The sequence below is a fragment of the Lactuca saligna genome, chromosome 4 (assembly GCF_052625555.1).
Source record: "Lactuca saligna cultivar CGN05327 chromosome 4, ASM5262555v1, whole genome shotgun sequence".
Taxonomy (NCBI): domain Eukaryota; kingdom Viridiplantae; phylum Streptophyta; class Magnoliopsida; order Asterales; family Asteraceae; genus Lactuca; species Lactuca saligna.
Genome location: NC_136420.1, coordinates 183055039 through 183343396, shown reverse-complemented (window position 1 = coordinate 183343396; position 288358 = coordinate 183055039). Strand labels below are relative to the sequence as shown.

The following is a 288358-nucleotide window of genomic DNA, read 5'->3' as shown; positions in this document are numbered from 1 at the left end:
ATATCGGGTTACAGCAATTTAATCGGGTACGACCAAAAGCCTCGCCTAACGCCGGTATCGGGTAGAATTCCACCGTGTCCGAAACTTTGACAATATATAATGTGTTCTAAGCCTTCATTTGAAGCTTTTGGCTTCATCTCACTACTCTCTCTCTAACCTCTCTCCTCACTCTAAATTAAGGTCGAAAATCAAAGATTTAAGGTTCCAAATCATAGAGGTAACCTTCCTAGCTTGTTATTCAACCTCTTAGGCCTTCAAATCCGTGGTTAAATTGAAATTTTAGACTTGTAACCTGTGTTTACAGCCAAGGAGTAAGCTTGGGCCGTAAACACACAAAAATGGGATTTTTGAGCCATTTAACCCTTCCAAATCATTATTGGGACTTAGATACGACCTTGAGGCTTACAAACCTGGACTTGGAACACCTTAAACTTGCATTTTGAGGGACAGAAGAGAGTTTACAGCCAAGGCATGTGCTTGGGCCGTAAACTCCTCAAACATGGGGGATAAACTCATTTTTACATGTTAGAATGCCTTGAAACTTAACCAATAGCCTTGTGGTAAATCCTAGAACCATCTAAAAATAGTTTGGGGACCTTAAATACATCAAAACACCACAAAAAGAGTTTACGGCCATAGAACATGCTCCAAGGCCGTAAACTCCCAACAGTGTGTTAAATGGTGCCCTAAATTCATAACAAGGCTTGGAAAATTAACTAGAATCACATGTAATTCTCCTTTGTGCCTCAAATTAATTATCCTTGACCCTAGGAGAGTTTACGTCCGTAAACTCTAAGTTTACAACTGTGAACTCCGTTAAATATGGTATAAGTCCCATTAATCCATTCCAAGGCATTTTAGAAATTCATTCCAACAATCCCCATGTCCAAACAAGCCATTAAACATCAAAATCACACCAACATGAGTTTATGGCCGTAAACCCATGTATGTGTGTGTTTTGTAGCTATAAACGCCCTTAAATGTTTACTCTTGGGGAGTAAACTCAATTCCCAAGTCCCTAGTGCTATTGCACGTCCGAAGATGTCACCCGGGTCACTCCAAACGCTTGTTTTGAGTTGTTTAACCTCGTTGGAGTGTAATGTTCCATATAATTAGTGATTGTAAACCTAATTAGATATATATGGACATTATTACATTTTACATAGGAACATCGTGAGTAATCAAGCCCCGAACCAACATCTAGTATCCGAAACCGTCGCATTTCCAAGTCCGGTGGGTTCATACCCCTACCCTTTTTCACTGTTTTCACTGTTTTCAGGGGGAACACAAGCAAAGTACAAGGATTACTTGTACTCAAAACATATTTTCAAATGTGTGTTTCACATTTTATATGCTTTTAACACTGATTACTACAACTGATAACCGTTTGAACATGCAGATCACGTAACATATATTTGTGAAATGGGTTTTAAACTATTATGTTTTACATATATTTCACAAATGGCTTTCCACATTTTATCAGTTAAAAGCATGTCATTGAAAATTTTTACATAATACATGTACACTGTTTTGTCCTCGGTAACACTCCACATAAATATGCGAGTGGAGGACTATCATATTATTACTAGTAAATTTGTTAATCTTGTATGATTGGAGACAAGTCCTCGACGAACACTCCACAGAGATACACAAGTGGAGGACTGCACCCGTAACCAGAATCTCTAGGATTTAGAGAGCGTGACTTGAGTGTATAGATCTATACGGGGCTGACTACCCCACACCTGGCTGCTAGCTACAGCTGAACCGAAATGGTTCAAGGGTGAAGAAAGTCATAAGGATGTGGACTACTTATTGCCACAGGTTTAGTCCATTGCATGGTTATGGAACTCACAATTAGGATAACAGAGAGCTACTTATAGTAATAATGAACCACTTTATACAATTCATGGAATAACCAGGTTTCGGTATACATCTTTCACATTGGAAACTAACATTCAGGAAAGTATGGGACTTTCCTGGGGGAAACATTGAACATAACCACGTATTCGGAAAACATCTTTTACATACGGTAACCAACATTCAGGAAAGTATGGGACTTTTCTAGGAAACCTTGTACATAACCAGGTCTAACATGAATACATCTTTTACATTGATAACCGACATTCAGGAAAGTATGGGGCTTTCCTGGGGATACGTTTACATAACCAGAAAGGATAACAAACTAGATAACTTTACATCTTTCACAATTGATAACATACAAATCAGGAAAGTATGGGACTTTCCTGGGAATACATTGGTACATAACCAGAACAGTATGTCAAACCAGATAACTTAACTATACATTTTCACAAAACTAAACATGTTTTTCAGTGTACAACTTTACTTTACATGATGACAAACGATAACCAACCTTATTAAGAAAATATGGGATTTTCTTGGTGTGCGTAACATTTCAGAAACAGAAAGGAAACTTGAACATTTCAAGAACAAAAACTGCTTATGAACTCACCAGCGTTATGCTGATTTTCAAACCGCTTGTGTTCTCAGGTCAGCGTTAGAACAGGTACCCGAAGATCCTTTTTGTCCGAAGATGGAGTACTCAGAAGACCCGTTTCATTTTGTTCATATATATATATATATATATATATATATATACACTATGTATCACAACTGTACAACTTTACTTTTGAAATAATTGTAAAACTTTTCTTTATGTAATGTAATGGTTGTTTTACTTTACTTGCTATGTGCATTGGATTTGATACTCAATGTGGAGTCAACCCCAGAAATGTTTCCGCCTTTGGTTTTCGGGGTGTGACATCATAAGTCCGATTGATGAGATTCATAATGTTCTGAAACTAGAAAAAATTTCCTATGATTTGTGTGAGAGGGCCTTTTTGCTAATTCGGCATTTATCTTATCAAAAATCAGAATTGAAGGTGAAGCATAAAAACTGGACGAAAATTCCCTCCAAGTTACTTATTTCCCAAGCACCACTTACCTTATTTTTGTTTGCTTAACTCCTAAGCCACCATTAGTTTCCTTATTCCAATCCAACTCTAATATTCCATATTAATTCCATCTCCCTTCAACTATAAATACCCCATATCCATCACAACTAGAAATTTTGGTACCTTGTAACCATAACACTTATAGCAACTATGAATCAATAACATGAAAGCATGCATGATGCTTATTCTATAACAACAAGACTTCATCTAAGTGAGTCATAATATGGGATAAACACTCAAGACCCAATTCTTTCTCTTTCCCTCTCTATTCTCGGCCCAAGCCCACTAAGAAGGAAGAGTTGACTTTGTGTGTACCAACTCATTTTTATTTAGTGGAATTCCATGCATACTCTCATACTTCTATGCACCTATCTCATCAACCTTCTCTCTTCTCTCCTCTCTTTCTTCTCTTGACTGAACACAATACACACACACACACTCACAAAAATTCATTCCATTCACTCAAAACTCTCTCAAAGAAACTCTCTCCATTCCTCTCCATATTTTCGAGATCTAGGAAGCTTTCAAAGAGATGATTCCACAAAAACATCATCTAAGGTAAGTTGATGCTAAATCCATGATCTAGCTACTTCATTTCATCCAAAAATCTCTTCTAAATCCATTCAATCATGTGATCTTGCACCTTAGAAGCATCTAAGTTCGCGATCCTCCAAGAAGACTTGCTACGATCGAATTTTCTTCTTCAATTCTTCTTCAAAACCGAAACTACAACTCAAGGTGAGCTTTATACCCCTATTTTTTTGGTTTTCATATGTTTTATGGGGGAGAATACAAGAAAATGTGTAGATCTATGTGTATATGTATGCTATGTGTGATTTTATGCATGTATATGTGTGATTTTATGTGTTTTTGTGACAAATATGTAACCAAAAAGGGTGTTAATTCGTGATCTAAGACATGAGAAAGGAAACAACATAATCTAAGTTATTTTACACTAAACAAGTCAAGAAAAATAACTTATAAGGTTATGAGGAACATATTCTAACATAAAACCCATTTTTGGGCTTAAATTGTCAAAAATACAAAACTTGGGTTAAAAACTATCAAGTCACGGTTTCTTGAGGGTCAAAAAGGTCAAAACAGTTTCTATAACAATTTTTCTTAATATTATAATTTTCAAAGGACTTGAAATGCAAAAATTTAGCTTAATGGGCTAAGTATGGGCTTTTCGGCTCAATAAACCCACAATTGCGAAATTTTGAAGTTTTAAGGGGCTGAATTGTAATATTCTGCAAAACAAGGGATAAGAAGTGAAATAAAACTATTTCAAAGGTCAAAAATGCTTTTCAATTCCAAAAAGGATAAAAAATGTAAACTTTTTAGATTTTGGACCAAAACTGTAAAAGTTTCGAAAAATGGGGTTTTAACCGAGAAATACCATTTTGGAAGAGCTAAAGCTGTTAACAAAATATATTTTAGGTTAAAACTGTCTTTTCAACAAGTTTATGATACAAAAGTGTCAATAAAATGTTTTAAGGACTAAAAAATGAAATTCTTTTATATAAGGACTAAAAGTGTCATTTTTATAAAAGAATTGTAGTGAAAAGGTCAAATTCTACTTTTAAACAAATTAATTCATGAAGGCAAAATACAATATACCCGGCTAACGACAAAACGGAAAACGAATACACCTTCAATACGAAAAATCGTTATAAACGAATTGATTCGGTTTCGAATCAATACAAACCAACAATCGTTAAATCAAAACACTTCAATAGATACGTGATGACTACAATGAATAAATCTACAAAATTTGGGCTTATGAGTTTCAAATCATGCTTGTTGGGACTTGCAAGCCCACCAACATGATCTTTAGGCCCAAAGGGATACCGCTTATATGTTATTGGGCCTCCAATGACCTAATATTTTATAAAATGACTTTCAATAGCTTTTATGTGGTAGTAGGCCAAAGTGTCCTGTTAGAAAAGCTAGTAAGGTCATAGTAATCAAGTGCGAGTTGGACCATCGAGTCTTTCGCATCCACGACAGCCTAAGGTACCTATGATAGTAGTGGGACATAATGCTCCCCTTCTCTTCGTTCGCTAAGGCTTACGAGAAATCTAAGTAGATAAAATTAGCACGATATATAATGTGGATTAATCAATATTCATTCGTTAAGACAATACAAAAATAAATAATCACGAATACATTTCAACATCGAAAAACATCGGGTTTTCCAGGGAATTCAATACTACTCGCTCGAAACTTTATAACTATAATACAAAATATCCTTCATATATATATATACATACATATATATATATATATATATATATATATATATATATGTTTTTAAAATCATTCATGCATCAACTTATGGATTTGCACACTTTGATAAACAAAAGTTTTTTTCAGAAAATATCGGATTTTCTGGGTTTTACAAACTACACAAAATCATTTTATCACAACATTGCTTATGAACTCACCAACATTTCATATGTTGATGTTTTTCCAAAATAACTTGTATTCTCAAGTAACAGGTAAGCGGAAGAGTAATATGAAGTAATGTTAGATGTTATGTTGTTAAAAGCACTCAAACTATTTAGGTTATGAATGTGTAATACTAAAACAATGTACTTGATATGAACAATTCCAGTTTTAATATATTGATGCATGGTGACGTTTATGTTATGGTTCATGTATATTTATTGTGATGATATTTGATTAAATTCATGCGAGCCCTCGGATGTTTCCGCCATCTGGTTCGGGGGTGTGACAATATCATTCCACTGTTTTCATTATCTATGATATTCCACTTCGACTTGTGCAACAAGAAAACTTCATAGTTGCCGTTTTGAGGGCCTAGGAGGCAGCCAGAGGGCCGTTAAACTGATATGGAGCAAAGATCTAAGGGATTGGAGAGTGCATTCATGTGGTTTGTTGTCGTGACCATGTTTAGCATTCCATTATGATTCCATTATGTGTTTACTTACTTTCTAATTTAGGTGTAAAAACCATTTGCTTTGTGTTTATGATTAGATGAAACCTTGATTTATTGATTAATTGTTATATTGGATTGTTTTATTTATGTTTAATTTATCTTTTCAAGCTTGTTAAAATATACTTATGTGTTAATAACAATTATTTTCTGTTAATTATTATGTATATTGAGTTGTATGAACATCTTCTTGATTGCTTGCCTCTTATGATTTTGATGACCATCAAGATTATATGCCTAGGAATAGTGAACATGAATCTAGGGTTAACTGGAAAATAGGTAAATTAATGTGTGATCACGTGTGATGACCAACCACATATGAGTTAATTGAACCAACCAATTTGATTAACTATTATTACAAGCCTTGCTTGATACGAACTGAACACTAGGAAGCATGTTAGTTTAATCAATTGATCACTATTTGAATTGACTTGTTTGCTAAAGGATTAGTAATAATGAACATGAACTTAATCATTATAGAAATCGGTGAACATGAATAAATAAATCTTTGTGTGCAATTATCTACGATTTTAAGGTGTAATTTGTCTAAACCGAAGTACCTAAAGTGATTTGACTTCCTGCCAGTTTATCGATTTTTGCTATTTAGTTATTCGTTTGTGATTTAATAAAACATTTCTTTATTCCTTTCATGTGTTTTGTAACCTATAATCAAATATTTTAAAGTAATTCACTATTGTTTCCCTTGTGTTCGACACCCTTGTTTATGAAAGCTATACTATACTCGATTGGGTTCACTGCCTGTAAGGTGTGGTTTGATTGCGATAAATTAGGAATTATAAATTAAAAACTAGTGCATTAAATATTCACATCAGTTATGCTCTTAAACTTCAACCCATAACTTTATTTACTATCAAGATTTTCGAAATTTCAGTATTATCTTCCTCTTACATCATATCTTTCTATCAAATATCTAATAAACTATATATATTATAGTTAAAAATGAAACGTATGTGCGAAGAAGAAAATGATGAAATTTATAAAAGTCTTCGAAGTAAATCAAGTTATGAGTTGAATTTTAAGAACTTTGAATTATTACAATGCATATATGATACAAAACAATATAGTATGATGAGTTTGGGTATGATGAAATTTATAAAAGTCTTCGAAGTAAATCAAGTTATGAGTTGAATCTTAAGAACTTTCAATTATTACAATGCATATATAATACAAAACAATATAGTATGATGAGTTTGGGTATCTAGGTTTCTACCTTTATATATATATATATATATATATATATATATATATATATATATATATATATATATACATACTAGCTGTTTACCCGCGCCATGTCACACCCCGAAAACCGAAGGCGGAAAACATTTCCGGGGTTGACTACCACGTTGAGTATCAAATCCAATGCACATAGTAAGTAAAGTAAAGCAACCATTACATTACATAATAAAAGTTTTACAGTTGTTTCAAAAGTAAAGTTTGTACAGTTGTGATACATAGTATATATAGGCAAAAAGAAACGGGTCTTCATATACTCCGTCTTCGAGCAAAAGGATCTTCGGGTACCTGTTCTAACGTCGACCTGAGAACACAAGCAGTTTGAAAATCAGCATAAAGCTGGTGAGTTCATAAGCGGTTTTTGTTTGTGAAAATGTTTTGGTTTCCTTTTTGTTTCTGAAATGTTATGTACACCAAGAAAATCCCGTATTTTCTTAAAAGTTGGTTATTGTTTCACAAATGTAAAGTATAGTAAGTTTGTACACTGAAAACATGTTTACTCATGTGAAAATGTATAGTTGGTTATCTGACTAGTTAAACTGTTCTGTTTACTTATCATGTATTACCAGGAAAGTCCCATACTTTCCTTATTGTATGTTACAAATTGTAAAAGATGTAATGTTATCCAGTTTGTTACTCTTTCTAGTTATGTAAGTGTTACCCAGGAAAGCCCCATGCTTTCCTGCATGTAGGTTTCTAATGTAAACGATGTTAAAGATGTAATCGTGATTAGGTTCCATGTTTTCCCCAGGAAAGTCCCGTACTTTCCTGAATGTTAGTTATAGTACGTGAAAGATGTAAAAGATGTAAAAGATGTATAAAGTAATCCATTATTACTGTAAGTAAATCTCTTTTATCCTAATTGCGAGTTCCATAACCATACAATAGACTGAAACCTGTGGCAATAAGTAGTCCACATGTGGCAATAAGTTGTCCACATACTTATGACTGTCGTCACCCTTGAACCATTTCGGTTCGGCTGTAGCTAGCAGCTAGGTGTGGGGTAGTCAGCCCCGTATAGATCTATACACTCAAGTCACGCTCTCTAAATACCAGAGATTCTGGTTATGGGTGTAGTCCTCCACTCGCGTAATCTGGGTGGAGTGTTCTCCGAGGACGTGTCTCCAATCATACAGGAATAACAAATTTACTAGTAATAATATGATAGTCCTCCACTCGTATATGTGTGGGGAGTGTTACCGAGGACAAAACAGTGTACAGGTGTTATATTCAAATGTTTAATGTTATGCTGTTAACTGATAAAATGTGGAAAAACCATTTGTGAAATATATGTATAACATACTAGTTTAAAGACTTATTTCACAAATATATGTTACGTGATCTGTATGTTCGATCTGTTATCAGTTGTAGTAATCAGTTATAAAAGCATAATAATATGAAACACACATTTGAAAACATGTTTTGAGTACAAGTATTCCCTTGTACGTTGCTTGTGTTCCCCCCTGAAAACAGTGAAAAACAGTGAAAAAGGGTAGGGGTATGAACTCACCGGACTCGGAAACGTGTCTGTTTTGAATGCTATACGTTGGTTCGGGGTTTGATTACTCACGATGGCCCTATGTAAAATGGTATAATGTCCATATATATACAATTAGAGATACATTCACTAATCATATGGAACATTACACTCCAATGAGGTTAAACACCTCAAAACGAGCGTTTGGAGTGACCCGGGTGACATCTTCGGACTTGTAATGGCACTAGGGGCTTGGGACTTGAGTTTACTCCCCAAGAGTGAACATTTTAGAGAGTTTTCAACTATGAAACACACACATACATGAGTTTACGGCCGTAAACTCATGTGGGTGTGGTTTTGATGGTTTAAGGGCTCAAATGGACTTAGGGATTGCTAGAATGGATTATCTAAAATGCCTTGGAACACTTGGAATGGATTTACATCATTTAAATCATGAGTTTACGGCCACACTCATAGAGTTTACGGCCGTAAACTCACCCATGGCTAAGAATGGTTAATTTGAACTATTTAGGGCAATCACATGTGATTCTAACTAATTTTCTAAGCATTGTTATGAATTTAGAACATCAATTAAGACACTTATTGGAGTTTACAGCCTAGAGGTATGTTCTAAGGCCGTAAACTCTCCTTTACCATTGAAAAAGATAGTTTTTGATACTTAAAACAATCACATGTGATTCTAGAAATTCATACAAGTCATTTGGGTGTATTTGATGCATCATTAACATTGTTTTATGAGTTTACGGCCAAGGGTATGCTCCTAGGCCGTAAACTCCCATAAATGACACTTTTGATATGTTTCAACACTTTAAACCATTTTTAGATGCATCTAGATTTTACCACAAAGCCATTGGTTGAGTTTGAAAGCATTTTGACATGTTTAAAGGCACTAAATCACCATTTAAGAGGAGTTTACGGCCCAAGAGTATGTCTTGGCCGTAAACTCATCTTTATTACTCAAAAATCAAGTTTAAAGTGTTCCAAGTCTAGATTAGAAAGCCCATAGGTCATATCTAAGTCCCAACTAGGTTTTGGAAGGGTTAATTGGCTCAAAAACCCTTTGAATATGAGTTTACGGCCCAAGAATGATCCTTGGCCGTTAACTCACTTTTGTCCCTCTAAATCCAAGTTTTACATGTTATAAGTTCTTTCCTTTAAGCCATTATGTCATATCTAGTGTCCAACCATGCAAAGGAAGGGTTTTAGGGCTTAAAAACCCTTGATATATGAGTTTACGGCCCATGAAGGTTCCATGGCCGTAACCTCATGAATGTTGTCCTAAATCATGCTTTGAACTCGAATTTGAAGGTTAAGGAGGTTGCAATACAAGCTAGGGGAAGTACCTTAGAGATTTGAAGCCTTAAATTTGAGTTTTGATCCCTTAAACTTGGATGAGGAGAGAGGTTGGTTGTGTTTGATGGTAAATTGACCAAAGGCTTCAAATGGAGTCTTAAACACGTTTATATAGTGTTTAGGTTTTGGACACGGTGAAATTCTACCCGATACCGGTGTTAGACGAGGCTTTTGGTCGTACCCGATTGAGTTACCGTAACCCGATACGGTAATTTCTAGAAATATTCCGATCACTAAAGTTGGGTGTTAAAATGATTTCTAAATGTATTAAGACACCCAATAAGTCATTTTAAATGTGTACTAGATAATGACTTAATTAAACGGAAGATCGGAAATCGGAATCGGAACGACGATCGGTTGCGCGAATTGTACTATGAAAGAGTTACAATAAAATGATACGGAAATTTCGGGTTGTTACATTATCCCCCCGTTAAAGGGAATTTCGTCCCGAAATTCAGGTTTAGAACATAAGACAAGATACAAATCATGGATAAGAAAAGAGTTGTGGATACTTCTGTTTCATTGAATCTTCCTGTTCCCAAGTGAATTTCGGTCCCCGCATGGCATTCCAGCGAACCTTCACTAACGGGATGCGACTTTGTTTTGTACGTTTGACTTTTCGATCCATGATTTCGATCGGTTCCTCCACAAAGTTGAGGTTTTCATTGATCTCGATCTCGTCTAAGGGAATTGTTAGGGTTTCATCGGATAGGCACTTTTTGAGATTTGAAACATGGAAGACAGGATGAATGTTACTGAGTTCGTGAGGTAAATGAAGTTTATAGGCAACTGGACCGATCCTGGAGAGGATCTCAAAGGGTCCAATGTACCTCGGATTAAGTTTCCCACGCTTGCCAAAGCGTACAGTGCCTTTCCAGGGCGAGACTTTTAACAGGATGCGGTCTCCAACCTGGAATTCTAGTGGTTTCCGACGATTATCAGCGTAACTCTTTTGACGATCACGTGAGGTTTTCAGTCGGTTACGAATTTGAATGATCTTTTTGGTGGTTTCGCGGATGATTTCAGGACCAGTGAGAGCACTGTCAGGGACTCGACTCCTGGCTAACTGTGTATCCCCCACCTCGGCCCAACACACAGGGGATCTGCACTTACGACCGTATAGGGCTTCGAACGGAGCAGCCCTAATGCTGGTGTGGTAACTGTTGTTGTACGAGAACTCGATCAAGGATAGATGTGTATCCCACGACTTTCCAAAGTCAATGACACATGCTCGAAGCATGTCCTCCAGGGTTTGGATTGTTCTCTCACTCTGTCCATCGGTCTGAGGATGATATGCCGTGCTCATATCTAGTTTGGTTCCAAGGGCTTTCTGAAGGGATTGCCAGAATCTGGAGGTAAACCTAGTATCTCGATCAGAGATAATGGATACAGGTACACCGTGTAGACGTACTACCTCCTGGATGTAGATTCGTGCGAGTCTCTCCATCTTGAATGATTCTTTGATCGGGATGAAGTGAGCGGATTTTGTCAAACGATCGACAATTACCCAAATGGTATCATACCCACTAGAACACTTGGGTAGTTTGTTGATGAAGTCCATGGTAATCATCTCCCATTTCCACTCGGGAATCTCGGGTTGTTGGAGTAGACCTGAAGGCTTCTGATGTTCGACTTTGACTTTGGCGCAAGTAAGACACTTGCCCACAAATGTAGCTATCTCAGCTTTCATGTTTGGCCACCAGTATTGTTTCTTGAGATCCAGGTACATCTTGTCCGAACCCGGGTGAACAGAGTATTTGGTTCTGTGTGCTTCCTCCATGACTATTTCCCTGAATCCACCGAATTTGGGAATCCAGATTCGATTCATGAAACAGTAGACTCCGTCACCTCTAATCTCAAGTTTCTTTTCCATCCCTCTCAAGGTTTCATCTGACACGTTCTCGGGTTTGAGGGCTGTATACTGAGCTTCTCGGATTTGCATGGATAAGTTGGAATGGATGGTCATCGTCTGGTTCCTCACTTTGTGGCCTGCACTATCCTTTCGGCTAAGGGCATTTGCTACCACATTGGCCTTGCCGGGGTGGTAACGGATTTCACACTCATAATCACTGAGTAATTCTACCCATCGCCGTTGCCTCATGTTTAAGTCTTTTTGATTAAAGATGTGTTGCAAACTCTTGTGATCAGTGAAGATTGTGCACTTGGTTCCGTAGAGATAATGTCTCCAAATCTTCAATGCGAAGATTACTGCTCCTAGTTCCAAGTCATGTGCGGTATAGTTGACCTCGTGTGCTTTCAGCTGTCTAGAGGCATAGGCAATCACCTTTCCTCTTTGCATGAGCACACAGCCTAAACCTTGATTAGACGCATCACAGTAGACAACGAAATCCTCTGTCCCTTTAGGCAGGGACAGAACAGGTGCGCTGCATAAGGCTCTCTTCAACGTTTGGAATGCGATTTCTTGTTTATCACTCCAACAAAAGGGTACACCTTTATGTGTTAGAGTGGTTAAAGGTTTGGCGATTTTGGAAAAGTTCTGAATGAATCGTCGATAGTAGCCGGCAAGACCCAAGAATTGACGAATTTCTATGGGTGTTTTCGGTGCCGACCAATTCTCTATCGCTTTAATCTTGAAAGGATCCACATGAATACCCTCCTCGCTTACCACGTGACCGAGGAAAGTTACCTTCCGTATCCAGAATTCACATTTGGAAAATTTCGCGTATAGCTTTTCGGATCTAAGGGTTTCCAACACTAGCCTCAAGTGTTTCTTGTGGTCTTCTTCGCTTTTGGAGTATACGAGGATGTCATCAATGAACACGATAACGAATTTGTCTAAGAAGGGACGGCACACCCGGTTCATCAGGTCCATGAACACAGCTGGTGCATTGGTTAAACCAAAGGGCATCACTACAAATTCGTAGTGTCCATACCGAGTCCTAAAAGCTGTTTTGGGAACATCATTCTCCTGGACTCGTAACTGATGGTACCCTGACCGAAGATCTATCTTAGAAAAGTAGCTGGCTCCCTGGAGTTGATCGAAGAGGTCGTCTATTCTTGGAAGAGGATATCGGTTCTTAACGGTCAACTTGTTCAGTTCACGATAGTCGATACACATCCGAAAGGATCCATCTTTCTTTTTGACAAACAGAATCGGAGCTCCCCAGGGTGAGGAACTTGGTCTAATGAATCCTTTACTGAGCAACTCATTGAGTTGACTGGATAACTCCTGCATTTCTGCTGGAGCTAAGCGGTATGGGGATTTGGCTACGGGAGTAGCTCCAGGAATTAGGTCAATACGGAACTCGACCTGTCGTTCGGGAGGAATTCCTGGAAGTTCTTCGGGAAATACATCGGGAAAGTTACAGACTTCGGGGATGCTCGCGAGGTCTCTAACTTCTTGTTTCTCGTTGATCACATGAGCTAAGAATGCAACACACTCCTTTCGAAGGAGCTTTCGAGCTTTGATGCAAGAAATGATATGAAGGTTGGAACTGGGTTTATCGCCATAGATTACGAGAGTTTGATCCGAAGGAAGATTGAGACGGATAGCTTTTTCGTAACAAAGAATGTCAGCATGATTGGGACTCAACCAATCCATGCCAATGATGACATCAAAGCTCTTAATGGAGACGGGCATGAGATCTATAGGAAATGAGTGATCATTTAGGGTAAGCGTATAACCTATGAATACATCATTAGCGCTTTCTTTCTCACCGTTAGCCATCTCGACGGTAAACGTTTCAGTTAGTGGTTGAGGATTTGGTTTTAGATTATGTTTGAATGCATGACTAACAAAACTCCTTTCAGCACCCGAATCGAAAAGAATACTAGCATATGAGTTGTCGAGAAGGAACGTACCCGAAACAACAGTGGGATCAGCAACTGCTTCCTCCCGTCCCATGGTTAAAACCCTTCCAGTGTTATCAGTAGTTGACTTCTTGGGACAGTTCCTTTTAAAGTGCCCAACTTCTCCACAGTTGTAGCAGGCTTGACTAACACCTGCTCCCGATGATTGGTTGGCTGATTGGGTAGGAGTTCTGCAGTATCGAACAGTGTGCCCTTTCTTACCACAGTTGGTGCAAGACAATTCTCGACAGGGACCGGGATGATGATGATATTTACACTTGTCACACTGAGGGAGGTTACCAGCATATTTACTGGTAGGAGTTGAGGCTGTGGATCCCATGGCAGAAACAGCAGCAACAGGAGTAGTAGTAGCAGGATGGACTGCTACTGTCTATTGTTTCTTGGATGATCCTTGAGAAGATTGACCCTTCTTCTTCTTCCAGAATTTCCTCTTTTCACCACTCCTTTGAGTCGGCTCAGAAGTGGTAGTGATTTCCTTAACATCGTCGTTGTGATCAATCAGAATTTGTGCTAAGGTCTTGGCACTATCGTAGGTATCCGAACGAGTAGCCAAAACGTGACTCTTTATTGGTTGAGACAATCCGCAAACGAACCTTTCGATCTTTTTGTTTTCAGGAGTGATTAACCCCGGGTAGAGAAGTGCGAGATCATCAAATCGGGAAGTATATGCAACAATGTTGGAACCTTTCATCTTCAGGTTCCAGAGCTCATGCTCTAATTTCTGCATTTCACCACGGGGACAGTACTCGGCAATGAGAAGTTCTTTCATGGCTTCCCAGCCCATGGCATTGGCTACGAGTAAGGTCAGAGATTTGAATCGGCCATTCCACCAAGTCAAGGCTTTATCCACGAAAGTACAGGCTGCGAATTTGACTTTATCGGACTCCGCACAAGCACAGATTTCAAAGATGGACTCAATTTTCTCGAACCATCGAGATAAGGAAATGACACCTCCAGCGCCATTAAAAGTTGTTGGTTTCGCATTCATGAAATCCTTGTAGGAACCCCCTCTTTGGTGTCCCTGGCTACCCTCAGGGTTTTGAGATTGAGTACCACCACCTGAACCACTAGGGTTCATTTGTGACATAGCTGCTACCATCGCAGCGGTCATCATCATCTGGAGCGATGTTAGATCGAACTGGGGAGGAGGTGGCGGTGAGGAAGGATTGTTGTTGTTCTTTGAGCTAGGTCTCTTTCGGGGAGGCATCTTGATCTAATAAGATCAAGGAAAAGAGGATGGTAAGTCCTCTACATTGAATCGATAGATATGACAGTTATATGATTCGAGTAAGCGATAAAGCAGGAAAGAGTTATCGAACAGATAATTTATCGCTAAGAGTAATCACAGAAAACCACTTGAATAAGGATTACTACAGAGGATCGGGATCGAGAAATACTCCCATAGTATTTCATGAATTGTTTACGACAATGATTCGATGTTTGGCATATTAGGGTAAGTTTTAGGCATGCCACATACCACAGTCACTCCCAAGCACATGTTGGTCGTGTCTCGAATGAATATAGTTGGCCAGGCTATATTGATCCTAGACACAACTACATAACTACCCAGGTTTAACCGTAGTACACAACACCCATTTACTTATGTTCTGTTCTACTTGTGGTTACGGATGACGACGGTTCGGTATACTTGTATACTTTTGAAAATACTTGTAGTTTGAAGATACTTTTAATTCAGAGTACTTAGGCCCTTTAGTGTTTATAGTTTTATACCATGTAAGGTTTGGTATACTTCATTCACTATAAACAAGGGCTCTGATACCAATCTGTCACACCCCGAAAACCGAAGGCGGAAAACATTTCCGGGGTTGACTACCACGTTGAGTATCAAATCCAATGCACATAGTAAGTAAAGTAAAGCAACCATTACATTACATAATAAAAGTTTTACAGTTGTTTCAAAAGTAAAGTTTGTATAGTTGTGATACATAGTATATATAGGCAAAAAGAAACGGGTCTTCATATACTCCGTCTTCGAGCAAAAGGATCTTCGGGTACCTGTTCTAACGTCGACCTGAGAACACAAGCAGTTTGAAAATCAGCATAAAGCTGGTGAGTTCATAAGCGGTTTTTGTTTGTGAAAATGTTTTGGTTTCCTTTTTGTTTCTGAAATGTTATGTACACCAAGAAAATCCCGTATTTTCTTAAAAGTTGGTTATTGTTTCACAAATGTAAAGTATAGTAAGTTTGTACACTGAAAACATGTTTACTCATGTGAAAATGTATAGTTGGTTATCTGACTGGTTAAACTGTTCTGTTTACTTATCATGTATTACCAGGAAAGTCCCATACTTTCCTTATTGTATGTTACAAATTGTAAAAGATGTAATGTTATCCAGTTTGTTACTCTTTCTAGTTATGTAAGTGTTACCCAGGAAAGCCCCATGCTTTCCTGCATGTAGGTTTCTAATGTAAACGATGTTAAAGATGTAATCGTGATTAGGTTCCATGTTTTCCCCAGGAAAGTCCCGTACTTTCCTGAATGTTAGTTATAGTAAGTGAAAGATGTAAAAGATGTAAAAGATGTATAAAGTAATCCATTATTACTGTAAGTAAATCTCTTTTATCCTAATTGCGAGTTCCATAACCATACAATAGACTGAAACCTGTGGCAATAAGTAGTCCACATGTGGCAATAAGTCGTCCACATACTTATGACTTTCGTCACCCTTGAACCATTTCGGTTCGGCTGTAGCTAGCAGCCAGGTGTGGAGTAATCAGCCGCGTATAGATCTATACACTCAAGTCACGCTCTCTAAATACTAGAGATTCTGGTTATGGGTGTAGTCCTCCACTCGCGTAATCTGGGTGGAGTGTTCTCCGAGGACGTGTCTCCAATCATACAGGAATAACAAATTTACTAGTAATAATATGATAGTCCTCCACTCGTATATGTGTGGGGAGTGTTACCGAGGACAAAACAGTGTACAAGTGTTATATTCAAATGTTTAATGTTATGCTTTTAACTGATAAAATGTGGAAAAACCATTTGTGAAATATATGTATAACATACTAGTTTAAAGACTTATTTCACAAATATATGTTACGTGATCTGTATGTTCGATCTGTTATCAGTTGTAGTAATCAGTTATAAAAGCATAATAATATGAAACACACATTTGAAAACATGTTTTGAGTACAAGTATTCCCTTGTACGTTGCTTGTGTTCCCCCCTTGAAAACAGTGAAAAACACTGAAAAAGGGTAGGGGTATGAACTCACCGGACTCGGAAACGTGTCTGTTTTGAATGCTATACGTTGGTTCAGGGTTTGATTACTCGCGATGGCCCTATGTAAAATGGTATAATGTCCATATATATACAATTAGAGATACATTCACTAATCATATGGAACATTACACTCCAATGAGGTTAAACACCTCAAAACGAGCGTTTGGAGTGACCCGGGTGACATCTTCGGACTTGTAATGGCACTAGGGGCTTGGGACTTGAGTTTACTCCCCAAGAGTGAACATTTTAGAGAGTTTTCAACTATGAAACACACACATACATGAGTTTACGGCCGTAAACTCATGTGGGTGTGGTTTTGATGGTTTAAGGGCTCAAATGGACTTAGGGATTGCTAGAATGGATTATCTAAAATGCCTTGGAACACTTGGAATGGATTTACATCATTTAAATCATGAGTTTACGGCCACACTCATAGAGTTTACGGCCGTAAACTCACCCATGGCTAAGAATGGTTAATTTGAACTATTTAGGGCAATCACATGTGATTCTAACTAATTTTCTAAGCATTGTTATGAATTTAGAACATCAATTAAGACACTTATTGGAGTTTACAGCCTAGAGGTATGTTCTAAGGCCGTAAACTCTCCTTTACCATTGAAAAAGATAGTTTTTGATACTTAAAACAATCACATGTGATTCTAGAAATTCATACAAGTCATTTGGGTGTATTTGATGCATCATTAACATTGTTTTATGAGTTTACGGCCAAGGGTATGCTCCTAGGCCGTAAACTCCCATAAATGACACTTTTGATATGTTTCAACACTTTAAACCATTTTTAGATGCATCTAGATTTTACCACAAAGCCATTGGTTGAGTTTGAAAGCATTTTGACATGTTTAAAGGCACTAAATCACCATTTAAGAGGAGTTTACGGCCCAAGAGTATGTCTTGGCCGTAAACTCATCTTTATTACTCAAAAATCAAGTTTAAAGTGTTCCAAGTCTAGATTAGCAAGCCCATAGGTCATATCTAAGTCCCAACTAGGTTTTGGAAGGGTTAATTGGCTCAAAAACCCTTTGAATATGAGTTTACAGCCCAAGAATGATCCTTGGCCGTTAACTCACTTTTTTCCCTCTAAATCCAAGTTTTACATGTTATAAGTTCTTTCCTTTAAGCCATTATGTCATATCTAGTGTCCAACCATGCAAAGGAAGGGTTTTAGGGCTTAAAAACCCTTGATATATGAGTTTACGGCCCATGAAGGTTCCATGGCCGTAACCTCATGAATGTTGTCCTAAATCATGCTTTGAACTCGAATTTGAAGGTTAAGGAGGTTGCAATACAAGCTAGGGGAAGTACCTTAGAGATTTGAAGCCTTAAATTTGAGTTTTGATCCCTTAAACTTGGATGAGGAGAGAGGTTGGTTGTGTTTGATGGTAAATTGACCAAAGGCTTCAAATGGAGTCTTAAACACGTTTATATAGTGTTTAAGTTTTGGACACGGTGAAATTCTACCCGATACCGGTGTTAGACGAGGCTTTTGGTCGTACCCGATTGAGTTACCGTAACCCGATACGGTAATTTCTAGAAATATTCCGATCACTAAAGTTGGGTGTTAAAATGATTTCTAAATGTATTAAGACACCCAATAAGTCATTTTAAATGTGTACTAGATAATGACTTAATTAAACGGAAGATCGGAAATCGGAATCGGAACGACGATCGGTTGCGCGAATTGTACTATGAAAGAGTTACAATAAAATGATACGGAAATTTCGGGTTGTTACATTATCCCCCCGTTAAAGGGAATTTCGTCCCGAAATTCAGGTTTAGAACATAAGACAAGATACAAATCATGGATAAGAAAAGCGTTGTGGATACTTCTGTTTCATTGAATCTTCCTGTTCCCAAGTGAATTTCGGTCCCCGCATGGCATTCCAGCGAACCTTCACTAACGGGATGCGACTTTGTTTTGTACGTTTGACTTTTCGATCCATGATTTCGATCGGTTCCTCCACAAAGTTGAGGTTTTCATTGATCTCGATCTCGTCTAAGGGAATTGTTAGGGTTTCATCGGATAGGCACTTTTTGAGATTTGAAACATGGAAGACAGGATGAATGTTACTGAGTTCGTGAGGTAAATGAAGTTTATAGGCAACTGGACCGATCCTGGAGAGGATCTCAAAGGGTCCAATGTACCTCGGATTAAGTTTCCCACGCTTGCCAAAGCGTACAGTGCCTTTCCAGGGCGAGACTTTTAACAGGACGCGGTCTCCAACCTGGAATTCTAGTGGTTTCCGACGATTATCAGCGTAACTCTTTTGACGATCACGTGAGGTTTTCAGTCGGTTACGAATTTGAATGATCTTTTTGGTGGTTTCGCGGATGATTTCAGGACCAGTGAGAGCACTGTCAGGGACTCGATTCCTGGCTAACTGTGTATCCCCCACCTCGGCCCAACACACAGGGGATCTGCACTTACGACCGTATAGGGCTTCGAACGGAGCAGCCCTAATGCTGGTGTGGTAACTGTTGTTGTACGAGAACTCGATCAAGGATAGATGTGTATCCCACGACTTTCCAAAGTCAATGACACATGCTCGAAGCATGTCCTCCAGGGTTTGGATTGTTCTCTCACTCTGTCCATCGGTCTGAGGATGATATGCCGTGCTCATATCTAGTTTGGTTCCGAGGGCTTTCTGAAGGGATTGCCAGAATCTGGAGGTAAACCTACTATCTCGATCAGAGATAATGGATACAGGTACACCGTGTAGACGTACTACCTCCTGGATGTAGATTCGTGCGAGTCTCTCCATCTTGAATGATTCTTTGATCGGGATGAAGTGAGCGGATTTTGTCAAACGATCGACAATTACCCAAATGGTATCATACCCACTAGAACACTTGGGTAGTTTGTTGATGAAGTCCATGGTAATCATCTCCCATTTCCACTCGGGAATCTCGGGTTGTTGGAGTAGACCTGAAGGCTTCTGATGTTCGACTTTGACTTTGGCGCAAGTAAGACACTTGCCCACAAATGTAGCTATCTCAGCTTTCATGTTTGGCCACCAGTATTGTTTCTTGAGATCCAGGTACATCTTGTCCGAACCCGGGTGAACAGAGTATTTGGTTCTGTGTGCTTCCTCCATGACTATTTCCCTGAATCCACCGAATTTGGGAATCCAGATTCGATTCATGAAACAGTAGACTCCGTCACCTCTAATCTCAAGTTTCTTTTCCATCCCTCTCAAGGTTTCATCTGACACGTTCTCGGGTTTGAGGGCTGTATACTGAGCTTCTCGGATTTGCATGGGTAAGTTGGAATGGATGGTCATTGTCTGGTTCCTCACTTTGTGGCCTGCACTATCCTTTCGGCTAAGGGCATCTGCTACCACATTGGCCTTGCCGGGGTGGTAACGGATTTCACACTCATAATCACTGAGTAATTCTACCCATCGCCGTTGCCTCATGTTTAAGTCTTTTTGATTAAAGATGTGTTGCAAACTCTTGTGATCAGTGAAGATTGTGCACTTGGTTCCGTAGAGATAATGTCTCCAAATCTTCAATGCGAAGATTACTGCTCCTAGTTCCAAGTCATGTGCGGTATAGTTGACCTCGTGTGCTTTCAGCTGTCTAGAGGCATAGGCAATCACCTTTCCTATTTGCATGAGCACACAGCCTAAACCTTGATTAGACGCATCGCAGTAGACAACGAAATCCTCTGTCCCTTTAGGCAGGGACAGAACAGGTGCGCTGCATAAGGCTCTCTTCAACGTTTGGAATGCGATTTCTTGTTTATCACTCCAACAAAAGGGTACACCTTTATGTGTTAGAGTGGTTAAAGGTTTGGCGATTTTGGAAAAGTTCTGAATGAATCGTCGATAGTAGCCGGCAAGACCCAAGAATTGACGAATTTCTATGGGTGTTTTCGGTGCCGACCAATTCTCTATCGCTTTAATCTTGAAAGGATCCACATGAATACCCTCCTCGCTTACCACGTGACCGAGGAAAGTTACCTTCCGTATCCAGAATTCACATTTGGAAAATTTCGCGTATAGCTTTTCGGATCTAAGGGTTTCCAACACTAGCCTCAAGTGTTTCTTGTGGTCTTCTTCGCTTTTGGAGTATACGAGGATGTCATCAATGAACACGATAACGAATTTGTCTAAGAAGGGACGGCACACCCGGTTCATCAGGTCCATGAACACAGCTGGTGCATTGGTTAAACCAAAGGGCATCACTACAAATTCGTAGTGTCCATACCGAGTCCTAAAAGCTGTTTTGGGAACATCATTCTCCCGGACTCGTAACTGATGGTACCCTGACCGAAGATCTATCTTAGAAAAGTAGCTGGCTCCCTGGAGTTGATCGAAGAGGTCGTCTATTCTTGGAAGAGGATATCGGTTCTTAACGGTCAACTTGTTCAGTTCACGATAGTCGATACACATCCGAAAGGATCCATCTTTCTTTTTGACAAACAGAATCGGAGCTCCCCAGGGTGAGGAACTTGGTCTAATGAATCCTTTACTGAGCAACTCATTGAGTTGACTGGATAACTCCTGCATTTCTGCTGGAGCTAAGCGGTATGGGGATTTGGCTACGGGAGTAGCTCTAGGAATTAGGTCAATACGGAACTCGACCTGTCGTTCGGGAGGAATTCCTGGAAGTTCTTCGGGAAATACATCGGGAAAGTTACAGACTTCGGGGATGCTCGCGAGGTCTCTAACTTCTTGTTTCTCGTTGATCACATGAGCTAAGAATGCAACACACTCCTTTCGAAGGAGCTTTCGAGCTTTGATGCAAGAAATGATATGAAGGTTGGAACTGGGTTTATCGCCATAGATTACGAGAGTTTGATCCGAAGGAAGATTGAGACGGATAGCTTTTTCGTAACAAAGAATGTCAGCATGATTGGGACTCAACCAATCCATGCCAATGATGACATCAAAGCTCTTAATGGAGACGGGCATGAGATCTATAGGAAATGAGTGATCATTTAGGGTAAGCGTATAACCTATGAATACATCATTAGCGCTTTCTTTCTCACCGTTAGCCATCTCGACGGTAAACGTTTCAGTTAGTGGTTGAGGATTTGGTTTTAGATTATGTTTGAATGCATGACTAACAAAACTCCTTTCAGCACCCGAATCGAAAAGAATACTAGCATATGAGTTGTCGAGAAGGAACGTACCCGAAACAACAGTGGGATCAGCAACTGCTTCCTCCCGTCCCATGGTTAAAACCCTTCCAGTGTTATCAGTAGTTGACTTCTTGGGACAGTTCCTTTTAAAGTGCCCAACTTCTCCACAGTTGTAGCAGGCTTGACTAACACCTGCTCCCGATGATTGGTTGGCTGATTGGGTAGGAGTTCTGCAGTATCGAACAGTGTGCCCTTTCTTACCACAGTTGGTGCAAGACAATTCTCGACAGGGACCGGGATGATGATGATATTTACACTTGTCACACTGAGGGAGGTTACCAGCATATTTACTGGTAGGAGTTGAGGCTGTGGATCCCATGGCAGAAACAGCAGCAACAGGAGTAGTAGTAGCAGGATGGACTGCTACTGTCTATTGTTTCTTGGATGATCCTTGAGAAGATTGACCCTTCTTCTTCTTCCAGAATTTCCTCTTTTCACCACTCCTTTGAGTCGGCTCAGAAGTGGTAGTGATTTCCTTAACATCGTCGTTGTGATCAATCAGAATTTGTGCTAAGGTCTTGGCACTATCGTAGGTATCCGAACGAGTAGCCAAAACGTGACTCTTTATTGGTTGAGACAATCCGCAAACGAACCTTTCGATCTTTTTGTTTTCAGGAGTGATTAACCCCGGGTAGAGAAGTGCGAGATCATCAAATCGGGAAGTATATGCAACAATGTTGGAACCTTTCATCTTCAGGTTCCAGAGCTCATGCTCTAATTTCTGCATTTCACCACGGGGACAGTACTCGGCAATGAGAAGTTCTTTCATGGCTTCCCAGCCCATGGCATTGGCTACGAGTAAGGTCAGAGATTTGAATCGGCCATTCCACCAAGTCAAGGCTTTATCCACGAAAGTACAGGCTGCGAATTTGACTTTATCGGACTCCGCACAAGCACAGATTTCAAAGATGGACTCAATTTTCTCGAACCATCGAGATAAGGAAATGACACCTCCAGCGCCATTAAAAGTTGTTGGTTTCGCATTCATGAAATCCTTGTAGGAACCCCCTCTTTGGTGTCCCTGGCTACCCTCAGGGTTTTGAGATTGAGTACCACCACCTGAACCACTAGGGTTCATTTGTGACATAGCTGCTACCATCGCAGCGGTCATCATCATCTGGAGCGATGTTAGATCGAACTGGGGAGGAGGTGGCGGTGAGGAAGGATTGTTGTTGTTCTTTGAGCTAGGTCTCTTTCGGGGAGGCATCTTGATCTAATAAGATCAAGGAAAAGAGGATGGTAAGTCCTCTACATTGAATCGATAGATATGACAGTTATATGATTCGAGTAAGCGATAAAGCAGGAAAGAGTTATCGAACAGATAATTTATCGCTAAGAGTAATCACAGAAAACCACTTGAATAAGGATTACTACAGAGGATCGGGATCGAGAAATACTCCCATAGTATTTCATGAATTGTTTACGACAATGATTCGATGTTTGGCATATTAGGGTAAGTTTTAGGCATGCCACATACCACAGTCACTCCCAAGCACATGTTGGTCGTCTCTCGAATGAATATAGTTGGCCAGGCTATATTGATCCTAGACACGACTACATAACTACCCAGGTTTAACCGTAGTACACAACACCCATTTACTTATGTTATGTTCTACTTGTGGTTACGGATGACGACGGTTCGGTATACTTGTATACTTTTGAAAATACTTGTAGTTTGAAGATACTTTTAATTCAGAGTACTTAGGCCCTTTAGTGTTTATAGTTTTATACCATGTAAGGTTTGGTATACTTCATTCACTATAAACAAGGGCTCTGATACCAATCTGTCACACCCCGAAAACCGAAGGCGGAAAACATTTCCGGGGTTGACTACCACGTTGAGTATCAAATCCAATGCACATAGTAAGTAAAGTAAAGCAACCATTACATTACATAATAAAAGTTTTACAGTTGTTTCAAAAGTAAAGTTTGTATAGTTGTGATACATAGTATATATAGGCAAAAAGAAACGGGTCTTCATATACTCCGTCTTCGAGCAAAAGGATCTTCGGGTACCTGTTCTAACGTCGACCTGAGAACACAAGCAGTTTGAAAATCAGCATAAAGCTGGTGAGTTCATAAGCGGTTTTTGTTTGTGAAAATGTTTTGGTTTCCTTTTTGTTTCTGAAATGTTATGTACACCAAGAAAATCCCGTATTTTCTTAAAAGTTGGTTATTGTTTCACAAATGTAAAGTATAGTAAGTTGGTACACTGAAAACATGTTTACTCATGTGAAAATGTATAGTTGGTTATCTGACTGGTTAAACTGTTCTGTTTACTTATCATGTATTACCAGGAAAGTCCCATACTTTCCTTATTGTATGTTACAAATTGTAAAAGATGTAATGTTATCCAGTTTGTTACTCTTTCTAGTTATGTAAGTGTTACCCAGGAAAGCCCCATGCTTTCCTGCATGTAGGTTTCTAATGTAAACGATGTTAAAGATGTAATCGTGATTAGGTTCCATGTTTTCCCCAGGAAAGTCCCGTACTTTCCTGAATGTTAGTTATAGTAAGTGAAAGATGTAAAAGATGTAAAAGATGTATAAAGTAATCCATTATTACTGTAAGTAAATCTCTTTTATCCTAATTGCGAGTTCCATAACCATACAATAGACTGAAACCTGTGGCAATAAGTAGTCCACATGTGGCAATAAGTCGTCCACATACTTATGACTTTCGTCACCCTTGAACCATTTCGGTTCGGCTGTAGCTAGCAGCCAGGTGTGGAGTAGTCAGCCGCGTATAGATCTATACACTCAAGTCACGCTCTCTAAATACTAGAGATTCTGGTTATGGGTGTAGTCCTCCACTCGCGTAATCTGGGTGGAGTGTTCTCCGAGGACGTGTCTCCAATCATACAGGAATAACAAATTTACTAGTAATAATATGATAGTCCTCCACTCGTATATGTGTGGGGAGTGTTACCGAGGACAAAACAGTGTACAAGTGTTATATTCAAATGTTTAATGTTATGCTTTTAACTGATAAAATGTGGAAAAACCATTTGTGAAATATATGTATAACATACTAGTTTAAAGACTTATTTCACAAATATATGTTACGTGATCTGTATGTTCGATCTGTTATCAGTTGTAGTAATCAGTTATAAAAGCATAATAATATGAAACACACATTTGAAAACATGTTTTGAGTACAAGTATTCCCTTGTACGTTGCTTGTGTTCCCCCCTTGAAAACAGTGAAAAACACTGAAAAAGGGTAGGGGTATGAACTCACCGGACTCGGAAACGTGTCTGTTTTGAATGCTATACGTTGGTTCAGGGTTTGATTACTCGCGATGGCCCTATGTAAAATGGTATAATGTCCATATATATACAATTAGAGATACATTCACTAATCATATGGAACATTACACTCCAATGAGGTTAAACACCTCAAAACGAGCGTTTGGAGTGACCCGGGTGACATCTTCGGACTTGTAATGGCACTAGGGGCTTGGGACTTGAGTTTACTCCCCAAGAGTGAACATTTTAGAGAGTTTTCAACTATGAAACACACACATACATGAGTTTACGGCCGTAAACTCATGTGGGTGTGGTTTTGATGGTTTAAGGGCTCAAATGGACTTAGGGATTGCTAGAATGGATTATCTAAAATGCCTTGGAACACTTGGAATGGATTTACATCATTTAAATCATGAGTTTACGGCCACACTCATAGAGTTTACGGCCGTAAACTCACCCATGGCTAAGAATGGTTAATTTGAACTATTTAGGGCAATCACATGTGATTCTAACTAATTTTCTAAGCATTGTTATGAATTTAGAACATCAATTAAGACACTTATTGGAGTTTACAGCCTAGAGGTATGTTCTAAGGCCGTAAACTCTCCTTTACCATTGAAAAAGATAGTTTTTGATACTTAAAACAATCACATGTGATTCTAGAAATTCATACAAGTCATTTGGGTGTATTTGATGCATCATTAACATTGTTTTATGAGTTTACGGCCAAGGGTATGCTCCTAGGCCGTAAACTCCCATAAATGACACTTTTGATATGTTTCAACACTTTAAACCATTTTTAGATGCATCTAGATTTTACCACAAAGCCATTGGTTGAGTTTGAAAGCATTTTGACATGTTTAAAGGCACTAAATCACCATTTAAGAGGAGTTTACGGCCCAAGAGTATGTCTTGGCCGTAAACTCATCTTTATTACTCAAAAATCAAGTTTAAAGTGTTCCAAGTCTAGATTAGCAAGCCCATAGGTCATATCTAAGTCCCAACTAGGTTTTGGAAGGGTTAATTGGCTCAAAAACCCTTTGAATATGAGTTTACAGCCCAAGAATGATCCTTGGCCGTTAACTCACTTTTTTCCCTCTAAATCCAAGTTTTACATGTTATAAGTTCTTTCCTTTAAGCCATTATGTCATATCTAGTGTCCAACCATGCAAAGGAAGGGTTTTAGGGCTTAAAAACCCTTGATATATGAGTTTACGGCCCATGAAGGTTCCATGGCCGTAACCTCATGAATGTTGTCCTAAATCATGCTTTGAACTCGAATTTGAAGGTTAAGGAGGTTGCAATACAAGCTAGGGGAAGTACCTTAGAGATTTGAAGCCTTAAATTTGAGTTTTGATCCCTTAAACTTGGATGAGGAGAGAGGTTGGTTGTGTTTGATGGTAAATTGACCAAAGGCTTCAAATGGAGTCTTAAACACGTTTATATAGTGTTTAAGTTTTGGACACGGTGAAATTCTACCCGATACCGGTGTTAGACGAGGCTTTTGGTCGTACCCGATTGAGTTACCGTAACCCGATACGGTAATTTCTAGAAATATTCCGATCACTAAAGTTGGGTGTTAAAATGATTTCTAAATGTATTAAGACACCCAATAAGTCATTTTAAATGTGTACTAGATAATGACTTAATTAAACGGAAGATCGGAAATCGGAATCGGAACGACGATCGGTTGCGCGAATTGTACTATGAAAGAGTTACAATAAAATGATACGGAAATTTCGGGTTGTTACATTATCCCCCCGTTAAAGGGAATTTCGTCCCGAAATTCAGGTTTAGAACATAAGACAAGATACAAATCATGGATAAGAAAAGAGTTGTTGATACTTCTGTTTCATTGAATCTTCCTGTTCCCAAGTGAATTTCGGTCCCCGCATGGCATTCCAGCGAACCTTCACTAACGGGATGCGACTTTGTTTTGTACGTTTGACTTTTCGATCCATGATTTCGATCGGTTCCTCCACAAAGTTGAGGTTTTCATTGATCTCGATCTCGTCTAAGGGAATTGTTAGGGTTTCATCGGATAGGCACTTTTTGAGATTTGAAACATGGAAGACAGGATGAATGTTACTGAGTTCGTGAGGTAAATGAAGTTTATAGGCAACTGGACCGATCCTGGAGAGGATCTCAAAGGGTCCAATGTACCTCGGATTAAGTTTCCCACGCTTGCCAAAGCGTACAGTGCCTTTCCAGGGCGAGACTTTTAACAGGACGCGGTCTCCAACCTGGAATTCTAGTGGTTTCCGACGATTATCAGCGTAACTCTTTTGACGATCACGTGAGGTTTTCAGTCGGTTACGAATTTGAATGATCTTTTTGGTGGTTTCGCGGATGATTTCAGGACCAGTGAGAGCACTGTCAGGGACTCGATTCCTGGCTAACTGTGTATCCCCCACCTCGGCCCAACACACAGGGGATCTGCACTTACGACCGTATAGGGCTTCGAACGGAGCAGCCCTAATGCTGGTGTGGTAACTGTTGTTGTACGAGAACTCGATCAAGGATAGATGTGTATCCCACGACTTTCCAAAGTCAATGACACATGCTCGAAGCATGTCCTCCAGGGTTTGGATTGTTCTCTCACTCTGTCCATCGGTCTGAGGATGATATGCCGTGCTCATATCTAGTTTGGTTCCGAGGGCTTTCTGAAGGGATTGCCAGAATCTGGAGGTAAACCTACTATCTCGATCAGAGATAATGGATACAGGTACACCGTGTAGACGTACTACCTCCTGGATGTAGATTCGTGCGAGTCTCTCCATCTTGAATGATTCTTTGATCGGGATGAAGTGAGCGGATTTTGTCAAACGATCGACAATTACCCAAATGGTATCATACCCACTAGAACACTTGGGTAGTTTGTTGATGAAGTCCATGGTAATCATCTCCCATTTCCACTCGGGAATCTCGGGTTGTTGGAGTAGACCTGAAGGCTTCTGATGTTCGACTTTGACTTTGGCGCAAGTAAGACACTTGCCCACAAATGTAGCTATCTCAGCTTTCATGTTTGGCCACCAGTATTGTTTCTTGAGATCCAGGTACATCTTGTCCGAACCCGGGTGAACAGAGTATTTGGTTCTGTGTGCTTCCTCCATGACTATTTCCCTGAATCCACCGAATTTGGGAATCCAGATTCGATTCATGAAACAGTAGACTCCGTCACCTCTAATCTCAAGTTTCTTTTCCATCCCTCTCAAGGTTTCATCTGACACGTTCTCGGGTTTGAGGGCTGTATACTGAGCTTCTCGGATTTGCATGGGTAAGTTGGAATGGATGGTCATTGTCTGGTTCCTCACTTTGTGGCCTGCACTATCCTTTCGGCTAAGGGCATCTGCTACCACATTGGCCTTGCCGGGGTGGTAACGGATTTCACACTCATAATCACTGAGTAATTCTACCCATCGCCGTTGCCTCATGTTTAAGTCTTTTTGATTAAAGATGTGTTGCAAACTCTTGTGATCAGTGAAGATTGTGCACTTGGTTCCGTAGAGATAATGTCTCCAAATCTTCAATGCGAAGATTACTGCTCCTAGTTCCAAGTCATGTGCGGTATAGTTGACCTCGTGTGCTTTCAGCTGTCTAGAGGCATAGGCAATCACCTTTCCTATTTGCATGAGCACACAGCCTAAACCTTGATTAGACGCATCGCAGTAGACAACGAAATCCTCTGTCCCTTTAGGCAGGGACAGAACAGGTGCGCTGCATAAGGCTCTCTTCAACGTTTGGAATGCGATTTCTTGTTTATCACTCCAACAAAAGGGTACACCTTTATGTGTTAGAGTGGTTAAAGGTTTGGCGATTTTGGAAAAGTTCTGAATGAATCGTCGATAGTAGCCGGCAAGACCCAAGAATTGACGAATTTCTATGGGTGTTTTCGGTGCCGACCAATTCTCTATCGCTTTAATCTTGAAAGGATCCACATGAATACCCTCCTCGCTTACCACGTGACCGAGGAAAGTTACCTTCCGTATCCAGAATTCACATTTGGAAAATTTCGCGTATAGCTTTTCGGATCTAAGGGTTTCCAACACTAGCCTCAAGTGTTTCTTGTGGTCTTCTTCGCTTTTGGAGTATACGAGGATGTCATCAATGAACACGATAACGAATTTGTCTAAGAAGGGACGGCACACCCGGTTCATCAGGTCCATGAACACAGCTGGTGCATTGGTTAAACCAAAGGGCATCACTACAAATTCGTAGTGTCCATACCGAGTCCTAAAAGCTGTTTTGGGAACATCATTCTCCCGGACTCGTAACTGATGGTACCCTGACCGAAGATCTATCTTAGAAAAGTAGCTGGCTCCCTGGAGTTGATCGAAGAGGTCGTCTATTCTTGGAAGAGGATATCGGTTCTTAACGGTCAACTTGTTCAGTTCACGATAGTCGATACACATCCGAAAGGATCCATCTTTCTTTTTGACAAACAGAATCGGAGCTCCCCAGGGTGAGGAACTTGGTCTAATGAATCCTTTACTGAGCAACTCATTGAGTTGACTGGATAACTCCTGCATTTCTGCTGGAGCTAAGCGGTATGGGGATTTGGCTACGGGAGTAGCTCTAGGAATTAGGTCAATACGGAACTCGACCTGTCGTTCGGGAGGAATTCCTGGAAGTTCTTCGGGAAATACATCGGGAAAGTTACAGACTTCGGGGATGCTCGCGAGGTCTCTAACTTCTTGTTTCTCGTTGATCACATGAGCTAAGAATGCAACACACTCCTTTCGAAGGAGCTTTCGAGCTTTGATGCAAGAAATGATATGAAGGTTGGAACTGGGTTTATCGCCATAGATTACGAGAGTTTGATCCGAAGGAAGATTGAGACGGATAGCTTTTTCGTAACAAAGAATGTCAGCATGATTGGGACTCAACCAATCCATGCCAATGATGACATCAAAGCTCTTAATGGAGACGGGCATGAGATCTATAGGAAATGAGTGATCATTTAGGGTAAGCGTATAACCTATGAATACATCATTAGCGCTTTCTTTCTCACCGTTAGCCATCTCGACGGTAAACGTTTCAGTTAGTGGTTGAGGATTTGGTTTTAGATTATGTTTGAATGCATGACTAACAAAACTCCTTTCAGCACCCGAATCGAAAAGAATACTAGCATATGAGTTGTCGAGAAGGAACGTACCCGAAACAACAGTGGGATCAGCAACTGCTTCCTCCCGTCCCATGGTTAAAACCCTTCCAGTGTTATCAGTAGTTGACTTCTTGGGACAGTTCCTTTTAAAGTGCCCAACTTCTCCACAGTTGTAGCAGGCTTGACTAACACCTGCTCCCGATGATTGGTTGGCTGATTGGGTAGGAGTTCTGCAGTATCGAACAGTGTGCCCTTTCTTACCACAGTTGGTGCAAGACAATTCTCGACAGGGACCGGGATGATGATGATATTTACACTTGTCACACTGAGGGAGGTTACCAGCATATTTACTGGTAGGAGTTGAGGCTGTGGATCCCATGGCAGAAACAGCAGCAACAGGAGTAGTAGTAGCAGGATGGACTGCTACTGTCTATTGTTTCTTGGATGATCCTTGAGAAGATTGACCCTTCTTCTTCTTCCAGAATTTCCTCTTTTCACCACTCCTTTGAGTCGGCTCAGAAGTGGTAGTGATTTCCTTAACATCGTCGTTGTGATCAATCAGAATTTGTGCTAAGGTCTTGGCACTATCGTAGGTATCCGAACGAGTAGCCAAAACGTGACTCTTTATTGGTTGAGACAATCCGCAAACGAACCTTTCGATCTTTTTGTTTTCAGGAGTGATTAACCCCGGGTAGAGAAGTGCGAGATCATCAAATCGGGAAGTATATGCAACAATGTTGGAACCTTTCATCTTCAGGTTCCAGAGCTCATGCTCTAATTTCTGCATTTCACCACGGGGACAGTACTCGGCAATGAGAAGTTCTTTCATGGCTTCCCAGCCCATGGCATTGGCTACGAGTAAGGTCAGAGATTTGAATCGGCCATTCCACCAAGTCAAGGCTTTATCCACGAAAGTACAGGCTGCGAATTTGACTTTATCGGACTCCGCACAAGCACAGATTTCAAAGATGGACTCAATTTTCTCGAACCATCGAGATAAGGAAATGACACCTCCAGCGCCATTAAAAGTTGTTGGTTTCGCATTCATGAAATCCTTGTAGGAACCCCCTCTTTGGTGTCCCTGGCTACCCTCAGGGTTTTGAGATTGAGTACCACCACCTGAACCACTAGGGTTCATTTGTGACATAGCTGCTACCATCGCAGCGGTCATCATCATCTGGAGCGATGTTAGATCGAACTGGGGAGGAGGTGGCGGTGAGGAAGGATTGTTGTTGTTCTTTGAGCTAGGTCTCTTTCGGGGAGGCATCTTGATCTAATAAGATCAAGGAAAAGAGGATGGTAAGTCCTCTACATTGAATCGATAGATATGACAGTTATATGATTCGAGTAAGCGATAAAGCAGGAAAGAGTTATCGAACAGATAATTTATCGCTAAGAGTAATCACAGAAAACCACTTGAATAAGGATTACTACAGAGGATCGGGATCGAGAAATACTCCCATAGTATTTCATGAATTGTTTACGACAATGATTCGATGTTTGGCATATTAGGGTAAGTTTTAGGCATGCCACATACCACAGTCACTCCCAAGCACATGTTGGTCGTCTCTCGAATGAATATAGTTGGCCAGGCTATATTGATCCTAGACACGACTACATAACTACCCAGGTTTAACCGTAGTACACAACACCCATTTACTTATGTTATGTTCTACTTGTGGTTACGGATGACGACGGTTCGGTATACTTGTATACTTTTGAAAATACTTGTAGTTTGAAGATACTTTTAATTCAGAGTACTTAGGCCCTTTAGTGTTTATAGTTTTATACCATGTAAGGTTTGGTATACTTCATTCACTATAAACAAGGGCTCTGATACCAATCTGTCACACCCCGAAAACCGAAGGCGGAAAACATTTCCGGGGTTGACTACCACGTTGAGTATCAAATCCAATGCACATAGTAAGTAAAGTAAAGCAACCATTACATTACATAATAAAAGTTTTACAGTTGTTTCAAAAGTAAAGTTTGTATAGTTGTGATACATAGTATATATAGGCAAAAAGAAACGGGTCTTCATATACTCCGTCTTCGAGCAAAAGGATCTTCGGGTACCTGTTCTAACGTCGACCTGAGAACACAAGCAGTTTGAAAATCAGCATAAAGCTGGTGAGTTCATAAGCGGTTTTTGTTTGTGAAAATGTTTTGGTTTCCTTTTTGTTTCTGAAATGTTATGTACACCAAGAAAATCCCGTATTTTCTTAAAAGTTGGTTATTGTTTCACAAATGTAAAGTATAGTAAGTTTGTACACTGAAAACATGTTTACTCATGTGAAAATGTATAGTTGGTTATCTGACTGGTTAAACTGTTCTGTTTACTTATCATGTATTACCAGGAAAGTCCCATACTTTCCTTATTGTATGTTACAAATTGTAAAAGATGTAATGTTATCCAGTTTGTTACTCTTTCTAGTTATGTAAGTGTTACCCAGGAAAGCCCCATGCTTTCCTGCATGTAGGTTTCTAATGTAAACGATGTTAAAGATGTAATCGTGATTAGGTTCCATGTTTTCCCCAGGAAAGTCCCGTACTTTCCTGAATGTTAGTTATAGTAAGTGAAAGATGTAAAAGATGTAAAAGATGTATAAAGTAATCCATTATTACTGTAAGTAAATCTCTTTTATCCTAATTGCGAGTTCCATAACCATACAATAGACTGAAACCTGTGGCAATAAGTAGTCCACATGTGGCAATAAGTCGTCCACATACTTATGACTTTCGTCACCCTTGAACCATTTCGGTTCGGCTGTAGCTAGCAGCCAGGTGTGGAGTAGTCAGCCGCGTATAGATCTATACACTCAAGTCACGCTCTCTAAATACTAGAGATTCTGGTTATGGGTGTAGTCCTCCACTCGCGTAATCTGGGTGGAGTGTTCTCCGAGGACGTGTCTCCAATCATACAGGAATAACAAATTTACTAGTAATAATATGATAGTCCTCCACTCGTATATGTGTGGGGAGTGTTACCGAGGACAAAACAGTGTACAAGTGTTATATTCAAATGTTTAATGTTATGCTTTTAACTGATAAAATGTGGAAAAACCATTTGTGAAATATATGTATAACATACTAGTTTAAAGACTTATTTCACAAATATATGTTACGTGATCTGTATGTTCGATCTGTTATCAGTTGTAGTAATCAGTTATAAAAGCATAATAATATGAAACACACATTTGAAAACATGTTTTGAGTACAAGTATTCCCTTGTACGTTGCTTGTGTTCCCCCCTTGAAAACAGTGAAAAACACTGAAAAAGGGTAGGGGTATGAACTCACCGGACTCGGAAACGTGTCTGTTTTGAATGCTATACGTTGGTTCAGGGTTTGATTACTCGCGATGGCCCTATGTAAAATGGTATAATGTCCATATATATACAATTAGAGATACATTCACTAATCATATGGAACATTACACTCCAATGAGGTTAAACACCTCAAAACGAGCGTTTGGAGTGACCCGGGTGACATCTTCGGACTTGTAATGGCACTAGGGGCTTGGGACTTGAGTTTACTCCCCAAGAGTGAACATTTTAGAGAGTTTTCAACTATGAAACACACACATACATGAGTTTACGGCCGTAAACTCATGTGGGTGTGGTTTTGATGGTTTAAGGGCTCAAATGGACTTAGGGATTGCTAGAATGGATTATCTAAAATGCCTTGGAACACTTGGAATGGATTTACATCATTTAAATCATGAGTTTACGGCCACACTCATAGAGTTTACGGCCGTAAACTCACCCATGGCTAAGAATGGTTAATTTGAACTATTTAGGGCAATCACATGTGATTCTAACTAATTTTCTAAGCATTGTTATGAATTTAGAACATCAATTAAGACACTTATTGGAGTTTACAGCCTAGAGGTATGTTCTAAGGCCGTAAACTCTCCTTTACCATTGAAAAAGATAGTTTTTGATACTTAAAACAATCACATGTGATTCTAGAAATTCATACAAGTCATTTGGGTGTATTTGATGCATCATTAACATTGTTTTATGAGTTTACGGCCAAGGGTATGCTCCTAGGCCGTAAACTCCCATAAATGACACTTTTGATATGTTTCAACACTTTAAACCATTTTTAGATGCATCTAGATTTTACCACAAAGCCATTGGTTGAGTTTGAAAGCATTTTGACATGTTTAAAGGCACTAAATCACCATTTAAGAGGAGTTTACGGCCCAAGAGTATGTCTTGGCCGTAAACTCATCTTTATTACTCAAAAATCAAGTTTAAAGTGTTCCAAGTCTAGATTAGCAAGCCCATAGGTCATATCTAAGTCCCAACTAGGTTTTGGAAGGGTTAATTGGCTCAAAAACCCTTTGAATATGAGTTTACGGCCCAAGAATGATCCTTGGCCGTTAACTCACTTTTGTCCCTCTAAATCCAAGTTTTACATGTTATAAGTTCTTTCCTTTAAGCCATTATGTCATATCTAGTGTCCAACCATGCAAAGGAAGGGTTTTAGGGCTTAAAAACCCTTGATATATGATTTTACGGCCCATGAAGGTTCCATGGCCGTAAACTCATGAATGTTGTCCTAAATCATGCTTTGAACTCGAATTTGAAGGTTAAGGAGGTTGCAATACAAGCTAGGGGAAGTACCTTAGAGATTTGAAGCCTTAAATTTGAGTTTTGATCCCTTAAACTTGGATGAGGAGAGAGGCTGGTTGTGTTTGATGGTAAATTGACCAAAGGCTTCAAATGGAGTCTTAAACACGTTTATATAGTGTTTAAGTTTTGGACACGGTGAAATTCTACCCGATACCGGTGTTAGACGAGGCTTTTGGTCGTACCCGATTGAGTTACCGTAACCCGATACGGTAATTTCTAGAAATATTCCGATCACTAAAGTTGGGTGTTAAAATGATTTCTAAATGTATTAAGACACCCAATAAGTCATTTTAAATGTGTACTAGATAATGACTTAATTAAACGGAAGATCGGAAATCGGAATCGGAACGACGATCGGTTGCGCGAATTGTACTATGAAAGAGTTACAATAAAATGATACGGAAATTTCGGGTTGTTACACGCCAAGCGACGGGTACAAAAAGTTTTTTTAGAAATTAATTTATACAAACGATTAATTTTTTTGCATCAATGGTTTACTGTATCCTAACAGTTATCAATTAAAGTTATTCATAAAAATATGGTTTTAAATTTTTTAAATTAATTCTTTTTCATAATTACAAATAATGACATAATAACAAATATGATTTAACTTAAAGGATCATTTAATAATTGAACTAAAAATATTGATATAGAATTTGAATAAAATGTTATTGAGTTGATGAATACCCATGTCCAAACAAATGTGAAACCATCTCTATTATCTCTTTAGCTAAATCTTGATTTTTTAAGGCCATAATATTTATAAAATATAAATGTCTGCACAATCCATACATAATAATACATGGAACAAAAACCAAAATATGCAAAAGGAAACTAACTATATACACTCTAAAGAAAAAACAACTTCAAAATTTGGCACCATGAAGATTGAAACGTATGGATGAGAGCTACATCCACTGCCAAATGACATCAAACGACACTCATTAAAAAAATTTAAAAGAAATCAAATGTATAAATAGAAGAAAAATTCAAATAAACAATAAAGAAAACAAACACCACTTTCAACATATTTACAAAATGAATATCTACACATTTCCCAATGGTGTGATACTGGTAACAGATTTGTTCCAATGGGAATAGAAGAAGTTCAGAACTTCTGATAAGAATCTGTAGGAAGTTGAATATTTCCATTGGTATTTGCACAAAGATAATATTATGTAATTAATAGTTTCGACAACATAATAACCCAATTCAAAGATGATACATATATTTGTTTCAAAATTTTGTAAACTACAATTTGTAAGGATAGAACCTGAGTGGTGTGAAAAGTAAGTTCATATTTCTTGCATTTAATCCAAATTAAGCAATAAATAGCAGCATACTTTTCATAAATTTGTTTATTATACAACCATACTTTCACTTTATTCCATTTAACCCAAATTAAGTGAATAGATTTAACCGACAAATCAAATAAAAGGCAGAAAGCAAACAAAACATATGTATATCTTGATTTTTGTTCTTCATTTTAGAAATTAAAAAAAAAATCAATCAGAAAGCAAACAACAAAATCCAAAACCTGATAAAATCAAATGAAAAAATAGATGTGAATAAGCTTACAGACTAAACTCGTGGACTAATTACTCATACATTATATCCATTCCCATGTTCTATTTGTGCATGACATCCAACAATTTGTATCTTTTGGGCTAATGACAAACCTTTTTACTTTTGTTTCTAGGTGTCTTGTCCTTGGTTATCAAAATAATTTTAGTGAAGTTACAAAAGAAGTGAAGCTACTATGCTTTTTCTGATCAGGGAACGACTGCCCTTGCCTCCTCAACAAATTAGCTTGATGACATTCAACATTTTGGGGATGTTTCCCTGGATGATAATATCTCTACAATCATTAGGTTCAAATGGAAACCCTAGAAACAGATGATTCGAGATAGACAGTACAAAAATGTATTGTATCAACGAAGTAAATGGAAACTCAATCATTGATAGTTAAATTATTTTTAGAAATTTGTTTTCAAATAAATTTAATATGTGCCCAGTAATCAAGGCCATGATGCAAGAGAATAAAAAACAAACAACAAATAACTTAATACCCAAAAATCCTTCCAATACAATCTTTTAGGAAAAAAGAGACTTGACAGATCATCCCTTATTCCTAGTTGTTACATTCTTAGAAAACCCAAATAGAAGAAAAATGAAAATTGAATGTAGAGTAGTAAACACACCTGACATGGATGTAGAAAGCTGACATGGATGTAGAATGCATCCCACATGCACCAATCAAGTAATCAAGTTAGGTATAATACCAATCAAAAGAGGTCACGACAATAAGATGTGATCCTCATCTTACTCTTAGGGTTTTAATCGGACAGGGCTTTCTCAACAACTGTGTTCGACATCATACCATAGCTCACCTTTTTAAAGAATGTTCAAAGAAATATAACATATGGAAGGTTGTGAAAGTTTGAGAGCGAGTGGAACTTACCCACTCAGAAAAACTACCATCAAAATATTTTCAGGCAACACCATTTATTTACAAGAACATCTAAATCAGAAATAAGGTAATAAGTATCACTTTCTTGTTTCCATGTTTCAAAAGAAAGTTGTGATTAATTGAAAAAGAAAATAAACTACTACCATCATTTAGCTACATGTGTTGTTATGAGCAGAAGAAATCGATGTAGGTTTCTGCCTGGGAGTGAGACATCAATTACGATCCATGGTGTAGAGTCGATGACTGTGGTGGTGACACGCATAAAAAATTCGATCTTGCCACCGAAGCTTTAGATGGGCCCATCGTGGCCCCTCCCATTGCTAGAAATCCGGTTGCAAATGATGAACTAACGGCCGGCCGGAGAGATCTTCGAGAATAAGAACTAAAAGCTCCATACCCGGATAAATTTACCTGTAACTTGTTGTTCCCCCAAATCGTTGATCGTGGCGGCGGGATAGGGTTAGGGCTACTTGTGTGTGACGGAAAAGGTGAACTTCGTTGATTGCATCTTTGGGAAGACGCATGAGAATTGGTTTGATGGTGTGTGTTTAGGAGATTAGGGTAAAGTAATAACGTGTAGTGTAATACGTATATGGGGTTATATGTTTAGTATTATTGTACATGAGCTGATATTTATTGTACCTCTTAATTTTCAAGAAAGTGGCAATATGTTTAATAATATAGTAAAGATAAATAAATAAATAAAATTGTTAACCTTGTTCTTTAAGGATTGTGTGTTTTTAGTTAGTCCAATGCTTAATGCGAAGAGGTCATGCTTGTATGTTTCTATGGGAAGGTACTATTTCTTTTAACTTTTGTGACAACCGTCATATTCGGGTCAATTTGTGACAATCGTCAATCTTGAGTCAAGTCAGGTCATCAAGTCAAGCCGGTCAACTCTATTAAACCTTGTGTATTAGGGTTAGTGTTATGTTCGCATTTGTATGAGTGTAGTCGATGAATCGATAAAGCAAGAACATATGAGTTTTTGATTCGCAATTGGATTGATGATTGAGGGATGATTCGTGAAGAAAAACGCGAAGTCAAGGACTATGAAATTGTTGGTTGCAAGAATTTAAAAACTCGATTGTGGAGTTGTTGATGCTCATTTTGCGAAGGTAAAACAATCGAGTGTTCGCATCTGGAATGAAAATGCGAAGGTGATTAATGCGAAGGATGCGAAGGGTGTAAGAATGAAAATGCGAAGGTGATTAATGCGAAGGGATGCGAAGGGTGTAAGAATGAAAATGCGAAGGTGATTAATGCGAAGGGATGCGAAGGGTGTGAGAATGAAAATGCGAAGGTGATTAATGCGAAAGGATGCGAAGGGTGTAAGAATGAAAATGCGAAGGTGATTAATGCGAAGGGATGCGAAGGGTGTAAGAATGAAAATGCGAAGGTGATTAATGCGAAGGGATGCGAAGGGTGTGAGAATGAAAATGCGAAGGTGATTAATGCGAAAGGATGCGAAGGGTGTAAGAATGAAAATGCGAAGGTGATTAATGCGAAGGGATGCGAAGGGTGTAAGAATGAAGATGCGAAGTATTTCACAGTAGAATGCGAATTGGGGAAGAAAACAGAAGATTTCAAATATTGTCCCTGGAGTTTCGCATTTTTGGAAATAAATACTCAACTTCGCAAATGGGGGCCATAAAATGATGAAATTGCAGAATTTTAAAGAGATACACACACATAGACAACCACACATATATTTAGAAAATTAAACTAAAAATGGGATATAGACAATTATAAGACATCGTTCTTGACTTTTGAGTCCAAAGACGTATGATCCGAACTTTAATTGTGAAATCGTCCTTGATTGAGTCAATTTCCTTTATAGGAGTAATATATTCCATTGTGCCCTGCAAGTTAAAAAAAAAATAAAAATAAAAAATAAAAAAAAATCAAAGTCACAATCAACCACCCCACACCCACTCTATGACCAGCCATACCTCCCCACCTTACCTACGTCACTTCAATGTTCCCTTACACTCAAATTTCACTCACTCCCACGTTTTTGAGCTGGAACAATCAACCACACTCCTCATTTTCTCTCATTTCTCTCATTCCACTAAGTAACAAACATCACTTTTTCTCTCAAACTCTTCTACACAAATTTTCGAGATCCAAGGCTGGATTCAAGTGTTCTTCCACACTTAATTCTCGAAAACCTTCAAGGCATCTCCAAGCGTTCTTGAATTAAACACTTCCATTCTTCAACAATCATCTACTGAAATCACTCAAGGTGAGTTCATACCCCTACGTTTTCATGTTTTCTCAAGTTTTCAGGGGGAGAATACAAGTTAAAACACTAAGAACATAACTAAATTTCTCTAACAGCCTTCATCAGAAAAGTTCAACTCCATTCACGGACTGTTTTGGGCATCTTAAACATTTTTGTTTTCAAAACTGTACAAGGTGCAAATAGTTTAAGTTTTTAGCTTTAAAATGACTACTTGCACATCTCCATACGATTTTTCTACAATTTATGGTAATTTTTACAAAACTGCCTATCATTTCAAACAACAATCCGGACCAGTCTGTGATTATGGACTTTTTCACCCAAGTTAGAGGTCATTATAAATTGTGATAAAAATTATGAGCAAACTAGACACATTTTGTGAACTCTCAGAATTTACGGATCTAGTTTTCGACTTTGTATGATTTTTCTAGGATTTTTCCAAAACAGGGCAGAATTGCTAAATTTTACCAACAGCATGTAAATATCGTAACACTTTGTATTATGTTGAGCAAAGTGTATAATCATAAGTTCTAATATTTGAATGTGTTTCCGTGTTAGTTTATCATTATGAACTGGAATTAAGACATCCATATTAAATATTAAATATTATTCATTCATTTTGGAACACGTATTATTAGACTATAAAATGTATAGTTTGATAAATTCACAATACTAATACATTTCCATAAAAGAATTCATACATATTACATACATTTTAGATAAACTATAATAGGTATAGTTTATGATACATCACTCAACGCACTCGTACAAAAAGGGGTACAAATACAAAGTACCGGGTCTCTATACAAAAAGGGGTACAAATACAAAGTACCGGGTCTCTATACAAAAAGGGGTACAAATACAAAGTACCGGGTCTCTATACAAAAAAAGGGGTACAAATACAAAGTACCGGGTCTCTATACAAAAAGGGGTACAAATACAAAGTACCGGGTCTCTATACAAAAAGGGGTACAAATACAAAGTACCAGGTCTCTATACAAAAAGGGGTACAAATACAAAGTACCGGGTCTCTATACAAAAAGGGGTACAAATACAAAGTATCGGGTCTCTATACGAAAAGGGGTACAAATACAAAGTACCGGGTCTCTATACAAAAAGGGGTACAAATACAAAGTACCGGGTCTCTATACAAAAAGGGGTACAAATACAAAGTGCCGGGTCTCTATACAAAGCTATTATGATATTAAAACTACACATCCTCTAAAATTGTTAGACTTCAACTATAGTCGCTGAGCGTATATGTTGAGTCATATAAGAATTTAGTCTTGATTGGCCTAGAATTGGTGGTGCCCGCCTCATCTCCTGTTCCTCGTTGGGTTGTGGACCTAGGGCAGACCCACTATATTCAACGTTTTATCTAAGTTAAGCCTTATATAACTTTATATGTTGGACGATTATAGAGGAACTCTACGGATTACTCTAGGGTTCATTACAGCATCATGTAGGATTATTTCTATTCATACTTAACTAAGAAAATATTGGATTTTCTGGAAATCAAACTAAATCGATTTTACAAGGAAAAACGGTTTCTACTTCAAACAAAACTCTTATGAACTCACCAACCTTTGTGTTGACACTCTTTAAAACTACTTGTATTCTCAGGAAATCAGTAAAACAGGAAAACTTCATCGCTTTGAGGATGGGGCGCTAAACCGTCAACAATTTATTTTGTCATCATAATGTAATTGCTTTTGAAACATGTAAACATATACTTTGGTGTAACTTTTGCAATTATATTTGTGTTGGTTGTATTTACTTTGAGCACTATTATACGCGTTGTTGTGATACTGTACATGAAGTCCTCCACCCCCAGACGTTTCCGCCATCCTTGGTTTGGGGGTGTGACAACTTTGTACTAGTTAGGATGTCCCTAGAAGCATGCTGCAGCATGTTGTCTCAAGCCTCATATGACTCTATGTATACGAAAGGATAGCCTTAATGAAATTATCACATGAAAATTTCTTCCCAATAAGGCTTATATTTGCATTAGTCAAAAGAGCTACCTTACTCTTCTCAAATGAGTTAAGAGTTTTCTGTTTGGTCCACACATAACAGAGGTACATTCGGTCTTATAACCAATCTTTTTCATCATAAAATTCCTTACACAAATCACACACAAAGATGTATGTTCGAGAGGTCTCTGATCAAACCCATCGAGACTTAGACATACAAACATTCTATGTTAATGATCTGACATCATGAGTCCGTGATGAAGGTGACACCCAAAATTCTAAACTTTGAAGAATTGACGGGGAAATTTTTTCCGGATATTAACGAAACTTCTGTTTCAGTACCAAACTTTCGAAACTCAAAATCATATTCAAGTCGCATGTGTGGTCTTGATCAAACATTCGCAACCTACGATGTTTGTTACCCAACAACATCCAGTACAACAATTTTTATGAATATGATTTTTGTGTGAGTTTCATTCGCAAATCCTAGTCATGGTAAATATTTTCAAAAGCCAACTTGTCACTGACCACACTGGTCATACAAGTAATTTCAGTTGCAATTTCTCACCTTATGTTAAGGTTGATATGTAATGAAATTTGAAACCAACCCAAAATATCTTTCAAAAGAAGCCCTTTGATACTTATCAAAAAGTATTAGATTGTAATTCACGGGAACATACACAAGCTGCTGATCATCTCTCTTGATGATTAATGAAGCAACCTTTGCCTGGGGTTTAACTGCCTTTGTGTCAAATTGAATTTTTGACATCACAGAATTCCAAAAAACAATTGTTTGTTTCTTATCTTATTTCTTTGGAACACTACACTCACGAAATCCTTGAGGTTCTGAGTAATACCAACTCAGGCTGATGATTTCGCAAAATCTGGCATATGACTTCACTTTATATCCCAAAAGTGAAAGAGCCTTGCCTCCATGCGAAGGGTTCTAACGGTTACAATTCAACAAAGGAATATTGACAGGCTGTGTATACGTGACGAATGGTATTCGGTCCGAGTTTCAAGGAGATGTGACAGTTGCTTTTTCACACATGGCTAACTTTTGCAGTAATGGTCCGATTTTTAAGGTGCCACATCGGATAACATTAAATGCATCCCGCTTTAATTTCAAATCGATTCAGGTTACCTATATAAGGGGATTCAAGGAGGTGTTATACGGTTACACGATCAAAAAAAAATTCTAAATTCTATGATTCTTTCTCTTCTTCAAACCCTAACAGTGGCTGCTACTCAATCTAACACTGATGAAGTTCTCTCACAATCACTCATGAAGATCCAAAGCACCAACTATCTTGTCGATCCTCGAGTTTCATCTTACCCAGAAGAACTAAAAATGTTGATTGTTGCCTTGAAAAGATCTCCTTTAGCAACTGCCATGTTTAGTTCCTTCTCCGTTCCGATGACATGGTTGTCTTTGGCAGCATCAACCGCATCTCACAACTATGCCACTGATGTCATAACCTTTCAGTTGGTGAACAATAAGCGGGTTCATTTAAACAAGAATATGTTCATTGATTTCTTAAACATTCCCAATAACCCTCCATTTTTCAAACCCATCAATTCCCAAGTCATATTTATGTTCAACAAGATGGGACATCAACCAGCACTTGAAAAGATCAGTGATTTCCGAAAATCTGGATTACCATGTATGTGGAATTTTCTATTTGGCATTTTTCTCAGATGTTTGACAGGAAGAACAGTCGGTCTTAACAGGGGGCGTATGGAAGTGTATACGATGGTGATGTGATTATACTATGACATCAGTGTGGATTACGGAACTCAACTGTGGAAGGAGATCGTAAAGAGTCTTGAAAATACGAACTCTGAAAAAGTAATTTCTTGTGCAAGATATTAGAGCCTTATTCTTGAAAAGATATATGAAAAAGAAGGAATTCAAGTCCTCGAAGGTGCTGAGGTTGCGAAATTTTCGTTGTATCAATTTCCAAAGGTAGTGGAAGATGATGAAAATATCTTTACACATGTTGCTCGCATTCCAAATGCGATGCTTAGAAAGGTCTCATCCACTCACAAAGTCTTGGTTAAATACATGAAGACGGTGGATCCCGCTGTGTAGACTGGGATTCTATTGGAAATCACTGACAAAACCTCACAGAAGAAGAAGACCACTAAGAAGGATGAAACAGGTCAATCTTCAAAACAAACTCAAGTGGAAGAGGTTCAGATAGAGGAAACGTCTTCAAAATCGAAGAAGGAAACTATACCCTTAAAGTCTGGGGTACGGAAGATAGTTCACAAATCCTCCACTCTTATTCGCAAGGCAGAAGTCAGCAGTAAGGGGGTAACGGTTAGAAGTGTTCCAGATCCTGTTACTCCAGGATCAAAGAGGAAAAGAGCTCAGGATGTTGCGAAACATATGCAACAAACACTTTCCAAAAAACGAAAGTTGGTTATTCGCATTGAGTCGTCTGATGAAGAGGTGGTTCCGAAGACTCCACCTGTTTCTACACTGGTAACTGTTTCTATTCCACCTGTTTCAATTATACCAACTTTGCAAATTTCTACAACAACTTCCATTACACTTGAAGTAGTCACTACCAAATCAGTTTCTGAGGAGGTACCTACTTCTGATATGGTTGTCAACATATCTGATATGGGGGCACCTATCACAAGTGTCGAAACCACACTACCTATCAACTTATCTGCTTCTTTACACATTTCTTCTGAGAATATATCTACTTCTTTACCACCATTTTCTCTTCCAATAACTACCCTCACTACTTCATCTATTTTTGAACATCCTTTAAAAAATCCTTTCACCACCTTGTTTCCATCACAACCACCCAAAACTCCTCAACCTTCGCAACTCATGTCCAATGATGAAACCGCAGGAGGAGGTTTTGGAGGAATATTTGAAGATTTACATTTTGATTCAGAAGAGGAGGAGATAGCTGATCATATGCTTATGACAGGAAAGCAATTCAAAATCCTGAATCAAAAATTGAATGCCATTATTCAGTCACAAGCTGATTCTGGTAAAACGTCATCTACATCAGGTTTGGAGGTTGAAGCTATGATCAATTCTGTTGAAAAGAGAATAGTTCATAAAGTTGCTCAATCAGATAAGAATAATGAACTTCGCATTCAAGCTCAAGCGAATTTGTTTAATGATGTTGTTAAGGAGTTGAAGACTGTTGCAAAAGAACGTTATGTTCTTTTTGTGCAGGATGTGAAGAAGGTTAGGGAGGATGTTAATTTCAAAGTTGAGGAATTAAAGAAAGAAATTGCCAAGGAGCTTCAAGATATTACTTTTCAAAATTTGGAAGTTCAGAAGAGGGTTGATGTCATTACAACAAATCTGAACAAAGTTTTCAATGATTTCAATCTCCTGCTCCAGTTCTTGCAGCAAATCAGAAAGAAACCAAAGAGAGATTTGATCAGTTAATTTAGTTGCTAACTGAGTTGAAAACTTTGGTTTCGCAATCTTCATCACAGACAATTCTCACTCCTAAATTCTTGTCTCTCAAAGTCAATACTTTGGAACAAGCAATTCATAAGGCACTTGCTCCAATTACGAACTTTACCTCTTTACTACCGAAGAATGCCCCACCTTCTTTCACAGGGGTGCAAGGGGGAGAGAAGAATACAAGTAAAGAGGATGATGCGAAAACTATGGGGAAAGTGATATCCACTTAGCTCAAGACTACTCTTCCAATATTCACAATGCCAATTTCTTCAACCACAGTAACAACAAGGCCAATTCTCAAGGGAATTGTAATTGTGTCAAAGAAGGAGGAAGTTCAAGTGCAAAACCTCCAGCTGATGATGTGGGAAAAGGAAAAGGGATATTGTATGAACAGACAAAGGATGAGAAGAAAGATTAAGCTGAGGCTGAAATGGAAAGGATGAGACATGTTCAGAGCATTATGAGGCAAAGGGCAAGTGATTCTCCCACAATGAATAAAGGTGATCCTGCGAAGCTTTATTCTTATGAAACGATAGAGTCAAATGTGGTGGGGAAGGAGATGTACGAATTCCAAAAAAAGCCAAAGAGGAGATATGATATTGCGAATTCGGACAAATGCCAGTTGGATTTTCCGATTAATGAAATGCTATTCATAACATCTCAGTACAAGATAAGTGGGAAGTTTAAAAGTGCTGATGACTACAAACACATGAAAATCAGATTTCATGTTGTATTGGGGAAGAATCCAGATGAAATATGGTCATTGTTGAAGATTAAAAAGGTGTTGACGATCAAGAAGGATTTATTGTTTGAAGACATGCTTCAGAACTTTCGATATTTTGTCACTAGAGCTGATAACAAACAATATGACTTCACAATAGCTGACTTCCCTCTGATGAACTACAATGATCTTATCCAAGTAGCTCTTATGTTGAAACACATGCAAGATCAAAAGCTCAAAGGATCTGAAACATAAGTGTTTAGATTCGGTTTCGCACATGTCAAGATTTTTATTGATAACTACATTGAATGTTTGACATTAACCGATGAAGAACTCACAAGAACCTCGGGAAAGGAAGTAAATGTCCCCTGGGAAGATACTTTGACCCAGTCAACATTATCTAAATATGTTGATGGTGAAATATGCCTGAAACCTTTTGACATGGTATTTTCAGGGAAGGAAACAAAAGGAAAGCCCAATAAATTTTTGTTCAAGATCTCAAAAATTGAAAGATATACTTCTTCTCAATATACAAATTTTATTGTTTGTATGAATAACTGCAAGAAGAATAATGAAAGAGACAAGAGGGAGCTTAAAAAGGTGATTACTTGGTATAGTGAAGTGAGAAAGACAATCTACTCAGCTGTTCTGAAACTTATGGACTGAATAGCTTCGACTGTTTACAAAGGGGGAGATTGTAGATTCTATGTATTGTAAAATTCGAAGTAGTTGTTTCTTTTGAGTTTCGCATATTAGTTATTTTACTGAGTTAGAGTTTTATGCGAAGCGTATTGTAATAGACTTAGTATATTTTTTGTACACTCAGGTCTCCTATAAATAGGGACTGAGGATAGAAGTAGAAAGAACTTTTGAATTCGAGTATTCTTTCTGCTTAAAAGCTTTGTAATGAGTCTTCATCAATATAAGATCTGATTAATATTTACTCGTTGTGTTCTTACTTTTCAATCATTCAATCATAATTTCTTTCATAATATCGATAACAATTCTCTTCAACTAGCAACATGCATGTGTTCACAATCGTTCTAATTTTTGTTTAACATATATTAAATGTGCAAATATATATATATATATATATATATATATATATATATATATATATATATATATATATATATATATATACATTTATTATTCATATAAACTCACATCATATAACCAAGACTTGGATTAATCATTTCATTATAAATATATATATATATATATATATATATATATATATATATATATATATACATACATATATATATATATATATATATATATATATATATATATATATATATAACCCTCGCAGCCGTGAAAACTTCCGAGCCGTGAACTCGCTTCGGTTTGCGGCTGTAAACGAGGCCTAAGTTGTGAACTTCAGACCGTGAACCCTCAGACCGTGAATTAGACCCTATATATTAGAAGTAGTTCGATTTTATCCTCATACTTCATCTGTTGGCTGCAAACATCCCTTTCTCTCTCAAGTATCATATATCAAGAACACCATTTTCACTCTTTTCATCCTTTTTCCTTTTGCATCTTCTTAGTACACCACTTAGGACCTTCAAACACGCACCAGTCATCAAGATCTTCACGTGTTCTTTCTTGCTTTGGGTTGTGAACAATCCTTAGGGCCGTGAACCATCCATGGGCCATGGACCCTTAATAGGGTCGTGAACCCTTCAATCCTAGTCGTGATCAACTTTCAGCCTTTAATTTTTCGATTCTAACACTTCTTTCTATGTGTGCCCTAATTCATAGGTTGATTCCTTTGCTCCTTAGATGTTAAATGCACTAAGTGTATACATATATGTGTCATAATATACTAAATAGGACTTGTTTGTGCTTCAGGACTTCACTTGTGAAGCTTATCATCGTATATCATATCTTCAATCGAATCTCCAACATAAGGTGAGTTCATACCCCCATATTTATCCAAACTTTTTAATGTTTTAAACGCGGGGGGGGGGGGGGGGGGGGATACAAGTAAAACACAAAGAATGTTGTGTTTTAAAATATAAATTGCTTATTATGTCTTTCTTACCATTTGAACTGTATTTAAAACATGAAACTTTTTAGAACATGGAAATAAGCTTATAAACTATAATTACTATATCTTATGGAACAAAAGTATATTTTTATAAACTTATTTGTTATTTATAAAAAGGGTTTCCATATTATTACTTGTAAAGTCGTTAATCTAGTTGGTGAGACACGTCTTTGAGTACTGACATAAGTGCCAGTGGAAGTCTACCCTTATGACCAGAGTCTCCTAAAGGGAGACCGTGAGTTTTTGTATAGATCTGTATGGGACTGACAATCCCACACCTTTATGTTAGCTACAGTAGGACCGGCAAGTCTACGGGTGACAAATGGCATATTCATTTTCGACGCCTACATAGCGTTGTGTTTAACATTATAATCAACATTAAAATGAAAATTGAGCTACGAGTGACATTAAGATAAGAGTAAAATAATGTAAATCACATTAAAATGAATGTTGACCTATGAGTGACATTAAGATAAGAGTAAAATGATGTAATTCACATTAAAATGAAAGTTGAGCTACGACGTGGTCATAGCCAAAGGAAACGTGCATTATTCATGCACACCACGAAGTGGAAACAGTCTGACCACGATGTGGTGGCTGCCAGAGTGTAAAACCATAATTTTGCAGTTTGGGCCATATTTAAGTGATATGATAGCTATGGTTTGCAAATCCTTAGCCTGCATCACTCCCTTTTCGACCTAGAAGCACCTATAGCCACCATTATTGAGTTTTGAAGTTTTATGGTGATTTTTGTTGAGAAGAAGAAGAAGAAGAAGAAGAAGAAGGCATCAACATGTGTAAAGATCCAATATGTTGAATCTATTTTCCCAACAATCATTATTGAGTGATATTGCTAATATTATATGATCCTACAGGGTCACACCTTTATCTAATTGGCACATTTTGTATATTTATTATTAATGTGATTATTAATAAATAATACAAATTCTTTTATTTAGTTGGGGAATAATTATTGTTTTGTGAAAATGATAATTATAAGAGAGTATAACTAGTTATTATTTCATATGGTATGAATTAATAAGTAATGCACAACCTTTTGGACCGGTTGAATCCTTTTGTCTTTTACATAAAGACAATGTTTATATTTTATAAACTTTTAGTTTATAAAATTTAAACAATTGTTATCTTTTCTAAGTTATGGCCGAAAGTAAGAGAGGGTATGTGAGGTTTCTTGTCAACTTCCCTCCCTTGTTCCCCGCGCATCTAAAGTAAGTTTATTACTTTATATTATTATATGGGGTTGTTTTTGCATGAGTATATAAGAGAGTGTATTGCATGAGTATTTGGCTAGTAGTCTACTAGTTTTCTTTTCTTCTTGCTTATAGTTGAAACTACCTCTCTTCCTACACTTTTCTCTCTTTTGAAGCAAGTTTGGTGAATTAGAAGCCCTCTTGAGTTGTCTCTTGTAGTGGGTTATTTGAGTTAAATACTTAAAGGATTAAGACACTCAAGAATACAAGAAGGAACTAGTAATCCAAGTGCCTTAATCTTAATGGTGGATACTTGTAGAGAAGATCATATTCTTTGATATTTCCATTTTCATTGACACCCTAAATCTAAGTGGGTTAAAAGGCTCCAAAGGTTATCATTCTAAAACACTCTTTATTTTAAGTCTGTTGAAACAAGAAAGTGACCCTCTTCAGCTAAGATGGACCCGAAGACCCTTTTCCTAAGTAAACCCGAAGAGAGCTACACAGACACTACTTTTGTCATCTTGTGAACCCACAGATGAAAAGATGACCCAGAGACGAACCTTACATGAAGACTGTTTTAAGTTACCTTTTATTGATGTTGCTTGTAATAGTTGTAATATCTGGTGTACCATTTAAGGTCACCGTAGTCAGTTACTTTATGTTATTATATAATTTACATGTAACTTTTGGGACTCTATAAATAGAGCTTCCCACTTCATGTATTTTTACCACTTAAACTTAAGAGCTTATAAAATATAAGATCATTCTTCTCTATATCAAGTTATCTTAACTGATACTTAAACCAAGTCTCTCTTCATTTATGTTGTTCATCATATACTGACTTGTGTTTGCATGCAAACCTTGTTACGATTCAACTAAGTGTCTACTTTTTTACTGCTTATCGATATAAACTTGCTGCTATTTACTTTCCTTACATTTCCGCAATCTAACTTATCTAACTTATTGTTGTTGAGCTAATAAGTTCCATTGAGATTACCTTATTATTTCATAACTTATTATCTCGTTACTAACTATTATCAAAGTTTTTCTCTCAACACTTGGTATCAATGCCTTGGTGGTTGCCTTTTAAACCCTTTCAAAAAAACAAAATGCTTTTAAAAAAACTCTGATTTAAAAGGCCTTCTATACCACTAAAGCTTACAAAAAGGAAGGAAAATGGCACAAGCTTATTCGTTAAATGTTTCAAATAGTGTTGGAGGCTCTAACAGAGCTCCAATACTTGTTGCAAGTGAATATCACCAGTGGTCCCAGAGAATGAAAATATATCTGAAGAGACTTGGTAGAGATCCATGGAGCTCTGTTGAAGAAGGACCTCATGTCCCAATTCTCACTCCTGTTGCAACTGACTATGTCCAAGTCATAATTGGAGGTGGTCAAGCAGCGATGAATAGACCCACCAATGATGATCTAGAAAAGATGGAGAAGGATGCAACTTCCTTCTACGAAATCTAATGTGGTGTTGCTCCAAAAAATTTTGACATCATCATCAACTACAAATCTGCCAAGGAGATCTGGGACATGCTAAAACGTCTCTACCAAGGGTCTAAACGAGGTCAAGAAAAAAAAATCACCACTACCCTCAATGAATTCACCAATTTAAAATCTCTGCCTGGTAAGGGTCTTGACGATTTGTTCAAAAGATTCAACATCATAATCACAAAGCTATCAAATGTTGCAACTGTTTGAAGCAACCATGAAACCAACCTATAGTTCCTGAATGGTCTAGGAAAACATTGGACAAAAAAAATGATAGTTTAGGGTGACATGAAGATTCAAAATCTTTCACTTTTCAAACACTACGGTGAACTTTAGGTTCAAGAATCTACTGTGTTAAAAGAATGTGTAGACTTGGGTGGTCTACTTGCTTTAATGTCCTAAACTCCTCATGTTGCCATCAATGGTCCCCAGTACACTTATCCCGGAGAGTCATCATACCCGCAGATGTATGAAAACTCTTTGCAATCTTATAAAGAAGATGTTGAGTTAGATGACGAGGAAGATTTTCAAAATGTCACTACCCTCGTCAGTCAACAATTCAACAAACTTCCACTACCCAGTTTTTGCAAAAAACAACAGTTCAATATGATGGGTTTTGAGCAAAACATCATTCCTATGGTGTACATGCAAACCGTAATAGCTTTTGGATCTAGTTTGTCTAATGAACATGCAATTGAATATCCAAAGCTATAAACCCTAGATCTATCATATGATAATCGATATTAATAAATGAATTAGGGTTTAGATCATACCTTGATTGTTATGTAGCAATAACAATCTCAAATCCTCCTTGTAATGGCTTTAGAAAGCTCAGATTCACAAGTGTCACTCCTCTAATGGCTCACAAACAGCAAGAGCAAGAGGATGAAGAACGAGAAGAGAGGAGACACCAAAAAACGGCTGGAAACCCCAATCAATTAGTTCACCACGTTTTTGAGTCTCAAGGGTCCTTTAAATAGTGAGGCTATTAGGATTATCTAACAAGGAAACCCTAATTTGAATGCTTAGGCCCTAAGCAACCCATGGAATCCCTCCTTAGAGGCCTTGGACGATTTCTAATGGGTTTCCCCATAGAATTTGTCCACCACTCTAATATGGAGTCCATTAGCTCAATATTCTACTATCATACAATTGACAGTTCTAGTCCCTTAAGTTTAATTAATGTCTTTAGCCATAAAATTAATTCTTAATTAATTATTGACTAATGTTAATTAAACAATATGATTTCTCCTTTAATATATTATTCTCATAATATATTAATAAATCATAATTAATCCTCTCTCTCTCTCTCTCTCCATAATTCATCCTATCAAGTTGCTTTGGTGAAGGCAACCCAAAAGGACCATGAACCATCGGGTCAAGTACATACCAAAATAGTTATGGACTTAGACACTAATCCAATAGTCTTCCATTCAGATAAGTGTAATAACTATTCTACGTATGACTTCACATCATGATCTACAATCGTAGCTTTCAAAAGCCGCTGTCAACTCTGATCTTATCGGAAGCGTTTCCTTTAGATAAGGGATCATATATTACTTCATTCTAGATATCGTATAGACATGAGACATGGATTGAAATCATTCTCTCTATATTGTTTCCCGATTTGTAATTTATGACGACCGACAATAGACTACAATTGAACATATCAAATTAGTCCCGACTTGGCCTAGCACTTAGGTGTCATCACTAAATCATCAAGGGGCGCACAGATATCGCTTTCATCTCACTTTGGATAAACGGAACGGATAAACTTTGATTCAATGCTTTCTTGCACTCACTCACCGAATCACACAACAACAATATGTTTTATGACACCAAGTTACTGGTGCGTTTACATATTATCAATGTGTAACCGACTCACAAGATACAACTCACACATCTCGGTTCCAAGAAAATAAAATATTATCGTCTCACCAATCACTCGTGATAAAATCCATGAAGTGATCCAAGTGAGCGTGGGTTTAATCCAATGCACAAATCGTATTCATAAGCACTCATGAACGTTGCAGAAAACATTTGCTTATGTCTAATACACTTTAGACAATCCACACACCAGTTCATACCTACTTCCAACATATGAACAACTGTGGTCCGTTCAAATAATTTTGATTGGTTTGAACCAATTTAATTATTCAGGAAGTCAAAACATGTAAAGTGAAACACAAGAATAATACTAATCCCATATGACCCCAAACTCTGGGTATAAATAAAACATTTTATTTAATCACCATATTGATTACTCATTATTTGTTGTTTTGGGTAATCAACTTCTTACTTGAATTATTACTACACTTGTCCCATGCTCTCAGCATGCACACAATGTTTACCTACGGTGAACACATTTCCAATCATACTTATTTCACAACTTCCAATCCTTATCAAAAGTATAAGAATATCAAATTCTTGTTACTTATGCTAGATTCTAACATTTTATGCAATGATTCTTTCATAAAGTCATAGCTCAAAATCATCAAGACTTGGCCAATCTCTATCAGAACCAATTCTACATATATGATGTCTCTCACTCAAAGTAGATTTCTTTGAACATCCTTCTTGCATAAAAGTTTCTAATCTAGACATAGATTTTCAATATCCAACTCCCAATATGGAAACATTTCCATATTTTCCATACGACAACTCATTATTAAAAAAATCTTATCTATTCATAATAATGTCGATATGATCCAAGCAATATCATACTTCCAACTATTCACAAGCGACCAATCCTCAACGAGCTTTGGATCATGCTTTGGTAGTTGTTTAATTATCTTGTCCTTTTTCCCTCTAGATGCGCTAGAAATTTGGAAAACTTTAGAATGGTCAAATATAATAGCACTGGTAATGAATCCTATACCCGAAGCGTATGGGACACGATGCATAATGTCTTACATAAAGATATGATACTTTATGAATCTTCTGCCATAATATTTTATGTGTCTCGTTCTTACAATTCGAACTATGAAGAGGTATACCGTAATCATAATCGAAATTTAAGAACACACTATGTATCCTTTGACTAAATTTATTAAAATTTCTCAATATAAGCTTTAGATTTTGAAACGACGTACAATATTCTCTCCCTTAATTATAGCAAAACAACTTTTCAACCCTTACGACTTTGCAAAGTATAATTCTTGTTTTATATAATTAATATTGCTAACTCGCAATACTTTCCTTAATAATCATACAAGCACAACATTTATGCTCCCACTATCATGATGATTATAAGCATAACACTTATGCTCCCACTAGCTTTGACATGTTTTAGAAAACAATTGAACTTCCAAAAAACAATACGTATTGAATTTCTGAAGTTCATATTTCTAATACCTAATGCTTTGATAATCCTTCATCTAAGCTTCTTAAACTTATACACCTTTGCCTTAGATAACTCATATGTGTGTCTAAACAATTCAGACTAATTGCCAAATCTCACAATTCGAATTATGGAAAGGGATACCATTACCATAATCGAATTCGAGAATACAATTTTCATAATCACTATCTTCTTAAAATCTCTCTTAGTGAAAGCATTTCCTCACAGTCATTTTCATGAAGGAGGGAATCTTATGATACTTAGATTTTATGGTGTATGTGTTCCTATCCATGTGAATTTGTCAAAACCAAAGTTTGCGACAAATCCAAACACATATGGGCTGAACTTTCTCAATTTAGATTTCTTGCCTTATGGTAACACGAGTGCCCACCATGTCTTCGAAGTAATTAAGCCGCTCACCCTTTCATATCAATGTACTTTTCATTGATCAAGGTGCTTGCATTTTATGCGATCAAATGATAACTCATAGAACTCACATGCATAATTAACTCAATTGGAATGGCACAAAAACAAAATAATGTCAACACGATAGGTCATAAACCTCAAGTTGTGTTCTAATGATGATTGATAAGGTTTATTCTTGATTTGTTCTTGAAACCTTTCAAGACCATTGAGACTCCCACTGACTCCTTGACATATAAGATTTTCTTGTCAATAAACATATCTTGACAAACAAATATTCAAGAGTTAGTGTAGCTCTTATCAAGACAAAACACTTCACAAAATTGGTCTTAGTGGTCTTTGTCTTATCCAAGACATCACAACATTCTAATTTCAAATGTGCAAGAATAAGAAAACCTTTTTCCAAATTCCAATTTCACAATCTTGGAGTATAACTGTAAGACTTGATATTGGAACGAAGTATGATTGACTTCTTGATTTAACCATTTCTTCCATTCTCGATTCCTCTTCTTAGACATACAATTAGACTAAGACTCTCTTAGAGGATCAATTGAGATATGGTTCTTAGTCATCAAGACCTATAATAAAACATAATAAAAGGTACTCTCCCTTCTTCTTAGAATAGAGAAACTTCTATCTTTCTGCCTACTTGATTCTTCTTTATTCATTCTGCTATTTATTGAAAATCTTTCAATCAACTGAGAATTACACTTAATCTCATAAGTATAATCATATTTACTTAACCTTAGTAAATCATGACGAATATCTTTGTTACTCTTTTGGTGGACTTGATCAACACACAACCTTGTGTACTCGATCTCCTAGTCCTTCACTTGACACTTTGTCAACAGGTTAGTCTAATTTCCAAATATGAAATTTCTCATTCATCATGCAACCAAGTTGTATGATTCCAAGTTTATGTCCAATTGAAACTTGGGCGATGAGAAACTTTCCATATCTGGTAAATTCTTGACCTTTCCACAAATAACATAATTAAGAATCAAATCCATTATTGCTAATAATAGAAACTTACAAACATCAATTTTTCATACACGCCATTGCAAGGATAAATAAATAATATAAAATCAAAATTTATTTTATTGCGGAAAAATTTGTCCTTACAGTTCAATTCAACTAAAAAACTATGTTGTTACATATTCCTAAGCAATCTATTCTAACTCCAAGTAGTAGCTTAAGAATCTAATCTTTAAGCAATGCGATCGAAATCGATTTCTTCACGATTAGATTCAGCTCACTTCTTCCCTTAAGCTTCCTTTCTTTTCTTCGATCCTACAAAACATCGAAATGTAATCTTATCACATCATGTATCAAGAATCTAGAATAGGAACTTAAAAGAGTTAGTTAATGGATATTACCTAAAGTAGAGCCATACGTTTTGACTCTCGCATCTCTTAGATCTCTTAGGTAAATAGGATAGCTTCGTCTCCAATGCCCCTTCTCTTGGCAATAGAAGCAAGTGGACTCTTTTGGAATGGCATAAGGAACTATATCAGAATTTACCTTTTTTGGATCTCTAATGTCACCATTTTCAATATCCATTGAAGTTTGGGAGTTTGATTTACCAGACAAATTTGCTCGACCAGCTCGCCAAATCATTGTTGATTTAGCAGCTATAAGCAAACATGTCAAATCAATGAGGGTCACGTCATGATTCGTCATTTAGGAAGCGACTGAAGAACCCAATCAATAGCCAACTTACCTGAAATCTCGACACCCAACATCCTTAACCTATCAATGTGTGACTTTATCTCTAGGACGTGTACACACACAGGTTTTCCATGTTTACTTGCCAAAAGGGCTTGAGTGAGCTTGAACTTTTCAATCCTTCGAACTTGTGGGTTAGGGAGAATAATTGGGGGAGGTGGAGGAAGTGAAGCATGATCTCTTGTTCCTCGCTCATATCGTGGACATCAACTTTATTTGGAAAGCTTGTACCATAGGATTTTGGAAGACCATAGTTGTCATACTTTGACATATACAAAACGGGAGAAAATTTAAGTTAAGTTGATTAGAATCCTCGACGTGACACCCAAATGAAACATCAAGGCTAGGATCCAACACAATACTCTACCACCTAGAAGAGGGATGTCGTAATCCAGATGCAGAATATTTGAAGGTAGGTAAATGACGATTTACCAATTTCCACCATAAAAAACGAAAAGGAAATTTAAGTTCTAAATCTATTGAAAATTCCTAGATCTTTTGAGATTCATTGAAATTTTCAATGGTGTGTTTAAATCTCGATATGCCCCTCGATTTGTGATTGGGATGCCGAGGATCACAAAACAGGGTGTGAATAACCATGCAAACTTACATGGTGTCCCCAATGCTAGAGTCACCTATTCGATGCGCCGGTTAACCACACACACTCCACTGAACTATGACAAACAGTGAGTCACCCTTTTCTATCTTTTCTTAGAACCATTTAGTGTGTCGGTTAACCACACACGCTCCACTAACATCTTTGCAAGGGCACAACGTGCAATTTCATGGAATTACATCAATTCACTTTTGCCTAAAGTAAGTAAGATTGGCAATATTGTAAAAGCATTTAGTTACTTTTGTACTTCATTATACTTATAGTGGAGGGTTTATGTCCTATCCTACCCGTTCGGTTAACGACCCTCCACTAGTCAAGAGTGCGGTGGGTAAGAGTGGATACCCATTCAATCGCTATTTTTTAGGCAATTTCCCTAAACACCCCTTATAGACCAGCTTCGTGAATGAGGCCTATTAACGGTAAGACTGACTGTTTACTCATACATATATAATACTAGACTTTTAATGTTATATATAGTATAGGGTGTATTTTACACTTTTAAAATACTAGGTGGTCTAATTTAATAAATTATACTTTTAATTTAATTAAATGTAAACCAAAACTTTGTGGGTTTATTAAATCTCTTTTAATTATACACCTTAATTAATTAATAAAACCATAAGGGTGTGATTTGAACTTTTCAAAACAATACTAGGATTTTAGAATTTAACATTTCTAAAATTAAACTTTTTAATCAACTTTTAAATTCCAAAACTTAAGGGCAAGTTTTGAAACATTTCAAAACATTAAGGTTTAACTTACTTAAATTTCAAAAACAAAACTTTTAAGTTCAAATTTAAACTATAAAACCTAACGGGAATAATTTGAAACTTTTCCAAACTTTATCAAGAATATTCTAGATCACAAAATTCAAATAAGGCAACTAACAATTAGTTGGTGGTTATCTAATTTGACCTAGTCCAAATTCTTGCAAGATAATTCACCAAATAATTCAAATAGTTAAATCTAATCATATAAGGAAATAATATTCCAACTAATATGAATTTATCTTTAATTTTGGCAAAGATAATCATCCAATATCATAAAATTTTGATTTATATCAATAAAAAACATTTTGGTAACTATCCCACAGCCAAAAGAGCACAAAATCCCAATTTCCCCTCTTTCGGACCAGCTGACTCGTTGAGTCAGGCATGGACTCGGCGAGTTCACCATGGACTCGGCGAGTTCATCTATGGACTCGGCAAGTTCAGCCCCTCAGAAACCCTAAATTTCGATCTTTAAGCAAGGATAATTCATAATAGCATCAAATACATCAAGCAAACAGCCATGGCTCTGATACCACTGATGGGTTTTGAGCAAAACATCATTCCTATGGTGTACTTGCAAACCGTAATAGCTTTTGGATCTAGTTTGTCTAATGAACATGCAATTGAATATCCAAAGCTATAAACCCTAGATCTAGCATACGATAATCGATATTAATATATGAATTAAGGTTTAGATCATACCTTGATTGTTATGTAGCAATAACAATCTCAAATCCTCCTTGTAATGGGTTTAGAAAGCTCAGAGTCACAAGTGTCACCCCTTTTAATGGCTCACAAACACCAAGAGCAAGATGATGAAGAATGAGAAGATAGGAGACACCCAAAAACACGTGGAAACCCTAATGAATTAGTTCACCACGTTTTTGAGTCTCAAGGGTCCTTTAAATAGTGAGGCTATTAGGGTTATCTAACAAGGAAACCCTAATTTGACTGCTTAGGCCCTAAGCAACCCATGGAATCCCTCCTTAGTGGCCTTGGATGGTTTCTAATGGGTTTCCACATGGAATTCGTCCACCCCTCTAATATGGAGTCCATTAGCCCAATATTTAACTATCATACAATTGACAATTCTAGTCCCTTAAGTTTAATTAATGTCTTTTAGCCACAAAATTAATTCTTAATTAATTATTGACTAATATTAATTAAACAATATGATTTCTCCTTTAATATATTATTCTCATAATATATTAATAAATCATAATTAATCCTCTCTCTCTCTCTCTCTCCATAATTCATCCTATCAAGTTGCTTTAGTGAAGGCAACCCAAAAGGACCATGCACCATCGGGTCAAGTACATACCAAAATAGTTATGGACTTAGACACTAATCTAACACAATAAACCACCATTCAACCGAAACTTCAACCCACAGAGCAACCACCAATGTTATCCCAGAAACACTCACCATAATCCTTAGTCTCAGAATGCTCCCCAGATAAAAGAGAACCTGCAGACTAATAAGTCACATGACTCTAGTCCTACTACTGAGGACAACAAGGATGGAGTTTTGATCTATCACCAGTGTCACTAAGAAAACCACTTTGCACGTTACTATAAAGTAAATGGGGTAAAAGCCAAAGCCTCCTATCTCAGAATGACTCAAGAAATGGAGGATAAGGAGAAAGAGAAGACAAGGGCATTTGTTGCTCAGGTTCAAAGGGTTCATCAGGTATGGTTCTCGGTTGCTATACTTGTATTTTTATAACTTATTGTTATACTCTTAAAATATATCATTATCCAGAGCACTTAATCCCCATTGTATTTATAGTTATATATCTTTTATCAATTGATATACTTAGTTCACTATAAGCAATGCTATGATACCAATCTGTTACAACCCAAAACCGGAACGGCGAAAACGTTCGGGGGTGGAGGACGTCATGTTTAGTATCACAAGACATGTATCATGTAAGAAAGTAATGAACAACCATTTCATTAGAAAGAAAGTGCTTACAAAGTATGTGTTCACAAAACATAGAGTACATAAGCAAATAAAAAAACAAGACTTGAAGCTAAACTGCTCCGTCTTCTGAATTCCTAGAGCGAGTACCTGTCTACTAGTTTCCTGAGAATACAAGTTATTTGAAACAGTTTATCAACAATTAAGCTGGCGAGTTCATAAGATTTTAGTGATGTAAGCAAGTTGTAGAAAGTTGTTGAAAAATGTAGCTTAAATGTAGTATGTTATAAGTTCTGTTCTTAGAAAAGTTCGTTTGTTCCTCCAGAAAATCCTATATTTCCTAATTTGATGAAAGATATGTAAAAATGATTCTATAATCCTTTCTATGAGTACTAAATGGATACAAGTTATATAAAACTCAGAGTAAACAAACAATTGATTGTGCGCATCTGCCCTAATTCCACAACCGAACAAGGAACAAGAAGTATGGCGGATAGCACACATCCCATTGTTTGTTAGGTCCTCGTTGTATATAACTCTGATGTATTCACTTGTTACTCATGGAGTTAATTGTAATAGTTCCTTTATATTTAATGAAAAGATCCTTTAAGAAAACCCTTATTTCTTATAATAAAATCATGACCACAGTGACTACTTCTATGATCACTTAATTTATATTGGCTATACATAATCTAATATCGAATAGATAGTTAATTGGGTGAATCTGCCCTAAGCCCACAACCAAACAAGGAACAGGAAATAAGGCGGAAAGCACACATCCAACTACCTGTTGGATATTAATGATATATAACCATGATGTATAAACTAAGGTATTATAGAGTCAATCACCTAAAGTCCTTTAAGTCTACACTAGTTTAATAAAATGGATTAAACTCTTTACTGGTAAGTTTCTAGTTTTGTATGCCAAAAGTTCTGATTTGAAAAGTATGCTTTGTACTAGAAAATTGTGCATTGAATTAGTGTCCTATGTATATATATATAACATATATATAATGTATACGAAACATATATATAACTAAGATCGAATAGATAATAGGCTGGGCGAATCTGCTCTAAGCCCACAACCAAACAAGGAACAAGAAATAAAGTGGAAAGCACACATCCTATTACCCGTCGAATCCTATATATATATATATATATATATATATATATATATATATATATATATATATATATATATATATATATCCCTTGATGTACACATTAAAGAATCATAAGGTTAGCATTATGGTCCTTTTCTACTGAATGTAATAGACCCGACTGATCTATTTGTCATTTTTAAAATATAAGATTTCCCTAGTTTGTAGCTATCTTGACTCGAAACTAGCTTGTGTTAACTTCCAAGTGGTACTGTCACTTTACGAAAGTAATGAGGAATGTAAGTACTGTAGTATTGTATATAGTAACTACTATTGTACTAAATGCCTTAAATTGATTATTAAGGTATAATGTGATGGCTAGATCCCTTACTAAACGCTTTTCCTGATGAAAGATTATGGGACCCACACGTGACCTCTACAATCAATTGCAAGCCATGAACATCCACATTATTATTATGTGATCATGTATACCCAATATAACTATCACCTTTTGTTTAGAACAATGCGTTAGTGATTCATTGTTATGATTAGATCCTGTATTAGTGCCATGCTATAGCATCTTAGTATGTTCGTTCTGTTATAGTATCTTAGTATGTTCTGTTTCTCGTATAGTATGTTCTGTTGCATAGTATGTAGTATGTATGAATAGTATGTACTAGTGTATAGTATGTTCTCTCTGTTATCGTGTAATGTATATAGTATGAACTGAACCCCTAAACTATACCCATTATAGTTTACTAGTATTCTACTTGAACTGTTATTGAAAAGTCTCATTTTACTACCAAGTTAGGCTTGTACTTTAAAAACGGAGTTTGGTTAAACTATAAAGCAACATAACTGTAAAATAGTTTTTGAAATGTTTTGACCACTTAGAGAAGACATAAGCAACATTTTAAAAGATGTTTATAACAAATAATTACACAATTATAATTGTGTTCAACTTGTATCCCCCCTAAAAGCATTTAAAACAGTTAAAAGATTCATTACGAGGTATAAACTCACCTGATGTTGGTGATTCAAACGGGTATGCGTGTAAGGATGAGAAGTTCCACGAATGAAGTCCTGAGACACACCAAGTCCTAAATTATATATAATGACACATATGGGCATGAATATAGTGTTTATAAACAACTATATGAAAGGAAACACCTTCTGGGACTAGGAAACACTTTGACCAAGTGTTGGAATCACATGTGATTCAACAAGGAATGTGAAATGGCACCAAGATGAGTTTACTACCATGGTTTTATGTCCCAAGAGAGTTTACGGTTGTAAACTCACGGTTAAACATGGCTAAGAGTGAGTTTGAAGGCTAGGGATGCTTTATGGACTTTTGTTCTATACTTGCATGAGAAAGACCCACCCATATGAGGCCCTTGATGCGTTTACGGCTGTAATCTCATAGACTTTATGAAAAGATGGAGGTTTAAGGTCACACAATCATCAAGGAAGAGTTATAGGTCACTAGCTTTGCATCTTATAGGTTTTTAGGGCTCAAACATGCCCTAACATTGAGTTTATGGTGAAGGAAGATATTGGGCCGTAAACTCATGATGTTCTTGGGGAAGATGTTTATTTCAAGTCTCTAAGCATGAGTCCTAACTGGATATGAAGTATATGGAAGAGTACTTATGATCTAGAAGCTTGAAATGGTTGATATTGGCCAAGAACACTAGTGTGTGTTCTTGGTGAAACTTGAAGATCTAAGAAAAGAGTGATTTCCACGGATAAAATCATGTAAGGATACTAGATTAAGAGGTGTATCGACAAATCTAGGAAGAATACTTACATCTTTTGAAGATCTAGGAAGAAGGTTGGATGATACTTGAGAGGATTTGAAGAAAAATCGGCCAAGGAAGGAAGAAATAAGAAGAAATGACCAAGTGCCTTATATATGCTCTTGAGTTTACGGCCACATAAGTTTACAGCTATAAAATCATGATCTTGTCGCCGTGAACTCATTTAGATGAGGTTAAGGTTCGATTTGCTACACTGTGTGACAACCCAAGTTGTCCCGTTACGTTTCTCCGTTACCGTTAACGGAATTTTCCACTGTTCAAAAGTTCCGTTAATAAGAAGCCGTCAAATTTAATAAACATTTCAATTGTGTATGTTTACATGTCGTTAAGTCGTGAAAAAGGAAATAAAACACAGCACACACATTTTCATTCATTTGGAAAATGTCAAGTTTTATTATTACGACCACTAAATCGGGTGCGACTAAAAGCCCCGTTTAACGACAGTATCGGGTAGAATTCCACTGTGTCCCGACTCAAAACCCTATATAAGGGTGAGTGGAGTCTATTGGAGACTTTTTAGACTCTCTCTCTAGACCCGTTTTCGCCCCGAATCCGCAACCAAACGCTTCCAAATTGTAAGCCCACTTACCCTAGCTTATTCTAAACATAGTGATTTATGTTTATAGCCCAAAAATCATCCAATAAGGCATGGGATAAGGAGTTTACGGCCCAGGAACACTCTAGGGCCATAAACCCCTAAAATAGTGCCAAACATGCCTCTAAACTTGTCCATAAGCTTGGGAATAATTAGGGGATATAGCCTAGGAGTGTTTAAACATTAAAAGGCATGATTTTAGGACTCAAACAAGAGTTTACGGCCCAAGCACAAGCTTAGGCCGTAAACTCCTCAAAATCATGTCAAAATGTCCCAAATGTGCACCAAACTCATCCTAGGGCTTATTACATAATTTAGGGACTTATCCTCTTGATTTTAGACACTTGAAACACTCCAAAATGATTTAAAGAAAGGAGTTTACAGCCCAAGCAAGTGTCTAGGCCGTAAACTCCCCAAAACACACTCAAATGTTGGTTTTAATCACCCAAAATAGCATCAAACTTCATAAGAAAATTCTAGGAAGGCAATAGGGGCTTAAAACTTCACTAAACTCAAAGGTTGAGAGTTTACGGCCGTAAACTCCCTTGGGAGAGTTCCTAGACCGTAAACTCTTTTTTAGTACCCTTAGAGGCCTCAAACCCACACATACCTTTTAGGAAAAGTGCTTGGAATAATTCTATGAACAAGCTAGAAGCCTCAAACACCCAAGAATAGGACCTTGGGAGTTTACGGCCATAAAATCCCTTAGGTTGGGCCGTAAACTCCTTGTTTGGTCCATGTTGGTGTTTTAAATCCATTTACACACTTGATATGTGACTATAGCAAAGTCCCACAACTGATAAGAGACCCTTAGCACCCGTAAACGCTACCCGGGACCCCAAACACTCAACCAAAAGTGTTTTCCATTCCTTTGAGTGTGTATAATTGTTTAATTAGTATATTATATGCTAATTTTATGTGAACATATGTTAACATATGTTAAAATAGGTCCTTGTGTGTGTTCAAGTCCTTGCGTGACCCCGAACGCCCAATCGGCACTTTCGTCGGACCTACTTACACCAGGTGAGTTCATACCCCTGAATGAACCTTTTAAATGCTTTTAAATGTTTTATAGGGGGGGAATACAAGTTAAACATGCCAGTTATCATGTCAATCGCATATGATTGATAACCCGCATGCACAAGATTTTACCACTTTTACATTGTTTTACCGAGTGGGACACTAAAATGACTTTTACCTGTTTCATAACTTTTACTTATACTGATTTATTCAAATTCATCCTAAATTGGTTTATGAAAGATCCTCTAAGGTTTTAAACGTATTTTACAAAGGAATACAATTTGTGATTTTCTCTGTACATAAAGGCTTTTCATTAAAGATTTCCCTTTTTGACATTATACTTTTACTTGTTAAACACTGCTGCTTCACTTATACTTATTTTATACTCTGACTCGGTAATACTTTCACTTATACCTATAGTCGCTTATACTTGATGACGCTTATACTTATTCACGCTCTTACTTAGTGATACGATTTCTCCTTCACTTATACTGGATAACGACTTCACTCCACTTATACTTGATAGACGTTCTTACATCACTTATTGTCGTCTCGGCTTCATGATACACTTATACTTCACGACTCAAATGTTCCACTGTACACTTATACTTCACGACTCAGATGTTCCACTGTACACTTATACTTCACGACTCAGATGTTCCACTGTACACTTATACTTCACGACTCAGATGTTCCACTGTACACTTATACTTCACGACTCAGATGTTCCACTGTACACTTATACTTCACGACTCAGATGTTCCACTGTACACTTATACTTCACTATATGATACACAGTCAAGCGTAGTTAGATGTGTGTTTATGCTTGTATAGATGCATATAAATAATGATTGAAGGACTTAGGAAGGCTTGTCCGCCCTATTTCCTTTTCTTCGTTGAGATGTGGTCTGGTGGGATCGGATGTCCATCTGAAGGTCGTTCGATTCATTAGTTATATATTATGTATACGAGCATAGATATACGAGTTTTCTTCAGTCAATTCAGTTAAGAATCTATACCTCTAGTCTACACTTACATAAGAAACCCACTCCCTCCTAGTAACACACTATCCTCTATTTAGGATGCATCTTCGGGACGCGGCCTTCTCCGTCGTCTAGTTGGTAACCAGAGTCTCCTGTAGGGAGAGCAGACATTGTGTGTATAGGCCTATACGGGATTGACAACCCCGCACCCTGACTGCTGGCTACAGTCCACGGCCTACCAAGCCAAGGGGTGACAAATGTCACATTATATAGATACTTGTAGGGCGTCTAGTACTCTAGTTAGTATGGTTATGAGTATCCTGGGTTGCCTTATAATTCATGGCTTTAAGGTAACAGTATTTCGTCAGCGATTTACACTGTATGCTGATGTCACCTTTTTCAGAGTCACACTGTTTTGACCTTGCTAGATGTATCTTTCATTTGATACCGTCTGGGGTCTGTTATCTCTGTTTGACCTTTCAAGATGTACCTTCATTTGGTATCGTTTGTGGTCTGTCTTCACTGTCTTTGACCTTGCTAGATGTATCTTTCATTTGATACCGTCTGGGGTCTGTTATCTCTGTTTGACCTTTCAAGATGTACCTTTCATTTGGTATCGTCTGTGGTCTGTCTTTACTATTTTGACCTTGCGAGATGTACCTTTCATTTGGTATCGTCTGCGGTCTGTCTTCATTGTTATGACCTTGCAAGATATACCTTTCATTTGGTATCGTCTTCGGTCTGCGTTCACTGTTTTAGACCTTACCAGTTGTACCTTTCATTTGGTACCTTATGGGGTCTGTTTCTCCATTTGTTAGACTGAACCAGGCGTGTCGTTAGTTCGACACTTCCCTGGAGTCTATGACTCTTTTGCCTTAGTCAGCAGTCCTCACTGCTGAGGCATATGTTATTCCCTGATGCCTCTACTTTCTTTAATAATCAAATTCAGTATTTTGATATTATTAGAAATTAAGGGAAACTTCTTCTTACCACATTACACTGACCAATCTTGGTAGAAGGCTGCTTTTATTAAAGAAAATATAGGATTTTCTGGAAAGAACACTAATACACTGAAATCACTTAAACTACTGCTTTATAAAGTTATTTGACTAAATGACACTAAATACTTATGAACTCACCAGCATTGTAAAAATGCTGATACTCGCTTTTCAAATAACTTGTATTCTCAGGTTAGCATTAGACAGGTACATCCCCGGAGCTGTTGATGAAGATAGCTTAGTACCACGCTGTATTTATTCTATTACTTGTATTACTTTAAATTGTTGTAATGTAACCTTGTAAAACTATTACTATTAATGCAATGTTTTGTTGTACTTTGATTACTATAATACATGTGTTGTGATACTTGACATGACGTCATCCACCCCAGAACGTTTCCGTCGTTCCGGTTTTGGGGTGTGACAGATTGGTATCAGAGCATTGTTTATAGTGAGCTAAGTATATCAATTCATAAAAGATATACAGCTTATAAATACAAAAGGGATAAAACACTCTGACCAAGAATTATACTTTAAAATATAACCATATTTTACCAAAGTATAATAACATCCGGAATCTAAGCACTCGAACACAAGTATCACAAGAAGAACAAGAATAAAAGTCTTTGGATGTTGAGCACTACAGACAAATCTGGGCAGTTATGTAATCGTACGCTGGAATAAATGTAACCTGATCAACTACCTTTATTCGAGATGTGATGAACGTGTGCTCAGGAGTGATTGTGGTGTGCAACAGATTTGAAACTTACCAACTAGGATTTGCTAGAGCCAAACATAAAGTTAAAATACTATAGGAGTATTTTAGAGCGCTAAAAGATTCACACTAATCCCAGAATGACATTCAGAAGATGAGAAAACAAACAAGAATTAAAATACCATAGGGGTATTTAGAATACATAGATAACCTGGTGTGAGAACTAAAAGATCCTTATTGATATACCTACAGCTACAGAGGGTATACTTCCAAGGTTATATATAATAAGGATCCCATAGGCTAAGAATGTGTGGTTTCGCTCTATTTCCTTTTCCTCGTTGGGATGTGGTTCTAGAGTAGTATCACATATTCGAAGGCCTATCGGATCTAAGCTATATATGATTTGTATACCCTGTGTAATCGTAGCAGGACTCGATGTGGATCATCCAGCGAAATGTTAATAATCTATTAGGATTCTTTAGACATTTCCATTCTCGCACGAACCCTGTAGAAAACCCTACCCACTTCAGTGCATAACAGAAGAGTTGATTCTGACCCCGAAGAAGTTCATTCAGAAGGTTTCCTGTTCGGAAATAAATGAACTGGGTCGAGACTATCGAATACACCAAGTGCCCATGTTCTTTTAGGGACATCGGTGAGAAACTCGCCTAAACTTCGGAGATTCCCAGTCATCCATCGCGAGGTGATGACACCCAGAGTTGGAATCAGAAGGAAGGTAGAGTAGAAATTCAATATGTCCATACGAGGAGAGAGCCCTAGGAAACTACTCGAAGGAACCAACGCCGATTCCAGTCAAGGATACGAGGCAGACCGAGGGAGCCAGTACGTGGAACCCTGAGAAGTGTCTTTTCCTCGTGTTCTTCACACTAATACACCCATAAAATAATACAATTTAGTGAGTTAGTGATTACACTGCTCACGCTATGTGTTAGGTAAATCGCCTTGTTCCCGTTGCCAGTAATGCACTTAGAGCGGATCCTCACACGTCTGTGAGGTTATTTAGCCATAAGCCCTCATGAGCCTCTCTTCCCGCAGCTTCGTTCTGAACTGTTCTCAAATCTCTCCAGGCTGGAGAGTGAAACCTTTCTCAGTATAAAGGTAACTTAGTAGGAATGACTCGCATCTTATGGCCTTTTTCTGATACTCATACATTCACTTCGATTACCAGGACTACATCATAGGGATGTAGGTCGACACTCAGACAACCAATACCCGAGGCACGGGAAAAATATTATGCCTAATACGTTCAGGACAGAAACGTCCAGGGTTAACCATCGTCTCTCATTACCTTGTATTCCTTTCCGTGTAGGAAAAACCACGCCACCGAAGAAGCGTAACCAATCCACAAGCAAGAAACCTACTCTCCTAGTTGATGAAGCTACGTTCCAAGCTGCAGTTTCAGCAGCCGTAGCAGCTGTCATGGCTCACCTGAATGCTAACAACGCCAATGTTAGCAAGGTGCCCGTTGGAAATTCCAATCTTGACAATGGACAGCATCAACCCACACTTCGATACTCAGTCGCCCACGAACCTCAACCGAACCCACTAAAGAGGAAACTCAAGATAGAGGAGGGAAGTACCTCGGCTCAAGGACCTTCCGATGGACAACGAGCTGAGGCAGTCTTTACCCCTGCCAACCCTTCCCTCCCGACTCCAAGAAGACCGTATCTAGGAGACCTTCCCCACTGCAGCAGGTGCAGCTACCATCATCATGGTGCCTGCCGAGAACTCTATTGTGCTAGGTGCCACATGAAGGGGCATACTGCTCGTGTATGCAGAACTCCGGTGGAACGTATTGTATCAATCGCCAATGCGGCGGCCACACAGGTTTGCCGCCTATGTGGCGAGTTCGGACACTTCAAGAAGGATTGCCCAACCGAAGGAAAAGACAAAGACACAAAAAGAGCCTGACTCTACTGCTTAGGGAGAAACGTCAAGGAACTCGGTAGATTTTTGGTACGACTCTCGATCTCAGATATCAAAGCTAAATACATTAAAAGACTAATTCAATGTAAATTCTTTCCAGCAAGGCGAAAGTCGCAGCACTGTTATAAAATTTAAAATTTATTAGGTAAAACTATAGTGGCTAAACATATACGTTACGGCCCTATATATTTAAGATGGACAGACCTAGAGTGAGCGAATGCCGCCTCATCTCCTGTTCCTCGTTTGGTTGTGGATTTAGGGCGGGGTCGCTCAGTCAACAGTCCTCCCCACCTTAAATATACATGACTAGTATATATGAGGCGATTATAGAAATGCCTTGCGAGAACCCGTTCATGAAAAGGTACTCTATTCGGAAACACTTAGAAATCTCTATAGTTCCGCATCGAATCTATCGGTCCAAGTATCCGTGGTAGTGATACGTAGGACGAAACCTGGTACGCCTCGAACTTGTGTGCCTGTTCGGCACATGACTCTATCGATCTTCACTTTATATCATGTCGAAGTGTGCCAACTTCAACGACTCTATTGATCATGGTTTGATTTCGTGCAACCGTGTGTAAATCCTTAAGTGCTGTGTAAAAAGAACTTTCTCCATAGCCATATCGACAAATGAAGGTTCTTATGAACCTGAACCTAACACAAATAAACCAACTTAATACGATCCGTCAATCGTCCCTCTTATCTCAAACCTTCCGAAGCACCCAAGGGAAGATACCATACACTGTTGACCGACCCCTCGTAGCCAGGTGAACACTGAAGTGAAACACACTACAAGATACTCTAGAAGACGACATCCGACCGAAGCATACTCCGTATAATTTCCCCGAGAGACCCTTCGCACCTCGCACATTAGGTTCGTGAACCTAGAGAATAGAACTCATGAGACTGACCGCTATAATCAGGTATATGCATAAGGGCGGCATATAATTGAGATCAAAAAGATTAAAGGTGTGTGTTTCCTCCCTATTCCCTGTTCCTCGTTGGGTTGTGGGTTTGGGGTGGAGTCGCACAGCTGAACGTCCCACCGACCTCAACTGTATACTGCTCGCATACACGCGGTATTTGCGGTTAGGCTTAGTATGAGCTCTACCACGGACCTCTTAGCAAAGCACCTTCACCATATTCCATAACATAGGAGCCGAAGTCAAGAAAATCACTATGGGTTGAACTCTTAAAAGTTCCAAGTGAGAAGACTCTATACTCACTAGATTTAACCTAGACCGAGAAAACCCAGAACCTCCTGATGAGTAGTTGCAGTATATGCCCGCACTACTCCGGCACTTCGTCCACCTCGTTATAGACATGTGGTGCCTATCATCCTCTACCATATTGCATGGAGGAAATCGTCGTCGCCCTGTAGACGATGGAATACTTTCTCCGAAGAGGACACTAGAATGCCGAGAACCACAGGATAACCTTCGCAGTGAAGAATACTTGGTAAAGTGCGAATGTAGTTTCGTTAAGCCTCGTGACCCTGATCCCGAAGAGATTATAGACTTGACACTAGCCCTGGTGTTAGTCGAAGGGTTATGCAAGAGCACGCACTTTCCACGCTAGAATAAACCACAGTCTTGGAGATTCATTGGACTGTTAGGTGTTCCACGAATACTATCTCACGCAGAGATAGTAGAACCACCTCCCGAGATAGTCCAACGTTCATCTAGTGAAACCCTAACTCCTCGATCCTCAGGGTTTCCGTATCTCAAGCTTCGTTAGTGCAGGTTCATTTTGCACAAGCGAGAGATAGACACTCTATAGAAAACTGATAACCATAGTCACGCAACCCACTCGACGATCTAGAAAGCCTCTATCAGCCAGTTGAAAGAAAACACGAAACCGAAGACCACCTGAGCTTCCTAAGGACTAACCTGAAGGACTACACATCCAGTACAAGCAAGAACGTTAGGAACTTCGTAATGGCGATCACGCCAGTGTTGATCTTGCCATAGAAGTACACTATGTTCTTAGTACTGAAAAGCTCTACTCCTTTCCGAGAGCTTAGGACCATCCGAGAATCCTCATGGAGACATGGTCCGATCCTTTTCAGGCCTCTACTACTTTCGGATATAACCACAAGGTTCACATTCGATCGATTCACTTCTTAGACTTGATACGTGAATTCCCGATAACACTCTTCGTACCTCACTCATCTTGATAGAATCCATCGAGAACCCTAACCTTGTAGATACACCAGTTGGAACCCACTAGCTACACGAGATAGAATATGCATCCCGTACGCGAAGGTCTGTTGAAATGACAAACACAGACCAGAGATCACTTGGGGATGCAAGGACAATCACATAGGAAGTACTCTCTTAACTCTACTTGGCCATTCATACCTACTTCCTTGCCTAGATCTGAATTTCGGGACGAAATTCCATCTAACGGGGGGATGATGTGACAACCCAAGTTGTCCCGTTACGTTTCTCCGTTACCGTTAACAGAATTTTGCACTGTTCAAAAGTTCCGTTAATAAGAAGCCGTCAAATTTAATAAACATTTCAATTGTGTATGTTTACATGTCTTTAAGTCGTGAAAAAGGAAATAAAACACAGGACACACAGTTTCATTCATTTGGAAAATGTCAAGTTTTATTATTACGACTACTAAATCGGGTGCGACCAAAAGCCCCGTTTAAACGGCAGTATCGGGTAGAATTCCACTGTATCCCGACTCAAAACCCTATATAACGGTGAGTGGAGTCTATTGGAGACTTTTTACACTCTCTCTCTATACTCTCTCTCTAGACCCGTTTTCGCCCCGAATCCGCAACCAAACGCTTCCAAATTGTAATCCCGCTTACCCTAGCTTATTCTAAACATAGTGATTTATGTTTATATCCCAAAAATCATCCAATAAGGCATGGGATAAGGAGTTTACGGCCCAAGAACACTCTAGGGCCGTAAACCCCTAAAATAGTGCCAAACATGCCTCTAAACTTGTCCATAAGCTTGGGAATAATTAGGGGATATAGCCTAGGAGTGTTTAAACATTAAAAGGCATGATTTTAGGACTCAAACAAGAGTTTACGGCCCAAGCACAAGCTTAGGCCGTAAACTCCTCAAAATCATGTCAAAATGTCCCAAATGTGCACCAAACTCATCCTAGGGCTTATTACATAATTTAGGGACTTATCCTCTTGAGTTTAGACACTTGAAACACTCCAAAATGATTTAAAGAAAGGAGTTTATGGCCCAAGCAAGTGTCTAGGCCGTAAACTCCCCAAAACACACTCAAATGTTGGTTTTAATCACCAAAAATAGCATCAAACTTCATAAGAAAATTCTAGGAAGGCAATAGCGGCTTAAAACTTCACTAAACTCAAAGGTTGAGAGTTTACAGCTGTAAACTCCCTTGGGAGAGTTCCTAGGCCGTAAACTCTTGTTTAGTACCCTTAGAGGCCTCAAACCCACACATACCTTTTAGGAAAAGTGCTTGGAATAATTCTATGAACAAGCTAGAAGCCTCAAACACCCAAGAATAGGACCTTGGGAGTTTACGGCCGTAAACTCCCTTAGGTTGGGCCGTATACTCCTTGTTTGGTCCATGTTGGTGTTTTAAATCCATTTACACACTTGATCTGTGTGTATAGCAAAGTCCCACAACTGATAAGAGACCCTTAGCACCCGTAAACACTACCCGGGACCCCATACACTCAACCAAAAGTGTTTTCCACTCCTTTGAGTGTGTATAATTGTTTAATTAGTATATTATATGCTAATTGTATGTGAACATATGTTAACATATGTTAAAATAGGTCCTTGTGTGTGTTCAAGTCCTTGCGTGACCCCGAACGCCCAATCGACACTTTCGTCGGACCTACTTACACCAGGTGAGTTCATACCCCTGAATGAACCTTTTAAATGCTTTTAAATGTTTTATAGGGGGGAATACAAGTTAAACATGCCAGTTATCATGTCAATCGCATATGATTGATAACCCGCATGCACAAGATTTTACCATTTTTACACTGTTTTACCGAGTGGGACACTAAAATGACTTTTACCTGTTTCATAACTTTTACTTATACTGATTTATTCAAATTCATCCTAAATTGGTTTATGAAAGATCCTCTAAGGTTTTAAACGTATTTTACAAAGGAATACAATTTGTGATTTTCTCTGTACATAAAGGCTTTTCATTAAAGATTTCCCTTTTTGACATTATACTTTTACTTGTTAAACACTGCTGCTTCACTTATACTTATTTTATACTCTGACTCGGTAATACTTTCACTTATACCTATAGTCGCTTATACTTGATGATGCTTATACTTATTCACGCTCTTACTTAGTGATACGATTTCTCCTTCACTTATACTGGATAACGACTTCACTCCACTTATACTTGATAGACGTTCTTACATCACTTATTGTCGTCTCGGCTTCATGATACACTTATACTTCACGACTCAAATGTTCCACTGTACACTTATACTTCACGACTCAGATGTTCCACTGTACACTTATACTTCACGACTCAGATGTTCCACTATACACTTATACTTCACGACTCAGATGTTCCACTGTACACTTATACTTCACTGTATGATACACACTCAAGCATAGTTAGATGTATGTTTATGCTTGTATAGATGAATATAAATAATGATTGAAGGACTTAGGAAGGCTTGTCCGCCCTATTTCCTTTTCTTCGTTGAGATGTGGTCTGGTGGGATCGGATGTCCATCTGAAGGTCGTTCGATTCATTAGTTATATATTATGTATACGAGTATAGATATACGAGTTTTCTTCAGTCAATTCAGTTAAGAATCTATACCTCTAGTCTATACTTACATAAGAAACACACTCCCTCCTAGTAACACACTATCCTCTATTTGGGATGCATCTTCGGGACGCGGCCTTCTCCGTCGTCTAGTTGGTAACCAGAGTCTCCTGTAGGGAGAGCGGACATTGTGTGTATAGGCCTATACGGGATTGACAACCCCGCACCCTGACTGCTAGCTACAGTCCACGGCCTACCAAGCCAAGGGGTGACAAATGTCACATTATATAGATGCTTGTAGGGCATCTAGTACTCTAGTTAGTATGGTTATGAGTATCCTGGGTTGCCTTATAATTCATGGCTTTAAGGTAACAGTATTTCGTCAGCGATTTACATTGTATGCTGATGTCACCTTTTTCAGAGTCACACTGTTTTGACCTTGCTAGATGTATCTTTCATTTGACACCGTCTGGGGTCTGTTATCTCTGTTTGACCTTTCAAGATGTACCTTCATTTGGTATCGTCTGTGGTCTGTCTTCACTGTCTTTGACCTTGCTAGATGTATCTTTCATTTGATACCGTCTGGGGTCTGTTATCTCTGTTTGACCTTTCAAGATGTACCTTTCATTTGGTATCGTCTGTGGTCTGTCTTCACTATTTTAACCTTGCGAGATGTACCTTTCATTTGGTATCGTCTGCGGTCTGTCTTCATTGTTATGACCTTGCAAGATATACCTTTCATTTAGTATCGTCTTCGGTCTGCGTTCACTGTTTTAGACCTTACCAGTTGTACCTTTCATTTGGTACCTTCTGGGGTCTGTTTCTCCATTTGTTAGACTGAACCAGGCGTGTCGTTAGTTCGACACTTCCCTGGAGTCTATGACTCTTTTGCCTTAGTCAGCAGTCCTCACTGCTGAGGCATATGTTATTCCCTGATGCCTCTGCTTTCTTTAATAATCAAATTCAGTATTTTGATATTATTAGCAATTAAGGGAAACTTCTTCTTACCACATTACACTGACCAGTCTTGGTAGAAGGCTGCTTTTATTAAAGAAAATATAGGATTTTCTGGAAAGAACACTAATACACTAAAATCACTTAAACTACTGCTTTATAAAGTTATTTGACTAAATGACACTAAATACTTATGAACTCACCATCATTGTAAAAATGCTGATACTCGCTTTTCAAATAACTTGTATTCTCAGGTTAGCATTGGACAGGTACATCCCCGGAGCTGTTGATGAAGATAGCTTAGTACCACGCTGTATTTATTCTATTACTTGTATTACTTTAAATTGTTGTAATGTAACCTTGTAAAACTATTACTATTAATGTAATGTTTTGTTGTACTTTGATTACTATAATGCATGTGTTGTGATACTTGACATGACATCATCCACCCCAGAACGTTTCCGCCGTTCCGGTTTTGGGGTGTGACACACTGTGGTTCTAGTAGGTACTTTCTAAAACATATTCCTTAAGTGTATTAGGCTCAAAACTCCTTAGAATGACCTTTAACCGGGTTAGAACTCAATTCCAATGAGTCTGACACTCAATTGAGTTGACTGACTGGGCTTTAAAAGTAAAAAAAATTCAGGTTGTCACACTTTTACCCTAATTTGGACTCTTAGTGTGAGTCCGGATCTAGTTATTAATGGGTTTTTATTTTGGTATTTGATAGCGAGTGGATTTTACCGGATCCGTAGTCAGATTTTTATCCGTTGGTTTCAGCTGTCTAAGGTGAGTCTGCTCACTGTACTTTAGCTTGAAGGCACCAATGTCGACCGGTTGACTTATGTATTATAGGAAGACCAGGGGGTGACCGTTGGCATTTGTATAAAATACACAGAGATGGCTCCTAGTAAGTCAGTATACAAGAACAGGGTTCGAACCCTAGTAGTTAAGTAGATAGTTGGTTGTACTTTGTAAGCTAGTTGTCTCTGTGACGCTTGCATAGAAGACCAGGAGGTGGCTCCTAGAACTTGTCTGTAAGACCTATGGGTTTGGGCCCCGGCCTGGTATGGAAAGACCATGATACTGCGTGTGGCATTATTTGACACGTATCACCTCCTATTGCATGTTTGATATGTATAACTCATATGTTATGTATGGTATGTGGTATTTGGGGAACTCACTAAGTTTTGTGTTTAGAGTTGTTTATGGTTTTAGGGACTTCCAGTTCGAAAGGGAAGGGCCCAACTTGATCGCAACGCATACACCCATATTTTCCGCAATGTTGAGATTTTGGGATTGTACTTTGATAACTATTTTTATTATAAAATATCTTTAAAGGTTGAATATATGAGTAATGGGTGCTTTGGATTTTTCAAAAATGAATTTTTTACCTTTGTATTTTGGGATGTAACAAAATGCGTACATAAACTATTAATATAATGTTGTCTTATATATCTGGTTAGATCTATGTTTTATGGTGAGTACGAATCTGATGTATGTGGTGCACACAAAGTGTTTGATGAAACATCTTATCGAAATCCGATAAATTGTTAAGTTGTGAATATATGTTTTTTATGTATCAATTTGTGAATATGTATGTTATAAAGTTGTGAATATGTATTTTTTGATGCACTAAGGTGTGCATTTGAGTCTAAAATATTGAATTAACCTATGAATTAGTGTCTTAAATGTTGAATTAAACTGTGAGTTATGATATTTTTTTTATCAAGATCTCATTTTTAAGGGAAGAATATTGGAGGTATAAGCACCGATGGTTGGTGGTGGCGATTGTCGATTGCATCGTATGATAATTAGCGATGTTGATACTGGTGGTGGTGGTAGAGTAAGGACATGTTCTATTTTCACTCACCTTCTTTATTGATTTTATATAAGTTATCATCTTTTATGATTCATGTATATGTTTTTCTACTGATGTTTGGTTATGAAATATGAGATAATTTATATATGTATTAAATTGTGAATGGGTTGTTTAATACACTAAAATATGAGATTAAACTTGTAAATGATATATGAATGTGTTGTATTAAACTGTGAATTTTACGTATTAAACGGTAAATTTTATCACAAATTAATTTAATAAATTCACAATTTAATACATAAAAATGTCTCCAAATATGAACGTAAAAATATAAATTTTAAGTTGAAAGTATGGATGTGAATAAATAATTTTATGTATTAAAGTGTGAATTTTATGTATTAATATGTGAATTGTATTAAGTTGTGAATAAATTGTATTAAGCTATAAATTTTATAAATATTGTGTTTGCTTCTGAAATATGAAAAGAAAGAATCATTATACACATACATTATCTTTTCTAATTTTAGATAAATTATATAAAATTTAAATTATGAATATTATGTAAATTAAATTTTAAGCGAAACACTAGCCTCCAGATCTGAAAGTATAAATGTAAATTTTAAGTTAAAAAATATGGCATTTCAATGTATTAAATTGTTAATTTTACTAAGCTGTGAGTTTTGTATACTAAATGCTAATAGATTATATTAAGTTGTGAATTGACAACATTTTACCGTGTACGTTTTATAAATTTTGTGTTAAAATATAAATGATTTATATATGAATTTTTGTTTTAATGTTCATGTAAATATATTTATTTTTTTGTTGTATAAGTACGTAAGAATATATTAGTATTTATAATTGTTTTTTATTAAATTCAAAATGTGAGTTAATAGATTTATTAAATTATGAATATATTATTTAACCTCGCATTGCATGATTTTATATATACATTATGATTTTCAAGGAATAATGGTTGCGACACTAGAACAAATTCTTAGTGGAGGAGTGTGGTGGTGGTGGTGATGGTAATTTGAGTTTCATTTCTTTGAATATCTGAATTAGTGTAAAAATAGATTGTATTAAGTTATGAATTTTGTATATTAAGCTAGAAATGAATTGTGAAAAAAGTTGTATTTACATAAATTTTGTGTTAATATATGGAATAAATGTATAAATGAAAATATTAGAGTAAAAAAAAAATTATGATTGTACCATTTTCTTAACAAAAATACAAATATTAGGATTTTAACATATTTATGAAATGGGGTTGTTAGGGTTCTTAATATTTTGTGGTTCACATTTAAAGCACTCCACACACACACACACACACACACACACACACACATATATATATATATATATATATATATATATATATATATATATATATATATATATATATATATATATAGAGAGAGAGAGAGAGAGAGAGAGAGATAGAGAGAGAGAGGGGGGGGGGAAGTATCATGTGAGAACTCAAAGTTTCCCGAGAACCCCAGAACCAAAATGTGGAACGTGGGATCAAAAAAGTGAAGGGTCGAGATGCAAAGTGACGTTTTTTAAATAAGAAGAGAAAAAAAGAAGGGGTACCATAATTTATTCATTCATGGATATTATAGGAATAAAAATATAACTAAATGATTTCTTAAATCTAATATCTGATAAAATAATTCTCTCTCTCTCTCTCTCTCTCTCTCTCTCTCTCTTTCTCTCCTATCCCTTTTCCTCTCTCGCTCAAACCTACGATCCATCCTCCGACGACTCACCTCCGTCGAATTGCCTTGAATCTTTCATCCAATTACATGCTTTCAATTCTAAAATTGCTTCTACTCACATGAATACGATGAAGATAAACGATGAACCACATTTATCGTCCATTTCCGGATCCCGATCGATCAAACTATAATAATCGATCATCGATCTATATGAAATATGAAATCCCCCAACGATCGAAGTTTCATTGTTGCTGAACTCCTTGATCTCACGTTCTTCATAGAAAAAACTCCAGTGAAGATGCTATGATTTTGAATCGTTTTATCCTCCATTAATTTGTTCCCCGGAGTACACCGTAATCACCGACTTCATCTCGGCCTCCACTGTGGATTGAAGACCTGAACAAAGAAGATGATCCCTTGTCGATCAAAATTTAGGTATCTTTTGTTTCTATTGTTGACTCCTAGCCTTTGTTTGACCTTTATGAATTGTTTTTGCCTAATTGTTAAGTTGAACCAGTATAATCAATATGCTTTTAAAAAGAGTTCAATTCTTGTCTTGATTGTAGGTATAAAAATAGACACTTGTGTTATTGAAAAATATAGATATTTGTTTACACTCAACATGTTCGATGAAATGCCTCAATGAGAAATATCACATGTTAAATTCACTTTGATTTCATGAATGATGAACCAATTCCAATTTAGGATTCTGTCCAAGCAACATCGGAAATGTCGATGAACTCGTTGCCAATAAAGGCATCACACAGGTACTAACTATATCATTCTACCTAAAGTGGCTGAAATTTGAGTTATTGGTTTTTTTTATAGTGTTGTATGACTGGATAATCTTCATGATATTTGTCAAATATGTTAAAGGGTTAGTGTCTTGATACATTAATCCTAGGTTTATTTATTTATTTTATTTTTTTGTAGAATTCCTAATTAGATCAGATATACTGTTTTGTTTTTCAGAATTTGGCTCAGACTTTTCCAGGTCACCCTGCTCTACATGAAGGTGGTAGAAATGTTTTGAGATGTTTACTTACAACATATGCTCGCCATAACCCCTGTGTTGGTTACTGTCGGGTCAGTATTCAACTCATTTGACAACTAATATTGTATATTTTTTTAGATATTCTTATAGATTATGTGAAATGAAATGAAATTGCTTAATGATGCTAATTTGTTGTATTACATTTAGGCCATCAATTTTTTTTTTCTGTCTTATTACTTCTTTTAATGCCTGAAGAAATTACTGCCAACAATTTTTCTCAATGTTCAGATTTCTAGCTACTGAACATTTCTCTAACTTTTAATTCCTATAATTCATTAGTTTTGTGGATTTTTGAGTTTACTTTCTAAAATTTTCATTAAAATAAGTCATCTTATGACAATTGACATATTATACATATGATATATTTGTTAATTTTTGAATTTTTATGAACAGGTAACTGAAAATGATGTTGTTGATGTGTTTGATTGTTATAAATGTTAGTTTTCTTTTTGTCTTTCTTTTAACAATTGAAATATTATGCATATGATATATATTTGTTAATTTTTGAGTTTTTATGAACAGGTAACTGAAAATTATGTTATTAATGAGTTTGATTTTTATAACTGTTAGTTTTCTTTCTGTCTTTCTTATGAAAATTGACATATTATGCATATGATATATTTGTTAATTTTTGAGTTTTCATGGATAGGTAACTGAAAATGATGCTGTTGAACTTGCAATCAAATACCACATATAGGATCTTACTACCAGAGCTATGTGTTTGAGTGCTTTGTTGAAACTGTCATCCTGTTTCCCTATGAGCACAAAGTTACTTGTTTGATCATCTTTAAAAACACTCAAGTTTAGTTTATATGTAAATCATACGTGAATCACATAGGAATTACATGTGATTCACATGTAATTCACATATGAATCACATTTGATTCACATGTAAATCATGAGTGAAACACATTAATTACATGTGATTCACATGTAAATAACATGTATTTCACATATGAATTACATGTGATTCACATGAAAATCACATGTAATTCACATATGAATCACATGTGATTCACATCTAAATCACGAGTGAAACACATATGAATTACATGCGATTCACTTGTAATTCACAAGAATTACATGCAATTCACAATTAATTTACATATGAATCAGACGTGATTCACATGTAAATCACGAGTCATATGAATTACATGTGATTCACATGTAAATCACGAGTCATATGAATTACATGTGATTCACATGTAAATAACATGTAATTCACATATGATTCACATGTAAATCACGAGTGAAACACATATTAGTTACATGTGATTCATATGTAAATAACATGTAGTTCACATATGAAGTACATGTGATTCACATATTAATAACATGTGATTCATATGTAGTTATGAGTGAAACACATATGATTTACATGTGATTCACATATGAATCACATATGAATCACATGTAATTCAAATATGAGTCACATGTAAATCACATATCAATTACATGTGATTCACATGTAAATCACAAGTGAATAACATATGAATTACATGTGTTTTACATTTAAATCACTAGTGAATCTCATATGAATTACGTCTAGATGCACACATGCATTTTATGTGTGTGTGTTCTTCGTCAATTATTTTTTAAAATTTTATTGTCAAATTCACATTTGAATATTAAAATATACAATCACATGTGAATATCACATTATATAATCAATATGTGAATCTTACATGATATAATCACATGTGAATCGTACATGATATAATCACATGTGAATCTTAAATGATATATATATATATATATATATATATATATATATATATATATATATATATATATATATATATACATATGTATTTTTGTGAGTGTTCTTCTATTAATCAATTTTTTTTTAATTTTATTGTAGATTTTGAAGAATTTATGGAAAATATTGAAGATGTGAAAAGTGATACATTGAAGAAAATATGAAAATTTTTATATGAAGAAATGACAACACTGTGAATCTTTGTAGCATTTTTTATTTTATTTTGTATCAAATAATTTTTTTATATTATTATGTTTATAGATTAATTAATAAAAATGAGATTTTTCTATGATTTATTTACGCATACTATAGTATAAGAAATATGCATATATGCATTTGAAAAAATATGCATATATGCACCTAAAACTTTGATTTTTTGGTTAGAAAAGTAGTGTTTTTTATTTTATTTTTTTATTTATTTATTGTTTTATAAATATTCTACATTTTTTTTAATTTACTGATTATTAAATATTTACTTTTTAAAAAAAATGCCCTTTTTTTTTTTTATAAAAAATACATGTTTTTTTTAATACAGTTTTTTTGAAAAAAGTAGCAGTTTTTTTTAAATGTACTTTTTTTGAAAAAAGTTACAGTTTTTTTTTTTTTTTTTTTTTTTTTTTTTTTTTTTTTAAATTATATCTTTTTTGGAAAAAATACATTTTTTTTAATGTTGTTTATTTTAGAAAAATTGCAGTTTTATACAAAAAATATTTTTTTTCCATTTTTTTAAAATTCATGTTTTATGAAAAAAGTAAAAAATGTCCATTAAAAAAACAAAAATTAAAATAAAAACTGAAACTTGATTTATTATGTTAATTTTTAGAATATTTTATTAATATTTCCAATAACAAAAAAATTAAACATTAAATGGGATCGATAAGAAGACCATAATGCTCTTAATGAGTTAATTTTGATTTAACGTTCCACTTTTAATACTCGGGTTCTCGGGAAACTACGAGTTCTCAACAGATTATATATATATATTGTTTGTTAACTCAAGAGTTCACATAAGACAACATTCATTTCACGTCCGAAAATAAAAAGGAACAATAGACATGTCCAACCCACCCATGAAACATAATTTATTAAAAGGAATCGAAAACGTTAAAACAGACATAATACGCACTTATTATTCATGAAAGTAGAAACCACTTTGGGCATTTATTTTCTTCTGTGCCGATTGCGACTCACTTCTTTGTGTTCAAGCAATACACTTCTTAATTTGCATCACGTTCACCTAGCTTCTCTTCTTTCACAGGGGGATTAAGAAACTTCTTAAACCATATTGCAGAGTGCTTTGGGTACCTTGTGTATTTTCCATGACTATAATCAACATAAAATAGACCAAAACGAACAGAGTATCCCTTGTGCCACTCAAAATTATCCATCATTGACCATGCGAAGTACCCATGCACATTACAGTCATCCCTACAACAGTGTAACAAGGTTTGATTAGAATGCAGGCAAAGCAAAGAAAAGAGTAATGTGACATGTACAAAATGTATTATATATGGTATAACCTCACCTAATTGCTTGTAGGACATTTTGAAGATGTGTATTGTAATAAACAATACGTTCATTATCGATACGAGCTTCTTCAATTTTCAGTTTGATATCCATTGCATCAGCATAGCCTACCCAAATGGTACAATGATACATTATTATTTTGAATTAATTTATGACGAAAAAAACCATTAATTAATTATGAGAAGGCAAAAATAACAAAAGTGATTACCATTTTCAGTTATATAGACCAATGGGTTTCCGTACTTATTTTTTAGTTGCATCAAGGATTTGTAAATTCCAATTGGATAGGAAAAAAACCAATCAACGCCTCCCTACATTGATCAGTTAATGTAAATTAAGAAACTCAGAACACCACACTCATATCAAAACCAATGATACGTACCTCAGGACCGATCAGTTTCCCATCAAGGCCAACTGAGAAAAACAAATCAAATGAAACATATCAAGACGTTTTCCAACATCGAACCACTACCAACATCCATGTACGTGTTCACAATCATTCTATTTTTTTTTAACCGAGACTTGGATTAATCATTTAATATATATACCTTCAGTTTGGTGCACATTGCTATCTGTCAAGTAGGATACCAAATCAGTTGGTTCCGCATTGGTAGCGTATCGGGCAGTATAGTAATTCAACCCAATAAAATCGTAAGAGTTCTTCAGTAGTTCGGGTTCATCATTTATGAATTCAGGCAAACGGTCCTTGACAAGATCTCTCATTGTGTCTGGGTACTTGCCACTAAACAATGGCTCCATGTACCTGAAAAAAGTTTGAGGTTTAATCAGTATGCATGCTTGTTGATAAGATCTCTCTCATTGTGTGTGTCTCCTTTTCATGAAGTGCAAATGGACTCACCATCCGAAAATGAAGTCCATGGCTCTGTCGGCTGCCTTCTGGTCTTCGGGATTCCTTTCATTTAATGGCTCGTTAAACTGTTGGTTCAACGTAATTCCAATCACACCACCTTGGCTATCCTGAAGGTTTGAAGACAAGTTCATAATTAATTATTAACAACTTTTATAATCTTGATTAGTATAGATACCTCTACTTGTTCATATGTTTTTATTAACCAAGATGAGATATTAATCACCTGAAATCCTTTCTTGTATATATCGGCAGCAGTTGCATGAGCCAGAAGTAAGTTGTGTGCGACAGTATAGGGCTCAGTGGCAGCATCCCCAACACCTTTATTGTCGAAAGTTCTTGGAGCGACAATATCATTGCTACGAGTTCCAAGGTTATTTCCAGCCAAGAGTTCAGGGTCAACTTGCACACCTCCTCGACCTGGTGCGTGAATACCATAACCGTAACCAGATGAAGCGTAACTGTGGGGCTCATTCAATGTGATCCAATACTTAACCCGATCACCAAATTCCCAGAAGCAAAATTCCGCATAATCCGCGAAATCATCTCTGATAATCAAATATACATAACCCGATATATTTTTTTATTCAATTTATTATATTTGCTATTAATTAATTAAACCTATAAACTCTTAATTAAAAACTCGTTTGATATCTTTTAGCTTACATGATTTGTTTATCCAAAAAACCCAAGTAGTCTTCTTCCAGGGCATTCGGAGTATCCCAATGCCACAACGTCACAAATGGCTCAATTTCATTGCGTTTAAGCTCATCGATTAGGTTATTGTAGTAGTCGACACCTTCCTGGTTGATGCCCAGTCTCAGTTTTCCACCTAAAAATTCAGCAATATATATATATATATATATATATATATATATATATATATATATATATATATATATATATATATATATATATATATATATATATATATTATTTCTGTTCATTTTCGAAGTAAATTCACCTGGTAATATTCTACTCCATGAAAGTGAGAATCTGTAGGCTTTTAGACCCAGTTTCTTCATCAGTTGCACATCTTCCTGTGTACGACCATGAAATATACTTAGAAGAAAAGAGATTTATGAAGCCCCAATATTTGAGCAAAACAAAGGTTAATTAACTATACCTTTGTTTTATAATAAGCATTAATAGCATTGTTTCCATTATCTTCGTTGTCGATGGCACCTATAATAAAATATTAAGAATATTTCATGAATTAGAATGAGAGGTCGTGGATTCAAAAATGATCATTGTCGTGATATTAAAAAACAATAATAATAAAAATAAAAAAAGAGAGAAAGAGAGAAACCGGATTTTTTGAGGCAGAAAGTATCCCAGACGCTTGGTTGTCTACCACCTTCAAGCACAGCACCTTCAATCTATGTGAAACAAGAAAATTATACTCAAATGTTAAATTTTAATTTCACATGGCAATATCTCTGAAAATGAAATGGTAAATGGTATATTCAGTAAGTACATTTTAGTTTAAGTTTATTGTTTTTCTAATATATATTCCCAATAATATTAATGCTATTTGATACTGTAATTTTCTTAAACTTACAAGCTACTTCAAACTATCCATGCTCCAACTAAAACTTTTCATATAGTAGTATAGTATCTTAAATAATTCCAAAAAGAAGGGGTGTCCATGGACACCCTTTACATGGCTATGAATTCTCCCTTGATTTCAAGTCTGTTACATAAATGGTTACAATGGTTTTAAACCAATTATATTGTACGAGTCATTTACTAGTGTCGACACTGTTAGCATATATAGTAGTACTAATTTTTGTAAAACTGTTTGTATTATTTCAAAGAAAATTATCACAATCAAATGGTATAAGACGTTAAATCATATGAGTGGCAGTACCTATATGATATTATCACTCTCTGATTCATGATTTCTATTTATATATGAACCTTTTTACCCCTTACACACTTCTATTTATTAAAATTAATTAGAAGGATTCATTCATAGGAAATTATCACAATTATCACAATAACACCACATAATATTTTTAAAAATATAGAAATATAATATGATACCTGATATGCAGAAGTGGCAGTACCCCAAACAAAATCTGGTTCGAAATCGGCACTACTTATGTCATCGGGGAAGGAGTACTTCCTTGCTTTCTGTAGACTTGCTGCCATATCTTTCGTCTTTGGATGAAAGTTTTTTATGTTTTCAGCTGTGAAGTGGAATGTGGATTTACCATCTTATTTATAGACGAAAAAAACGCTGCATCTTTATCAAACTCCAACAATTGATTTTATAAAAAATGATTTAATTAATTCAAAATTTAAATACAATGTTTATTAATAATATTTTCTTCAAATCGTGTTTCACGATTTCATTATAAATAACCCAGATTCCTAGCTCTTGAATAACGTGAAATTTTATATTTTTTCTCAACGTGACGGATTTTAATGAACAAATTAATAATTCATTAGATGTCTACAATAATTTTATAATTCAGATAACATACTTCAGATCTCTGTACCACAATTAAAAGTATAAGCAACCATATACAGATTCCACGGCTTATAATTACCTTTGGGATACCATCTTTATACAATAAACTCGAACTGAATATGAAACAAAGATGATAGGGTGGTTTGAACACAAGCTCACTAATATTGATCTTTAAAATAGGTCTACCACATACATATAGCGGATAGACCCACACTAATGCATCTGATATCATAGATATACTTGACTTTTTCTTGTTGGAGAAATCTGTGACTATGAAAGTTGAATGCTATAATTGAAAAAAGAATGAAACTAAAACGCTAAAATCAACATTAACATTAGAGTGTAACATTATAATCTACATTAAAATGAAAGTTGAGCTACGAATGACGTTAGGATAAGAATAAAATGATGTAATTCACATTCAAATTAAAAAAAAATGTTATAAGTTGGCATTAAAATCCTGTAATTATCTTTAAGATAAAAGTAAAATGTGATATTGAACATTAACATGAAAGTTCAATGCTATGATTGCAAAAATAAAATTAGACAACCGTATATTTATTTCTCTAACCACCGAACATTTGTCTAGGTATTGTAGATTTTCAGCGACCAACATTGAAAAATTTGTCCATGACTTTTACCCATTGGTTAAAGATTTGATCCCTTAGTGATTTTGCTTGAAACATGCAATGGTAAGGAATTTACCATTAACTATAAGGTTCCTCATTGATTTTAAAAGCCATTGCTTTTCTGTAACCAATTGTGCTCCATAGCCTTATAAACAAAAAGTAATTGAAAGGGTAAATTTATTTGTAACACCACTTCTAGGTAAACAATTCCCTTGAGTTTATGGCAATTAAAATCTTAAATTGTGTTTTTTTGGTGGCAACGTCGTGGTCATAGCTAGAGGAAACGTGCATCGTTTATGCGCACCACAACTGTGGTGGCCGCCAGAGTGTAAAACCCTAATTTTGCGATTTGTGCCATATTTAAGGGATGTGATGGCTAGGGTTTACACACCCTCAGCCTCCATCACTCCCCTTTCGACCTAGAAGCACCCATAGCAACCATTGTTGAGTTTTGAAGATTTATGGTGATTTTTGTTGAGAAGAAGAAGAAGGCATCAATTGTGTGAAGATCCAACATGTTGAATCTATTTGCCTAAGAATCATTATTGAGTGATATTGCAAATATTATATGATCCTATATGGTCATTCCTTTATCAAGTTGGCATCAATTGTATGAATATCCCGATGCCTCTAAAGCAAGGTTCTTACTTTAGATTATAGTATGGAGTTTCTTGTGCTTTTTCATTAGTATATAAGAGAGTGTCTTGGATGAGCTTTTGGCTAGTAGTTTACTAGTTTTCTTCTCTTCTTGCTTATGGATGAAAATACATCTCTTCCTACACTTTTCTCTCTTTTGAAGCAAGTTTGGTGAATTAAAAGCCCTCCTGAGTTGTCTCCTTGAGTGGGTTATTTGAGTTAAATACTTAAAGGATTATGTAACACCTGTTCCAGGTATTATTTAATTTTCTAAGTTTTAGGGTTTTGATGTTGGGACTCCATGAGTTGGGAGCCCTGACTCGTCGAGTAGAGAACATTTCGAGGATGCAAGATCTAGACCCTACTTGATGAGTTGGAAGGCCCACTCGACGAGTAGGTACTATAAAAGAAAAACCCTATATTTAGGGTTTCCACCCTATATAATATCCTTAAGGACTTTGAGGTTGACCTTCCATCAGCCTCCAAACCCTAAGAACATATGTGCTAAACCCTAATCCCCATTATCTTTCATTTTATTAGTGAGAGTGACTTGTGAAGCTTAAAAAGAAGGAGACAAAGAGAAGAAGAATAAGATCCAGCAAACCAAGCCCTCATTCTTGAACTTGACCATAGGAACTCGAGGAGTTGCTAGATGCACTGGACGAGTTGGGGTCAACATGGTCTGTTGACCTTGACTTTGACCATGGTTGACCAGAGTTCACTTTTAGGGTAATTATGGGATTATAAAAAAATTAACCTTATAATGCTTATAGGAAGTTCAGTTGGAGCTAAGCGTTGGAACTTATTGAATCTTATCTTGTCAGCACAACATTCGTGAGAGGTGAGTCTCCTCACCATGCCAATTGTAACATTAGGATTTACAGGTATCATAATTTAAGTATGTACTTTTGAGTTAAGAAGAGGGTCTCGACAAGTTGACGCCTAAACTCGTCGAGTAAGGTCGTGAATGATGACTCGGATTAATGAATGGACTCGACGAGTTAGTGAGTCAACTTGACGAGTCCGTGCTGTTGGAAGAAACCCTAAATCTTCGAGCCTAATTGCTACTTAAAGGCACTTATGGACTTCAATTGTGGCTACCTTTCTAGAAGAGAGAACCCTAGTGAGCTTGAGTGTGGAGAGTGAGAGAAAGAGCTATCTTGACTTATTTGGTGCGATTTTGCAAGAGTGGAGAAGAGTTCCATCAAGAGGGACTAGAGGAGGTTGTTTTTCTGAGTTATTCAAGTAAGGTTCTTCATTCTGAGGTACCAAATCGAACCCTTTTTCTTCTTTATGGTGTAGATTCCATTTTTGGGGTTAAGGCTTGAATCACTTCATTTTTGGGGTTTTGAATGCCTCAAACCCCTCTTTCAAGTTTGTGTTATAGATTTGGACCCTTCTAGGTCCAAAGAGTCCAAATCAGCCAACTTTATGCAGTTTTATTGGAGTTTTGAATCTAGGTTGTTATTTTATGAGTTATTCCATCAAATAGATCTTGATGTGTAGTGCATGGACATAAAGATTGAACCTTTACGTGACTTTTGGGTGTTAGGAGGCCAGATCTATAGGTTAGAGAATCAGATCTAATCTCAGAAGATCAAATGGGTGTTGCCATGGAGGAAACTCGCAGAGCCCATAAGAGGACTTGACGAGTCGGATTGGGTTGCCCCGCGATTCGTGATCAGTGGTAACCCGTTGAGTAAAAGGTTAATTCGATGAGTTGATTAAGGCCTTAGGAGGATTCAGAGGACACGCATGGACTCGTCGGGTCACCCGACTGCACTCGACGAGTCTAGTCAAAGTTGGACCGTTGATTGAGTTGACTTCAGTTGACCTTAGGGTTGGTCAAACTAATTTAAGAGAGGGCAGGGAGGGGTAGAATAGTCTTCTACCCATTCTTAGAGAGGAGGATGTAAGGAGTGTATTGATCGAAGATGTTATCATTTTGATAGGTGGAGGATAGATTGGGAATTCGAGCACGAGAGTTTTCTAGACATCTTACGAGGTGAGTCTTCTCACTATACATTACCTAGAGTGGTATCTATGTGCAGACCGGAGGGTCTTACGTGTTATGTTCTTGCTTGAGATTATGTGCTTTGTGATTTATGTATGCTATGTGATATTAGACTAGAACGGAGAGTCTAAAGACTTACGAGGCCAAAGGGTCCTCAACCAGACCGGACCGGAGGGTCCAACGATTTAGACCGGACCAGAGGGTCCAACGAGCTATGGGACTGGAAGGTCCCACTGGAACACATTGACTAGAGGTTCTTACCGAGTTATAGCCTTGAGTGGCTTAAGTGTTGTATGTGGTATTTTGGGGAACTCACTAAGCATTTATGCTTACCGTGTTATGTGAGGTGTGTTTCAGGTACCAGTGAGGATCGCGCGAAGGTGCCGACATGATCTGTACACACTGATAGAGTATTATGTATTATGTATTTGAGATTCCGAGATATGTACTTACTGAGATAATGTTTGATACATTTGATTTTTGAGATTACTTTATGAGATATGTTATGTTTTAAAAATGAAAAATTGTTTTGTAAATTCACGTCGTTACAAGTTGGTACCAGAGCCTTGGTTTGAGGGATTCAGATGCACCCTCGGGCGTATCTGAACTCAAACTGAGGATTTGAGAAATTTTTCATAAAAGAAACAATTTTTTTTCAAAAGAGTAAAAGATTTTTGAGAAAAAGCAGAAAGGAGCAGTGTGTACGATCAGCCAACGCCCGAACGGTTTTTTCCCAAAATATCCTTACATTATGTGTTATGAGATATTATGTGATATGCTATGCATGCTAAAGTCAGCTAGGTATTCATATCTAGGATTAGAGTGGCCTAATTTTGATGCCTTAGCCTAGGAGATTACTGCTACTATGAGTTACTTCAAGAGTGAGTAGGTAGCAACGAGGAGCTTATGAGTGGTCTACTGGAGGGTAGCTTGTATTCAGTGAGATATAGTGTACTTGTGATCTGGGATCCTAGGAGGAGGACTTGGGGTGAATACTAATGTGGTGTGGAAGGTAGTATATGACCCGTACTACTAGAAACACCGGATCAGTGAGCAGTCTAAGTAAGAATCCTTAGGGTACTAAGGAAGAAGTAGGGTTGAGTATCGAGTGTGAGTATACTCGAGCGAGTCTTTGATTTATTTTGTGTTATGTTTCAGAGACATCATAATTGGGACACGCCACACACCAGGGGGCAACAGCGATAGCGATGAGGGGACTCGTCGGATGATTCACGACGAGGTGGCCATGGCGATCCGGGAGGCCATCCTATAGATGTTTGAGTCTATCAAGACCACACTGATTGAGATGTTCGATGAGAGATATGCTGCCGTTACTGAGGCGGATGCTGCTGCAGCTGTTGCTGCCGCGATGCCACATGGGGGGTGACTCGTTGCTGTATCGAGAGTACAACAACACGAAGCCACTAGAGTTTGATGGGACTCAGGATATGATATCCGCGATGAGGTGGATCTTTAACATTGAGGGATGCTTCTACACCTGCTCTTGTCAAGAGCATTTGAGGGTACAGTTCGCTCTGAACCAGCATCGCTTGGGAGCGAAGGACTGGTGGAAGTTTGTGACGACTGATTTCACTCCTGCAGAGATTACATCGGTGACCTGGGAGAGGTTCACCACCATGTTCCGAGATGATTATGTTCCCCCGGTGGAGAGGGAATGGTTGGCGCATGCATTCTTGTCCCTCAAGCAGGGGAAAGAGTCTGTGACTGTGATTACACGGATGTTTCATGAGAGGGCATTGTTTTTCCCTGAGAATGTGTCTACCGAGCAGAAACGTATGAGCTGATATCTGATCATACTGAGGAGAGACATTCGTGAGTTTGTGGCGAACTCGACATACCGGAAATTTGCCAAGCTCCAGGAAAATGTCCGTAAGAGGGAGATTGAGCTAGAGACTCAGGCCAGGGAGGAGGCCGAGTCTTAGGGGAGGGACGGGCGACTGGTGCAGTCACAACCGACAGCCAAGTGGGCAAAGACCGCTGGTTCGAGATCTGGGGGATAGAAGGGCCGAACTTGTGGGAAGTGTGGCAAGATCCATGAGTGAGCATGCAAGGTAGGGGTATGCTACAAGTGTGGTAAGGAGGGGCATTTCGCGAGGGATTGCCTCAAGGGGTTTGCAGTTTTCTTTCATTACAACCTAAATGGCCATCAAAAGGCCGAGTGCCCACAACTACTTCAGGGATCAACACATGGATCTGCACCTGCTTCTAGAGCTACTGATGTTTGTCCAACGAAGGTCGAGGCACCAAAGGCTCGCGGTAGAGCCTTTCAATTAACAGCGGAGGAGGTCCGCGCAGCGCCCGATGTTGTGGCTGGTATGTATTTTTTTATTTATTATTACTGAGTTTGAGATATTGTTCTTATATGATGGTATGCATAGGTACTTTTCTTGTGAATTCTTTACATGCTTTGGTTTTATTTGACTCGGGTGCTTGTCGATCTTTCGTGTCATTGGCGTTTAGCCATCACATCATTATCTGAAGGGAGGTGTTGAGTCGCCCTCTACGAGTTTCTATAGCTGACGAGCGAGCGGTTTTTGCTACTGATGTGATTCGAGGATGTGTACTCGAGATTTTTGGTGTTATGTTCCCGATAGATTTGGTACCGATTGCGATGGGGAATGTATGTGTCATCGTGGGCATGGACTAGTTAAGCCGATTTGGAGCTGTTATTGACTGCGAGCTTTAGTTGGTGACCATAGGAGACCCTAGTGGGGGATTACTTACGGTGTATGGCGAGGGTACCAGATCTGGGTCAGCATTTTGCTCGGCTGCTAGAGCGAGACAGAGTCTACAGCATGGATGTAGAGGGGTTGTAGCCTATGTGATGGATACACGAGTTGCCGCAGAGAGGCTGAGTTCTATTGATGAGGTTCCGATAGTGCATGAGTTCTCGGATACTTTTCCCGAGGAGTTGCCGGGTGTGCCTCCGGAGAGGCAGGTGGAGTACCATATTGATTTGGTTCCGGGAGCGGCTTAACTAGTCCATGCACCTGCTGCTAGAGCTACTGATGTTCATCCAACGAAGGTCGAGGCACCAAAGGCTCGCGATAGAGCCTTTCAATTAACAGCGGAGGAGGTCCGCGCAGCGCCCGATGTTGTGGCTGGTATGTATTCTTTTATTTATTATTACTGAGTTTGAGATATTGTTCTTATATGATGGTATGCATAGGTACTTTTCTTGTGAATTCTTTACATGCTTTGGTTTTATTTGACTCGGGTGCTTGTCGATCTTTCGTGTCATTGGCGTTTAGCCATCACATCATTATCCGAAGGGAGGTGTTGAGTCGCCCTCTACGAGTTTCTATAGCTGACGAGCGAGCGGTTTTTGCTACTGATGTGATTCGAGGATGTGTACTCGAGATTTTTGGTGTTATGTTCCCGATAGATTTGGTACCAATTGCGATGGGGAATGTATGTGTCATCGTGGGCATGGACTAGTTAAGCCGATTTGGAGCTGTTATTGACTGCGAGCTTTAGTTGGTGACCATAGGAGACCCTAGTGGGGGATTACTTATGGTGTATGGCGAGGGTACCCGATCTGGGTCAGCATTTTGCTCGGCTGCTAGGGCGAGACAGAGTCTACAGCATGGATGTAGAGGGGTTGTAGCCTATGTGATGGATACACGAGTTGCCGCAGAGAGGCTGAGTTCTATTGATGAGGTTCCGATAGTGCATGAGTTCTCGGATACTTTTCCCGAGGAGTTGCCGGGTGTGCCTCCGGAGAGGCAGGTGGAGTACCATATTGATTTGGTTCCGAGAGCGGCGCTTATTGCCAAGGCACCTTATCGCCTTGCGCCACCAGAGATGTAGGAGTTATCCTTGCAGCTTCAGGAGTTGCTTGGGAAGGGATTAATCCGACTGAGTAGCTCGTCGTAGGGAGCGTCGATCCTTTTTGTCAAGAAATAGAATGGTTCACACCGGATGTGCATTGAATACCGGGAGTTGAACAAGTCGACGATCAAGAACCATTATCCACTACCAAGGATCAATGATATATTCGATCAGTTGTAGGGTGCATCTTGGTTCTCTAAGATAGACTTGAGGTCTGGATATCATCAGATGAGGGTGCGTGATGAGGATATCCCAAAGATGGCATTTAGGACTCGGTATGGGCATTACGAGTTCGTAGTGATGCCTTTTGGGCTCACCAATGCACCAGCAGCATTCATGGATCTGAACCGAGTGTCCAGACCGATGTTGGATTAATCGGTGATTGAGTTCATTGACAATATTCTAGTGTATTCAAGATCCAGAGAGCAGCATGAGGAGCATCTGAGAGAGATCCTTGGAGTATTGAGATCAGATAGGCTTTATTCCAAATTCTCCAAGTGTGATTTCTGGTTACGAGAGGTCCAGATCTTGGGGGCCTCATTAATCAGAATGGGATATTGGTCGATCCGGCCAAGATTGAGGTAGTTATGAGTTGGGAGGTGCCGAGATCCCCCACAAAGACCAGGAGCTTTCTAGGGTTGGCCGACTAGTATCGGAGATTTATTATATATTTCTCAATGATTTCTGTTCCCCTCACCAGATTGACCCTGAAGGGCGTTGATTTTACCTGGGGTCCCGAGCTGCAGACCTGATTTGAGATTCTTCACCAGAGTTTATGCGAAGCACCAGTTTTAGCCCTTCTAGAGGGAATGGAGGATTTCGTGGTGTATTGTGACGTGTCTATATCGGAATTGGGTGCGGTGCTTATGCAGAGAGGGCACGTGATAACATACACATTAAGGCAGTTGAAGCCTCATGAGATGAGGTATCCCACCAATGATTTGGAGTTGGGGGCAGTGGTGTTCGCCCTCAAGATATGGCGCCATTATTTGTATGGGGTTCGTTGTACCATATACACGGACCACAAGAGTTTGAAGTATCTGATGGATCAACCCAACATGAATATGCACCAGAGGAGATGGTTGGATGTGGTAAAGGATTACGATTGTGAGATCCTGTACAACCCGGGCAAGGCTAACGTGGTAGCCGATGCTTTGGGCCGCAGGGTGGAGAGTGACCCTATTCGAGATATATGTATGAGGATTACGATTATGACTCTAGTGTTGGATACCATTCGAGAGGCCCAGGAAGAGGCTGTGAGACCGAAGAACCACAAGAGAAAGCGGGCGATTGGGTAGGTATCTGAGTTTTTTTACCGATAATCGAGGGATTGTGGCCTTTCATGTTCGGATTTGGGTGTCGTTTATGGGCGGGGCACGTAGCATATTGATGGAGGAGGCGCACAGATCAAGATTCTCGATCCATATCGGGGACACTATGATGTATTTGGACCTAAAGAGAGATTATTGGTGGCCCTGTATGAAGAGGGATGTTGTGTGGATAGTAGAGAGGTGCTTGAACTATCATCGGGTTAAGGTAGAGCACCAACACCCGCATGGCAAGTTGCAGCCACTAGAGGTTCCCTAGTGGAAGTAGGAATAGATTTCTATGGACTTCATCACCAAATTGTCGAGGACCACTGTAACACCCAAAGTCTGGAAGGCCAAGAAAGGAAAGAAAACCCTAATTTTAAAGGGGGACTCGGCGAGTCCAAGGAGGAACTCAGCGAGTCCGAGCGGGATTCGGGTCGAGGAGTAAGTGACCGACTCGGCGAGTCGGCCAGGGGACGCGGCGAATCTGGTCTGTGCGGAGAAAACCCTAAATTCGGGATTTGGAGCCTATTTAAGCGCCTCATTCTCCTCCTTAGGGTTCCTTTACTACCTCTCTAACCCAGAACACTAAACCCTAGCCACCATATCCTCTATTTGAGCCATTTGTTGCCTTGAAAGGTGCATTAAAGCTTGGAGAAGGAAGAAGGAACTTGGGGGTGCAAGAAAGGACTATAGATCTAGGATTTTGAGTATATTTCTGAGCATTTGGAGGTAATAATCTAGTTCTTAGACTCTTTTGCACTTAGATCTATGTGTGGTTGTTGGGGCTTTGTAGCCATGATGCTATTAATTTGAGTTAAAAGCCAAATCTGAAGTTGCTACTTCAAATCTAAGCATTTTATGGTCTTGAGAAGCATAAAGTATCAGCCCTTGAGTTGATTGTGGAGCCTCTTTGCCTTAAACCCTAGTTTATGGTGTAATTTGCCTTGATCTCCTTCTCTACATGTAAAGTTTGCAAATTTACCTGAGAAATAGGCTTGGGAAGGGTAGATCTACAGTTTGGAGTCCATGCATGACTCAAAAGTCCTTTGCATGTAAGGAGATCTGAATGGACTCGGCGAGTCCTTTGAGTGGACTCGGCGAGTAGCATGAACAGTAAGAGCAACTCGACGAGCGGGATGAACAGATCGTCGAGTTAGATGAAGATTGCCTTGTACTCAGCGATTCTGTTCTTGGACTCGGCGAGTCAGGTTATGAAACCCCAAACCCTTCAAGTTGAGACTCGAATCAGTGAGTTGGGTGGAGACTCGGTGAGTTGGACAGGTCAGGACTCAAAAATTGGTAGACTCGGCGAGTCATGGGTTGACTCGATGAGTCGAGATGCGAAAGGAAGGATTCTGAATATATGAACTCGGCGAGTTAGTAGGGTGACTCGGCGAGTAGGGTTGACCTGGAAGGTTGACCTTGACAAGGACTTTGACTTGGACCAGGGTTGACTTGGTTGTCTTTCGGGGGTCAGTTAGACTCAGTGTTGCATTGATATTGGTAGTTCGGGGAGCAAGGGGAGCAGGAGTTTAGTGAGTTGCCGGGCAGTAGCTAGTGAGATCATCAACAAGTTCAGCCAGTGCAAGTGAGTTTCCCTTTGTGTGAATGGGTCTAAGGCCACAATGCCAGCCCATGTAGTTATGAGTAGAAGTCTCGGGGGTTAGCCCTAGGCACAGTATGCTAGTACGATATTCCGGATGAGGTCCATTGATAGCGGGCGGGTGCCCAAGGATTTGTTTATATGGTAGTTTATACTTGTTGTCTGTGTGATACATATATGTGCCTAGTAGGGAGGTGAGTGTGGGCGAGGTCCCGTATCTCACCAATAGCAGAGTGTGGATGGGGTTCCACATCTCATTAGTAGCAAAACAGGGGCGAGGCCCAAGTTAGGGAAGGAGTGAGAGTGGGCTAGGCCCGAATCTCACTATCAGTAGGAGCGTGGACGGGGTTCCGTGACTCATTAGTAGCAGAACAAGGGCGTGACCTAGGATAGGTGAGGCCTTAGGACAGGATCATTCGTATGAGTTTAACTTATGTGTTGTGATATGTTTATGTGTTATTATTGGTTGGCAGGCGAGGCCCTATGATAGGCGGGGCCTGAAGCGGCGGGGTCGTTATAGCGGGCGAGGGCCGAGGCAGGGGACGAGGCCTAGGATAGCGGGCGTGGCCCAGTATGTGCAGTATGTGATTATGCATGGTATGTGGTAGGGTGGGGAACTCACTAAGCTTCGTGCTTACGGTTTTCAGTTTTGGTTTCAGGTACTTCCGGTAGCGGAGGGAAGAGCTCGGGGTAATCGTATGGCACACACCATTGAATAGACAGCTTGGGAATGTTTACTCTGATAATGGACATGTGTTTTGAAAACTTATACTCTGATTATGTTTTAGAATGATGACTTTGCTTAAAGTAATGTTTTATTAAAATAAATTTTTGGTCTTGAATTTTGGGTCGTTACAACCGCGACAGGATCATTCGTATGAGTTTAGCTTATGTGTTGTGATATGTTTATGTGTTATTATTGGTTGGTGGTCGAGGCCCTGTGATAGGCGGGGCCTGAAGCGGCAGGGCCGTTATAGCGGGCGAGGCCCGAGGCATGGGGCGAGGCCCAGGATAGCGGGCATGGCCCAGTATGTGCAGTATGTGATTATGCATGGTATGTGGTAGGGTAGGGAACTCACTAAGCTTTGTGCTTACAGTTTTTAGTTTTGGTTTCAGGTACTCCCGGTAGCGGAAGGAAGAGCTCGGGGTGATCGTATGGCACACACCATTGAATAGACAGCCTGGGAATGTTTACTCTGATAATGAACATGTGTTTTGAAAACTTATACTCTGATTATGTTTTAGAATGATGACTTTGCTTAAAGTAATGTTTTATTAAAATAAATTTTTGGTCTTGAATTTTGGGTCGTTACAACCGCGAGGGGTGTTGACGTAATTTGGGTGATTGTGGATCGGCTGACGAAGAGTGCTCACTTCCTTGCTATCAGTGAGAGGTCTTCTGCAGAGAAGCTAGCATAAATATATGTTAGAGAGGTAGTTTCGCGACATGGAGTGCCAATCTCAATTGTGTCAGACCGAGATGTATGTTTCACTTCCAGGTTCTGGAAGAAGTTCCATGAGGAGTTGGGTACGAGATTGCACTTCAATACTGCTTACCACCCACATACGGATGGCCAGAGTGAACGAATGATATAGACGCTCGAGGACATGCTTCGAGCATGTGTTATGAACTTCGGGGGAAGTTGGTATGCATACCTACCTTTTGATAAGTTTTCTTACAACAACATCCAGCGTTCGAGTATTAGTATGCCTCCCTTTGAGCTTTTATATATGAGGAAGTGTCAGACTCCCATCTATTAGGGAGAGGTAGGGCAACGAGTGATAGGTAGCACTGAGATAGTGCTTAAGACGACTGAACAGATACAACAGGCCATACAGAGGTTACTGACAGCCCAGAGCCGCCAGAAGAGTTATGTGGTTAGGCAACGATCCGAGCTCGAGTTCCAGGTTGGAGACTTTGTACTCCTGAAGGTACCTCCTTGGAAAGGAGTGATTCGATTTAGGAAGAAGGGCAAACTGGGGCCCCGATACATTGGTCCTTTCAGGGTGATCGCCAGAGTAGGCAAGGTAGCATATTGTTTAGAGCTACCCGAGGAGTTGCGTCAGATCTATAATACCTTCCACGTATCCCAGTTGAGGAGGGGTATAGCCGATAAGATGGCGATTGTGTCGCTAAAAGATATTCAGGAGGATGCGAACCTGAATTACATTAAGTGGCCGACCACAATCTTAGATCAGAAGGTCAAGGTTTTGAGGAACAAAGAGGTGCCCCTGGTTCACGTTGAGTGGCAACATCGTAGAGGGTCCGAGCTAACTTTGGAGCCGGAGCCGAAGATGTGGGAGCAACATCCAAAGTTGTTTGCAGAATGAGATTCGAGGGCGAAGTCTGATTCTAGTGGGGGAGAATTGTAACATTCGAATTTTCAGGTATCATAATTTAAGTATTTACTTTTGAGTTAAGAATAGGGACTCGACGAGTTGATGCCTAAACTCGTCGAGTAAGGTCGCGACTGATGACTCGGATTAATGAATGGACTCGAAGAGTTTGTGTTGTTGGCAGAAACCCTAAATCTTTGCGCCTGATCCCTATTTAAAGGAACTTATGGCCTTTAATTGTGGCTACCTTTCCAGAAGAGAGAACCCTAGCGAGCTTGAGTGTGTAGAGTGAGAGAAAGAGATATCTTGAGCTATTTTGTGTGATTTTGTAAGAGAGGAGAAGAGTTCCAGCAAGAGGGACCAGAGGAGGTTGTTGTTCTGAGTTATTCAAGCAAGGAGCTTCATTCTGAGGTACCAAATCGAACCCTTTTTCTTCTCTATTGTGTAGATTCCATTTTTGGGGTTAGGGCTTTAATCAATTTATTTTTGGGGTTTTGAATGCCTCAAACCCATCTTGAAAGTTTTTTTATAGATCTGGATAGTTCTAGGTCTAGAGAATCCAAATCATCAAACTTTATGTAGTCCCATTGGAGTTTTGAATCTAGGTTGTCATTTTATGAGTTATTCCATCAAATAAAGCTTGATGTGTGGTGCATGGACATAAATATTGAGCCTTTACATGACTTTTAGGTGTTAGAAGGTCAGATCTATAGGTTAGAGAATCAGATCTGACCTCATAAGAGGAGTCGACGAGTCGACTCTGGGTGCCCTGCGATTCGTGATCGGTGGTAACCCGTCCAGTGAAAAGGTTAACTCGACGAGTCAAGTAAGGCCTTAGGAGGATTCAGATCACACGCATGGACTCGCCGATTCACCCGAATGCACTCGACGAGTCTATTCAAAGTTGGACCATTGACTGAGTTGACTTCATTTGACCTTAGGGTTGGTCAAACTGATTTAAGTAAGGTCAGGAAGGGGTAGAATATTCTTCTACCCATTCTTAGAGAGGAGGATGTAAGGAGTGTATTGATTAGAGATGTTATCATTTTGATAGGTGGAGGCTAGATTGGGGATTCGAGCACGAGAGTTTTCTAGACATCTTACGAGGTGAGCCTTCTCATTATAAATTAACTAGAGTGGTATCTACGTGTAGACCGAAAGGTCTTACGTGCTATGTGCTTACTTGAGATTATGTGCTTTGTGATTTATATATGCTATGTGATATTAGACCGGACCGGAGGGTCCAACGACTTACGAGGCCAGAGGATCCTCAACCAGACCGGACCGAAGGGTCCAACGATTTAGATCGGACCAGAGGGTCCAACGAGTTATGTTACTGGAGGGTCCCGCTGAGACACATTAACCGAAGGTTCTTATCGAGTTATAGCCTCGAGTGGCTTATGTTTTGTATGTAGTATTTTGGGGAACTAACTAAGCATTTATGCTTACCGTGTTATGTGATGTGTGTTTCAGGTACCAGCGAGGATCACAGGAAGGTGCCGACATGATCTGTACACACTGATAGAGTATTATGTATTATGTATTTGAGATTATCGGATATGTTTTTACTGAGATAATGTTTGATACATTTGATTTTTCAGATTACTTTATGAGATATGATATGTTTTAAAAATGAAAAATTGTTTTGTTATTCACGTTGTTACACCAATAGGTCGAAGGCACCAAGGCCTGCCCATTATTTGTTACGTATGTACCAGTGGTTTATGTGATATGCGATGTACTAGTCCTATCTATGAAACTTGTATGGAAAACCTCAGGGTTTCCCAAGGAAATTAGGTATAAGACCGTGGAGGGTTTCCATGACATCCTAGGCAAAGACCTCAGGGGGTTCCCAAGGCACTTAGGTGTAAGACCATGGAGGGTTTCCCTGGCATCCTAGGTCCAGACCTCAGGGGTTTCCCAAGGAATTGGGCTAGGACCATGTTGGGGTTCCCATGGCAAACGGAGTAAGACCTTGGAGGGTTTCCAAGGCTTTTTTATATGTTGGTATGCATGAGTTGTGTGATATGTGTAGCTTTTATAACTAATATGATATGTGTTATGTGCATTGTATGTGCGGTATGCTCTGGAGAACTCACTAAGCATTTGCTTACAATTTGTGGATTTGTTTTAGGTATTTCTGAGCCCAAGGGCAAGGTAAAGGCTTGATGGCGCGACGTGCACTCCCTCATACATTTTGTGGGACACTCTGATGTTTTGAAATAAAAAATGTAACTGATATGAGCTTTAAAAACAATTGTATTTGGATTTCGTGGTTTATGGAAATGTATTTTGACTAATCAAAAATGAAAATTTTCTTTTGAAAAATTGGGTTGTTACAAGTTGATATTAGAGCCTTGGTTTGAGGGATTCAGGCACACCCTCGGGTGTGTCAGGACTCAAACTGAGGAAATGGTAAAATTGTTTTCAAATAATAAATAAAAGTTAGAACTTTTAAAGTATGGAAAAGAGAAGAGTGCAATGCTCGTGATCAGCGGTGCCAACAAGTGTTTCCCCAATATGTTAACTATGTTATACTGATATGTGAATTATGATAGTCGTATGAATCTTGCTACATGTATGTGTTGGATAAGGTGTCTAAGTCCATAACTATATTTGGTATGTACTTGACCCGACTTAGCATGGTCCATTTGGGTTGCATGGCATCTCAACATTTGGATAGACGAAAATGAGAAGAAGGACACTTATGATTTGTTAATATATTCTAATATATTAATATGAAATCATATTATTTAATTAGTATTGATGAAGAATTAATCTGGATTTAATTTTGTGATCAAAAGAGACTAATTAAATATATGAGGATTGATTATGTAAATCTTTCATTCTTATATAGTGGGCTTAAGGTCGATGATTCACTAGATTTGGCTAGGACCCATTGGGTGCTCCATGGATGCTCCATGGATGTTATAAACCCATGGATCATGGGGGAAATGAAAATTCCTGCACAATAGGGTTTACCCTAATGTGACACACTATATAATGAACCTCATATGGAGCAAAATTGGCACTAAGACAATAAGAGTGATAGGTTCTCTCAAGTTATTGTAAGTGTTGTGTGAAACATTTTAGGAATTACATTTGGGGTTCTAGGCTCATAAAGTCTTTAGGAATCCAAGCAACACAAAAAGGTATGTAATTCTACTAGTTTTTATATTGCAAGTTCCTCATAACAGGCTAGTTAGGATGAGAACCTTGGAAAAATCAAATTTGTATGTATATTAGAGAAAACATAGATCCAAGGTTTCTAGGGTTCTATGTACACCATAGGAGTGTTAGGATGCTCAAAACCCATTAGTGGTATCAGAGCCTAGGCTTCTTTTTTTATAGACTTTATGCAAACTTACTTGAAAAAGTCAAATTTTTGCTAACTGTTCAGTGAACTCACCGAGTCCAAGTGAAATTTCATCCTACTCATCGAGTAGGTCTTGCACTCGGCAAGTAGGAGGCCCTGTGAAGATTTTCGAGTTTTGCTGCTGGAAATGGACTAGGATCATTACCCTAAACTGTTTTGGACTTATAAAACTTGTTTTTGATGTGGTAATGATTATGCTAATCCATTTACAATGGGTATTATCAAATTTTAAAGTTATATATATATATATATATATATATATATATATATATATATATATATAAATGTTTATATGATTCTTGAAATTATTGATTTGAATGTTCATGCTTATGAGTTTTAGTAGATCATAGGAAGTATTTGCAAATTGTTTGTTAGTGTAATTCTTGATCTTAATGCCAATTAATGGACTCCATAACTTGTCCTCAAGTTATGAAATTCCAAAATTCTTTTCTTTAAAGGTATTAAAAACTCATAAGTTATTGAATATGAAAGGTTTTGAATAGTTTCAAAACTTGGCATCAAGTTTTGGAATTTGTGAAGTCACTTTAGAAAACTTTAATTCAAAACCCCAAAGTTTTAAAAGTTAAAATTCAACCCTTATACTTTATAGTATTATAAGTTAATATTATATATATATATATATATATATATATATATATATATATATATATATATATATATATATATATATATATATATATATAAGAGCAAGTTAGTTTTATCGTTAGTATGCCTTATTCACGAAGTTGGTCTATAAAGGGGGGAGGGGGTGGGGGTATAAGGTTGTTGCCTATAAAATAGCAGCTTAATGGGTGTCCATTCTCACCCATCGCTTCCTTGACTGGTGGAGGGTCGTTAGCCGTACGAGTAGGACAAGGACTATAATTCTCATTAAAAGTATAATGATAAATATAAAGTAACTAAACGTTTTATAAATTCTCAATCTTAGTGACTTTAGGAAAATGTGAATTTGATGCTATCTCATGAAATTACACTTTGTACGTTGCTAAGTCGTTGGTGGAGCGTGTCTAACAAGGACTAGTAAGAGTGGCAAAGAGTGACTTAATGTCTATCATAGACCGGTGGAGCGCGTGTGGGTAACCGGCACATTGATTAAGTAATAAAGATTAAGGGTACCAAGTTAATTTGCATGGTTATTCACACCTTGTTTGTGATACTCGGCATCCCAGTCATAAACTTGAGAGGGCACAATCGAGATTTAAACATGCCATTGAAAAGTTCAATGAATCTCAAAAGATCTAGGAGTTTCAATCCAATTAAAACCTAATAATTTATTTCGTTTTTCATGGTGAAAATTGGTGAATCGTCATTCGCCTACCTTCAAATATTTTATAGCTTGGATTACGGCATCCCTCTTCCAAGTTATAAAGTATTGTGTTGGTTCCTAGCCGTAATATTACATTTTGGTGTCTAATTAAGGATTCCATATCTAATCTAAACTTGTTTTTCTTCTTGTCAGATGTCTTCCAACAATGCTGCTTTTGGTTCAAACCCTACTGACTCCTTCTCTCTCATGAACCTTTGTGGGAGAGTCATCTTTGATGGTTCCAACGTTATGGATTCGATCAGGAACATCAGGATGGTCACGTGTTATGAGGGCAAGGAATATGTCCTCGACAAGGAGTTGAAAGAAATTAATGAGTTTACTACTGATCTAGAGGAGATCATTTACTTTATGGAACATGAGAGAGATACTACCAAAATGGCATGTATCATGTTGGCCACAATGACAGCTGAAATCTAGAAGTCCTATGTAGACTTTTACCCTTTTGGGATGCACATGGATCTGATGGACCACTATCATCAAAGTGCTTGTCAAGAGAGGTATGGTATCATCTCTTCCATGATAACAACCCGAATGAAGGATGGTGTATCCATCACGGGCCACTTACAGAAAATGCAAAGGTATGTGGACCATTTGCTGAAATTGAATGTGAACTTCCCTAAGGAGTTGGCTATTGACATCATACTACACTCGTTACCTACTTGTTATGATCAATTCCGAATGACATACAACATGAACAAGTAGGAGGTCACTCTCAGCAAGCTTCAAGGACTTTTGAAGACCACCGAAAGTGGTCTCAAAGGTAAATCGGTTGTTAGTACTCCTACTCCTAACATCGCCCCAGTCTTGGCAATCGGGCAAAGTAGAGGGAAATAGAGGAAGACCCCTTAGAAGGGTACCAAGGGAAAGTCTCTTCATGTCTTCTCTTCAAGTGGAACCAAAGGTGGTTCTGTCACTCCTTCTTCCATCCCAAAAGAAGCCCAATGCTTCTATTGTTAGGAAAAGGGGGACTAGAAATGATATACCCCAAGTACCTACAAGATGTTAAGGATGGGAAGGTCAAACCTACCCATGAAGGTATTTACACTATATTGTCTAATAACTCACCACATACTACTTCTTGGATTCTTGATATAGGTTGCGGTATTCATATATGTTCTGATTTTGCAGGGCCTAAGAAGAAGTGAGGATGTGGAGCACAGAAAGATAAACTTGATCATGGGGAATAGGAAAGCTTCACCTGTCACCAAGATTGGAGTTTATTATTTGTTGCTAAGTAGTGGGTTAGTGTTAGATTTGAACAAGTGCTATTACTCATCCGAAATGGCGAGAAATATTATTTCTTTTCATGGCTTGTACAAACAAGGTTTTACTTTTTCATTTGATAATGAAATCGGTGCTATTAATGTTTTTTACAATGATGTATTTTACTTTAAAGAATTACCTTGTAATGGTGTGTATAAAGCTTTGAATGTTGTAGACAACATAGGAAATAATGTTTTACATATTGATTCTTCCAATACTTTGGATAAAGCATGCTGGTGGCATTTTCGTCTTGGACATGTTAGCATGAAGCGCATAGTCCAACTCCAAAAGGCTGGAGTCTTGGAGTCATTTGACTTAAGGTCAAATGATAGTTGCGAGTCTTGTTTGTTTGGAAAAATGACAAAGTCAGTCTTCATTGGTACATGTGCTAGGGGTAAAGGTTTGTTGGACCTCGTACACACAAATGTGTGTGCACCCTTCAGAACAACCACAAGGGATGCTAACTGCTTTTTTGTGATTTTTACTATTGATTACAGTAGATATGGTTATGTCTACTTAATCAAGCATAACTCAGAAACCTTTGAAAAGTTCAAAGAGTTTTAAACAGGAAGTGGTAAATCAGTTGGGCAGGACCTCGTTGTGAGCAGTGTATTTTCATCAAGCATAACTCGAACCTCATTGTGAGCAGTGTATTTTCATCAGTTACCCATATAATTCTTTTGGTTACCTCTTCTACAGACCCAGTGAGAATGTGGCCTTTGTAGCAAGGAGAGAAGTCTTGAAAGAGAGAGAGAGAGAGAGAGTTTATAAGCCAAGGAAACAATGGGAGGCAAATTGACCTTGAAGAACTTCAAGAGTCAAGCAGTGAAGGAACCTCAAACCGTAGCAATCAACCTGAGGAGATGGGGCAAAACCTTGAATGAGATGGTAGAGAAGGCCCGGGAACGGGAGATGGAGTTGGATTTCCGCACCAAGCAGAAGTCGGAGCAGGCGCAGTCAGCGGGGGGGGGGGGGGTCAGGCTAAGAAGTCCAAGATCTCAGATACGTCCAACAAGAGTCAGTTGAGTTAAGGTCGGTGTGCCCAGTGCAATAAGGTGCACAGTGGAGCTTTTCGTATCACAGGCATGGGATGTTATGCATGTGGCCAGTAGGGCCACTTGAGTAGGGACTACCCCATGAAGGGCTTGATTTGTTTTCACTGCAACCAGACTTGCCATAAGCGGGTCAACTGTCTGAGGTTACAAGGAGGAGGGGGAACGGTGGCGGTGCCTGCACCCGCCACGATGAGGATTACTGATGGCCGCCCTGCAAAGGCGGATATTCCAGCGGTGAAAAGCCGTGAATTTGAGTTGATCACTGAGAAGGCTCAGGTAGCGCCAGACGTTGTGGATGGTACCTGTCTATTATCCCATTCTCTTTATTATTCATGTGTATAATGTGTACATTATGCTAGTATAAGGGCCTTTTGTTCAATGGTATGTCGGTGCATGATTTGTGTGATTCGGGTGCTACCCAATCATTCGTGTCTCTTGCGCATGGAAAGAAGTCCCGGATGCATCGAGAACCTTGGTTTCCCGTGCGAGGTAGATATTGCAGATGATCTTGCGTGTGGGGCCGCGAGAGTGGTGTCAGGTCGCGTAGCTAGAGTTATTGGCATTGTTGGGATTCGAGAAGTGCTAGCTGGTTTTCAGGAGTCATGTTGTCTGGAAGGGTTATTCGTGGAACCCTAACGCAGTTAGTCATCGGCTGTCGGCAGACTGTCATTTGCATGGGAGAGGGTTTGGGAAAACCCTTCACTTCTCATGTGCCGAGCGGATCTAGTTGAATCTACGTGGGGGAGAATCATTCAAATAGCCAGGATGGAAGCAAGTGGTCAGGGCAACAACTAAGGATTTCTTCTGGAAACAAACTTGGAATAAAGGAGTTATGACACTTGGTATTTATTGTCGATTTTAACCCGTAATGTAAATTAGTGGCAAGATGATACCACGCATACAAGGTGTCCAGCTCGAGAGTACGCCCAACGTGAGCTAGGGGTACGCCCAACGTAGATGGAGAAATGGTCGCGGGTGATTGGAGACGTACACCCAACGTATGCCCAGAGTCATAAACCCTAAATTTTAGTGTGTGACACTATATAAAGAACATTACACCCTGTAGGGTCAGGCTCCTTCTCATCCTTAAACCTCTCCTCGAAACCTGAACCCTAATAGTGAGAATGTAAGCTTGTAAGGCCGTCTTGTAGTGCAGTTTGGTGTTCTTGAAGTGGAGTGATCATCTTGGAGTTTCATTGAGAAGGTAAGAGCTTTTGGATCCAGGTTATCCAACTCATTTGTAAGTCTCAGAAGGTATAAAGTTCCTCACTTGTTATCTTATAACTTGAGATCTAGATTAGGGCTTGTTTGGTGTTTTTATGAGCTTTTGGACTATCTCTTGGAGGTTGAGGAACTCCAGACCTTAGATAGAGTAGATCTGAGGTCCTTTGGTCTATCTACTTCATAAAAATGCAATCTTAATGAATATTCTAACCTCATGCATGGATCAAGACCCTTGAAAAGAGCTTATGGAGCATGCAAAGGCATAAAGTTGCCAACTTTATGCCGTAGGACGTCTTAATGGACCTAGATATAAAGTTTGATGTTGGAAATCTAGAGTATTAAGCACTTAATGGAAAAGTAGCTTTACAGAGGAGTAGGATGGGTGTACATGCAAGTACGAGCCGCGTACACCACATCAATTCAGTACACTTAGCGTATATAAGAGTACGCCCTACGTACTCATCAGTCTTGGGCTTGTAGTGTTTCGGGCCTTGATTTGGGCCAACCAATGGACTTTGGGTCTATGGGCTTTAGTGGGCCATCAAGAGTCAAGTGTTTTGAGTCAGGAATATGTTTGGGCTTAGGGTAAGACCCATTAAAGGGATTAGGCCCAATTGAGCAAGTTCGACCATTGGTGGACCACTAGTGGGCTTAGAAAGCCTACCTAGTGTTGGGTTTTATTTTTAGGATTGGGCCTTGGTTTTGGATCATAGTGGGCGAGGGGTAAAATGGTCATTTTGCCCCCATGCATGGATTAAGGATTATGGTGTGGGCCCCAGTTTCTAGTTGGGTATACTGTTTTGGTATTGATCGTCAGGAACTGGTCAAGGCAACACCTAAGGATTTCTTCAGGAAGGTTCTACATTTAAGGTGAGTCTTCTCACCATACCAATGGTTCTAAGGCACCAACGCCGACACATTTTATGATAGGTGGTATACTTGTTGTGTAGAGGTGTGTGGCATTGATATGTGGTAGAGATAGCTTTTACAGCTAATGATAGTGATAGCATGTATAGATAATGGTAGAGATAGCCTGTATGGATAATGGTAGAGATAGCCTGTATGGCTAACGGTATTGATACCTTGTATGGCTAATTGTAGAAATAGTATGTATGGATAAGGGTAGAGATATATTTATAGCTAATTGATATGTGTTATGTGGTAGAGGTAGCTTTATAGATAAGTGATATATGTTATGTGGTAGAGGTAGCTTTATAGTTGATTGATATGTGTATGTGGTAGAGGTAGCTTTTATAGCTAGCATATTATTTCATTTGTGTGCGGAGTATCCTATGGGGAACTCACTAAGCTTCGTGCTTACAGGTTTGTTTATGGTTTCAGGTGCTTCAGATTCCAAGGGCAAGGCATGATGATACGGTGTGCACTCTCTCACAGACTTTTGGGGACACTCTGATGTTTGGAATAAAAGTTGTATTTGACTTATGTTTTGAAAACAATTATAAATGGATTTCTTGATGTATGACATCATGTTTTCTTATTGTAAAATGAAAAATTTTACCTTTAAAATTGGATCGTTAAAGTCATGTCGAGTGGGTATTTGCTACAAATGTGGCAAAGAGGGTCATATAGCAAGGGATTGCCCCAAGGGGTTTGTAGTTTTCTTTCACTGCAACTAGACCGGCCATCGGAAGGCCGAGTGCCACCAACTTCTTCAGGGATTTGCACCTGCTACTATACGAGCTACTGAGAGTCGGTCGGCGAAGGTCGAGACACCGAGGGTTCGTGGGAGATCCTTCCAGCTGATAGCGGAGGAGGTCCACGCAGCACCAGATGTCGTGGCTGATACGTGTTTTTTTTACTTATTCTATTTTGAGTTATGTTGTTCTTATATAGTGGTTTTTATAGGTAATTTTCATGTAAGTTTTGTACCTGCCTTAGTGTTATTTGACTCGGGTATGAGTTGATCTTTTGTGTCACTAGCTTTTAGCCGTCACATCAGTATTCGACGTGAGGCATTGCGTCAACCTCTGCGAGTTTCTATAGCCGATGAGCATGCGGTGTTTGCTACTGATGTGATCATGGGATGTTTGCTCAAGATTTTTGGTGTTTATTTTCCGATAGATCTGGTGCAGATTATGATGGTTGATGTTTGTGTCATTGTGGGCATGGACTGGTTGATTTGGTTCGGAGTTGTGATCGATTGCGAGCATCAGATGGTGACCATACGAGACCCAAGTGGGGGGAGTGCTTAAATTGTATGGAGAGGGTAGCATATCTGGATCAGCTTTCTGCTCGGCTGCCAGAGCGAGACAGAGTCTACAGCAGGGTTGCAAGAGCTTTTTAGCATATGCAATGGATACGCGGGTTGCTACCGAGATACCAACTTCTATCGTTGAGGTTCTGATAGTGAGTGACTTTCTAGATGTGTTTCCCGAGGATTGATTTGGTTCCGGGACCGGCACTTATCGCCTAGGCACCTTATCGCTTGCACCACCAGATATTCAAGAGTTATCCTCACAGATTCAGGATCTGCTGGGGAAGGGATTTATCAGACTGAGTAGTTCTCCGTAGGGAGTGCCAGTTCTTTTTGTTAAAAAAAAGGATTGTTCACACCGGATGAGCATTGATTACTGGGAGTTGAACAAGCTGACGGTTAAGAACTGTTATCCACTTCCAAGGATCGATGATTTGTTTGATTACTTGTAGGGGGAGTCTTGGTTTTCTAGGATCGATTTGAGATCTGGGTATCATCGGATGAGAGTCTGTGAGGAGGATATCTTGATGATGGTCTTTAGGACTCTTTATAGGCACTACAAGTTTGTGGTGATGCCTTTCGGACTCACCAATCCACCGACAACGTTCATTGGTGATTGTGTTCATCGACGATGTCCTAGTGTATTAGAGATTTAGAGAGTAGCACGAGGAGCATCTAAGAGCGATTCTTGGAGTTTTGATGTCAGAGAGGCTTTATGCTAAATTCTCCGAGTTGGATTTCTGGTTACGAGACGTCCAGTTCTTTGGGCGCCTGATTAACCAGAATGGGATATTGGTCAACCTGGCCAAGATCGAGGTAGTGATGAAATAGGAGGGCTGAGATCCCCCACCGAGATCAGGAGTTTTCAAGGTTTAGTCGGCTACTATCGGAGCTTTATCAGAGATTTCTCCAAGATTTTTGTCCCTCTCACCAATTTGACCCGGAAGGGTGTTACTTTTATTTGTGGTCTTGAGCAGCAGGCCTCATTTGAGACTCTTCGCCAGAGATTGTGCGAATCCCCAATGTTAGTCGTCCTCGAGGGAGTAGATGACTTTGTAATTTACTACGATGCATCTCTATCATAGATGGGTCTGGTGCTGATGCAGAGGTGGCACGTAATAGTATACGCTGTTGGATTAGTGTCTAAGTCCATAACTATAATTGGTATGTACTTGACTTGACTTGACATGGTCTATTTGGGTTGCATGGCATCAGAACATTTTGATAGACCGTTTATGAGAAGAAGACATTAGTGACATATTAATATATTATAAGTTCTAATATATTAACATGAAATCATGTTATTTAATTAGTATTGATCAAGAATTAATTTGGACTTAATTTAGTGATCAAAAAGAGACTAATTAAATATATTGGGATTGATTGTGTAAATCATTCATTCTTATATATGTGGGCTTATGATCCATGATTCCTTATGTTAGGTTTAACCCATGTGGTGACCCATGGATACTCCATGGAGATTAAAACCCATGGAGCATAAGGAATGGGTAAAGTCATGGGTTACATGGTGTAACCCTCATGTACTATATAAGGACCCCTTTAGCTCACGATATTGGCACTAGTGATACATATATTAGGGCTTGCTGATTTGAGCATGAAGTGTCTTCTTCTCATGGTTATTCCAAGTGTTGATGATGTTGTGTGAACCATTTGAGGTGTCACACTTGGGGCACTAGGCTCTCGATCTTCATGGAGTCAAGCTACATCAACAAGGTATGTATTTCTAGCTAGTTTATTACCCAAGTATCAAAGATTGTATGCTAGTTAGGGTAATACCTTGAAATATTCATATTTGCATGTATAATAGAGAAAACATAAATCCATGGTATTTAGGGTTGCATGTACACTTAGGAGTGTTAGAATGCTCAAAAACCCAACAGTGGTATCAGAGCCATGGGTTGTTTTCTGTTATATTTATGAGAATGTTTTGTTTTCAAAGTTAGAAAAAAAAAAGAAAAAAAAACATGACGTTTGTCAAATTTTAAGATAGTTACTTGTTTTTTTGAAAAACTAAATTTTTTAAAACCTGAATCATTTGCTACATGAGTTGAATTAGGTCAAATTTAGTAAAGAGATAAAATGATATGATTATTTTATTAGTTTTAAAAGTTTGATCTAAAGAGGTTTTTTTTAATCCCCCATAAGTTATGGATATGAAAAGGTTTTAAAAAAAAATTGTTTCAAAGTTTTTATGGAGTTACAAAATTTGGTGTTAATGTTTTAAAAGAATTCCATAACTTATTCCTAAGTTATGGAACATGAAATGTTTCATCATAAAACAAGCATTTAACTCCTTAAGTTATGGATTACCAAAAGTTTTATGCTTCCTTGATTTATGAGTTAGTTTAGATTAATGGAAACAAATTGTGTTTTAATTGTTTTCAATCCTAATTAATGTAGAGGTAGTTCATAAAATGTGTTTGTGTAACTTGTCCTCAAGTTACATAAAAGGTCACATTTATGAATATTAAAACTCATAAAAGTGTCATAGGTTACATAAAAAATGAAGAGTTTTTTTCATTAAATAGTATTATGACTCCATAACGTGTCCTCAAGTTATGGATGTCTAAGAGTCACTTCTTTAAAACTGTTATTAAAGAATATGAGGATACATAATAATCAGATTTTTGGAATTTGTAAACTTTTCCCATGAATACTTTAATTCCAAGTTAAGCCCTTAGAATTTTGAAAGTTAAAATTCAACACTTATACTTTATAATATTATAAGTGAATAATATTTATATATATGTATAATATTATAAGTTAATAATATTCCATTCCTTTGGCTGCACTCTACTTTCTCTCTCTAAAAACTTCATCCAAGAACACTCTAAAGGCCTCAAAAACGTGAACTACTTCATCATTCAGCTTGTTATATTGGTAAGACACCTGCATCTAAGCCTAAAAATCATAGTGTTCTTCGTGTTCTTCATCCTTTGAAGGTGTAAGGCCGCATACCTTTATAAGGTGGCTGCACACACAACTTAAAACTCTCCAAAGTGAAGAGTTTGGCCTTCATTCACTAGTAGGACTTGGTATTAGCATAAGAACACCTCAAAATCAACATTTTGGGCACAAATGAGGAGTGTAGGGCTGCACACTCCTGTGTACGGCCGCATACACCCTATGTACGGCCGCAAACTCATATGTGAAGCCGTACACACAGCTTGGCCACACACTCACTCAAATGGCCGTACACCTCTCTTATTTGATCTTATAGGGTCCCATCAAGAATTTCCAGGTCTTTAGGGTGGTTTCCCGTCATGTTTAGTCATGAAACACCCTAATTCTAACACACATATGTGTTATCACATCTTAATAGGACCCACTTGTGTATGAAACATCGGTTGACACTCAGCATTTGTAACCGATCATACACCCAAATCCTATGTAAAACGGTGAGTTCATACCCTTACGCTTTTTCCGATTTTTTTTAATGATTTCAGGGGGGAATACAAGAAAAACTACAAGGAAACTTCGCAAAGACCCTGACCCAACACATCACTTCCACTACTGATGCTAGCATAGTCCAAGTATGCTATGTATGTGGCGAAATGGGACATCTCAAAAGAGTCTGCCCAATAGAGAAGAACAATGAAGAAACAGGAGGAATCTAACCTCAGGGAATGAGGAAGCTTCAAAGAAACTTACTGTTTATTGGTCCGTTTCCAAAAAACCTCAATAATATTCATAATCTTGATTTCTTTCCCATCCAAATTTAATCACGACGTACTTTTGAAAGTTGATGCCCTAATGGGTAAATTATGGTAGCCTAGTGTATACATTAGGGTTAGTTGTAATTATACATTACTTGTATACACCAAGCAATCATAGGAAAATCTAGTGAGAACTATTCCATCGAGAGCCCATAGTTTCAAAACATTTGAACCCCCACATAAGTAATAGTAGCTACCAAGTCCAAATCGAATGCAGAAAATACCAGAGACATTCATTTCAGGATGCCAATGTGCAAGCAAAACGTTCTTCCCAGACTAACTTGACACTCAATTCTACGACACTATTCTGTCTAGCTTGACTAAGTCTATGTTATACCAAGCCCTTTTTTTCTTAAGTCGTTCAATCGCGAAACTCCCATCGCTCGTGACGACAACCATATGCGAACTTCAAAGAATCCATCTCTCTTTGGAATTCGAAAGTATTCATACAAAGAGTATCATCCGCAAAGAGAAGGACAGATTAAGAGAATCATCCGCACAAATGAAGATATGTCATAGGACCCACATTTATCCTTAATTGAACTTTCTTGCAACAATGGCGACCTTTCCAGTAGCAAGGTTGCACCGTTCGAGGCCCTCTACGGCCATAAGTACAGAACCCATCTGTGCTGGGCTGAGGCGGGCGACACACAAATAGACAAGAGTTAGATCCCCGAGAGCACTCTCACGAGTCCTGGAATCATCCGAGAGATGGCAGAAAATATCGTACGAAAGGGGCTATGTTGTTAGTAGACAAAAACCATTGGAGTCCCCGATTGGCGAACATGTCTTTCTTAGAGGTGTCATCCTGGTAAAGCCTGATACGCTTCGGGAAAGCTTAGAAAACTAAATCCAAGATACGTTAGACCATCCATCCTTGCTAGGATCGGTCCCATAGCGCACAAACTCCAGCTACCTCGAACGCTTAGCAACGCTCATCTCGTCTTCCTCGTTCCAAGCTAAAAGGAGTGTCTGGCCGATGCGAGACTTACGATTTCCTCTCGACAGCCTCGAATTAGACGAGAGTCTACAATTTGTGAGAGAATCATCTGACCCCATGGATGAAGGAATCAAGCGAACGAAATAACATCACATCCCGATAGTGAAGGCCCGGTAGAATATCAAACAGGAACTTGGATTCACATGGAAGCACGAAAGTCCCATGAACCTTAAATACCTACATCTTTTTCCAAGACCATGAGTTATATTCTTATTCTTGAATTTCAGGACGAAATTCCCTCTAATGAGGGGATGATGTGACAACCCAACACTTTTATCCTGTACAATCGATCCTTATATCAATGTTTAAACTCGATTCCGTTGCCTTCTAACGCCATTTAAGGGTTTGTTTAAGTGTTGTAAGCTTGAGTAGAGTTGGGAATGAGATTAGGAATGAGTCAACATGTCGTTTAGAAGCAAAATCGGGCGATACACCCTCATGAGAGGTGTGTACGGCTGCACACACGGGTGTGCGGCCGCACACCCATCCTCCAGCCATACACCCACCTCTTTATAAAGGAGGAGACCCCTCCACTCATTCCATTCCTTTGGCTGCACTCTACTTTCTCTCTCTAAAACCTTCATCCAAGAACACTCTAAAGGCCTAAAAAATGTGAACTACTTCATCATTCAGCTTGTTATATTGGCAAGACACCTGAATCTAAGCCTAAAAGTCATAGTGTTCTTCGTCTTCTTCATCCTTTGAAGGTGTAAGGCCACACACCTTCATAAGGTGGCCGCACACACACCTTAAAACTCTCCAAAGTGAACAGTTTGGCCTTCATTCACTAGTAAGACTTAGTATTAGCATAAGAACACCTCAAAATCGACATTTTGGGCACAAATGAGGAGTGTATGGTGGCACACTCCTATGTACGGCTGCACACACCCTCTGTACAGCCGTACACTCATATGTGCAACCGTACACACAGGCTGGCCGCACACCCTGGCCGCACACTCACTCAAATGGCCGTACACCTCTCTTATTTGATCTTATAGGGTCCCGCCAAGCATTTCCAAGTCTTTAGGGAGATTTCCCGTCATGTTTAGTCATGAAACACCCTAATTCTAACACACATGTGTGTTATCACATGTTAATAGGATCCACTTGCATATGTAACATCGGTTGACACTCAGCATTTGTAACCGATCATACACCCAAATCCTACGTTAAACGGTGAGTTCATACCCCTACAATTTTTCCGATTTTTTTTTTTATGATTTCAAAGGGGGGGGGGGGGGGGGGTATACAAGCAAAAGTACAAGGAAACTTGTGCTCAAATTATCTTGTTTTGCATAAAATGATTTTATGTTCAGTACCGTTTAAACTTAGAAAACCGTTTTACAAATCGATTAAGGAATCAACTCGTTGAAACAGTTTTCAAATCTAACGCAAGAAACTTGTGAATTTTATCATAAAAGGGGATGTTTTATAGAAGATTTATACAAAACCTAAAAAAGATTTTCGTACTATTACTTGTAAATTTGTTAGGCTAAGTTTGAGACTTGTCCTTGGTAACACTACCACGGATTCGTGAGTGGAGGATTACAGCTTATAACCAGAATCTTTTGGAGGGAGAGCGTGACTATTGTGTATAGATCTATATGGGACTGACTATCCCTCACCCTCGCTGCTAGCTACAACGGAAGCATTAGGTTCAGGGGTGACAAAGTCAAAAAAGATATTGTCCCCATTTCGTGCCTTATCTAGTCTAAGTACGATTATGGCACTCACACTTAGGTAGAAAAAATTTATTTATGTAATACGGCTAATATACTCCTTTGGGTGTAACCAGAGCTTCGAAAATACGGCTAATATAATCCTATGGGTGTAACCAGAGCTTTGAAAATACGCCTAATATACTCCTCTGGGTGTAACCAGAGCTTCGAAAAGAAAACTGTTTTCCGAGTATGGTAGATACTCACGTATGGATAATTAATCATTAACTTTTAAAGGGGAAATATAGGATTTTCCTGGGATAACCCGGCTATTCAAAAATTAGATTTTTCAACGTGTAACTAATGGATAATCAAACCTCTTTCATAGGAAAATGTAGGATTTTCTTGGGAAATAATTTTTCAAAGAATCAAGGTAACATTTCTTTCACAAGAATTATACACTTATGAACTTACCATCTTTATGTTGATATTTTAAAACTGCTTGTATTCTCAGGGTATCAATAGACATGTACTTCCAGGAGTTCGGAGAAGATGGAGCGTTAGAGTCACGTTTTTACTTTTGATATGAACAAAACTATGTATTAAACAATGTAGACTTTTTTTTATGTATGTATAATGTTTAGTTGAGTTAACTTTGCTTGCTATGATACAATTGTATGATACTATGCATGACGTCACTCTGCCTCGGAACGTTTCCACCATCGGTTTCGGGGTGTGAAAAATATTGTGTTGGGTCCTAGTCTTAATATTTCATATTGGGTGTTATATTAAGGACTTTAAATCAACTATCTTGAATATCTCCTAAAAGATGTCTAATTCAGACATCTATGATCTTCCCAAATCTCTTGGAACTTCACTTCCTCCATCACCTCCAATTATTCTCCCTAACGCACAAGTTTAAGGTCACTCAAGCCCTATTGGTACGCAAAGCCTATGTGTGCTCACATCTTGGAGATAAAGTCACATATTGACAAGCCGGGAGAGTTTGTGGCATCCCCATTTTCACGGCCAGAAAAAACTGATTTTGTTTATGCTTTATAAAAATCAGAGTATCTATTTTAATAGAAATGTTGCGGAATTTGTTCCCAATAAAACATGATAAATACGTTATCAAATCATTTCCGAAGAAGAGTATTTTTAATTCGTTTTAAAACAATTGGGATGTCATCATCAATACAGAAACATAAGCATAAACAGAACTTACATTTATTTACACTAGTGATCTACATCTCTTTAATCTCTCAGTGTAATGTGACTTCATCTCAACACCTTTAATATAAATAAACAGAGTGGGCCAGGTTGGGAGACCCGGTGAGTATATAGGGTTTTCAACCAACAATAATATAATTATTATGTTTAAAAAATCAAACAATCGACCCAATTACCCATCCCTATTATCTTCTTTACTCTTAAGGATCTATCCTAAGAGTCATCTATCCCGCATTCATTCATTCTGAAGTCCTTTGCTTCCAGAGTTATAAGACTGACACTAAATCCATAGCTGCCAATGCTCATTCGTAAAGCACTAATTCCATAGCTGCTGAAGTTCATTCATCGGGTACTAAATCCATAGCTACTAGTATCTAGGTACTAAGTCCATAGCTACCAATGTTTATCTGTTAGTTACTAACTCCATAGCTACCAACATTTATTCAATAGGCACTAAGTCCATAGCTGCCAATGATCATTCATATCATCTTTTATCTCTCATCATTCATCTACCCATGTTATACCCAACATGTTTGTAGATATAAAATACGTATATAGTTTAAATCATTTAAAACTTGTATAAAATTGTTCATCCAACATAGATAGCAAGTGTATAGATAATATGCACACATAACACGTAGTTTATATAAAATACTTCATATTTATGTGTTAGATGAAAGTAACTATGCACTCACAACATGTAAATTATATAATAAATACTTCATATCTATGTGTAAGATGAAAGAGACCATGCAATCACCTGAGAAGGTGGTGACTCGGTACTCAGACAACGCTTCGTTTACTTTAAAATAATTTCCTTTGACGAAACCTAGTATTATTACCACTAGATTTTAGTCTAATATTTACCGTGACTAATTATTAGTCTTATTATTATTATTATTATTATTATTATTATTATTATTATTATTATTATTATTATTATTATTATTATTATTATATAAGCGTTTAAAGAATACTTTCCAACCACTATGTACAGACAGGGGCCATACATAAAACACCGGAGAGCAAGACCATTTTGGCGTATAGCACTTCTAAAATCCAACAACCCTATGTGGCCCTTTAAACCAGATTCCCCGTACCGCGAGTAGTTAAAAAGATATTATAACGACATTTATATAAGTCATAATAATAGCTCAAATACTTATTATAAATTTATAATAACGATACTAATTTTAAGTATAAACTATATATAAAATAGGGTAAGCATAACTTACAAGGGGATTTTAGCTAGGAGTCGGGCTCTGCAGGGGCAGAACTTCGTCGCTGAATCTTTCTAAGAAAGATTCGTGCAGCGCTTCAGCGCTCACCTTACTATACTAAAACTACAAAAAGAGAAGTCGAATCACGGGGAACCGAAATGCTCGGGGGATAAGGAGAGAAAAAATCTTGAATCAAGAGAATGGTGCAAGAAATATGAGAGCCCAATGCTCTTATTTATACTAATTGAATTTTCAAAAACTACCCTCCATAATTACTTAATGACCTTTTAGTTATATAAACAATTAAACACCCCTCTATAATACTATTTTAAATGGATTTAATGATATTTGTACTAAACTAATGTCAAAAGAACTCAACATTATTCTTATAATGACCGCATTGTCGATACCTTTCTAATGATATATGCATATATATATATATATATATATATATGTGTGTGTGTGTGTGTGTGTACATATATGATTTATACTTTATTTTAATACGTAAATATGCTATTATAATTTGTAACTCGTTCATACGAACTCCGTTTTTGACGTTCTTTATATTAATGCTAGATGGAGATGTACTCTACAACTTTCGTTAAGACTCTGTCAGCTAATTTTGACTTTATTTTTAAAGTTTTATTTTTAACAGGCCGGGACTGGATTAGTCCATTAAAATCTCATAACTTCTTCATCTGATGTCAACTTTCGTCCGAGTTTTTATCGTTACACTACTACTAACGATATCTTCGATTCTTGTTTAGGTTGTATTGGCTAAAAAACCGCTGGATCTAATACTCAAACTTCGGGCTCTACACCGCTAAGCCGAAACTTTGAAAAATCATAAGTTCTCATACGAAGTCATATTTGGGCGTTCTTTTTATGGACGTTCTCAGGTTAACATATTCTACGACTTTCATTTAGATTACTAAGGCTAAAAGCCACTATATTATAAATTCACTATTTACGTCTTCGCGGTGCTGTGTTAGTTCCATCGCTAAACTTCGACGGGTCATAACTTCTTCGTTATAACTCGGATTTCGGCGCTCTTTATATGTACGGAACCCTTGAAAGATATTCTACAACTTGGTTAAGATTATTTATTCTAAATAATCTTTTGTCAAAAAGTCATTTTTGACCCCTATTATCTCTAAATTGACTAGCCCGGATCTATGGGCGTTACAGAGTTGGGTGTCAAAGTCTTGAGAAAGTTGGATGTTCAATCACTTTCTATGTTACACAGTAAGTTCCTTTGGGACTACTATGGACCAGAATATGACATGACACTTAATGATCTTATCTATTTGCTTGGTGCTTCTAAATCAGCAATGATTAGGAGGACTAGTAAAGTAAATTTGATTAGAAAATCAACTTTCCAAACTTCCATGGACATTGAAAATGGTACATGGTAAGGAGTATTGGTTACGAAGCTGCCAAATTTACCTGAAAGATCTTCAGGTAAAGTCCACTATCAAACTCTGTTAAGTTTCTATTTGAGATTCTTATTACATGATGTGACTGGGTCACATATTGATGTTTTAAGAATCAAAGAAGAAGTGAAGAAGGAAGTATATGCTGATTCTGATCGCGAAGATGATTTTCGATCGCATGGTTCGGTGACCAAAATTTTGAGCTGTTACTTAGGAGTTATGTAATATTGCTTAGGAATGGATAACTGTTGAGAGAAAAACTTTAAGACACACTTGAACAAAATGGTTAGAACAAGTATATAGCCGAATAGTTAATCTCAAAGATCTGTTAACTCAACAATAATATTAATAGTTAGAAGTTAGTGAGTTAGATGCGGAATGTAAATTAATGTAAGTGAACACAATTGTTATATCAAGAATACACTTAAGTTTATTCATAACTTGGAATGCATTCAAACCAATGTTAGTAAGTGAGATCAAACTTAGTGAAGAATTCACAAGGACTTACTCTGAAGAGGGATTATGATCAGATATAATAGTAAGAAGTGAGAGAGGAGAGAATTTCTGAGATAAATAGTAAAGATACTTGAAGATGTGTGTGTGTGATTCAGAACAAGTGAGATCTATTTATAGAGACTCAAACATTACAAAAGATAACTTCTAGAAGTAGCCATGCAAGGCATACTGGAAAATAGAAAGTGTAAAGAAAAGACAAAATAGACTAAGTATAAAGGCTTGCTGTCTTTTGACTTCGGATGACTGCGGTAGAAGCTATCATTGCGGTAGTAAGTTGGTTGCGGTTCTAGGAAAGTTCAGGAGGGTCACTTTCAGTGTTTTAACAATTTCCCCCTAAGTGACCTATTTAACTTTTATCACTTATCAAGATGGAGATGCTTGATTAGGATCCACCAAAACTTCCTGACACTTTCTAACCAAGTGATCCTCCTTAGAATTTCAAACTTTACTTATGGAGTGGTGTATTTTGACTTTTCAATTGCGGTCCGATAGATGTGAAGCTGCTTCTTTGTTAGACGATGTATAGCAGAGGTAGCGATGAAATATTTGACATTATCAGTTTTTCTTTTGAAGATGACTCCGAGTTCAGTGAAGTTGGATGCACCTAAGGATCTTTCTTCAAAGCCTTCGGAGAGCATCAATGCTGGATCAAGTGGAGGTAATTCAGGCTTCTTTGCAATGGTGGGATAGATATCTGCATCGATTTTAGCAAAGTCGCATACAGTATCCATCAGAAAACTATTGACTCTGTCAAGTGCAATTTGCATCTTTGGATACTTCTCAGCCTTGCCCTGGAACACTCTTGCAATGAGGAAAATCTCCTCCGGATTCATGCAAGGAAAATTAGCATGGTTCCTGAAATAATCTTGTTCCCTTCGGGTCAGAGTGTACTGGAAAAACTCTGCCATCATGAATTTTCTGACTCTGTAGTTCACGACTGCGGATGGTCGATCATTTTCTGACTCTGTAGTTCACGACTGCGGATGGAAGAGGCGGGGTAGAAGGGTATGGGAGAATACCCTTCGTAGCCTCAATATGGTCTGAGACATCAGCAGTCTTAGGACCAAGAGTAGAGAGAATATGGGTGGGAAGCCTGCAGATTGGTCCAAAAATAGTTTGATCAGATGAAGGATTGTACCTTTTGAGATCTTTTGTAGCAAAAAGATTGGTGTCGGTGCCCATGGGGATGTTTGCATCATCATGAAGATCCAGGATGCATAGTGACCAGAACCTAGCAAAGGTGAGTTCTGTGGGGTTTTCCTTGTGGTGTTCCTTAGGGATGTATTGGAGGAAGTCATCCCATAGGATTTACCCGTAATTCGCATCATGCCCTGTGAATATGCTCCAAAGAAAATCAAGGAGCTTAAGCCCCATATTGCCGGTTCCTCTGGTTTTGCGGGATAGGCTTCGGATGATGAAGTGGCACACATATTGCCACACTGCGGGCAATTGATTTTTCTTGAATTTGCCGATACCCTTGATTCTTTTCTGGTATCCCATTTGGTCTAGTGAAGAAGTGATATCTGCCATTGATGGAGAGAATAACTTGATCGACGGATGTGCCAGTAGATTGATGGAACTTAGAAATTTCTCCTTGGTCAGAATGACCAATGCATCATTCATGAGATTGAGATGCACTTCTTGAGGGTTTTGGAGTGGTCGATATGCCAAGAATGCACACTTGAACAAGGTGGAAACTGATACGATTTTCGTAAATGCATCAAAGGGTCCAAACAGAGGGTGATGCTTGAGGAACTTGATCATAAGCTTGATGGGAGCATTGTATGAAGGATGATCTTCAAATACAGCTCGAAAGTTGCTTGAGGCGATTGATGGAGAGTCTAAACCTGTTGGATTCACAGATCCTGAAGCCTTGGATTGCTTATTGGATGCACCAGATTTCACCATTGTGACAAAAAAATATTCTTGAGAGTTATGGAGGTTTTAGAAGGTTGAGAGAGACAATCGATATTCAGAAAGCGTAAAGGATTGATGGGGAAGAAGATGGGTTTATAAAGGGGAGGAAAAAGGTTTTACCCTAGGTAAAAGATAAGGAGAAGATAAAACAACGATTGGGTTTTTTTTGGGGGAATCAATGAAATATGGATTGAATCTCAGCCACAGATATTTAAAATGGGTTGGAAAAGATTTTGGGAGATTTCCAAAAAGGGTTTGCATTTAATGTAAAGGCGGACACATGTTTATACGTCAGGTAATCGTGGGGGTGATGGGAGAGGAAGTGGTAACGGATGGGATGTGTTTGGGAGATGGGACGTATTTGGGAGAGGAAAGGAAAAATTAAGGATGAGTTGGATGGGATACGTTCTTTTTGTCATCATCCCTAAAATAGGTCTGATTAAAAGTTTTTTTTTTTTTTTTTGGAAGATGATAGTTTCAATGAGAATGTTTTATTTTATTTAATGAAGGATCATTAAATAGCACATAAAGTTTTTTTCTTTACTTGAAAAAAGCAATTGAGAAATTATCACAAAGATCACGGATGAAAACGTCATTGCGGTTGGAGATGTCATTGCGGATGAACAAAGGAAAGACTATAGTGAGGAACTGAGAGGAAAACACTTTGAACAAAAAATAGTAACAACAGACCATTAGAAAGCCTGAGGGATACATATGACATATGGTTGCGGTACCTAGATTGTGATACTAAAACCATCTATCATATGTAATTCTCAGTTATGTGACAGCTCATAATTTATTCCGTCGCTATAACCCGTTCCCGTTAACAAAACCGTTCGTATTTTAATTTTTTTTTCGTTAACTTTTGGTTTAAATTAATTAAATTAGAACTTTTTATTTTGATTTCATAAGTTTGGAACGCAATAAAAACACGTGAAAACATCCCAAATTATTATTTGGAAAATTTTTAGTTACGACTAAGTCGTAATTACGGCAATTTAATCGGGTAAGATTTTAAACCCCGTTTAACGTCGGTATCGGGTAGATTTCCACCGGGTCTCAAACCCAACCCCTATATAAAGGTTGAGTGGACATCTTTTGAAGACTTTTTACCCACCTCAAAACTTTCTCTCTCTACTCTCTCTCTAAAACTCGAAATTGAGCCAAAAACAACCCTTTCAAGCTTCAAATTGGTAAGTAATCTATCCTAGCATGTTTCTAAGCTTGTTTATCTTGCGAATCTTTGTTCAAATCACCAAAAACCATCAAAAACTTGTGTTTACGGTTTGGGACCACCTCCCAAAACCGTAAACTCCCTTAAAGGGGTTTTGAAGCCCCAAAACCATTCCAAATCCCTTCTAGTGCTTAGATATGGCTTAAGAACTTGCATATACAAGATTTGAACACCAAAATCACACCTTTTGTGTAGTAAACATGAGTTTACAACCCAAGAACATTCTTGGACCGTAAACACATCTTCAAGGACCCTAAACACCTTTTAAGGTGTTAAATTGCCCCTTAAACACCTCCAAAGGCTTCCATGAGTGCCTAGAACCTTGTACTCCTTCATATGATGCACCAAAACATAAAGAAATGAGTCAAACTTGAGTTTAAGGTTTGGGAAGGTCTCCCAAAACCGTAAACACATTCAATGGGGTGTTTAAGTGCCCTAAACACCTTCTATGACTTAGATTTGAGTCTAGAACCTTGTATGCTTAACCAACAACCACCAAAACACATGATTCATGAAAAAACATGAGTTTACGACTGTAAACTCATGTGTTTACGGTAGTAAACTCCCCAAGTGCCATTCAAGAATCATAAACTCCTTTTCCAAGGTTAATTCAAGTCCCAATCACTTCCTAAGCCATGTAATCAAGCCTAGAACCTTCCTTTATGCATTGTAAGGCCTTTAAACATCCAAAAGCACACCACCCATGAGTTTATGGCCGTAAACTCATGGGGAAATGGTCTTTGGACCGTAAACACCACTAAGGGCTTACTCTTGAAGAGTAAACTCCTTATCTAGGCCCTACACACCCTTAGGTGCTACCTGGGTCACTCCTAACACATGAAATAAAGTGTTTTCGCGCCTCGGAGTGTATTGTCTTATCTAATTAGTAGTTCAAAGTCTAATTAGATACAATTATGTATCTTTTCATATTACATAGGAACCTCTCGCGTACTCAAGCCCCGAACTGACACTTAGCATCCAACCGGTACATTTCTCGTCCGGTGAGTTCATACGCCTACACTTTTCCATGTTTTCAATGTTTTCAGGGGGGAATACAAGCAAAAGTACAAGGAAATATTGTACTCCAACTTATGATTTCATTTGAAATGCTTCATATTTCATATACTTTTAACACTAGAAACCGTATTAACCAACCATTTGACTTGCAGGGTTAGTTTTCAAACTAATTGTAAAATTTTATTATATAGTGTTATATTGTATATTTCACCAATGATTTTCAACTTCATTTATGTTAAAATCATTAACCTAGAACATTAGAACACGTCCTCGGTAACACTCCACATAGATACGCGAGTGGAGGACCCCCTTTGTAACCAGAATCACAAACAGGATTTTCCGCATTATTACTTGTAAATTTGTTAATCTTAATAATTGGAGACACGTCCTCTGAAACAATCCACTGAGATACGTGAGTGGAGGACCGCCCCCGTAACTAGAATCTATTGGAGGGAGACTGTGACTTGAGTGTATAGATCTATACGGGATTGACAACCCCGCACCTGACTGCTAGCTATAGTCGAACTGAAATGTTCAAGGGTAACGAAAGTCATAAAATGATACTAGACTACTTATTGCCATATCTAGTCTATCGTATGGTTATGGAACTCGCAATTTAGATAAGAGAGATTTACTTGTTGGTAATAATGGATCTAGTAAACTAATAACCTTATGAATTAGTGTACTTCTCACACAATAGTTTAATATACGTGTTAAAACTAACATACATTTCAAGGATAACCAAGTTTACATGAAACTTCACACAAACATTTTAAGTATGGTAGATACTTGAACATAAAATTCAGAATTGATAACCAACTACAAACTTTTTAGGAAAATAAGGGTTTCTCCTGGGATAACTGAACTGTTCATAAGCAGATTGTATAACAAACGGATAACTATACTTTACTGATAAGAAAATATGGGATTTTCTTGGATAACAACTGTTTCAGAAAACTAAAGGAAACTTGTTCATTTTCATAAAACAAACCGCTTATGAAGTCACCAGCTTTATGCTGATTTTCAAACTGCTTGTATTCTTAGGTCCACATTAGACAGGTACCCGACGATCTTTTGGAGAAGACAGAGCGTTTTATCAGACACGTCTTTACTTTTGTTCAAACTAATGTATACATAAAACATGTATTTCTTTACTTTTGAACAAATGTAATTATTCCTATGTAATGTAATGTTTTGTGTTTACTATGCTTACTATGTACATTGGTTGTGATACTTTACATGATGTCCTCCGCCCCGGAACGTTTCGGCCATCGGTTTCGGGGTGTGACAAGTTAGAACCGCAATGGAGACTAAGGATGGTCTGCGGTAGCTAACGATTCAAAAAGAATTGCGGGTCTGGATTCATCATTCCCAATATTTGTATGAATACACTGAGTTTGGTAGAGTCAAGTGCTTTTTTAAAAACATCAGCAATCTCTTCATGAGTCGGAATGAAGATGAGTTCAATATTACCTTTTAGAATATGATCTTTGATGAGATGATACTGTAACTCAATATGTTTTGTCTTGGAGTGCTGAATAGGATTATGAGAGATCGATATGGCACTTTCAAAGTCCCAGTAAATTGGTATCTGCAACATTCTGTACCCGTAGTCTAGCAATTGTGTCTTCATCCACAGGACTTGGAAACAGCAGCTAGCTGCGGCCACGTATTCTGCTTTTGCAGTAGATAAAGATACACAACTTTGTTTTCTCGAGGACCAGCTGACAAGTCTTCCTCCTAGAAATTGGCATCCACCAGATGTACTTTTTCGATCAAGTTTACATCTGGCATGACCCGCATCAGTAAATGCTTGAAGAATGAAGTCATTGCCTGCGGGGTACCATAGACCCAGAGATTTGCTTCCTTTTAGGTACCAAAGAATTTGTTTGGCTGTGGTCATGTGTGACACTTTTGGATCAGCCTTGGTTCCTTGTACACACACCAGTAGCAAAGACAATGTCAGGTCTACTTGCGGTGAGGTACATTAGCAAACCAAAGATACCTCTGTAAGTCTTGTGATCCACAGATTCACCAGAGGGATCAACAGAGATCTTATATCCGAAGGCCATAGGGACCTTAGCAGAAGAACAGTTGTCCATAGAGTATTTCTTCAGAAGTTCAGTGGTGTATTTCTCTTGATGAATGAATATTCCTTGCTGAATTTGTTTAACTTGGAGACCTAGAAAGAAGTTAGTCTCTCTATTCATGCTCATTTGAAATTTGTTTGTCATGAGCTTAGCGAATTCATCCACCATTCCTTGATCAGATGGTCTGAAGATGATATCATCCACATACATTTGTACAAGCATAAGGTGAGACCCGTTTTCTTTTCTAAATAGTGTGGGATCAATCAATCCTTTTTTGTATCCTGAAGAGACTAAGAATTCAGAAAGAGTTTCATACCAAGCTCTAGGGGCTTGTTAGACAGCTTTTTGAAGCTTGTAGTAGTGATTAAGGAACTCGATATTCTCAAAACCGGGAGGTTGTTGTAGATAAACTTCTTCTTTTAATTACCCATTAAGAAAAGCACTCTTAACATCCACTTGGTGCACTTTGATGTCTTTGTGAGAGGCATATGCTAAGAAAATTCTGATTGCTTCCATTCTAGCTACCAGAGCGTGTGTCTCATCGTAGTCAACACCTTCTAGTTGGCTATAACCTTTAGGAACTAGCCTTTCCTTATTTCTGATGACTGCACCAGATTCATCTAGCTTGTTCTTGAAAACCCATCTTGTACCAACAATAGTATGACCCTGTGGAATGGGAACAAGTTGTCACACTTTGTTTCTTTCAATTTCTTCCAGTTCTTCTTGCATTGCAGAAATCCAATCCGGTTCCAATAAGGCTTCTTTGATAGATCGAGGCTTGACTGCAGACATAAATGCTGCATAGTGGTAATGATCAGATAAATCTTTGGTAGATCGAGTTTGTATACATGCAGATGGATTGCCAATAATTTGACCTGGTGGGTGATCCTTCGTCCATACCTGTAGGTGAGGCATCAGATGATTAACAGCAGCGGTAGAAGGAATGTTTTCAATATCAGAGGTTGCTTCGCATGGGAAAGGAAGTTCCCCCTGGATTTGAGAACATCTTATTGAGTCATCCTGACTAGTTGGAGTGAGTGAGTCAGTTTCTTTGATAGGTTCCCCCTGGATTGCTGAAGGGAGTCTATCTGGAACCTGAGAGGGTTCCCTCTGGACTGCGGATGGGAGAGTGATAACTCTTGGGTTGGTTAGAGTATCAATATTCTCTATGAGTTCATCATCTGAATCTGAAGATACATTTGATGGTAATGCTTCTCTGCAGGCAGTTTCACACCCCGAAACCCAAGGCGGAAACGTTTCCGGGGCGGACTCCACGTTAAGTATCAAATCCAATGCACATAGTAAGCAAAGTAAACAACGATTACATTACATATGAAATTTACATTTGTTCAAAAGTAAATTTGTACAAGTGTGATACATATATATATATATATATATATATATATATATATATATATATATATATATATATATATATATATATATATATATATATATATATATATATATATATATGAACAAAAGCAAGATGTATCTTCAATGCACTCCGTCTTCGACAAAAGGATCATCGGGTACCTATCTAATGCGAACGTGAGAATACAAGCATTATAAAAATTAGCATAAAGATGGTGAGTTCATAAGTGGTTTTGTTTTCTGAAAATGTACGAGTTTCCTTTCGGTTTCTGAAAAAGTTACGACCCAAGAAAATCTCATATTTTCTTAAATGAAATGTTTAGTTATCTGTTATGTTACACGGTTCTGGTTATGTACAATTGTTATCCCAGGAAAATCCCATATTTTCCTAAAAGTTGGCTACCGATCTGAAATGTAATGTGAAAGATGTATACTGAAAACCTAGTTATCCTTGTGAAGTGTATGTTAATTTTAACATGTATATAAAACTAATAAATGCAAAGTAAACTAGTTACTAAACCCATTATTACTAAAAAGTAAATCTCTGTTATCCAAATTGCGAGTTCCATAAGCATATGATAGACTAAATATGGCAATAAGTAGTCCATCTCACTTTATGACTTTCGTCACCCTTGAACCTTTCGGTTCGGCTATAGCTAGCAGCCAGGTGCGGGGTAGTCAGCCTCGTATAGATCTATACACTCAAGTCACGCTCCCTATCTAAGTGATTCTGGTTATAGTGGCGGTCCTCCACTCACGTATCTCTGTGGAGTGTTCTCCGAGGACGTGTCTCAAATTTATAGGAATAACAAAATTACTAGTAATAATACAGAAAGATCAAATGATGATCCTCCACTCGCGTATCTCTGTGGAGTGTTACCGAGCACAATACAATATACTAAGTTTCATGTTCAAAGTTCAAATGTTATGCTTTTAACAGTTATGATGTGGGAAAACCATTTGTGAAAATATAAATACAACAACTTATAATGTTTTTCACAAATAATATGATAATGTGTTCTGCAAGTTCAAACGATTATCTGTTATGATTGTCAGTGTTAAAAGCATATGTAATATGAAACATAACACATATAAAACAAGTTTTGAGTACAAGTATTCCTTGTACTTTGCTTGTATTCCCCCTGAAAACAGTGAAAAACATTGAAAAAGGGTAGGGGTATGAACTCACCAGATGATAAAACATGTCGGTTTGGATGCTATGTGTCGGTTCAGGGCTTGATAACATGCGAGGTTCCTATGTAATATGAAATGGTATACAAATGTATCTAATTAGAGTTTAAATCATTACTTAGATATGACTATACACTCCAATACGAGAAAACACTTCAAATCAAGTGTTTGGAGTGAGCCGGGTGACATCTACGGACGTGTAGGACTTTGGATAATGTGTTTACTCTTCAAGAGTAAACTCCTTAGGGAGTTTACGGCCCTAATACTATAACCACATGAGTTCACGACCGTGAACTCATGAATATGGGGTTTTATGGTGCTAAATGGTCAAGAAACACTTGGGGAAGGTTGCTATGATTTAATCTAAGGCATAGGAATGAGTTTAACCACCAAAGGGACCATCAAAGGGAGTTTACGGCCCTAAATTAGGAGTTTACATCCGTAAGCTCCTATACCCTCCTTATATTAATGATTTGGTGGCCTTAGATCAATCACATGTGATTCAAACCAATTTTACACGCCTTAGAATGAATTTAGGGCATCATTTGAGTAGTGTATATGAGTTTATAGCCCAGGAACCCATTCTAGGGGGGTTTACGGCCGTGAACTCTCAAAGGGATGGTTTTCATCATGATTATGTCCCCTAATTCGATTGTGGTTGGTTCTAGAATTTAATCCAAGGCTATTGGTGTGTTTAAGTGGCATTTAAACACTCAAGATTTGAGTTTACTCCCCATGAAGATGAGTTTACTGCCCAAGAGTGTTCTTGGGTAGTAAACTCGTGTTTACTCCCCAAAATTTAACTTCTAGGTGTTCTAAGTCCGTTCCATTAAGTCATTAAGCCATATCTAACATCCAAATGTCGATTGGAAGGGTTTTAAGGCTCAAAAACCCCTTATATTTGTGTTTACGGCCCAAGCATGTTCCAGGGCCATAAACACATGAAAATGGTCCTAAACCTTAGTTTGAACTCGGATTTGGAAGTTAGAATGGTTGTACAACAAGTTACGAAGGTTACCTTGATGAAATGGAGCTTAAATTTGATGATATTGGACCTTAAGTTTGGATTGAGGAGAGACGTTAGAGAGAGAGAGTAGTGAGAGAGAGAGAGAGAGAGCAAAAGCTTCAAATGGAAGATTAATCCACTTTAAATATGTCCCAAGTTCGGGACACGGTGGAATTCTACCCGATACCGACGTTAGACGTGGCTTTTGGTCGCACCCGATTAAGTTGCCATAACCCGATATGGTCGATTCTAAAATTTTTCCGATTACTATATGGAGTGTTAATATGAGTTCTAAACATGTTTAGACACCCATTAAGTCATAATAGAAACCTCACATTTATGACTTAATTTAATGACGTAAACGGAAACGAAAACGAAATTGAAAACGATGACTTTATTAACGGAATGGGTTACAAATGACGGAAAGAACTTCAGGTTGTCACAGGTAGGAACTTGAACAACATCAAATACTGGAACCTTGATGGTTGCCGCTGGATCTGGAGTAGAGCTTTCCCCCTCAACCGAAGAGGTGGAAGTATTGAGAGATACTGCTTTCGATGGAGATGGTCTAGAAATGTCTGCATGTTGTTGTTGAGCTGCGGGAGGCATAAGAACTTCTGATAGTTTTGCCGTTTCAACAGGTTCGAAGAGATCATCATAATTGACTTCTACTAGATTTAAAGGACCAGAAGAGGCAGGAATTTCACATTCCATGATTGTGGTGGTTTCAGTGGATGAAGGGGCATCGTGGATGTGAGAATCATCGAATTTCAAATCGAAGCTTTCAATGATCAACCTTGTTCGTCTGATAAGCACTCGATAAGCAACCTTGTTAGTGAAATAACCAAGGAAGATGCCTTCATCAAACTTAGGTGCAAATTTATTTAGCTGATCTCTATTGTTGATCACGAAACATCTCCACCCAAAGATATGAAAGAAACGAACATTAGGCATGCGGTTGTTAAGACCTTCTTATGGTGTTTTGTTGAGACGTTTGAACACAATGCTTCAGTTTTGGAGAAAGCATGCAATTGCTACAACTTCAGCCCAAAAGTAGAGAGGAAGATGGGCGAAGTTAAGCATGGATCTGGCTACTTCTACAAATGTGAGGTTTCTTCGTTCGACGACACCATTTTGTTGTGGAGTGTAAGGTGATGAGAAGTTATGAGAAATACCCTTGGACACCATGACACTGTTGAGAAGATGATTAGTGAACTCGGTTCTGTTATCGGTGCAGATGCATCGGACTGGAAGCTTGATCTGAAGTTCTATTTCTTTGATGAAGTTGATAAAGATCTGCGGTGTCTCTGATTTGAGTATGAGGAAGAAGACCCATGTGAAGCGTGTATAGTCATCAACAATAACCAATATGTATTTCTTGTGGTGGAGACTAGCTACAGTTGAAGGACCGCAGAGATCAATGTGTAATAGTTCCAGAGGCTCTGAAATAGATGAATCCATTATCAGAGGGTGACTTGCTTTGACTTATTTTCCACATTCACAAGCTGGACAGAGAGTATCGTTACTGAATTTGAGAATAGAGAGACCGCGGACAAGTTCTCCAGTGACCAGATTATTGATGTATCTGAATTTGAGATGAGCTAGCTTGCGGTGTCATAGCCAACTGACTTCGGATACAGCTTTAGAAAGAAAACACCGTTGCGGTTCACCAATGATGAGAGAGATATCCAGAGGATACATTGTGCCTTCGGAGCGAGACTTAATTAAGCAAGTGCTTCGGTCACTCGTCATTATGTAACAAAATTGATTATCAAATTCCACTCGATGGCATGCGTTACATAGTTGGCCAACACTGATGTGATTGTATTTAAGGCTTTCTACATAAGCAACCTTCTGAATGGAATAGTTCCCCGTGGTGAGGACACCGTAGCCTCGTATGATGCCATTTGTGTTGTTTCCAAAAGTGACATTTCCACCATTGCATATAGGCCTGAAATCCCGAAGGTATTCTAACCTTCTGGTCATGTACAAGGAGCAGGAGCTTTCGATCAACCATTCTTCTTTTTGATTCTCCTTGCACAATATCTACAAAAGTTAAGTGGTTAATTTGGGCACCCAAGTGAGTTTGGAGCCCGAGGTCACATGATAGGTGTTAATCGATGTATGATGCAAGGTGGTAGGGATAGGTTTTAAGTTAACATTCAAACCTAGTCCTGGGTGTTTGAAGTTCTTTGGAGTTTTGTGAGATTGTGAGTAATTATGAGAACGTTTTAAGAGATTAGGATTGACCCTGAAATCCTGGGTGTTGGAAGTTCTTTGAATTTTTTTTATATTGACATAGACAAGAGAACTTTTTATCATTTTTCCTGACATTTGACCTGGTCTGAGGTTTTGAAGAAAAAATCTGTTTTTGTCCATTCTGAGGATTAACAGATTTGACCTTTTTGTTTGTGTGTTTTGAAAAGGTTTTTTGTGCAGGTTTGGCAGGTGTGAAGACACATGCAGAGCTTTTGTGATGTGATTTTTTGAACATTTGAGATAACCTTTTGGGTGGCGGAGTTGGCAAAATTCCTTTCTATTTTTGGTATTTTGACACTAAAAAGGTTGGAGTAGGTAAGATACCTTTCCATTTTTGATCATTGATAGAATAGATTTGAAATCCATTTGAACGAAAAGACTTATCCTCATGTTTGGATATTTTTTGAGTTTTGTCAGAAACAGTGAACTCCTTTCTTTTTGTTTTCTTGGAAATAGTTTCTTTGAAATGATAATTTGAAAAAGTAACCTTCTTAGGACTTTTTGATTTAGGAAATTTCACAGATTTCTTAACTTTTGAGCAAATTTCTCGTTGCTTGCCACGAGAGCGAAATTCTTCTTTAAAAGCTCTTTTTTCTTCGGTCATAGGAGAACCGCAGTCAATGATATTTAATTGCGGTTTCCTAGAATCTTTTCAGGATTTTGAAAAATAGTGACTCGATTCATCCGAAGTTGAGAAGTTAGGACTTTGAAAACATTGACCATATTCAAAATTTTCAGTTGGTAATTCATGATTAATTGGCTGAATGGTCACAAAACTCTTGACTTTGATCTTCGGGGTAGTGCTTCGGACTACTGTAGAGTATGTTTTGGTGAATAGTTCTTTAGGATAGTTGATATTAGGTAATGGGAAAGATTGCGGTATGTGACTGGAGTCAAAGACACTACATTCAGATTGTAAGGATGGGAAGTCTAAAGAGACTTCAGGACTTTCCATAACAATCTCCTCATCAACTACGTATGATGTCTGAGAATCTGTGTTGTTGAAATGAGTAGAAGATTTAGGGAGAATTTCTTCTATAACACAATTATTACTCAGATCATGAAGTTTTCCAAAGTGGGCTTGGATATCCTCAGGAAATGTTTTGTTATTGACTGGAAATAAGAAGTTGCGGTCTGGTGGGACATAGGGACATTCCGGTGTGAACCGAGGTGATGAGTCTGTTGCAGTTGGATAACCATTGGACCAACCCTAGTTAAAAGTATTATCAACATTCCCATTATTAACAAGATTTTCTATTGCCTCAGTTTCATTAAACAACTTTTCAATTAAAAGATTTAAACGTACAATTTCATTTTGTGCTAGATCTCTTTGATTTAAGGCTATTTCTAATTGAGTTTCACTAAGCATTCTAGCATCTTTTTGTAACATTAAATCCTTCTCTACATTGCCATTTTGAGTCTCTTATTGTCCAAACGTCCTTTAACATGGAACATCTCTTGCGAAGCGATGTTCTTCTCATCTAGGGCTTTATTGTAGTCTTTAAGAACGGCAACACAAGTGTCATTGAGTGTGTCTATGAAATGTTGACAATCATGAATGTTGTAATTTAAAGTTTGAATCATGAGTTTTACCTATTCCATAATGCTGAGAGTTCTATCCTTAGCCATATAACAATGGTTCCTTTTTAGATTGCTTGAGCCATCTTCATCAGCAGTTGCTACCATACAGATCTTGCCTTTCCCTTTGCTAAGGACTTCTTCATCTTCATCTCCTGATGACCACACTTGATGATTCCATTTCACTTGAGCAACGTAGGCCTTTCCCTTTTCTTTATCATCCAGTTCTTGAGCCATTCGAAGATAGAAGGCTCTATCTTTTACTATGTTTGCCTTGCAATCTTTGGGAAAATGGTTTTCCTTATTGCATTTGTGACATATGATGACATCACTCTTGTCTTCTATAGAGGTACCGGAGTTAGTTGATTGGGATTGCGGTGGTACTTCTTTTGACTGAGTTTGCTGAGACTGCAGTGAAGGGAGAGGGTTTTTGGTGGAACGGAAGTGATTGTTCTGAAAGTTACGGTTGAAAGGTGGTCGATTGAATTGTGGTTTTTTGCGAAATGAAGGTGGTAAGCGATTGAATTTCTGACTGATAATAGCAATGGCATTCTGAAACTCTTCTTCGTCATCATATTCTGAGTCAGCTTCATATGAGTGCGGTGGAGAGTCATATGAGGTGGGATAGGTTTGAGTGTGAGGTGATTGGGCTACTAATGCGAGTGGTCCTCTGAAGTCTGAACAGTCCTTGAGTACAGTGGACCCTTGAGCTTGTAATTCTCCATAAAGCTTATAGAGAGATAAGGAGTGAATCTTCCAGTCACCTTGTACAATCATTTTGGCTGTTGTCTAGTGTCTTCCTAAGCCATTAAGAAACTGCAGATTTGTTTCATGATTGCTGCGGATGGTACCCACATTGGACAGTTTTGTGACAATCAAGTTGAACCTTTTAAATGAATCTTCCAAACTTTCACCGGAGTGGGCTTTGAAGTTATTGAATTCGTTGAGTGCTGTAGTCAACTTCTTGTCTTGAGCCTGCTCTGAACCTTCATACAAGTTTTTGAGAACATCCTAAATCTCCTTTCCTGATTTGCAATTTATGATGATGTCAAAGTTGTCAGGAGCAAATCCATAAGATATTTCATAAAAGGCAATAGCATCACTTTCCATTTTTTCTAGATCATCTTTTGTGGGACGATTCAAAGCTGGTTGACCTCCTCTAAGTCTTGTTGTGGCTCAACCAGTTTGAACAGGGGTAAGGACTGGAGCATGGGGTCCTTCTTCTATAGATCTCTAGAGATCTCTACCAAGTCATCTGAGATATCTCTCCATCCTTTGAGACTAGTGGTGATACTCATTTGCAACCAGTATTGGGGCTCGATAGGAACCACCAACACGGTTGGAAACATTCAGTGATAACGATTGTGCCATTAGAAAAATTTTTTGTTTAGAAATGAGCTTCAGTGGTATAGAGGGCTCTTTGAAAAATCAGAGTTCCAATTTTCAAAAAGCAACCACTCTGTCTCTGTTAACAATTGTTGAGAGAAAAACTTTGAGACACACTTGAACAAAATGGTTAGAACAAGTATATTGCGAAATAGTTAATCTGAAGGATCTGTTAGCTCAACAATAATATTAATAGTTAGAAGTTAGTGAGTTAGATGCGGAACGTAAAGTAATTTAAGTGACAACAATTGTTATATCAAGAATACACTTAAGTTGATTCATAACTTGGAATGCATTCAAACCAATGTTAGTAAGTGAGATCAAACATAGTGAAGAAGTCACAAGGACTTGCTCCAAAGAGGGATTATGATCAGATATGATAGTAAGAAGTGAGAGAGGAGAGATTTTCTGAGATAAGTAGTAAAGATACTTGAAGATGTGTGTTTGATTCAGAACATGTGACCTTTATTTATATACACTCAAACATTATAAAAGATAACTTCTAGAAGTAGCCATGCAAGGCATACTAGAAAATAGAAAGCATAAAGAAAAGACAAAATAGACTAAGTACAAACGCTTGCTGTCTTCTGACTTCGGATGATTGCGGTCGAAGCTATCATTGTGGTAGTAAGTTGGCTGCGGTTCCATGAAAGTTCAAGAGGGTCACTTTCAGTGTTCTAACAATAACAAAAAGTTTTTCATATGCTTTTGCATTGTAAAGATAAGTTTTCCGCAAAGTTTTAAAATAAAATTTTTCGTTTTATTTATTCTAAGTATCCTTACAATGGCATTTGTGAAAATTTGTTGTTTATATGATTCCACGGATAGCAATAATGCAAAGTGGATTTGATTCTTTCATTTGTGGTAGTATCTAAATTTACTAAAAAAGGAAAGATTCTTATCACCCAAGTTTCAGTTGGATAGAAACTTGGAATCATGCAAGTTTTATGATGAATGAGAATTTTCATTTTTGGAAAATTAAAACTAATTCCTTGTTCACATGTTTAAGTGAATCAAGTGAAGGACTAATGGATCGAGTATACACTCTTGTGGACTGGTCAGGTCCACCACAAAAGATTGATAAGACTATTTGTCATGATTTACTAAAGCTTAGTAAATATGGTTATACTTGCAAGTTTAAAGTATAATTCTGAAACATTTAAAAAGTTTCGATGTATGGCAGAACGAATGATAAGAATCAACTTAGGTAGAAAGATAAAAGTTTCTCAAATCTGAAAAGATGGGAGAGTACTTTAGCATCATGTTTTGTGATCATCTTAATGATTTAGAAATCATGTCACAATTTGTCCTCTAAAGTCATCTTAGTGTATTATTATGACTAAGAAGAGGAATCTTGAATTATTGAAATGATTAAATCAAGAAGATGAGTCATGCTTCGTTCCAAAAACAATTCTTAGAGTCATACTTCAAGATTGTAACTTGAGTGACATATCTTAAATGAAGGTTTCTTAACACTAATCAAATGTAAGAGTAGAAGTATCCTACTCTTGTACATTTGAAATTGGTAAGTTGTGATGTTTTGGATAAAATAAAGACCAACTAAGACGAATTGTGTGAAGTGTTTGTCTTGATAAAGAATCCAAACTATCTCTTGAATATTTGGCAAGTGAGTCTTATATGTCAAGAGGATAGTGGGAGTCTTAAAGATCCTGGAAGAATTTCAAGATCTAATCAAGAATAAAAACATGTAGTTTAACTTTAGCACACGACGTGAGGTTTATAACCCATCATGTTGACCTATTTCTATTTCTGTGCCCATTCCAATTATAGTTGGCTTTGCATATGCATTCTTAGAGTTTTCAATTGGTTGCATAACAGCTTGGAAGTAATGTTAGGCCCTTGAGCTGCTAGGTGGCAAGAAAATAAGATTGATTTCAGTCCATATGAGTTTGGATTTGTCATTATCCTTGACTTGTGACTATGGTTTGGAAAATTCACATGGATAAGAGCACATACACCATAAAATCTAAGGGTCATAAGGTTTCTCTCCGATTCATGAAAATGATGGTAATGAAACCCTTCCACCAAGTAGAGTTGAAGAAGATAGCAAAGATATAAACAATTAAGACAATGATTATGACATCCCTTTTCATAGTTCTAAAATTGTTTAGACACTCCTGTGAGCTATCTAATTTAAGGTGTATGATTTTGATAAAGTCTTATCAAATCAATCTAGTATCAAAAATCTGAACATTGGTAAGAAAGTTAATACATTATTGATTTCTAGAAGTCTAGCTAATTTCTGGATACATGTCAAAGCTAGTGGCATCATAAGTGTTATGCTAATAATCATCATGTTAGTGGGAGCATGCTAATTATGATAAGTATTGCAAGTTAGCAATGTTAGTTATAGAAAACAAAAGTTTCAATTCGTGAGGTTGCAGGGGTTGAAAAAGTTGCTTTGCTATAACTTAGGGAGAGGAAATTATACTTCATTTCAATTCTAAAAGGCTTAGATTGAGATTTTAATCATCTTAGTCAAGAATATATATATATATATATATATATATATATATATATATATATGAATTTTATGTTGGTTTGGTTCAACTTAAGAAAATTCTATATATTGCGTTCTCAAAATTCGATTATGATTAAGGCATCCCTCTTCATAGTCAAATTTTCAAAACATGGCAAATAAAAAATATTGTAGCAAAAAAGTGGTCTAAAATCATGTCTTTATGTGAGACATCATGAATCGTGTCCCATTTTCTTTGGGTATAGGATCGATTACGTGTGCTATAATATTTATCCTTTCTAAATTTTCCAACTTCCTGGGGAATTAAGAGGGGAAAAGGTCTAGAATTGGATATGACTAAAATGATTAAGCAATTGTCGAGGACAATCTAAGGCTTACCAAAGATTGGTTGCTATAGGACAGTTGGAAGTATAGTGTTAATTTTTGGAAGGACCATATTGACATATTCTGAAAGGAGGCAACTCTTGTTCAGAAGTGATAGTCAAAATGGGAATATGGAAATGATTCCATTGGTGGAAGTTAATAAATTTGTGTAATATTAGAAAACTTAATGCAAGAAGGATGTTTCCTATTGAATTGATCTCCATTGGAATACTTTGTAATGTCTTTTTACAAGTCTTTGTGACTTTGTACAAAGTCATTACAAGAGGATCTGTGCAGATAAGTTTAAAATCTAACATATTTTCATAAATGATAGGAATTTGAACTTCTTACATTTTCGATTAGGATTTGGGAGTGTGAAATTAGAATCATTGAAATTATGTTCAATTGGTTTATTTCACAAAGTAAGGATCATAGACAAACATAGAGTGCATACTTACTGTATGGTAAAGCTATTGTTTAGAAAAACATAGTGTACATGCTTGGAGCATGGGACTACTAGTGTTTTTAATTCAAGTATAAAGTTGATAAAACTGAAACAATGAATAATAAGTAATTAGTATGGTGATAAATAAAAAGTGTTTTATTTATATTCATAGGTTTTGATACCATATCAGGTTCAATTATTCTTGTGTTTCATTTTGCAAGTTTTGACTTCTAGAATAAACTAGGTCATTCTTTCCGAATGACTGAGTTATTTAAACCATCCACAGTCGGTTATATGTTGGAAGTAGATATGAATCAAGACTATCATGGGTTGGCTTGTAGAGGTCTAAGATGTTGGAAAAAGTGGTGCTACAACACTCATTAATGATCATAAGTTCTGAGTATTGGATTCAACCCACACTCATTGGAATCACTTCACCGATTTTTATCATGAGTGATCATGAGAGGATAATATCTTATATTCTTGAAACCTAGAGATATGAGTTGTTACTATGAATTGGTTATACATTGATTTCACGAAACCGCATTGATAACTCGATGTCATAAAATGTGCCTTTGTGTATGATTCAACAAGTAGTAGAACAAGCCATATGAGTTAAAGTTTATCCATTCCTTTTACCTTCAGGATTAAAGCGATATCTGTGGGCCCCTCGATGATTTAATGATGAGACATGTGAGTGCTTGGCCACGCCATGACTGATTTGATATGTTTAATCAGTCAGTCATCATGAATCGATGAATCGGAAATCGGGAAACAACAAATGAACAGAGAGAATGATTTATAATCCATGTCTTAGTCTATATGATATCTAGAATAAAGGAATATATGATCCCTTATCTAATGGACAAGTCATTGACAAAGGTCAGAGGTCATCGACAAGGTCAGAGTTCGACAACGAATTTTGAGAGCTACGATTGTCAGTTGGTTCTTGAAGTCATACTCAATAATAGTTTTAGACTTATCCAAGTGGGGGACTATTGGATTAGTATCTAAGTCCATAACTATATTTTGTATATGCTTCACCCGAACCGGCATGGTCCATTTGGATTACATGGCATCTGAACATTTGGATAGACCGTTTATGAGGAAAATATATTTGTGACATATTAATATCTTATAAGTTCTAATATATTAATATGAGATCATGTTATTTAATTACTATTGATCAAGAATTAATTTGGACTTAATTTAGTGATAAAAAAGAGACTAATTAAATATATAGGGATTGATTGTGTAAATCATTCATTCTTATATATGTGGGCTTATGATCCATGATTCCTTATGTTGGGTTTAACCCATGTGGGGACCCATGGATACTCCATGGAGTTTAAAACCCATGGATCATAATGAATGGGTAAAGTCATGGGTTACATGGTGTAACCCTAATGTGCATACTATATAAGGACCCCTTTAGCTCAAGAAATTGGCACTAGTGATACATATATGAGATTTAGCCGATTTGATATTGAAGTGTCTTCTTCTCATGGTTATTTCAAGTGTTGATGATATTGTGTGAACTATTTGAGGTGTCACACTTGGGTCATTAGGCTCTCGAGCTTCATGGAGTCAAGCTACATTAACAAGGTATGCATTTCTATCTAGTTTATTACATAAGTATCAAAGATTGTATGCTAATTAGGGTAATACCTTGAATATTCATATTTGCAGGTATAATAGAGAAAACATAGATCCAAGGTATTTAGGGTTGGATGTACACTTAAGAGTGTTAGAATGCTCAAAAACCCAACATACGCATTGAGACAGTTGAAGCCTTATAACATGAGATATCCCACCCACGATCTAGAATGGGGGTAGTGGTGTTCGCCCTCAAGACCTGGCATCAGTATTTGTATGGGGTTTGGTATACAATATACACAGATCACAAGAGCCTGAAGTATCTTATGGATCATTTCAACTTGAATATGAGACAGAGGAGGTGGTTGGATATAGTGAAAGACAATGACTGTGAGATTCTCTATCCTCCGGGCAAGGCTAATGTGGTAGCCGACACCATAAGCTATAAAGTAGTGAGTACTCCGATCCACGACGTGTGTATGAGGATGACGGTGATATGGGTGATATTGGACTAGCTTACGAAGAGTGCTCACTTCCTTGCTATTAGTGAGAGCTCTCCTACAGAGATATTGACCGAGATTTATGTGAGAGAGGTGGTAGCACGACATGGAGTGCCGAACTCGATAATGTTAGATCGAGACGTGTGTCATACTTCCAGGGTCTGAAATAATTTTCATGAGGAGTTGGGCACGTATCTACATTTTAGCACCGAATACCAACCACAGACGGACGAGCAGAGCTAGCGGATGATTTAGACGTGTAAGGACATGCTACATGCATGTGTTATGGACTTCGGAGGAAGTTGGGACACATATTTTCCCTTGGCTGAGTTTTCTTATAACAAAAACCATCATTCGAGTATTGATATGCCTCTCTTTGAGCTTCTGTATGGGAGGAGGTGTTGGACTCCCATTTGTTGGGTAGAAGTAGGGTAGAGAGTGATGGGTGGCACTGAGATAGTGCTGAAAATGGCCGAGCAGATTCAACAAGTCAGACGGAGGTTACTGATGGCCCAGAGTCACTAGAAAAGTATGTAGTCAGCCTACGATCTGTGCTAGAGTTCCAGGTCGGAGATTTTATCTTCCAGAAGGTATCCCCTTGGAAATGGGTGATCCGATTCAGGAAACAGGGCAAGTTGGCGCCCCGATGCATCAATCCTTTTAGATTGACCGCCATAGTGGGCGATGTAGCATACCAGCTAGAGCTACCTACAAAGTTGAGCCAGATTGATAACACTTTCCACGTGTCCCAATTGAAAATTTGTGTTGCCGATGAGACGGCAGTGGTACCTTTAGAGGACATTCAGGTGGATGTGTGCCTGAACTACATTGAGAGACCGATTGCTATCGTGGATCGAAAGGTGAAAGTTCTAAGAAACAAAAAGGTTCCCTTGGTTCAGGTTCAGTGGCAATATCGGAGAGGGTCAGAGTTGACTTGGGAGCCAGAGTGTGAGATGCGAGAGCAACATCCAGAGTTATTTACAGAGCATGACTTCAAGGGTGAAGTTTGATTCTAGTGGGGGAGAATTGTAACATCCCAAGTCCAGGAATACCTTGTAACCCTTGATCTTTTGAGTACTTGTCTATTTTAACCCTTATTGAGAAAAGGTGGGGAATGAGTATGTGGGGCCTACACGAGTGTACACTCAATGTACTCATGTGTGTGCTTTTGATGCGAAATCCACCTTGTACGCTGGGCATACTAGGCCCAGAGTGAAAACCCTAATTTAGGGTCATTCTCAGACAACAAACCCTCTTAAACCCTAAACCTTCGTTCATAGAGCTTGTGAGTGCATTTGAGAGCCTTTGAGTGACTTTATGTGTTCTTGGAGTGAAGAAGAAGCTTTAGAGAAGAAGGAGTGAGTGTCCAGACCCTTGGATTTGAGCATATATGTGTTAGGAGCTTCACATAGAAGTATAAAGCTTCAAGCTTTCTTAGTGTTTTGATTTGTGCATCAGAGTAGAGTATTTTAGGTTTTTGTCCAAAAAGTTAAAGACTTTATGAGATATTGAGCTCCACGGACTATGATCAACCCCCTTTGAGTGTATTCAGTGGTGTAGTGTCATAAAAATCAAGACTTGGATGTTGGAATGAGCATTTTGAGTTAAGATAGTGAGAGTTTTGTGTGTTTGTGACCTTATCAGCCATGCAAAGGCTTAAAGTCACTGACTTTATGGAGTAAGAGCTATTAGGGAGTCCATATCTGTGATATGAGCTAAGGTCTTAACTAATTAAGCCATGCATGAGCCAGGATGAATGCTAGATGTAATTGTAGTATATGTAACGTAGGGGTCGAGCATCCCCGATGCCAGCATGGCAGTAGAGCACGCCCAACGTAGAGAGCTGGTATGTGCAGCATACGCACTACTATTGACTTTTGGTTGACTCTTAGAGTTTGGTCATTCTGTGGATCATTACGACCATGGAGGGATAAAATGGTATTTTACCCTTTTGTGAGTTTGTAGAAGGGTTGGTTTAGCTTCATTGATAGCCATTATTAATTAGGGATAATTATTGCATTGTGTTAGGCAGAGGCTAGATCAGTGATTCAAGTTCGAGATTATCCGATTCTTATTAGGTGAGTCTTCTTACTATACATACCTAGAGTGGTAATCTAAGTGTGTGGTCGGAGGGTCTTATGTGCTTATATTGAGTATCGTGATATTCTGCATTTTGTCTATGTGATTTATGATGTGTGTTTTTCTGAGCTTACTAAGTTAGGACCGGAGGGTCCATCTGAGTTAGGACCGGAGGGTCCACCCGAGTTGTGGGACCGGAGGGTCCCATTGAGACACATTGACCAAAGGGTCTTATTGATTTATAGCTCATGTGTCTAATGAGCTATGTGTGGTATTTTGGGGAACTCACTAAGCTTTGTGCTTACCGTGTTATGTGTTATGTGTTTCAAGTACTTCTCAGGATCACCGGAAGTCCCCGACTTGATTGTACACACCCTAATCGACGACAAAAATACCGGGTCGTGAGACTAATTTATAGATCATAATTATTGAACATACAATGAGCATTAAAAAAAACAACATAAATCATAATCATCTACTAGAACGGAATATAAATAAATTACATTATTTTCGATCTACAGTTACATTGTACCATTGTGTCAAATTATAATACACGCCTTAATAGAAAGGAATTTATAGAACAAAGTACGACGATAGGAAACATAAATGTCCCATAATTATATTAGGGTGTGTGTAACTCCATCTTGCTATGTTCCTAAGAAAACATGTGTTGTGAAGATACATCAAGTATGTGTGCGTTTTTTACTTTATATATAAGTTCCTACCTGACATATAATAGAAAAAAAGTACTTGTAAACTCAACAAGTATGTGTGATCATTGTGTTTTAAGTGTTTACCTAACTTATTGGCACTTGTAAACCTTACAAGTGTGTGTACGTTTTTTACTTTATATATATATATATATATATATATATATATATATATATATATATATATATATATATATATATATATATATACTTGTAAACGCAAAAAGTGTACAATTTTCTAATATAAATCCAACTTCAACTTATTTAAGTGCTTTTAGTGTGAACTTGGGGCTATCATGAGCCTATAACCGAGTTATATAACTAGGTCACACCTTTGCTTGGAAATACAGGGGGGGTGTCGATCAACATGACAAATATTTCATCGATGTCATGAAAGGGATAGAAAATGGATAGTTAACACTCGATTAAGATTAGCGGTTGCAGCTAATAACCACAGGTGTGGAGTCAACTTATATAGATCTATTCACAATGTTCCTTGCTTGTTTAAGATTAACGGTTATAGCATATAGGGCTTTAATAAGTTTTTATTCTTTGTTGATGAGTGAACACTCATATAGGTTTCCCGAATTTAAATATTACAAAGTTAACTGAGTGCATGTGTTAAACTCTAAGTTATAAAGCTACTACGCTATTGTTTATCCGTGTATAAAAACTATACAAAGTTTTTAACAAAAATCGAGTGGTATAACAGTTGTACATTGACCAAAAAGTAGGTTTTAGACAATGTAAAATCAACAATACCAAATATTTGTACACATCTAAATAAATGTTTATATCATTTGATTTTAACGAATGATAATAAAGAAATATATAATAATGGTATAACTATAATAGCTAGTTACTATATATAGTTATAAAATCATACCTAAAAATTATAAAACATATATATATATATATATATATATATATATATATATATATATATATATATATATATATCAAATATAGACAAAGCATGTACTCTTCCCCGAAAGCATTAAAAAGTTCTCGTGAAACTCACATTTGAATCGTGTGTAGACACCGTTATTGAGATCGGAAACTGGTTGAGATTTAGGACTTCACAAATGACACTTATTTTCAAATAAATAACTCGTGAGGGTTGTAGATCGGGCAAAATCGAGTTGTAAAACATATCAAATTTGGTCATCAGGACTGCCGAAGGGTCACTAGAAGTTCACCGGAAATTTTTTTCAGAAAGGGGCATGGATAATTTCCACTTTTACAGGGGTTCAAGGAGGTCTAGTTGGCAAAATTTGGTGGTTAATGGTGGTAGCTAGGGGCCAGTGGCTATTCTTGCAACTTTTAGGGCTACTAGAGTTGATTCTTCACTAGATTAGGCTGGTCGCTGGTAGGGGAGATTAGTGAGGTTATTTTCGGGTATTAAGTGGCAGTTGTTGGTGCTCTGGTGTGGGCCTGTAGTAACGACATAGTGGCAGAGCACTAGCCAACGAAGGAATCCGAGAGAGAAAGAGGGAGAGAGAGAGAGAGAGAGAGTCTTTCTGTGTTTATGCATGTGCGTATGTGTATGTAATTTATATGGGGAAATGAAGCCAAAAGGTTGACAAGTGTGGCGACTACAATATGCCAAGTGACTCCTCTATTAACGCGATGTGCGTCGCGACCTCGAACAACGTGCAAAAATTTGACGAAAAATGACATTTTTCAAAACCTTCGAATATACTTGTTAGATGTCCCGAACATGGTGGTTCCAAATATTTACAAATGTATACCTAACAAAAGGCATAACTATGTTAAAAATGTTTTTGCCATTTTTATTCAGTTATATTCATTCACGGAAAAATTAGTTTTATTACTAATTTGTTTTCTTTAAATGCTCATAACTTTTGTGTGCGATCTCCATTTTCGACATTCTTTATATCTACATAATTTTGTTAACATGTTCTGTTTATTTACAGTATTATCTGTATATGGATATATTTAATACATAAATCTCATTTTTAATGCACTAAGTTGTTACTTATGTATTTTGATTAGTGTTTCATTCGCCAATGATCTATATCCATCAGAAACTTCAATTACATTACAAGGGTGGAATATAATATATTAGGTCTATTACATAGTATATTCGTGGTGATTTATAACCGGTGATTGGTAACCTGATTTATTGATTATTACATTATCCCCTCTTTAAAAGAATTTTGTCCCAAAACTCAACTTATAGTCGAGGTATCGTTGAAAAGTTAGGAATATTTTTGTTTTAGTTGGTCCCAGTGTGGTACTTTAATAGTCGACTTGAGTATTCAAGTCATATATAATCCAAGGTAGGATATTCGACCAAATAAATGATTATAACCTAATCCGCAACCAAACAAGGAACAAGGAATAATGTTTAATCAAACAATCAAAGGTTATATAATCTTTGTTATGTACAATTATAAAGCATACACTCAGTAAGTATGGAATATCAGCATGGTTTCTTAGTTTATGAATAAATCAATTACATAGGGTTCGTTCATGGAGTTCAATGATAGCGATAACAAGAGTTCCATCGAATAGAAACTTCTTAAGGCTTGACACATGAAATACGTTGTGCACATTGTTTAGCTCTCGAGGCAGATTAAGTCGATATGCAACAGGACCAATTCTTTCAAAAATTTGAATGCTCCTATAAATCATAATTTTAACTTACCTCATTTTCTGAACTGTATAATCCTATTCCAAGGAGAGACCTTCAACATCACTCTGTCTCCAACAGGGGATTCTGAGGGCTTGCGTCTTGCATCAACATAACTCTTTTGAAAATTACATGAAATTTTCAATTGTTCTTTGCTTAGTGCTAAATGTTTTGTGGTCTAATGAATATTTTTGGACTAGTGGGTTGGGCATCACCTACATGTTCTCTGGCTAGCTGTGTATATCTAACCTCATGCAATATATTAAGGAATGACTTTTTCATCTGCATTGATCCTCAAGCAATGTCGCTTTTAAGCTGGTATGATAACTATTGTTGTAGAACAACTTAATTAGTGGTAAATGAGTATCTTAGGTGCTTGCAAAGTCTATCACTCATGTCCAGGCGTGTTCCCAAGGACTTCTACAGTGATTGCCAAAATCGTGAGGTGAATCTATTGTCCCTTTCAGAGATGATAGATATCACTACCACGTGCATCTTGACGATTTTCATAAGATAGTTCGTGGTTAGCTTTTTTATTTTATTCGCCTCTTTGATTGGAAAGAAGTGGGAGAACGTTGTAATTCTTTCAACTACTACCCAAATAGTGTCAAAACCACTAGGCCTCTTGGTATTTACATTTTGAAGCCCATTGATATGTGTTACCACTTCCACTCAGGTATGTCTAGTTGTTACAGTAATCCTGAGTACTATTGGTATTCTTCCTTAATGTTGGGAAAAGTTAATCTTTTTCCCACATCAGTGGCAATCTCGACCTCCATATTTTGCCACCAATACATTTTCTTTAAATCCAATTACATTTTACCAGATCCTAGATGAATCGTATACTTTGTTCTGTGAGCTTCTTCATAGACTATAATTCTGATATCACCAAATTTGGGTGTTCAGATTCAGTTCATGAAGTATCGTGTCCCCTTATCTCTAAGATCGAATTGCTTATTCATTCCTTGCAAGGCTTCACTTGTGATCTTTTCTTTTTTTTAGAACCTTGAGTTGAGCTACTCGGATTTGAGTGGTATGGTTTTAATGGATATACATTGTTAATGATCACACTCAACAGTGTTTTTCGTGTTCTTTTCATCCTAAGGCATCTGTTACAATGTTTGTCTTGCCAGGATAATAACGAATTTCACCTTCATAATCATTCAACAACTTAACCCATCTTCGTTGTTTATGTTGATTTTTTTTCCTGAAGATATGTTAGAGACTCTTGTGATCTGTAATGATAGAAAACTTTGTACCATAGAGACTGTCTCCAAATCTTTAATGCGAAAACTATAGTTCCCAGCTCAAGTTCTTGGGTAGTGTAGTTATTCTGGTGCACTTTGAGTTTTCGAGAAGTGTAAGTAATAAAGTTTTCTATTTTCATTAAAACATACCCCAATCCATGATGTGACGTGTCGCAGTATAGGATGAAGTCTTATATTCCATCTATAAGGAATAGGATTGGTGTGCTACACAACATTTGTTTCTTGGAATGCAACTTCTTGTTTGTCTTTCCATGTGAACTTTGTATCCTTTTGTATCCCGTGAGGGGTTTGGCTATCTTGGTGAAGCCTCAATGAATCTTTGATGCTAGTCTGCAAGGACTGAAAATTTGTGCACTTGTTGGAGTTTTTGGCACTTCCCAAATTTTAATTGCTTCTATCATGGAAGGTTTGACTTGGTTCTCTTTTTAGCTGGCCGCATGCCTTAGAAACTGTACTTGTCTAATCCAAAACTCACACTTAGAAAATTTGGCGTACTAATTTTCTATTCTCAGTCGTTCCAAGATTGGCTGTGAGTGTTGGTGATGTTCTTCCTTGGTTTATGAGCATGTCAATATGTCATTGATATGTACCATCATGAATCTGTGGAATTATGGTTTTCAAACTCAGTTCATAAGACCCATGAACACTACTAGAGCAATAGTTAATCCGATGGGCATACTAGGAACTTGTAATGATCATATCAAACCATAAATGCAATCTTTAGTACATATATTTTTGTCATCATAAGTTGATGAGATCAGGATATCAGATCTATGTTGGAGTAGTAGTTGGATCCTTGTCACTGATCAAAACGATCGTGAATTCTTAGGAACAAAAGACAGTTCTTGATGGTAGGCTTGTTCAACTTCTAATAATCGATACACATTCGAAAGCATCCATCCTTCTTCTTGACCAACATAATGGGTCTGATAAAGCCCTTGTCAAGAATTTATTATAGTTGGTTGGATAACTCTTGCATCTCTGATAAAGCCAATAGATAAAGAGATTCCGTTACTGGTGTTGCTCCCGAGATGAGGTCAATTCGAGACTTGACTTGTCGAATTGGTGGAATCGATAAAGTTTTTCTGGATCCCAGGCAATGATCTCTTCCTTCGCAGTCAAGAAAGCCTCTGAAGTGCTTGTGTGGAGTCCTTATGAATTACGATCATTTGTTTGTGGAGAGACATTGAAAGGTTTCTTTTAGTAAGGTAAAATGGGAGGCTTTATCTTCAACTAAGTCCAAAACTCAAAATAAGTTCGAACGTTCATATGAAGGACTTGTCTAACCAGTGTAGTCATAAGAACAAGTATGCTTTGGAAAATATTTGAGTAACTGCAAAACTTACAGAAATCTTGAGAAAAAAAAATTGGATCTTGTGGGAAGAAATGTATTATGTCTAGAACATTTCATTAAGATCTCACAAAAATAAAAAGAGATTTCATGGTACAAACCACGAAGGTGGACATTCATTAATTTATTGGTGAAAAATCTAGAACATGTTTATTTTTCACCATCAATTCGTAAATGTGTGTTGGATTTTGGGTTTCACTCAATTCCTGGTGATAACTAATTTAAGATCATAAAATCAGATGTTGTGTAACCATAAACCTCGGTGGTAGTATCTGAGAGTCTCAAGGGTTACATTCATGAATGTGAAAAAGATAGAGAATAAGTCGGAGGTGGTTCTGAATATAAATGTGCCTCTTCTATGCGAAAGTGACCAAGCAGTCATCTCTTAACTCAATATGAGAAGAGTAAGGTAGCTCATGACTTATGTGAATTCTTAGCCTGATTGGGAAGAAACGATTGGTATTATCGATTCATTAAGGATTCGAACATAAAGTCTCTGAGCCTTCGGACAATATGCATCAGCATGCTTCTAGGGACACTTAACTAGTGCAAAGATCTAGAATTTATATTTGTCCCCTTACTCAGCATTAAGAGTATTGATGAATATGTACCTTTAATCCTACTCAATTATCTAATATTTATGGTATTTTATAATTTTATAAAATGAAAGATAAACATAAACAATGAAAAAAATTTTGTATTTTTGATTTTTCTAGAAAAGAAATAAAAACAAAAAACATAACAAAATAATATACAAAAGGACACATAAAGGTTCAAACCTCCGAATGAACAGTGGATTGTGAGTCACTGCGAGCATTCGTACCAATTCGCAGGATGATCAATTGACAGTAAGTCAATACGAGCATTCTCACCAATTCGTGGTTTAACCAAAACTATATGAGTGGGAAGCTGGTTTCAGAACTGATTCAGCCTCTATCATTCCTAAGCCTTGAAGAATGTGTTTGATGGTTTGTTCAGTTAAGGCTTGCGTAAAGATGTTGGCCAGTTGATCAGTGGATCTAACAAAGTGTATCTCGACATTCCATCTTCCACGTGATCTTTGATAAAGTGATACCTCAGTGAGATGTGTTTGGTCTTTGGGTGTTGCACTAAGTTGTGACATATATGAATGGCACTTTATATTAATACCATAGTCACAAAGTTAACTTTGAATCCATATTAATTGTGAAGTGCAAGAGGCAGCGACTATGTGCTCAGCTTCAGTAGTTGATAAGGAGACGTAAGTTTGCTTTTTGGATTGCCAACTTATGAGTTTTCCATCAAGAAAAAACATCCTCCCGTTGTACTTTTTCGCTCCAAACTGCAACCTCCAAGATAAGCATCATAGAACGCTTGCACAAAGAAACTAGAGCTTGAAGGGTACCATATTCCTAGCGAGGAGGTTTGTTTAAGATGCCTGAATATGTTCTTAAAAGTACACATGTGGGGTTCATGAGGATTCGCTTGAAACCTAGCACATTAGCAACCAGAAAACACGATTTCTGGACGACTAGCAGTTAGATACATCGATGAACCTATCATTTGATGATAAAGTTTCATATCAACAACTGGTTTATCCAAAGATGATGTTAGTTTCATTTTCAATTCCATTGGAACATTCACATTTGAATCTCCCACCATTCCAAACATACAAAGTAAGTTCTTCATATAAGCCTCCTAATGGATAAAGATTCCCTCCTGACTCTATTTTATATTCAAACCCTGGAAAAAGTAAATCGGACCCATGGAGCTCATCTCAAACTTAGTTTCCATGAACTTTTGGAATTCACAAGTTAAGTTGTGTCACACCCCCAAACCAAAACGGCGGAAACGTTCGGGGGCAGAGGACGTCATGTATAGTATGACAACAATTGAATAATAGTAATCAAAGCAACAATAACCATTACATTAATAGTATAATGTTTACATTTCTTTTGAAATATACATGTTTGACACCAAAAGTAAATAACAAGTAAATAATGGATTAGATGTCTAAGCCCATAACTATTATTGGTATGTACTTGACTCGAGAGTAGCATGGTCCATTTGGGTTGCATATCATCAGGACAATTTGTTAGGATGTACTTTTGAGAGAAGGCTATTTATGGTTTATTAATATATTATAAGTTATAATATATTAATATGAAATCATATCGATCAAGAATTAATTTGGAATTAATTTAGTGATCAAAAGAGACTAATTAAATCAATGGGGACTAATTATGATAATTAGTTATATTTATATGTGTTGGTCTTATGATCCATGTTGGACCAAGTTTATGTATGGATACATAAAAATTTGGGCCACATGAACCATGGATCATAAAACCCATGGGTATGGATTTTGTGTTATACCCATGACCCTTGGAATCCCACATATAAATAGGTTACTCCATAGCTAAAATCACCACTTCATTTCTTAGAGAAATATGGAGGTGTTTTGGTGCATGAAATTTTCTCTCAAGAGCCACCTTTGTCCTAGGTGTGTTGTGATTCCATTTGAGGCATTTCATAATATTGGTGCTAAGCTCTTAAGGCCAAATACATCAAGACTTCAAGCCACATAAAAGGTATGTTTCCCTAACTAGTATAGTATATGGTTTATGTCAAATGCATGCTAGTTATAGGCTTAATGCCTTGGAAAGCATTTGCATGTATAATTAGTGAAAACATAGATCCAAGGTATTTAGGGTTGTATGTACACTTAGGAGTGTTAGAATGCTCAAAACCCAGCAGTGGTATCAGAGCCATGGGTTGTTTTCTACTATATTTGATGCAAATGTATTTTTTTTCGAGTTGATGAAAAAAAAAAAGGAAAAAAACATGAAGTTTGTCAAATTTTATGATAATTACTTGATTTTATGAAAAACTAATTATTTGTAAAATTTGAGTCACTTTACTACAAGAGTTGAATTAGGTCAATTTGTTAAAAGATAGAATGATATGATTATTTTAATTTTTTTAAAAGTTTGATCTAAGTGGTTTTAAGGAGTTACAAATTTTGTCATAAAATTTTGAAACTCAAAAGTTTTTTTAAAGTTATGATCTTAAGAGTTTTGAAATTTCCATAAGTTATGGATGTGAAATGTCTCATTTATTAACTCTTTAGCTTATGAAGTCCAAGAGTCTTCAAAGGATAATTGTCAAAGTTTCAAGATTTGTATTAGTTTATATGATTATCTAATTTCTTGAAAATTGTTGATGTGAATTATCTTTACTTATGAGTTTAATCTAGATCATAGAAAGATTATTTGGTTATTGTGTTAATTGGAATATTTGATCTTAATGGTTTTTATGAACTCCATAACTTGTCCTCAAGTTATGGAAAGTGAAGAGTTTTTCTTTTTAAAGTGTCATTATGTCTCATAGGTTATGAAAATAGAAGAATCCTTATTTTTAATGTCAGTCTTACCATTAGTAGGCCTCATTCACGAAGCCGGTCTATAAGGGGGGTATAAGGTTACTGCCTATAAAATGGCAGTTTAATGGGTGTCCACTCTTACCCACCGCTCCCTTGACCGGTGGAGGGTCATTAGCCGAACGGATAGGACAAGGACTATAATTCTCCCTGCATTAAAAGTATTAATGATAAATACTAAGTGACTAAACCTTTTATAGATACCCAATCTTAGTGACTTAGGAAAATGTGAATAAGGTGTTAATCCATAAAATTACACTTTGCACTTTGTTTAAGTCGGTTAGTGGAGCATGTGTGGTTAACCGGCACACTAACTCGTATTTAACAAGGTAGGCAAAGGGTAACTTAATGTTTAACATAGTATCGATGGAGTGTGTGTGGTTAACCGGCACATCGATTGAGGGGTAAACACTTAAGGGTGCCAAGTAATTTGCATGGTTACTTCACACCTTGTTTTGTGATCCTCGGCATCCCAGTCACAAAACCTGAAGGGCACACTCGAGATTGAAAAATGCCATTGGAAAGTTCAATGAATCTCAAAAGATCTAGAAGTTTCAAATCCAATTAAAAACCTAATAAATTATTTCGTTATTCATGGTGGAAATTGGTGAATCGTCATTCACCTACCTTCAAATATTCTATAGCTTGGATTACGACATCCCTCTTCCAAGTTATAAAATAGTTTGTTGGGTCCTAGCCTTAATATTTCATATTGGGTGTTATATTAAGAACTTTAAATCAACTATCTTGAATATCTCGCAAAAGATGTCTAGTTCAGACATCTATGATCTTCCCAAATATCTTGGAACTTCACTTCCTCCACCTCCTCCAATTATTCTCCCTAACCCACAAGTTCAAGGTCACTCAAGCCCTATTGGTAAGGCAAGGTCTAGGTGTGATCACATCTTGGAGATGAAGTCACATACTGACAAGCCGGGAGAGTTGGGTGTCAAAGTCTTAAGAAAGTTAGTGGTTCAATCACTTTCTAAGTCACATAGTGAGTTCCTTGGGACTCCTATGAAACGGACTATGACAAGACCCTTAATGATCTTATCTATTTGCTTGGTGCTGCTAAATCAGAAATGATTTAGTGTACTAGTAAAGCAAATTTGATTAGGAGATCAACTTCCCAAAACTTTATGGACAGGGACAATAGTGACACAGGAAATCCAGAAAAGCATTCTCTTCCCAATGGAAAGGGATCGACCATAGTCAACTCGATGACCAAATGGTAATGAGAAAGGCTAAGTCTGAGATAGTCCCATGTACTATTACCTAAGGGTCCATATGGTCCTATTGCCAAAAGGAAAGGGCATTGGTTGTGAAGCTATCAATTTTAACTGAAAGATCATAAGGCTAGTAAACTCAATAAGTTTGACTCTATTTTAGGTAAGGTCCACTATCTAACTCGGCTAAGTTTCTATTCTGAGATTCTTATTACAAGATGTGACTGGGTCACATGTTGATGTTTAAGAATCAAAGGAAAAGCGAAGGAAACTTAAAGAAAGAGTATGTTGAATCTGATCACGAAGATGGATTTCTATCGCTTGATTGAAGATTGGATTCTTGAGCTACTCTTAGGAGTTATGATAGATTGCTAGGAAACAAGTAATAACATAGTTTTCATTTCAAGTTACATTGCAAGGAAAAAGTTTTTTCCGCATTTTGAAATAACTAAACGTTTGTCTTACTTTAGTTATATCTCCTTACAATGGCATTCATGAAAACTTGATGTTTGTATGTTTATAGCAATATTGGAAATATGAATTTGATTCGCTCATTTGCGGTAGTGTCTAAATTTACCAAATAAGGAAAGATTCTCATCACCCAAGTTTTAATTGGACCGAAACTTGGAATAATGCAAGTTGTATAGTATGATGAATGAGAACTTTCGAGCATTGGAAAAATTAAGACTAATTAGTTGTTCACATGGATGTGTGAGTCAAGTGAAGGACTAAGGGATCAAATACACTTTCTTGTGCACTTGTCAAAGTCCACCACAAAAGATGGATAAGACTATTCATCATGATTTACAAAGGTTTAGTAAATATGATTATACTTACAAGCTTAAGTATAATTCTGAAACATTGGAAAATTTTCAATGTATGACAGAACGAATATGAAGAATCAAAGTAGGCAGAAGGATAAAAGTTTCTCAAATCTAAAAAGATGGGAGAGTACTTTAGTATCATGTTTTAAGGTCATATTAATGATTTTGAGACCTTGTCACAATTCATCATCTAAGTACATTCTGATAGTTAAGAAGAGGAGTTATGAATTGTTGAAGTGGTTAAATCAAGAAGATGATTCATACTTCATTCCAAAACAATTCATAGAGTTATACTCTAAGATTGTAACTTGAGTGACATGTCTTAAAGAAGGTTTAAAACACTTGTCAAATGTAAGAGTAAAAGTTTTCTACTCTTGTACATTTGAAATTGGTAAGTTGTGATGTTTTGGATAAAACAAAGACCAACTAAGGCTAATTGTGTTAAGTGTCTATCTTGATTATAATCCACACTATCTCTTGAATATTTGGCAAGAAATTCGTATAGCTCAAGGAGACAGTGGGAGTCTAAAAGATCCTGAAAAAAGGTTTCAAGAAGTAATCAAGAATAAAACCTGTATTTCATCGCTAGCACACAAGTAGAGGTTTATAACCTATCGTCCTGACATTTCTGTGTCCATTCCAGTTAAGTTGGCTATACATTTGAGTTCTACATGTTCTCAATTGTTTGCATAACTACTTGGAAGCAATGGCAGGACCTTGAGCTGTCAGGTGGGAACAAGTTAAGATTGCACAAGTTCAATCCATATGAGTTTGGATTTGTCATTATCCTTGTCTTGTGACTATGGTTTTGACAATTCACATGGATAAGAACACATACACCATTAAATCTAAGTGTCATACGGTTTCTCTTCAATTCATGAAAATGATGGTAAGGAAACTCTTTCACTAAGTAGATTTTGAGTAGATAGAAATTGTAGGAATGACAAAAGGTCTAAATATTATGATTACGACATCCCTCTTCATAATTGTTTAGACGCACATGTGAGCTATCTAAGAGAGGTGTATGATATTGATAAAGTCTTATCAAGGCAATCTAGTATCAGAAATCTGAACTTTGGTAAGAAAGTCAATAAAGTGTTGATTTCTAGAAGTTCAGTTGATTTCTGGGTACATATCAAAGCTAGTGGGAGCATAAGTGTTATGCTAATAATCATCATGTTAGTTGGAGCATGATAATTAAGATAAGTATTGCTAGTTAGCAATGTTAATTATAGAAAACAAAAGTTTCAATTCGTAAGGTTGCAGGGGTTGAAAAAGTTGTTTTGCTATAATTAAGGGAGAGGAAATTATACTTCATCTCAAATCTAAAAGCTTCGATTGTGGTCTTAATCGTATTTAGTCAAGAATATATATGAATTTCATGCTGGGATGGCTCAACATAAGGAAATTCTGTATATGGGTTCACTATTTGCATTATAAAATTCGATTATGATTACGGCATCCCTTTTCATAATCTGAATTATGAGAACTTGGCAAATAGAAATGGGAATATTACAGCAAAAGACTGGTTTAGTCTTTATGTGAGACATCATGAATTGTGTCCCATGTGCTTCAGATATAGGATCGATTACATGTGCTATTGTCACACCCCGAAAACCGAAGGCGAAATACATTTCCGGGGTTGACTACCACGTTGAGTATCAAATCCAATGCACATAGTAAGTAAAATAAAGCAACCATTACATTACATAATAAAAGTTTTACAGTAGTTTCAAAAGTAAAGCTTGTACAGTTGTGATACATAGTATATATAAACAAAATGTAACGGATCTTCATGTACACCGTCTTCAAGCAAAAGGATCTTTGGGTACCTGTTCTAACGCTGACCTGAGAACACAAGCGGTTTGAAAATCAACATAAAGCTGGTGAGTTCATAAGCGGTTTTGTTTTATGAAAATGTATCGGTTTCCTTTCTGTTTCTGAAATGTTAGGTTCACCAAGAAAATCCCGTATTTTCTTATAGTTGGTTGTTGTTTCACAAATGTAAAGTATAGTAAGTTTGTACAATGAAAACATGTTTATTCATGTGAATATGTATAGTTGGTCATCTGACTGGTTAAACTGTTCTGTTTACGTATCATGTGTTACCAGGAAAGTCCCATACTTTCCTTATTGTATGTTACAAAATTGTAAAAGATGTAATGTTATCCAGTTTGATACTCTTTCTAGTTATGTAAGTGTTACCCAGGAAAGTCCCATGCTTTCCTGCATGTATGTATCTAATGTAAACGATGTTAAAGATGTAAAAGATGTTATCGTGATTAGGTTCCATGTTTTCCCCAGGAAAGTCCCGTACCTTCCTGAATGTTAGTTACAATAAGTAAAAGATGTAAAAGATGTAAACGATGTATAAAGTAATCCATTATTACTGTAAGTAAATCTCTGTTATCCTAATTGCGAGTTCCATAACCAGACAATAGATTGAAACCTGTGGCAATAAGTATTCCACATGTGGCAATAAGTCGTCCACATACTTATGACTTTCGTCACCCTTGAACCATTTCGGTTCGGCTGTAGCTAGCAGCCAGGTGTGGGGTAGTCAGCCCCGTATAGATCTATACACTCCAGTCACGCTCTGTAAATACCAGAGATTCTGGTTATGGGTGTAGTCCTCTACTCGCGTAAACTGGGTGGAGTGTTCTCCGAGGACGTGTCTCCAATCATACAGGAATAACAAATTTACTAGTAATAATATGATAGTCCTCCACTCGTATATGTGTGGGGAGTGTTACCAAGGACAAAGCAGTGTACAGGTATTATGTTCAAATGTTTTAATGTTATGCTTTTAACTGATAAAATGTGGAAAACCATTTGTGAAATATATGTAAAACATACTAGTTTAAAGACCTATTTCACAAATACATGTTACGTGATCTGTATGTTCAATCTATTATCAGTTGTAGTAATCAGTTATAAAAGCATAAGAATATGAAAACACACATTTGAAAACATGTTTTGAGTACAAGAATTCCCTTGTACTTTGCTTGTGTTCCCCCCCCTGAAAACAGTGAAAACAATGAAAAAGGTTAGGGGTATGAACTCACCGGACTCGGAAACTTGTCGGTTTTGAATGCTAGACGTTGTTTCGGGGTTTGATTACTCGCGATGACCCTATGTAAAATGAAATAATGTACATATATGTACAATTAGGGATATATTCACTAATCATATGGAACATTACACTCGAATGAGGTTAAACATCTCAAAACGAGCGTTTGGAGTGACCCGGGTGACATCTTCGGACTTGTAATGGCACTAGGGACTTGGGACTTGAGTTTACTCCCCAAGAGTAAACATTTTAGAGAGTTTTCAACTATGGAACACACACATACATGAGTTTACGGCCGTAAACTCATGTGGGTGTGGTTTTGATGGTCTAAGGGCTCAAATGGACTTAGGGATTGCTAGAATGGATTATCTAAAATGCCTTGGAACACTTGGAATGGATTTACATCATTTAAAACATGAGTTTACGGCCACACTCATAGAGTTTATGGCCGTAAACTCACCCATGGCTAAGAATGGTTAATTTGAACTATTTAGGGCAATCACATGTGATACTAACTAATTTTCTAAGCATTGTTATGAATTTAGAACATCAATTAAGACACTTATTGGAGTTTACGGCCTAGAGATATGTTCTAAGGCCTTAAACTCTCCTTTACCATTGAAAAAGATAGTTTTTGATGCTTAAAACAATCACATGTGATTCTAGAAATTCATACAAGTCATTTGGGTGTATTTGATGCATCATTAACATTGTTTTATGAGTTTACGGCCAAGGGTATGCTCCTAGGCCGTAAACTCCCATAAATGACACTTTTGATATGTTTCAATCCTTTAAACCATTTTTAGATGCATCTAGATTTTACCACAAAGCCATTGATTGAGTTTGAAAGCATTTTGACATGTTTAAAGGCACTAAATCACCATTTAAGAGGAGTTTACTGCCCAAGAGTATGTCTTGGCCGTAAACTCATCTTTATTACTCAAAAATCAAGTTTAAAGTGTTCCAAGTCTAGATTAGCAAGCCCATAGGTCGTATCTAAGTCCCAACTAGGTTTTGGAAGGTTTAATTGGCTCAAAAACCCTTTGAATATGAGTTTACGGCCCAAGAATGATCCTTGGCCGTAAACTCACTTTTGTCCCTCTAAATCCAAGTTTTACATGTTATAAGTTCTTTCCTTTAAGCCATTATGTCATATCTAGTGTCCAACCATGCAAAGGAAGGGTTTTAGGGCTTAAAAACCCTTGATATATGAGTTTACGGCCCATGAAGGTTCCATGGCCATAAACTCATGAATGTTGTCCTAAATCATGCTTTGAACTCGAATTTGAAGGCTAAAGGTGTTGAATAACATGTTAGGGAGGTTACCTTAAAGATTTGAAGCCTTAAAGTTGAGATTTGGATCTTAATTCTAGCTTGAGGAGAGAGGTTGTAATAGTTTAGTGAGAAATTGGCCAAAGGCTTCAAATGAAGTCTTAAACACGTTTATATAGTGTTTAAGTTTTGGACACGGTGGAATTTTACCCGATACCAGTGTTAGACGAGGCTTTTGGTCGTACCCGATTGAGTTACTGTAACCCGATACGGTAATTTCTAGAAATATTCCGATCACTAAAGTTGGGTGTTAAAATGACTTAATTTAAACGGAAGATCGGAAATCGAAATCAGAACGACGATCGGTTGCGCGAATTGTACTACGAAAGAGTTACAATAAAATGATACAGAAATTTCGGGTTGTTACATTATCCCCCCGTTAAAGGGAATTTCGTCCCGAAATTCAAGTTTAGAACATAAGACAAGATACAAATCATGGATAAGAAAAGAGTTGTGGATACTTCTGTTTCATTGAATCTTCCCGTTCCCAAGTGAATTCCGGTCCCCGCTTGGCATTCCAGCGAACCTTCACTAACGAGATGCGACTTTGTTTTGTACATTTGACTTCTCGATCCATGATTTTGATCGGTTCCTCCACAAAGTTGAGGTTTTCATTGATCTCGATCTCGTCTAAGGGAATTGTTAGGGTTTCATCGGATAAGCACTTTTTGAGATTTGAAACATGGAAGACAGGATGAATGTTACTGAGTTCGTGAGGTAAATGAAGTTTATAGGCAACTGGACCGATCCTGGAGAGGATCTCAAAGGGTCCAATGTACCTCGGATTAAGTTTCCCACGCTTACCAAAGCGTACAGTGCCTTTCCAGGGCGAGACTTTTAACAGGACACGGTCTCCAACCTGGAATTCTAGTGGTTTCCGACGATTAGCAGCATAACTCTTTTGACGATCACGTGAGGCTTTCAGTCGGTTACGAATTTGAATGATCTTTTCGGTGGTTTCGCGGATGATTTCAGGACCAGTGAGAGCACTGTCGGGGATTCGACTCCTGGCTAACTGTGTATCCCCCACCTCGGCCCAGCACAGAGGGGATCTGCACTTACGACCGTATAGGGCTTCGAACGAAGCAGCCCTAATGCTGGTGTGGTAACTGTTGTTGTACGAGAACTCGATCAAGGATAGATGTGTATCCCACGACATTCCAAAGTCAATGACACATGCCCGAAGCATGTCCTCCAGGGTTTGGATTGTTCTCTCACTCTGTCCATCGGTCTGAGGATGATACGCCGTGCTCATATCTAGTTTGGTTCCAAGGGCTTTCTGAAGGGATTGCCAGAATCTGGAGGTAAATCTACTATCTCGATCAGAGATAATGGATACAGGTACACCGTGTAGACGTACTACCTCCTGGATGTAGATTCGCGCGAGTCTCTCCATCTTGAATGATTCTTTGATCGGGATGAAGTGAGCGGATTTTGTCAAACGATCGACAATTACCCAAATGGTATCGTACCCACTAGAACACTTGGGTAGTTTGGTGATGAAGTCCATGGTAATCATCTCCCATTTCCACTCGGGAATCTCGGGTTGTTGGAGTAGACCTGAAGGCTTCTGATGTTCGACTTTGACTTTGGCGCAAGTCAGACACTTGCCCACAAATGTAGCTATCTCAGCTTTCATGTTTGGCCACCAGTATTGTTTCTTGAGATCCAGGTACATCTTGTCCGAACCCGGGTGAACAGAGTATTTGGTTCTGTGTGCTTCCTCCATGACTATTTCCCTGAATCCACCGGATTTCGAAATCCAGATTCGATTCATGAAACAGTGAACTCCATCACCTCTGATCTCAAGTTTCTTTTCCATCCCTCTCAAGGTTTCATCTGACACGTTCTCGGGTTTGAGGGTTGTATACTGAGCTTCTCGGATTTGCATGGGTAGATTGGAATGAATGGTCATCGTCTGGTTCTTCACTTTGTGGTCTGCACTATCCTTTCGGCTAAGGGCATCTGCTACCACATTGGCCTTGCCGGGGTGGTAACGGATTTCACACTCATAATCACTGAGTAATTCTACCCATCGCCGTTGCCTCATGTTTAAGTCTTTCTGATTAAAGATGTGTTGTAGACTCTTGTGATCAGTGAAGATTGTGCACTTGGTTCCGTAGAGATAATGTCTCCAAATTTTCAATGCGAAGACTACTGCTCCTAGTTCCAAGTCATGCGTGGTATAATTAACTTCGTGTGCTTTCAACTGTCTTGAGGCATAGGCAATCACCTTTCCTCTTTGCATAAGCACACAACCTAAACCTTGATTAGACGCATCGCAGTAGACAACGAAATCCTCTGTCCCTTCAGGCAGAGACAGAACAGGCGCGCTGCATAAGGCTCTCTTCAACGTTTGGAATGCGGTTTCTTGTTTATCACTCCAACAAAAGGGTACAACTTTCTGTGTTAGAGTGGTTAAAGGTTTGGCGATTTTGGAAAAGTTCTGAATGAATCGTCGATAGTAGCCGGCGAGACCCAAGAATTGACGAATTTCTGTGGGTGTTTTCGGTGCCAACCAACTCTCTATCGCTTTAATCTTGGAAGGATCTACATGAATACCCTCCTCGCTTACCACGTGACCGAGGAAAGTTACCTTCCGTATCCAGAATTCACATTTGGAAAATTTCGCGTATAGCTTTTCGGATCTAAGGGTTTCCAACACTAGCCTCAAGTGTTGCTTGTGGTCTTCCTCACTTCGGGAGTAAACGAGAATGTCGTCAATGAACACGATGACGAATTTGTCTAAGAAAGGACGGCACACCCGGTTCATCAGGTCCATGAACACAGCCGGTGCATTGGTTAGACCGAAGGGCATCACTACGAATTCGTAGTGTCCATACCGAGTCCTAAAAGCTGTCTTGGGAACATCATTCTCCTGGACTCGTAACTGATGGTACCCTGACCGAAGGTCTATCTTAGAAAAGTAGCTGGCTCCCTGGAGTTGATCGAAGAGGTCGTCTATTCTTGGAAGAGGATATCGGTTCTTAACGGTCAACTTGTTCAGTTCACGATAGTCGATACACATCCGAAAGGATCCATCTTTCTTTTTGACAAACAGAATCAGAGCTCCCCAGGGTGAGGAACTTGGTCTAATGAATCCTTTACTGAGCAACTCATTGAGTTGACTGGATAACTCCTGCATTTCTGCTGGAGCTAAGCGGTACGGGGATTTTGCTACGGGAGTAGCTCCAGGAATTAGGTCAATACGGAACTCGACCTGACGTTCGGGAGGAATTCCTGGAAGTTCTTCGGGAAACACGTCGGGAAAGTTACAGACTTCGGGGATGCTCACGAGGTCTCTAACTTCTTGTTTCTCGTTGATCACATGAGCCAAGAATGCAACACACTCCTTTCGAAGGAGCTTTCGAGCTTTGATGTAAGAAATGATATGAAGTTTGGAACTGGGTTTATCGCCATAGATTACGAGAGTTTGATCCGAAGGAAGGTTGAGACGGATAGCTTTTTTGTAACAAAGAATGTCAGCATGATTGGGGCTCAACCAATCCATGCCAATGATAACATCAAAGATCTTAATGGAAACAGGCATGAGATCTATAAGAAATGAATGATCATTTAAGGTAAGCGTACAGCCTATGAATACATCGTTAGCGCTTTCCTTCTCACCGTTAGCCATCTCGACGGTAAACGTTTCAGTTAGTGGTTGAGGATTTGGTTTTAGATTATGTTTGAATGCATGACTAACAAAACTCCTTTCAGCAACCGAATCGAAAAGAATACTAGCATATGAGTTGTCGAGAAGGAACGTACCCGAAACAACAGTGGGATCAGCAACTGCTTCCTCCCATCCCATGGTTAGAACCCTTCCAGTGTTATCGGCAGTTGACTTCTTGGGACAGTTCCATTTTAAAGTGCCCAACTTCCCCACAATTGTAGCAGGCTTGACTAACACCTGCTCCCGATGATTGATTGGCTGATTGGGTAGGAGTTCTGCAGTATCGAACTGTGTGCCCTTTCTTACCACAGTTAGTGCAAGACAATTCTCGACAGGGACCAGGATGATGATGGTATTTACACTTGTCACACAGAGGGAGGTTACCAGCATATTTACTGGTAGGAGTTGAGGCTGTGGATCCCATAACAGAAACAGTAGCAACAGGGGTAGTAGCAGCAGCATGGATTGCTACCGTCTATTGTTTCTTGGATGATCCTTGAGAAGATTGACCCTTCTTCTTCTTCCAGAATTTCCTCTTTTCACCACTCCTTTGAGTCGGCTTATAAGTGGTAGTGATTTCCTTAACATCGTCGTTGTGATCAATCAGAATTTGAGCTAAAGTCTTGGCACTATCATAGGTATCCGGACGAGTAGCCAAAACGTGACTCTTTATTGGTTGAGATAACCCCCAAACGAACCTTTCGATCTTTTTGTTTTCAGGAGTGACTAACCCCGGGCAGAGAAGTGCGAGATCATCAAATCGGGAAGTATATGCAGCAATGTCGGAACCTTTCATCTTCAGGTTCCAGAGCTCGTGCTCTAATTTCTGCATTTCACCACAGGGGCAGTACTCGGCAATGAGAAGTTCTTTCATAGCCTCCCAGCCCATGGCATTGGCTACAGGTAAGGTCAGAGATTTGACTCGGCCATTCCACCAAGTCAAGGCTTTATCCACGAAAGTACAGGCTGCGAATTTGACTTTATCGGACTCCGCACAAGCACAGATTTCAAAGATGGACTCAATTTTCTCGAACCATCGAGATAAGGAAATGACACCTCCAGAGCCATTAAAAGATGTTGGTTTCGCATTCATAAAATCTTTGTAGGAACCCCCTCTTTGGTGTCCCTGGCTACCCTCAGGGTTTTGAGATTGAGTACCACTACCTGAACCACTAGGGTTCATTTATGACATAGCTGCTACCATCGCAGCGGTCATCATCATCTGGAGCGATGTTAGATCGAACTGGGGAGGAGGTGGAGGCGAGGAAAGATTGTTGTTGTTCTTTGAGCTAGGTCTCTTTCGGGGAGGCATCATGATCTAATAAGATCAAGGAAAAGAGGATGGTAAGTCCTCTACATTGAATCGATAGATATGACAGTTATATGATTCGAGTAAGCGATAAAGCAGGAAAGAGTTATCGAACAGATAATTTATCGCTAAGAGTAATCACAGAAAACCACTCGCATAAGGATTACTATAGAGGATCGGGGTCGAGAAATACTCCCATAGTATTTCATGAATTGTTTACGACAATGATTCGATGTTTGGGATATTAGGGTAAGTTTTAGGCATGTCACATACCACAGTCACTCCCAAGCACATGTTGGCCGTGTCTTGAATGAATATAGTTGGCCAGGCCATATTGACCCTAGACATGACTACATAACTATCTAGGTTTAACCATAGTACACTACACCCAATTACTTATGTTTTGTTCTACTTGTGGTTACGGATGACGACGGTTCGGTATACTTGAATACTTTTGAAAATACTTGTAGTTTGAAGATACTTTTAATTCAGAGCACTTAGGCCCTTTAGTGTTTATAGTTTTATACCATGTAAGGTTTGGTATACTTCATTCACTATAAACAAGGGCTCTGATACCAATCTGTCACACCCCAAAAACCGAAGGCGGAATACATTTCCGGGGTTGACTACCACGTTGAGTATCAAATCCAATGCACATAGTAAGTAAAGTAAAGCAACCATTACATTACATAATAAAAGTTTTACAGTAGTTTCAAAAGTAAAGCTTGTACAGTTGTGATACATAGTATATATAAACAAAATGTAACGGATCTTCATGTACACCGTCTTCAAGCAAAAGGATCTTCGGGTACCTGTTCTAACGCTAACCTGAGAACACAAGCGGTTTGTGAGTTCATAAGCGGTTTTGTTTTATGAAAATGTATCGGTTTCCTTTCTGTTTCTAAAATGTTAGGTTCACCAAGAAAATCCCGTATTTTCTTATAGTTGGTTATTGTTTCACAAATGTAAAGTATAGTAAGTTTGTACAATGAAAACATGTTTATTCATGTGAATATGTATAGTTGGTCATCTGACTGGTTAAACTGTTCTGTTTACGTATCATGTGTTACCAGGAAAGTCCCATACTTTCCTTATTGTATGTTACAAAATTGTAAAAGATGTAATGTTATCCAGTTTGATACTCTTTCTAGTTATGTAAGTGTTACCCAGGAAAGCCCCATGCTTTCCTGCATGTATGTATCTAATGTAAACAATGTTAAAGATGTAAAAGATGTTATCGTGATTAGGTTCCATGTTTTCCCCAGGAAAGTCCCGTACCTTCCTGAATGTTAGTTACAGTAAGTAAAAGATGTAAAAGATGTAAACGATGTATAAATTAATCCATTATTACTGTAAGTAAATCTCTGTTATCCTCATTGCGAGTTCCATAACCATACAATAGACTGAAACCTGTGGCAATAAGTCGTCCACATACTTATGACTTTCGTCACCCTTGAACCATTTCGGTTCGGCTGTAGCTAGCAGCCAGGTGTGGGGTAGTCAGCCCCGTATAGATCTATACACTCAAGTCATGCTCTCTAAATACAAGAGATTCTGGTTATGGGTGTAGTCCTCCACTCGCGTAAACTGGGTGGAGTGTTCTCCGAGGATGTGTCTCCAATCATACAGGAATAACAAATTTACTAGTAATAATATGATAGTCCTCCACTCGTATATGTGTGGGGAGTGTTACCGAGGACAAAGTAGTGTACAGATATTATGTTCAAATGTTTTAATGTTATGCTTTTAACTGATAAAATGTGGCAAACCATTTGTGAAATATATGTAAAACATACTAGTTTAAAGACCTATTTCACAAATACATGTTACGTGATCTGTATATTCAATCTATTATCAGTTGTAGTAATCAGTTATAAAAGCATAAGAATATGAAAACACACATTTGAAAACATGTTTTGAGTACAAGAATTCCCTTGTACTTTGCTTGTGTTCCCCCCTGAAAACAGTGAAAACAGTGAAAAAGGGTAGGGGTATGATCTCACTGGACTCGGAAACGTGTCGGTTTTGAATGCTAGACGTTGTTTCGGGGTTTGATTACTCGCGATGACCCTATGTAAAATGAAATAATGTCCATATATGTACAATTAGGGATATATTCACTAATCATATGGAACATTACACTCCAATGAGGTTAAACATCTCAAAACGAGCGTTTGGAGTGACCCGGGTGACATCTTCGGACGTGTAATGGCACTAGGGGCTTGGGACTTGATTTTACTCCCCAAGAGTAAACATTTTAGAGAGTTTTCAACTATGGAACACACACATACATGAGTTTACGGCCGTAAACTCATGTGGGTGTGGTTTTGATGGTTTAAGGGTTCAAATGGACTTAGGGATTGCTAGAATGGATTATCTAAAATGCCTTGGAACACTTGGAATGGATTTACATCATTTAAAACATGAGTTTACAGCCACACTCATAGAGTTTATGTCCGTAAACTCACCCATGGCTAAGAATGGTTAATTTGAACTATTTAGGGCAATCACATGTGATACTAACTAATTTTCTAAGCATTGTTATGAATTTATAACATCAATTAAGACACTTATTGGAGTTTACGGCCTAGAGATATGTTCTAAGGCCTTAAACTCTCCTTTACCATTGAAAAAGATAGTTTTTGATGCTTAAAACAATCACATGTGATTCTAGAAATTCATACAAGTCATTTGGGTGTATTTGATGCATCATTAACATTGTTTTATGAGTTTACGGCCAAGGGTATGCTCCTAGGCCGTAAACTCCCATAAATGACACTTTTGATATGTTTCAATCCTTTAAACCATTTTTAGATGCATCTAGATTTTACCACAAAGCCATTGGTTGAGTTTGAAAGCATTTTGACTTGTTTAAAGGCACTAAATCACCATTTAAGAGGAGTTTACGGCCCAAGAGTATGTCTTGGCCGTAAACTCATCTTTATTACTCAAAAATCAAGTTTAAAGTGTTCCAAGTCTAGATTAGCAAGCCCATAGGTCGTATCTAAGTCCCAACTAGGTTTTGGAAGGGTTAATTGGCTCAAAAACCCTTTGAATATGAGTTTACGGCCCAAGAATGATCCTTGGCCGTAAACTCACTTTTGTCCCTCTAAATCCAAGTTTTACATGTTATAAGTTCTTTCCATTAAGCCATTATGTCATATCTAGTGTCCAACCATGCAAAGGAAGGGTTTTAGGGCTTAAAAACACTTGATATATGAGTTTACGGCCCATGAAGGTTCCATGGCCGTAAACTCATGAATGTTGTCCTAAATCATGCTTTGAACTCGAATTTGAAGGCTAAAGGTGTTGAATAACATGTTAGGGAGGTTACCTTAAAGATTTGAAGCCTTAAACTTGAGATTTGGATCTTAATTCTAGCTTGAGGAGAGAGGTTGTAATAGTTTAGTGAGAAATTGGCCAAAGGCTTTAAATGAAGTCTTAAACACGTTTATATAGTGTTTAAGTTTTGGACACGGTGGAATTTTACCCGATACCGGTGTTAGACGAGGCTTTTGGTCGTACCCGATTGAGTTACTGTAACCCGATACGGTAATTTCTAGAAATATTCCGATCACTAAAGTTGGGTGTTAAAATGATTTCTAAATATATTAAGACACCCATTAAGTCATTTTAATTATGTACTAGTAAATGACTTAATTTAAACGGAAGATCGGAAATCGAAATCGGAACGACGATCGGTTGCGCGAATTGTACTACGAAAGAGTTACAATAAAATGATACGGAAATTTCGGGTTGTTACAGCTATATTCACTCTTTCTAAGTTTTTCCAAATGCCTGTGGCATGAAGAAGGGAAAAAGGTCTAGAAATTGATATGACTAAAATGATTAAGCAATTGTTGAGGACAATCTAAGGTTTACCAAAGATTGGTTGCTCAAGGACAGTTGGAAGTATAGTATGAATTCTGGAAGGACCATATTGACATAATCTGTAAGGAGGCAACTCTTGTTCAGAAGTGATAGTCAATATGCAATATGGAAATGCTTCAAAGTTAGAAAGTATTCAATCTGTATGATTAGGAAACTTAATGCAAGAAGGATGTTTCTAAGGAGTTGATCTCCTTTGGAATACTCTGTAATTATTGTTGCCAAGTCTTTGTGAATTTGTGCATAATCATTACAAGAGGATCAATTCATATAAGTTTAGAATCTAACAAATTTCAGTAAATGGCATGAATTTTGAATTCTTGCATATGCAGTAAGATTTGGGACTGTGAAATGAGAATCATTGGAGTTACGTTCAATTGATCTGTTTCACAAAGTAAAGACCATAGACAAACATAGTATGCATACTTGGTGTGTGGCATGACTAGTATTTAGAAAAACATAATGTACATGGTTGGAGCGTGGGACAAGTATTGTTTTAATTCAAGAATAAAGTTGATAGTTGAAACAATATACAATGAATAATGTGTAATCATATGGTGATAAATAAAAGGTGTTTTATTTATATTCATAAGTTCTGAGACCATATTGGATTCGATTACTATTGTGTTTCACTTCGCATGTTTTGACTTCCAGGATAACTAGGTCATTGTTCTGATTGACTAAGTTATTCAAACCATCCATAGTTGGTCATATGTTGGAAGTAGATATGAATCAAGATTGTCATGGGTTGGGTTTGTAGAGGTCTAAGATGTTGGACAAGGTGGTGCTACAACACTCATGAGTGCTCATAAGTTCTGAGTATTGGATTCAACCCGTGCTCATTGGAATCACTTCATGGATTTTATCACGAGTGATCATGGGACGATAATATCTTATATTCTTTAAACCTAGAGATATGAGTTGTTACTATGAGTTGGTTATACATTGATTTTACAAAAACGCATTGGTAACTCGATATTATAAAACATGCCTTTGTGTATGATTCAACAAGTAGTAGAACAAGCCATATGAGTCGAAGTTTTTCCATTCCTTTTACCTTCGGGATAAAAGCGATATCTGTGGGCCCCTCGATGATTTGATGATGACAAATGGAAGTGCTCGGCCGGGCCAGGACTGATTTGATTTGTTCAATTAGTCAGTCGTCATAAATCGGAAATCGAGAAACAGCAAATGGACAGAGAGAATGATTATAATCCATGTCTCAGTCTATATGATATCTAGAATGGAGGAATATATGATCCCTTATCTAATGGATGCGTCATTGATTTGTTCAGAGTTCGACAGCGGCTTTAAGAGCTACGATTGCTAGTCGGGTTATGAATTCGTACTTGCAATAATAGTTTTAGACTTATCCAAGTGGGAGACTATTGGATTAGATGTCTAAGCCCATAACTATTATTGGTATGTACTTGACCCGAGAGTAGCATGGTCCATTTGGTTTGCATATCATCAGGACAATTTGTTAGGATGGACTTTTGAGAGAAGGATATTTATGGTTTATTAATATGCTATAAGTTATAATATATTAACATGAAATCATATGTTTTAATTAGTATCGATGAAGAATTAATTTGGAATTAATTTAGTGATCAAAAGAGACTAATTAAATCTATGAGGACTAATTATGATGATTAGTTATATTTATATGTGTTGGGCTTATGATCCATGTTGGACCAAGTTTATGTATGGATACATAAAGAGTTGGGCCACATGAACCATGGATCATAAAACCGATGGGTATGGATTATGGGTTATACCCATGACCCTTGGAATTCTACATATAAATAGGTTACTCCATAGCCAAAATCACCACTTCTTTTCTTAGAGAAATATGGAGGTGTTTTGGTGCATGGAATTCTCTCTCAAGAGCCACCTTTGTCCTAGGTGTGTTGTGATTCCATTTGAGGCATTTCATACTGTTTCTGCTAAGCTCCTAAGGCCAAATACATCAAGACTTCAAGCCACATAAAAGGTATGTTTCCTTAACTAGTATAGTATATGGTTTATGTCAAATGCATGCTAGTTATAGGCTTAATGCCTTGGAAACCATTTGCATGTATAATTAGTGAAAAACATAGATCCAAGGTATTTAGGGTTGTATGTACACTTAGGAGTGTTAGAACGCTCAAACCCAACAGTAAACACTCGAAGTTACGATGCTCCATCTTTTTGAACATGGTGTGTGTACCTGTCTACTAGTGTCCCGAGAATACAAGTAAGTTTTGGAAGATTATAAATAGAAAGCTGGTGAGTTCATAAGCATTTTGTTTTGGAAAAAAAATGTTCTTCATTCTTTTGAAAATTACGTTATTTCCACGTGTGCTACCTTGTGAATGGAAAATTCCCAATTCCTTATCATGGCATATCCTTTTATTTCTCCAAGCGAGTTATTTCTATATTTCACTTTTCCTGCATCCTTCAATGCTCTATTTTCTCGCAACTCTTCTTTCCTTCCTATCATGTGACACGAGCAAAAATTGTCTATGTATCATTCAGATTCAAACTCCTCTTCATGTATTACCTACAAAAATAAAAGAGATTTAGGAACCCAAAGTTATTTGGGTCCACGTGAGGCTTTCATAGAAACAGGAAAAGTAATAGCAACATCAAACAAATAAGATCATTTAATTAAAATGAAATTATCTTTCTTTGTAATTTGAAAAACAATGACCCTATTATCTTTTGAGTTCTTATATGTTGAAGATAATTTCATTGTTTATCTTTGATTGTTGCTTGATAAACTTATTATGAACCTCCTTTGAGTTAGTTTCGGATCTCTTGAAAGGAAATTTAGGTTCCGAAACTATCTTTCATTTGCCCTTAAAATCTACCGATGTCTTGGCAGATTGGGACACATTAGTTTTAGGAGAGAAGTGAGACTTTGTTTTCTCCGAAGGTTTATCGTGATTTGAAAAAGAAGGTTTTTGAAAACTTTTGTTTTTGAAACTTGTGGAGGCAAAGACTGGGTTTTTGGAAAAATTTTAGGTTTCGCATGTGAAGATACTTTCGCACTTGAATTTGCTAAATTTTCTTTATAAATGAAGTTAGAATTTTTGGATCTCCAAAAATGCTTTCTTTGTTTTACATTTTTATTGTATCTAGTATTTCTTTGACGTTCTGAGCACTAAATTCCTCCAATGGATGATGTATCACTTGGAACATTCTTCATTCCACTTGGACCACCTTTCTCGTCGCTTAAGTTAACCTTGTTTAGCGGTTATGATACGTATCTTACCTTCGTCTTCCAAGACGTCATCTCGGAGAGACCTTTGGTTTCATCTGCGTTGTCAATGAGAGCAGACCATAAATATTCTCACACTCATCGACATTGTCTTCTTCTACTAGGGACGTTAATTGAATTGTCTGATTTTTGTTCAGTCCCTTAGTTTCGAAAACCTAGTTAGGAACAATTTGAACATTTGGGAAAATAGTTGTTTCTTCTTTCAAAACATTTGAACCATTTTAGAAATACGAGCAAACTCAACTAAATTTTCAGAAATTAAAGTTTTCGCAGGTTTACGTTCGTTTTTAACAAATTCTGAGCAATCAACCTCATCTTGCACAGAGATTTCACTCATGTCACTATCATCATCGAATTGAGATACATTTCTAACATCATGTTTATTTTTTGAACTCAACTTAGTGCTTAAAGAGTCAAACTTTTATATAGTATCATATTTAATTTTCTCCTTATCTTCTTTAAAGTCCCCAATTGTCACATTGCAAATAAATTAAATAATCCCAAGACCTAGCCAATTCAGACTCTAACTTCTCAATCTATGAGCGCCGCTCTTCACTTTTTTTTTGAAACCCTGCTGAGTTGATCGGTTAAGTTAGAATTATTCAAATGGGTTCTTTTTAATCTTTCGCTGAAACTAGAGACTGTATATTTTAAATAAGCTAATTCAATTTCATACTAAGTGTAACAACAACAAAATTCAGGTCAAAATTTAAAATTTTATAAAACTGTAATTAAGTATACTAAGTGGTAGATATTGTAACAAGGTTTTCATACATATAAAGAACACTAAAATCCGAGTTATAACAAAGAAGTTATGACCATTCTAAGTTTCCCGACAAAAACCGGAAATACGAAGTTACGTAAAAACGCAAAGTTTCAACAAAACACTTTTTGACCTTAGGTGTCTAAATGAAAGTCATAGATATCATCAAACCGTAACCGTACATAAAAAGAACGTCCGAATCTGACTTCGTATGAGGAAGTTGTGATTTTTCTAAGTTACAGATATAGCAGTAGACAGCTAAAAACTCGAAATAGAGATCGAGAGACTTTTGGCCAAAACAACCTAAATGAGAATCAAAGGGATCAACAATTCTAGCGCAACGGTAAAAAGTCTGACGAAAACGGACGTCGGATGAAGAAGTTATGGAACTTTAACGGAGTTTTCCTGTCCCGACCTATTAAAAATATAATATTAAAAATAAATTCAAAACTAGCCGACGGAGTCTAAACGAAAGTTGTAGATCGTAGTCTCACCTTCGCGTGGATATAAAGAACGTCGAAAACGGAGTTCGTATGAGAAAGATATGAAATTTTTGAAGTTTGTTAATTAATTTAAATATAAATTAAATTAAATCCCGGTATTATCCGAAGGAGGAGTCACCGGTCCGACCCCTCGTACGCCCAGCGTACCGTCGTACGCCCAACGTACTCGGATCCTAGGCTCCGGTTCGTCCACGTCGCTTCAATGTTTCGACCGAGGATGCGCTCATGCATGACGCATGAGTACGCAACGCTTACTCTAAGTACGCCCCGCGTAACGCAACCCCCTCAGACCCCTATAAATAGCATGCGAGGGTGCCGGCCAAAATTGCTAATTTCCTTCCTTTCTCGCATCGAAGCTCTGCGTTTCAACCCTCGGAATCATCCCAAAGGCCCGATTTTCATATCCAAGGTGGGAAGAAAGTTTTACACTCCCGAGACTCCCGAGATTTCCCGAGAATCTCGAGAGATCCGCTTTCCCGAAACGAAACTCTGCCCGGTTTTCCATCTTGCTATCTTCAAGCTTTCAAGTGAGTTCATACCCCTTTCAAACACACTTTAAATACATTTTTAAATGCTTTTATACTCTTTTAGGGGGGGAATACAAGTAAACATACGGTTATTATCGTGTATTTTATAAAGTTTCACTTCACTTGTGTTATCAAATAAACCACTTGGAACTCATTACTATTATGGAAAACTCTTGTCATACTTTGGGTGCATTAGACTTATACGAAGTATATAATGGTCTTTCATTGTTAAATCTTTTTATACATTCTAAAAACTTATGATTTTTCTTTATCAAACATTGTGAAAAGGGATAAACTTTGCATACAAAACTATCACTTTAATATCAACTTAATTGAGAATCCATGAGCCGTGTACATCTTCAAACGTTACTTTTCTTTATTAGAAAGTACTGCAGTAAGTCCTGTTTATAACCAGAATCTCCCGCGACGAGAACGTGTCAAATGTGTATAGATCTATACGGGAAGTCATGATCCCGCGCCCTGACTGTTAGCTACAGTCCGTCTTTTGGGGTGACAGTTGTCATAGCACTGCGACGCCTGAAGAACGTCGTTACAGGCATATTATGTTTAGTATGGTTATAAAACTCATCGGATATACAATTATTATGGTATTATGCTTTTATGAACGAGTAGCTATTAAAACTATTCTTCATCTAACAAATGCGATCTTCGTATAGTTTTATTATATAAAACTATGACACAACTTTTGAGAACGTCGGTTTCTTGCAAATTTTCGGTCTTAGAGACTGCCATTTATGTTAGGAAAATAAGGGTTTCTCGTGCATACAAACCAAACAACTAATAGGAAAATAAGGGATTTTCCGGGTGCAATAATTTACAACTTATAACACGAACATCTATATGCATCTCATACTTTTATAAGAAAATAAGGGTCTTTCTTGGAAAACACAACAACTCGTATCTCAACCATTAGGGAAAATATGGGATTTCCTGGATCTAATACATTCATTTTCAACACAACAAATCACAACTCTTTACATTTGAAATGCTACGTTTTCTGGAAAACATACACCCATTTTGGAATGGCATCCAATTTTTCTAAACTACTTATGGACTCACCAACTTAATTGTTGACACTTTTTCTTTGAAATAACTTGTATTCTCAGGAAATCGCTAAGCAGGTTTGGAAATCAACTTTTGGGATTAACGTGCTGGCGTTAATTACTTCTTTTGGAATGATGTTTATGTATTTAACTTTTGAACATGTAATGAATACAATTATGTAAACATTTTGGAAACTTTAATATATATGGTGGTGTGTACTTTCCTTTCTATGAATTGTTATGATACTGAATATGACATCCTCCGCCCCCGAACGTTTCCGCCGTTCTGGTTTGGGGGTGTGACAGATTGGTATCAGAGCATTGTTTATAGGGAATTAAGTATATCAAAACCATTTCTTTTTGGTATACAACTATAAACTCAACTGGGCAAAAACACTCTGAGTAAGAGTCATACTTTTAAAAATTAAATTTTATTTAGTTTTTGTAAAGTAGGCATGCATTCATTTCATATCAATAACATGGTCAGTATCATAATTAAAACAACATTAAAGTATTATATATAAGTTGTACAGTGCAGGTATGCCTTGGGACATGTAATCGGAACTGGGAAGGATATAGCCTGATCAACTATATTTGTCCAAGAGCCGACTAAACATATGCCAAGGAGTGTCTGTAATGGACAACAAATTTTAAAACTTACCAAAAGCATATCATTAAAGAATACTAAGGGAGTATTCGAGTGCCTTCAACCATTAAACTTAAGAGTAAATTCCATGTGCTTTAGCTTATAGTCCATTCTTAACCCTATTCTCGTATAGACTCAAATGACTGGATTCCATCACCCCGGTGACCCCTACTACCCCAACCATGGTAATGGAGAAGGGATAGAGAATGATCCTAAAGAAGGAATGCAAGAAGAATCAGACTCAGATCCAGAGAACAATAACCTACCCTTAACGGATCCAATTCAAAATCCTAATCCTCGACCGGAATTTCATGGCTCGACGCCCCTTTGGGGAAACTAACCTGAACAGGTGGAGCCGCGAACAGGATCAACCCCTTCCATTCAACGGAGACCGAAGCTTCTACAACCTAAGCGAGGGAGGTTCAGCAGACAGAGCCCTTCCTATATTGGTTCATTGGATTTCCCGCATTGATGAATAAGGACGGACGACCATCCATCGAACTGAGAAAAATGATGCAAACACTGGAGTCAACACAGTTCGCATCCGACAGTTAGGATAAGCTCACGAGAGAATCGTAAATCGAAATGAAGCGTTGCAGAGAAAGCTAGCAGCAACTCAAACCGAAGTGATAGAGCTTCGGGCACGCCAGACAAGACATGGACAACGTATGCCCGAGATGGAGCGTCAGTTGGCATAATCTAAGACCCATGTTGCCAGCTCACGTAACAAATAATACTTGTCTGACTTTCAAAATTTTGTCATAGCATAAGACCTTGGATAAAGTCCTTGCTTTTCTTAACCTCGTAATCGGAGACCTTTAGATAGGTCAAATTTTCCTAACTGCAAAATGTAATGCACCATGTTTTATAATATGATGTATCTCCTTTATTAAACCCTTTGCATACCTCTCCAATTCATGAGTTTATCTACTCTCCTTATAAGTCGAACTCAAAACCCTATTCAGGGGTAAACCAAACTTCTGATATAACAGAACACTAATGCGCGACTTTCGAATCATTAAAACTTATAGTTCTTCTTGTTATTTCCTTATCAGAATCATGTCGCCAAAGAAAAACGATCAACCCATCAACCAAACACCAACACTTCAGATTGATGCAGCTACCTTTCAAGCTACAGTCTCGGCTGCCGTATCAGCTGTTCTGACCCACCTTAACGCTAACAGCGCGAATGTTAGCGGGATTGTTAACAATAACTCCAATCCAAGTAACAATCAAATACCTCGACGGGCAACAAATTACCACAAAACCTCCCATCCCAAGACCAAGAATAACAAACGAAAGCTTTGTGCTAAAGCTAAAGGAAAATCACCCCAAGGGATGAGCAAAAGACGACAACATGTGGCAACCTTCGCAGCCACGACATCTGTACATCCTACTACCATCCCTTCTGGTATCCCAATTGTCCCTACAACAGCTAGGCAGTATGCTGGAAACCTACCGGAATGAAATAAGTACGGTTTCCATCATCTAGGTAGTTGTCGTCCGTTACACTGCTTTAAATGCAACAAGAACGGACATACTACAAATTGCTGCCGGACTCGGACCCAACACATTACCTCAAACACCAATGTCGAAATCTCTCGAATATGCCATCTATGCGGCGTAATGGGACACTTCAAGAGGGACTGTCCAACAGAGAAGGATGACGGCGAATCCGGAGGAGTTTGACCTCAGAATGGAAAGAAGCAACGAAGGAACCTACTATAGTATACGTTCACTTCCAATCGTCAGTATTATGTATGTCTTTTTAAAACATGTTTAAAACTAGTGCAACTAGAGTCTTACCTCTTGCGGGATCCCGTCGGTATAGGGATGCTCGTACCGCGTATACTTACCTTTTTTAGTATACCTTATTCGCATCAATAGTCTTATAGTAGTCTAAAGTGCTGTAACTCGGTTGATGGTTGCACGGTTATGTTTTGTCTATAAACATCTTACGTTCAAATCTAATGTCTTTAAGTTTGCTTATGATTCTGACATTATCATATGACTTGATTCAATTTGATCCTCACAAAAACAGCTTCATACGTACATCCCTTCCTCCGAAATTCTCTTTCTAGCAAAGCCTTCATTCTAGAATACCAAAGTACTCGTGCATAGAGCACTTATTGTTTCTCATCCTTTCCGAAGAAAAATTCAACAAACCGCCCCGAAGTACCACACGTATAGTACGTCAAGTTCAATCCAAAGACCCACAGTTTCAAGCCTAAATATATACGGCTCATATACCTGAGACTATGATTGACGAACCTGGTATGGTTTCTACTTTCAAAACCCCGAAGTACTCATGTGAGGAATCATTACAACTTTCCCGTAGTATCCCCCAACAGATCATTCAGAAATACCACGCTTACAACAAGTCAAATCCAAGCTCAGAAACTAGCAGTGAATCCAACCATGAATTTCAAAACATAGCTGCCTAATTCATCGAGTGAATATGCTAACATTTAGAAGAACATAAGTAAATAAACCCAAAACCGCACGATCCCGATCGGTCGAAGTGATAGGTGGAGTAATGAAGGTCCGCTGAAACACACACATTAGGATCTAGATTCATAAAGGAACAAGAGGAAATAATGGACCATAAGCACTCACGCCTGCCTGCAAGTATTGGAGTCCCAGTCAAAATGCGAATTTCGGGACGAAATTCTCTCTAACGGGGGGATAATGTAACAACAGCAAAATTCAGGTCAAAATTTAAAATTTTATAAAACCGTAATTAAGTATACTAAGTGGTAGATATTGTAACAAGGTTTTCATACATATAAAGAACACTAAAATCCGAGTTATAACAAAGAAGTTATGACCATTCTAAGTTTCCCGACAAAAACCGGCAATACGAAGTTACGTAAAAACGCAAAGTTTCAACAAAACACTTTTTGACCTTAGGTGTCTAAATGAAAGTCACAGATATCGTCAAACCGTAACCGTACATAAAAAGAACGTCCGAATCTGACTTCGTATGAGGAAGTTGTGATTTTTCTAAGTTACAGATATAGCAGTAGACAGCTAAAAACTTGAAATAGAGATCGAGAGACTTTTGGCCAAAACAACCTAAATGAGAATCAAAGGGATCAACAATTCTAGCGCAACGGTAAAAAGTCTGACGAAAACGGACGTCGGATGAAGAAGTTATGGAACTTTAACGGACTTTTCCTGTCCCGACCTATTAAAAATATAATATTAAAAATAAACTCAAAACTAGCCGACGGAGTCTAAACGAAAGTTGTAGATCGTAGTCTCACCTTCGCGTGGATATAAAGAACGTCGAAAACGGCGTTCGTATGAGAAAGATATGAAATTTTTGAAGTTTGTTAATTAATTTAAATATAAATTAAATAAAATCCCGGTATTATCCGAAGGAGGAGTCACCGGTCCGACCCCTCGTACGCCCAGCGTACTCGGATGCTAGGCTCCGGTTCGTCCACGTCGCTCCAATGTTTCGACCGAGGATGCGCTCATGCATGACGCATGAGTACGCAGCGCTTACTCTAAGTACGCCCCGCGTAACGCAACCCCCTCAGACCCCTATAAATAGCATGCGAGGGTGCCGGCCAAAATTGCTAATTTCCTTCCTTTCTCGCATCGAAGCTCTGCGTTTCAACCCTCGGAATCATCCCAAAGGCCCGGTTTTCATATCCAAGGTGGGAAGAAAGTTTTACACTCCCGAGACTCCCGAGATTTCCCGAGAATCTCGAGAGATTCGCTTTCCCGAAACGAAACTCTGCCCGGTTTTCCATCTTGCTATCTTCAAGCTTTCAAGTGAGTTCATACCCCTTTCAAACACACTTTAAATACATTTTTAAATGCTTTTATACTCTTTTAGGGGGGGAATACAACTAAACATACGGTTATTATCGTGTATTTTATAAAGTTTCACTTCACTTGTGTTATCAAATAAACCACTTGGAACTCATTACTATTATGGAAAACTCTTGTCATACTTTGTGTGCATTAGACTTATACGAAGTATATAATGGTCTTCCATTGTTAAATATTTTTATACATTCTAAAAACTTATGATTTTTCTTTATCAAACATTGTGAAAAGGGATAAACTTTGCATACAAAACTATCACTTTAATATCAACTTAATTGAGAATCCATGAGCCGTGTACATCTTCAAACGTTACTTTTCTTTATTAGAAAGTACTGCAGTAAGTCCTGTTTATAACCAGAATCTCCCGCGACGAGAACATGTCAAATGTGTATAGATCTATACGGGAAGTCATGATCCCGCGCCCTGACTGTTAGCTACAGTCCGTCTTTTGGGGTGACAGTTGTCATAGCACTGCGACGCCTGAAGAACGTCGTTACAGGCATATTATGTTTAGTATGGTTATAAAACTCATCGGATATACAATTATTATGATATTCAGTTTTGATGAACGAGTAGCTATTAAAACTATTCTTCATCCAACCGATTCGATCTTCGCATAGTTTTATTATATATAAAACTATGACACAACTTACGAGAAACGTCGGTTTCTTGCAATTTTCGGTCTTAGAGACTGCCATTTGTGTGAGGAAAATAAAGGTTTTTCCTGCATACAAACCAAACAACTAATAGGAAAATAAGGGATTTTCCCGGTGCAATCATTTACAACTTATAACACGAACATCTATATGCATCTCATACTTTTATAAGAAAATAAGGGTCTTTCTTGGAAAACACAACAACTCGTATCTCAACCATTAGGGAAAATATGGGATTTCCTGGATCTAATACATTCATTTTCAACACAACAAATCACAACTCTTTACATTTGAAATGCTACGTTTTCTGGAAAATATACACCCATTTTGGAATGGCATCCAATTTTTCTAAACTACTTATGGACTCACCAACTTAATTGTTGACACTTTTTCTTTGAAATAACTTGTATTCTCAGGAAATCGCTAAGCAGGTTTGGAAATCAACTTTTGGGATTAACGTGCTGGCGTTAATTACTTCTTTTGGAATGATGTTTATGTATTTAACTTTTGAACATGTAATGAATACAATTATGTAAACATTTTGGAAACTTTAATATATATGGTGGTGTATACTTTCCTTTCTATGAATTGTTATGATACTGAATATGACGTCCTCCGCCCCCGAACGTTTCCGCCGTTCTGGTTTGGGGGTGTGACACTAAGACTAAAGAATATTTAATGATTTAAGAATAGTATGTACCTTATTAATCACCTTCTTACACTCACTGATCTTCTTAGGAACTAGTTTCATAGCGAAATAGTTTTTGGATACATGGCCGCCATCTCCAGTATATCCTCTTAGCTCGGAAGCTTCATTGCTCACCATGAACTATCTTCCACTAAACCGTGAAACATCATCTTTCGCTACGAATCTTCTCCTGTGAGTTGGTATGCGATCTTCTTCGTCCTTAGAGTCAGTCGACCATACTTTAGCTCTGCCAAACTCATCTCCATCTTCATGCACAATTAAAGAAGGTATAGAATTAATATTTTTTTTTCATCATGATCTCCTCCAATTTTTTGAGATAGTAGGTCTCATCATCCTTCTCTTCTTTCTTCTCGTTCATTCTCCTCAGCATGCACTCCTTAGCTAAATGATTTTTACGATAACAATAATTGCAGTCATAGTCAGAGTTGCCCGTTAGTTACTTTTCCTTCTTCACTTCTACCTTTTGAGAGTTGTTAGAACTCTCATCCTTCACCATCTTAGAATTGTAACTTCCTTGCCAATTTTGATTCTTGGAGCGATCGAAGTTTTTCTTTGCAAACTTTCTTGGGTTAGAAATCATTAGAGCATAATCCTCTTTTGAAAGTTTGCAATCGGAGAGATCAGACTCCAAACCTTCTTCTTCTTCTTCAAATTTCTTACCTTTCCTAACAAGTTCCAATTAACCCATGCTTGAAACCAACTTTCCATCTTTTGTCACTTCATCCTCGTCTGACCTAAGAATACCAAGAAGCTTTTCCAAGGAGTAGTTTTTGAACTGCTCATGCACTTTAACCATCGACATCACAACTTTCCATTCAAATCTCATGTGAGGTCCTAAAACAGATCTTACCAGTGATCAAACAATAAACACAATCAATAATAATAAAGAATAGAGTAGAAACAAGAATATAAACAAGCTTGCACACGCTTCTATTAGCAAAAACGTCTGGTACAACTTGTGGAATAGTAGCCGAAACTCTGAGGCATCAACAACCATGAAACGACCTAGCACACCTCTATTTATAATGGTCCTGGGCCGACCTTGGGTTTATTGTCGTCAACAGGCTTACGGCCGTAAACTCATAGCCGGCCATAAACTCTTACATAAACTACAAAAAATGTGTACATACAAAAGAACCTATTATAGTGAAAGCCTAGACCAAACCATTAATTAGACCCTTCAATCTCCCCCTTGGTTTGGTGCTAGCTTGAAGTTAATATTTGTCCACAATCATCACATCTTCTTGCCCCATCGCTCGATTCCGTATTCGCTTGTTTATAATCTCACCAACCATAGCGGTGTATTCTTTCGTGGCTGACTCAAATATCTCCTCAACAACTCTGATCTGAAAATGGCTTAGATGATGAATGTCCTATTTCCTAAATTGGAACAAATCCCTTCTTTCATACAAATGGATGAATCCCTCCTTTAGTTTGATGACATCAGATGTTGTGGTTTCATTAAATACCTAATAGAGTATAGAGCTTAAGGATCCATCCGGGTAACTTTGAAACACGGGAATTTATTTGACCTAATTTGTTGCAGGCCACATCACCACCTGGAGGGGATGACCAGTTTTAGGATCAATGATGTCAGGATAATGCTTTATTACAAATTCGGTAGTCTTCATAGATGGAAAACCCTTGTTCACTTAATCTTCCAGAAAGTGTTTGAAATTAGTTGCTTGTTGATTATTTTTCGGGTTTGAAAATAGAGATTGAGACAACTCTGAAAGATCCACCCTAGTCCAAGATTTAAAATCGAGACAGTCTTTATAGGGGATCATATTTAGGGGATCATGAAAGCCCAAGATATGATTCCCGACCGATCACCATACGTGTATCTAAACCTTACGGCCTCGAGATCCATAACAGTGATTGTGGATTGGTTCCCGGGTGCCTTTTTGTCGGAACTCCTCTTGAATAAGAGTTGTCCCTTCTCAGCAGCTTTGACTTGTTTGTCGCGAATAATCTCTGCAACATGTGGAGCATGAGCAGGCTCTTCTTCAAAACAGTACACGGCCCGTGAGGTCTGAGCAGTTGGCACAACAATGGGGTGAGCCTGAGAGTGAATATTGATTCTATACTCATCAGCAGATGTCTTATACTTAGCACCGAGATCTTCTTGAAGCTTCTTCTTGAGATCAAAATTACTAGAGGTCAAAAGATTGAAATGACCTTGGAGCTCAGAGATTTGCTTGGTCTCTATTGCCCTATCTTCTTGGAGATCAGAAACTTGAATCTTCAAATTAGTATTCTCACTCTGAAGATCTTCAAATCGAATGCTGAGCTCAATATTTTTCTGATCCAGCACATTCACTCTCTTCTGAAGTTCAGCAATCACATAATCTTCTTCTCTTGATTGACCTTCTCTAAAAGCAATTCCTTTGGCTTTAGAAGAAAGTGCAGCGGTTTGTTCTTTAGCAAGATGCAAGGCAAAACACACATAGGCCTTTTCGACATCTGCCCTTGGAGGAGAAAATCCTAGTGGAACAGAGGAGCCACCAGTTTCAAAAATGGTTCTAGGGCCTTCATTCAAAGGTTTTGTAGTTCCAATAGCATGAATGGTAGTTGGAGTATGTGGAAAGCCTTGAGACAAGCTAGAATCCAGAGGCCCGAACCTAGGATCTCGTCGTCTTCTTTTGGATGGAGGCTGTAAGGTCTTGTTTGTTGATTAATCACCCTGAAGTGGTTCAAATATAGGCAAAGCAATGTCAAGGGGAGGGATCCCTAACACTGTCACCATAGGAGTCGTAGAACCAACCACTTGCTCTTTACAGATGGGTGTTGATTCAAGAACGTCTTCAGTTTCCCTTGTCTCCATTGCTGGGAGAGCAACATCACTAACATTATCCAGCAGAGTGTTGAGGTTGACATTTGTCAAGAAATCATCATTGCTTTCGAAATTTGTATGAATTTCATCTTGATCAAAACTAGTAAGATCAAGGTCTTCATATTCATCAGCCTCAATCGCATGAATAGAAGACCCCTCATTGTAGTCGATTTCAATGTTTACTGATCTTAGGTTATGCTCCTCGGCTAAAACCACATTAGGAGCGACTGTCTCCTCCCCTTTTTAATCTAAGACAGTAATTACATCTCCTTCCGATATCACTTTTTTAGACGAGGTGTGTTCTGAAGATATTTTGTCAGAGGAGTTATGAGACTCAGACCCCTCATTCGGTTAAGCAAAACATCAGAATTTGACCAATGGCTAAAGTCCTTGAAAAGTGACCTTTCCTTTACAATTCTGTTTAATTAGCCTAATGGTGTGTGGGCCCAAGGACTTCATGTCGAGCGTATCACCCTACTCTACCATGTCTGGGAACTGTTTGTTTATGATAAGCTGAATGAACCTGGGATACATCAAGAAGGTATCCCGAGTGGTAGCATTGATGTTGACCACAAATTCATCCAGAATAAACCTTGAAAAATTGAAACCGATTCCCGCGGCGACAGAAACTATAGCACCGGTGTTTCTAAGTGAAGTTTCATCTGCACCAGATCTCCTACCAGAGATGCACTAACAAACACATGAGCTAGAAATCTTCAGTAGGGTGGCAGAAGCTTCTTCATCGTAGGTCGAGGAACACCCTCATACCCCATCTTCCTTAAAATCTTTTAAGCGTATTCAATGCCGGTCTCGGTAGGAAAACTTGGAAGGTCATTGATCAGTAATGTTTCTATGATGAAGTACTCATTGATCATAATTTTGCATCCTTGAACAATTGCATCCACAGTCACAGCACCATCGTCATCTCTCGTCATTTTGGTAGTCTGCCAGAACTCGCGTATGATTTAATGATAGACAACAGTGTTCATAGTAATGGCAAAGGCCAAGCAGCATTCTCGTAATCCATGAATCATTGATTTGATGTCCACATGAGCCACTGGAGTATCAGCAAGAACCATCGCCAAGTTGTGCATATCTGCAAATTTTAATGTTGTCGTTTTATCTACACTAAAACATACCAAGTAAGACAAGAGAGAAAATTGAGCAAGTAATATTTTAAATGATTTAATTTCAAGCCCAAATATGAATTAATAATTTTTAAAATTAAATTTTTAGTCAAAATGAAGTTTGCGGTCAACGGGGGTTTACATCCGTAAACCCATGGCCATAAGCTTATGGCCGCAAACGGAGTTCACGACCGTAAACTCTTCACGGTTGTATGCTTGGGCCGTAAACCCCGACAAACCGTTTTCTGTCGATTTCAAGCTCAAAACTCATCGAATCTCTAAAATAAGTCCATATTCATGGTCGAAAACATGATACCTTCAAAGCTATCGGAACAATATCACAAAAATACACGAAATTTTTTTCGAGGAGAGAGAGAGAGAGGAGGAGAGTTTGCGGCAAAAATAGAGAAATGTGGAGGACTCCGGCTGTAAACTCCTTAAATACCCTTAATCCTTTTACCTGTTGACCACACAGTGTAAGGTACAGTCCAATATTTTTAAAATTTTCAAAAACAAAACTTTTTGAAGATTAAAATTAAAACTAATATTAAAAATAAAATAAAATAAAATAAAATTAATTTTAAAATTTTAAAAATTAAAATTAACAGGTAAATTTTTAACAATTAACTAAATAAAAAATAAAAATAAAAATAAAATCAAATAAAATATACAACATAAACATTTAATTATTGAGAATAAATTTGTAACACTGGGATCAAAGTTGTTGGACAGTCTTATTCCACTTGTCAGAACCCTTATTTTCACGTCTTTGTCTGATCGATCGCCAGTATTGTGGTCCACTTAAGCACGAAACATTTGTGACAAAATTTGGACAATTTACCAATGAGATGACATTTTTAGCCCTTATTCTTAAATAAATTTCCTTGTGACCATTTAACTGACTACAACAAGGGATATTGTTCTCCACCTAAATTAAGCAGCGAGATCTATAGACAATCTATATGTGTTCAATTTTTAATTGTACTAGAACGTGTTTCCCGCTTCTGATATGCCCCAGCCATCAAGGACTTCCAAAATACTCCGTACACCGGGTGAGCAGACAATTATTAAGAGAGAAGATAGATTTAGAATGCATATACTATACATCCAGGTTGGATATCTTCCAATCACGCAAAGGATGAAACATATGACTAACTGAAGTTTTAGAGGGATTGAGAAGAGAATGTTGCATATACTGTGTACCAGGTCGGATTATGAGTCACGCAAAGGACACAATATGTGGCTAACAGATAGAAAGAATTGCATAAAGAGAAGATACAGACAGATAGAATTGCATATGTTACAGTCCAGGTCAGATCTCTTGATCACGCAGAGGAGGAAACATATGACTAATAGACAGAAAGCAAGAAAATAACCTTCTACAGACCTAGTTTATCGGAATTCCCCAATCACCCCATCAAAACCGGAATTAAGGAAAGAATCCACACATCAAGGAAAGGTTAATCCACAGTTCTAGATATTTGTTCTTTTAATGTGACTGATAGATTCTCATTTATATCTCACTGCTCAACCAATCCGAGCGTCGTAATGTCAGGCTAAACGGATCTAACTAGGTCACTGTTTGTTAAGTCCTTGAATTCCTTAAGTTCAACTCTCCCTAGTCAAGTCCATTTAAAATCTTTTGTGCCTACCAGCGCATCGAGCACAGAGCGTAGAGAAATCAACTTAGGTACGTTATGCAGATTCAGATTGCCCGTTATCAGTTGATAATATCATTTCCCATTACAAAACCTACAAGCAAGACTGTCAACAATATTTTTAATTTTCTGGATTTTTATTGTTTTTGGATTTTTGATTTTCTTATTATTTTTAGATTTTTTGGATTTTTTTATTGTTTTTGGATTTTTTGCTTATTTCACCCCCTAAATTTGTGCAAGAGTGAGAATGAAAATAAAAGGAAATAAGATGCACAAATTTCAACTAACCTACCTACAAAAACAAAAATAAATGTAAAATTTAGAAGAATTAAGAAAACTTAAAAAAAAATAAAACAGGAAAAACTAATCCTTCAAACGAATCATTTTAAGAAATCCCACAAGCACATCAAAGCGAGTTTTGTTAAAAGGCTCAGTGAATAGATCCACCACATTATTAGAAGTGGGAACCTGTTCCAGTTGGATAAGTGAACGTTCATAACAATCTCTGATGAAGTGAATTTTAATATTAATGTGCTTGGTTTCAGAATGTTGGATAGGATTTTTGGCAATTTGAATTGTGGCCTGATTATCATAGTAAATGGGGGTTTCTTTGTAATTCAAACCGTAGTCCAACAAGTGATGTTGGATCCAGATAACTTGAGAACAACAGGCAGATGCAGCAACGTATTCTGCCTCTACTGTTGAGGTTGAGAGAGTGTGTTGCTTCTTGCACTACCATGACACTAGCCTGTCACCAAGATATTGACACCCTCATGTAGTAGATTTCGTGTCAAGCTCATAGCCTCCATAATTACTGTTAACAAAAGCATATAAATGAAATTCAAAATTCTTCGGATACCAAAGACCCAATTTTGGGCCGCCTTTGATATACCGCAAAAATTCTTTTGACAGCAAAAAGATGTAAAAGTTTAGGATTAGCCTGATAACGTGCGCATTGACAAACTGCAACCATGATGTCTGGATGGGTTGCAGTAAGATACATCATCGATCAGATCATGGATCTGTAGAGAGTCTGATCTACAGAATCACCATCAGTATCTGGAGATAAAAGAGGTCTTTTAGCCATTGGTGTCGATATAGATTTAACGTCGTGAAACCCAAACTTCTCAAGAATATCCTCCACATACTTGGTTTGATGTAGCAGGACTCCAGTTGAATTTTTTTTGACATGAAGCCCCATAAACATGGTCATTTCCCCCAACGAACTCATCTCGAACCTCTTTTTCATAAAACGTTTGAATTCCTTGCAAAGTTGCGGACTGGTCGACCCAAAAATAATGTCGTCAACATAAATTTGAACCAGAATATGAACATTACCGACAAGCTTGATAAATAAAGTTTGATCGATAGTACCATGAGAGTATCCATGCTCGAGCAAGTGCTTTGTTAAAGTCACATACCATACTCGAGGGGCTTGATGTAACCTATACAATGCATTATCCAACTTGTAGACATTGTAAGGTCCTAAGAACAGATCTTACCAGAGATCAATAGCAAACACAATCACACAAAACAATAAAAGAAGCGAAAAGAGAAGAAACCAAGCTTGCACACGTTTTATAGCTATAAACGTCTGGTACAACTCGATAGGAAGCCATGAACAATAAGGCATCAACAACCAAAATAGACTGACAAACCCTCTATTTATAGGGTCCACGACCGATAAGAGTTTACGAATGTAAGGTGTTTACGGCCGTAAAATCATTACAACCATAAACTATCAAAAACACATACTAACACACTCCATCTATACGAACCTACTATTACATTGTAAAGTCTAGACCAAACCACTAATTTGGGCCCTTTAATCCCCCCTTGGTTTGGACTAGCTTTAAATTAACCTTTATTAACTACCATAAGATCCACTTGCCCCATTGCCCCATTCCACATCCACTTGTTAAGAATCTCAGCAACCATAGTTGTATACACCTTCGCAACATCCTGAAAAGTATCCTCTACAACCAAAATCTGAAAGTTGCTTAAGTGATGAATATCCCATTTTCGAAATCGTAACAAATCTCTTCGATCATAGAGTCGAATGCACCCATTCTGAGCTTAATGACCGCATCGGAAGTAATTTCAACAAAGACCCAACACTCCTTTGAACTTAGAGATCCATCTTGATAATGTTGAAGCACAGGGAACTGTTTGACCTGCTTGGTTGCAGGCCACATCACGACTTGCAGAGGCTTATTAGTTTTAGAGTCAATGATATCAGAATGCTCTACTATAACAGACTCAACAGTATTCATGGCAGGAAACCCTTTCTTGACTTGATCTTCAAGGAAGTGCTTGAACTGAGTCGCCTGAGGATTGTTTTTTAGATTGGAGAAAGGAGCTCGAGACAATTCAGTCAGATTGACCCTAGTCCATGAACTAAAATCATGACTATCTCTATAAAGCTCAAAATTGCCACTTTTCCTGAACCATGTTCTTCTGCCACATGAGCGTCAGGAGTAGGAGTATCTTCCTTTTTAGTACTTTTGTCAGTAGATATATCAATAGCAGTGTTGTTTGGAGATAACTTCTCAGAAGATATGGCCTTAGAAGAAGCCTGGTTAGATGAACCATAAGATTTTGTAGGTTCATTCAATTTAGTGAACTTTCCAAACTTTTCAAGAGGGTATGCTCCTTGAAAAATGAACTTTCCTTTTCGATTCTGTTTGATGAGTCCTACAGTGTGGGGACCCAATGATTTCATATCAAGAATATCACCTTCTTTTCTCACATCTGGAAACTGAGCCTCGATGAACAACTGAATGAATCTAGGATACAATAAGAAAGTATCCCGAGTTGAAGCTCGAATGTTCACAACAATGTCATCCAAAATGAATCTCGAAAAGTTGAACTTCACTCCTGCGGCGAGAGAAACGATTACACCAGTATTCCTTTGAGAAATCTCATCTGCTTCTGATCTTCTCCCTGAAATGCAGCTAACGAATACGTGTGCTAACAATCTCCAATACGGATGTAAGAATTCCTTCAAAGTTGGAGGTGAAGTGCCTTCATTACCCATTCTCCTTAGAAATCTCTAAGTGTCTTCAATCCCAATCTCCGTGGGGTAATTAGGTTGATCGTCAATCAACTGCTTCTCTCTAATAAAGCTTTCAATAATCACAATTTCGCATCCTTGAACTATAGCTTTAATAGCATAATGACCGGCATCACTCATATCCATGCTGGCAGTCGCCCAGAATTCTCTAATTAAGTTCTGATAAACAACAGGATTGACTGTAATAGCAGATGCCAAACAGCACTCCCAAAGTCTGTGAATCATTGATCCAAGATCCGAATGAACAAGTGGAGGATCTACCTAGACAATAGCAAGATTGTGCATATCCACAAATTTCAGGTTTGCCATTATCTTGCACTCAACCATACTTAGTAAGACAAAAACACAAGCCAAACTCACAACAAAGAAAAATAATTTAATTTTAATTTTGATCCCAAAAAATAATATTAATTATTTTATTTAAAAATTTGGGTTAAAGATTAAAAGCACATTCATTTAAATTTAATTGTAATAGCATTCAACACGAATTCTCGGTCAACAGCAGTTCACGGCCCAAAAACATAGTTTGCGGCCGTAGAACTGAGTTTACGTTCGACGAACAGATTTTACGATCAACACATGAAGACTTTGGTTAATAAGGATTTAGGTTACAAATCGGGATAATAAGCTATCAATAATTCGGAGTTTGCGGTCGCAAGCATCTTGCGGCCATAAGCTTGCGCCGCAAGCTTGGGCTGTAAACTCCGTCGAGTCCTTTTTCTCGATTTTTGCTTCGATAACATGGTTAATCACACAATAAAATACATATTCCTGATCCAGAACTCATTACCTTCCAAAATATAAGATTGGATTTGCAAGATTTTATGAAAATATTTTTGAAGAGAGAAAGAGTGGCGGGAGGTTTGCGGCCGGAATCAATGATATGAATGTGATTCCGGCGGTAAACTCCTTTTTATACCCATTTACTACTCACCTGATAACTATACAGTATTGAGCAGAGTCCAACACAGTCAAAAATTTTAAAACAATTCTTTCTGAGGATTTTTCTAAAAAAATAAAATAAAATAAAATAAACTATGTATAAAAAATAAAAAAACTTAAAAAAAAATTTTTAACCGAAAAAAAATAAAATAAATGAAAGATGAAATAAATAAAAATAAAACTAAAAATAAAAATTCAAGATAGAATAAATTAAAAATAAAAATAAAAATAAAATTGCAGTAATTTAACTTCAACTAAAACATAATATTAAAATTGAACTACTGTTACTGAATTTGTGATGTTGGGATCAAAGTTGTTGGACAACCTTATTTCACTTGTCGGTACCCTTATCTTCACATCTTCGTCTGATCGATCGCTAGTATTGTGGTCCACATAAACACGAAACATTTGTGACAAGATTTGGACAATTTACCAATGACATGATACATGAATATATCTAATTATAACTTTATTATCATGATTGGCCCTAATTCTTAAATAGATTTTCCTTATGACCATTTAACCGACTACAACCAGGGATATTGTTGTCCACCTAAATCGAGCAGCGAGATCTACAGACAATGTGTATGTGTTCAATTTTAATTGTACTAGAATGTGTTTCCTGCTTGCTGATATGCCCCAGCCATCAAGGACTTCCAGAGTACTCCTTACATTGGGTGAGCAGACAATCATTAGAAGAGAGGATGGATTCAGATTGTTATTACTTATAGTTTTAGAGGGATTGAGAAGTAGAAGGTTGCATATGCTTTGTACCAGGTCGGATTAGAAGTCACGCAAAGGAGACAGCATATGGCTAACAGATAAGAAAAATTTCATAGATATTATTTGCAGAGAAATAGAGTTGCATATGTTACAGTCCAGGTCAGATCTCCCGATCACGCAGAGGAGGCAACATATGACTGACAGACAGAAAGAAAGAAAACAGTTTTCTATAGACCTAATTCATCGGAATTTACCAATTGCTCCATCTAACCGGAATTAAGGACAAAATCCGCACATTGACGAAAAGTGAATCCACAGTTCTAGATACATGTTATTTAATGTGACCGGTAGATTCCCATGTATATCTCCCTGCTCAATCTATTCGAACGTCGTGATGTCAGGCTAAACGGATCTAACTAGGTCAAAGTTTGTCACGTCCTTTAATTCATTAAGTTTAGCTCTCTCTAGTCAAGTCCATTTAAAATCTTTAGTGCCTACCATTGCACCGAGCACAGAGCGTTGACGATTCAACTTAGATACGTTACGCGAAATCAGATTGCCCGTTATCACTTGCTAATTTTATTTCCGCGTCACAACACCTGCAAACATAACTATCAGCAATATAATTTTTTTTTATTTTTTTGAATTTTTAACGTTTTTGGATTTTTTAATGATTATTTCTCCCCTAAATTTGTGCATGGGTGAGAATAGAATAAAATAAAAATAAAATTAAAAATAATAGAAAATAAAATGCGCAAATTTAATCTATCCTAAGAAATTAAAAACAAAAATAAAATAAAAGATAAATATAAAAAAATAAAAAAATAAGAATGAAAAATAAAATTGAAGAATGAAGAAAAAATTAAATAAAATAAAAAAAAAAAACTTAACCCTCAAAACAAATCATTTTCGAAAAACCCACAAGCACATCGAAGCGAGCTTTGTTAAATGGATTTGTGAACAAATCCGACACATTATTGTTAGTGTAGACCTGTTCCAACCGGATTAGTGAACGTTCATAATAGTCTCTGATGAAAAGAATTTTAATATCGATCTGCTTGGTTTTAGAATGTTGGACTGGGTTTTTGGCAACTTTAATAGCAGCTTCATTATCACAATAAATGGGGGTTTCTAAAAAATTCAAACCGTAGTCCAACAGCTGATGTTGGATCCAGATAACTTGACACCAGCAGGCTAATGTATCAACGTATTCCGCTTCCGCTGCGGAAGTTGAGACAGTGTGTTGCTTCTTGCATAGCCACGAAACTAGTCTGTCACCTAGGTACTAACATCCTCCAGAGGTTGATTTCCTATCAAGCTCACAGCCTCCATAATTATTGTCAGCAAAAGCATAAAGATCAAATTTAGAATTCTTCGGATACCAAAGGCCCAATTTTGGGCTCCCTTTGATATACCGAAAAATTCTTTTGATAGCAATAAGATGTAAAAGTTTAGGATTAGTCTGATAACGTGCGCATTGACAAACTGCAAACATGATGTTAGGTTGGCTCGCAGTAAGATACATCAATGATCCGATCATCGATCGATAATGAGTCTGATCTACAGATTTGCCTTCAGGATCTGGAGTCAGAAGAGGTCGTTCAGCCATTAGTGTTGAAGCAAATTTAGCATCGAGAATCCCGAACTTCTCAAGAATATCCTCCACATACTTGGCTTGATGTAGCAGGATTCCGGTCGAATTTTGTTTAACCTGAAGCCCCAAAAACATGGTCATTTCTCCCAACGAAGTCATTTCGAGCCGTTTCTTAATTACACCTTCGAATTCTTTGCAGAGCTATGGACTGGTCGACCCAAAGATAATGTCTTCAACATAGATTTGCACAATAATTTGATCATTGCCGACATGCTTGATAAACAAGGTCTGATCGATGGTGCCACGAGAATAGCCATGCTCGAGCAAATGATTTGTTAGAGTTGCGTACCATGCTCGAGGAGCTTGATGTAACCCATAGAATGCCTTGTCCAACTTGTAGACATGATTAGGAAATTTGAAGTTAATGTACCTAGGAGGTTGATCAACATATATTTCTTCCTTCACCTTTCCATACAAGAAGGCAGTATTGACATCCGTTTGATACATGGTAATGTTCATGTAAGAAGCATATGCTAGAAGGATACGAATAGCTTCTAGGCGAGCAATTGGAGCATAAACTTCAGCGTAATCAAGACCCTTAACTTACCGAAACCCGGGAACCACCAGTCGAGCTTTATTTCACATAATAACCCCTGAATCGTCCTGCTTATTGTGATAAACCCATCTTGTGTCAATAGACTTCTTGCCCTTTGGTAACTCAACTAATTTCCAAACACCGAGTTTTTCAATTTGATGCAGTTCCTCATGCATAACATCTACCCAGCTGGGCTCATTAAGTGCCATTTAAACATTCTTAGGCTCTATTTGAGAGATAAAGTAAGAGTAGAGACAGGTATTAACATCTCCACTCTGACTTCTTGTTTTAACACCATCGCCCAACTCACCAATGATGTTATCGATCGGATGATCGCGTTGAATTCTTGAAGGTATCTCTTAGCTGATATCATTGAGAGAGACATGAAGAGTGTGAATCTTGATACCTCCTTCATTTGCTAATTGAGCTTCTCCAGAAGGCTCTGCCACAAACTCATCTGAGATAGATTTGGAAAGAGTAGTTCCATAAAGGTTAAGGTTGATGCGGAAGCGTCATTGGGCATGAACACTCTCTCCATAGGTGTAGATGGTGTAACTTCAGCATCAGGAGGATCATTTTGGATTGAAGATTTAGGACTATCATGTTGCACAGATGACTCCCCCTCTGGTGTAGCAGAGGACTCCCCCTCCGATGTAGCGGAGGACTCCCCCTCCGGTGTAGCGGATGACTCCCCCTCAGGCATAGCAGAAGACTCCCCCTCAATAGAGACCGGGGACTTCCCTTGAATGATGAAGAGGATGGAGATGGATCTATGTAGACAACTTCTTCGTCTTCGTCTTCGTCTTCATAAATCTTCTTCCAACCAGAAACAGATCCTGATGAAGCACTCGAAGACACACATATTGATTTGAACACCAATGTGTAGTCAAACAGCCAATCCGGACCCACCCTAGCGTTCGTCTCATTTTCTTCCAACCAACACACATCATAGGATTCCACAATCCATTTTTTCTTTTTATTGTAGACTCTCTAAGAAGTGCGAGCGGCATACCCTACAAACTAACAGTCATCGGCCTTGGCATTAAACTTTAGGTTGGTATCGAAGTGAAGAAGAGTGCAAGGAAAGACAAATACACGGAAATGACTGACTGATGGCTTGTGGTTATATAAAATTTCATACGGAGTCTTCATCTGAGCTTTGTTGATCAACACGTGATTTTGAACATAGCAGGCAGTGTTTATCACCTCGGCCCAAAAGAAGACTGGCAGTTTTGAATCACACAACATCATCCTTGCAACGTCCTTTAAAGTTTTGTTTCTTCTTTCAGCAACACCATTTTGTTGGGGTGTGTGAGCAGAACTGTATTGATGAATGATACCCTTTTCCGCGCAAAAGTGGTCGAGAATAGAATTCTTGAACTCTATTCCGTTATCAGTACGAAGCGCCTTCACCAGATGGTAGTCTGGTTCTCAATTAATACAATGGATTTCTTAATCAAGTCAGCAACTCCAGATTTGTTGGATAGAAAGAAAACCCACATAAACTGAGAGAAATCATCAATCACAACCAGACAATAAGAACTTCTGTTTATGCTCAGAACATTTACTAGTCCAAACAAATCCATATGAAGCAATTGAAGCAACTGGCTAATTGAGTTGACATGTTTTGGCAGGTATGGTTTTCTATGATGCTTTCCTTGTGCACATAACACACATTTTTCAAACGTAATGAAGCCCTTGATAGGGAATCCATGGATCCCCTCATTCTTCACAAGACAATTCAAGTTCTTCGCATTAGCATGACCTAGTCTTCTGTGCCACGGCATTGCAGTTTCTTTGGAGATCTTGGAGAAAAGGCACGTAACTTGTTCAGGAAGATTGCCATTCATATCAATGATATAGGAATTTCCATCCCTTTTAGATTTTACAAGAATCCACTCTTCTGGGATGAGAAATCCTGGCTTGAGAATCATGCATTCCTTATTAGTATAATGCGTAGAATAGCCCTTGTCACAGATCTGAGAAACACTTAACAAACTATGCTTCATCTCGGGAACAAAATTGACATTCTCGAAACTTAAAACTCAATTTGAGATAGTTCCTCTTTGAGTGATTTTTCCACCATCTCCACTCGCAAAGGAGATGTATCCCCCATTAAATGATTGAATGTTGTGCAGTTGGGCGATATCTCCCGTCATATGCCAGGAACAACCCCTATCGACGAACCAGGGTCTGATGACATTTCCCTGCAATTATCCCTGCAAAATGTGCGGGTTTAATTAGATTTGGGAACCCAGGTCATTATTTTCCTGGGTGGTCCCGATGCCTTTTCAGATTGATAATTTTTGGAATTTTTAGAGCACACGCAAGATGAGTTGGAAGCTAGTTTGGGCAGCCATTTATAATTAGGTTTTCTAATAGTCCCGGTGTTTTTGAGATTGAATGTTTATTAGTTTCTTTAAATCATGTGGGTTTCCTACAAGATTTGGTTGAAGATTCACTGCTGCTTTTTGACAAAACCGACCTTGGCTTGGCCATGCTCGGTTTTGGCAAACTGCTTAGGACTTTGTGATAAAAAACCCTTTTATGCTTTTGAAAAATGGCTCGTTTTCTACTCCGATCATCTTTCCAGTCATCATTCCGGGAATGATTTCTAGAGGAATTTCTAGTTAAAGACCTTCCTCTGGTTTCGTTCTCTCCTCTTGAAAATTCAAAATGTACAAACATATGATTTTGACAATTTCTAGCTATATGATCACCAACAACACAATTGAAACAAATCTGTTTGTCATTGTTATAACTTGTGCTACATTGATTAGATTTGTTTTCCATACTATCACCCTTGCTTCTCTCACAAGAACATGAACAAGGAATAGGTTGTGAGGCAAGCAAGGGTACTTTAAATGGAGAAGTTTGTGAATTTGGTGGTTCTTCAACATTATCATCACACACATTAGAATTGTCAATCAAATTGTTCAAACTACACACTTTCAAACCATTCAAAACACCATTCAAAAGAGTATCAGAAGTAATAGAAACACCACCAGAAAAAAATTGTCACTTAAAACATCAGAAAATTATTGTCTTTATTAAAAACTAAAACTTCAGGTTCAGACACAGTTTTATTTTCAGAAACAGATCCTTCAACTTCGTGCTTTGACTGATTCAAGGATTGATCTGCAGGAGAAGTAGAAATGTTAGTACTTTCAACATTAATAAATCCTCCCAAAACAAAAACAAATTTCTTGCCATAAACCCTGAATGATTCATTGGCAATCTTTTCTTTAGATAGGGACTTATGCTGATATGAATGATTAAAGGGAGGAAGCACTTGAATATAACCTAGACCCTTTGATTGATTTTTCTTAAATTGCATGCAATGGTCTATCATATTTGCAACTATCTCACTCGAGACATCAAATTTCCTAAAGTCAAAATCACCGGTTTCAAATTTGCCCTTTAAAGATTGTATTTCAGCCACTAGTTTAGCGTTCTTTTTCACTACATAGTCATAATTTTCGCATTTATTACTGTAGTCTTCCTGAAGTCTCCTAAAGTCCTTTATTTTTCATTCCAATTGTCCTTTAAGTGGTTGTTGACCTTTTCTAAGTTGGCAACCTTCATATCTAAGGTCTTCTACTTCCCTTTTTAATGAGTCATTAAGTTCGCGAAGAATCTTAAGGCTTTTTACCTCACTATCTAATGTCTCAATTTTCTCATGCAGAATTTTAACATAATCAATACAAGCTTGAGAACATGATCGTGGACTTACCTTAGTTGTATTAGGTTCATGAGAAGAAGATACCATCAATGCAAATTGCAGCTCCATCATCTTATCTCTAGCTACCACAATCTTTGCCGAAGCATCATCACAAACTTGTGCTAGGTGGGTAGTTTCAGGTCCAGACAAGTTCAGCACCTGAATCTAATCCTCCCAGTCAAATGACTGAGCGACCATAGCATTCTCGTTGTTTATTTGAGTGCCACTTCGATTGTTTCCGACTGCAACTATTTTCCTACCATTATTTGATCTTCTGTCTGGTTGTGGACAATCACGAGAAAAATGTCGTGGCTCATGGCAGTTAAAACATCGAAGCTTTCCCTTGTTGAACCCAACTTTCTTATCAGCACCCATTCCTTAGTTGTTCTTTCCAGTCTTTTTGGCAAACTTTTTTGCCCTAAATACTGCCATGGCAATTTGCCACGTAATATCCATCTCCTCAACATCTTCAGGGTTAATCTGATCAAGATCGGCAAATGATAGTTGAAGTGAGAGATCTCCGGCTACAAGTGCATTGTAGCAATTGACAAGCCCTGAATCAAGTGCAAGATTTTCATCACCCTCCTTTCCCTTTGAATAAGAAGCCCTAGTTGAGGATGATGCAGAGGAAGCTGATGGAGTGGGAAGAGTCTGCTTTTAAGCTTGTAGAGTAGTAAATGATTGACTTGCATAAGGAAGAGAAAACGAGAGGGATGAAAGAGAATTTTTAGAAGAGATGCCAAGGTTTGCAGCTGAATAAGAGTTCACAAGGTTGATTTCCAGCTGCTTATCATCAATATCACACGCCTTGATGACTGCCATTACTTCAGTGAGAGAGAGATGGCTGAGATCCTTAGTCTTCTCAATGACAGCTATATTCATGTCCCAAGATTTTGGGAGAGAATTTAGTAGCTTCTTGTTTATCTCTGACTTTGTATGGAAAATCCTAGCCACAGTCATTTCAGTATTGAGAGATGTGAACCCTTGCAGTTGTGCTTCAAGAGTCTCTCCAGGAACATAATTGAACATATTGAATCGTTGCCGCAGCATGTCTTGGCGACTCTCTCGCATGTCTTTGTTCCCTTCATAAACCTCAATTAGAGCTTCCCACAAATCCTTAGAGGACGTGTACTCTCTGAAACCTTGAGCAATATCTGGTGATAGAGCCATGGTCAAGATAGCCAACACCTTCTCCTTTTCTTCCACACTCTCAAAGTCTTCATCAGTGTAATTCTCTATCTTTTTGTCAACCACTTGCCAAACAACTGTAGTGGTTATTCTGACTGGATCCTTGATAATGCATTTCTAAATCTTGAAGTCTTTCATTTTTATGTATTTCTCTATTCTGTACTTCCACTCGGGAAAGCCATTAGCAGACATTAACCTTGGAATTCATGTAGTGGTGCCCATGATAACATCATGTTCTTGAAAATGAGTTTGATTTTGAGATTCCAGTTTTATTGTTTAATAAATTTGAAATAAAACAAATTAATTAAAATTTAATTTGAGTTCTTTGTCACAGCTAAAATCCGATTTACTATCAAAATGAGTTTACTGCCCAAAATTAGTTTGCGGCCGTAAACTCTAAGTTTGCGGTCGAAAAGGGAATACGGTCCAAGATCCACGACTGCAAGAATATAGTCCATGGTTTACGGTCTAAAACTCACGATGCAAGAATACGGTTGAAGATTCAAGGTCCAAGGTTTACGGAGCAGGAATACGGCTGAAGAACTGTGATGAGATTGCGGTCGTAAACAGAGATTACGGCCGTAAGCTCGAGCTGTAATCAACAAATTTTTCTGTTTTTCGATGACACCAAAAACTCTCTTGCAGAAAAACACAAACTTAATCTTTAGCCAACAAAAACTCACTTCAAAAATGTTTGTAGAATGCCTTTGACGCTGGTTTTGCTCTGATACCAATTGTAAGGTCCTGAGAACAGATCTTACCAGAGATCAATAGCAAACACAATCACACAAAACAAGAATAGAAGTGAAAAGAGAATAAACCAAGCTTGCAAACGTTTTATAGCTATAAATGTCTGGTATAACTCGATAGGAAGCCGTGAACAATAAGGCATCAACAACCAAAATAGACTGACAAACCCAATATTTATAGGGACCACGACCGAGAAGATTTTACGACCGTAAGGTGTTTACAGCCGTAAACTCATTACAACCGTAACTATCAAAACCCCATACTAACACACTCCATCTATACCAAAATACTATTACATTGTAAATCCTAGACCAAACGACTAACTTGGGTCCTTCAGACATGATTAGGAAACTTCGAGTCAACAAATCTAAGGAGCTGATCAACATAGATTTCTTCCTTCACCTTGCCATACAAGAAGGCTGTCTTGACGTCCATTTGGTAAATAGTGAAGTTCATGTAAGAGGAATATGAAATGAAGATACGAATAGCCTCCAAGCGAGCTACTGGAGCATAAAATTTAGTGTAATCAAGACCCTCGACTTGTCGAAACCCGCGAACCACCAATCTAGATTTATTTCACACAATAACCCATAAATCATCATACTTGTTTCGATAGACCCATCGTGTGTCAAGAGACTTTTTTCCCTTTGGCAACTCAACCAACTTCCAAACCCCGAGTTTTTCAAATTGATGTAATTCTTCGCGCATTGCATCTACCCAGCTGGGCTCATTCAGAGCCATTTCAACATTCTTGGGCTCTATTGGAGAGATAAAGCAAGATTAAAGACAGGTATTGACATCTTCATTCTGACTTCTGGTTTTAACGTCATCGCCCAGCTGACCAATTATGTTCTCGATCAGATGATCGTGTTGAATTCTTGAGGGTATCTCTTGGCTGATATCATTAAGCAAGACAAGAAGATTGTGAATGTTGAAAACTCCTTCATTTGTTGATTAAGCCACTCCAGACGGCTCTGCTACAAACTTATTTGAAATGTTTTCAAGAAAGAGTAGTTCCATAAAGGTTGAAGTAACAGCGGAAGCATCTTTAGATATGAACTCTCTTTTCTATAGGGGTGAGTGGTGTAGTTTCAGCATCAGTAGTATAATTCTGAGCTGGAGATTTTGGACTATCAGGTTGTACTATTGACTCCCCCTCAGGCAAAGCAGAGGACAGTCCCGCATGCGAAGCAAAGGACTCCCCCTTAGGCAGTGAAGAGGACTCCCCCTCAGACAGTGAAGAGGATACCGTTGGAGGTCTGTAGACAAATTCTTCATCTTTTTCTTCAGAAACATTCTTCGAACCAAAGACAGATCTAGATGAGCTACCCGAAGACACATTTATGGCTTTGAAAAGCGATGTGTAATCAAACAACCAATCCGGACCCACTCGAGCATCCATCTCATTTTATTCCAACCAACGCACATCATAAGATTCCACAACATGCTTTGTCTTCTTATTGTAGACCCTGTAAGCGGTGCGAGTAGCATACCCTACGAAGTAACAATCATCGACTTTAGCATTAAACTTCAGGTTGGTTTCTAGGTGAAGAAGGGTGCATGGGCAGCCAAATACACGGAAATGACTGATTGAAGGCTTGTGACCATACAGAATCTCATACAAGCTCTTCATCTAAGCTTTGTTAATCAACACGCGATCCTGAACGTAGCAAGTAGTGTTTATCGCCTTGGCCCTTTTCTACATTCACGCATAATACCCTTTTCTGCATTGAGCGGAGCTGTATTGATGCATAATACCCTTTTCTGCACAAAAATGATTGAGAATAGAATTCTTGAACTCTGTTCCGTTGTCGGTGCGAAGCGCCTTCACCTGGTTGTTAGTTTGGTTCTCAATTAACACAATGAATTTTTTAATTAGATCAGCAACTCCAGCTTTGTTGGATAGATAGAAAACCCATGTAAAACGAGAGAAATCATCAATCACAACCAGACAATATGAATTTCTATTTATACTGAGAATGTTGACTGGTCTAAACAGATCCGTATGTAGCAATTGAAGCACCTGACTGATTGAGTTAACCTGTTTTGGCAGGTGTGGTTTTCTGTGATGCTTACCTTGGGCACATGACACACACTTTTCAAAAGTTATAAAGTCTTTGACAGGCAAACAACAAACCATCTCATTCTTTGCAAGACGATTCAAGTTCTTGGTGTTAGCATGACCGAGTCTTCGGTGCCACTGCAATACATTTTGTTCTGAGATCTTTGAAAAGAGGCACGTAACTTGTTCTAGAAGATTTCTATTCATATGAATGATGTAAGCATTCCCATCCCTTTTAGATTTTACAAGAATCCACTCTTTTGGGATGACAAATCCTAGCTTGAGAATCATTCATTCCTTATTAGTGAAATATGTAGAATAGCCTTTCTCGCATATCTGAGACACACTCAACAAACTATGCTTCAATTCAAGAGCAAAGTTAACATTCTCGAAACTTAACACCCCATTTGTGACGGTTCCTCTTTGAGTGATCTTGCCACCTTCTCCACCCACAAAGGAAATATACCCCCCATTAAAAGATTGAATGTTGTTCAGCGGGGCTATATCTCTTGTCATATGCCCGGAGCAGCCGCCGTCGACGTACCAAGGTCTGACGACATTCCCCTACAACTGTCCCTTCAAAATGTGCAGGTTCATTTAGATTTGGGAAGCCAGGTCATTAGTTTCCTGGGTTATCTAGATGCCTTTTTAGATTTATCATTATTTAATAACTTCTTAGAGGACACAGATGATGGATTGGAGGCTATTTTGGGCAACCATTGATAATTAGGTTTTCTAACAGTCCCGGGTGGTTTTTAAATAAGATTTTTATCAGTTTTCTTGGAGCACTTGGGTTTTCTACCAGAGTTGGTTGAAGACCTATTGTTGCTTCTTGACGAAACCGACCTTGGCTTGGCCATGTTTGGTTTTGGCAAACTGTTGGGGACTTTGTTATGAATGACCTTTTTCATTCTTTTGAAAAACAACCCGTTTTCTACTACGATTGTCCTTCCAATCATCATTCCGAGAACGAGTTCTAGAGGAATTTCTAGTTAAAGGCCTTCCTTTGAATTCGTTCCTCCTCTTAGTGACTCAAAATGTACAGACATTCTATTAGGAAAATTCTTAGCTATATGACTACCAATACCACAATTGAAACAAATCTGTTTGTTATTGTTAAAACTTGTACTGCATTTTTCAGATTTGTTTTCCATACCAACACCCTTTCTTTTCTCACATGAACATGAACAAGAATTAGGTTGTGAGACAAGTAAGGGTGCATCAGATGGAGAAACTTGTGAAACTGGTGGTTTTTAAAACCATTCAAAATAGTATCAAAAGCTGCAGAAACATCAAAAAATACATTGTCACTTGCAACATCAGAAAAAATAAAGACCTTTTGTAAAACTAAAACTTCAGGTTCAGACTCAGTTTTATTTTCAGAAACAGATCCTTCAACTTCGTGCTTTGACTGATTTAAGGAATGATCTGCAGGAGAAGTTGAAATGTTAGTACATTCAACATTAATAAATCCTCCCGAAACAAAAACGAGATGGGTTGTCGTAAACCATGGTTGGTTCATTCGCAATGTGCTCCTTGGACAAAGGTTGAAACTGATATGAATGATTGAAAGGAGGAGGCACTTTATTATACCCTAGACCCTTTGACTGATTATGTTTAAATTTCATGCAGTGGTCTATCATATTGGCAACTACCTCACTCGATACATCAAATTTTCGAAAATCAAAATCAGCAGTTTCAAATTTGCCCTTTAATGTTTCAATTTCAGTCACTAATTCAGTGTTTTGTCTCTTTATGTAGTCATAATTTTCACATTTATTATTATAGTCTTCCCGAAGTCTTCTAAAGTCCTTTATTTTAGTTTCTAACTGGGCCTTAAGAGGTTTTTGTCCTTTTCTAAGTTAGTAACCCTCAAACCTAAGGTCCTCTACTTCTCTACGGAGTGTTTTAATTTCCTCATGGAGAATTTTAACGTAATAATACAAGCTTGAGAGCATTAAGGTAGACTTACCTCATTTTTCTTCTTTCCATGAGAAGAGGATACCATTAATGCAAACTGCAACTCCATCATTTGATCTTCAGCTTCAACAATCTCAGTGGGAGCATCATCACCAACCTAAGCCAAATGAGCATTTTTAGGTCCTGATATGTTTAGGGCCTGCATCTAATCCTCCCAGTGAAATGATTGCGCAACCATAGCCTTCTCTTTTTTGACTTGTGCACTGCTCTGATTGTTTCCCATTGCAACCATTGTTCGATCATTGTTTAATCTTATATCCGACTTCGGGCACTCACGAGCAAAATAAGCCGGCTCATGGCAGTTGAAACAACGTAGCTTTCCCTTGCTGAACCCTACCTTCTTATCATCACTCATCCCACAGTTGTTCTTCCCAGTCTTCTTTGCAAACTTTTTTTCCCTGAAAATCGCCATGGCAATTTGCCATGTGATATCTATTTCTTCTACGTCTTCAGGATGAATTTGATCTGTAGCTACAAGTTCATTGAAGTTTGCAAATTGCCATGGCGATCAGCAAATGAAAATTAGGGTGAAGATCTGTAGCTACAAGTTCATTGAAGCAGTTAACAAGCCTTGTAACAAGAGCAAGATTTGCATCACACTCCTTTCCCTTTGATGAGGAAGCCACATTAGAGGGAGAAGCATCTTGAGTAGCAATGAATGACTGGTTCTGTGAGAATGGCATGGCTGATGCAGCAGGAAGTGAAGTTGCTAATGGATTGGAAAAAGACTGAATTTGAGCTTGCTGAGCAGCAAAGGGTTGACCTGCAAAAGAAAAGGTGAAAGATGAAAGAGCATTGTTAGAAGAGATCCCAAGGCTTACAACTGAGTATGAGTTCACGTGATTTATCTCCCTCTATTTGTCATCAATATCACAAGACTTGATGACCGCCATCATTTCAGCAAGAGAGAGCTGACTTAGATCCTTATTTTTCTTGATAACAGCTACATTCATGTCCCATGACTTAGGGACAACATTCAGTAGCTTCTTGTTTATTTCAGACTTGGTGTAAAAGATCCCGACTACAGTCATCTCAGTGGTAAGAGTTGTGAATCGATGCAGTTGTGCTTCCATAGTTTCTCCAGGAATGTAGTTGAACATGTTAAACTGTTGTCGCGACATATCTTCGTGACTCTCCTTCATGTCTTCATTCCCTTCATAAACCTTGATTAGGGCTTCCGACAATTCCTTAGCTGAAGTGTACTCTCTAAAACCTTGAGCTATATCAGGAGATAGGGCCATAGTCAGAGTGGCTAAAGCCCGTTCCCGCTCCTCAACCTTTTCAAAGTCCTCATCAGTGTAGTTTTCAACTGCTTTATTAACCACTTGTCTACAACAGTGGTGGTTATTCTGATAGGATTTTTGATGATACTTCTCAAGATTTTGAAGTCCTTCATTTTGATGTACTTCCATTTAGAGAATCCTTCAGTGGACAGTAGTCTTGGAATTCGAGTGGTTGTGCCCATTACAGAATCCAACTAGTGGTGGTGTGTCTAACTTTGTGAATCCATTTAATAATAAATAGAAATTTAGGTTATTAATTAAAAAAAATTAGTTTCCGATTAAACAATAGTTCACAGTCAATGATCTGTCTACGGCCGTAAACTCGATTTACGATCGGAGTTTACGGTCGTAAAAGGTTTACGATTGATGAATACGGTTAACACGTTCAAGTTTCTGGTTGTTTAAAATGCTCTATTTACGGCCTAAGATCCAAGCTTATGGTTCCAGAATAGTCAGGAGTTTGCGGCCGTAATATGTGATTATGGCCGTAAGCTCTGACCGTAAACTCCTAGACGTTCGAGAAAAATGTAATTTTTTTAGTTAATCTTGAAACCCTTTCACAGCAGAAGCCAACTTAAATCGTAAACAGTGAAGAATATGTTCAAAAACTCGATTGTATTCCGCTTTGACACCGGTTTTGCTCTGATACCAATTGTAAGGTCCTAAAACGAATCTTACGAATGATCAAACAATAAACACAATCGATAATAATAAAGAACAGAGTAGAAACAAGAATCTAAACAAGCTTGCACACGCTTCTATTAGCAAAAATGTCTGGTACAACTTGTGGAATAGTAGCTGAAACTCTGAGGCATCTGCAACCATTAAATGACCTAGCACACCTCTATTTATAATGGACCTCGGCCGACCTTGGGTTTACGGCCTTACGTCCGTAAACTCATAGCTGGCTGTAAACTCTTACATAAACTACCCAAAATTCGTCTTCATACAAAATAACCTATTACAGTGAAAGCCTAGACTAAACCATTAATTAGACCCTTCATTTCAACCCATTGATGAACGTTACTTTCTATTCCATCAATTCACGTCCAATTTTACGTTTCATCCTCCTACTAAAAAGATGATTATAACGTTAAACGTTTGATCGAGACTCTCCTCTGGCTTTTGAACAAAGGCTCAAAACTCCAAAAGCAACAGTGTTTGAATAGATTGCTTAAGATCTTCATCACCTGAGTAGAGTTCTTTGAGCCTATCCCATATTGATTTTGCTCTATCATAGGAACTTACTAGATGAAACGTGTTTGGAGGAAAGGTAACCCTAATAATTCTCATTGCCTTGATGTTACTTATTAACTTGTCTTTCTCATCGTGTGGAATGCCTTTGACTTGAAGAAGAAGATTATTATAATCAGCTTGAATTTTTATTTCCCTCCTTGTTCCAGTATGAGAGAACGTCTACACAATTATGGCTTCGCATATCAAAGAGCCATTATCTTCAAGACCAAGGACATTGTGACAACCCCATTTTCATGGCCAGAAATGACTGATTTTGTTTATGCTTTATAAAAATCAGAGTACCTCTTTTAATAAAAATGTTGCAAAATTTGTTCCCAGTAAAATATGATAAATACGTTATCAAGGCATTTCCAAAGAAAAGTATTTTTATTCATTTTAAAACATTTGGGATTTCATCGTCAATATAGAAACGTAAGCATACACAAAACTTACATTCATTATCAGTAGTGATTTATATCTCCTTAATCTCTTAGTGTAATGTGAATTCATATCAGCACCTGTGATATAAATAAACTGAGTGGGTCAGGTTAGGAAACCTGGTGAAGACATACGGTTTTCAACCCACAATGATATAATTATTATGTTTAATCATCGAACAGTTAACCCAATTAATCATCCCCATTATCTTCTTTACTCTTAAGGAGCTACCCTAAGAATCAACTATTTCTCATTCATTTATTCCTAAGGATTATCCTAAGGAATAGGTACGAAGTCCATCGTTGTCAATGACACACCTGTCAAGCACAGCTACTAGTTCTATCACTTAGGCGCAGATGCCAAAATTGTGACATTCTATGTGAGGTGCAACGACCAGTATTGTCCTTCGAGCACAACTTCTAGGGTTATCTCGTTTATTGACAATAACGTTTTCGAGAGTCCACTCGCAATACATGTAAATGGGTTTTTAAACTACACCAGTGAACAAATCGTTCACAACACCTATAGGTTGTGACCCTACTAGCGTTCCACTGGACTATCTAGAATAGTCCATGGTTGTCATCCATACTTTGCTAGATGACGGGGCTAACATTTGGGAATAAGGCTTCTCACACCGTCCACTTCTTACCCTTACCTCATGGTCTATATCACCTCTCAACTCATCATCCAACTCATATTTCTTCGTATGTTCCCACGCTTAGACTCAAGTCTCTTAGAGTCTTCCAGAATAGAGTTTACATTTCTTCATGTTCTAATCACATCTTAAAAGGTAGAATTTCTAGCTACAAGCAACTATCGTGATACCTCTAACGAACGCTTTGATTATCTTTTATTTCAATCTTCCGGCTTAAGTCAGATGCTACATCAAACTTGGTTCTCTGATCCACATAACATACTTATCATAGTCGAACTCAATTCGATATAACCACTAGGGTCGGAATAAAAATCATTCTGTTAGACATTGATGAAACGATGGTAACGAAATATTTGAATAAAACAAGATCAATTACTAGCTTCTTGGTAACCTTGCGACTTTCCCTGATCCAAGTGTGAGTCTTGTGCTTTCGGTAGTATATGCCTTTACTACCATTCACACCTACTCATACTCATCCCAAGTATTGTTTCGCAGTTTTCCAAGTCATTATCACATAAACAATTTTAGCACATACAAATGTGTCCAAACAATCATATAATTTTCCCTAGACTCTACTAGGACTTCTTCCATGCGTATCTTCAATCATCAATTCCGCTTCACTCAGTTGGTGATGAAACTGTTGGTCGATGGGATAATTTCATGGATTATACCAAAATTCTTTCTTTCCGCCAATTAAAAGTGTACTTCTCCCATACCGTACACATTACCTATTAGATGAATTCTAAAGGCAAGATATCACTCTTACGATATCTTCTAACAGGTATCATTCACTATCGTAAGCCATCTCATTTCCTCTATTTACTAATTTCACTACGAGTATTCACCATGATGTTCTTGAACACCAAAGAAGGCATTTGGTGTATCGAGACAAGAACATAGATAGAGGACGATTTAGATGCGTATTCCTCCTTATTACTCTGGAAAGTTACATGCTAGTTCTAACACCGTAATTAAACATTTAGAAATCTGAATACATAAAATTTCCAGATGCGGTCGGCAACAGACCATAGATCCGATCAAACAATAGTATAAAGCATCACAAATCAATTAGCACATAAAAGCATGGTAGGCACTTTCCCTAAATAAGCTAGTCCTTATGTCTATTCAGGTGTACTTCCTAAAATATATTAGACACACTCCTTACAATCATCGCTTAGCATTCTAGTTTAAGTCTAGAAATAAATGATTATTCCTAGTTCTCTTAAAATAATAATTTGATTCCAACTGTGACATCTCCATTTTCACGGCCAGAAAAGACCGATTTCGTTTATGCATTATAAAAATCAGATTACCTCATTTAATAAAAATGTTGCGGAATTTTTTTTCCAGTAAACATGATAAATACCTTATCAAGGAATTTCCAAAGAAAAGTATTTTTATTCATTTTAAAACATTTGGGATATCATCGTCAATACAGAAACATAAGCAAAAATAGAACTTACATTCATTATCACTAGTGATTTATATCTTCTTAATCTCTCAGAGTAATGTTACTTCATATCAGCGCATGTGATATAAATAAACTTAGTGGGTCAGGTTGGGAAACCTAGTGAGTACATAGGTTTTGAACCCACAATAATATAATTATTATGTTTAATCATCAACCAGTTAACATAATTACCAATCTCCATTATCTTCTTTACTCTTAAGGATCTACCCTAAGAATCAACTATTTCTCATTTATTCATTCCTCAGGATTATCCTAAGGAATAGGTACGAATTCCATCATTGTCAATGACACAACTATCAAGCACAGCTGGTACTTCTATGACTTAGGCGCAGCTGCCAGAATTGTGACATTCTATGTGAGGTGCGGCTGCCAATATTGTCCTTCGAGCACAACTGCTAGGGTTATCTCGTTTATTGACAGTCTCATTTTCGAGAGTCCACTCGCAATACATGTCAATGGGTGTTTAGAGTACACCGGTGAACACATCGTTCACAACACCTACAGGTTGTGAGACTGCTATTGTTCCACTGGACTGTCTAGAAAAGTCTGTGGTCGTCATTCGTACTCTGTAGATGATGGGGCCAGCGGTTGGGAACGAGGCTTCTCACATCGTGATACCTCTACCGATCGCTTTGATTACCTTTTATTTCAATATTCCGGCTTATGTCAGATGCTACATCAAACTTGGTTCTCTGATCCACGTAACATACTTATCATAGTCGGACTCAATTAGATATGACCACTTGGGTTGGAATAACAATAATCCTGTTAGTTATTAACGAAACAATGGTTACAACATAGTTGAATAAAACGAGATCAATTACTAGCTTCTTGGTAACCTTGCGACTTTCCCTAATCCAAGTGTGAGTCCTGTGCTTCCAGTAGTATAGGCCTCTACTACCATTCATGCCTACTCATACGCGTCCCAAATATTGCCTCACAGATTTCCAAGTCATTATCACATAAACAATTTTAACGCATACAAATGTGTCCAAACAATCAAATAATTTTCCCTAGACTCTACTAGGACTTCTTCCATGCGTATCTTAAATCATCAATTCCGCTTCACTCGCTTGGTGATGAAACTGTCGGACGATGGGATAACTCCATGGATTATACCAAAAAAAATTCTTTATGCCAATTAAAAGTGTACTTCTCCCATACCATACATATATCAATTTAGATGCATTCTAAAGCCAGTTAAAAGTGTACTTCTCCTATACCATACACCTTTCTCATTCTTTCTTCTCTTTACATAGATATGAATTATTTTATATAAACTACGTGCTATGTGTGCATATTATCTGTATAATTGCTATCTATGTTTGATGAATGACTTTATACAAGTTTTATATGATTTAAATTGTATATTTGTATTTATATCTACGTAATATGCTGGGTAAAACATGGGTAGATGAAATATGAATTGGATGATGAGTTGAGAGGTGATATAGACCATGAGGTAAGGGTGAGAGGTGGACGATGTGAGAAGCCTTGTTCCCAACTGTGGGCCCCATCGTCTAGCAGAGTACGGATGACAACCACATACTATTCTAGACAGTTTAGTGGAACAGTAGCAGTCTCACTACCTGTAGGTGCTGTTAACGATGTGTTCACCAGTGTACTCTAAAAACCCATTGACATGTATTGCGAGCGGACTCTCGAAAATGAGATTGTCAATAAACGAGATAACCCTAGCAGTTGTGCATGAAGGACAATACTGGCAACTGCGCCTCACATAGAATGTCACAATTCTGGCAGCTGTGCCTAAGTGATTGAAATAGCAGCTGTGCTTGACAGCTGTGTTTTTGATAACGAAGGACTTCGTACCTATTCCTTAGGATAATACTTAGGAATGAATGAATGAGAAATAGTTGATTCTTAGGGTAGATCCTTAAGAGTAAGGAAGATAATGGAGATGGGTAATTGTGTTAACTGTTTGATGATTAAACAAAATAATTATATTATTGTGGGATCAAAACCTTATGTACTCGCTAGGTTTCCCAACCTGACCCACTCAGTTTATTTATATCACATGTGCTGATATGAAGTCACATTACACTAAGAGATTAAAGAGATATAAATCACTAGTGGTAATGAATGTAAGTTCTGTTTATGCTTATGTTTCTATATTGACGATGACATCCCAAATCTTTTAAAATGATTAAAACTACTTTTCTTCGGAAATTCCTTGATAAGGTATTTATCATGTTTACTGGGAACAAATTCCGCAACATTTTTATTAAAAGAGGTAATCTGATTTTTATAAAGCATAAACAAAATCGGTCTTTTTTGGCCGTGAAAATGGGGATGTCATAGTTGGAATCAGAGCATTAGTTTAAGAGACCTAGGAATAATGATTTATATCTAGACTTACACTTAGAATGCTAAGAGATGATTGTAAGGAGTATGTCTAATATATTTTAGGAAGTAAACCTGAATAGAGACAAGCACTAGCTTATTTAGGGAAAATTCCTAACATGCTTTTATGTGCTAAATGATTTGTGATGCTTTATACTATTGTTGGATTGGATCTATGGTCTGTTGCCGACCAGATTTGTAAATTTTATGTATTCAGATTTCTAAATGTTTAATTACGGTGTTAGAACTGGCATGTAAATTTCCGGAGTAATAAGGAGGAATACACGTCTAAATCTTCCTCTATCTATATTCTTGTATCGATACACCGAATACCTTCTTTGGTGTGCAAGAACATCATGGTGAAGACTCGTAGTGAATAGTAAATAGAGGAAATGAGAAGGCTTACAATAGTGAATGATACCTGTCAGAAGATATCGTAAGAGTGATATCATGCCTTTAGAATGCATCTAAATAGGTAATATGTATGGTATAGGAGAAGTACACTTTTAATTGGAAGAAAGAAAGAATTTTGGTATAATCCATGGTGTTATCCCATCGTCCGACAGTTTCTTCACAACCGAGTGAAGTGGAATTGATGATTGAAGATACGCATGGAAGAAGTCCTAGTAGATTCTTAGGAAAATTATATTATTGTTTGGACACATTTGTATGCGTTAAAATTGTTTATATGATAATGACTTGGAAAACTGCGAGACAATACTTGGGTTGAGTATGAGTATGTGTGAATGGTAGTAGAGGCCTATACTACTGGAAGCATAGGACTCACACTTAGATCAGGGAAAGTCGCAAGGTTACCAAGAAGCTTGTAATTGATCTCGTTTTATTTAAATATGTCGTTACCATCATTTCATTAATGACTAACAAAATGATATTTATTCTGACCCTGACTATGATAAGTATGTTACGTGGATTAGAGAACCATGTTTGATGTAGCATCTGACTTAAGTCGGAAGATTGAAATAAAAGATAATCAAAGAAATCGGTAGAGGTATCGCGATAGTTGCTTGTAGCTAGAAATGCTACCTTTTAAGTTGTGATTAGAACATGAAGAAATGTATACTCTGTTCTAGAAGACTCTAAGAGACCTGAGTCTAAGAGTGGGAGCATACGATGATAATGTATTAGAATATGATAGATCAGTCCATTGTAGTAATAAAATAACTCATCTTGAGTTTGTTAAGAAGAAGAAGCAGTCTCTAGTAAGGATCGAGATTGTGAATTGAAGGTCATAATTTGGAGTCTAACGTGAGATAGGGAGCAAGTGCAAGATGGAGCACTGCCTGCAATCAAGATGTCTTAGAGTTAGATACTCGTTCGAAGAAACATCAAAGTTATGGTTATTACTTAGGATGAAGAGATCAACGTATGGAGTCATCATGTGAGCCCTGTTTCGTTAGTGATTCCGGGACGTAATCATCCTAAATGAGAGATAATTGTGACGCCCGTAGATATGGGCTAATCAATTTAGAGATAATAGGGGTCGAAAACGAATTTTTGACACAATATTATTTGGAATAAATAATCTTAACCAAGTTATAACGAAGTAGTTATGGTCCGTCGAAGTTTTACGGTAAAACCGGCACGACACCGGCAGACGTAAATAGTGAATTTACAATGGAGGACTTTTTAACCTTGGAAATATAAACAAAAGTTTTAGCATACGTTAAACCAAGATCATACAAAAAAAAGAACGCCCAAATCCGACTTCGTATGAGGAAGTTATGAATTTTTTAAGATTTGGCTTAGCAACGTACTGCCAGAACTCCAATTTTAGATCGAACAGTTTTTGGCTTACGCGACCTAAATGGGAATTGAAGATCTCACTAACAGGAACTCAACGGTAAAAAGACAGATGAAAGCAGAGTCCGTATGTAGAAGTTATGAATTTATGCGGACATTTAACAATATAATTTTCTCGCACTATTCAATTTAAGATCGGTCGAGAATTAGTTGACGTTGTCAAAGTAAAAGTTGTGAACCTTATTTTTACCTACGCGTGGATATAAATAACTTTAATAACGGAGCTCATATGTGAATGTTACGGATTTTAGAATTTGGAAGTGTGTTGTGCGAAAATGGGTGACGTGGCACAATCTTGGTCATTGCTTTCACCCCAAGTCTTGCCACCAGATGGTGACATGTGGCACCAAGTTCAACCGTATTTTACCCTATAAATAGAACCTCTCCCAACCTATATTTTTCACACCTTTCCAATTCTTTCTTCTCTTTACTCTCTCTCTCACTCTCTCTCTCTCTCTCTCTCTCTCTAGAAACTCTCTCTAGCCCCGAAACCCCCCGAAAATACTACAGAACCTCCCTAGACGTGTATATAAAGAACATCGAAAACAGAGCACGTATGTGAATATTTCGGATTTTAGAAGTCGGAAGTGTGTTGTGCGAAAATGGGTGACGTGGAACAATCTTGGCCATTGTTTTCTCCCCAAGTCTTGCCACTAGATGGTAACATGTGCACCAAGTTCAGCCATGTTTTACCCTATAAATAGAACCTCTCCCACCCTAATTTTTCATACCTTTCCCATTCTTTCTTCTCTTTACTCTCTCTCTCTCTCTCTAGAACCTCTCTCTAGCCCCGAAACCCCCCGAAAATCCTAGGGAACCTTCTACCACGAGGTGGAAGTCCCGGAGTGCACGAAGGCTCCTAGAAGAAGAGCTTTTCGACTCGGGAACGCTGCTCCAACAAAAGCTCGGTTTTCTATAATACACGTTGTAAGTCAGCTATGCCTATCCTATTTTTAATATAGCTTTTATTTAATTATATTAACGTTATTAGGAACTTATAATAAGTACTTGGGCTATTATTATGGGTTATATAAGTATTGTTTAACGCTTATATAATAGTAATAATAGCTAGACTATTAATTAGTCTCGGCGAATAATAGACTAAACTCTAGTGGTAATAATACTAGGTTTCGTCGGAGGAAATTATTTTTAAGAAGCGAAGCGTGGTTGAGAAATAGTTGATTCTTATGGTAGATCCTTAAGAGTAAGGAAGATAATGGAGATGGTTAATTGTGTTAACTGTTTGATGATTGAACATAATAATAATATTATTGTGGGTTTAAAACCCTATGTACTCACTAGGTTTCCGAACCTGGCCCACTCAGTTTATTTATATCACATGTGCTGATCTGAAATCACATTACACTGAGAGATTAAGGAGATATAAATCACTAGTTATAATGAATGTAAGTTCTCGTTATGCTTATGTTTCTGTATTGACATTGACATCCCAAATGTATTAAAATGATTAAAAATACTTCTCTTTGGAAATTCGTTGATAAGGTATTCATCATGTTTACTGGGAACAAATTCCGCAACATTTTTATTAAAAGAGGTACTCTGATCTTTGTACAACATAAACAAAATCTGTCTTTTCTGGTTGTGAAAATGGAGATGTCACAGTTGGAATCAGATTATTAGTTTAAGAGAACTAGGAATAATGATTTATTTCTAGACTTAAACCTACAATAGGAATGGCAATGGGGCGGGTTCGGGGCGGGGCATGGATTCCCAAACCTGCCCCGATAACTTTCGGGTATCTTATCGGGGCGCCCCATTGGGTTTCGGGTTTCCCCATCGGGTTTCGGGTATCTTATCGGGTTTACAACAACTGATAACGAAATCTTTATTCTCTTTTAAGGTACCCCAATGTCTTATAAAATATACATGTTCTAGCAACTCTTTTAAATTAAAAACATGATGCATCACTTTAATAAAATAAACTGGACGTTATATAAAAAATTATTTGATTTAAGTTTTGTTTAATATGTCAAAACACATAAAAATGATTATTAACACCAGATTGTTAATAACTAAAAAAATTTTCCACGATAAGTATTTTATATTTGAACGTGTACAATTAACTAAAAAAGTATTTTGAACATTATATATATATATATATATATATATATATATATATATAATCGGGGTGGGGCGGGTCGGGGCGAGGATAACCCACTCCCTGCCCCGAACCCGATAAAAAACCCGATAACGACCCGTTACCCGACCCGAAATGATCGGGTTTCGGGTTTCCCCGTCGGGTTCGGGTTTTTTTGCCATCCTTAACCTACAATGCTAAGCGATGATTGTAATGAGTGTGTCTAATATATTTTAGGAAGTACACCTGAATAGACACAAGCACTCGCTTGTTTAGGTAAAATGCCTAAAATTTTTTATGTGCTAAATGATTTCTGATTCTTTAGACTATTATTTGATCAGATCTATGGTTTGTTGCCAACCGGATCTGGAAATTTTATATATTCAGATTTCTAAATGTTTAATTACGGTGTCAGAACTGGCATGTAACTTTCCGGAGAAATAAGGAGGAGTACGCTTCTAAATCTTCCTCTATCTATATTCTTGTCTCGATACACCGAATGCCTTCTTTGTTGTGCAAGAACATCATGGTGAAAACTCGTAGTGAAATTAGTAAATAGAGGAAACGAGAAGGCTTACGATAATGAATGATACCTGTTAGAAGATATATGTATGGTATGGGAGAAGTACACTTTTAATTGGCATAAATAATTTTTTTTCGTATAATCCACGGAGTTATCCCATCGTCCGACAGTTTCATCACCATGCGAGTGAAGCGGAATTGATGATTTAAGATACGCATGGACGAAATCCTAGTAGAGTCTAGGGAAAATTATTGGATTGTTTGGACACATTTGTATGCGTTAAATTTTTTTATGTGATAATGACTTGGAAATCTGCGAGGCAATATTTGGGATGAGTATGAGTAGGTGTGAATGGTAGTAGAGGCCTATACTACTGGAAGCACATGACTCACACTTGGATCAAGGAAAGTCGCAAGGTTACCAAGAAGCTAGTAATTGATCTCGTTTTATTCAACTATGCCGTAACCATCGTTTTGTTAATAACTAAGAGGATTATTGTTATTCTAACCCAAGTGGTCATATCTAATTGAGTCCGACTATGATAACTATGTTACGTGGATCAGAGAACCAAGTTTGATGTATCATCTGACATAAGCTGGAAGATTGAAATAAAAGATAATCAAAACGATCGGTAGAGGTATCATGATAGTTGCTTGTAGCTAGAAATGCTACCTTTGAAGATGTGATTAGAACATGAAGAAATGTATACTCTGTTCTGGAAGAACCTAAGAGACCTGAGACTAAGCGTGGGAACAATCTCCAGTAAGGTTCGAGATTAGAATATAACAGATCAGTCCATTGTAGTAATAAAATAACTCATCTTAAGTTTGTTAAGAAGAAGAAGCAATCTCTAGTAAGGTTCGAGATTGTGACTTGAAGGTTAAAATTTGGAGTCTAACGTGAGATAGGGAGCAAGTGCAAGATCGAGCACTGCCTGCAATCAGGAAGTCTTAGAGTTAGATACTCGTTCGATGAAACATCAAAGTTATGGTTATTACTTAGGATGAAGAGATCAATGTATGGAGTCCTCATGTGAGCCCTGTTTAATTAATAATTTCGGGACGTAATCATCCTAAAGGGGAGATAATTGTAATGCCCGTAGATATGGGCTAATCAATTTAGAGATAATAGGGGTCGAAAACGAATTTCCTACACAAGATTATTTAGAATAAATAATCTTAACCAAGTTTCAGAATGTGTATCAGGGGTTTGGTTCATATAAACAACGTCGAAATCCGAGTTATAACGAAGTAGTTATGGTCCGTTGAAGTTTTACGGCAAAACCGACACGACACCGGGAGACGTAAATAATGATTTTACGATGGAGGGCTTTTTAACCTTATAAATATAAACAAAAGTTTTAGTATACGTTAAACCAAGAACATAAAAAAAAAAGAACGCCCAAATCCGACTTGGTATGAGGAAGTTATGAATTTTTTAAGATTTGGCTTAGCAGCGCACAGTCAGAAACTCGAATTTTAGATCGAATAGTTTTTGGTCTACGCGACCTAAATGAGAATTGAAGATCTCATTAATAGGAACTCAATGGTAAAAAGACAGACGAAAACGGAGTCCGTATGTGGAAGTTATGAATTTATGTGGACATTTAACAATATCATTTTCTCGCACTATTCAATTTAAGATTGGTCGAGAATTAGCTGACAGTGTCAAAATAAAAGTTGTAGACCTTATTTTTACCTACACGTGTATATAAAGAACGTCAAAAACGGAGCTCATATGTGAATGTTTCGGATTTTAGAAGTCGGAAGTGTGTTGTGCGAAAATGGGTGACGTGGAACAATCTTGGCCATTGCTTTCTCCCCAAGTCTTGCCACTAGATCGTGACATGTGCACCAAGTTCAGCCATATTTTACCCTATAAATAGAACCTCTCCCACCCTAATTTTTTCATACCTTTCCCATTATTTCTTCTCTTTACTCTCTCTCTCTAGAACCTCACTCTAGCCCTGAAACCCCCCGAAAAGCCTAGGGAACCTTCTACCACGAGGCGGAAGCCCCGAAGTGCTCGAAGGCTCCGAGAAGAAGCGCTTTTCGGCTTGGTAAAGCTGCTCCTAGCAAGGCTTGGTTCTCTATAAAACCCGTTCTAAGTCAGCTATGCCTATGCTATTTTTAATATAGCTTTTATTTAATTATATTAATGTTATTAGGAACTTATAATAAGTACTTGGGCTATTATTTTGGGTTATATAAGTATTTTTTAACGCTTATATAATAGTAATAATTGGTAGACTATTAATTAGTCTCGACGAATAATAGACTAAACTCTAGTGGTAATAATACTAGGTTTCGTCAGAGGAAATTATTTTTAAGAAGCGAAGCGTTGTCTGAGTTTGGAATCACCACCTTTTCAAGTGAGTTCATGACCCCTTTCATCTTATGCATAGATATGAAGTATTTTATATAAACTACGTGCTATGTGTGCATATTATCTGTATAATTGCTATCTATGTTTGATGAATGACTTTATACAAGTTTTATATGATTTAAACTGTATATATGTATTTATATCTACGTAATATGTTGGGTAAAACATGGGTAGATGAAATATGAGTTGGATGATGAGTTGAGAGGTGATATAGACCATGAGGTAAGGGTGAGAGGTGGACGATGTGAGAAGCCTTGTTCCCAACTGCTGGCCCCGTCATCTAGCAGAGTACGGATGGCAACCACGGACTATTCTAGACAGTCCTGTGGAACAGTAGCAGTCTCACAACCTGTAGGTGTTGTGAACGACGTGTTCAACGGTGTACTCTAAAAACCCATTAACATGTATTCCACGTGGACTCTCAAAAACGAGACTGTCAATAAACGAGATAACCCTAGCAGTTGTGCCCGAAGGATAATACTGGCAGTTGCGCCTCACATAGAATGTCACAATTCTGGCAGTTGCGCCTAAGGGATAGAAGTAGCAGCTGTTCTTGACAGCTGTGTTATTGACAATGATGGACTTCGTACCTATTCCTTAGGATAATTCTTAGGAATGAATGAATGAGAAATAGCTGATTCTTAGGGTAGTTCCTTAAGAGTAAGGAAGATAATGGAGATGGTATATGTGTTAACTGTTTGATGATTAAACATAATAATTATATTATTGTGGGTTCAAAACCCTATGTACTCGCTAGGTTTCCCAACTTGACCCAATCAGTTTATTTATATCACACGTGCTGATATGAAGTCACATTACACTGAGAGATTAACGAGATATAAATCACTAGTGGTAATGAATGTAAGTTATGTTTATGTTTATGTTTCGGTATTGACGATAACATCCCAAATGATTTAAAATGATTAAAAATACTTTTCTTCGGAAATTCCTTGATAAGATATTTATCATGTGTACTGGGAACAAATTCCGCAAAAATTTTATTAAAAGAGGAAATCTAATTTTTATAAAGCATAAACAAAATCAGTATTTTCTGGCCTTGAAAATGGGGTTGTCACAGTTGGAATTAGAGCATTATTTTAAGAGAACTAGGAATAATGATTTATTTCTAGATTTAAACTTAGAATGCTAAGCGGTGATTTTAAGGAGTGTGTCTAATATATTTAGAAAGTACACCTGAATAGACACAAGCACTAGCTTATTTAGGAAAAATGCCTAACATGCTTTTATGTGCTAAATGATTTGTGATGCTTTATACAATTGTTGGATCGGAACTATGGTCTGTTGCCGACCGTATCTGGAAATTTTATATATTCAGATTTCTCAATGTTTAATTACGGTGTCAGAACTGGCATGTAACTTTCCGGAGTAATATGGAGGAGTACGCTTCTAAATCTTCCTCTATCTATATTCTTGTCTCGATACACCGAATGCCTTCTTTGTTGTGCAAGAACATCATGGTGAAGACTCGTAGTGAAATTAGTAAATATAGGAAATGAGAAGGCTTACGATAGCGAATGATACATGTCAGAAGATATCGTAAGAGTGATATCTTGCCTTTAGAATGCATCTAAATAGGTAATATGTATGGTATAGGAGAAGTACACTTTTAATTGGCAGAAAGAAAGAATTTTGGTAAAATCCATGGAGTTATCCCATCATCCAATAGTTTCATCACCAACTGAGTGAAGCGGAATTGATGATTGAAGATACGCATGAAAGAAGTCCTAGTAGAGTCTAGGGAAAGTTATATGATTGTTTGGACACATTTGTATGTGTTAAAATTGTTTATGTGAAAATGACTTGGAGAACTGCGAGACAATACTTGGGATGAGTATGAGTAGGTGTGAATGGTAGTAGAGGCCTATACTACCGGAAGCACATGACTCACTCCTGGATCAGGGAAGGTCGCAAGGTTACCAAGAAGCTAGTAATTGATATCGTTTTAATGAAAAATGTCATTACCATCGTTTCGTTAATGACTAACATAATGATTGTTATTCTGACCCTAATGGTCATATCGAATTGAGTACGAGTATGATAAGTATGTTTCGTGGATCAGAGAACCAAGTTTGATGTAGCATCTGACATAAGCCGGAAGATAAATATAAAAGATAATCAAAGAGATCGGTAGAGGTATCATGATAGTTGCTTGTAGCTAGAAATGCTTCCTTTTAAGATGTGATTAGAACATGAAAAAATGTATACTCTGTTCTGGAAGACTCTAGGAGACCTGAGTCTAAGAGTGGGAACATACGATGATAAGCTATTAGAATATGATAGATCAGTCCATTGTAGTAATAAAATAACTCATCTTAAGTTTGTTAAGAAGAAGAAGCAGTCTCCAGCAAGGATCGAGATTGTGACTTGAAGGTCATAATTTGGAGTCTAGTGTGAGATAGGGAGCAAGTGCAAGATCGAGCACTACCTGCAATAAGGAAGTCTTAGAGTACGATACTCATTCGAAGAAACATAAAAGTTATGGTTATTACTTAGGATGAGGAGATCAACGTATGGAGTCATCATGTGAGCCTAGTTTCGTTAATGATTCTGAGATGTAATCGTCCTTAAGGGGAGATAATTGTAACGGCCGTAGATATGAGATAATCAGTTTATAGATAATAGGGGTCAAAAACGAATTTTCGACAAAAGATTATTTAGAATAAATAATCTTAACCAATTTTTTGAATACGTCACCGGGGTTTCGTTCATATAAAGAACGCCGAAATCCGAGTTATAACGAAGTAGTTATGGTTCGTCGAAGTTTTACGGCAAAACCGACACAACACCGGGAGACGTAAATAGTGAATTTACGATGGAGGAATTTTTAACCTTAGAAATATAAACAAAATTTTTAGTATACGTTAAACCAAGAACATACAAAAAAAAGAACGCCTAAATCCGACTTCATATGAGGAAGTTATCAATTTTTTTAAGATTTAGCTTAGCAGCGCACAGCCACAAACTCCAATTTTAGATCGAACAGTTTTTGGCATACGCGACCTAAATGAGAACTGAAGATCTCATTAATAGGAGCTCAACGATAAATAGACAGACAAAAACAGAGTCCGTATGTAGAAGTTATGAATTTATGCGGACATTTAACAATATAATTTTCTCACACTATTCAATTTAAGCTCGGTCGAGAATTAGCTGAAGGAGTCAAAATAAAAGTTGTAGACCTTATTTTTACCTACGTGTGGATATAAATAACGTCAAAAATGGAGCTCGTATGTGAATGTTACGGATTTTAAAATTCGGAAGTGTGATGTGCGAAAATGGGTGACGTGGCACAATCTTGGCCATTGCTTTCTCCCCAAGTCTTGCCACCAAATGGTGACATGTGGCACCAAGTTTAGCCATATTTTACCCTATAAATAGAACCTCTCCCACCCTAATTTTTTCACACCTTTCCCATTCTTTCTTCTCTTTACTCTCTCTCTCTTTAGAACCTCTCTCTAACCCCGAAACCCCCTGAAAATACTACGGAACCTCCCTAGCACGAGGCGGAAGCCCCAGAGTGCTCGAAGGCTCTGAGAAGAAGAGCTTTTCGACTCGGGAACGTTGCTCCAACCAAAGCTTGGTTTTCTATAAAACCCATTGTAAGTCAGCTATGCCTATGCTATTTTTAATATAGCTTTGATTTAATTATATTAACGTTATTAGGAACTTATAATAAGTACTTGGGCTATTATTATGGGTTATATAAGTATTTTTTAACGCTTATATAATAGTAATAATAGCTAGACTATAAATTAGTCTCGACGAATAATAGACTAAACTCTAGTGGTAATAATACTAAGTTTCGTTGGAGGAAATTATTTGTAAGAAGCGAAGTGTTGTCTGAGTTCGGAATCACCACCTTTTCAAGTGAGGGAATGGTCCCTTTCATATTATACATAGATATGAAGTAATTTATATAAACTACATGTTATGTGTGCATATTATCTGTATAATTGCTATCTATGTCTAATGAATGACTTTATACAAGTTTTATATGATTGAAATTGTATATATGTATTTATATCTATGTATTATGTTGGGTAAAACATGGGTAGATGAAATATGAATTGGATGATGAGTTGAGAGGTGATATAGACTTGTATGTTACATAATACCAAGTGGTCATATCTAATTGAGTCCGACAATGATAATTATGTTACGTAATATCAGAGAACCAAGTTTGATGTAGCTTCTGACATAAGCCGGAAGATTGAAATAAAAGATAATCAAAGCGATCAGTAGAGGTATCATGATAGTTGATTGTAGCTAGAAATGCTTGATGGGTTTTGAGCATTCTAACACTTCCTAAGTGTACATGCAACCCTAATAACCTTGGATCTATGTTTGTCGAATTATCATGCAAAGTTGAATTCCAAGGTTATATTCCTATCTAGCATACATGGGGAACACTTTTAACTTAAAGTATAGATAGAATAACTTACCTTGTTGTTGTTTGTGTTCCTTGAAACCTTGTGAGCCTAGCACCCCAAGTGTTATGCCTCAAATGCTTCACACAACACCAAATGCTCTTGGAAGAACTTATGAGAGAACACACACTTCTTAAAAATCAGCCAAGCCCTCTTGTTTCTTTTTGTCAACCGATTTTGGTGGAGAATATGTTTCTTATATAGTGTTGACACATCTAGGGTTAAACCCTAATGTGTCATGACTCTTCATTTCCATGACCCACGGGTTTGTAACTCCCATGGAGCATCCATGGAGTATCCTATGGGTAGAACCCAACTTGATAATCCATGGAGCCTCTTAGCCCACTATACAAGATATGGATGATTTACATAATCAACCCATATATTTAGTTAGTTATCTTTTGATCACATAATTAATTCTAAATTAATTCTTGATCAAACTAATCAAAGAATATTATTAATATATTAGAACTTATAATATATTAATAATCTCCAAGTGTTATTTCTCTCATTTAGTCTATCTAATTGCATGGTGCCATGCAACCCAAATGGACCATGCCGGGTCGGGTCAAGTACATACCAGAAATAGTTATGGACTTAGACACCTTATCCAACAGTCTCCCACTTGGATAAGTCTAATAACTATTACTACAAGTATGACTTCAGGAACCGATCGGAAATCGTAGCTCTTTACAAGGTTTCTCGGAACTGAGAAGATGATGGTACGCCATTTAAGATAAGTGATCATATAATCCTCTGTTCTAGATATCAGTCGGACAAATACACGGAACAATGTCTTACTTATTGTCCAACAGTTTGTTTCCCGATTTCCGATTTGTTTGACAAAGAACTTCATTGAACACATCAATTTAGTTCTGACCGGGCCCGGTACATAGGTCAAAACAAAATCATCGAGGGGCCCAGATATCAGCTTCTAATCCAAGAAGGAACAGATAAACTTCGACTCATATGTTTGTTCTACTACTCATTGAATTACACACAAGAGCGCGATTTATAACATCGAGTTACCAATGCGTTTTTCGTACAATCAATGCATAACCAACTTGTAAGTAACAAATCATATCTCTAGGTTTGAAGACTTATATGATATTACCGTCTCACGATCACTCGAGATAGAATTCCATGAAGTGATTCCAGTGAGCGTGGGTTGAGTCCAATGCTCAGAACTTATGAGCACTCATGATTGTTGTAGCCTTGTCCATGACCTCTACAACCAAACATGACAGTCTTGATTCATACCTACTTCCGACATATGACCGACTGTGGAGGTTTGAATAATATGTTATACCAAACAAAAATTATTCTGGAAGTCAAAACATGCAAAAGAAATATAGTAAACGATTGACAAGAGATAGCAACACTTTACTCATAAATAAAACCCTTTTTATTCATCATCAAATGTCAATTACACTTTACAAATTTCGAGGTTATCTAACTGCTAAATCTAATATCATCCTTCATCCCTATGCTCCGAGCATGCTGGAGATGCTTAACCCGAGTTAGTCCCTTCGTGAGGGGATCTGCCGAATTCTCATCTGATGATACCCTCTTTGCCACGAGGAGTCCTTCTTCGATCCGATGTCTGATGAAATGGTATTTTCTGTCGATGTGTCTGGATCTCCCGTGATCCCTTGGTTCCTTGGCTAGGGCAACAGCACTTTCACTATCACAGAAAATTTCCATTGGCTCTTTAACAGCTGGTACAACTCCAAGGTCTCCAATGAAGTTCCTCAGCCATAACGCCTCCTTTGCCGCCCACTAGCTGCAATATACTCTGATTCACAAGTAGAATCTGCCACTGTCTCTTGCTTGGAACTCTTCCAAGAAATTGCTCCTCCATTTAGGGTAAAGACCCAGCCCGACTGAGAGCGTAAATTATCCCTATCAGTCTGGAAGCTAGCATCACTATACCCTACAACTCTCAAGTCATCACTCCCACCGAGGGTAAGGACCCAGTCCTTAGTCCTTCGTAGGTACTTGAGAATATTCTTTACCGCAGTCCAGTGTGCCTTGCCAGGGTTCCCCTGAAACCTGCTAACCATGCTCAGGGCAAAAGCTACATCAGGTCGAGTACACGTCATAGCATACATGATCGATCCTACAGCCGAAGCATAAGGTACTCGACTCATTTGTGCTATCTCAGCCTCAGTGCTAGGGCTTTGTGTCTTACTCAATTTGGCGTTACTCTGGATGGGCAATTCGCCTTTCTTGGAGTCTTGCATTCTGAATCTCTTCAGCACCTTATCCAAGTAGGTACTTTGACTAAGTCCAATTAGTCTTTTACTCCGATCTCTCAAGATCCTTATCCCTAAAATATAGGCCGCTTCACCAAGATCCTTCATAGCGAAACACTTTCCAAGCTAGGACTTTACTTCCTGCAGGGTTGGAATGTCGTTTCCTATGAGTAGTACGTCATCCACATACAATACCAAGAAGCTAACTATACTCCCACTAGCCTTGACATACACACAAGATTCATCTTCACTCCTAGAAAAGCCAAATTCCTTGACCTTTTCATCAAAGCAAAGATTCCATCTGCGAGGTGCTTGCTTTAACCCATAAATGGATTTCTCAAGCTTACACACTCTATTGGGGTACTCGTTGCTGACAAAACCCTCTGGCTGACTCATGTAAACATCTTCAGCCAACTTTCCATTAAGGAAAGCAGTTTTGACATCCATTTGCCAAATTTCATAGTCATGAAATGCGGCTATGGCTAACAGAACCTGAATAGACTTAATCTTGGCTACCGGAGAAAAGGTCTCATCATAATCCACTCCATGAATTTGAGAGAAGCACTTTGCAACCAGTCTAGCCTTATAAGTGTGTACTTTACCATCCATGTCGGTCTTCTTCTTGAAGACCCATTTGCACCCTACAGTCTTTCGACCTGGTACATTCTCAACCAAGTTCCAAACTTGATTGTCATACATGGATTGTATCTCGCTATCCATAGCCTCTTTCCATTTAGTAGACTCGGGGCCTGCCATGGCTTCCTCGTAGCTGTTAGGGTCATCTTGACTTACTAGTGTTCCATCACTAATAAGTGTCTCACCTTCTGCAGTAATATGGAATCCATAGTAATGCTCAGGTGCACTCCTAACTCTCGTGAAATGCCTCAGAGGCACAGATTCGTCAATTGGCTCAACAGGAGTTTCCTCCTCAAGTTGAGGGCTAGAGTTTGAAGTTCCTTCACCACTTGACTCTTGAATTTCTTCAAGATCAATTTGCCTCCCACTGTCTCCTTGGCTTATAAACTCTCTTTCTCGAAAGACTCCTCTTCTTGCTACAAAGACCACATTGTCACTAGGTCTGTAGAAGAGGTAACCAAAGGATTGTTGTGGGTAGCCGATGAAAATACACCTCTCGCTTCGAGGTTCGAGCTTATCATGAGTCTCGCGTCTCACGAAAGCCTCGCAACCCCAAATCTTGATGTGTTCTAGTTTAGGTACTTTACCAGTCCATATCTCGTGAGGAGTTTTGGCAACTTTCTTTGTAGGGACTAGATTAAGGATATGGGCGGCAGTCTCTAAGGCATACCCCCAGAATGAGATTGGTAGCGAAACTCGACTCATCATGGAACGAACCATGTCCAACAAGGTTCGATTACGCCTCTCAGCCACCCCATTCAACTGTGGTGTCCTGGGAGGTGTCAATTGTGAGACAATCCCACATTCCCTTAGATAGTCGAGGAACTCTGAACTAAGATACTCACTACCTCGATCGGATCGAAGCATCTTAATGTTCCTGCCCAATTGATTCTCGACTTCTTGTTTAAATTCCTTAAACTTCTCGAAAGTCTCTGACTTATGCTTGATTAAGTAGACATATCCATATCTACTATAATCATCAGTAAAAGTCAAATAATAACGATTAGCATCCCTTGTGGCATGTTTGAATGGTCCACACACATACGTGTGTATAAGGTCCAACAAACCTTCACCTCTTTCACACGAGCCTGTGAAGGGTGACTTTGTTATTTTTCCAAGTAAGCATGATTCGCAACTATCATTTGACTTTAGGTCAAACGACTCCAAGACTCCATCCTTTTAGAGTTGGCCTATGCGTTTCTTGCTTATACGTCCAAGACGACAATGCCATAATGATGCTTTATCCAAGTTATTATTATTAGTAGAATCAATACACAAAACATTATTTCCTGAATTATCTACAACAGACACAGCTTCATACACACCATCACAAGGTAATGCTTTAAAATAAAGAACATTATTAAAGAAAGCATCAATAGAACCAACTTCATTATTAAACGAAAAGGTAAACCCTTGTTTGTACAAAGCATGAAAGGAAATAATATTTCTTGCCATTCCAGGCGAGTAACAACACTTATCCAAATCTAAACTAAACCCACTACTTAGCGATAAAGCATAAACTCCTATCTTGGTGACAGGTGAAGCTTTCCTGTACCCCATGATCAAGTTTATTCTTCCTTGCTCCACATTCTCACTTCTTCTTAGTCCCTGCAAGTCACAACAAATGTGAATACCACAACCGGTATCAAGGACCCAAGATTTCGAATGGGGTGAGTTATTAGAAATGATAGTGTAAATACCTGCATGGTTGGGTTTAACTTTCCCATCCTTCACATCCTGCTGGTACTTTGGGCAGTTTCGCTTCCAATGTGATTTTTCATGGAAATAGAAGCATTCAGCCTCTTTTGGGTCAGAAGAAGGAGTAATGAAACCTTTCTTGGTTCCACTTGAAGAAGAGCCATCAAGGGTCCGAGCCTTGGTACCCTTCGAAGATCTCTTTCTCTTCCTCCCTTGAATTTTCCCGATTGCCAAAACCGGAGTTGAGTTTGGAGTAGAAGTGATAGCAACCGACTTCCCCTTAAGACCTGTTTCTGTAGTCTTGAGAAGTCCCTGAAGTTTGCTGAGAGTGACCTCTTCCTTATTCATGTGATATGTCATGCGGAATTGATCATAGCACGATGGTAAGGAGCGCAAAATTATATCTATTGCAAGCTCCTCAGGGAGGTTCACATTAAGCTTCAGCAATCGATCCACATATCTTTGCATTTTCTGCATGTGGCTCGTGACGGAATCCCCGTCCTTCATCATGGTTGTTATCATGGAGCAGATGATTTCGTACCTCTCTTGTCGTGCACTTTGATGGTATCTTTCCATCAAATCTTGGTGCATTTCATAAGGGTAGAAATCTTCATAAGATTTTTGGAGTTCTGCTGTCATTGTGGCCATCATGATGCATGCTACTTTCGTAGCATCCCTTTCATGTGCCTGAAAGTCAGCGATCTCCTGAGGAGTTGCAGTGGTCTCATCAATCTCCTTAAGCTCCTTGTCAAGGACATATTCTTTGTCCTCGTAGCGCGTAATCATCCTGATGTTTCTGATCCATTCATTGAAGTTGGATCCATCAAAGGTGACTTTCCCACACAAACTCATAAGAGTAAAGGAGCCATTAGGATTCGAGCCAGAAGCATTATTTGAAGACATCTGAAAGAGGAGAACAAGCTTAGTATAGATTTAAGAGAGCCCTTAATAAAACACCCAAATGTAATATTAAGGCTAGGATCCAATCACAATATAGTATAACTTAGAAGAGGTATGCCGTAATCTAAGCTATACAATATTTGAAAGGTAGGTTAATGACGATTCACCAATTTCCACCACGAAAACCGAAATATTAGATATTAGGTTTTATAATTGGTTCTTATAAATTCCTAGATTCTTTGAGATTCAATGAACTTTTCAAAGGCATGTTTCAATCTCGAGAGTGCCCTCCAAGTTTTGTGAATGGGATACCGAGGATCACAAAACGAGGTGTGAAGTAACCATGCAAATCACTTGGTACCCTTAAAGTTTATCACTCAATCGATGTGCCAGTAAACCACACACGCTCCACCGATACTATAATAAACCTTAAGTCACCCTTTACCTACCTTGTTAAGTCCAAGTTAGTGTGCCGGTTAACCACACACGCTCCACCAATGACTTAGACAAAGTGTAAAGTGTAATTTCATGGATTAGCACCTTATTCACATTTTCCTAAAGTAACTAAGATTGGGAATTTAATAAAACATTTAGTTACTTTATAATATTCATCATACTTTGAATGAGAGTTTATAAGTCCTTGTCTTACCCGTTCGGCTAACGACCCTCCACCAGTCAAGCAAGCGGTGGGTGAGAGTAGACACCCATTAAGTCACCATTTTATAGGCAACAACCTTATACACACCTTATAGACCGACTTCGTGAATGAGGCGTACTAGCGGTAAGACGACTTTATTCTTATACATATATATATATATATATATATATATATATATATATATATATATATATAATTATTAAATCATCATAGTATAAGTATAAGGGTTGAATTTTAACTTTTAAAATTCTAGGGGTTGGAACTTAAAGTTTTAACTTAACTTTTCTTGTTCCAAAACTTGAGGGCAAGTTTTGTAACTTTCAAAACTTTTCATTTCTTGTAACTTATGAGTTTAATAGAGTAATAAAATGAAGACTCTTCATTTTTCTAACTCTTGTGTTTGTTTTAATGGTTTTTAATTCAAGTGTGACTCTTGGTTTTCCATAACTTGAGGACAAGTTATGGACTCCATTAAAACACATTATGATCAAGAATTAATCTACCACATAGGTTACACATAATTCCTATGATCATCGAAAACATCATAAGAACAAGAACATGAGTATGAACACATTCATAAATTACACTTAAACTTTGTAATTTTGATAACTAGTTGTTGTAAATGAATTAGCAAAGACATTACACCACCAAAAACAAGTTTTCAATTACCAAAACAGTTTAGGGTAATGTTTCTAATTCATTTCCAGCAACTAAATCGAAGTTCTGCAATCAGTCGACCCTACTCGCCGAGTGCATGAACTCACTCGCCGAGTTGGTTGAAGATACACATGAACTCGACGAGTCCCCTCTATAGACTCGACGAGTCCACTCGCAGACAGCAAGATTTTCGACTTTTTTCAACTTCTAAGCACAAATAAAAGACAAACAAGCCTAGGCTCTGATACTACTGATGGGTTTTGAGCATTCTAACACTTCCTAAGTGTACATGCAACCCTAATAACCTTGGATCTATGTTTGTCTAATTATCATGCAAAGTTGAATTCCAAGGTTATATTCCTATCTAGCATACATGGGGAACACTTTTAACTTAAAGTATAGATAGAATAACTTACCTTGTTGTTGTTTGTGTTCCTTGAAACCTTGTGAGCCTAGCACCCCAAGTGTGATGCCTCAAATGCTTCACACAACACCAAATGCTCTTGGAAGAACTTATGAGAGAACACACACTTCTCAAATATCGGCCAAGCCCTCTTGTTTCTTTTTGTCAACCGATTTTGGTGGAGAATATGTTTCTTATATAGTGTTGACACATCTAGGGTTAAACCCTAATGTGTCATGACTCTTCATTTCCATGACCCACGGGTTTGTAACTCCCATGGAGCATCCATGGAGTATCCTATGGGTAGAACCCAACTTGATAATCCATGGAGCCTCTTAGCCCACTATACAAGATATGGATGATTTACATAATCAACCCATATATTTAATTAGGTGTTGTTTGTTTTTTCTGAGGCAAAATGTCTGCAGTCTGTGGATCACATCTGTAGACCTCTGTAGTAGAAGAGGTGGACCAAACGTCTGCAGTCTGAAAAAAGAAGACTGTTTGTTTTTTAAACATCTGCGGGCTATTAAAATAAACTAAAATCTAAATAAATTGATTTTTTAAAACTTCAAAGCGAATTTTTTATATATTTTTACGACTTTATTATAAATATATAACGAATCTAGATCAACTTTTATGTATTATTATATAAAAAATAAAAATAAAAATGGTATTAATTCATATACATATTTGATAAAAACTAACAACTTTGATTGCAAAGTTATAACTAAACATTATAATTAGTGATCAAAGAATTTGATAAATAAATAGATGGAAATAAACTTCGATTTTTTCAAATAAATCTATTAAAAACGTACGATAAATATTTTCTCGAGAAATTGATGATACTCTATTAAATAAAGTTTTACAAAATTTTGGCAAAAAAATATAAGAATATATTATGATTTTTTTTTTTCATATTTATATAAACAACTTCAACGACTATTATTATAATAAATTTTTATTTATAAATTTGTTAAAAATATCATGTTTGTATCGTCATATGTTTTTTTTAAGTTTTGTAATTTTTTTTTTCATATTGTTTATCATTAATATAGTTGGAAAAAATATAAATCAAAAAAAAAAACTTAAAAAAAATAAAGATATATATGTTTTTTTAAGCTAGAAGATCTCTGAAGATGTTAGAAGACTCTGGTACACATCTGCGCCAAGAAGAGGGCGCGCAGACATTTTTAGGTCTGCAGTCTTCAAAAAAACAAACAGTCTGCGAAGACTAATGTCTACGCGTGGTCTGCACGGCGCAGACAGAAGACGTCTCGCAGATCTGCATAGAAAAAACAAACACTACCTTAGTTATCTTTTGATCACATAATTAATTCTAAATTAATTCTTGATCAAACTAATCAAATAATATTATTAATATATTAGAACTTATAATATATTAATAATCTCCAAGTGTTATTTCTCTCATTTAGTCTATCTAATTGCATGGTGCCATGCAACCCAAATGGACCATGCCGGGTCGGGTCATGTACATACTAGAAATAGTTATGGACTTAGACACCTTATCCAACAATGCTACCTTTAGAATGCACGTGTAGGTAAAAATAAGGTCTACAACTTTTATTTTGACACTGTCAGCTAATTCTCGACCGATCTTAAATTGAATAGTGCGAGAAAATTATATTGTTAAATGTCCGCATAAATTCATAACTTCTACATACGAACTCCGTTTTCGTCTATCTTTTTACCATTGAGTTCCTATCAATGAGATCTTCAATTCTCATTTAGGTCGCGTAGACCAAAAACTATTCGATCTAAAATTCGAGTTTCTGGCTGTGCGCTGCTAAGCCAAATCTTAAAAAATTCATAACTTCCTCATACCAAGTCGGATTTGGGCGTTCTTTTTTTTTTTGTATGTTCTTGGTTTAACGTATACTAAAACTTTTGTTTATATTTCTACGGTTAAAAAGTCCTCCATCGTAAATGCATTATTTACGTCTCCCGGTGTCGTGTCGGTTTTGCCGTAAAACTTCAGCAGACCATAACTACTACGTTATAACTCGGATTTCGACGTTCTTTATATGAACCAAACCCCTGATACCTATTTTGAAACTTGGTTAAGATTATTTATTCTAAATAATCTTGTGTAGAAATTCGTTTTCGACCCGTATTATCTCTAAATTGATTAGCCCAGATCTACAGGCGTTACAATTATCTCCCCTTTAGGATGATTAAGTCCCGAAGTCACTAATGAAATAGGGCTCACATGATGACTCCATACATTGATCTCTTCATCCTAAGTAATAACCATAACTTTGATGTTTCTTCGAACGAGTATCTAACTCTAAGACTTCCTGATTGCAGGCAATGCTCGATCTTGCACTTGCTCCCTATCTCACGTTAGACTCCAAATTATGACCTTCAAGTCACAATCTCGAACCTTACTAGAGATTGCTTCTTCTTCTTAACAAACTTAAGATGAGTTATTTTATTACTAAAATGGACTGATCTGTCATATTCTAATACCTTATCATCGTACGTTCCCATGCTTAGACTCAGGTCTCTTAGGGTCTTCCAGAACAGAGTATACATTTCTTCATGTTCTAATCACATCTTAAAAGGTAGCATTTCTAGCTACAAGCAACTATCATTATACCTCTACCGATCGCTTTTATTATCTTTTATTTCAATCTTTCAGATTATGTCTGATGCTACATAAAACTTGGTTCTCTGATCTACGTAACATACTTATCATAGTCGGACTCAATTAGATATGACCACTTGGGTTGGAATAACAATAATCCTCTTAGTTATTAACGAAACGATGGTTACGACATAGTTGAATAAAACGAGATCAATTACTAGCTTCTTGGTAACCTTGCGACTTTCCCTGATCCAAGTGTGAGTCCTGTGCTTCCAGTAGTATAGGCCTCTACAACCATTCACACCTACTCATACTTGTCCCGAATATTGCCTCGCAGATTTCCAAGTCATTATCACATAAACAATTTTAACGCATACAAATGTGTCCAAACAATCCAATAATTTTCCCTAGACTCTACTAGGACTTCTTCCATGCATATCTTAAATCATCAATTCCGCTTCACTCGCTTGGTGATGAAACTGTCGGACGATGGGATAACTCCATGGATTATACCAAAAAAAATTCTTTATGCAAATTAAAAGTGTACTTCTCCCATACCATACATATATCTATTTAGATGCATTCTAGAGAGAGAGTAAAGAGAAGAAAGAATAGGAAAAGTGTGAAAAAATTAGGGTGGGAGAGGTTCTATTTATAAGGTAAAATATGGCTGAAGTTGGTGCGACATGTCACCATCTGGTGGCAAGACTTGGTGAAAAAGCAATGGCCAAGATTGTGCCACGTCACCCATTTTCGCACGGCACACTTCCGAATTTTAAAATCCGTAACATTCACATACGAGCTCTGTTTTTGACATTATTTATATCCACGCGTAGGTAAAAATAAGGTCTACAACTTTTATTTTGACAACATCAGCTAATTCTCGACCGATCTTAAATTGAATACTACGAGAAAATTATATTGTTAAATGTCCGCATAAATTCAAAACATCTACATGCGGACTCTGTTTTCGTCTGTCTTTTTATCGTTGAGTTCCTATTAACGAGATCTTCAATTCTCATTTAGGTCGCGTAGGCCAAAAACTGTTCGATCTAAACTTGGAGTTTGTGGTTGTGCGCTGCTAAGCTAAATCTTAAGAAATTCATAACTTCCTCATACGAAGTCGGATTTGGGCTTTTTTTGTATGTTCTTGGTTTAACGTATTCTAAAACTTTTGTTTATATTTCTAAGGTTAAAAAGTCCTCCATCGTAAATTCACTATTTACGTCTCCCGGTGTCGTGTCGGTTTTGTTGTAAAACTTCAACGGACCATAACTACTTCGTTATAACTCGGATTTCGGCGTTCTTTATATGAACGAAACCCCGAAGATGTATTCTAAAACTTGGTTAATATTATTTATTCTAAATAATCCTTTGTTTAAAATTCGTTTTCGACCCCTATTATCTCTAAATTGATTAGCCCATATCTACAGGTGTTACAATTATCTTCCCTTTAGGATGATTACATCCCGGAATCATTAACGAAACAGGGATCACATGATGTCTCCATACATTGATCTCTTCATCCTAAGTAATAACCATAACTATGATGTTTCTTCGAACGAGTATCTAACTCTAAGACTTCCTGATTGGAGGCAATGCTCGATCTTGCACTTGCTCCCTATCTCACGTTAGACTCCAAATTATGACCTTCAAGTCACAATCTCGATCCTTACTTGAGACTGCTTCTTTGTCACACCCCAAAACCAAGAATGGCGGAAACGTTCTAGGGCGGAGGACGTCATGTAAAGTATCACAACACAGTAAATGTAAATAAGCAAACAACATCATCCATTGCATTAAATATAAAATTTTAATACAAGCGTGTTCCGTACAGTTTTAGACACCAAAAATATAATGTAAATCAAAATAGTATGATGAGTCTTGAATGCGCTCCATCTTCTCAAAAGCTAGCATCGGTACCTGTCTACTGATGACCTGAGAATACAAGTTATTTTGAAAGAGTTTATCAGCATTAAGCTGGTGAATTCATAAGTATTTTAGTGTCGAGGTTTATTATCAAGACGTTTGAACCTGTCGCAAGTATGAGTTGTAAATGTATGTAAGTGTTTGTAAAAGTTTGAATCTCTCAGAAAAACCTATATTTTCTGTTAATGTAGCCCTCTACCAAGGCTTAACTGTTTTGTATGCTCGTTTGATGTAAAAGTGTGTAATTTCCCAAGTGTAACTATCATTTAACAAAATATAGTTTGTACATTAAAGTTTAAGTGAGGTTATCACCAAAATGTAATGGGTAAATTGTTGTAGTACTGTAGTTTTGTTTTATAGGAACTACTGCTGTACTAACTACCTTAAACTGGGTTTATATTAAGGTATCATGTGATAAATTGCACCATACTATCGACTAGTAACATCGACAACGTATAGTCGAAAAATAAGGTATGACGTTTGGCACCTGCAGACCTGTCGGTCCCACTGTAGCTAGCAGCGAGGTGTAGGATAGTCAATCCAGTATAGATCTATACGCAAACTCACGCTCTCCCTCCAAGAGACTCTGGCTACAACTTGGGTCATGACAATTAAGACATGCTCCCATACAGTGGATCACAATTGTTAACGTATTCGTGTATATGCAATATAATGTTACTTGTTCTAGTATCGTTGTATATGTTCTCTTAGCAATAAGTATTGACTCCTGAATGAACTGACTCGTTGATCTAGAAATTGTAGTAGTATGATCCCGTGTTACCCCGATGGTAACTTACTAATGATGTGCTGATAAGTATGAATATGGAAGTACTTTTATGTCTATACATGTATATATGATATATAACTAATATTGAAACGACCCTCGGATGGTCACCCAAAATCCCACCAGACCACATCTCAGTGCGCGAAAAGGAAATAGGGCGGATGGCCTTCCTAAGCCCTTTAAACAATACTTATATATCTATACATATATGGGCATGCAATTTATAAGTAGTAAAACAAAGTTTAAATAAAAGCATTTGATAAGTAAAAGAGTTTGTGAAACATTTTGAAGTAAAACAGTTTGAACAGTGATAAAAATCATTGGTTTCCTAGTTATTAATCACATGTGATTAATGCAATCACATGTGATCGAAGCAATAACTATAAGTGTTTAACATGTATTCCCCCCCCCCCCCCCCCATAAAGTATTTAAAACATTTAAAAGCATTTCAAATGTTGAATAAAGGGGTATGAACTCACTTGGAAGTTTGAAGATAGCGAGATCGAAAAACGGGCAGAGTTTCGTCTTGGGAAACGGATTTTTCTCGGGATTCTCAGGAATCTCGGGAGTAAAATCAACCCTCAGGACTTGAGCAAAAATGACCAGGGCTTCGGGGTAGTGCAAGCACGGAAAACGAGGTAAAACGCAAGAAAAAGGAGAGTAAATGAGCAATTTTTCCAGAACCCCTCGCACCCCTTTTATAGGGGGCTGGAAGGCCCTCATACGCGGGGCGTACTCCCATACGCGGCGCGTACGGGACATCACTGCTTACATATTTCGGATGGGGCGGGTCGGATGGGACGGCGGGTCGGGTAGCTTCGCATAGGGTGATGTGGACGATCCAAGGCCGTGCCCTCGAGTACGGGGGCGTACGATAGTACGCGACGCGTACCTCGGCCCTAGGCTGACTCCCCTTCGGATAATACCGAATTTTTAATAAAAATTATATATAAATTGTTTATCAAACTTCAAAAATTCATATCTCCTTCATATGAACTCCGTTTTCGATGTTCTTTATATCCCCGCAAAGGTGAGACTACGATCTAGAATATTCGTTTAGATTCCGTTGGCAAATTCCGAAATTATTTTTATTATTTATTTATTAAAATGACGTGATTAAGGAATTTCTTTAAAAATTCATAACTTCTTTATCTGACGTCGGTTTTTGCCAGACTTTTTACCGTTGAAATACCATTGTCGAGACCTTCGATTCTCGTTTAGGTCATTCCGGCCAAATGTCGCTCGATCTCCGTTTCGAGTTTTTAGCTGTCTGTTGCTAAGCTGAACTTGGAAAAATCATAACTTCAATATACGAAGTCGGATTTGGGCGTTCTTTTTACGTACACTCATGGTTTAATGATATTTAAACATAGAAGAATTTAAATAGAAACTTTTTGGACATTTTATTATCAAAGTTAATTTTATTAACTCAAAAATGCTTACAATACTTGACCTATTAGGCCATTACAAAGAGTTGAAATATCGGGTTGTCACATCATCCCTCCGTTAGAGGGAATTTCGTCCCGAAATTCAAAGTAAGAGAACACTCGTGGATTAGGGAAACAGATGTGGGTACTTGCGTTGCATCTGATCTTCGCGTTCCCATGTGAATTCAGGTCCCTGCTTAGCGTTCCAGCGAACCTTCACGATGGGTATGCGACTTTGTTTTGTTTGCTTGACCTCTCGGTCCATGATTTCTACTGGTTATTCCACAAAATTGAGGCTCTCGTTGATCTCGATCTCGTCGGATAGACACTTTTTCAAGTTAGATACGTGAAATGTAGAATGTACGTTACGAAGTGCGCCTGGTAGATCGAGTTTGTAAGCTACGGGGCCGACTCTTGCAAGAATTTCGAAGGGCCCTATGTACCTCGGATTAAGCTTCCCACACTTGCCAAAGCGTATCAAGCCCTTCCAGGGTGAGACTTTGAGAAGGACTCGGTCTCCCACCTGAAATTCCAAAGGTTTCCTTCATTTATCTGCGTAGCTCTTCTGTCGGTCTCTAGAGGCTTTCAATCGTTCACGGATCTGAACGATATTCTCTATCGTTTCCCGGATGATTTCCGGACCGGTAAGAGTACTGTCGGAAGCTTGGCCCCTGGCTAATTGGGTATCACCCACTTCAGCCCAGCACAGAGGGAATCTGCACTTTCGGCCGTAGAGAGCTTCAAATGGAGCAACCTTGATGCTCGTGTGATAACTGTTATTATAGGAAAACTCAACAAGGGGTAAATGAGTATCCCATGCCTTCCCAAAGTCAATCACGCAGGCTCGCAACATATCTTCCAGTGTTTGGATGGTCCTCTCACTCTTTCCGTCGGTCTGAGGATGGTAGGTTGTGCTCATGTCCAGCCTTGTTCCTAGGGAATGTTGTAGTGATTGCCAGAATCTTGAGGTGAACCTACTATCTCTATCGGAGATAATAGATATAGGCACACCATGTAGCCGTATGATTTCCCTAATGTATGTCCTAGTCAGTTTCTCCATCATGTCGGTTTCTTTGATAGGTAGGAAGTGTGCAGACTTGGTCAATCTATCGATGATGACCCATATGGTATCAAGTCCACCCGCTGTCTTGGGCAACTTGGTTATGAAATCCATAGTAATCCGCTCCCACTTCCATTCTGGGATCTCTGGTTGTTGCAATAAACCAGAGGGCTTCTGGTACTCGACCTTAACCTTTGCGCAAGTAAGGCATTTACTCACGAAGTTTGCAATCTCTGCTTTCATATTAGGCCACCAGTATAGCTTTTTAAGATCCAGATACATCTTATCTGAACCTGGGTGGATGGAATACTGAGAGTTGTGCGCCTCGGTCATGACCAAGTCTCGGAAACCACCGTGCTTCGGTGTCCAGATCCGATCCATGAAATATAAGGCTCCGTCACCCTAGGCTTCTAAATTCTTGTCCATTCCTCTGAGGGATTCACTCGTCACATTTTCAGGTTTCATGGCTTCAAGTTGGGCCGTCTGAATTTGATTAGACAACTGTGAATGGATGGTTAGTGACAATGACTTGATTTTGCGACCAGAATATTCCTTCCGACTTAGGGCGTCTGCTACTACGTTGGCTTTACCCGGATGATAACGAATATCGCATTCGTAATCACTGAGTAGCTCGACCCACCGTCGTTGTCTCATGTTGAGCTCCTTTTGATCGAAAATGTGTTGTAAACTCTTGTGGTCGGTAAAGATAGTGCTCTTCGTCCCATACAAGTAATGTCTCCAGATCTTTAGAGCAAACACCACTGCTCCTAGTTTAAGATCGTGGGTCGTGTAGTTAACCTCGTGTGTCTTCAACTGTCTCGAGGCGTAGGTGATGACCTTACCTCGCTGCATCAGAACACACCCGAGCCCTTGGTTCGATGCATCACAATAGACTACGAAGTCTTCTATTCCTTCGGGAAGGGATAGTATTGGTGCGGTGCACAAGGCTCGTTTGAGTGTTTGGAACACTCTTTCTTGTTTCTCTTCCCAGTCAAAGACCACGCCTTTCTGGGTTAGGGTTGTAAGAGGTTTCGCTATTCGAGAAAAGTTCTGAATGAATCTGCGGTAGTAGCCAGCGAGACCTAGAAATTGACGAATTTCTGTCGGCGTCTTAGGTGCTGACCAGTTCTCAATGGCTTTAATTTTGGATGGGTCCACGTGGATTCCCTCTTCGCTTACCACGTGTCCTAAGAATTAGACTCTCCGGATCCAAAATTCACATTTCTTGAACTTCGCATAAAGCTTCTCTTTTCGTAATGTCTCTAGAACTTGTCGCAGGTGATCGCCATGCTCTTTCTTACTTCGGGAGTAGATCAGGATGTCGTCAATGAAAACGATGACGAACTGATCCAAATAAGGTCGGCATACTCTATTCATCAAATCCATGAAGACTGCGGGCGCATTGGTTAATCCGAATGGCATCACCACGAACTCGTAATGCCCGTAACGAGTTCGGAAGGCTGTCTTCGGCACATCCTCCTCTAGCACTCGTAACTGGTGATATCCGGATCTCAGATCAATCTTAGAAAAATAGTTCGCCCCTTGCTGTTGGTCGAATAGATCATCTATGCGAGGCAGAGGGTAACGATTCTTGACCGTTAGTTTGTTGAGTTCTCTGTAGTCAATACACATACGGAATGATCCGTCTTGCTTCTTAACGAACAAGACCGGTGCTCCCCAAGGTGAGAAGCTTGGTCTTATGAAGCCCTTGCTGAGTAGTTCGTTAAGTTGACCAGAGAGTTCCTGCATCTCAGCTGGTGCTAAACGGTAGGGCGACTTGGCTACTGGGGTAGCTCGTGGGACTAAGTCGATTCTGAACTCGACCTGTCGTTGTGGAGGTAACCCGAGTAGTTCTTCTGGAAAAATGTCGGGGAAGTCGCTCACTACAGGGATGTCCTTTAGTTCTTTCGTTTCGAGGCTCGTATCGATGACGTGAGCAAGGAATGCATGGTATTCCTTAATCAGATACTTCTGTGCTTGAATACTTGATATGATGCGAAGACTTGCACCGGGTTTGTCGCCATAGACTATAAGAGTTTCGTTAGACGGAAGGTTTAGACAGACTGCTTTCTCGTAGCACATGATGTCGGCGCGGTGAAGGCTTAACCAATCCATGCCAACGATAATGTCGAAACTTTTTTATTAAGACTGGCATGAGGTCGATTGGGAATGAATGGTTATCTAGAGTTAGGGTACAACCTAAATATATGCTACTCGTACTTTCAGTTTTTCCATTAGCCATTTCTACTGTGAATAGTTCTTTGAGTGCGTGCGGTGGTTGATTAAGCATGCGAGTAAATTTATGGTTTACGAAGCTTCGCTCCGCTCCACTATCGAATAGAATGCATGCATAGGAGTCATCGAGGAGGAACGTACCAATCACCACTATCGGGTCAGCAACTGCTTCCCCATGGCCTATCGCTAGTACCCTCCCTGCTCCGCCAGCAATTTGCGCCTTGGGGCAGTCCCTCTTATAGTGGCCTGTTTCGCCACATCCATAGCAGGTCGGGCTCGCGCCAGAGCCAGGGACTTGGGTGATCGGTCTCGCCGGAGATTTACAGAAACGGACTGTGTGTCCTCTCCTGTGGCAGTTAGAGCACTGCATTTCATGGCAGGGGCCATTGTGGTGGTAGTTGCATTTGTTGCACTTGGGCAAACCTCCAGCATATTGTCCTATCGGAGCAGTAGTAGCAGCAGCAGGGGTTATTGCGGCATGTATTGCCACAATTTGCTGCTTTTTGGCAGCCTGTTGCTTCTTCTTTTCATCCCAGAATTTCCGCTTAGTATCAGCGGGTTTGGAGGGTTCCGAGATGGCTAGGGTGGTTGTGGTTGCAGGGGTTTTTACTCCATGGTCAATGAGTCATTGTGCCAATCGTTTGGCACTGTCGAAGGTAGCGGGGTTTGATGCTAGAACATTCCCCTGATACGGAGGCACAAGCCCCCATATGTACCTTTCGATCTTTTTCCCTTCAGTGGGAACCATATTAGGGCAGAGGGCCACCAGTTCGCTGAACCTGGCGGTATAAGCAACAATATTGGTGCCCTTCATGGTCAGGCTCCAAAGCTCCTGCTCTAGTTTCTGGATCTCGCCCCTCAGGCAGTATTCCTCAATCATGAGGTCTTTCATCGTTTCCCAGCCTATGCCGTTGGCTATAATGAGAGTTAGAGATTTAACGTGGCCGTTCCACCACGTCAGGGCCTTTCCTTCAATGGTGCATGTGGCATATTTCACTTTGCTCGCAGCAGGGCATGAACATATTTCGAAGACTGCTTCAGTCTTCTCGAATCATTAGAAGAGGGCAATAACTCCGCCGGTCCCATGAAAGGACTTCGGCTTGCAGTTGGTGAAATCCTTGTAAGAGCACTCTCTCGAGCGCACAGGGGTTTCAACCGGGATTGATTCCACAGCGGTTCCACCTCTGCTGGCATCAGAAGAGTGATACTGAGCCATGGCAGTTGCCACTGCTGCAGCTACGACAGCATTTAGGGCTGCAGTATCGATGACTGGAGGCGGAGGAGGTGGTGGTGCAGGATTATTCCTGGGAGATTTGCGAGGAGGCATCTTTCAGCTATAAGTTTATAAAGGTAATAAAAATGGTAAGAATCAATTTGTAAGCAATGTGAGAGTGACACATGGACTAACTAACCATAGCCCAACAGTTGAATGAGTGTTTGAAATCACAACAAGAAATATTAGTAGGAAAACACAAGTGTATAGATTTTTCCCACAGTTTAGATAGATTTCAATAATACTGGTATTACTGATGTAATAAGTTCAAGGAAAATCGACCTAACAGTAGGTCTTACATCATACCATATAGAAAAGTTTGACAGTTCTTAGATTCCTAATTAGAGTACTGAAAGTTAGGAATATTTTACAGACAAGTGCTACTTAGAGCACAGATGTTAAAGGCTAATCCTTAACCCTAAAGATAATGATGTACTAGACATCATCTAACGGCGATGAATATTCCTCGGGAGAACCCTAAGGTCTCTCATTTGACGGACCACCTCTTGAAGGTGTTGCTCATGAGTACTTTGGCGAGCTCGGAGTTCCATGACTTCAGCTTGAGAGGCAACCAGATGTTGCTGTAGGGTTTCATTGGTTCTCCGGGTCCGTTCCATGTCTTCTTCAAGACGGCTGATGCGGACTGTGTTGACACCTGAGTTAGCATCAATCTCCATGACCCGGTCGATGGCTGCTCGACCTTGCTCGACATTATGAGTTATTCTGCGGATAATGATAGGCAGGGCTCGGTCAGTAGAGCCACCATTGCTGACGTTGTAAAAGCTTCGATCCCCAAAGTATGGTAAGGTTTGACCCTGTTCATCACTCCAACGATTCAATTTGTTTGCCCATAAGGGAGTAGGACCTGGAAAAGCTGGTCGAGGGTTGTTGTTCGGGGGTTGACCTATGAGCGGTAGGTTGTTGACTTCAGGCTCAGAGTCTGATCCATCTGAGAAGCCTTCAGCTGTATGATCATCCAACGGAATTTGGTGTTCATCATCAGACTCTTCTTCGAGCCTTCCTATGTTGCCTTCATTTGGAAAGTACGGGTCGTCGTGATGGAATCCAGCCATTTAAATCTACGCGAGAAGAGAGGTATAAAGATATAGTATGTATGTAGTTAATAGCACAAAATACACCTATAGTATTTTAAGTTTAAGTTCCACTGATCTTTTTGTGGCATTGTGGGGAAGTTTTTAGACTTGTTAACACATCACAACTATTCTAGGGCATATGCTAATCACTCCTCGGACCAGCATAGTTGATCAGGCTATGCCATTCCCAGGACTGACCATACATCCCCTAACTTACCTGTGATATTTAACAATCGTAATACTCTTGTTCTTGTCGTTGTGACACTGGTTTTAGTATGAATGCAGACTAGTATACTTAATTAACTATTTTAGTATTTAAAGTATAGACTCTTGGTCAAAGTGTTTTAATCCCAAATGGGTTTATAGTTTAGTATATCTTTTATGGGTTGATATACTTGCTTCACTATAAACGATGCTATGATACCAATCTGTCACACCCCAAAACCGAGAATGGCGGAAACGTTCTAGGGCGGAGGACGTCATGTAAAGTATCACAACACAGTAAATGTAAATAACCAAACAACATCATCCATTGCATTAAATATAAAATTTTAATACAAGCATGTTCCGTACAGTTTTAGACACCAAAAATATAATGTAAATCAAAATAGTATGATGAGTCTTGAATGCGCTCCATCTTCTCAAAAGCTAGCATCGGTACCTGTCTACTGATGACCTGAGAATACAAGTTATTTTGAAAGAGTTTACCAGCATTAAGCTGGTGAATTCATAAGTATTTTAGTGTCGTGGTTTATTATCAAAACGTTTGAACCTGTCGCAAGTATGAGTTGTAAATGTATGTAAGTGTTTGTAAAACTTTGAATTTCTCAGAAAAACCTATATTTTCTGTTAAAGTAGCCCTCTACCAAGGCTTAACTGTTTTGTATGCTCGTTTGATGTAAAAGTATGTAATTTCCCAAGTGTAACTATCATTTAACAAAATATAGTTTGTACATTAAAGTTTAAGTGAGCTTATCACCAAAATGTAATGGGTAAATTATTGTAGTACTGTAGTTTTGTTTTATAGGAACTACTGCTGTACTAACTACCTTAAACCGGGTTTATATTAAGGTATCATGTGATAAATTGCACCATACTATCGACTGGTAACATCGATAACGTATAGTCGAAAAATAAGGTATGACGTTTGGCACCCGCAGACCTGTCGGTCCCACTGTAGCTAGCAGCAAGGTGTAGGATAGTCAATCCAGTATATATTTATACGCAAACTCACGCTCTCCCTCCAAGAGACTCTGGCTACAAATCGGGTCATGACAATTAAGACATGCTCCCATACAGTGGATCACAATTGTTAACGTATTCGTGTATATGCAATATAATGTTACTTGTTCTAGCATCGTTGTATATGTTCTCTTAGTAATAAGTATTGACTCCTGAATGAACTGACTCGTTGATCTAGAAATTGTAGTAGTATGATCCCGTGTTACCCCGATGGTAACTTACTAATGATGTGCTGATAAGTATGAATATGGAAGTACTTTTATGTCTATACATGTATATATGATATATAACTAATATTGAAACGACCCTCGGATAGTCACCCGAAATCCCACCAGACCACATCTCAGTGCGCGAAAAGGATATAGGGCGGATGGCCTTCCTAAGCCCTTTAAACATTACTTATATATCTATACATATATGGCATGCAATTTATAAGTAGTAAAACAAAGTTTAAATAAAAGCATTTGATAAGTAAAAGAGTTTGTGAAACATTTTGAAGTAAAACAGTTTGAACAGTGATAAAAATCATTGGTTTCCTAGTTATTAATCACATGTGATTAATGCAATCACATGTGATCGAAGCAATAACTATAAGTGTTTAACTTGTATTCCCCCCCCCCCCCCCCATAAAGTATTAAAACATTTAAAAGCATTTCAAAAGTAGAATAAAGGGGTATGAACTCACTTGGAAGTTTGAAGATAGCGAGATCGAAAACCGGGCAGAGTTTCGTCTCGGGAAACGGATTTTTCTCGGGATTCTCGAGAATCTTGGGAGTAAAATCGACCCTCGGGACTTGAGCAAAAATGACCAGGGCTTTGGGGTAGTGCGAGCATGGAAAACGAGGTAAAACGCAAGAAAAAGGAGAGTAAATGAGCAATTTTTCCGGAACCCCTCGCACCCCTTTTATAGGGGGCTGGAAGGCCCTCGTACGCGGGGCGTACTCCCGTACGCGCCGCGTACGGGACGTCACTACTTACGTATTTCGGATGGGGCGGGTCGGATGGGACGGCGGGTCGGGTAGCTTCGCACAGGGCGACGTGGACGATCCGAGGCCGTGCCCTCGAGTACGCGGGGCGTACGAGGGTACGCGGCGCGTACCTCGGCCTTAGGCTGACTCCTCTTCGGATAATACCGAATTTTTAATAAAAATTATATATAAATTGTTTATCAAACTTCAAAAATTCATATCTCCCTCATACGAACTCCGTTTTCGATGTTCTTTATATCCCCGCGAAGGTGAGACTACGATCTAGAACATTCGTTTAGATTCCGTTGGCAAATTCCGAAATTATTTTTATTATTTATTTATTAAAATGACGTGATTAAGGAATTTCTTTAAAAATTCATAACTTCTTTATCTGACGTCGGTTTTTGCCAGACTTTTTACCGTTGAAATACCATTGTCGAGACCTTCGATTCTCGTTTAGGTCATTCCGGCCAAATGTCGCTCGATCTCTGTTTCGAGTTTTTAACTGTCTGTTGCTAAGCTGAACTTGGAAAAATCATAACTTCAATATACGAAGTCGGATTTGGGCGTTCTTTTTACGTACGATCATGGTTTAATGATATTTAAACATAGAAGAATTTAAATCGAAACTTTTTGGACATTTTATTATCAAAGTTAATTTTATTAACTCAAAAATGTTTACAATACTTGACCTATTAGGCCATTACAAAGAGTTGAAATATCGGCTTGTCACATTCTTCATCTTATCAAACTTAAGATGAGTTATTTTATTACTATAATGGACTGATCTGTCATATTCTCATACCTTATCATCGTGTGTTCCCACGCTTAGACTCATGTCTGTTACAGTCTTCCAGAATAGAGTATACATTTCTTCATGTTCTAATCACATCTTAAATTGTAGCATTTCTAGTTACAAGCAACTATCATGATATCTCTACCGATCGCTTTGATTATCTTTTTTTTCAATCTTCCGGCTTAAGTCGGATGCTACATCAAACTTGGTACTCTGATCCATGTAACATACTTATAATAGTTGGACTCAATTCGATATGAGCATTGGGTTGGAATAACAATCATCCTCTTAGTTATTAACGAAACGATGGTAACCACACATTTGAATAAAACGAGATCAATTACTACCTTCTTGGTAACCTTGCGACTTTCCCTGATCCAAGTGTGAGTTCTGTGCTTCTAGTAGTATAGGCCTGTACTACCATTCACACATACTCATGCTCGTCCCAAGTATTGTCTTCCCTGTTTTCCATGTCAATATCACATAAACAATTTTAACGCATACAAATGTGTCCAAACAATCATATAATTTTCCCTAGACTCTACTAGGACTTCTTTCATGCGTATCTTAAATCAACAATTCCGCGTCACTCGGTTGGTGATGAAACTGTTCGACGATGGGATAACTCCATGGATTATACCAAAAAAATTTCTTTTTGCCAATTAAAAGTGTACTTCTCCCATAACATACATAATACCTATTTAGATGCATTCTAAAGGCAAGATATCACTCTTACAATATCTTCTGACAGGTATCATTCACTATCGTAAGCCTTCTCATTTCCTCTATTTACTAATTTCACTACGAGTCTTCACCATGATGTTCTTGCACAACAAAGAAGGCATTCGGTGTATCAAGACAAGAATATAGATAGAGGAATATTTAGATGCGTACTCCTCCATATTACTCCGGAAAGTCACATGCCAGTTCTAACACCGTAATTAAACATTTACAAATCTGAATACATAAAATTTCCAGACCTGGTCGGCAACAGACCATAGATCCGATCAAACAATAGCATAAATCATCACAAATCATTTAGCACATAAAAGCATTTTAGGCATTTTCCCTAAATAAGCTAGTGCTTGTGTCTATTCAGGTGTACTTCCTAAAATATATTAGACACACTCCTTACAATCATCGCATAGCATTCTAAGTTTAAGTCTACAAATAAATCATTATTCCTAGTTCTCTTAAACTAATGCTCTGATTCCAACTGTGACATCCGCATTTTCATGGCCTGAAAAGACAGATTTTGTTTATGCTTTATAAAAATCAAAGTACCTCTTTTAATAAATATGTTGCGGAACTTGTTACCAGTAAACATGATAAATACCTTATCAATGAATTTCCGAAGAGAAGTATTTTTAATCATTTTAAAACATTTGGGATGTCATCGTCAATACAGAAACATAAGCATAAGCAGAACTTACATTCATTAACACTAGTGATTTATATCTCCTTAATCTCTCAGTGTAATGTGACTTCATATTAGCACATGTGATCTAAATAAACTGAGTGGGTCAGGTTGGGAAACCTAATGAGTACATAGGGTTTTGAACTCATAATAACATAATTATTATCTTTAATCATCAAACAGTTAACACAATTACCCATCTCCATTATCTTCCCTACTCTTAAGGATCTACCCGAAGAATAAGCTATTTCTCATTCATTCATTCCTAAGGATTATCCTAAGGAATAGGTATGAAGTCCATGGTTTTCAATGACATAGCTATCAAGCGTAGCTGCTACTTCTATAACTTAGGCACAGCTGCCAAAATTCTGACATTCTATGTGAGGAGCAACTGCCAGTATTTTCCTTCAAGCACAACTGCTAGGGTTATCTCATTTATTGACAGTCTCGTTTTCGAGGGGCCACTCGTAATACATGTCAATAGGATTTTAGAGTACACCGGTGAACACATTGTTCATAACACCTACAGGTTGTGAGACTGCTACTGTTCCACTCGACTGTCTAGAATAGTATGTGGTTGTGATCCGTACGCTGCTAGATGACGGGGCCCGCATTTGGGAACTAGGCTTCTCACATCATCCACCTCTCACCCTTACCTCATGGTCTATATCACCTCTCAACTCATCATCCAACTCATATTTCATCTACCCATGTTTTACCCAACATATTACGTATATATAAATACATATATATATATACAGTTTAAATCATATAAAACTTGTATAAAGTCATTCATCCAACATAGATAGAAATTATACAAATAATATGCACACATAGAACATAGTTTACATAAAATACTTCATATCTACGCATAAGATGAAGGAGACCATGCACTCATTTGAAAAGGTGGTGATTCCGAACTCAGACAGCGCTTCGCTTCTTAAAAATAATTTCCTCCGACGAAACCTAGTATTATTGCCACTAGAGTTTAGTCTATTATTCGCCGAGACTAATTAATAGTCTACCTATTATTACTATTATATAAGCGTTAAACAATACTTATGTAACTCATAATAATAGCCCAAGTACTTATTATAAGTTTCTAATAACGTTAAAATAATTAAATAAAAGCTATATTAAAAATAGCATAGGTATAGCTGACTTACAACGGGTTTTATAGAAAACCGAGCTTTGCTTGGAGCAGTATTCTCGAGCCAAAAAGCTCTTCTTCTCGGAGACTTATAGCACTCTGGGGCTTCCGTCTCGTGCTAAGGAGGTTCCCTAGGCTTTTCAGGGGGGTTTCGGAGCTAGAGAGAGGTTCTAGAGAGAGAGTGTGTGTAAAGAGAAGAAAGAATAAGAAAGGTGTAAAAAAATTAGGGTGGGAGAGGTTCTAATTATAAGGTAAATTATGTCTGAACTTGGTGCCACATGTCACCATTTGGTGGCAAGACTTAAGGAGAAAGCAATGGCCAAGATTGTGCCTCGTCACCCATTTTCACATAGCACACTCCCGACTTCTAAAATCCATAACATTCACATACAAGCTCCGTTTGTGACGTTCTTTATATCCATGCGTAGATAAAAATAAGGTCTACAACTTTTATTTTTACTCCGTCAGCTAATTCTCGACCGATCTTAAATTGAATAGTACGAGAAAATTATATTGTTAAATGTACGCATAAATTCGTAACTTCTACATACGGAATTTGTTTTCTTCTGTCTTTTTACCGTTTAGTTCCTATTAATGAGATCTTCAATTCTCATTTAGGTCGCGTAAACCAAAAACTATTCGATCTAAAATTCGAGTTTCTGGCTGTGCGCTGCTAAGCCAAATCTTAAAAAATTCATAACTTCCTCATACCAAGTCGGATTTGGGTGTTCTTTTTTTTTGCATGTTCTTGGTTTAACGTATACTAAAAATTTTGTTTATATTTCTAAGGTTAAAAAGTCCTCCATCGTAAATTCACTATTTACGTCTCCCGGTGTCGTGCCGGTTTTGCCATAAAACTTCAACGGACCATAACTACTTCGTTATAACTCGGATTTCGGCGTTCTTTATGTGAACGAAACCCCTGAGACGTATTCTAAAACTTGGTTAAGATTATTTATTCTAAATAATCTTTTATCGGAAATTCGTCTTCGACCCCTATTATCTCTAAATTGATTAGCCCAGATCTACGGTCGTTACAATTATATCCCCTTTAGGATGATTATGTCCCAGAATCAATAATGAAACACGACACACATGATGACTCTATGCGTTGATCTCTTCATCCTAATTAATAACCATAACTTTGATATTTCTTCGAACGAGTATCTAACTCTAAGACTTCCTGATTGCAGGCAGTGCTCGATCTTGCACTTGCTCCCTATCTCACGTTAGACTCCAAATTATGACCTTCAAGTCACAATCTCGATCCTTACTGTAGACTGCTTCTTTTTCTTAACAAACTTAAGATGAGTTATTTTATTACTACAATGGACTGATCTGTCGTATTCTAATACCTTATCATCGTATGTTCCCACGTTAGACTCAGGTCTCTTAGAGTCTTCCAGAATAGAGTATACATTTCTTCATGTTCTAATCACACCTTAAAAGGTAGCATTTCTAGCTACAAGCAACTATCATGATACCTCTACCGATCGCTCTGATTATCTTTTATTTCAATCTTCTGGCTTAAGTCTGATTCTACATCAAACTTGATTCTCTAATCTACGTAACATAATTATCATAGTCGCACTCAATTCGATATGACCAGTTCGGTCAGAATAACAATCATCATCTTAGTTATTAACGAAACAATGGTAACGACATATTTGAATAAAACGAGATCAATTACTAGCTTCTTGGTAACCTTGCGATTTTCCCTGATCCAAGTGTGAGTATTGTGCTTCCAGTAGTATAAGCCTCTACTACTATTCACATATACTCATACTCGTCCCAAGTATTGTCTCATAGTTTTCCAAGTCATTATCACATAAACTCTACTAGGACTTCTTCCATACATATCTTCAATCATCAATTCCACTTCACTAGGTTGGTGATGAAACTGTTAGACGATGGGATAACTCCATGGATTATACCAAAAAAATTTCTTTCCGCCAATTAAAAGTGTACTTCTCCCATACCTTACATATTACGTATTTAGATGCATTCTAAAGGCAAGATATCACTCTTACGATATCTTTGGACAGGTATCATTCACTATCATAAGCCTTCTTATTTCCTCTATTTATTAGTTTCACTACGAGTCTTCATCATGATGTTCTTACACAACAAAGAAGGCATTCGGTGTATCGAGATGAGAATATAGATAGAGGAAGGTTTAGATGCGTATTCATCCTTATTACTCTGGCAAGTTACATGCCAGTTCTAACACCGTAATTAAAATTTTAGAAATCTGAATACATAAAATTTCTGGATCCGGTCGGCAACAGACCGTAGATTCGATCAAACAATAGCACAAATGATTTAGCACATAAAATCATGTTAGGCATTTCCCTTAATAGGCTAGTGCTTGTGTCAATTCAGGTGTACTTCCTAAAATATATTTGACACACTCCTTACAATCATCGCTTAGCATTCTAAGTTTAAGTCTAGAAATAAATCATTATTCCTAGTTCTCTTAAACTAATACTCTGATTCCAACTGTTACATCCCCGTTTTCACGGCCAGAAAACACAGATTTTGTTTATGTTGTATAAAGATCAGAGTACCTCTTTTAATAAAAATGTTGCGGAATTTGTTCCCAGTAAACATGATGAATACCTTATCAACGAATTTCCGAAGAGAAGTATTTTTAGTCATTTGAAAACATTTGGGATGTCATCGTCAACACAGAAACATAAGCATAAATAGAACTTACATTCATTATTGTTAGTGATTTATATCTCCTCAATCTATTAGTGTAATGTAACTTCATATCATCACATGTGATATAAATAAACTCAGTGGGTCAGGTTGGGAAACCTGGTGAGTACATAGGGTTTTCAACCCACAATAATATAATTATTATGTTTAATCATCAAACAGTTAACCTAATTATCCATCCCCATTATCTTCTTTACTCTTAAGGATCTACCCTAAGAATCAACTGTTTCTCATTCATTCATTCCTAAGGATTATCCTAAGGATTATGTACGAAGTCCATCATTTTCAATGACACAGCTGTCAAGTACAGCTGCTAGTTTTATCACTTAGGCGCAACTACCAGAATTGTGACATTCTATGTGAGGCGCAGCTGGCAGTATTGTCCTTCAAGCACAGCTACTAGGGTTAGCTCCTTTATTAACAGTATTGTTTTAGAGAGTCCACTCGCAAAACATGTTAATGGGTTTTTAGAGTACATCGGTGAACACATCGTTCACAACACCTACAAGTTATGAGTCTGCTAGTGTTCCACTGGACTGTCTAGAATAGTATGTGGTTGTCATCCATACTCTGCTAGATGACGGGGCCATCTTAGATTGCAATTATACAGATAATATGCACACATAGCATGTAGCTTATATAAAATACTTCATATCTATGCATAAGATGAAAGGGACCATGCACTCACTTGAAAAGGTGGTGATTCCAAACTCAAACAGCCCTTCGTTTCTTAAAAATAATTTCCTCCGACGAAACCTAGTATTATTACCACTAGAGTTTAGTCTATTATTCGCCGAGACTAATTAATAGTCTAACTATTATTACTATTATATAATCGTTAAAGAATACTTATATAACCCATAATAATAGCCTACGTACTTATTATAAGTTCCTAATAATGTTACTATAATAAAATAAAAGCTAAATTAAAAATAGCATAGGCATAGATGACTTACAACGAGTTTTATAGAAAACCGAGTTTTGCTTGGAGTAGCGTTCCTGAGCTGAAAAGCTCTTCTTCTCGGAGCCTTTGAGCACTCTTGGGCTTCCGCCTTGTACTAGGGAGGTTCCTTTGGCTTTTCGGGGGGTTTCGGGGCTAGAGAGAGGTTCTAGAGAGAGAGTAAAGAGAAGAAAGAATGGGAAAGGTGTGAAAAATTAGGGTGGGAGAGGTTTTATTTATATGGTAAAATAAGGATTAACTTGGCGCCACATGTCACCATTTGGTGGCAAGACTTGACGAGAAAGCAATTGCCAAGATTGTGGCATGTCAACCATTTTCGCACAGCACACTTCCGACTTCTAAAATCAGTAACTTTCACATACAAGCTCCTTTTTTACATTCTTTATATCCACGATTAGTTAAAAATATGATCTACAACTTTTACTTTGACTCTGTCAACGAATTGTCGATCGATCTTAAATTTAACCGTACGAGAAGATGATATTGTTAAATGTCCGCGTAAAATTCATAACTTCTACATACGGACTCTGTTTTTGTCTGTCTTTTTACCGTTGAGTTCCTATTAATGAGATCTTCAATTGTCATTTAGGTCACATAGGCCAAAACCGCTCGATCTAAAATTCGAGTTTCGGGTTGTGCACTGCTAAGCCAAATTTTAGAAAATTCATAACTTCCTCATACCAAGTTAGATTTGGGCATTCTTTTTTTTTTTGTATATTCTTGGTTTAACGTATACTAAAAATTTTGTTTATATTTCTAAGGCTAAAATGTTCTCGATCGTAAATTCACTATTTACATCTCACGGTGTCGTGCCAGTTTGGCCGTAAAACTTCGACGGACCATAACTACTTCGTTATAACTCGGATTTCGGCATTCTTTATATGTACGGAACCCCTGAGACGTATTCTATAACTTTGTTAAGATTATTTATTCTAAATAATATTTTGTCAAAAAGTCATTTTTGACCGCTATTATCTCTAAATGTACTAGCCCAGATCTGTAGGCGTTACAAACATAATCTTCAAAATGTTGTCCCACATTTCATAATCATTCGGAAAGAGTATAGGGATCCTTGTTGAAGATCCAATGCTGCTTGAGAGATTGATGGGGTTAACGTGATAATCGTCAGGCTGAATGATTGGTGATTTTATAAACCTGTAAGTACCACACGTGTAAACCTAAGATGGAGTTTATGGTAAAATAAAGATCAAGATTCAGCATCTGTAATCGATGAAAATGAAGAAGACGGAAAAAACCAGATCCTTAAACTAGAAACCCTAATAGCTTTTTAACATAAGAGATGTGTGTGGATTACATAATCTCTCACTCTGATAACAATTGTTAGAATAATAAAAGAGTAGATCGAAAGATTCAATAACAGGAATATGACTCAAACACAAGAATGAAGATCAAAATAGTGTTGAATGATTATAATATTTTCTTTAGAAGAGCTCGATTAGGAACTGCTACTGTAAAAAGCACGCTTAGGGTTTACAACTTGAACAACCTTAGACACGGTGCATGCATGCACTATAAATAGCTAAACCCTAGCACATTAATAAATCAGTGGAAAGACCCAACCCGTTACACAAAATGGTATAAACATTAAATACACAATGATCCAATCCATATGACCCAACATTGAGAATTAATTATGTCTCTGTCTTTTTGAAAGTTGGCTTCACTATACCCAGTTACTCTTAAGTCGTCATTACCACCAAGCACAAGGATCCAGTCCTTAGTTCTTTGTAGATACTTAAGAATATTCTTGACTTCTATCCAATGATCTCTACCCGGATTTCCATGATAACGACTAACCATTCTCAAAAGGCAAGCTACATCAAGGCGAGTACATGTCATAGCATACATGATAGAACCAATGGCGGAAGTGTATGGAGCTCTACTCATTTCTACTATTTCGGCATCAGTACTCAGACTCTGGGTCTTACTCAGTTTGGTATTACTTTGTATTTGCAATTCTCCTTTCTTGGAATTCTCTATACTAAAACATTTTAGTACCTTATTTATGTATATACTTTAACTAAGTCCAATCATCCTAGAATATAAACAGCCTCTCCCAGATCCTTCATAGAGAAACAATTTCCAAGCCAAGACTTAACTTCTTGCTAATTTGGAATGTCGTTTACTATAAGAAATATGGAATATACAATACCAGGATGGTCACTATACTCCCACTAGCTTTGACGTATACACAAGATTCATCATCAGTTCTAGAGAAACCAAACTCTTTGACTTTCTCGTCAAAGCAAAGATTCCATATGTGAGAAGCTTATTTCAATCCATATATTTATTTATCAAGCTTACACACTCTATTGGGGTACTTTGCATCCACATAACCCTCTGGCTGACTCATATAAACATCTTCAGCCAACTTCCCATTAAGGAAAGCAGTATTGACATCCATCTGCAAGATTTTATAGTCATAGAAAGCAAATAAGGCCAAGATTACCCTAATAGATTTAATCTTAGCTACTTGTGAGAAGGTCTCATCATAGTCAACCCCTGGGGTTTGAGTAAAGCTGTGACAACTGTCAATTCAGGTCATTCTCGGACTCATGCATCATTATAAAAACCATTCATGCACAACATGTCATGGCCTAGTAGTACTAATTAGGTCAAAATCTTGCATAAACTAGGATCCAACTAAGATCTAGGACTAATATACTTGACAATTACGATTCTAGTAAGTTGCTTAACTACAATAGGAAATGTCAATGCTATAATTATAATGAAACTTCAAACTTTGTTACAATTGAAAAAAAAGGGTATAAAACCCTAAAAATAAATTAAAATATTCTAATTATACTTCATTATGATGATGAACATCAAACAATATTCCAAAAACCCTAAAGAGCTAAAAATCCGAATTTATAAATCTTAAGCTTAAAAACTTTATAAAATTTGGCTATAAACTCCCAAATATCAAATTTTATTAATCAAAATATGGATTATACCAATGAAATAGAAATATAAATTATCGTGCATTAATCATAATTAATTAGTTAAAAACAAGGTTTTTAAATAAGTCAAAAATTGCTTAAAGAATTACTTTTATAAAAATTAGGTTCTTTAGAAAAATAATGGAGGGAATTGTGTAAAACTCGGAAATTAAAAACCCGAAAATTAAAAAAAAGTATGATTTGGAAATGAACACTCCTTGCACTGAAGACCAACTTTCTGAGCTAACTCAGTTAGTTATGATGATTGAAAGTGACCAAAGTGTGCAGTCCACACCTCTTCTTTGCGATTTTTGTGCCCAAAATGGACATCATTCCGACACATGTCCATATTTACAAGGAGAATGGGAAGAAGTGCAAGATAAGGGATGCTACTACCGGTCAAACCAATGGAGTTATGATAAGCCTCAACATGATCAATGGTGGGACAACAACCAAGTTTGGGAAAATAACCATTACCAAAATCCATACCAAACATGGGGAAATAACCAATACTAACCAACTCCACTGTTCCTAGAACCCTATCCTTACCCTCCTCAACAAACTGAAACGCCAAGCATGTCCTTAGAGGATATTGTGAAAAGCATTGCCACTTCTACCCAAATTTTCCAAGAAACAACTCAAGCTAGCCTCAAAAGCTTAGAGCAACAAATAACACAAATTGCTCAATCATTGAGTATAGTGGAAGCTCAACACAAATTACCATCTGAAGAGAGCCCATGTCATAACCCATGTTGCATTCCTTTGAAAGATGAGAAAACTTTTGATGGCTCAAGAGTGTTATATGAAGAAGAGGAAGAAGAAGTAGAAGTGGAAGAAGTTGTCAAAGAGGAAGAAGAAATTGAGAATGTTGTCAATGAAACTATAAACGAAGTAATAAGGGTTAACGAAAGAGAGATTGAGCCACCCACTACCAATGAGAAACTAACTCTAGTGGTAGAACAACCACAAGATCCGGAAATGATAAATCTGCCGGACCCTTCAAAGGATACCTATCCCGAGAACGAAGACGCCCAACCGGTCACCTACTCAACCACCATGTCAAAGAGGGAAGAGTTGGTCACCTTACTAAACAAGTACAAGAAAGAATATGGTTGGATGATTGCTATTATCAAAGGTCTGAGTCCGGTATGGTTCTCCCGTAAAAAGAAAGTCAAATACAAGAAAAGAGTCCCAATGGAGGTGCGGAAATTAAAAAATGTCGACATGGGGAAATTTTACATGGTTAATGGACATCGATTGAAGCCATTCAATGAATTTTTTGATTCAAATGTCCAAGATGTTGTCCATTTGGATGTCCTTTTTTTTATTTATTTTTATTTCCAAAAATTTGGTGGTTGTCGAGGCCAACACAAATAATAACCCTAAATATTACACACTAAAATAGTGTATAGTGGTAAAGGGATCGAATCCACGGAGATTGGTTCAATTTATAACTCTATGAAAAAATCTCTTTGTAAAAATACTTGTAAAATGATAATAAATATAAAATTGGGGGTTTTGGTGTTTTGAAACACTTGAAACAAACTAGAATTAACTATGATTTAAATAGACAAATGCAACAAAAATAAGAGTTTGATGTAAAATCAATAAGGGAGAGAAGGTTGACTTAAGGTTTCCTCACTTTGACTTTTGATGAACATATCATTAGATTCCAATGGTGCAATACTTTGATTTAAATCCTTAATTAGGCTATAGTAATCCAAGGAGCTTGAGATTACCTAGACTTTTCTTAATTGTTGAAATGGCTAGAGAAGCTCATAACAATTTCCTTAGTCAAAGTCACTAATTCTAAATAGCATGTAATTAGTGAAAGTCAACTCGCATTAAGAACCAAAAAGTCACCAAATCCAACAGGGGTTAAATGCTTTCACCACCATGTTGGAGGAAATGTTTTTATGATTGTGTCAAGCAAAAACAACACAAAAATCATTTGTTGCTTGCTAATTTGAGGATCCTTTACTTAATCAAGAAATTAACCAAGTAATCACCACAAACACATTTAAACTCATGAACTAAAACATACAAGTAATGATAAGATGTTAAAACATAAAACATTCCCATAAAGATTCAAGAACATGTTCATGGATTCTTCAACATTCAACAAAAGTTCAAAGGATTAACCAAAAGTCAACCAAGATTAGCTTAGCGAAGCATAGCTAAACCCAAAGAAACAAAGTTAGAGAAAATTGTACCAAACATTAAGCAAGAATCAAGAGGTAAAAATATGATGTTCTTCAAGGGTTCTTGGCCTTCAAAAGTCTTCAAAACTCCAGAGAGAATCTCCAAAAATCGGATGTATAAGAATCTCTAAAAGATGGGCACCAACCTACCTCAAATAGCCTTCCAAATGGATTTCCGAAATTACCCCTGCAGAGCCTTGCGCGACCCGCGTGCTGCTGCGCGGGTGGTGCCTGACATGGGCTTCTTTGAGATTTTGGGCCTCCGAAGCATATCCCACTGGCCCATATCGAATCCAATCACCTCCTAGCCCATTTTCTTCAAGTTTTTCTTCATTTTAAGCCCAATTTGACCTCTCCAAATCCTCCAAAGCTCGTGAACTCGCCCGATTAATAATCTACGTACGCTTGAATATTCCCCCGCATCTTGCAAATTTAAAGTTTATTTCTCTCCAAGCCTTCAAATAATCATCAAGATCACTCCATGCATCATCTCCATTACCCATCAAGCCCAACATCATTTTTGTCTACCAAATCTCATCGCCTCCCATACGTCCCGAACACTCCCGCTCCGCTAGACCCGAAAACCTGCAATTATGCTCACAAGATTCGAAAGTACCCGAAATAGTCATAAAATAACAAAAAGGAAAATATGCATGGAAATTATCTAAATTATGAATGAAATATGCTAAAATAAACTATAAAAAGAAGTAAACAAAACTAACTATCAAATCACCCCAAGCTTAAACCTTACTTGTCCTCAAGTAAGACAAGACTAAAATGAACTTGGGATGAACTATCCTAGAGAAAATAAAAAGAATGGGTAGAGCTGCAGAACCTGATCACTATTAGTCAACATGGTCAGAATTGATCTTGCTATTACCTTATGAATTTTTCATCCGATGACACTGGTACCATAAACCACAACCAGGACAACTCGTTAGGTGAGTAAGGAGGGATGAACAGTCGCAGCCTCAATGGAACATGCATACAATGAAGAATATCTGTAGTAGGGAGAAAGCAGCTGGATGGGCTCGGGTGGAGCTCTTCATTAAGTGTATGCTCTGATCTCATATTTGCCGGTTTCTCTCATGTGTAACTAGGTTTAATCGCTTGGGCACCGTTGTAGGAATCGATTCACTTGGTGTTTGCCCAAACCTCCCGTAGTATCCGACTCGACAGTCTCCCTAATATCACCAATTTGCGAAAAACAACTCGATCTATATACAATAAAACATAACTAAATAAATGAATATCAAACGCCGGGTGACCAAAATGTTAGAAAATTTAGTTCAATAATTGAACCGGTCACCCTTCTTAGATTTCTGCAGCTGGGAATTTGTTTGCACACCATATATTTTTATTTTTATTTTTATTTTTTTTTAATTTCTTTTTTTTTTATTTATTTTTTTTTATTTTATTTTTTTTGTTGAATGCTACCATACGTGAAGGTAATGTAATAACAACCCTTTGACTCAACATTTGGTTCCTAAAGTGTGTAAGTGGAACCGAAAGGGTAGTAATATAATCCGAATGGTCTAAGCGAGAAAATGACCATGTGTGTAGAATAAAGATATAATGTAAGCTCCTCTTCCAATTTGTGAATATATATATATATATATATATATATATATATATATATATATATATATATATATATATATATTTCAAAAATAACGAAATTGTCCACATGCGGACTAAAAGACTTCTCTAAAATCCTAAGAAAATCGCAAAAAGATATGGTGATGTAAAAAGACTGGATATGGATTCTACTCGGGGACAAGCACTTGTGCTTCATCCTAACGGTTCAAACATGATCAAGTGTGATCCTCTCGACGGTAGTGACCGCAAGGCTAAGACATCCATTGCTATAGTATATCCTACAGTCATTAGTACTGTATGCATAATTTTTCATGAAAACTACCTGTCCATGATCACTTACCCCTTTAAGCTACCAGCATCTGATTCCAAGTATGAGGTCCCAAACTGCAGCTAATGGTCCCAGTTCAATGGGTGAGATAGCAACAAGATCCTGGACCAATAATGATACAATGACTATGAACCTGTTCCATGACATCCAAGGAGATGAGAATAAACAGACAACAAAAATGCATGAATGTTAATGCCCTAAGCTAAATGTTATGCAAAAATATAAAAGGTGAAAAAGAAGAAAATAAAATCTTTTTGGAATTAAAAAAAATCGAATGAGGTTGAAATTTCGTGGCTTAAAACGTCACTGAATGGACTACACAAATTCATGAACTTCAGCCACATCTACACTTCATGCATTATTACATGCAACTTTTCTTAATTTGTTTAGATTCATTACCCTCATTTCTCTTCTGAATACATTTTTAACATTTTTCCTTTTGAAATCCCTTGCATGCACGAGATAATCTGGAAAATATTAAGAGCTTTTGTTATTTCTTTGATTTATTAGAATTATTGCTAAAACCAAGGGCATAAAACATATAAAATACTTCCATAAGTCAATAAATCCCAACTAAATTCATGGATGATCCTTATGGGGAATAATGACCCCTCACCAAATTTCAGCAATTTTTGTTACTGTTTAATACGATTTCTAATTTTCTTTTGTTTAGGACATGATAAATTACAAAACCACTTTAGATGATGTGAAAATTGTATCTAACAATTTTCGCATACCTTACCTGTGATGTGTGACTCCAGAAAACAATTTCAAGATTTTTCATCATGTCTTACTATTTTTCCCAGCTTTTGGTAATTATAATGGTCTAAAAATCGGACGAATAGTTCTGATTTTCCAGAATTCATGAAAATTTACCAGGATATCATATTATACAGTAGGAGGCTACATAAAAATTTTAAGGATTTTTCTCTACTGTAAACTATTTTTCTCTTATTTTCTAAAGTTAATTGCACTAAAATACACTCAAATACACATAAATACCCAAAACCAATTTATACATTCTGAAAACCACTTTTGATATTTTTTCCAAGTTATTTATATTGTAAATGATGTTACAAAAATTTATGGTGATTTATTTTAACTGTTTAATATTATTTCTTTAATTTATGATTATTTAAAGGAATAAAACAAGGAAAAATAGAAATACCCACTGAAAAATACCTTTTATATTTTTCCCAGCCTATTTATGTATAATAACAATTAAATAAAAAGTTTGGGTAATTTTGGAAAGTGTTTTCTGTTTATTTCAATTTTTATTGGAATAAATGCCCATAAATCATAAAATATAATTAAACAGCTTGGAAATCCATTTTCATATTTTTCCCAGCTTAGTATTGTGTAATAACAGTTAAATAAAAAGTTTGAAAATTTTTATCCCTCGAATGCTATTTTTCGTGAATTTATGTTGTTATAGAGACTTAAAATTTGGAAAATTAACCTTCCAAGGTTGTAATTAATCGCACGACTTGTAAAATTTCAATATTTCAGCAAAAGTGTAACCAATTAATATAAAATCCAATACTAAAACATAAATTGGCATTTCCCTATATGTAGAGTTTAGTATATTAGCATTAGATATCGACATGGAAACTCACTAATGTGTGTGTTTGATGTCGTAGGATCCCGATAGTAAGACGTTGGTGCATCCCGAAGTACCGCTTGTGCCTACACGAAACATCGTGAGTGTTCACGCACTCCCCTATTTTCGGTTTTTATGTTTTCGGGTGGAAATGCATGTACAGAAAAACTACTGTTTACATGTTGTATTTAACTTGATTTGTATCAAATACGATTGCTATTGTATTGCTATGTTTCTTTATGTATGTCTATGCAACATGGAACATGAAAACTTATCGTACTAAGGTCCTTCCCTTATCTCTAACCATTAACTCTTTGAGCCAATGGTCATTATGGATAGCGCTATTAGGAATTGACAACTCCTCACTCACCCGAATCGCTGGAGTGCATGATACCATATTCATCTATGGAACGATAAGCATAGATCTCGATAGGGCTTCAGTCATAGGTTTGGTTGAGACTCATTGTTTTCTCATACACATACAAACTCATTCTCGTTATAGCAATAAACTTGTATTCATTAATAGCAATCAACCTATTTATCATTGAAGCAATGTACTTGTATTTACGAAAAGCATTATTGTACCCTCGATTTTATAAACTTGTGAACTCACCAACTATTTTCATAGTTGACGCTCGTTTTACATGCTTTTTCAGGAAATAATTAGTAAGTGGATGTAAAGATTCATCATCATAGAGCATACTGCATCGCGTTGAAGCTATTATGAAGTTATATTTTGAACAATGTTATTTTGAAAAACTTGTACTTTGTTTCTTTTTAAGCTATGAGTTGTAAACTTTTAAATACTGCTATGGTGATGTATCTTTGTCTTTTGCAATGAAACCGTTATCGCTGTCATATCTTGCATTTCCGCTTTAGCGGGGTGTGACAGAAGTGGTATCAGAGCTAAAGTTATAGAGAACATCGGTTTTTCTTTAAGAAAACACAACCTATAACTAAAACTTACAAAGAAATTCTTTTTACATCAAACATATTACTAGTATAATTAGGTCGGGAGTTGTATTATTGGACCTCGATTAAACATAGCCTGATCACCTATGTTTAATTAAGGAAAGATTTATACAAAGCCTAAGCTAATTATAATGGGAATATACTCAACAAAAATATTTGAGAAAACTTTATTTCAAAAATTCAAAATGCTTAATTTTGGAGTGTGTAAGCATTGCATATTATAGGCATGCATTGTCATTTATTTCATATCTCATTGAAACTATGTCACAGTCCACTATGTCAACATCGTCATCTTCCCGCGCTACCGCCTCAGCCGATGAATCCGGCTACATCACTGTTATCCCTAGACGTAATCCCCCCGCCTCGATAGAAGAAGACACATCAGAGGATACAGAAGATACTAGGAACTCAGTGGAGATCAGCAATGACAACGCCCCGAGTCAACGATGCAAGGCATCACCTACATCGGTGTTGCCACAGCCACCGCTTTATGGACTTCGCATTCGGAGGACGGCGAGGAAGAGTGTTCCCATTCCAGGAAGGATAGCCATCAGCACAGCAGGACATGGCACGGCAGGACCCAGCGTTGCAGGACCGAGAGCACCGCCACCACAGCGAGTCATAGGGATACCTATCAGGCAGCCAGGTATGACCCCGGAGGAGTCCCGGAGGATGTATTCGATGGCAGCAGATCTGCACCACAGCCTCGCTGTAATAGCTGGGCAACATGAAGTATTGAACGAAGTGATGACAGGGATGGAAATCCTGTTTCAGCATTCGATGGAGACTGCTGACACTGCTAGTACTGCTAGACGAGTGACATGTCGTGCGATGACCGCATATTATGTGCTTGTTGGGCTATTACTGATTGTGGTGTTGATATTTCTTGTTGGGATAACGATTGGCTTTTGGTTCTGATCCTGTGTCATAGAACCATGTTAGGAAGGCCTAGTCGCGGGCGCCCCCACAACGAAACACCCAATGTTGCTCAAGTTATAGCACAACAGCTCATGGAAGCAATTCCAAACATTGTTACTCAAGTAACTGCAGGACTTAATGCTAACCAAGGAAGTAGTGGAGGAAACCGGGGAAACAATGAAAGAGAATGCAACTACAAGTCCTTTATGGCCTGTAAACCTAAGGAGTTCCATGGAAAGGAAGGTGCGGTCGGGTTGCTGAAATGGATTGACAGCATGGAATCGGTCCTTCACATTAGCAAATGCCTCCAGCGCAACAAAGTTGAGTATGCATCTTTCCTACTCCAAGATAGGGCATTAACCTGGTGGAATACCCTAGTGCAAACCCGAGGCCGTACAGCGGCATACCAGCTAACGTGGGAAGACCTAAAGAAGCTGCTGATAGAGGAGTATTGTCGCAAGGATGAACTTCAGAAGCTTGAATCTGAATTCTGGAACCACTCTATGGTTGGAACCCAAATAGAGAAGTTCACAGTCCGATTTCATGAACTAGCAAAACTGGTACCTCACATGGTTACTCCTGAGGAGAAACGGATAGATCGTTACATCTGGGGTCTGGCACCATAGATTCGGGGAATGGTTACCTCAGCAAACCCAACTACTATTCAGAGTGCAATAAGTCTAGCAAATCGACTAACCAATGATGTGATAAGGATGGGAGCATCGAAAAAGGAAAGCTCTAGTAGCAAGAGGAAGCCAACAGATCACGGAGAGAAGAAGCATGGAGGCAAGTCAGGGAGGAAGCAAGAAACTTCATGGTAAGAGCCCAGGAGCAAGAACCAGTGAAAACTCAAGAACGGGATGTGCAGGAGCGAAAGCAGTACTCAGGGCCGCTTCCGAAGTGCAATAAGTGTAACTTCCATCACAAGGGAGCTTGCCCAGTGTGCCAAAACTGTAAGCAAATAGGCCATTACTCGAAGTATTGTAAGGTGAATAAGTAGGGAAAAAGGGCATGTTACGAGTGCAAGAGTACTAATCATCTTCGTAGAGCATTTCCCAAACTGAACAATGGACCTGGTAACAATGGACAAGGCCAAGCTAGACAAAACTTCCAAGGAAATTAAGTTGGACGGCCAAGAGGTGTAGCCTTTGTGATTGGTGCAGAAGAAGCTCGTCAGAACCCTGAAGTGATAACAGGTACGTTCCTCCTGAACAACCATTTTGCATCAGTAATATTCGATGCGGGAGCAGATAGGAGTTTAGTTTCTTTAGCATTTAGATCGTTAATTGGCTTGAAATCGGTAAAGATGAGGAATGCTTATGCTATTGAACTTGCTGATGGGTATGAAATTAGGGCTAGTGATATAATTCCTGGTTGTACTCTAAATTTAGCTGATAAACTCTTTAGCATTGACCTAATTCCTATAGAGCTAGGTAGTTTTGATGTGATAGTAAGGATGGATTGGTTATCCAAAAATAGAGCGGACATTAGTTGTTACGAGAAATTCATTAGAGTGCCTCTCCCTAATGGAGAAACCCTTATCATATACGGTGAGAAGCTAGGAAGAAGTTTAAACATAGTATCAAGCGTGGAGGTTCACAAGTACCTGAAATAGAATTGTATTGCATTCATGGCCCACGTGCTAGAAAGAGAACCTGATGCTAAGTAACTCAAGGAGATTCTGGTGGTTCAAAACTATCCCGAGGTGTTTCCGAAGGAATTTCCCGGTCTACCCCCTCACAGGCAGGTCGAATTTCGGATAGACTTAATTCCCGGAGCGGAACCGATCACAAAAGCCTTCAGCATATCCTGGATCAGAAAATGTTAAACATGCGGCAGAGAAGATGGCTAGAGTTGTTTAGTGATTATGATTGTGAGATACGATATCACCCAGGAAAGGCTAACGTAGTAGCCGACGCTCTTAGTAGGAAAGAAAGAGTGAAATCTTCCTGTGTGAGAGCTTTGGGAATGGTAATTCAGACAAGCTTGAAATCTCAAATCATTGATGCCCAGGAGAAAGCGTAATGCAACGAAAATCTTCCAGGCGAGACTTTACATGGTTTGGAAGAAAGATTTGAAACCAAACCTGATGGAGTTCGTTACTTTAAGGACAGGGTCTGGATTCCAAGGGTTAACAACCTAAGAGACATGGTACTAGAGGAGTCTCATCGATCTAAATACTCAATCCACCCTGGAGCGGATAAGATGTACAAGGATCTTAAAGAGTACTATTGGTGGCCTGGAATGAAAAAGGATATTGCCTTGTATGTTGGGAAGTGTTTGACATGCTCAATAGTCAAAGCTGAACATCAAAAACCATCCGGGCTGTTGCAACAACCTGAAATTCCCCAATGGAAATGGGAGCAAATATCTATCGATTTCGTTACCAAACTTCCTAGAACTACTAAAGGTCATGACTCAATTTGGGTCATAGTGGATCGACTGACGAAATCTGCTCATTTTCTCCCCATTCGGGAAGATTTCAAGATGGAAAAATTGGCCCAAATCTACATCTACAAAATTGTTTCTCTGCATGGTGTACCCCTATCTATCATTTATGTTAGAGATAGTCGTTTTACATCTCGATTTTGGTGGATGTTACAGAAGGCACTAGGAACCAAGATAGATTTGAGCACAGCTTACAACCCTCAGACAGATGGGCAATCAGAGAGAACAATACAAACATTGGAAGACATGCTACGAGCATGTGTCATTGAGTTCAAAGGAAACTGTGATACTCATTTGCCTCTAGTTGAGTTCTCCTACAATAACAGTTACCACACGAGTATCCAATGTGCTCCATATGAAGCATTGTATAGATGCAAGTGTCGTTCGCCCTTAAGTTGGATAGAAATTGGAGACAGACAGTTGACTACACTCGAACTTATCCAGGAAACATCTGACAAGATTTCTATCATCAAGGACAGGCTTAAAGCTGCTAGAGATCATCAGAAAAGTTATGCGGATAATCGTCGTAGACCATTAGAATTCCAAGTAGGAGACAAGGTACTTTTAAATGTGTTGCCTTGGAAAGGGCTTGTACGTTTTGGTAAGAAAGGAAAACTAAGCCCGAGATATAATGGACCCTTTGAAATCCTTGAAAGGATTGGTCCGGTAGCTTATAAACTCCAGTTGCCCCAAGAGTTATGCGCCATTCATGACACATTCCACGTCTCCAACCTTAAGAAATGTCAAGCCGACGAAGCATTGATAGTACCCCTGAAGGAAATTAAGATCAATGATAAGCTCAACTTCGTTGAGGAACCGATAGAAATCCTTGACATGGAGGTAAAACAACTTAAGCGGAGTAAGATCCCGATTGTGAAAGTTCAATGGAACTCAAAACACGGGCCGGAATACACCTGGGAGCGCGAGGACTTCATGAAGGAAAAGTATCCACAACTTTTCCCTTGCGACGACAAGTGATTACATAGAATGAATTTCGGGATGAAATTCTTTTTAAGTGGGGGATACTGTGACAACTGTCAAATCAGGTCATTCTCGGACTCATGCATCTTTATAAAAACCATTCATGCACAACATGCCATGGCCTAGTAGTACAAATTAGGTCAAAATCTTGCATAAACTAGGATGCAACTAAGATCTAGGACTAATATACTTGACAATTACGATTCTAGTAAGTTGCTTAACTACAATAGGAAATGTCAATGCTATAATTATAATGAAACTTCAAACTTTGTTACAATTGAAAAAAAAAAGGGTATAAAACCCTAAAAATAAATTAAAATATTCTAATTATACTTCATTATGATGATGAACATCAAACAATATTCCAAAAACCCTAAAGAGCTAAAAATCCAAATTTATAAATCTTAAACCTTAAAAACTTTATAAAATTTGGCTATAAACTCCCAAATATCAAATTTTATTAATCAAATTATGGATTATACCAATGAAATAGAAATATAAATTATCGTGCATTAATCATAATTAATTAGTTAAAAACAAGATTTTTAAATAAGTCAAAAATTGCTTAAAGAATTACTTTTATAAAAATTAGGTTTTTTATAAAAATAATGGAGGGAATTGTATAAAATTTGAAATTAAGAGAGAGGAGGCCTAACCCACTCAAAAATCTTGCCATCTCCCCTCTCCCCATGCTCCCTCTTCCCAAAAACTTCAATCATTAACTCATTTCCTACACTCTACCTCTTCTCTCTTCACTCTCTCACACTCCACCCTCCTAACACACACAAACTCTCTTTCTCTCTCTCTCTAACTCACGAAATTTCTCTCATTCCTCTGCCAAATTTCTAGATTTTGAAGACCTTGAAGTGTTCTTACTTCCCTCAAGATCATAACCAAGGTAAACAACATCATCTTCTTCCATAGTTTCATGATTCTACTTCCTTTTCTTCTTAGTTTTCTCTTCTTTTCGAATTCTATGCCTTTCCATGGCTAGAAATCTTTATTTTTCCCTTATGGTTTGTAGATTCTCACCATAACACAATGCATGTGTTTGAAATTGTGAAAATCCGGGATCAAACCCATGCAAGGAGTGAAAATGATGCACATATGTTCATGTGACTTCAAAAACAACTATTACATCTTCTTCTCCATTTCTTTTGTGTTCTTGCATGATCAAAAGCATTTAAACCATTTCTAGTACATTTTGGATGCTCATTCACTCCATGCATGTGCTAGAAATCGGACCTTACCAAAGGCATGCATGATGTTCTTGTCAAAATACTCTAATAATGCACAATAACAAACATGCAATCTGCCAGATTACTTTGTTCGAATTTGAACGGCCATAACTCGCTCATTTCTTAACCAAATCACGATATTCTTTTTGTATTGGATAGTTCCACGAGTTAACTTTCAAACCCAACTGGTCTCACTGTAACATATTAAATATCCGATATTTGGCAATTTTTACAAAATGGTTGCGCATACAGCTCTTCTTCTGTGATCACTATTTTTGTCTTGCATGATCAATGGCCTTAAACCCAACCATAAATCTGAGGAAAATTACCTTAGAAGCTTAACATATCTAGTGAATGATGGTTGAAATTTCGTGGCTTAAAACGTCACTGAATGGGCTACACAAATTCATGAACTCCAGCCACATCTACACTTCATGCATTATTGCATGCAACTTTTCTTAATTTGTTTAGATTCATTACCCTCATTTCTCTTCTGAATACATTTTTAACATTTTTCCTTTTGAAATCCCTTGCATGCATGAGATAATCTGGAAAATATCAAGAGCTTTTGTTATTTCTTTGATTTATTAGAATTATTGCTAAAACCAAGGGCATAAATCATATAAAATACTTCCAGAGGCCAATAAATCCCAACTAAATTCATGGATAATCCTTATGGGTAATAATGACCCCTCACCACATTTCAACAATTTTTGTTACTGTTTAATACGATTTCTAATTTTCTTTTGTTTAGGACATGATAAATTACAAAACCACTTTAGAGGATGTGAAAATTGTATCTAATAATTTTTGCATACCTTACCTGTGATGTGTGACTCCAAAAAATAATTTCAAGATTTTTCATCATGTCTTACTATTTTTCTCGATTTTTGGTAATTATAATGGTCTAAAAATCGGAAAAATAGTTTTGATTATCCAAAATTCATGAAAATTTAACAGGATATCATATTATACAGTAGGAGGCTACATAAAAATTTTGAGGATTTTTCTCTACTGTAAACTGTTTTTCTCTTATTTTCTAAAGTTAATTGCACCTAAAATACACTCAAATACACATAAATACCCAACACATTATGAAAACCACTTTTGATATTTTTCCCAGGTTATGTATAATGTAAATGATGTTACAAAAATTTATGGTGATTTATTTGAACTATTTAATATTATTTCTTTAATTTATGACTATTTAAAGGAATAAAACAAGGAAAAATACAAATACCCACTGAAAAATATTTTTATTATTTTTCCCAGCCTAGTTACATATAATAAAAATTAAATAAAAAGTGTGGGTAATTTTGGAAATTGTTTTCTATTTACTTCAATTTTTATTCGAATAAATGCCCATAAATCATAAAATATAATTAAACAGCCTGGAAATCTATTTTTATATTTTTCCCAGCTTAGTATTGTGTAATAACAGTTAAATAAAAAGTTTGAGAATTTTTATCCCTGGAATGCTATTTTTCGTGAATTTATGTTGTTATGGAGACTTAAAATTTGGAAAATTAACCTTCCAATGTTTTAATTAATCGCACGACTTGTAAAATTTCAATATTTCAGCAAAAGTGTAACCAATTGATATAAAATCCAATACTAAAACATAAATTGGCAATTCCCTATATGTAGCGTTTAGTATATTAGCATTAGATATCGACATGGAAACTCACTAGTGTGTGTGTTTGATGTCGTAGGATCCCGGTAGTAAGACGTTGGTGCATACCGAAGTACCGCTTGTGCCTACACGAAACATCGTGAGTATTCACGCACTCCCCTATTTTCGGTTTTTATGTTTTGGGGTGGAAAAGCATGTCCAGAAAAACTACTGTTTGCATGTTGTATTTAAATTGATTTGTATCAAACACGATTGCTATTGTATTGATATGTTTCTTTATGTATGTCTATGCAACACGGAACATGAGAACTGATCGTACTAAGGCCCTTCCCTTATCTCTAACCATTAACTCTTTGAGCCATTGGTCATTATGGATAGCGCTATTAGGAATTGACAACTCCTCACTCGCCCGAATCGTTGGAGTGCATGATACCATATTCATCTATGGAACGATAAGCATAAATCTCGATAGGGCTTCAGTCATAGGTTTGGTTGAGACTCATTTTTTGCTCATACACATACACACTCGTTCTCGTTATAGCAATAAACTTGTATTCATTAATAGCAATCAACTTGTTTATCATTGAAGCAATGTACTTGTATTTACGAAAAGCATTATTGTACCCTCGATTTTATAAACTTGTGAACTCACCAACTATTTTCATAGTTGACGCTCATTTTACATGCTTTTTCAGGAAATAATTAGTAAGTGTATGTAAAGATTTATCATCATAGAGCATGCTACATCGTGTTGAAGCTATTATGAAGTTATATTTTGAACAATGTTATTTTGAAAAACTTGTACTTTGTTTCTTTTTAAGCAATGGGTTGTAAACTTTTAAATACTATTATGGTGATGTATCTTTGTCTTTTGCAATGAAACCGTTATCGCTGTCATATCTTGCGTTTCCGCTTTAGCGGGATGTGACAAAAGCCCTTCACAAGGAGTCAAGATTAGAAAGTATGCATCTTTCCATCCATGCCGGTCATCTTTTTGAAGATTCATTTGTACCCAACTATCTTATGACCTAGTATATTGTCAACCAAATTCCAAACTTGGTTGTCATACATGGACTTGACCTCGCTATCCATTGCCTCTTTCCACATGACAGTCTCAGGGCCCTCCATAGCTTCCTTGTAGTTATAAGGCTTATCCATATTCACCAATGTACTATCACTAATAAATCTATCACCATATGTAGTAATATGGAACCCAAAAAACTCAGGTGGCATTGTAACTCTACCAAAAAGCCTAAGAGGTAAAAACTCGTCAATTGGTTCAACTGGAATTTCTTCCTCAAGTTGAGTGCGCGTATTTTTAGAAGTTCCTTCATCGTACGACTCTTGAATTTCTTCAAAATCAATAGTACTCCCACTTTCCTCTTTGCATATGAGCTCTCTCTTGCGAAAGACTCCCCTTCGTACTACGGAGACCATGTTCTCACTAGGAATGTAAAACAATTATCCAAAGGACTTTTGTAAGTAGCTGATGAAAATACATCCTTCACTTTGAGTTTCAAGCTTGTCAGTAGTCTCTCGTCTAACGAAAGCTTCACAACCCCAAATCTTGATATGTACCAACGAGGGAAATTTCCTTGTCCACATCTCGTGAGGTGTTTTGGAAACCTTCTTTGTTAGGAAAAGATTAAGAAATTGGGTGACAGTCTCTAAGGCATAACCCCAGAAAGAGATTGGAAGAGAAGCTCGACACATCATCTAATGAACCATGTCCAACAAGGTCCGATTACACCTATCCACCACACCATTGAGTTGTGGTGTTCTAGGTGAAGTCAATTGTGAATCTATTCCACATTCTTTGAGTTAGTCGTGGAACTCGATACTAAGATACTCACCGCCTCTATCAAAGCTAATCATCTTTATCTTCCTACCAAATATATTCTCAACTTCTTGATTAAACTCTTTGGACTTTTCAAAGGTCTATGACTTGTACTTGATTAAGTAGATATAGTCGTGTCTGCTAAAATCATCAGTAAAAGTTACATAGAATCGATTTGCATCCCTTCTGGTGGATCTGAAGTGCCCATACAAATCTATGTGTATGAGATCCAACAATCCTTCACCTCTTTCACAAGAAGAAGTGAAAGATTATTTTTTTTTCATTTTTCCAAGTAAACAACATTCGCATGTATCATCTGACCTTAAGGAAAATGTGTGACAACCCGATATTCAACTATATGTAAACGACCTAAATAGTCAAGTCTTGTAACCACGTTCGTTATGATGAAATTAACTTCAAAAGTAAAATATCCAAAAATCACTAATTAAATTACCTATTATCTTAGATGTCATTAAACCGTGATCGTACGTAAAAAGAACGCCCAAATTCGACTTCGTATATTGAAGTTATGATTTTTTCAAGTTCAGCTTAACGACAGACGGCTAAAAACTCGAATCGGAGATCGAGCGACTTTTGGCCGGAATGACCTAAACGAGAATCGAAGGTATTGACAATGGTATTTCAGCGGTAAAAAGTCTGGCAAAAACTGACGTCAGATAAAGAAGTTATGAATTTCTAACGAAATTTTCTTAAAACGCGACATTTTAAAAATAAATAATAAAAATTATTTCAAAATTTGTCGACCGAATCTAAACGATAGTTGTAGAGCGTAGTCTCACCTACATGTCGATATAAGGAATATCGAAAACGGAGTTCGTATGATGAAAATATGAATTTTAGAAGTTTATTAAATAAATAAAATATAAATTCTATTATTAATCCTTCGTATTATCCGAAGGAAGAGTCAGCAAGCCTATCCGACTTACGCCCAGCGTACAGGCGTACGCCCAGCGTACTCAAGGGCTAGGCTTCGGATCGTCCACGTCTCGCCCTATGCGAGGCTATGCCCCATCCCATCCGAGCTCCGAGGCAGTCAAGGATCCGGTCATGCGTGACGTACGCATACGCCCAGCATACCGAGGCGGTTCCCAGCCCCTATAAAAGGGATGCGAGGGTTCCGAAGAAAGGGCTCCATTTCTCTTGCGTTCTTGCCTCGTTTTCCGTGCTCGTGCTAACCCGAAGCCCCGATCACTTTGCTCAAGTCCCGAAGGTCATTTGTGCTCCCGAGATTCCTGAGAATCCCGAGAAAATCCGCTTTCTCGAGCCGAAATTATGTCCGGTTTTCGTCCCGCCTCCTCCGATCTTTCAAGTGAGTTCATACCCCTATAATTCACACTTTTATATGTTTTACGAGTACTTTTATATGCTTTTAAGGGGGGGAATACAAGTAAAACACTGGATTATTATTGTGTGTTATATAAACTTTCACTATACGCGTTTTATCAACGAAATCATATGTGATTTATAACTATTATAGGGAAACTTTCATATGTAAATTATACCACGACAACATTTTATCTTTTGAAATAAGAAATTGATTTATGTATTTATATAAATCAGACACCTTGCATCTACTATATTTATGTGTGTCGGCTTTGGTACTATAAAAACTACACTTTTCATAACAAGTGAGCATTTTCACTAAGGGTTTATTATACAAACGAAACACACTTTTAGGAAACTATAATAGGTATAGTTTTACGAGAATACTACAAACTTTTACATACATGGAAATACTATTTCAAGAAGCTACTTTCATATACAATAACAAACGAACATTTTCACATGTAAATCTATTTTATACTAAGTTTTGTGAGACATTAAACTTCACGTACGCACGACTACACTTTTCAAGTCCTGTATTATATACCAGAATCCCTTGGAGGGGGAGCATGGTGTTTGTGTATAGATCTATACGGGCTTGACAACCCCGCGCCCTGACTGTTAGCTACAGTACACCATTTGGGGTGACAAACATCAGAACATTCCAACGCCTGAAGAACGTTGTGTATAGGCATTCCTTGTCAATAGCATGGTTATAAAACTCACATAGGGTATTAAAAACACATTGATTTACTGGGGTTTTCAGATATAATGGAGGTTTTATACATACCTAAGTTCATTTATTTTATGCATGAAAAACCCAATTGTGATATAAGTTTGGAACTTCTAACCACTACTCATAGATGGAAAAACACCAACTTTTTAACTTATATTGGTCTTGATTTAAGGCTACATTTATACCAGTAGGAAATATGGGATTTTCTAGAGACTAACGAACAAAAACGAACCATTTCATTTTCATACAAATACTATCATTAAATGCTTATGAAACTCACCAGCTTAAATGTTGATCTACTCTTTCAAAACTATTTGTTTGTCCCAGGGACTCAGTAATTATAGGTACTAAATAGCTTTTGAAGAAGGAACGCTACGACACTAGTTCAAATTCATATTTTGACATCATATTGTAATTGGTTTTGAGCATGTACTCTTTTAAACAATGTAAACTTTCAATTATATATATGATGGTTGTATTGCTTTCTTTACTATTTATTCATTTGTTACGTTACCACATGAAGTCATCCACCCCCGAACGTTTCCGCCGTTCCGGTTTGGGGGTGTGACAGATTGGTATCAGAGCAATGTTTATAGTGAACTAAGTATATCGAACCTCATAAGATATACAAACTATAAATTCTTAGGGACTCAAAGTCTCTGACAAAATTTTTCATACCTAAAATCCTTATTTCATTTAAATAGATTATTTTAGGTCATGAAAATCCAAAAATACATGCATACAACAACATATTTTCATGATGAGAACTATACAAAAGTATTAAGACAAGTTGGACACTACGATTAGTTCTCGAGATATGTAATCAAATTTGGGACGAATATAGCCTGATCAACTATGTTTATCCGAAATTAGACTAACGTATATCGAGGAATGATCGTAGTGAGCAACAAGTCAAAACTTACCAAAAATGGACACTAGTATCAAACGTACAATTTAAATACTATAGGAGTATTTGGTGCAAACAATAGATTAATTAGTATTACATGCTCTCAAGTTTTGTTCAAATCTTATAACCCTATTCTCGTATAGTCAAATGGCTGGATTTCATCCGCAAGGGGACCCCTACTACCCGAACCAAGGCAACGGAGGATGGGTAGAGGAGGATCCGGAAGAGGATGAAGAACCTATCGAGTTGGAAGAAGGGGACGATTGTGGTATAGACTCGGAACCAGAAGTAGTCAACCCTCCAGCCATTAGGACCAACTCCCGTTTGGGGAAGTCACCTCATCCATTGGAGCCAACAACAAAGGATACGCTCTCCCTACAGTATGTGTCGAGACTTCTACGACATCAGGGACAGAGGTTCAGCCGACCGAGCACTTCCGGTCATGGTAGGTAAACTGGCCAACCAGTCCTACCAATCGGGGGTCCAAGCAAATCGAATCCGCGAAGTCAACATGGAAGTACAAGTTCACGCGGCTGATATCCGTCGTATGGATATGTTGCAGAATGAAACCCACCTCCGTGCCAATGCATTCCAAACACAAATGAATGCAGCCCTCGCAGAGTTGAGGGAACAACAAGCCGCCTTCGATAGGCGTCTTATGGAGTCAAAGCAATCGGATGCGGAGTCAAGCTCCAAGTGCAGCACACGTCGCAAGTAGTACTTGTGAAAACCTCAAATTTTGTTATAAGAAAGGACCTCGGCTAAAAGTTTTTACTTTCTTAAAATTCTTGTAATCGGAAACCCTTTTAAGGGTCAAATTTTCGTGATCGTTGTATCATCTATTATATTAATATAATTTGCATGCTATTATTACTACGTTGAGTATCTTGTTTAATCTTTAAAATATTATGAAAAAACCATACGCTTGTTCATATATTCGGATTTACGAATAACCTTCGCTCTTCTATCTTTGAGACTCATACTATCATCTGTTGTTGAACTATAGCAATTTAGTTCATGAGACACATACATTTTCTACACTATAGACTTCTTACCCTTGTCTTTTCAATCTTTAGTTGAAGGATGCCTCCGCGTAGAAACCCGAGAAAAAACAACGGTGGGGAAGCACTGATACCACCACTACCTCCACCTCCTCAATTTGATGTTGTCATGTTCCAGGCAACAGTCACCACAGCTGTAGCAGTTGCCATGTCACAGATCAATACCCCTGTTACTACTGGTTCAGGAATTGGCATACATCCTTCCAACCATGGCGATAGTCATGGGCAACCCCGGGAGTGCACCTATAAAGACTTTACGAATGATAAGACATGGATGTTTAATGGAACAGGTGGTGTGATGATTTTAAGGCAGTGGATTGAAAGGATGGAATCAGTATTTGAAATCTGCTCCTGCCCCGAGCACAACAAAGTCGAGTTTGCAACCTACACACTTACTGATAGGGCTTTAACTTGGTGGAATGGCCACGTTAAGGTACTTACCCTGATAGTGGCAAAATCAATAAGCTGGGAGAGCTTGAAAATCATGCTGATGAGGGAGTACTGTCCACGAGGAGAGATTCAAAAACTCGAGCACGAACTCTAGACTCTGGGATGATTGGTACCGACATAGCAACTTATACCAACAGATTCTGCGATCTGGAAATCCTTTGCCCAGATATGATTGCTCCCGAGAGCAAGAAAATAGAGCGATACATTTGGGGACTGTCGCCCTAAATTCAGTCAAGCGTGTTAGCTTCAAAACCTGACACATTTGAAAGTGCCAAGGAGCTGCCACAATCGCTTATTAATCACGGAAATCATCAAAACTCAACAACTTCTGCACCAGAACCACAAAAGGGAAACAACAATAACAACAACAACAACAACAAGAGAGGCTGGAATAAAGGGAAGGGTGCATCTTCCTAAGAATCCTCGAATAAACAACAACCGGTTTCCGTAAACGCTGCGACGGTACCTACTACCGTTCCTACAAATCTCTACCCAACAAAGCCTTATGTGGGCAACCTCCCAAAGTGCACCAATTGTAATTACCACCACCACGGACCTTGTAAGGAAATGCAGTGCTCCAACTGCAACAGAAAAGGACACACTGTTCGTTTCTGCAAGGCCCCCGTAAAGCCGATCACTCAAGTTCCCAGTGCTGGTGTAGGCCAAGCATGTTACTGTTGTGGCGAGGTGGTCCACTACAAAAGAAACTGCCCAAAGGCAACAAATACCGGCGGAGTGGGACGAGTATTAGCTATTGGTCACGAGGAAGCCATAACTAATCCTACAGTAGTTGCTGGTACGTTTCTTCTCGATAATTCATATGCATGCATCCTATTCGATAGCGGAGCAGAGAGAAGCTTTGTGAGCCAAAACTTTATTCACTTACTTAAACGTAAACCTAGCATGTTAGAAGAATCATTCACTGTAGAGATGGCAAATGGAAAAATGGAAAACATTAATTTCATATACATGGGTTGTACATTAACTTTAGACGGTCACTCTTTCCCAATAAACCTCATGCCAGTCCAAATAAAAAGTTTCGACGTTATAGTTGGCATGGATTGGTTAAGTCCTCTTCGTGCCGACATCATGTGCTTTGAAAAAGCCGTTCGTCTAAATCTCCCTGACCATGAAACATTAGTGATTTACGGTGAAAAATCAAGTACAAACCTTCGCATCATTTCGTGCATCCAAGCTCGAAAGTGTTTGCGGAAGGATTATCAGGCATTTCTTTCACACATCGTTGATACGAGTCGGGAAGTAAATGATATAAACAACATTCCAGAGGTATGTGACTTCCACGATATCTTCCCCAAAGAACTACTGGGATTACCACCACAACGCCAAGTCGAGTTCAGAATCGATTTAATTCCAGGGGCTACCCCTGTAGCAAAATCGCCTTATCTTTTGGCACCAGCAAAGATGCAAGAACTTTTCAGTCAGCTTAACGAACTTTGCCAAAAAGGATTCATTAGACCAAGTTTCTCACCTTGGGGAGAACCGATCTTGTTTGTGAAGAAGAAAGACGGGTCGTTCCAGATGTGCATCGACTACCGAGAGCTGAACAAACTCACTGTCAAAAATCGTTACCCTCTGCCCCGCATTGACAACCTATTTGATCAACTTCAAGGAGCGAGCTACTTCTCGAAGATAGATCTACGATCCGGATATCACCAATTACGAGTGCTAGAGGATGACATTCCGAAGACATCTTTCCGAACCCGTTATGGACACTACGAATTTGTAGTGATGCCGTTCGGATTAACCAACGCACCAGCAGTACTCATGGACCTAATGAATAGAGTATGTCGTCCTTACTTGGATCAATTCGTCATCGTATTCATCGATGATATACTTATCTACTCCCGAAGTAAGGAAGAACATAGTCAACACCTACAAAGAGTCTTAGAAACACTACGATCGTAGAAGCTCTATGCGAAGTTCTCTAAATGCAAATTTTGGATTCGAAGAGTAGAATTTTTGGGCCACATTGTTAGCGAAAAAGGGATACATTTGGACCCCTCCAAAATTAAGGCCATTAAGAACTTGTCGGCACCAAAGACACCTACAGAGATTCGTCAATTTCTAGGTCTAGCTGGCTACTATCGCAGATTAATAAAGACCTTCTCTAGCATTGCGAAACCTCTTACTACATTAACCCAGAAAGGTGTGGTCTCTGACTGGGAAGCAAAACAAAAGAAGGCGTTCCAAACACTGAAACAAGCCTTATGCACCGCACCAACACTATCCCTCCCCGAAGGGATAGAAGATTTTGTAGTGTATTGCGATGCATCGAATCAAGGGCTTGGTTGTGTTCTTATGCAACGAAGGAAGGTTATTGGTTATGCCTCCCGTCAGCTTAAGACACATGAAGTAAACTATACAACACACGATCTTGAGTTAGGAGCAGTGGTATTTGCTTTAAAGATCTGGAGACACTACCTGTATGGAACGAAGAGTACTATTTACACCGACCACAAGAGCCTTCAACACATTTTCGATCAGAAGGAGATCAACATGCGACAACGACGATGGGTCGTGTCACAACTGGAAATTTTGTGTCGTGTAATCTATACATTCAAGCTAATGTGAATCAAAAACTTCAATCAAATACATTATACAAGTACTACAAATAGTCATCAAACAATTGGAGACCCTAGAAGTTCTTGTTAAGTCCATTTTGGACTAGAACTTCCTTATTGGATCCAAATGGACTAATAAGCTTCCAATTGGACTATCATGGGCTTAGAACCCTAATTGGGCTCTAATTGGACCCACATTCATTTATTTCAATATTTTGGGCTAGGTTGAACCTAGAATGAAATAAATTAATGACTATGAACCATAATTAACCTAATTTGACCCTAACAAGTCATAAAAATCACATTTAAATTGATTTGGACCAAAAATCACCCAACATAACCATGAAAAATTGGGCTTAAGTATTTAAGGCCCAAACACCCTCATTTCCCCCATTATTTTCGGCCCAAAAGTTCAAGCCCAAGAGAAGGGTTGACCTTAGTGTGCCACCTCATTATTGCCCATAGGTTTTCCATGCAAATCCATTCCATGTATCCATGCACATCACCTCATGTCTATATCTCCCTCTCTCTCTTTGTTTCGGCCGAGAGCAACACCACACACACACAAAACACTCACAAACTCTCTCTAAAATTCACTCAAGGCTTCTTCTTCTTCTCCATCCAAAATCTCGAAGTTTAGGTAGCATTCAAGGAAGTTCTTCCACAAAATCACCATCTAAGGTAAGGTTTTGCTTGGATCTAAGACTTGTATTCCTTATTTATCAAAAATCTCTTCCTAATCCATGCAAAAATCATGATCTTGCACTCTAGAAACCCCATAAACTCGAAAATTTCATCAAGGAGTGCAAAGGCCAAAAATCACTTCATTTCTTCCATTCTTTCTTCAAAAACCGAATCAACACCCAAGGTGAGTTTCATATCCCCTTATTTTCGGTTTTTATGAGTTTTTGTGGGGGAGAATACAAGAAAAAGTGTAGATCCTTCATTATGTGTATGTTGTGGTTGATTTCTATGCTTACATGTATGTTTGTATGATTTTTATGATAGATCTAGTGTGATATGCTAAAAACCGAGACATATATTTTATCATAGCATAAAATATACTACTTCATTGCAAAGTATACTAAGATAATGGCTAAATAGCTTGACAACACTTAACTTGGGCTAAAAACTCATTTTTTTGACATAAAATGTTGAAATACAAAGTTAAAGGGCCTAAAGTGAAATATTTCGAAATCTGATGGGTAAGATGAGTCAAAACAGTTTATACAATGTATTTTCTGAAAATATACTATTTAGAGGGTTAAAAACATAAATTCCAAGCTTATAGGGCTAAACATGACATTTTCGGCCCAATAAGGCCCAATATGCGAAATTTTCTAAATTGGAGGACCAAAACTGCATTTTTCTGTAAAACAGTGGACTATAAGTGTTCCATGTGCTTTTCAAAGGTTTAAAATGCTTTTCAAATTTAAAAGGGACCAAAGTTGTAAAAATTTTCCAAATTGGGTCAAAAATGTAAAAGTTGCGAAAAAGAGGGGCTAAAACCGAGAAAACTGGATTTTCAAGGGCTTAAACTGTTTTCTATGATAAATATGCTGGAAAATACTTATTTCAATAATTTTTGGTATAAAAATGTCAAAAAAATTGATTTAAGGACCAAACCGGAAAGTTTTTAAATAAAGGGGTAAAAAGGGTAAATTCTACAATTAAGGAGGGGCTGAAAACAGAAAATCTTCAATGCTAGTTAATACATGCAATTTGACCAATTGGCGATACCACGCTCGTCGACGAAATACAATGTACTACAATACCAAAAGTCGTTGTTAAACGAATTGGTTCGGTCTCGAACCAATAAAAATCCAAAACCACTAACACGACGACGTTACAACATTTCGATTCATAACTAATAACGATGGAGAATTCACTATACCTACGAGTGTGCGCAGACGTCTATGCACCATCTTTGGGCCCCAAAAGTGTAAAATCTTGTTCGTTGAGCCTAGCTAGCCCAATGACCTGATCTTAAGGCCCGAAGATCTCTCTCTCTTACGAAGTGTTGGGTTTTACCGATCCGACATAACGTAACAGGACTTTCAATGGCAAATGTGCTGCTGGTCCCCAAGGGTCCTTCAGTGCTGCTAGTAAAGTCGGTAACTCACGATTGCAGGTTGGGCTTCGGGCCCTTCGCAATTGCATTTGTCCTGGACGACGCGGGGAAATACCGAGGGTTTCGCACCTTCTTTCCTTCCCTCCGGTCGTGGGACTACACAAGTCCGGGAGGATCGAGTTGTGTGAAGAATTACGAGTGGCACCTAAGGGGATCGCTTGTAAGGTTGTCGATTGGACGATTTCATTAACGTACGTCACAACACTTCACCACCCATTGTATTCTCAATGCCTCCGGAACTCAACGATTTCCATAACGAAACGAAACAACGGTATACAAACTAAGTAATACAAAGTGATAGGAAAACGTCGGGTTTTCCTAGGGTTTTCAACAATTACAACTTACGAATTGCCGGTCGAATTTTCATAACTCTTACGCTTACATCTATAGAATTCAAACATGCATACTCATGGATCAACACATATTTTTACACTATTCTATTATTAGAAAATATCGGATTTTCTGATGGGTTTCAAACATTACATTGGATTTTCAAACTCTACTTATGAACTCACCAACATTTCGCATGTTGACGTTTTTTCAAAATACTTGTATTCTCAGGTAACAGATAAGGTGACGGATGATTTATACTCTATGATGTTTGCTGTAGTTTAAGTGATGTTGAACAGTTATTTTGAGAATGTAACGTTTGAACAATGTAACGAATGTAAACACTAACGGTTGTACTATTCCAAATGTTGGTGATGTTTTATGTTATGTTTCATGTATATGCATTGTAATGGTATTCAATGAGTCCAGATAGCCCTCGGACGTTTCCGCCGTCTGGTTCGGGGGTGTGACAGGTCGAGTTACTCAATGATTATGAATGCGAGATTCATTATCATCCTGGAAAGGCCAATGTAGTAGCTGACGCCCTCAGTCGAAAAGAATCCATCCATTCCCACTTATCCACACAAATTAAGGAGGCTCAACTGGAAGTTTTACAACCCAAGCATGCGACGGGTGAATCCCTGAGAGGAATGGAAAAGAATCTAGAAATCAAGGGTGGCGGAGCCTATTATCTCATGGACCGTATCTGGACACCAAGGCATGGTGGTTTCAGGGATGTGGTCATGACTGAAGCGCACAACACGAGGTATTCCGTTCACCCAGGTTCAGATAAAATGTATTTGGATCTTAAGAAACTTTACTGGTGGCCTAACATGAAAGCAGAGATTTCTAACTTTGTAAGTAAATGTCTTACTTGCGCTAAGAATAAGGTCGAGTACGAGAAACCTTCAGGATTACTACAACAATCAGAGATACCGGAATGGAAAGGCTTAATACGCTTTGGAAATCGTGGAAAGCTAAATCCAAGGTACATAGGGCCTTTCGAGATTCTCGCCAGAATTGGCCTTGTAGCTTACAAACTTAATCTACCACGGGAACTTAGTAACATAGACCCAACCTTCGACGTATCAAATATGAAACAGTGTCTGTCCGATGAGACTCTTGTTATCCCACTCGATGAGATCGAGATCAACGAGAGCCTCAACTTCGTGGAAGAACCGGTAGAAATCATGGGCCGAGAGGTCAAACAAACGAAACAAAGTCGCATACCCATCGTGAAAGTCCGTTGGAACGCCAAGCGAGGACCTAAATTCACATCGGAATGCAAAGATCGGATGAAACAAAAGTACCCACATCTTTTTCACTGATTCACTTGTATCTTTCTTAAATTAAATTTCGGGAAGAAATTCCCTCAAACAGGGGGATGATGTGACAACCCGATATTTCAACTATATGTAAACGACCTAAAAAGTCAAGTATTGTAACCACGTTCGTTATAATGAAATTAACTTCGAAAATAAAAGATCCAAAAATCACTAATTAAATTACCTATCATGTTAGATGTCATTAAACCGTGATCGTACGTAAAAAGAACGCCCAAATCCGACTTCGTATATCAAAGTTATGATTTTTCCAAGTTCGGCTTAACGACAGACAGCTAAAAACTCGAATCGGAGATCGAGCAACTTTTGGCCGGAATGACCTAAACGAGAATTGAAGGTCTCGACAATGGTATTTCAGTGGTAAAAAGTCTGGCAAAAACTGACGTCAGATAAAGAAGTTATGAATTTCTAACGAAATTTTCTTAAAACGCGACATTTTAAAAATAAATAATAAAAATAATTTCAAAATTTGCCGATGGAATCTAAACGAAAGTTGTAGAGCGTAGTCTCACCTACGCGTGGATATAAACAACATCGAAAATGGAGTTCGTATGAAGAAGAGATGAATTTTAGAAGTTTATTAGTTAAATAAAATATAAATTTTATTATTAATCCTTGGTATTATCCGAAGGAAGAGTCAGCAAGCCTATCCGAGTTAGGCCCAGTGTACAGGCGTACACCCAGCGTACTCAAGGGCTAGGCTTCGGATCGTCCACGTCTCGCCCTATGCGAGGCTATGACCCGTCCCATCCGAGCTCCGAGGCAGTCGAGGATCCGGTCATGCGTGTCGCACGCATACGCCCAGCGTACCCGTGTACGCCCAGCGTACGAGGAGGTTCCCAGCCCCTATAAAAAGGATGCGAGGGTTCCGAATAAAGGGCTCCATTTCTCTTGCGTTCTTGCCTCGTTTTCCGTGCCCGTGGTAACCCGAAGCCCTGATCACTTTGCTCAAGTCCCGAAGGTCGTTTGTGCTCCCGAGATTCCTGAGAATCCCGAGAAAATCCGCTTTCTCGAGCCGAAATTCTGTCCGGTTTTCATCCCGCCTCCTCCGATCTTTCAAGTGAGTTCATACCCCTATAATTCACACTTTTAAATGTTTTATGAGTACTACTATATGCTTTTAAGGCGGGCAATACAAGTAAAACACTCGATTATTATTGTGTGTTATATAAACTTTCACTATACGCGTTTTATCAACGAAGTCATATGTGATTTATAACTATTATAGGGAACTTTCATATGTAAATTATACCACGACAACATTTTATCTTTTGAAATAAGAAATTGATTTATGTATTTATATAAATCAGACACCTTGCATATACTATATATGTATGTGTGTCGGTTTTGGTACTACAAAAACTACACTTTTCATAACAAGTGAGCATTTTCACTAAGGGTTTATTATACAAACGAAACACACTTTTAGGAAACTATAATAGATATAGTTTTACGAGTATACTATGAACTTTTACATACATGGAAATACTATTTCAAGAAGCTACTTTCATATACAATAACAAACGAACATTTTCACACGTAAATCTATTTTATACTAAGTTTTGTGAGACATTAAACTTCACGTACGCACGACTACACATTTCAAGTCCTGTATTATATACCAGAATCCCTTGGAGGGGGAGCATGGTGTTTGTGTATAGATCTATATGGGCTTCACAACCCCGCGCCCTAACTGTTAGCTACAGTACACCATTTGGGGTGACAAACGTTAGAACATTCCAACGCCTGAAGAACGTTGTGTATAGGCATTCCTTGTCAATAGCATGGTTATAAAACTCACATAGAGTATTAAAAACACATTGATTTACTGGGGTTTTCAGATATAATGGAGGTTTTATACATACATAAGTTCATTTATTTTATGCATGAAAAACCCAATTGTGATATAAGTTTGGAACTTCTAACCACTACTCATAGATGAAAAAACATCAACCTTTTAACTTATATTGGTCTTGATTTAAGGCTACATTTATACCAGTAGGAAATATGGGATTTTCTAGAGACTAACGAACAAAAACGAACCATTTCATTTTCATACAAATACTATCATTAAATGCTTATGAAACTCACCAACTTAAATGCTAATCTACTCTTTCAAAACTACTTTTATGTCCCAGGGACTTAGTAATTACAGGTACTAAACAGCGTTTGAAGAAGGAACGTTGCAGCACTAGTTCAAATTCATATTTTGACATCATATTGTAATTGGTTTTGAACATGTACTCTTTTAAACAATGTAAAATTTCAATTATATATATATATATATATATATATATATATATATATATGATGGTGGTATTGTTTTCTTTACTATGTATTCATTTGTTACGTTACCACATGAAGTCATCCGCCCCCGAACGTTTCCGCCATTCCGGTTTGGGGGCGTGACAAAATGCTTCCAACGCTCAATCCTTTTGGAACTGGGGGATGCATTTCTTGTCAACATGCGCAAGATGAAAATTCCACAAGCATGCTTTGTCTATACCATTAGATGAATCAAATTGAAATAGACTATTTCCTAAATTGTCTACACTCATCATAGTTTCATACACACCATCATAAAGTAAAGCTTCAAAATAAAATACACCATTTTTAAAAGTATAAATAGATCCATTCTAATTATAAAAATAATATCTAAAACCTTGTCTATATAAAGCATGAAATGAAATGATGTTTCGTGTCATATCTTACCAATAGCAATAATTATTTAAATCTAAACACAACACACTACTAAGCACTAAGTTATAAACTCCAATCATGGTAACAGGTGATGATCTCCTATTTCCCATGATCAGGGTCAATCTACCATACTCCACATCGTCACTTTTTCTTAGCCCTTGCATTTTAGAACAAATGTGAAAACCTCTTCCTATATTAAGGATCCAAGAATGAGAATATGATGAATTTTTAGATAAGATAGTGTAAATCCTACTGATGTTGGCTTCACTTTGCCATCCTTGATGTCTTGCAAGTATTTCGGTTAGTTTCATTTCCAATTCCCCTTGTCATTGAAGTAAAAGCAAGAGGCCTCCTTTGTTTCGGAAACGGGGGGAGCATCATACATGGATTTTCCTTTGGCCACACTACTAGATGACCCAGCATAAGACATTCCATTCCAGTTGAACTTGGGAGGACCCTTCGTCTTTTCCCCTTCACTAATGGCTAGAATAGGGGCAGCAATAGGAGTGAAGGCAACACCTTTTCCCTTCATTCCTGCTTCAGCAGTTCGCAGGAGGTTGTGCAATTGTGATAAAGTAGTTTCGGTGTTGTTCAAATGATATGTCAATGTAAACTAATCATAAAAACATGGCAAAGAGTTCAACACTATGTCAATTGACAACTCTTCATCAAAATTCACATTCAGTTTGAGGAGCCTATCCATGTATCGTCGCATTCTTGAAACGTGGTTGTTTACAAACTCACCATCCTTCATCTTGCACTCCATAAGGGACTTTACCACCTTGTACTTTTCTTGATGAGCTCGCTTATGGTACTTTTCCATAAGGTCCTTGTTCATCTCGTACGGTCAGTAATCCTCATAATGACTCTACAATTATGGGGTTATAGTAGCTACCATGATACAAGAAACTTTTTTTGTATCCTTGTGAGTGACCTCTGTTTCATCGATCTCATCCAGTGGTTTTCTGAATAGATACTCTTTATTCTCAAAACAAAGCAACATTTTGATATTATGCATCTGATCATTGTAGTTGGTGCCATCTAATTACACCTTTGTGCAAATGTTCAACAGAGAGAAGTTGTTGTTGTTGGAGGATGAACCAGAAGCATCATTAGGAGTAAACATCTAAAAGAGTAGAAAAGAAAGTTTTAGTTAAATAAGAACAATCCTCAATATAATACCCAAATTAAATATCAAGGCTATGATCTAACTAAATAATTCACAACTTAGAAAAGGGATTTCGTAAATTTAATTGTAGATTATAAAAAGGTATGTAAATGACGATTTACCAATTTCACCATCAAAAATGAAATTTGAACGAATTATGTTTTGAATGAAATTCCTAGATCTTTTTAGAATCATTGAACATTTCAATGGCATGTTTAATATCGATTATGCTCTTCCATTTGTGATTGTGAAATCGAGGATCACAAACAATATGTGAATAACCATGAAAATTAGCTTGGTACTCTCGATGTCATTTATTATGTGAATAACCATGCAAATTAGCTTCATACTCTCGATGTCATTTACCATCTTATTTTAATGTGTCGATTAGCCACACACACACTCCATTAATCAATGATAATTTATGAGACACCAATTACCACTCTTAATTAGTCCTTATTAGTGTGTTGGTTAACCAGACACGCTCCACTAACGAATAATAAAGTACAATATGTAATTTTATGGATTAGTATACAATTTCACATTTTCCTAAAGATTCGGAATTTTATAAAAATGTATTTTGTTAATTTATCGGTCATTACACTTATTAAACTTATTAATGAGGATTAAGTGTCCTATCAAACCCATTTGGATAACAATCATCCACCAATCAAGGAAGCGGTGGGTAAGAGTGGACACTCATTCAATCGCAATTTTACAGGCAATTTCCTTATAACCCCTTATACAATGTGGACACTCACACACACACACACACACACACACACACACACATATATATATATATATAATAGACTATTAATTTTAAATATAATATAACGGTGTGTTTTAAAAACTTTTCAAAAATACTTGGTTATATTTTAAATTTTCAAAATTAATACTTAATTAATGAAATAAAAAATAAAACCAATCATGAATTCAAGATAAGAATATCAAAATACAATTTTAAAATATTCAATTTTATCTGATTAAAACAATATTAATGTAATTATCCTAATTAATCCATGACATAATTGAAAAAATCAAATTTTTAGGATTTGACAGCTCAACATGTCGTGCTGAGCAATCACCACGCCGTGTTGGGTCGATTTCGCAGGCCAACATGTCGTGTATGGTCGATTTCGCAGGCGAACACTCCGTGTTCGAAGAACTCCACGGTGTGTTTAATGAACAAAATGACGATTATGTTTTCTTCTCCTTGTTCAACTTCATAATAATATCAATTTAATAGAAAACTAAATCTACGCTCTGATACCACTCATGGGTTTGAGCATAACAAACAATCCTATGTGTGCATCCAACCCTAAAATTGATCTATGGTTTCTCTAACTAAACATACCATGCAACCAATAATGTTTAAACCCTAAAACACTAGTATATAGTCAAAATTAAATAATAAGGATTACAAAAATAACTTTGTTATATTGTAATAACAATCTAAATCCTTTAGTGTTGTTGAGACTTTGAGAACAAGTATCAGAATCATCACGCCTCTAATAGCTCACACCCAACACTAGCAATTGAAGAAGATTATGGAGAAAGAGAGAGGAGATAAATTTTCGGCTAGTATTCTTCATGAACAAGTGGCCAAAATTCATAGGGTATCAACCCTATTTATAGTGCAGCCAGGAAACCCTAGATAAGCCCAAATCCAATATTATCTTAAACCAAGTAATTATTCACTTTCCTGATTATCCATAAGAGACTATTCTAGAGACCCTAAGGCTCTAGAAACCATCCATAGCCTATGAAGGATTCTAGATTGCCTCTTGCTCAACTACTAAACAATTGCAATCAAATCCAACATTATCTTAAACCAAGTAATTATTCACTTTCCTGATTATCCATAAGAGACTATTCTAGAGACCCTAAGGCTCTAGAAACCATCCATAGCCTATGAAGGATTCTAGATTGCCTCTTGCTCAGCTACTAAACAATTGCAATTTGGTCCCTACACTTTTAATTAATTCTTTTAATCCCAAAATTGATTCTAGTTAATTTTCGATTAAATACTAATTAAATATTACAATTTCTAATTAATATATTATTCTCAAATTATATTAATAGATTAATTATTTAAATTTATTAATCAAATTAATAAATCAACCTATTTCTCCAAAATCATCGTTCTCGGTTGCTAGTCTATAGGGCAACCCAAAAGGATTGTGCTAATATCAATTCAAGTATACACCAATTATAGTTATGGGCTTAGACATATAATCGAATAATATGTGGTTAGATTAATAGGTGCAGGTGGTATTATTGGTTTTGGATGCTGCTGACCTAGGTGAGTTAGTTGATTTTGAGGTCTCGAGGGTCTTGCTCATGGTAGTGCTAGTTAAGTCGCGGGACTCAAGAAGGAAGAAATTCTATGATCGACTCAAGGATTATAGCTAGAGGCTAAGTGATTAGCAAATGGATTAGGATTTCACTTTCAACGATCAAGGTTATATTCTTCTAACTTTCTGTGTTCGGAGGAAAGAGAGAGTAGACATGAGATTTTCAGAGTTTGGATGTTGACCCAACATGGGGCTAGATAGTTGTGATTTTTGGTGGCAAGTATGGCAGTGTGGAAATGCACAAGAGGATGCGTGTTGTATAGTTTCCTTGATATGGGATCAAGGGTCTTCCTTCTTTAAAATTAGTTAGGTTAGGCGCTAGTTGATTGTTTCAAGCAATCCTGGAAGTGAATCGGGACTAAAAACTTCTATTTTCTTTAATGTATCCTAACTATGAGAATGATGCCTCTTTTATTATGAATGATCCTCACGAATAATTGATGGTTAGGGATTTATAGATGAGTTGGGTGGTAGTCCATTTGTTTCTTAATAGAGAATTGATACAATGAATGGTTTGCTAGAATTATTGTTTGTGAATCTGCAGGGGATTATTGATGTTAGAGGTGGTTAAAATTAGGAAGTTTCCAAGGGCTCCATATGAGATTTAGAATCTCTTTAAGATTTCTTGGTCTTTATCTAGAAGATAATCTTGCATTGTGTTATGCATTCCAACATTCATGAATGTTATGTATTTGGTTTAGCCGATTTGAGTTTTGGTCGATTTGCAATGTTAGTTGGTGGTAGTTTGAACCCTGAGTAGGGGAGAATTAGGTATTATGTATGAAAGATCACCGATCTATTCGACCATTTGGTTTGGAATTAATGGTTCATAAGGATCTGTGGTTCGGGTATGCAAGACTTTGGTTCAAGATTTGGTCAACTCAGGGGTGCAGAGTAAGTTGCCATCAGATATATATGTGCTCAGGAATGCATGACTTGTCTTCGTTGCAAGAAATTTTTCGTCAAGGAGCTCATAGTAGCCAGTGCTTCCTTTCGGGAATGTCGATGTATAGATCAAGAGGCATTTGGGTCGTCAGGTTAGGTACTGGATGTTGAGGGATATGTCAGCTCGTTATATAGATTGTTATCTATAGTCTAGGATGGGCAGTTGTTAATCGGTAAATAAACTTCAGAGTTTGGTATGTTTAGACACACATAGGTTTTGGTCCAATATTGTATTAGGTCATTGGATTAGTTGTTAATACATTCTCGATCGTGGGTCATTTCGTTCATCATCAATAGTTGAGGTTCTTCAAAAGTTTCAAGCGTTATCGGTTGCAGTTCAATGGATGCGTCAACCTATCATCAAAATATGTACATTGTAAATTTTGGTTTCTACGCATGTGTACCCCCCCCCCCTAATTCTTGATTATGGAATTATTATTCATAGAGGGCTCGGCTTTGGCAGTTGTCCTTGGTTATTAGGTGTTTGTACAATAGAGCGGCGTTGTTTAGTTTTTCAGGAGTGGTGGTGAATCTTCGCAGAACCCACTTTTGTATGTCATGTTGGTAGGGTTGGACTTTCAATGGATCCAACAAGGGCTTTAGTAGAACTTCTGGATAACTTTGGAAGTTTTATTGAGATAATTACGTACTAATGGGATCCATTCAGTTTCAATCAAGGTATGCGATCCTATTTCTGTCATTCATGACGATATTCTGTTAACGATTGATGTTCGAAATTTTGTTAGATCTACTGGTATTTCACCCATTGTGTAAGGTTATGAGTAATATGGAATGCAACAGATCTAGGGTTGGTTATGGGTTCCCTTGAGGGTGTGTATTGTGGTATGTTCATTATATATTATCATGAAGGGTGTATGTGAACTGAGTATAATAGCATGAGAACATTTGGTTCAGGTTATTAACATGGTTCTTATTTGGTTTACAATCTTTAAATTGGAACAAGAGTACAAATACCTATCTCATTCTCTGGTTTTTTCCGACCATGTTTTTTCCCGATTTTGTATTGGTAGCAATTTGTACTATGGAAGTAATTGTTTGTGATAGAAGGGTTAGAACAACTTTGTGTTTCGGTTAGTATTGAGAGTGATGTTGATTGGGTTCCTGTAAGTCAGTGGATTGATGGTTGAGTATCTTTAGTCCTTGTGGTGTTGGTCTTCAGTCCTCAGGCTAGTGAGAGAATGACGACAAGATCAGCGTAGTACCGTAAGCCTATCTTTTTAGTGGTTAGAAGGTGTCACAATGTAGTATGAACTAGTGGTTGTATGATTTATATAGGTGGGACCTGGTACTCATTTGAATGAGACTCTTAGGTCTCGAATCGTTAGTCTTTTTTGCGCGTTTGAGTTTTAGTGCATTGTTAGGAGTCGTGAAACTTAGTGACCAACTGGTTTGGAATCATGTGGAGCATATTAGTTTGTTGGGAGTATTAATTGTGCATAAAAAGTATCTTGCTAGATGGCCGTATTATGAAACCTTTTTTTCTTGTAGGCTGTTTATTAAGAGTTTGGTTATCAATGTTGGGTATCGGTTCTAAAATATTGAATCATTTAGTTTGTAGTCAATGTCTTGTGTGATTTGTGTAACGTACCAATTCTCAGGTATTGATTAAATAAGATTTATTAGGTTAAGCTCTATTCGACGAGTTGGTTGACCTACTCATCGAGTAGCAGCTGGATGAGATCGCGTGTTAAGTGACCTACTCGACGAGTCCATATTGGAACTCGGTAAGTAGGAGCTGGCAGAGGAAACCCTAAATCTTGGGGTTCGCACCCCTATTTAAAGGGACCTCAGCCTCCCTTGGGTCTCTTTATAGATCTAGAGAGGCTTGAGAGTCCTTATACGTGTGTGAGTGCCTTTGTGTGGTGTTTGAAGCTTAGAAAGAGAATCTTGGAGGAAGAAAGCTAGGACGTGCAAAGGAATTGAAGCAAGGAAGGTGTGGGATGCAGGATTTACCTCAGCTAGCATCCTGTGGAGGTATCAAAATGCCATCCTTACTTCCCTTTTTCCTTTTGTTGAGTTTCTATGGATTTTTATGGATTTTCAAGTTTGTATGATGAGCTATGGGCTAGATCTGAAGTTGTAACTTTAGATCTGCACCCTCCTTGGATTTTAGAAGCATAAAGTCACAATTTTGGTTGTGATTAAGGTCCCTATTGAGCATGAAGTTCCATTAAGAACTTAAAATAGGCATTTAGAGCCTTTATAGCCATGCATGGACGCAAAGTTTGCAACTTTACGTGATAAGCATTCCCTAGAAGCTTGGATCTATGAGTTGGAGCTGTTGCATGGCTCAAAACAAGTATGTATGGAAAAAGGACTGAATGGACTCAGCGAGTCGCAAGGTAGACTGGGTGGGTCACATGAAGATGGCCATGAACTCGACAAGTTGGATGAACAACTCGGCGAGTCCGATGAAGATCAACGTAAACTCGACGAGTTGAAGAACAACTCGGCGAGTCGGATGAGTTTTCCCTAAAATATGTATGTGTGTGTATCCTTCGAGTTGCAAGGAGGGACCTCGGCGGGTGGCCTTAAAGTTTGAACGAGAATCGAAGGAACTCAACGAGTGACCCCGATCACTCAGCGAGTTAGATTGTACTTTAAGGAACTCAGCGAGTAGCCAAGGGTACTCGGCAATTTGGAGTCAACATGGACTGTTGACCTTGAGTGAGGACTTTGAATTTGACTAGGGGTTGACTAGTGGGTAATGGAGTACCTTGTAAGGTTAAGGACTTATGAGTATGTTGTACTATGATAATAGGTGGTGGATCCTATGTCAAGTGATCCGAGAGTTGGAGTTTACCTTTCAAGTCCACATCTGCAAGGTGAGTTATCCTTACTGTATCGATAGGGTCTAAGGTACCAACACCGGCCCTTTAGTTGTTATTGTTATGGTATGCTACACGTGGTTATGATCTGTTAGATCAGAATCGGAGTAGACAGTATGTTATGCTCTTATGATCCGTAGGGATTGGTATGTTAGTGACCTGCTAGGTCGGTACTAAAGTTAAAGGAGAATTCTATGTTTCATGATCAGTGAGATAGATATGTTTG

General features: G+C 37.7%; 2 protein-coding genes across 2 annotated transcripts; both read right to left on the bottom strand.

Annotated features, from left to right (window-relative positions):
• Positions 1-81868: 81868 nt before the first annotated feature.
• Positions 81869-85489, bottom strand: LOC145038954 (raucaffricine-O-beta-D-glucosidase-like). Its single transcript, XM_078987146.1, has 12 exons — positions 85353-85489; positions 84616-84685; positions 84433-84491; positions 84271-84346; positions 83973-84138; positions 83533-83854; positions 83298-83416; positions 82987-83201; positions 82821-82852; positions 82647-82749; positions 82437-82545; positions 81869-82339 (listed from the first exon to the last, which is right to left on the bottom strand). Exons 1-12 carry the CDS (start codon positions 85458-85460, stop codon positions 82129-82131), a joined length of 1590 nt encoding a protein of 529 aa, XP_078843272.1. The 5' UTR covers positions 85461-85489; the 3' UTR covers positions 81869-82128.
• Positions 85490-126122: 40633 nt separating this feature from the next.
• On the bottom strand, positions 126123-130224 carry LOC145040373 (uncharacterized). Its single transcript, XM_078988310.1, has 2 exons — positions 129742-130224; positions 126123-126365 (listed from the first exon to the last, which is right to left on the bottom strand). The coding sequence occupies exons 1-2, from the start codon at positions 130222-130224 to the stop codon at positions 126123-126125; spliced, it is 726 nt and encodes a 241-aa protein (XP_078844436.1).
• Positions 130225-288358: the final 158134 nt, after the last annotated feature.

Bases quoted from the DNA above. Each gene is read 5' to 3' on its own strand.
- LOC145038954 (XM_078987146.1), bottom strand. From the start codon at position 85,460: ATGGCAGCAAGTCTACAGAAAGCAAGGAAGTACTCCTTCCCCGATGAC. The intron at 84,347-84,432 runs GTATAGTTAATT...GGTCGTACACAG, and splicing joins ATGCTTATTATAAAACAAAG to GAAGATGTGCAACTGATGAA. The intron at 83,855-83,972 runs GTAAGCTAAAAG...TTTGATTATCAG, and splicing joins TTTTTGGATAAACAAATCAT to AGATGATTTCGCGGATTATG.
- LOC145040373 (XM_078988310.1), bottom strand. From the start codon at position 130,224: ATGCCTAATGTTCGTTTCTTTCATATCTTTGGGTGGAGATGTTTCGTG. The intron at 126,366-129,741 runs GTATTTGATGTT...CCCATTCCACAG, and splicing joins CGGCAACCATCAAGGTTCCA to GGTCATACTATTGTTGGTAC.